Consider the following 241,009-nt stretch of genomic DNA (forward strand, 5'->3'; position numbering starts at 1 on the left):
CATTCTCAGAATTGAATTCTAGGCCATAGCCTGAACTACATCACTACCCCTTTTTGTAAGTTAAATAAAATTTTTTAAATTTTGAGGCAGGCTTTTGCTAAGTCACTAACTTGTCCAGACTGGGATTGGTCATGACCCTCCTGTGTCAGCCTCCCGGAGTATTTTGCTTGCTGTGTCACAATACCAACTTCTTGATGGTATAAACAACTTCTTGATCTCAATTGCGAGGCCTTAAAATCCCTTTGGGGAAGGTGCAGAAGAAGATTTTGTGAGTGGTGGAGCTGGATCTGCTGCCTCCTGAGCCTTTTCTTTAAATTTCTAATTTCTAATGATCTCAAGGCTGGCTAAGAAATGGCAAGAAGGGGCTTCTGAGACTGACTTATTTTCGTTTGCCTTAGTGCTTCACTTCCGCTATGATGGAAGATCTTCGGGCCGAGTGTTTTGTGTTCCGTGCTTTTTTCATCCTTCCGGTCTCTCTATCTGTACTTCAGCACTGCCTGGGAACTCCGGTTTCCATGCCTGTCACTTATGGAGCCTTTATTGCACTCCGCAAGACTGAGAAGAGGAATCTTCGCACTGACCCTTTCACGGTCTTCACGACTGGCTCACTGCCCTTCTCCGCTGTAGTAGGCACTGCGCTCATTCGCCTTTTGGGAGCACCTAGAAGCCACTGCCAACCCGCTGAAAGCACCCTCCAAAGACGCTGCCAAGGAAGCGTGAAACAGCCACCACCAAGACTGACACCACCATGCACTGGATCGTGCTGGCTTCCAGTCCTCGCAGGCCTCGCTGGCTGCTCTGAACATGGTCGTGCCACTCTGTCCTTGGCCTGAAGAGTTCTTTCTACTATGCACCTAAGATTGCCTGTGGATCCCCTTGCCACCCCTATTTACTGCCCTCTTGGCAGCCCCTGTAGGTTTTGTGAATCTACAGGATAGAATCACAGGTAGGGTCCAACATGCACAAGTGACAAGCACTCAAGAAGGTAATGTGGACATTTCAGGGAGGGGGATGTTCCTGATCTTCTCCATACAGTTCCTGTCCAACAGAGAGGGAAACATCTGGGATGCAGAGACATAAAGTGAGGCAACAAGACTATCTCTCTCTCTCTCTCCATACTGGTAATCGAACTGAGGATTTTGAGATTGTCAGGCAGGTGCTATGCCACTGAGCTAAATTCCTAGCCATTTCCATCTCTTGGCATAAATGACCCAACCAGGGGATTAGCAGTAGACTAAATTTTGAGCTCCTCCATCTATGCTCCTATTTGATGCAGGAAGCCCTTCTGCTAGGCCCTGGCCTGGCCACAATTTTTTGGAATCATTTCAGAGGCAAGGAGAGCTCCATTGCAATGCTCCAGTGATGTCCTCCCATACTTTATTTTCTACATTTGCTGCATTGCTAGTATTGCCATTGAGAGGAGTTTCAGAATGGGGATTGCTGAGTCATAGGTATGAACACGATACATACAGGGGACAGATTTCAACAACAAGGGATAGATGATGTGATGTGCACATGTTACAGTGATTTGTACGAAACTCAGGGCGTAGCACTCCTGGAAAGAAATATGACAGTTCAAAGAAAGAATTGAGATTAGGGTATGGCAAACTGGCTGGAGAAGTGGGAATGGCCTGTTAATTACAAAATCCCAGGACAAATGTGCAGAATTTGTGCAGGGTTTCCGAAACCCTGCAGGTAGAGCCAATCAGAGAATGCTAACTTAAATCTTCTTGCAAACTTGAGCAAGTTTTCAATAGAATGGTCTAGGCATGAGGAAAGTGAAAGATACAAAAAGATAATAGCCAAAAAAAAGACAATGCCCATGGAGTTCTGTGTTTCACAGTAGCCCATTCTCTCTCCTTTCTCTCTCTCTCTCTCTCTCTCTCTCTCTCTCTCTCTCTCTGTTTCTTAGACATGGTCTTGTTCTGCAGTTCAGGCTGGCCTTGAACTTACTTTATTTTTTTGGTACTGGGGATCGAACTCACAATCTCACATTTGCCAGGCAGGCACTTATGCCACTGAGCTAAATCCCTGGCCCTTTGGACTCACTTTTTAGCCCAGACTGTTCTTGATCCCACAGCAACCCTCCTGCCTCAGCCTCCTGAGTGCTGGGATACAGGCATTCACCACCATGCCATAACAGTAGCCCATTCTCATCCTGTAGAGTGTATTTTTTTTCTAATTGGCCCAAATTTGCTCTGCAAAGCACGTTTGTTTTCCTACCTTTAATAAATGTAAAACTTTGCTACCTTTTGCACTTGTATTGATCAATTCTTTCTTCAGGATAGAAAGAACCTAGAAACTAACTCTAGAAGGAGACTCCAGCACTCTAAAATCCAATAACAGAATGACTTTCTAATAGCTAAGAATATTGCAAAATTGCCAGGGATTTAGCCCAGCTGCTTAAAAGCCTGCCTGGCAAGCATTAGGTTCAATCCTCAGTACCAAAAAAAACCCCCAGAATATCCTGAAAAGGGTCAATTGCCTTTGATATGGAGAGTTCATGAAGAGATAGCACTACCATGTTACTGAACAGAAGATTATAGTATCAGATATGAAAATTTAGAGGCACTAAAAACGAAGTAAGTGTATATGGTGGCACACACCTATAATCCCAGCATTTAGAAGGCTGAGGCAGGCGGGTCACAAGTTCAAATTTAGCAATTTAGTAATTTAGAGAGAGCTTGTCTTAAAATAAAAAATATAAAAAAGGGCTGGGGATGTGGCTTAACGCATAGGCCCTGGACTCAATCCCCAGTACAGCAAGTAATAAATCGAGAAGTTTCTGCCCTGATGTAAATTACTGAATATTCAGAGATGGTCTAACCTGGCAGAAGGCCAAAAAACAAAACCAACAGCTTATTTCCCCGATGACCTCTTCCTCCTACTCCCTTCGGCCTTGAACACAACTTCCTCTTTCCATTCCTGTGCACGTGAAGAAAACTTCATTCAGTTCCTCATGCATCATCAACACACACCCCCAAACTCCACCTCTGGCCAGAGTTCATGTACCCTTCAGCTCCCTTTGTCTCTGGCCCGAGGAGCCCAGCCTCACAAGTGGTACACTCCTCTCCACGTCCTCAATAAAGGCCTTTTTTTTTTTTTTTTTTTTTGCCTCTCTGTTGCACTGGAAAACCTAACATTTTGGTGCTATGACTTGGATTGGCAGTGCATGTGGCTCCCAGGGGGTCACCCCCAGGGCTGAGCAACCCTTCTCTCCTCCCATACCTGCCTATTTGCCATTGCAAGCCTGCATCCAACACCAATCCAGCTCATTCCTAACAAGTGAGCCACCTCTCAGTACGGCATTTCCTGTCTCATTTTCCCAGTTTCTCAGTCTCAGAAATCCATGAGTTCACATCAGGAAACCTCCTACACATCTCCTAGACAGGGGTAACAACTCTCACGTTCCTTGGGCATGGCCACTGCCTTTAAGCCCAAAGGAAGAGCTGTTACTCTCTTGTCCTTTGGGACCACTCCCTGCCATCTCAGTGATGGCCAACAGGTGTTGGGGGCTTTCTTTCCGTCACATTGTCAAAATGTGTGACTTCTTTTAAAAGTGTGACACGGCTATTTTAGGTATAGCTCCTGGCTCACCTTTAATTTGATCACTATGGGAAGTACTTTTTCCTGTCCTTCCAAAGACACACCACTGGGGGACCTGATTTATATTATTGGCCCCCTTGGTCTCAGGGAGACCATAAAACCCAAAACAGTGATCTTTCACTACCAGATGGCTTGGCCAGCTTACTTGGTGGCAGCCAATGGCCTGACAGGAGAACCTTTGACTCCTCTATCCTTTAAGATTTAAATAACTTTTGTCATCACTATGGGTAGTCAGAAAACAGGTATAACAAGTTTTTAGAACAGGTCCAAGAGGCTAATGAAAACTCTGTGATGTTCCTCATGTCTTAGGGACACCCTAATTAGGTTTACTAATGTAAATTCAGACTCTCATGAAGGGATAATCCTTATTAATTCCTATTTTATTTCCCAGTCTACCCGTGACATTTGGGCAAGACTACAAAGGGTTGAGCTTGACCCTCAAATCCTACAGGGAGACCTCCTTAATATGGCCTTTTGTGTTTTCAACAATAGATATAAGACACAAAAGGAGGAACAAGAGGCACAAGAAAAGAAACTTGCTGAATATAAAACTGATCTCTTAGCAGTGGTACTTGGAGCTCATAAGACAGGTAAACCAAAACAAGGCAGAGCTGCCCAACCCCTCTGCAGAGCATGCTTCAACTACAGCGAAGGAGGACCCTAGGCAAGAGAATGCTCCAATCTATGACCTCCACTGAGGCCTTGCCCCCACTGCAACTTCAAGAGCCATTGGAAAAGCAACTGTCCAGTGGCCAGAGAGCAGGTAAACCATCCTTCAATTCTTTGCCTTCATAGATCTCAGCACCAGTGGATTCATCACTGGCTGATCTACTCGGACTTGCCACTGAAGAAGACTGATGGGGCTCAGGGTCCACAGTCTCCATTAAGGTATCCTTCTTGGAGCCCCAAGTCCCATTGGAGATCTCAAGTAAGACACTCTCTTTACTTGTAGATGCAGGGACCAGGCATAGTGTTCTTTCTGAGTTTTCAGGCCACTGTATTAAATCCAGTTTCTGTAGCAGGTATTGATGGCCAACTTACACAGCCTCTTCAAACAGGACCCATTCCTTGCAGGTTCCAAACTCCCTTCTTCACCCATAGCTTTCTAGGAACATCAACATGCCCCACACCCCTTTTGGGTAGGAATCTTCTCCAGGGCCTAACATCTCCTTTACCTTCTCCCTCCCCATGGCTCTTGTCCTCCAAATGCCATCATAATGGACTGCCAATCCATCCCCTCCTCTCCCTCCTTCCTTTGTTGACCCCATAGTCTAGGACACCTCCAACTTGACCTGTGCTACTCATACTATACCTGTATTAATCTGTCTCAGAGATTCTTCATTCTTTCCTTGCATCCCTCAATATCCTATAGCTCCTAAACATTAACAGGGGCTCAAACTTATAATCTAGCACCTTCTGGACAATGGTTTTCTCAAATCTACCCATTCACCCTACAATACTCCTGTTCTCCTGGTACTCAAGTCTAATGGTTCCTATCACCTGATACAAGACCTTAGGGTAATGAACAATGCTGTTACCCCAATCTACCCAGTGATTTCAAATCCCTACACTGTTCTGTCTCATATTCCTCCCTCCACTACTTACTTCACAGTTCTAGACCTTAAAGGTTCCTTTTTCACCATCCCCTGATGGTCAGGATTTCTTTGTGTTTATGCAGAAAACCCAGACACTCTCAGATCTCAACAACTCACCTGGACAGTGCTCCATCAGAGATTCACAGACAGTACAAATTTCTGTAGCCAAGCCCTTGCTGCTGATCTTACAGTCTTGACCTCAAATCCAGCACTTTTCTTCAATGCATTGATGACCTTCTCCTGTGTCCTCCATCCTACACTGTAGCCATACAACATATGGCTACTCTCCTCAACTTTCTCTCCAACTGTAGGTACAGAGTCTCTATTGCTAAAATCCAAATACTTTCAGCAAAGGTCAAATATCTGGGGTTCACTTTCATTTTTACCACTTGTACCATCATCACAGATTGCAAGACCATCCTTTGGGATCTCCAGGTGCCCACAAACAAACAAGAGGTCCTATCCTTTTTTGGGTTTAGCTAACTTCTTTTGCCTCTGGACTCCTAACTTTGCAGATGTAGTCCATCCCATATACAAAGCTTCTAAGGGCTCCTTAAAAGAGTCCCTAGACCCCACTACAGCTATACACGCCTCCTTTCATAAGCTAGAAGAGGCTCTCCTAAAGGCCCTGGCTCTCTCTGTCCCTGATTCCATATAACTCTTCATTCTGTACAGACCTCTGAAGGTCACAATGCTGTAGTATACCGGGACAAAAAAAGGGACCTTCCTTTCAAGCAGTAGCCTATTTGTCAAAACAGAAAACACAGTTTGAGAATGAGCACTCTGTATCTGAGCCCTTGCAGCCACAGCTGTACTGATAGGAGAAGCCAAAAAGTTCACATTGGGACAATCTATCAAGGTACACTCACTTCATTGTCTAAATGAACTTATCTCAAATAAGGTAAGACACTCCCTGCTCTGATAACCCCTTCTTGCCTTCAACAGGTACATCTAGTCCTTGCTCAGGATCCTTCCAACTCTACTGCAACCAGTAACCCTCTCAACCCAGCAACTTTGCTCCCCATCTCAGAAGAACACCCTTACCATGACTGCATTGAGGTCCTACAGATGATTCCCACCGCTTTTTCTCACATTAGTAACACACCTCTCTCTTTAGGCTTCGACAGATGATTCATAAATGGCAGCTCAATGAACACAGATAATCAAGAGAGCAGGATATGCAATAGTTAACCAGTCAAGAATCATAGAGACTAACCCACGGCCACTTGGGACATTTTCACAAAGGGCAGAACTTATTGCTCTTACATGAACTCTTACACTGGCAAAAGACAAGATCATAAATACATTAACTGATTCAAAGTACATATTCAGCATTTTGTACTCCTATGCTGCCATCAGGCAAGAAAGAGGGTTTAGGGCTGGGGATTTAGCTCAATGGTCTAAGTGCCTGCCTGGCAAGTGCATGGGCGTGAGTTCAATCCCCAGTACCACCCTCCCCCCCAAAAAGATGTTTTATCAATAAGCAGGGGATCCCCCATCTTTAATGCACCTCTCATCCTTAAGCTCCTGGAAGCTGCACAACTCCCAAAACAAGCAGTTATTTACAGCAAGGGATACTAGAATTCTACAGACTCCATTGCTCCGGGCAATGCCTTTTCAGATACACAAGCCAACTAGCTGCACGAAGGTCAAATCCTTCTCATCTTCCCATTGGTCCCAAACACCCTACCTCATCCTAATTATTCAGCAAAACAACAATTGCTTCACAAACCATGTTATACACAAAACACTTAGGGATGGATTTTCCAAGGATCAAACTTTGTTCTCCCAGATCAGCAAGCCCTAGACATCACCACTGACTTACTCAAGTGTTTTCACATGGGATCATATGCACTATACAGACTCTTAGCCCAGTGGTTACACATCCTTTTTTGAGGGCTATCATCCTCCAGATGACTCACACCTGTCAGTTCTGTGCTAAAACCTCTCCTCATGAACACATACCACCCCTCTCCTTTCCTCTTCACCAATTTCATGGATACGCTCCCAATCAAGTTTGGCAGATAGATGTCACACAACACACATGCTCCCCCACAAAAGTCTTAAATGAAAGGATTTCACCCTAAAGGGGACGCTGCAGGGGTGGGAGGCTGGGAGGTGGAAGGTCACCTTCCCTGCCCTTAAGCAATTTACCTATGGTGGGAAATAAATTCCAATGAGCTACTTGTGCATCAGTAATGCCCCTTAGGCTCCACCCCAAATCTAAGCTATATGTATGCCCCCACACCACATGTCCGGCAGAGAGAAAGTCAGACCTCAGTGGTCCCGGGTTCTCTCTCCACATTCTTAAAATAAAGGTCATTTTATTTCATTTCTATCTTTTTAGCCATGCCAAAAATTCTATCATTAAATATCTTCATATCTTTGTCTATACCTTTGCAGGATGAATAGAAGCTTTTCCCATGCCACAGAAACTGCTGATGTAGTTAATAAAGCCCTATTACAAGAAATCATTCCTAGGTTTGGTCTACCTCAGATCATCCAATCATTAATGATCAGCCTTTATTTCTCAAATCATTAGACAGGTATCCTCAAGCTTACACATCACCTGGCGCCTACACATTTTATACTATCCACAATCCTCATGAAAAGTAAAAAAGGTAAATGGCCTCTTAGAAATACACCTCACAAAACCCATTTTAGAGCTCCACCAACCTCGGCCTCAATTTCTTCCCTTGGCCCTAGCCAAGCTCAGGGCACTTCTTCCGGCTCCTACCTTTCTAAGCCCTTTTGAACTCATGTATGGCCAACTATTCCTACTCCACAATCTTCCTACCTTCCAAAATCTTCCTCCTCTTGTTGACTACATCCCAATCCTCTCCTTCCTCCAACACTTGTAATGACAACATGCCGATCTCTGCCCGCCTCAACCTTCGGATGGGACCAAGGCAGATCCTCCCATAGCCCCAAGAGATCTAATTTATCTCGAATCTTCTAAGTTCACAGGACTACAACCAAAGTAGTCCCAGCTGGTCTTCCTTACAACTCCAATGGCATCAAGGTCACTGGACTGCCATCCTGGTTCCATGTCACTCAGGCTAAGCGATGCCTTCCTAAGCCTAGCTCCCTTGACTCTAAACATCCTGAGTGGTCATCACATCTCCTGTCTCCCACCCATATTCACCTCACCAGGGCCCAAAGCCACAACCTTCAGGCTAATTCATGTTTTGTTATTCTATCTGGTTCCTGGTCCCTTATATCTTACTAGTTATTCTTTTTACCATACGATTCTGGGAAGTCTTTCCTGAGGTCTTCCACATTATACATAAAATTGCTTCCATACTGTTCTGCATAACAACTATCTTGGTTCTCGCCACCCTCAATTGCCTAGTTAAACATGAGATCCCTCTTGATCTCGGCTCTTGTCTTACTTACAATGACACGGTCACAGCCCTCCACATCCCCAACCTATAATTTCACAAACATGATTCAACTGTCAGGCCTTATATTCCTCATGCTTTCCACTCTCTCCAGCCAGATCCCCAGGCCAAAGACAAATACTACTTACATTCTTCATTCTTGTTTTTTTTGGTCTTTTTCATTTTTATCGGTACCAGGGATCGAACTCACAACCGCACACTTGCAAGGAAAGTGCTTATGCCGCTGAGCTAAATCCCCAGCCCCACTACCTACATTCTTACTTTTCTCTTTCAGACAGGGGAATGATCGCCTCCTGTAACTTCAACCCCACTCAACTCCATGCTCATTTTTCAGATTCTCTACTGTCATCTCAGACCTTATGACCAAATCTGGGATAAAGGAAAACCTAACCAAAATGGAGTAATTTGCTGATCTGACACCATCTGCTTTCTTTTTTTGCTCTTCAAATTCCTTGAGAATTTTTTTTTTAGCCCAGATATTTAATGTGACATCTGCTTTCATGAATAGGTTCTGGTTATTACTCGCCAGCACCCCAGAATGTGCCAATGACTGTGTGTCAAGCCCTACTGGGCTTGACAAGCGGGGATGTGAAACCATCTGCGTACACCAAAGAGGAAACATTTGGAAACAGTCAGATTCATTCATCTTGTCCACAACAAGTTACATGGGGGATGGTGTAAAATGGGTTAGATTCACAAAGTTGCATCACCCCCTCCAATATCCCATGGGTAAATTTTGCAACCATCATGGGTACAACCTATCTAATCCAACCCCACAAGGCAACTTCCTCACTCTACAGGTAAAACCCATAACTCCACACTCCATCATCAATATCCCAATAATACCTTTCTGACTGCCACAAATATTCCTACATCAAACTCAAGCCATTCCCAAACTTCTGTCACAAGCATCTACTACCCTATCGTACTTCACAAATCTTAGAGAATGCTGGCTTTGCATTCTATACAAAAAAAATGTTTATATTGCTGCCCCCACATACTGGAATGCCTCTGACCTATCTCAGCTACATAATCCAGCCATAGTGGGACTTCTCTATTATCCTCCTGACTGGCCAACTAACCTCACCTGCCTTGTATCTTTGTTTCAAAATTCTTCTCTCCAAATGGGCGACCTTCCCCACTCCACTCACATTACCTCTAACCAGAACATAGCCCTTGTGCGCAACCCAGGTCTGGTTTACAGGTTACCAAACAGGGGCCTATACTTGTCGTCCTCCCCAATGGAGAGGGTCTTGTACCCTAATCCTTTTAGTTCCAGCCCTACCAGTAAAATCTCCAGGAGGCCATGGATACCTCTTTCCTATCCCAACTCCACAATATACACTTCACCCCAGGAAACAAGCACCATCCACATTCCAGTTCTTGTTGGTGCAGGTATTTTCTCTGTACTGGGCGCTGGCCTTGGGGCTGGGGTAATAGGCGTGGCAGCCCATTTTTATCATCAACTCTCCCTGGAGCTTCAGCAACAGATAGAAGACATAACCATCTCCATCCACTCACTCCAGAACCAAATCAATAGCCTTGCAGCAGTTACTCTCCAGAACCAATAAACTCTAGATGCTCCTGCAGTAAAAGAGAGAGGTACCTAACATACATACGTACATAAATGTCTTGCTAGGTAGTTCAGGCAAGACTTGAACTCAGTGTGAAGCCCAAGCTTGCTTCAAATTCGTGAGAAGCCTCTTGCCTCAGCCCCTAAGTGCTGGTAACGTAGAGGAAAGAAACTCCCAGCCTGTTAGATGTCCTAAATACCAAGTTTCTCTTCTCTAAAATCGAGGAATGAATTCTAGGAACAATAGAGATTTAAAGTAGAATTTATTGAGAGAAAGAAAGTTTCTGTCTAAGTGGAACAATAAGGAGCCCGGAAAGTGGGTTGCCCACTGACCTGCTTCTCAAGGATGTTTACTGAGCAAAGCCACAGATGATGCAAGTTCAAGGTGGGACAGACCTATACACAATCAATAAGATTATAAATATAGTTGCTTAGGTAATATTGATCCAATGGAAAAAAATCACAGGATGGGAGTGAGATGGTATAAGACTACCAATAAGATTATCACAAGTATAGCCACTTGGGTAATACTGATTAAATGGGAATAAGAAGAGACTTTTCATGGAGGGATGGGTTAAAGAGATTTGGTCCTCTACCCAAGGTGAGAGATGTCTATTTGGAACATCAATCATGCTGTTCCTCCCTAGGGAAAGCATAGGGGTGAGTCGTTTCTCTTTTTCTTGAAGCCTGGCCTTCAGTGAATATACCTCCAGGCACAGTTGTCTTCTGTATTGACCTCTTGAGGGCCTAGCCCTGTCTGACTGCCCAAGATATTTCTAAATAACAAGGCTGTCTATAAAACTGTGATTACAGATGTTTAGCACCACTTGTAGGTAAGTAAATAAAATTTTAAAAAGACATTTTAGTGGCTAATATCTAAGAAATGTCTCAAATAGAGCCTTGTGGTATTGTCTAGAAAGCATCAGGACCCTCTCCATTGTGATGAAGCCCTCAATGCAGGCCCTTTTAAGTCTTGAACTCTAACATGGACTGCATTTGCTTAGGACCTCAGTCCTCACCACCAGCAGCCAAGAGAAGTAAGTTATAAAGTCTTTGTAGGCTTCCATCTTCCTTTAAAATCTTGGCCTTGGCCAGGGGTACAAGCGACATAGCACCCGCCTGGGAAGAGCAAAGTCCTGAGTTTGATTCCTGATATCAATCAATCAATAACATAAAATGAAATCCTGGTCATGTCTGACACCATCTGTGGAAACTGTGACTGGTTGCCAATGGCTAGACATCAAGTGGGACATGATGGCACTGGTGAATGTGATGTCCAGGGTCATCTTTTGGAATAGTCACCGTTTCTCCTTTGTACTGATCTGGATGAAGCTCCTCTAAAACATCCAGTGTATGTGGTGTGAACTTTGGTATATTCCCTTAGAGTCATTACTGCTAGGATTATTTCCAAAAGACGAAAAATATTTCCAAAAGATGAGAAATATAAAATAAAAAGCGGCTTTTATTCTGAGAACACGGAGAGAGATGACTGGCACACCCACCGCTGGCGACCGGTGATCTCTCCGGTGGACACGTGGCATGGGGGCATGTAAATAGCCTCCGTTTGGGGTGGAACCTAAGGCGGGCATTAGGGATGCACAGGTAGCCCATTGGTCGTAGGTTTGGCGCCATATGTAAATTTCCAGATGGCTTCACAGGTAACTTCCTAGGGGCAGGGGAGATAGGGGCTTCCTGCTTCCGGTTGTGGATTTCCTGGCTACAGTGTCCTATCTGGCCCAAAACCCTTTCAATTACATATGCCCACTGCCCGGCAGGGTACTTCGGGTTGAGTAGGACAGTAACATGAATTCATTACTCATGGTTATGCTTCACCAAATTCCGCCTCTAAATTCTAACCCCTTGAAGACATCTACAATAGTTTTGTAGGTAACATAACAAACATAGCAGCTTATTATGTTATCTCACAATCACATAGGTCAGGAGTCTGGGCATGGGTCAGATGGCCTCCAGCCCAGGGTCTCCTGTGGCTGTAATCAAGGTATACGGCAGGGCTAGGTTTCCTCTGGGGTTTGGGAGCCCACTTGAAAGCTCACATGGCTTAAAAAAGGGTTCATTTATTTGAAGCCTTATGACTCATGGTGAATTCCTTCTTCAAGGCACACTTTCTGTAGGACAGGGGTTCTTTGGATAGGAAAAAAGATGATGGCCTGAGGACATTTGTTAAAAGTTAATGGAGAGACTAAGGACAGCAGTCTATGCCAGGAGCAAAAAGAAAGCCAAAAGAGAAGAAACCAAGATCAGAGAGGTCCTAAATAGCGTAACTGACATAAGCTCCTCTACTTAGTACTTAGGTCTAAACCAGTTGTCCAATTTACCCCTTTCCCCATAATCCTAACCTCCACCAAACAACTGCAAAAGACCAAAAGAGATCCAAGCAGAGGACAAAAGACATCCATGGAGCCAATCTGATTCCAGGAGCCTGACACAGGAAGAAGCAGCTGCAGCCCAGAGCTCATGAGTATCTCGCTTTTGAACACTCCCCACTTGTTGAGCAGGTATCTATCATGCATGTCTCTCTTCCCTTTTCTCCATCTTCAAATAAACTAACTCCTCAGTTTAAACTCAGCTTCTTTAATTCTTTGCTGACACTGGGTTTATGATCAGCAGGAGCCGCATTTTCCAGCACAGCAGCGGCTTATAGTAAATGTTTTCCAACCTGACCTGGAACTAGAAGTGATCTCCCTGCCTCGGCCTTCCTAGCATGAGATTTACAGAGATCAAATCCCCACTATATTCCTTGGACATGTTTGTCAAAATTTAATTTTGCTTTTTCCTCCCATTTTTAGGTGTTTTTATTTTGGAGACAGGGTCTCACTATGTAGCTCAGGTTGGCCTTGAACTCCCAATGATGCTCCTGCCTCAGCCTCCTGAGTGCTGGTATGCGCCACTGTGACCAGCTGGACCCATTTTTAAAAAGTTTTTATTAATATGCTTACGATACATAATTATTCGAAAAATCGACAGGTACATGGATAAAGATGGGAATGAAAGAAGAGTGAGTATAGCTAAATAGAGTGGAAGGAAAGCCCAGGCTGCAAGGAAATAAGAGAAGTACTGCCCCAAACAGCCACATTTCACCACCAAGACTGCGCCTCCCCGCAGAGAGTAGATTATGAGAAACTGTTGATGGACTCTCGCGAGAGGAAAGACAGGCTGTGCGCAAGCGCGATCTGTCGGAGCCCCGCCTCTCCGAGTCCCACTCACTGGTCTTCCTCACTCCAACCTTGAGCCAGCCGGTGGCTCGCGTGACGTCACGACGGCGTGCGTGGACCCGGCGGCGGCGCAGGGGGCGGGCCCGCGGCGCGGCGCCGGAGGAGGAAGTGTTGTGGTTGTTGCTCTCTCAGAGCTTACCGCTTGGCTCACTGGGCGCGGGGTGGGGTTGTGGTCTCCGCCACAGCGACGCGCTGTCCTCGTCCTCCCCTCCATGTGCCCCGGCGCCGTCGCTTCTCTTCCTCAGGCCGCCGACTACTCCGGGGTCTATGGAAGTAATGGAAGGACCCCTCAACCAGGTGAGTGGCCCGTAGAGCTTTGTGTCTTCCCTGGGTGACTTCTCCTCAGAAGTTAGGTTGCGTTCCTGCTGCTCATGGACCCTTGAGAACGGGAGGCGGCTTTGACTGGACTGGGCGCATAGGCTGAGGGACGCAGGCAGGCCTTGACCCGACAGCGCCTCTGGGCACTGGGCCCCAGACTTTGCCCTCCTTGGGGATGCCCGGGAAGTTCATGCCGCCGCCTCTCTGGAAGGCCTCCGAGCGCCACGTAGCCACGTCCCTCGAGGCGGGGAGGCTCTGAGCCCGCCACGGAGAAACGGTGTGTAATACTGGTTATAAGTACAGGGGTCAGAGGCTAACCCTCCCAACCTGGGAGAGATGGAGTGATAGCCTCCTCGGCCCCATTTTTCTCTTTACCCGCTTACCGCTTACATTCAGATGCGTAAACAGGCATAAACCTGACGCATCTTGATGTTTGTTCTCAGAAAAAGTACTAATAGTTTAATACCTTAATATTTCTAGGCAATAAGAATTACTTGCAGACTGGCCACTGTAACTTCTCGTTTCCTGGAGAGTACAAAATTTGCATACGAAATTTGGATTACTTAAAAGTCGCAGGCATGAACTTTTAAATCACTGTTTTTAGTAGTTGAGGCTGAACCTTGAACTTCTGTAGCCCAGGCCAGGACGGACTTGTAGCGATCCTCCTGCCTCAGCCTCCCAAGTGCTGGGATTCTAGGCATATGTTTTCATCACAGGTTTTGCAGTTCGTTTATGTCGGTGGGATTAAAAAACTGATTAGTTCTGAAAAAGCATTGTATGGGTTCACATTGCAGAGAAGCAATAAAGCTTGGTGGTTTTAAGACTATAGATTTTGAAGCTTGATTGTTTGGATTTCAATTCTGACTAAGCCATTTAATAGCTGTGTGACCTTGGGTAAGTTACTTGACCACACTCAGTTTTGTTGTTAGGATTAAATGGGCATGAAGCTTGTAATTACCTTCACACCTTTAAACCCAGCTTTTGAGGCAAAATTGTGAATTTGAGACCAGCCTGGACTACTTAGGGGGAGATTCTGTGGCAAGATAACCAAAATAAAAGCTGGGCTTGGTGGGGCACACCTGTAATCTCAGCACTCGGGAGGCTGAGGCAAGAGGATCCTTGCGAGTTTGAGACCAGCCTAGGCTACAAATCAAAGGTCAAGGCCAGCCTTTACCGCATAGCGGGCCCTGTCTCAGACCAAAACAAAACGCAACAAAAAACCCCACTGTTCCTGATGCATCTTACAGTGTAAGAGTTAACTAGTACTGTAATTAGACCGTAAGCCTTTAATTTAAAATCTCATATATGGAGTAAGTATTTGGATCTGTTGAGCTTTTGAGAGAAGCAGCTTTAAAGTCTCATTCACCTTCAGCTGTGGTTCCAAATCAGTGGTACCAGTTTAGCTGCTCTAATGGAGCCACTCCTCACTCTGTTAAATTTGGTCCTGACCCATTTGTAAGACTACATTTGTAAGATTACCGCTTACATTCAGATGCGTAAACAGGCATAAACCTGACGCATCTTGATGTTTGTTCTCAGAAAAAGTACTAATAGTTTAATACCTTAATATATTTAGGCAATAAGAATTACTTGCAGATTTTGTGTGTGTGTGTGTGTGTGTGTTTTTCATTTTTATCAGTACCAGGGATTGAACTCAGGACCGCCTACTTGCAAGGCAGGTGCTTATGCCGCTGAGCCATTTGTAAGGTAGCCCACACTTATGGTTGGGCTACCTTAGTGAGTTTTTTTTTTCCTCCTTACTTTTAAGGTGTCAGTTTGCAGTTAAACGTGGATAGGTCAAATCTGAAACTTCATGGAAATATTAGAAATAACCAGCTATTTACAAAGTGCTTCTTGCAAAGTGACCATTGGTTCCATTCCAGTTAGCTTCACTTTTTTGGCTGCAGGCTGTAGCATAATTCTAGCCAAGTGCTTTACAAGTCTGTAGTGTCTTATGAGAAGTCTGAAAGAGCCACTGTGGTAGATGAAGCACAAAATCAGCAGTTTTTATTTGATTTGTAGCCTAGTTTATTAGAAAATAGCAATGGAACAGAGATTGATATTTATTTTCATACTGGGATTGAGCCCAGGGAGCACTATGCTATATCCTCACCCCTGTCTTGTTTGAGACAGGATCTTGCTAAATTGCCTGGGCTGGCTTTAAACTTTGTAATCTTTGTGCCTCAACCTCCCGTAATCCCTCCCATGGGATTATGGCCCTTTACCAACATGCCTAGCTAGAAGGTTGGCTCACTCTTTGATTGACTCATCATAAGAAATAGTTTACAGTACAATATAGTGCCTTTGAAAATCCCACTAGTATATACAAGTTGTATTTTCTAAAAATATAATGGAGCCCAAATTCATTGTATAAGAATTTATTACAGTCCCTAAATTTATAATCAAGTATCCTGAGAATATCCTTACAATTTAGAACTTTTTCCTACTTTTATAGGTAGATAACCCTGGACTGAGAAATTGATTACTTGGGCCATATATTTACATTATGGATCACAGCTCATTTTGAAATGACCTCTTTTTTTTTTTTTTTTTTTTTTTTTTTTGTCTTTTTTCATTTTTATCAGTACCAGGGATAGAACTCAGGACCGCCTGCTTGCAAGGCAGGCGCTTATGCCGCTGAGCTAAATCCTCAGCCCCCGAAATGACCTCTTTCTATCAGTGTTTCTGTATAAATGCTCATTCTCATTCCAATGTGTCTTTATCTATATTGAAGTATAGATTCTGTGTTAGCATTTTGTAGCTCTGCTACAGTATTTTGTTGGATTTCTAAGGACCTGTGGACTTCTCACAAGGAATTTTTAAGATATGGAAGAAACTAATTCAATACTAATTTTAATACGTGGTTAGTATGGATAATGACTTAGTCTCTAATTTTCAAGAATGGTCAAAGAAAATAAGGAATTTTACTTTCATTGAAGGAAAAGATATTTTGACTGTATAAGTTTGTTTGAGCAAGATTTTTTCTTTTTTGTCAGACCTCTCCTCCTCCAGTTTGGGATTGAACCCAGGGTCTTCACACTGAGCTACAGTCCCAGCTCCTTTTTTTTTTTTAAGTTTTAAGACAAGATCTTGCCAAGTCACTAAGTTATCTAAGCCGGACTTGAATTTGTCTCCCTCCTTACCTCAACTCCCAGAGTGCTGGGATTATAGTCTTCAACCACCATGCCTTGGCTCTTATAACTTAATATAGAAAAATTGAAATTTAGAAAATTGCTTAGTATATATTTAGGCATTTTTCCCCATGTATTTAATGGTGAGTTGGTAGGAAATGACAAGGTGAGTTGGTAGGAAATGTCAAAATTTAAGATAATTTCTAACTCTTTGGTTTGTTGGTTGACAATTTGGGAAGCAATGTCAAGTCTGAATTTATACTTGACAATTGTTTCTGCTTTGCTTATCTGTGCTGCAAAGGCCAAAGTGTGGCCTCATACCTGCCGTTTCCTCAGGAGTGCTGTGTGGCCCCAGCTTAAATAAGCCTCCCTCTGGAGAGGTCAGTTTTCCCTTCACTTGAGGTAGCTGATGAATCCTTGCTTTCAAACTACTCATCTAGTGTCATGGTCCTAGGAGTGGCCCTGTGCATACTGAAATTTTTGTTACTATATTAATTATATTGGTAGTAAAAATCTTTGAGGTAAAAGCTGGCTATTTTGTATTATTTTCTCATTTTTAAAAATCTTTCCCTGTCCTTTCCCTTCCCTCATCCCTTGTTCCCCTTCCCCTTCTCATTTCTTAATTATTGAAACATTTCAAATATCCATGATGATCACATTCATCATAGAGAATTTGTACCTGTACATGTTTTTTTGTCACTCTCCTACCAGCTCTTCAACCCCGCCTTCTCTACCCATTAGCAAAAGCTTTATTTCTGTGTTTTCCTTCTTTTTTCTTTTTTTATATTTCCCTTTTTTTCTCCCACCCCTCCCTGGTGTTCCCCTCCCCATTTGAATATTTTCTTCCCATTTCACAATACCTGTTACACATTTTTTTTTTTTTTTTTTTGTCTTTTTCATTTTTATCGGTACTGGGGATCGAACTCATGACCGCCTGCTTGCAAGGCAGGTGCTTATGCCGCTGAGCTAAACCCCCAGCCCCTACCTGTTACACATTTTTAAAATACAAGCTTCAATATTGTTTTTTTCTTTGTAAGATCCGTTTTATTTCTTTTTTTTTTTTTTTTTTTTTGTCTTTTTCATTTTTATCGGTACCAGGGATCGACCACCTGCTTGCAAGGCAGGTGCTTATGCTGCTGAGCTAAATCCCCAGCCCCTCCGTTTTATTTCAAAGAGAAAAAAACTTTAAAAATAAAACAATTTCAGAACACACCAGTCAGAGCCTATTATACATTTTGGTTCTTATTTATACTTTCAGTTTCCAACCCCAGAGAAACAATGCAGTATTTATACATATGTCTAGTTTATTTCTCTAGAGTATGGCTTCAAGGCACATCCATTTACCAAGGAATGTCTTGAGCTTCTCCTTCTTTATGGAAGAGTAGTACTCTGTTGTATAAAAAACCCTCATCTTTCTTTATTCACAGTTGATGGGCACTTGGGTTGTTTCCAAGATTTGAATGCCAGCTATTTTAAACTTAATTAGTTCGAGACGGGTCTTGCTATGCAGTTCTGGCTGGCATTGGGCTCACTTTGTAACCCAGGTTGGTCTGGAACTTGCAATGATCCTCCTGTCTCAGCCTTCCTAGTGCTGGGATGACAAGTATGCCCCACCACACTTGATTTAGTATCAGATTTTTATGCTGGTCTGATGGCTCATGCTTGTAGTCCTAGCACTCTGGGAAGCTGAGGCAAGAGAATTGCAAGTCCAAGTTCGGCCTGGGCAACTTTGCAAGACTGCATCAAAATACTGTAAAAAATAAAAAGGAACAATTGGGATTTCACCCTGTTGAAAAGGTTTTGCACAGTAAGAGAAACCACAAACATAGTGAAGAGACAACCCACAACATGGGAGAAAATGTTTGCTACCTCAGACAAAAGATTACTATCAAGAACATATAAAGAACTCAAAAAAAATCAGTCCTCCAGATTTAAAGACCCATTTCAGATGAAGAAATAAAGCAAGTAAATATATGAAAAATACTCAACATCACTGGTCATTCGAGAGGTAAAAATTAAAAGAATGCTGAGATTCTACCCCACCCCAGAAAGAATGGCTGTTATCAACAAGGCAGCCTATAACATGTTGGAGGACCTGTGGGAAAAAGGAACCCTTCTCCACTGTTGGTGGGAATGCAGACTGGTGCAACCACTGTGGAAATCAGTGTGGAGATCCCTCAAAAAACTAGGATTAGAGGTCCCATTCAACCCGCTGTTCCCCTGCTGGGTATCTTCCCAAAAGAATTAAAAACATTCCACAGTGATATATGTGCACCTGTGATTATAACTGCACAATTTGTAATAGCCAGATCTTGGAAACAGCCTAAATGTCATCAATTGAGTAGTGGAGTTTTTTAAAAAGTGTGTTTATATGATGGAGTACTACTCAGCCATAAAAAAGGATAAACTGGAGTCTTTTGGGTAAATGGATGCAACTTGAGACCATGGTCATTAGTGAAATCAGTGTGAGAACCTGAAACAACATGTATATGTATATAAAAATAGTTAAGATATACAGCTGATTTCTCTGAGTTCACTGAAGAGGAAGATTTGTGCTGGTATTTGGACAACTGAATGTAGATGTCTTGTGCTCTGGGTGAATGATTTGGGAATGACAATGCATACTGTATGTACCATTGTTGCCCCCAATTGACATATTTTGAAATTTTGTTTTAATTTTTCTTGTTTTTACTTTTTCTCCTTGTAATAAAATGGATTTGGAAAAAAATAAAAAGGGCAAAGGCTGTGGGTTCAGTCCCCAGCACCATACACATAAATCTGTTACATTTTTTAAAAATACTAGTTATGATCCACTCAGTTGATTTAACAACTCATTAGTGAGTTGCTCCTTGTAATGTGAAAGGTAGCGCACTGTCTTTTTAGGGATGAAAGAAAAAAACAAGGTAAACTGGAAGCTGTAGACAAGAAAATTGCCAGTAGAGCTACATGCAGAGGCTGACGTTCAGATTTAAAATTAAAAAGGGGGCTTCCTAGGATTTTCTGCCATTTGAGTGTTCTCTTAAGTATAATTTCACTACATTAATTAGATGCTGGATTCTGTGCTTACGGTTTGGAGGTACAGCTTGTTACTTGCCTGTGGGAGAGTTGTGAAGTGGCTGGGAAGGAATCAGTTTTCCACCCCACCGAAGGACCTTACTATGAAGTCAGGAGTGGAGTACATTTTCTGCTGCTTTCTTTTTGGTGTTGTGTTTATAAGGGTCATTCTGTCTTTAAATACAACTCTCCCCAAGGTCACAGAAATTAACAAATTGAAAGCTGTAAAATATGGTTTATATCAAATCTGTATTTATGTTTTTTTTGTTTTTGATACTGGGGATCGAACTCATGACTTCACGCTTGCCAGGTAGGTGCTTGTGCCACTGAGCTAAACCCCCGGCCCTCAATCTGTATTTTTAAAAGCAGTTAGCTTATAGAAGCAGAAGGGTATCCATCACTTAGTAGTAGCCACTTAGTAGTAGCCTGGTTGGTGTTGGCAGGGTTTCTGTTGGCTTCAGATGATGGAGCTCACTTAGATGCACTTCAGTGCAAGCCGGGAGTGAGGTGGTGCCGAGTGTGCACTGGATGGAGACCAGCTGCCCCTGCACTCAGACATGGCTTCTCTGCCTCTTTAGGCTTTGGCTGCTTCGCTTTACTCTGTAGTCCTGTTTTTCTCTTGGTAAGTCTTTGAGTATCACAACATTGAAACTTTACTCTTTCCTCCCGAGTTTGAACATTTGGAGGATGGATTCTTTAGGTGTCCAGAGAACACCAAGGCAATATAGGAAAATGGGCAGGTTCCCACAGAAATCATACAAAGAAGCACCATGCACAAAGTGGTGGGACCTTTATTGCAAATCTCATAGTATTTGTTTAGGTTGTTTTAGCCTTCTGAGGCAGGATCTCACTGCATTGCACGGTGTAGGCTTGTCTTGAACTCACTGTGTAGCCCAGGCTGATCTTGAACTTGCAGCGATCCTCCTGCCTCAGCCTACCAGGTGCTGGGATTAAAGGCGAGAGCCACCACGCTCAGCTCTATGTAGACTTAAAAAAACAAAAAAAGCATATGTGCCAAGAGGTCACCAAAGGGGGTTTATGATAGAGCGGAGCAAAGTTGCCAATAACTTTCAGATTCTGTATTTCTAGGCCTTTCTCGTTAAATAGCCCTGTTTACAGATATAGCTGCAACAATGATTTGTGTAGCAAAATCCAGTATGTCGTTTATAATGTGAAAAATTTACTTTGAAGGGGTTACCCTGAGCAGGCTGACCATCATTGAGCTGTTTTATGCCCCCACGCCCTAGCCTCCATTTCACTTTTAAAAGGTCGTATATTTTATAATTTAGAGAAACTTAGGATGTTTGTCTTTTAGGCTCATCAACAGAGCAGACGAGCAGACCGATTATTAGCTGCAGGAAAATACGAAGAGGCTATTTCTTGTCACAAAAAGGCTGCAGGTGAGTTTTTTTTTTTTTTTTTTTTGGTAATGAAATATCGATTGTGAAACTGAAGAGTAACTTCTTTTCCTCAGTATCTCTCACACTTCGAGTAAGTCTCAACAAGCCATGCATAGTGGCACACACTTGGCAGTCCCAGGACTCTGGAAGGCTGAGGTGGCAGCATGGCAAGTTCAAGTCTAGTGTGGCCAGTTTAGTGATTCATTGAGACCCTATCTCTTTTTTTTTTTTTTTTTTTTTATTTTGAAGGTAGTAAAACAGAATAAGACAGAACAAAGCCAATTAAGACAGTGTAGTGAAATTGGTACAGAACTTTACAGCAGGTTACTGGGATAACAGTAATAGGTATCACAGTGTATCCTGGTATCTTCACAATAGTTGTTCTTTCAATCATGTATAGCAAAATAAAATGAAATACAGAACATTATAGAACTTAACAGAACAGGATATTGAATAGTTGAATAGAGCAGTACCATTAATCAGAATAAATCAGAAAAGTAGTAAAAATATTTGCCTTCAAAGAGATGGTAGAAGAAAATCCCTCTGATTTGCTATATTGCATCTGTTCAACCTCCCAAGAGATGCTCAGATCTCTGGTTCCCATTTGCTAATGGGGGGCAGGGGAAGTGGGATGTTTGACCTTCAGCTCGTGCACAGGTAGGCTTACTATGGCTTAAGAGGGAGGCGAGCTGGTTGCTTGGTTTCCCAGCACCCTAAGTTCCAACATGGCTGCTTGGTTTTTCCAGCATCCTAAGTTCCAACGTGGCGTGGATCTCAGGAGACACTGGTGGTTCTTCCCTTGGAGGGGCCGCAGCCTGCCACACCACAGCCACTTACCAGGGAGGTGAGCTGGTTGCTTGGTTTCCTAGCATCCTAAGTTCCAACATGACGTGGACTCAGGAGACGCTGGTGGTTCTCCCCCTGGAGGGGGAGACCCTATCTCAAAAAGGTAGTAGTAGGGGCTAGGAATGTAGCTCTGTGGTGTAAGACCCTGGATTTAATACTTAGCACCTAAATAAGTAAATTAAGAAAAAGATACCGAGGGTATAGCTCAGTGGCATAGTGCTTGCCTGGCAAGTGCAAGGTTGTCAGTTCCATTCCCAGTACCAAAAGGGAAAAAAAAGGAAGAAAGAAAAATTGTTTATTGACGACCCAATTTCTCATTTTATTTTAGTCAAGCAGCTTTGCATATTTAAACTCAGAAACATGTATTGGGGCCTGTTTTGCACTGACCAATTTCTGTTACTGAGTCACAATCCTAAAAGCTTTGCGGGGTGGGAGTTTCCTCGAAGGCCCCCAGAGTGAGTGTAGTCACCATCCTTAGAGCACACCCTGTGTCTCTTGCCAGGAGGTCCTTCCTTTCCCTCTGTGGAAGTCACCTTTTTTCCCTTCTGTGTCTGCCCCTCCCTTATTATTTTACTTTGAGACTTAGATTACACAATGGCCCTCATTAGGATAAATCTTCATGATTTTTGTTTATAATCAGTAATTTGGACCAGGGATATAGCTCAGCAGCACAGCACCTGCCTGGCAAGTGTGAGGTTTTGAGTTTGATTTGTGGTACAAAAAAAGTTTGATTTCTGGTACAAAAAAAAGTAATTTTCAAGATAATACTGTTTTTAAGAGATTAGTTTTGAATTGTAACTCTTCTATTGATAGGTAGTCCATAAATCTTTATGTATTTTTATGGTGAATTTGATAAGGACCTTGCCTAACATCTTTGCCAACTCATGCTCTTTGGTACTGGGGATTGAACTCATGACCTTGCCCTTGGCAAGCAGGTACTTGTGTCACTGAGCTAAATCCCCAGCCCAGGTGAACATTTGATAGTTTTTTTGATACCGGGGATCGAACTCATGACCTCGCTCTTACCAGGCAGGTGCTTATGCCATGGAGCTAAATCCCTGGCATAACTCATGCTCTTTAAATATTTCCTAAATGGTATTATGTTTTCACACTGTTGAATCTATAGTCACTATAGAGACAGTCCTTTGTGTGTGAATGTAAGAATTCTATGTTCTAGATGCATGCCACAGTTGTAGAGTACAGAATGGTCTTGATTTTACACATATAACATATGTTAAAATGGAGCAAATCAACATGTATTGTATAATGAGGTGCAGGAAGTTCTGAATAGTAAAAGGGAGGAAAGTTTTATTCTTAATCTGATCTTTATCATTAAAGATTTTTTTTTTTTTTTGATAGGGTCTCTATGCAGTTCTGGCTGACCTAGAGCTCACTTTGTAGCCCAGGCTGGCCTTGAACTCACAACAATCATCCCTCATCCTGAGTGCTGGGATTACAGGCATGAGCCACGCCCTGCTTAAAGATTTTTTTTTTTTTACTTTTGAATTTAAAATACCACTCACCCCCACAACTCACAGGTCCACATTCTGCCTGTTAGATTACATTAGCTTTAATTATGGAAATAGAACTTAATGTGATTAAGTAAACACTACTGAGCTGATTTGGAGTTTAAGACTTAAAAATAGCTTTGTGTTGTATTCAGGAGTGGAGTTGCAAATTGAGTGGTGGAATGAATTCACTGTTTGCTAAGTTTACTTGCCTCAAGGGTTTGTAATAGGTGTAGATGTATGGTGTATGGAAGGAAGCCACACGGAAAATCCCTTTAGGGATGTTGCAGGGAAAAGTTAACATCTGAGGACTCACAGGAAGGAAAGTCTAAAATGAGAGAATTTAAGGAAACAAAGCGAGCCTCTGTGTCCACCTGTTAAAGAGCAGTGAAAATGAAACCTCAGGAGCTGGCCTTTACTCTGCATTGCAATCAATGTCTTGTATTTTGAGTTCACGCCAGAATTGCCTGTTAAGCTCTGCCTGCCATGTTTTAAGTTCTCTGTACCCTACTTTTTCAAACTTGGCTAGGTTGTGCCTGCAAACCAACTCCAAAGACTTCTGATGTACATTGTCAGGTATAGCTACACATGGTAGCAACTCCACAGTACCTTTTTTTGGTGTTGTTTTTTTGTTTCCATGATAGCATAGGTGATACTAGCTTAAAAAGGAAGAAAAAATTATTTTGATTCACGATTTTTAAAGTTCAGTCCATGGTCACTTGGTCCTGTCACTGTGGGGCTATGCCAAGGTGGAAACCCCTGATGGGAGAGCAGAGCTACTTCCCTCCTGTCAGTGCACCAGGGCCAGCATCCCCTTCAAGGGGCTGACCCCAGGAACCCGGATTTCTTTCATTGGCCTCACCTAAAGTTGCTACTGTCTCCCTGTATGCTGTTAGCCAGAGGCCAAGCCTTCAGCACATGGGCCTTTGTGGGGCAATTCAGAATCCAGATCGAACAGCTCTCCTAGCAGTCAGCCTGAAGAGAAAAAGAAATACTTTTTACATTGACAGTTTTTATTGAGACAAACCAAGTTATCAGAATTGAACGTTTTTATATATAAAATACTGTCCTTAGTAACTTCCTTATAGTAAATATATCTGCATATTCTGAGGACTTTTAGTTACTCTATTTTTGTTTTTTGAGACAGGGTCTCAGTAGTTTAGACTGGCTTTGTAGTTCTCAATAGTTCAGACTGGATGTTAGGTTTGTGAGACAAGGTCTCAGTAGTTCATACTGGCTTTGAATTCACTATGTAGCCCAGGCTGGCCTCAAACTCATGGTGATCCTCCTGCCTCAGCCTCCTGAGTGCTGGAATTACAGACGTGTATCACTGTGCTTGGATAGTTACTATATTTGTAGTAAGCTGGTGGTATATCCCAGAAACAATTTGATAAATTTAGTTTTTAATGGAGGCCAGAAGGATACAGTTCAGATGTTTGAGTGTATAGAAAGTCACTTATAATATCATGTTTTCTGAGCATAGCGAAATAAGATTTCCATAATTTTTATTTAATTCTAACTTCGCCTGAACCTGTTTTTCCAATTAGATCATCTTCATTTAGTTCCTAGGAATTTGTTGGGGTTTCTTTCTTTGAGACAGGATCTCGCTGTGCAGCTCAGGCTGTCTTTGAGCTTACTTTGTAGCCCATGCTGGTCTTGAACTGCTAGAACTGCCAGTGCTCCTCATGCCTCAACCTCCCAAGTGCAGGCATTACAGGCTTGTTGGGTTTTCTTTTAAGGGTTTGGGATGATCTCGGTTCGCTCGTGTTAAGCACCTGCTGCTCTCTGCCATTGGGCAGCAACCCTAGGCTTCCTGGAAGGGTTTCAGAGCAACGTCACGGTTCAAGACGGGCTAGGGAATACATAATTTGACTACCACTGATATCTTGGAGAACCTTACTTTTTTAAAACAAGTTCCAGTTACAGTGTAATTGCTGATAATGCCAATTCTCTGTGTGTAGTATTAGCACTCTTCCTTTACTCTTATGGTTACACAATGCTGACACTCATGTGCTCATGTGCCTCTTTCCTTACCAGCATGTCTTTGTGAAGCCATGAAGCTGACACAGTCTGAGCAGGTGAGATATACTCTTCATATTTGTAGCAAAAGCTCTTAGATCCTTGAATTATATTGTAAAACAAAAACATTATATTCCTCTTAAAAACAGCTTTATGAAAAATACATAAAGTCAGGCCAGGTGTGGTCGTGCACACTTGTAATCCCAGCACGCGGGAGGTTGAGGCAGGAGGAGCCTGGGCTGTAAAGTGAGCTCAAGGCCATCTTGAACTGCATAGTGAGACCCTGTCTCAACAAGACTCCCCACCTCCCATTTTGTTTTGTATATTTGTTTATCAGTGATGCCCACCTGCAATCCAACTACTTGCACTGAGGAAAGGAAATTGTGAATTTGAGACCAGCCTGGGCACCATGGTAAGGCCTGTCTTAAAATCAGCAAAAACAAGAGTGAAGAATAGAAAGTTGGCTAGAGCAGAGTGCTTTAGCAAGGAAATGAAAAGTGGTGTTCATGTCCCAGGTGTGGCGTGCAGAAGCTGCTGTCCTGTTGCACTTGTTCTTCCCAGAGCGCAGATCCCAGGTGCTGTCTGTACCTTAAAGACCCCACTTACCACCTTCCTATTATCAGCTCATACCTGACCCATGTTTAGCTCATGTAAATACGCTGTCCTGGGGAATCCATTTGGATTGTCCCTTGTTTATCAAGGTAATGTAAATGTAAACAGTGTCCCACTTGTCTCTTGAATTCCTATCCTTAATTTGTTTCACCAGGTGTGGTGGCACACACCTATAATCCCAAGACTCCAGGAGGCTGAGGGCAGGAAGGTTGCAAGTTCAAGTGCAGTCTTGGCAATTTAGCAAGATCCTGTCTTAAAATAAAAGGGACTGGTGATATAGGTCAGTGCAGGCCCCTGGTTTCAATTCTCAACACTGACCCCCCCCCACCCCCAATTTTTTTTTTAAACTATGGACTTGAAGTAAATGTCTTCTGTGTTTGCAGAGAGCTTGGCTCACCTCAGCCTTCCAGGAGTGCTGGGATTACAGGACATTCTTTTTGTTGTTTTCAGTGGTGAGACTTGAATCCATGGCTTTGTGATACATGGTAAACAAATACTACCACTGAATTACATTCCCAAACCTAAAGATGATTTCTTAATTGCAAAATGCTGGTTCTGTTTCTCCAACTGAACTGAGATAATTTCTTCAAGGGACGTCAGTGACAAGCCAAAAAACTACATAGTCTTCATAGTGAACTCTGGATCTTTAAATTGTGTCTTCTTTAGTATGGAACAGTGAGGGTGAGCCTGTGGCACGAGTGCTGTAGCGGGCTGTTTGTCATTATTGAAAACTCAAGCTGTTCACCAGCACTGGTATAGAACTTGCTTATAAGACAACTACGTTGTACCCGTGTGCATTGAGCCTCCTAAACATCCCGCTGGGTGTTCTGACCTGTTGAGTAATACGTGTGAAGGGAAGATTTCTAGTGTTTAGCAGAGGTTAGAGGCACATTCAGGAAAAGTCTGATCTAGTTTGTTTTGGGGAGTAGGACTTCTGACTTTTTGAATGAATATTACCTTGTCCTTTCTCTAGTTTATCTAGAAATACCTCATTATTTTGAAATGTTGTTTCTGTTGAGTTGCAAATATACTGTAAATATTTGAAGTGTTGATTATTCAGGAGGGAGGCTCTTGGAGTAGCACTGAACATTGCTGAAGAGACTTGTGTGTTAATTCTGAGAACTGCCCTTTCTTTCTGTTAATAGGCGCGCTTGTCCCTGGAATTGCAGAGGGACAGCCACATGAAACAGCTTCTCCTCATCCAGGAGCGGTGGAAGAGGGCAAAGCGTGAGGAGCGGCTGAAGGCCCCGCAGAACACAGACAGGGATGCCCACCTCCAGGCCTCTCCCAGGCCCTTTGCAGAGGATGCCGAACACCAGAGCCCCATTCTCGCGCAGAAGCACAGCCCTTGCACAGAGAAGCGCCTCCCTGAAGTCCAGGGGATTTTCGACAGGGATCCCGACACACTGCTATATTTACTTCAGCAAAAGAGTGAGCCGGCAGAGCCATGTATTGGAAGCAAAGCCCCAAAAGATGACAAAACAATTATAGAGGAGCAGGCAACCAAAATTGCAGATTTGAAGAGACATGTGGAGTTTCTTGTTGCTGAGAATGAAAGATTAAGGAAAGAAAATAAACAGCTAAGGGCTGAAAAGGCCAGACTTATAAAAGGTTCCCTAGAAAAGGAGCTGGATGTGGATGCTGATTTTGTAGAAAAGTCAGAGCTGTGGAGCTTGTCACCACATTCAGAAAATGCTGCAGCCTCTTCCACCTGGCAGAAATTCGCAGCGAATACTGGAAAAGCCAAGGACATTCCGATACCCAACCTTCCTCCCTTAGATTTTCCGTCTCCAGAACTTCCGCTGATGGAGCTCTCTGAGGACATTCTGAAAGGATTTATGAGTAATTAAAATGGAAGGTTAGCAGAGAGGTCACGGAGGAAATAATTCAGTAACAGTTGATCAGAAGAGAAAAAAAAAGGGAAAACCACCAGCAAGGGCAGCCTTGGAATTGTCTTTGCAATGCCTGGCTCTGCGGGAGTGGCCTGGCCCGACTTGGAACAGTCCCTGTGAAGCGGGTGGGGATCCTGATTCCCAGCACAGTAAAGATTCCGACCTGGTGGAGGCCACTAGGAGGTTGGCTTTCTCTTGATGCAAACCAAATGGCTACCTGGAATATTTTCAAGCAACAATTCATTTTTTGAATTTTCAGGGTTTAAATGTATAGAAGTATGTTATATGTAATCTATAACGCCATAAATGATAATGCAAAGCCTAAATAATCTGGTGGCCTGAGCAGCTGCCTCATATTTGAAACGTGCTCTTTATCATGCATTGACTGTATGCATCTTGTTATGCACATTTTGTTTAAAGGAGGTATGCAAGCTGCACACCCTTCTAGATGAAACTCCATGTGCCACACTTGCACTACTCATAACATAATGATAACCTCAAGACTATCAGGAGAAATATTTAAATTTCCATTTTATGAGAAAAGGAACCAAATTAGTAGTTATGCTTTTTTAAAGAATTACCAGTTTACATAATTAATCAGGGTGCATTTTAAGTTCTGTTCGTTACACAGTGCATCATTTGAAAATGCCGAGGGAGCATCTTTTGTTTTTAATGATGCGTGAGTAGAAGTAATGCTAGTTAGCAGTATTTGATTGTAAGAAATCAATAAAGTCATTGTGTTTTATGCCTTTGTTGAATGTGTTTGATAGTTAAAAGCAAGTTAATGACTTAGTGCTGTAAACTTGGAATAGGCATTGAAAAGATGCCACTGAATGATTGTGTTACAGATTTGGTCTTTCATTGTTTTGCAGTCTTTTCCCCCTTTTAAGGAAGGTGAAAGAGTATAGAAGTTCTGAGGTTATTGGTCCCAGGTTTTTGGCTAAGAGCCAGTCTAAAAGTTCCCGAGGAAAGTTCCCGAGGTTTAAACCATTTGGGAGGCCTCCACCATGGGAAAATGGTCAGGCTGGTGCTGTTCCTGGACCACCGCTAGGGGCCGGAGTCTCCGTACTCTTCTCTAAGCGGAGCCCTGGCGAGCTCCCAGGGCAGCCCCGGTCACTTCTAGAGCCTCTAGGAGAGGGCCCGGCCCCTGTGTATGGCAGCGGGCCTGGTGGAGCTAGGAAAAGTTGATGAGACCACACGTAAGTCATACTCCTGTCTCATCTTTCTGCAGATGAAACAGACTGGCCTCTTCAGAGGATTCTAGATTGCTTTAAGTTATATTGTTTAATTTGTTGCTCTCAGTTTATCAGGACATTCCACTTGACAAATGTTCATAAAACTTAAGATTTAAAAGTCTGTCCAAAACAGGCAATCTTGTTGGCCTGTTTCTCTTTTAAAATCAGCTGTGCCAGGGCTGGGGGTTTAGCTCAGCGGCATAAGCGCCTGACTTGCAAGCAGGCAGTCGTGAGTTCGATCCCTGGTACCGATAAAAAGGAAAAAGACCGAAAAAAAAAAAAAATCAGCTGTGCCACCTGGTCCGGGAAGTGTGAGGTCATGAATTCCATCCCTGGCACCACAAACATGAATAAAATCAGCTGTGTAGGCTGGGCACATGGTAATGGTTGCCTAACATACCAAGATCTTGGTTCTCTTCCCAGCACTCAAAACCTCCAAACTATTGTTTGAATATCATCCTGCCACTACTTCCTCCTTTTCTACCCTTTTCTCATGTTAGTTAGCAATTAGATGTGCAGTTTTTAGACCTTTTCTGTGTGTTCTCATTCTGTTGTCTAAAGCTCTTGTATATAACAAATCGGGTTTTAAAGTTGTATGTGCAAGATTGCATGGTGTGGAGAGACGTGGTGCTGCTATATAGCTGAGGTTGCCCTCACCTGTGGCAGTCTTTCTGCTTCAGCTTTGCAGGTGCTGAGATTACAGGTCTTATGCCACTACACCTGGCCCTAGACAATAGGTGTTTTGACCAGGACTGCAAAGTATTTTGCTAGGATGCTAGAGCAAATGTTTAACCTACCTGTTTTTATTCATTCTAAGGGTCTCCCTTGTAGGTACATTGCCTTTCCTCTGGCAGGCATTTCAAGGTGTTTGTTCTTCTGCCTCTGATTGCTTCTTTTCCTTTCTCCTCCTTCCTTCTCCTGCTCCTCCTCCTTTCTAGCCTGAGGCATTGAAATGGATATAAGAATACTTTGGGCTGGGCATGGTGAGGTGCACCTGTAATCCCAAGTACCCAGGAAGTTGATGCAAGAGGATTGCTTTTGAGTTTGAGGCCCAGGCTGTGAGTCTGAGGCCAGCCTGTGTTAAACCTTCCTCCTTACCCCTTCCCTCACCCCACAACGCTCACTTTTGCAGATGTGTCTCCCTTAGATCTTGTGTTGGCTTCTTGCTTTTAAGTCCAGAGAACCAGTTGGGAGTTAAATCTATGGCCATACCACCCTGAGCGTGCTGATCTCAACTAAGCAGGGTGGGGCTTGGTTAGTACTTGTCAGGGAGACCACCTGTGATACCTAGCGCTGTGCACTCTGGTCTCCCTCCCCTCCTCTCCATGGTGGGCATGGTGGCACATGCCTGCAATCCCAGCACTAGAGGCTGAGGCGGGAGGATCCACTTGAGTTCAAGGTCAGCCTGAATATATAGCAAAACCATGTCTCAAAGAATCAAACAAGAACAAAAGAGCCTACAGAGTTTTGGCTTGGAATAACTCCCGAACAAGCATTTCTTTCAAAAAGTAGGCAATATGTAGTAACTGTTACATGTATTGCCATGGTAATCACATATAATCCATGCTATCTGGAAGTCTTTAAAAGGAAATTTTTCAAAATAATTAGCTCCTTCAAAATGTGTCTCCCTAGTGTTTCATCAAGTTCGTTGAAATAAATATTTTGTTTCCAAAGTCAACTTGACATTAAAAACATTGTCTGCTTTTGAACGTTTTGTCCTATTTTATTTATTTTGGTACCAGGGATTGAACTCATGACCTTGTATTTGCTAGTCCAGCACTTAAATGCTGCTGAGCTAAATCTCCAGCCCCCTGTTCCTTTTTTTTTTTTTTTTTTAAATGTCATTAATTTTTAGTCCTTCAAGCTCCGTGATGTTACATATGAACATGCTGGGGCCCAGGAAGTTCCCAAGTTCTGTGAAGTGTACTGAGTTAACAGCAGTCATGAGAACAAAGAAAAACTCAGATCCTTTGGTTCCTAAATGTGAGCTAGGTGTTGAGCACACAGGACTGTGGCACGCCTCCCTTAGTTCTTGTTAAGATGTTGGTTTGTCTGATGTGAAAAAACAAACGGGCTGACCAGCTAGACTGGCTATATTGGCTGGGACATAGTAATAGAATTAAACTGTAAGACACTCAGTTTCAACCAAAAAATTGATGTGGGAAAGCTCAGTGTTAAGAGTTTTCCTTTATTCAGAGATCAGCTGGTGAAAGTTTGTTCTTAAGACTTCATAGTAAGAAGCCTTATGTTCCGGTTTTTTATGGTGATGCTTCTCACTTTGGGCGTTGTGACTAAATTTTTTTTTTTAATTAAGAGGAATACTAGCTTGAAGTTTGCCATGGGGTTGCTTAGAACCTGACTGCCGAGTCAAGATGTGAATTGCAGTAATAGCAACTGTTGAATCATAGTAGGTTGGAGATCAAGTGATCGTTAGTATTATATTTTGTCATAATCTCCGTGTAACTTAGTTCTGTGAGTGGCTTGGGTTTCTTTCCCTTTCTTACATGTGTCCTCAGATGTACTTCCAGCTGCAAGCTTTTGCTTTTAGTTACTGCCTGCCAACAGTGACACCTAGTGGACAGTGAGGAACAGCTCTGGTTCTTGGGTCATTTGCCCAGCTAGGCTGAATGTTCCATGTGAAATCTTGGTCTGAGTTCTTAGTTGGCTTGTCTAGTCTAGAACAAATATGGAAATGCAATTTAAAGTGTTGGATGGGCATGATGGCTTACACCTGTAATCCCAGCGCTCGGGAAGTTGAGGCAGGAGGATCGTTTGAGACCAGCCTGGCCTACAAAGTGAGCTCAAGGTCTGCCCGAAATGCATAGAGACCCCGTCTCAAAAAGACAACAACAAAAGAAAGTGTGTTAAAGATCTGGGTCAAGTTTATGCAGGCTGGGACTACATATTTTTCACTTCCTGTCTGACCTTTCTAGTTTTGCTTTGTGGCTTTAATCTCAAGACTGACCTGTGAGCTGACAGCCTTCCACCTTGCTGGACTTCAGGTTGAAAGCTATCAAGAGTTGGTCTAACTAATGAGAGGGATTTGCTCATATTCTGGACAACCTGGCAGTCAAAGCAGGCCTAAGCAATATCCCAATTTCTTTTTTGTTGTTTTTTTTGTGGTACCAGGGATTGAACTCATGACCTTGTGCTTGCCAGGCAGGCTCTTATGCCACTAATCTAAATCCCTGGTCCAATATCCTAATTTCTTAACAATCAACTTGATGTTTGTTTGGATTTTCTGGGAAGGGAGTTTGGTGGACTGCAGAACGGTAACAAAAAATCCTTATTTCACTCATACATACATAGAGTCATATATAGGCAAAGTAACCCCCCAATTTAAGCCCGTATAACCCAAATACAGGCACCAAATATTTAATGAACACCTATTAGTGATCATTATTTTGCCTTCTACTGGAATTATAAGGGTAATTGTAGGCTTTGTAGAAAAGTAGTAGGGATTAGAGGATGGGAAAATGGCTGTCTAGGTGGAGACAAGCCTGGACAAGAGAATGGAATGAGGAATGAAGCAGGCTGGGGATGAGTTACAGTGGTAAGAGTGCTCGGCTAGCATACATGAGGCTCTGGGTTCAGTCCCCAGCACTGCCAAAACAAGCCAAGGAAGCTAAGCAAAATAGACTGATTGGGACACAAGGTAAGAGAAAAAGGAGACAAAATTATCCTATCACCCCAGTTCTGGGGATCTACCCCAGGCCTAATCTACCAAGTACTCCACCTCTGAACTACATCCCCGCCCTTAATCTACCCAAAGTTTCATTCATCTGCAGTTCTAGCTTTTGGCTCAAAGAAAGGAAACGTGTTAAAAACTAGGACAAGCCTGTTAGCACCCCAGGAAGCTGAGGCAGGAGGATCCTAAGTTTGTGTGGAAAACTGCAATTCAGCACAACTGTCTCAAATAGGCTGGGGATATAGCTCAGGGTAAGTTCCTGAACTCATAATACTGAAAACTAGGAACACAGCACTTCATTCTGTTGATTTGACTGAATTGACAGTTTTTCAACTGACTTGAAAAATTCACTGTCAACCACTGGAAAGGTGTGAGTGGAACCAACCTCTAAATAAACTTAAGCGCTAACACAGGTTATATGCATGAAAGCAGACCGGTGGACCAACATATCCCTGTGTTGTTTCTCAAAACGTTCAGTGACTAGCAGCGAACAGTCTTCCACGATTATGTAATTTTGGGAATGCAACTGACACAGAACATGTGTCACTGTAGGCAGGTGCTCTAACACTGAGCTATATCCCTAGCAACTCACTGGACTTTTATTTTTTTGTCTTTTTGAGACAAGGTCTCTATGCAGTTCAGGCTGGCCTTGAACTCACTGTATAGCCCAGGCTGGTCTCCAACTAGCAAAGATCCTCCTGCCTCAGCCTCCCAAGTGCTGGGATTACAGGCCACCACGCCTGGCATTCACTGGACTTTTAAATGGACTTTTAAACTGAACTACTCTATTTCCCACTAGTTGGAATGTGGGAAATGACTGAATTCAACAGATGTGCCAAATTCTTAATGTCCCTCCAACTGGTATTTTTGAAGCCTTGTGGTTTCATTGGTTTTAGAAAGCTTTGACTCAAAGACTCTAGTCAGTTCAGTTGTAACCATTTTGAATATGCAATTTGTTACAATATGATCAATGCATAAAGACTGGAGCATAATGGTGAATTTTGTTTACTTGGAATTACATGAATATAGAAACTATTTCCTGATCCAAGTGAGAGACATATACCATATACATTACATAGGGACTTTATTACACAGACACTGTCAGCAAAGTCCCCTGTTCATGTCAGATAGTACCTTTCCCTTTAATCCCAGATATGACATGAGTAGCTGGAAGCAGAGATCTACATTATCATTTTCTTTTGTTTCATTTGGAGACAGGGTCTCCCTATGCGGTTCAGGCTGGCCTTGAACTCACAGCGATCCTTCCTGCCTCAGTACAGGGATTATAGGTACAGGCTACCACACCTGGCTTCCCATGTCCTCTAGTTTTGGAATTTCCATTTACTAAACCTGTTTGTCCTACCTCTTCTCTATCATCTCCCAGCAAAAGAGAACCGGTGGGGGAATTATCCACTGTGCTGACAGAACTACACTGGTACTTTGGAGGGGAAGGAATCAGTCTAATTTTGGACTTCATGTGTATTTTGTTCACTGACCTGACTACCCACACCTTTCATTATCAAAGTCAGGGTCAAAGTACTAGCTGAACCTCTCATTTCTGATAAAAAAAGTACCTTCTCTCTTGCTAGGCATAGTGTCACATACCTATAATCTGAGCACTTGGGAGGCTGAGGCAGGAAGATAACACTGTCAATTCAAGGCTAGCCTGAATTATGTAGCCAAACCTTGCCTCAAACCAATCAACCAGTCTAAACCAAAACAAAAAACATTAACCTTTTCATGGGATTCCAGTTCTAACCCCAACATACAACCTGTCCTAGCCCCAGAGCAGAGGTCTTTGCAGAAACAAATCTGTATGGCTCACTTACAAGCTTTCCCCCCTAGTGTTGGGGCTTTGGGCTTCGTGCATTCTACCACTGAGCTGTAACTGCAGCCCCGAGTACTGACTCAACAGCTGAAGTCAGCTAAGAAAGCTCCTCAGCCAAGAGGAAGTCAGTTTTCTATGCAACTGGTGACCTGGAGCCTGCCAACATAATTTCACTAAGTCACTTAATTTTTATCCAAAGAATGAGATTAGTATGGGAGCTAACATACTTGATAATTCGCATGTGGTTTCAAGGTGTAACCAGGGATATCAAAACTTTTGCAATTAGGTAAGGTCTGAGTCCCTATCTTGGTGACAGAGCTAGCAGTACAAAACATGCAGCAGCAAAGAAATGAATTTGAACTTATGTAAATTCATCATTCAATGAAAGGAATCCATTTTTAGGTCCAAATGACATCATAGGTGAATACGAGAAGGATGTAGAGATCTGGCACGTTTTCCCTTATGAAAATCTTTTTTGTTTGTTTTTTTGACATGGTTTCTCTATGCAGTTCAGGCTGGCCTTGAGCTCACTTTGTAGCCCAGGCTGGTCTCAAACTTGCTATGATTCTCCTGATTTAGCCTTAAGTGCTGGGATTACAGGTGTGAGCCACCATGCCCAGCTACTTTATGAAAATCTTGACTTTAACATTTCTCAAACTACTGTACACATTTAAGACTTATACTTTCTGGAAGAAAACGACCCATTAAGACATATTTGAAGAATATCAGAGTTAACCAAAAGAAGAGTACAGGATACATAGAGGAACTGCTCTAATAATAAGGCAAGTAGTAATTCCTAGCTTTATAAAGTCTGCAAGTGCATCAGCACCGCATTCAGACCGCAGACAAGACTTTTTTCAGATTACAAAGTGCTCTCATCAGGTGGGTTCGCTCTGAAAGAAGCCACACTGCCTGGCTCCAAATTCCTCAGCTTCAGCGGTACTCAACAGGTTGGATAGTACGGCCAAAGGAAGCAATAGTGAGCGAGAAACAACCTTTTGAGTGAAAACCATATGCTTTTAAGTTCTTGGTGCACTTTCAGGACTAGCAGGTAGCAATTGCTAGAACTAAGATTTTGGCATTAAACTAATTTTATACCAAAACTGTATCAAATACAACATACAAAAATATTAGGCAAAAGAAATCACAGTTGAGGCATGTTTAGAAAAACAGAAAAATCAAAAGGTCAAAATCATTTCAGATTTTCTTCAACCCCAATTCCGCCCCATCACCAGTCCATCTGATTAATACCTGTGACAGCTGTAAGAGTTAATGTGCAACGTAGTTGCTCACATTCCTGGCTGAACCTTGCTTGAGGCAGAAAATGGCAGAAGAGCCTACAAGATGATGGACAGCAAAATCAGGAGATGGACAAAGCAACTTGCTAAGTGTCATGGTGGGGACTACTACTTTCTCCTCAATGTCCTGTAGGTGCCAATGGAGAACTACGTTATTTTCTGGTAATTCAAAGGGACTACATGTAGCTCAAACAACCAGCTTCAACAGCTTACTGTTATTAAAGATTCCAAATAAAGCACCTTGTCAGCTTCACATAGAAAACAGCAGAACTCATGTTCAAACCCATTCTGACTATGAGCTCCAACTATAGTAGGTATGCTTGTCAAAAAGAGAACTCTGAACAACCCAATTTCTGATAAAGTCTTTTTAATGGAAAATGTAAAACCCCTCTTAACTTTAATGTACAAAGCCATATGTAACACTTGCACTTTAACAAAAGCAGGCTGATGTTTAAAAAAATACATCATTAAATGTATATATGTATATATTTACATAGCATATTTAGTTTAATATTTAGCTTTAAAACTTCACATAAATTTTACCAAAATGAGACAATTTTAAATAAATTACACCTTTTGAAAATGTTTAATTGTACAGTCAACAGCTTCAACAAAATATTGAAGCGTCTGTATTTAGTATCTACTTAATATATTTTGTATTTTACAAATTTTACAATTATTTGGCAGTAATTTTCTGATTATGACATGACTGCTGTGCGATTCAGCAATTTCCCAAATGCAGGCAATAGCTGGTGTTTGTGTCCTATTCTCACAGTAACTGTCTCAATGTAGTGAAAAATATCAGTTATTTTATTAAACTGTACAAGGGCACATTTACACTCAATCAACAATATAGCATAGAATTTTGTTTTCTTTTTTACCAAAAATAAATACATCATTTTAAATCTGACATTTTCACAAACATCATATACACTATAATACAGAAACAGCTATGTAGTGCTGCTTTTAAATTTAGCTTGTTTTATAACTAACAATCACATGAGCTGTGACATATGCTATACTGCTGTGGTGTCAGTAACAAGTAATTACTACAAAGAGAATTTCTTGGCACTGATGGTTTTCTGAAGCTTAAGTCAGTGTGTATACATATCATCATTATGGGAAGGTACTCCAAGTTTTATGGCCTACAAACATTGAAGTAGATCACATTTAATTTTCTTCTGTATCCTCTATTTCATCTTCATGTATCTTCAAAGCTCTCACCATTTCTTTGACTGCATGATACAAGATATTTTTAACCTGAAAGATATAATTGACGTTTATAATCACTTGCTCTAGAATGAAATAAGCAATGACAATTTCTAGATTAAAAAAAACAAAACAAAACAAAACAAAAAAAAACCTTAAATGGAGCCCAAGGAAAGTCAAATTTAAAGAAATGAAAAATGTCAAAAATTAATCCTAGCACTCGGGAGGCTGAGGCAGAAGGATCATTCCAAGTTCAAGACCAGCCTGGTCTTCAAAGTGAACTCAACACAGCCTGAACTGCACAGTGAAACTGTCTCAACAAGACAAAGTCAAAATTTGAAAATGTTAAAGGTGGAAGTTAAAACACAGGTCACTGAAATCCATACAACTAAATACATGTGTGGTTTTTAATCTTAACCTCACAATCTGATCCACAACTGCCCGAGATACTAGGTGTGTATTCTGAGCACCCATTTCTTACCTGTAGTTTATCATCATAATTGATTTCTTCCTTCAAAAGTCTCAGTTCCTGTGTTAAGTGAAATGACTGCACAAGATGTTCTGGAGACACAAAGTCTTCCGTTACCTGAATACAGCTATGAAAATTCTGTACCTATTCCCAAAAGAAAAACCAGTGGAACATAAATCTTAGGCAGTGACAGCAGAGAAAAGCTAAGTTATTTAAAACCGGCAACACAAAGACAATTCTGCCAAATTATTTTTTCTAAAACATCAGATGGATTTCAAAGCAGACCACACTTTATGAGAGTTATGCCATTGAAAAACTTCATGTAAAGTGACTTTGTAAATGAAATATTTTTAAATGATAAAAAAGAAAGTACTTTTCCAGGAATCCTTTGGAGAGGCTGATAATCAGATCCTAATTTTGTCAAGGCGGACTTTTAAAAATGTGTCACATTAAAAAACTGCTAACTGGAAACATCTATGAGGCACTCACTCTGAGTGTGTATGCTGCCTGCTCCTTTAGCTCTCAGCAATTTGGTCTCAGTGTTAACATCAGAGAATAAAGAAAAGGAAATGTCATTCAGTTTGTTAGGAACTGGGGTGAAAACTGTAGTTCCAAAGTATCTATCCATACTGACTACAAAGTTTCAGACTGTCCTAAGATTTTGGTATTGTATCCTCTTTTCAAATTAGCCAATTAAAGAGACTCCAATCTCCTGTGACTTTAGTACAGCAGTTTTTTCCAAGTTTCTCTTTCCTGACTAAGTGGTTCTCACAAGCCAGTCAATAGTATTTATCCATTAGGCACTTACAGATTCTGTACTTCACTAGTTCTTAGAACTGTTTTCTATTAAACGCTCAATGTAACAACAGAGGAAGGCCCAAGCTGATTCAGTCTGGAATTTGTGTTTTTTCCTAGGCTGTCTTCCAGCGATATTTTAAAATGTCATAAAAATTCCTGGGAAAGGAAAAATAACTGAAAAACTAAGCATTTAAATTTATTCTAAGTGTGCAAAACAAATTTAATTGGGAGGAGTGAGATGAAGAAGATAGTAAGTGGGAAATGGAGACTGTGGGAAAAAAAATCTAATTGATGACAGGGTAATGGAATTACAGAGGGGCCAGAATTCCTCCTCTGGACACATGACCACCTGAGCAGCTGCTGAAGACTGCAGAGTTCCTTAACTCAAGCACTGTGCCTCTAGTGATAACTTGGTAGCATATAAAGTAAACATTCTCTTTCTGAAATCATTAGGCTGCTGGCTCCTCTGGAGGATGAATAGTGGATGCCTCACATTTTCAGCATTTCTGTACAGTCTCACTGGCTCTTCATTATTTGTCTGTAGAACAGATGTTCTATTTCACAGAACAGTAGACTATGGATGAGATGTTCAGCGCCTGTCCCAAGACAAATCAGCCAATAAATGGCAAGTCAACAGGAGCCCAACTCCTGTGATGATGTCTTGTCTAACAGACATTAACTCTCTCATACCATCATACAGTCTCCAAAAGCCCTGTCTCTACTTATTAGAACATGCTGTGGGTAGAATGAAGTGTAAATCTTTCAAAAGTTTTAGTATGTACCTGTCGCTTAGCCCTAGCATGTCCTAAAATCACTGGTAAATCCATTTCTAGCTGTCTCCTTTTAACAATTTCTTTCCAAATGACACTCTCATTTTGTTCTTCCATCATTTTACTGGTTTCCTTTAGGTCTCTAGGCATGGAATTCCCATCAGTTCTCTGAGTGTATTTATGACAGCTATCTAGTAAATTCAGTGTCTGGGACTCAAGAGAACATTTCTGTCACCAATGTATATTCTTCCACTTAATAGGTCCTTTTAACTCTGTTGGAAAATGGGTACCTGAGCAGTATGTGTTTATTCTGGTCATTAGATTCTCCTTCTGCCTCAGGGTTTTCTGTTACTGTTTTCTGGGGCTGCAGTCACTGTTTTGTGACTTTTCCAAATTTTTTATATAGGTTGTATTTCTTGTTGTATGTGATCACTTTGTTACATTATTTCAGGACTCAACAAGTATCCAAGCAGATTCCTTAAATATTAAAAAATCAGCTGCCCTTTTCTTCATAAGTGTTCTCTTGGTTGCTCTAAGGCTTGTAGTACATTCCATTAGCTTTGAAAAAGCTGATTCTATTGACTTTTACCAGCTTATAGTTGTTTTAGGGTTTTGTTGTTTCTTTTTTGGTCTTTGTGAGACGGGGTTTCACTGTGTTGTACAGACTGACTTTGAACTTACTTTGCAGTCCAGGTTAGCTTCAAACTCAGTGATTCTCCTGTGTCAGGCCCTAAGAGCTGGGCTTACAGACATGTGCCACCATGCCCACTCAGCCTATGACCGTTTTGTTTGTTTGTTTTTGGTACCAGGGATCGAACTCACAACTGCGTGCTTGCAAGACAGGTGCTTATGCTGCTGAGCTAAATCCCAAGCCCCGCCTATGACTATTTTAAAATGACTTTTAAAATAGGTACTTTTACTAAAGCTTAGAGAGGCTATGATGTTTCTAAGCAACCCTCACCTGATATACTTTGCTTAAGGCTTGAGGATTAGTTTGAAGAGGCAAGGGTTCAATTTTAAACAGGACATGACTGAACCTCCCATGCTACTTACCCTCTTTGTTGCCATTTTTGAATCATTTCCTAGACAGACACTGTCTTATACTTGCCTAAAAGGGTAAGTTTTAACCATAAGTAATGATAAGAAAATATAATTCATTCATATTCCTAAATAGGAAGTTATACTGTGATTCTATATAGTATATTCAGCTATTTGTAAGGATTTAGTGAAAAGATTTGATTTAAACAAATGCAGAGATAATTTGAACATTAAAATATTACAAACTATTAATGATTACATAATTTAGTAATCAAGGCTCAATAAAGTTTATTTTTATATTTTTGTGGTAGACATTAAAACCTTAAATATGCTAGGCAAAGCTATCCCAGCCTGTGTGTGTGTGTGTGTGTGTGTGTGTGTGTGTGTGTGTGTGTGTGTTATATAACTGTAGTCTGTTGGGTTTAAGGCCAGGCTGGGCTACAGGTGAGCTCAAGGTCAGCCCAAACTGCATAGTGAGACCCCATCTCAAAAAGACAAACAAGAAAACAAAAAAATTATAATAATTGCAGTTTAAATAAAGAGCCAGGCTTGATAGTACATTCCTAAAATCCTAGTACTTGGGGCTAAGACAGGAGGACTGCCATAAATTCAAAGCCAGCCTGAAATACATGGTTAGACTTTGTCTCAACATACCAAACTAACCAATCTAAGCTATATTCCCTGCTCTGCCATCAGTTTTTATGCCTTCCTTATTTTTTGAGGGGGGGGGTGGTTTAACCAGGGATCAAACTCATGATCACGCACTACCAACAGTTTTTATGCCTGCGATTTTAGACTAGTTAGCAGTCGATGAAGAGGGCTGTGTCTGACTGTCTTCCTTTCAGTGGGCTAACAGTTCTCTGTTCTCCTAGGATGACTTGTGGAAGTACACTGCTGACTGAAGAACAAAGCACAGAAAATGGTGCTTCTTCCCTAGTAATTCTAGCCCTGTTATTTAGTGTATCACTTGGTCAAAACAAGATTTTTGATTAGTGCCTTTAGTTTGCAAAGGCCTGCATTCCCTGGATATTAACATTAGTGTTGCTTGGAACATATTAAGAAATGTAGTAGTTTGCTTTCCTTCCTTAACCAAAAGAATGAGAAACTCTGGGGGTAGGGGAGACAGGATTGTGTATTTGCTCAAATCCTCTAGGAAATTATTATTATTATTTTGGTCTTTTAGAGAGAAAGTTTTGCTTTTTTTAGTACAGGATGGCCTTGAACTCACTATGCAGTCCAGGCTGGCCTCAAACTTGTAGTAATCCTCCTGCCTCAGTCTCAGAAGTGCTGGGATTACAGGCATGTGCAACCATGTCCAGCTACTCCAGGAAATTCGAATGTATGACAAGGAATTATAAACACTAATTTAGAGTTATAAACAGATTTTAGAGTCTGAAATTAATATTGTAAAGAGTTATCATTTCCTTCAAAGTCTCTCTCGAAACACCATGACTAGTATTTATGAGTCAGAGACAGCACCATCTCAACAGAGTACAGAGAACTGTGCTGGCATCATGGCACACCGGACAAGAAACAGGGACTTATTTTTGTAATTGGCAATTTCTGTGTCAAAATACGCAGCACAAAAGTTAAGGTTTTGTCTTACATCACTCAGTAATTTGGTGGCCAAAGAGAATTTGCCAGTTTAAGTCATACATGCTGCCCTCAGTCTATTTAGTTGTAACATCTCTTTTCACATATTAAATTTACTTTCTAAAATCTCTAAAGTGTTTGACTACCATGCACAAGGCTCTGAGTTCAACTGCCTATACCACACACACACAAAAAAACCTGTATAAATTTCTCAAAACAATGTATCTCTTCTGAAAAAGAGATTAGATTTAAAACAGATTTTAAACTAAGTAAACTTTGTGCATTAAAGAGACACATAGGAAGAAGTCGCCAAAATTTACACATTTGTACAAATAATACAGTATTTAAATTATAAAAGCTATTATTGTTTTCATCTATTTGTGCAAAAATGTGTTGTAAATGAGAACATATTTGCAGATACTCAGAAAACAGACTAACAAGTGTTTGCCTTAACTGCACTATTCTAGGCACAGCACAGAAGCAAAGAGAATTACAAATCTCAGGCAGGAGTATGCCTCAGCAGTAGAGCATATACTTGGTGCATTTGAGGCCTTAGTTCTATCTTCTGCACTACAAAAAGCCAAAATAAAACTGCACACATCTGACTTCATGAAGTTTACATTCATTCTTTTTTTTTTTGTCTTTTTCCTTTTTATTGGTACCGGGGATTGAACCCACGACTGCCTGCTTGCAAGGCAGGCACTTATGCCGCTGAGCTAAATCCCTAGCCCCAAGTTAACATTCATTCTAGTGGGGAACTAAAGACAATGAAAGAAAGTATATTATAAATCCTGTTAGAAGATGGTCGTTGCAATGGAAAAACAGAGAAGATGAAAATTCCATGACACAAACTGCAGCTCTGAACTAGGGTGTTATGGAACACCTGGAGATAAAATCTGAGTGAAGCCTTTAAAAATGTGAAGAGCTGGGGATACAGCTTAGTGGCACAGCATCTATCTAGCAAGGGAGAGATCCTGAGTTTAATTTCCAGAACCAAAAAAACAAAACAAAAACCAAGAGGTCTCAGAGACATCTCAGAGACAAAAGAATTCTAGGCAAAAGCATTAGCAGGTACAAAGGGCTCAGGGTATGCTCAGGTGTTACATAGCAAAGCAAGAGCAAATTTTGAAGAAAGCAGCAGCAGAGAAAGACAATGAGAGTGAGTCTGTGAGCACTTGTATACATGTATACATGTGTGCATGCGTGTGTCTGTGTGGGGAGGTGGGCCTTAGGTTTGACACAATACGGTACACTGCAATTTTGTGAAGCTTTTGTGAGGCTTGAGCAGAATGGAGTGTGAACTTTTTAGCAGGATTGCTTTGGGCCCACTATTTGAATAAAAGATGGGTCTTCTTGATGCCTCTCCATAAATCGAAGGAGCAAGGAGATTTAAGTCTGCACTCTGTGCTATCAATGACTGCCTCTGGAGAAAAGAAATGGAGTCAAAGGGAAGAGAATGAAAAATTTTAGATTGCCTGAATTTGTGTAATTCTGGATGTGAGGGCGATCTGGCTGGCTAGGTGGTCCTCATCCTCCCTCACCGCTACACACGCATCACTCCCCAAACAGCCAGCTACATGTAAGGACAACCACCCTTAATAAGGGAGGACCATTCCTTAGTCAAGGATATAGAAGCTGCACTATATGAAAATTGTTAGACTGCTTGAATTTGTTTAATTGTATGAATGTGTTACATCTTCAAAAGAATATTTTAAAGCAAACTTTTTTACAAATAGCACTGAAAACAAGCAAATGTTTCTTTGTAAAAAACTGAACCTTGACTGGGGATTTAGCTTAGCAGCCTAAGTGCCTGCCTGGCAAGTGCAAGGTCATAAGTTCGATCCCTGGAACAAAAAAAAAAAAAAAAAAAAAAAAATCAAACGGAACCTCTAACTATACAGTGCACTGCATACGAAAATTTAATTAAAAAATGGGTCCCATATTTGGTATATTTGGGGGAGGGTATGGAGACAAGGTCTCACTATGCAGTTTGGGATGGCTTTGAACTCATGCCTATCTCCAACATCAGCTTCCCTGGTACAGGTGTGCACCACTATGCCCAGTTCACATATCCAATTTTTGAACCAAAACTGTAGATCTTCTAGAAAGAAAATGTAGGTTAAAAAAAAATCCATGTAATACTTGGCCAGGTAAAAATACTAATAGATATTAAAATGGAAGTGTAATTCAGAGAACAAAAAGATGAACTAAACTTCACAAAAATGGAGAATCTTGCTTTTTGAAAGAGATTATTAAGAGGACAGAAAGAAAAGCACATACTGGGAGAAAGTATCCATAAAACACATTATCAAGTAAAGGACTTCTATTTGGAATAAAAATACTCAATACTATTTTTAAAAACACAAACTATTCGAACTCTCATTTAACCAAAGTAAACAGAAGGCAAATACATACATGAAAACATGCCTGACACAGTCATAAAGTAAAAAGTAAACAACAATGCTATTGTCACTGCACACTTATGAGAATGGCTTAAAAACAAAACTTAAAGAGTAATAAGCACCAGACAGGAAGCAGTGGAAATAAAATGCATATAACATTGCTTTGAGAATATAAAATGGTACAACCATTTAGAGAACAGCCTAGCAGTTTCTTAAAGTTCATCACATTATCATATAAGAAATCTACCTACTCAGTATTTATCTAATAGAAAAAAAATCTACATTCACACAAAAGCCTGGATGTGAATGCTCACAGTAACTTTATTTACCAGTGCTCCTCATGGCAAACAATTCAAATGTGTTTCAGTTGGTGAATAAACAAATAGACTGAAAAAAAGAAATTATAAATACCATACTCATACAATGAAACCACCACCCAATAATAAAAAGGAACTAACTGATACATGCACACCACAAATGAACTGCAAATGAATTCAGAAAAGCCAGATTGGAAGGATATAGATCATATAGTTTTAATTAAGTGACAATCTCATAAAGATAAACTATAAAAGACAAAAACCAGTCATGTGGCTGTAGAAACCTTGGGGTAGGAAAGGGTAAGTAGACTATAAAAGTGCAAAAGGTTTTTTGTTTGTTTGTTTTGGTCCTTTTGAGACAGGGTCTTACTCTGCAGTTCAGGCTGGCCTTGAGCTCACTTTGTAGCCCAGGCTGGTCTTGAACTCACAACAATCCTCCTGGCTCAGTCTTCTGAATGGTAGGATTACATGCAGGCACCACAATCAGTTTTCAAGAAGTTTTTTTGAGTGATGGAACTATCCTGTAGTTAGACTGTATTATGATTAACCTGTAATATCCTGTAGTTAGACTGTATTACCTAACTATGCATGTGTCAAAACTTAACAATGGCACATCAAAAGAATAAAATTTATCAATGGAAATTATAGCTCAATTTAAAAAGTGACTTCAATATAGGCCTTAAGAAAACTAACCGTGAATAAATCAAATATAGAACTAAGGATTTTCAGGGAAATCTATTTTGAATTATCAAGAAATATTTTTATTTTCTGTAACCCTTAATGTAAACTGTTCTTAAGGGCCAGAGATTTAGCTCAGTGGCATAAGCACCTGTCTGGCAAGCACAAGGTTATGAATTTGATCCTCAGTACCAGGAAAAAAACAAAAGCTGTTATTTTGGGGACATTTAAATTTGAATACAAATTATGTACCTTCTGATAAAAGTACAGAAGGCAAAGAAATGATATGCATGGTGAATCCCAATTTTCTGAAGTGGTAAGTTCATAGGAAAACACTTAACATAAATAAATTTTTCCAGAAAGTTATAGTAGAGAAAAAGTTATGTTTATGGTTTACTATCAGATGCATCTCAATTATTGAATAATGGGTGGAACCAACTCTGAAGCAAACTAGCTTTGTGGGAGGTGGCGTCTTGGATTTCTCTTACATTTCCAAAAAGGGCCAAAATGGTTTACTAGTCCAATTCAACGTAGTGGAAACCACTGTGAGTTTTAAATGCTAACCTCTATAATCTACCTAACCTAGTCTATGCCATTCTTTCAGGTGCCACCATGTCAAGGTTCAGAAACAAACCGAAGTATTTTAGCTTTTGTGTGTTATGGGTTGATAGCAATATAAATTATATACCATCTTTCTTTAGAACGTATACTCAAGAGGCAAGAAGTACACTTCAAGCATGATACAAAGTCTTAATGCACGCATAGCTTTTCAAGTCCCACTAATGAGAACCAATATATGATAGCTCTCTATTTGCACTAAAAGAGGTCTTTAAAATTAACTTTCAATTCATTAAACCAGAGAAAATATAAAAATGGAAATTCCATTCATGTAAAATGGATTTAAGCTCTCCAAGTATTTAATTATTTCACATTTCTTCTAGTACTCCAATGCCATTTTAGGGAAATAATAGACTGGTACAAGTTATTTAAATGACTTTTTTCATTGCTATCTATTGTTAAAGTAATTTTTTCACAATTAGTTTTTTATGTTGACAGGTGTGATAGCAACCAGTTTGTATGTACCTGATGAAGTGCTCCTGCTGGCAAAATGATGGCATCACCCAGGAACTGAATAAGAGTACAAGTCCTGACTCCATATTCCTCGAGGAGCCTCTGGCGGAGCTTTCTGTTCACATACCAGCTTTGGTCTCGTATCGGATCGTGCTCTGGCAGAACTTCAAGGCCTTGTTCTTTTGAAATCTGAAATGAGGATTAAAAGAAAAAAAGTATACCTCAAGGTAAGTAAGAGAAATAAAAATCCTATTTGGTTGAATTTCTTTTATTTACAGTAACAAGTTCTTTTTTCTCAGAATCACTAGGTTTATGATAAAAGAACATACTTTAATAACTTGAAAAACTATAGGATTTTTAACAAAGTATAGCAAACTGAAATAATATTAATAGAGTTAATCATGCTCCTATTTCTCATCACCTCCAGTATAAAGTTTTCATCCATCTGGTTTCCTTTTTTACCAACTGTTTCAAGAATACAACAAAGATGAGGAACTCTTTTTTTTCGTCTTTTTCCTTTTTATCGGTAACGGGGATCGAACTCACGACTGCCTCCTTGCAAGGCCGGCACTTATGCTGCTGAGCTAAATTCCCATCCCCAAAGATGAGGAACTCTTGACCAAAATGTTTCAAGAGCTCAATGGTGATGGTTAAGAGCTAAAAATACAAGAAAAAGTTTAAGCAAATGCCTCTTTCCTAAAAACCAAGTCCTTTGTGTATATGGATTTTATGAACATTTCTTGATGCCTCTAATGGTATGAACAAAGAAAATATCTTTTTAGGGTTCACCTTCTACCTCAAAAACTGTTTTAAGTGACACTTTTACTAAACAATAAAATACTGTGCTTTCAAAGGCACACATTATGGTATTTTGGACTACAATACTAGTATATATTCTAGGAGAAGACAGTGGTTACAAAATTAGAATTTTAAAATTCACATTCATCACAGAAATATTTTCAAGAATATTAACAGTAACAGAGTAAGTAACAATGATGATCACCCCTCCATCTACAAAATCTGGGGAATATTTTCACAAAAGGTTTGAATTATTTCAGGGCAATCAATTTTTCAGTGTCTAAAAAGGAAAGGTGTGATTATTCAACATTTCAGTCTAGTCAAATATTACAGAACTATCAAATGTGGTAAAACAGAATTATTGCCTAGGTTAAGAGTCAAAAATATCAATTAAGATTCAAAGAAATTAAATATCTTTAGATGTTTCTATAAAACATTAATTTTTTTAATTGGTAGTGGGGATTGAACTTATGACCGCACGCTTGCAAGGCAGGCGCTCATGCCGCTAAGCTAAATCTCCAGCCCCTAAAACATTAATTTTTACATTTTGCATTTCCAGTGTGTCTGCTTTCCACTAGCCAACAAACATCTATCAGGCTCATCAACTCATCAGTCACTAGGTCCATTACAATAAGGGAATAGCAACTAAGAACAAACTGCCACTCAAACTCTCAAAATGAAACAAGGTAAAAAAAGGAGCAACACAAAGGAGCTTTTGACTCAAAACCTGTATCTTCCTTGACCAAAATATTTAAATGTTGTATTGCTGACTACCAAATGAAGCTGTATTAACAAATAAGATAACTCATAGCTTTTGGAGATATGTCATCGGCAAAATTATACCTTCTGAAGAAATTCTCTTATTTTATCTACATCTTTTCCAGCATAAATATGCCACAGAGCACCAGGTATTTCACTTGAGTCTTTCAATCTCTTCCTTAAAATGTCATCCAAATCTTCTTCCTCAAATTTTTTAAGTATTCCTAAAACACAGAGATTTTCAAATTGGTTAGACTACCTAAAAGCCAAATCTTCTGAAACTGATTTATTAGAGCAGCAGAGTACTTGACTGAATTAGTAATCTTAAAGAAGAATCAAACTTCATTATAAAATCCAACTATTAGAAGAGCAATATGATTCGTTTTTCTTGTAAACCAAGGACTCTGCCTCCAAAACCTCCAAAGTATCTACTTAACTCCAACCAATTTTCTCCCTGTTCCAAGCCTAACAATGGCTTAAATTCACAGCAATTCATAAGGTACAAAGGATTTTTTATGACCATTATTATTAGTTGGCCCTGAAATTACTGAGTAGGGTGAACATGGATTGTAACTTCTATTTTAGGTTTAAATAAAAAAAGTTGCAATGAGGCAAAATTATTCATAACTCCAACTAATGAAAACTATTATAACTAACTCATGAGATATAACTTTATTATGGTTAATCTGCAACTAAATGCAAATTCTTTACAACAACAAAGCTGTGTTTTTGAGAAGCAGACTACACTTCTAAAATGTTGAAAAATTTAAAAATTGTATATATATTTGTATATACAAACAACAATGGAAGTATACAAATGAAAATAGCAACTATGGCTGCTATCTCTAAGTGTGGAACTGTAGAAATGTCTTTTTCAATTCTTTTCTTTGAGACTAGGTCTTGTTATGTGGTCCAGGAGTCTTAGAAATAACTATATAGGGTGAGGCTATATGTAGTCTCAAATTTGTGATCCTGCTGCATCATATTTCTAGTGCTGAGATTATGCATGTAACAGCATATGCAACTTCCTGTCAAATTCTAGACTTTATACAGTAACTAATTTAAATAAATGCGCTTTTAAAAGAGGGAGAAAGCTACTGCCTATCAAAAAGGATATATTAAGCTGGATGTGGTGGCACATGTCTGTAATTCTAGCCTTCAGGAGATTGAAGCAAGAGGACTGCTGAGAGTTTAAGGCCAGTTAGGTCTACAGAGCACATTAGTTCAGTCCAGTGTAGTCGTGCACACTCATAATCCCAGCACTTGGGAGGCTGAGGCAGGAGGATCATTGCAAGTTCAAGGTCATCTGTCAAAGTGAGTTCAAGGCCAGCCTGAAGAAAATACTGAAACTCTGCCTCAAACAAACAAACAAACAAACAAACAACACAAACCAACAACAAAAAACCCTATCTCAATGACAGTACCCCCAACAAGGATACAGTAGATATTTTCTGACATCTGTGAAAATAGAATCTTTTTAATTATAATTTTTATTTTGTTTTTTTGGTACCTGGGATTGAACTCATGACCTCGCACTTGCCAGGTAGGCAATTACACCACTGAGACAAATCCCCAGCCCCAAGAATTTTTTTATTATTCAAACTTGGCCACAAGAATTTCTTTCTTTTGGTTTCTGAGACGGTCTTGCTTTGTAGTTTAAAACTCACTATGTAGCCCAACCTCGTGGCCTCAAACCCATGGTGTTCATCCTGCCTCAGTCTCCTGAGTGCTAGGATTATGGGAATGAGTCACTATACCTGGCTATGCTGCAAGGATTTAATTCAAAAATTAATTAAAAGCTAGGGATTTAGCTCAGCAGCATAAGTGCCTGCCTGGCAAGCACGGGGTTATGATTTCCATCCCCAATACCAAATAAATAAATAAAATGAAAACATAAGGCTTTCCTATATGGAGGAAAATAGTAATTGAGTTAATGAAAGATCCAATCAAGACTTCATGGAGTTGTCTTAATAAACCCATACAAATAAACACACAACATGTGTAAGTACAATCATACAAACACAAAGGACACTGTACTCAAAAGACTTGTCTTGAAATGGTGTCCCTGACAAAGTTCCCCCCCCAGCCACAAGCTAAGAAAATCAAGGACAATATTAAATATATACCAGAAAAGACCATCCTTTAATTATACCATTTAGGGATAGAGTTCAAAGGTTTTCTTAAAAAAATGACAGCCAGAATTTTAAAAGTACATGTGCTTAACAATTATAAGTTAGAGCTGGGTGTAGTGTCATATACCTGTAATCCCAGCACTCCTGGGGCTGAGGCAGGAGGATCCTTGTAAATTAAGAGACCAGTATGGGCTACAAAGTGAGCTCAAGGCCAGCCTGAACTGCATAGCGAGACCCTGTTTCAAAAGGCCAAAACAAAACAAAACCAACAAAAACCAAGTGTAATTTAGAAGCCATAGACTGAAATATCTTTCCTTTTAAGTTTGACTGCTCTATTAATTTAAAAAAGAGCAGGATTCATCATAAAAAAAAGAGGACGACGGACAAGAGTAAGTTTTCTTCTTGATGAAGACCTCCCAGGTGAGACAGGAGTTACAGTTCAAAGGATAAATATAGGAATCTTCAGAAGAAAATGAAGTAGGGAGCCACTGTAATGGAGGAAGAAGCTTTTAAGGTAGTCAATACTTCATGTGTTTTATTAAGCTAAAACATTTATTTTCTCTGTGACCAAAACCAAAATTTAAGATAAACACTAAGCAGGTTTGTTCCACCATACCTTTCCACCATGATGCTTCTGCCCTGAAGCCAGCTTATCATGGACTGAGTCCTCTAGGACAATGATCTAAAATAAACCTCTCTGTATTGAAATTTTTTCTCTTTCTTTGAAATAAAATGGATTTGGAAACAAAACAAAACACAAAAAACATATTTTCATAAGCACAATGACAGGAATGCAACAGAGAAGAATATTTACTATTTTTTTTTGTGTACCAGCACTCGAACTCACAACCTCACGCTTGCCAGGTAGATGCTGTGCCACTGAGCTATACTTCAACATAGAAGACTTACTTTTAAAATTACATTTCTTTTATGTGAAAAAACAGCAAAGTCTGCCGTTGACTAATACAGATCAGAATATTGCTATATCCATTGTAACTGGTTTTGGAATCTTTGCTGTTAACTCAGAAGCTGACTTTCTGTATGCAATCAGTGAACATGGTTATTCAACCTTAAGAGCACCATTCTTCTAGTTTCTTTACCTGCTTTTGAGAGAATTCCATTTCCTTTTGCTATGCCAACATAGACTAGAATATTTACAACATCAGAAACTTCAATATGGAGATTTGTTGTTCCTATATCATGATCTTTAGCAGCAGCTACACCTGTGTATAAAATAAGATTTTACTTGAACTATATTACCTAATAATGCATTAGACAGTCCCCCAAAATCAGAATAATCTAATTACAATTGAATTTTTAGAGTTACAAAACCCTGTTCCTAAAAGCTAATCTGTAAAAATGTACTATAAAAAGTAAATTAACAAAAAAGGCACATAAAATTTTGCAAGGAATCACCATATACTTAAATACATTGTTTATTCGTTTGTAACACAGTATTTTATGTGAAAAAGGATTTTAATAGCTTTACCAAAATAACTATTTAGAAAAACTAAGTATTACTAGACAATTTATCTTTGGACACAAATTTATTAAAGTCCCATCTCACTACATCTTGAGAGATATGAGTATATACTTACCATAGGCACTACACAACCTGGGTCCTAGATCAGGACGTACAAAAAATCCCGGCAGGTGAGAGGCCAAATTGAATTTTCCTTCTGGATTACAGTACTCTGGCAATGGCAGATTTTTTAAAAGATCCTCATATCTGAAGAGTAACAACATTGTCTTATTTTAAATAAAGATTGGAATTTTTAAAGTGCATCTAAATAATCTTCAAGTTGTTTAAAATACTAAACAACCTTTTTTTTCTTTTTTTTTGTCTTTTTCCTTTTTATCGGTACCAGGGAACGAACTCATAACGGCCTGCTTGCAAGGCAGGTGCTTATGCCGCTGAGCTAAATCCCCAATCCCAACCTTTCTTTTCTTTTCTTATTTTTTTTGGTACTAGGAATCAAACTCATGACCTAGCACTTGCCAGGAAGGTGCTTATGCCATTGAGCTATATATCCCTGGCAACCTCTGTTTCAGTGGGTTAAAAATCATTTGACTTCAAAGTTACTAAGAGTAAATATACTAGACACTGGCAAGAACACCACAGAAATAATACAAAAAATTTTACTGTATTTCCCTAAACACTATTTAAGAACACTACTTTAAAACCAACCCAAACCAAGCCTAAAGTTTACATTTGTAGTTACTTAGCCAAGGGATAGTCTCAGTTCAATTTCAAAAGCTACATTAAAATAAAGTTTCAAAAGATGTACCTTGCTGGCATCATGGTCTTAAAGTCTTCTCCTGAAGGACAGTCTTTCAATTTTAAAACAACTGTTTCTCCACTTTTGTTTTTTTGCCGTTCTATAAAGAATATATATAATTTTAATAAAAAGGTAATGTAACTACTGTTATTTTCATTTTTAAAGGAAATTTAATTTTTATAAAATGCAACTTTTAAAGAAAAAAGGTAATTTTTTTCTTTTAATTTTCATTAATATTCAGAGAAAAAAGTACAAATAAATGATTCAATTATTGTACAATCAGTATTTAATCATATTACTGAATTTTATTCCTTAGGTACTTATGAAATATTAAGAGTTGTTCATTTGGTATACAGACAGAATATATTGCCCACTTATAATTACTGTCCAAAAATCTATATTGAAAATAAAAATCTCTTTATGATTATTAATATATTTTTTAATTTTACAAGTGTTATATGACTCAATTTCTAAAACTTTTGGGAGTTGCAAAACATTCCTCATTATTAGGGAACAGTCTAAATGATTTCTTTATAGTCAAAGGAAACTGGTACTAGAATTAGGATTAGGATCCACTATTTTGCTCAAGTTACATTTTTTTTATTATCAGATAACAGGGTAAAATGAGTTTTAAAGACTAAAAATCTGATTTTGTACTTGCAAACTGGGGATATGATTAAGCAAACAATAGACAACAAAAAACAACATACTTGAAACCTCTTCAAAACCATCCCAGAATTCCTTAACATTGGCATTTGAAATAATGCTGTCCTTGCAATTCAGGAGATCAGCTTGGTGGTCTCCAAAATCAAGGCTAATTGATTCCGCCTTCCACAAGCTAATGTTCATTTTCTTATGCACACCAGAAACAACTGCAGGCTTATGAATAAACAGATAAATAAATGGTAGTTAAAAGTTACATGGAAACTTCAAAATTTGATTTAAATATACACAACAAATGGATAACATGTAAGACTCAGGCCTAATAAATTTCTGAGTATAAAATAAGCTATTAATAGAAGTTTTAAACTGGTACAGTGATGCAACATCTTAATGCCATCACCTGGGAGACTGGGACAGGAAGATCTCTATAAATTCAGGCCAGTCTGGCTACACAGTGAGATTCTGTCTCAAAACTGTATGAAACAAATCAAACCAAACAAAGCCAAACCAAACCAATCCAACCCAACCCAACAGTCCCAACCTGGCTCATGCCTGTCATTTCATGCCTGTACCTCTAGCTACTCTGGTGCTAAGGTAAAAGGATCCCAAGTACAAGCGCAGCCTCAGTTACACAGAAAAGTTCTATTTAAAAAAAAAAAAAAAAAAAAAAGTCCTAGCTCAATGTGAAGTCTCTGGGCTGGAAACAGCACAGGGAAAAAAAACCCTTTCTGACCTGGAAAAATGCTTATGAAATACTGTCAAAGAAAAGAGACAATATTATGTAGAGGGCAGTGCTATTTCTGAAACACAAATTTAAGTTCACACTAACTTCTAATGTTCAAGAAAGATTGAAACGGTATAAGAAAAATTTTTCTTGGCAGAAGAAACACATTTAGAGGGAGTTATCAGCTAATTTTTAGAGACAGAACATGAACTACTTTCTTTTAAGTATATAATAAACTTTTAGAATAATTTATATAGTCACTGAAATTAAATCATAACATATATTTTGAGTACTTTAAACATATTTATTTAATTAGTCCTGCAAGAATCAAGGTAAGTAAAAATAATATCCAGGCCTAGCATCATTAGCCATAATGACTGATTCTATAAAAGCAAACCTCTCCTTCAAAATCACATTAATTCAAATTCTCTTAAGGCTTGAGAAACCAACAAATGAGATCCTAACTTCTCAGAACAAAAATTAAAAAGGGGCTAGGTTAATTCCATGCATTAAAATATTTTAAAAAACAACTCTTGGCTGGGCGTGGTGAGGCACACCTGTACTGCCAGCACTTGGGAAGCTGAGGCAGAAGGATCCTTGTGAGCTCCAGACCAGCCTTGGCTGCAAGAGAGTTCAAAACCAGCCTGCATTACATAGGAATAACCTGTCTCAAAAAACACACAAAACCCCTCTTAATCTCTAAAATTTGTTACCATGACATTAAGGGGCCTAACCACTTCTTTTCCTTCATGAACCCTTATATGTTCCAAATAAACAAATCTCAGAGTTACCTCAAATATTTTATACTGTTGTATAAGCCCATCCTTGTCTAACAAAATTGCATGTCAAAGCCAGAAGAATCTTTCAGACTAGCCTTTCTGATCTAGTATTCTAGCTTAGCCATTCCCTCTTTCTCTTCTGATTTTCCATATCCCCTTTAATAAAGTTTTTTACTTGTGTATTGATTGACGGAAACCAGCAATCAAACTTAGGACCTTGTTCTTGGCCAGGCAGGCACTTGTGCTGCTGAGGTATATTCCTCAGTTCTATTGATTTATTTTTGTTTTCTTGAGACTAGGTCTCACTATGTAACCCTGGCTGGCCTCAAACTTGCAGCCATCCTCCTGTTACGTGAAAGGCGAGATTACAGATGTGCACTACCATGCCCAGGCAATAAAGTCTAGTAAACATTTTAATGTTTACCAAAATTTAAGTGAGTTTTGTACCTATATGGCCCACACAAAAGTAAACGCTAAATTTCAGCCCAGCTGTAGCATCAGGGATTTAAAAGAACTCAAAAACCTTACATATTTGGCTAAATCTCTGCCCATGCAACATATTGTACATTGGGGGTGGGGGGCAAAGGTGATGACGCGGAGGGCAAAAGAAAACCAAGCAGTGTTCATCAGATTTTTAAAAGGGTTAGTGATGTAAAAACTATCCCAGGAACATAGCTCCTTCAACATTTTTTACCTACTTATTCATCTACAATGTGTATCAAACACTGTATCAGAACTACGGTCAAACAAAAAAAGTTTTTTTATTTGTGAAAAATAAAATAATAGAGCTTCTTATTCAGGATATGATGAATTGGGCTGGAGTTGCTGATCATGTGAAAGACCCTGGGTTGAATACATAGCGCAGAAAGAAAGGGAGGCAGGAAGGAAAAAAGATCTATTGAACTACTTTATAAACACATGTTCTACAAATAAACATTAAAGGGAAAAACATCCTCAACTTTTTTCATCGGTTTAAGGACAATGCTTCTTCTTCTTCTTCTTTTTTTTTTTTTTGTCTTTTTGAGACAGGGTCTCTCTATGCAGTTTAGGCTGGCATTGAGCTCACTTTTGTAGCCCAGGCTGGTCTCGAACTCACAAGGGTCCTCCTGCCTGAGCTTCCCAAGTGCTGGGATTACAGGCATGAGCCACCACACTTGGCTCTTAAGGACACTGCTTCTAAAGTTGGGTATGGTGATAAAATTTTGTAATCCAGCATTTGTCTGAGTCAGGAGAGAGCCATGAATTCAAGATCAGTATGAACTACACACGGTGAGACCTGGTCTCAAAAAACCACCACCACCACCACCACCAAACAAACAAAAACCCCAAAATAACCACTACCACCATCACCACAAAACCTGCAATCTCTCACCAAAAATGCTAATACTAATTGACATTTTAATAGTAGATATTGTTACAGGCAGCTGAGCTAGTTAGAAACACTACAGGCAGTTAGACAGGGCTAGGCTCTCAAGGAAGCAAGCACAAAGGACAAGATATCTGGTGACCTTGGAGGGGACAGACACCTCATGCTGTGAGCCGTATTTCAAAACAGAAGACAAAACAAGTGTAACCACACCCTTAAGTATAATCCATAGGGATTAGGTATGGAACACTTTGAGAAGCTAGGAGTCATTATCCCAACTCCCAATAGGAAGAATAACTGACCCAAAAAGAATGTTTGCTTGCTACATTATTCACCTCTCCATTTGTCCCTAATTTGGTCAATTTTACCTGAACAATTAAACTTATTTGTTGACCATAGCTTTGACCCCCCTCATGCCTGTCTGCCTTGCCAGTCCCCAGTTTTCCCCACTTTAGATGAGCCTCACCTCATGATCTCTGGAAAATACAGAATCTTGGACAACCCATTCAGGATCCCTTGTTTCTCTTTCACTCTGAGATAGAAGCTTTCTTTCTCTGAATAAGTTTTCTGTTTTTAACCTCTGATGTTCCTAAAATCCATTCTTGAATTTTAGAGAACACGAATTTGTACCAGACATATACTAAGTCAGTTTCATTCCCTGGTATAAACATGAATGTGCTGCTTAAACTAAAATAGAAATTAAAGAGGAGGGAAGGACTGAATTTGGTAAATACAATGTTTTACTATGTATTTGTTCACTGAGAGATCAAAAACACTTGTCAAATTAGTGCTTTTGCATTAATTTATATTAAGCTGGCCACTAAAAAAACAGGAACTCAGCAATAATCATTCAGATGATCCTTTCGATATTTTCATGTTCCTCAACTGTGTTCAGAACTGTTTCTCTCCGTTATTTCTATATCCCAAAAGGAACCACTTTTTAAATTTAATTATCAGCTACAAGAAACAAATACCATATTTAATTAACTTACAAATACTCACCAGTCCCTGTTTCCAACACTCTTTGAAAAGTTTCCAATTATTACTATTTTTATAATCCTTAAGCCATAAAATATGTTTCTCACAGATCCAAGAATGTGGTATATCACTGTACAAATTATTACTGTCATTCATAGATTTTCTGTTCTCATTAGGATCTTCTTTAAACTCTGATTTTATACTCATCTTGGAGGTTTTATTTGGTGGAATTTTGTTTTCAACAACTGAAGCAATTATGTCATCAAGAATGTTAGGCATCGTTCGTCCACTTTTGCCACTCTGTTATAATAGAGGAAAAATATAAACTTCTAGGAAAAAATTTACATTTTGGAGAAAAATATCTTTAACTAGAAAACAAAAACAAAACAGAAACCAAGACAAAATTCCTGCATATTCAAGAACATATAGTTATATATGATTCCCTAGTTCCTCAATTTTTCCTGATGGGGTAAGAAGCTTGGTAGCATAAAAAACTACCAAGTCTGCAAAGTTAAAACATGATTTTCACAGTTTTAGGCCTGAGGCAGAGGGTATAGGTGGGTGGAATTTTTGAATATATACCTAAATATATCTTGGGGAGACATATCCCAAGGGACAGTGAGAGGGTTTGGACACAGGATCTCATTATGTAGTTTTGGCAGGCCTTGAACTCATGCAATCCTCTTGACCAGCTCCCAAGTGTTGGGATTAGAGGTATGCACCACCAGCCCCAACTTCCTCCAGTTATTTTTAAGTTTTTATTTAATCAGGCAATTATCTTATCATTTATACACAATTAGTAACTTTGATCTAAGTTTTTTTTCCCCTCCCCCTGAGACAGGATCTTACATTCCATGTATATAGTTCAGGCTGATCCTATGCAGCCCCTGGTTGGTCTTGAATTTGTAACAATCCTCCTGCCTCTATCTCCAGTGCTGGAATTATAGGTATAAAGCACTATATCGAACTAATCTTAATATCTTAAGTAAAATTTGCCTCTACATGGTTTTGTTTCCTCATCAAAACATAAAATTTGCAGACTGTGAAGAAGTATTTACAGACTTTCTTTCTCTCAAAGAACCCATTCCTCCACTCTTAACTGGAGAAAAAATTGGAAAATTCCAGTTTTAAAGACAAATGCAAATAAGAACATGGTTAGCCATATGGAACATTTGATTTAATCTGAACCTGTTTTATCAACTAGTTAACAGCCAACCACAGAGTCCTTAAATCACCTAAATTTAAGGGTCAAATTAAAAACGAAGTGATTTAAAGTAATGCTCAATGGTAAGGCACTTGTCTAGCATGCATGACTCCCTGGGTTCAATCCTAGCACTGCAGAAAACCACATAGAAAACATAAATCTGCCATCTTGCTCACCGGGGCTCCCATTGAATATACTGGTGCAAAGGCGATGCCAGCATCTGTAGAGCCCACTCGTAGCTTGCCAGCTGTTGTAGTCAGTAAATCCCGTAAAGTTGAACCTTGTTCATTATTCTGAGACACAGGAGATGTTCTGTCATTTGGAAAATCAGAGTCATCTTGCTCTCTCTCTTCAAGTTGTTTTTCAAAGGCAAACTCTTTATTTTCTGAAATACAATATTTCACAATATCTTAATGGCACCATGCATTTTAGCATTTTACAGTGAAGAAAAAACCTAGATTTATTCACCTGAAGACAAACTGGAGGATGAGTTGGAGTCAGTTTAAAAATGAAAACACTTTCTGAATATCTTAAGCATATAGACAGTTTGTACCTTTGATAAAACAAGATTCTATAGCTAAGGTAAACAGAAAATATTTGATGTTAGAAATCTAGTTCTTTGGTATTTTTATTGATAATCAAGCTCATCAACAAATCATTCTGTAATTAATTTTTACATAATCTTAGGAAACCTTTTTTTATTGAACCTATGCCTTACTTTAAGGAAGAGGTCAAAATAAATTATTTAGTAGTGATGTGCAAATACAGTATCAGTTTATACTAATACACACTTAGTTAACTGGTTACATTTACCTTTTTTTTCCTCTCTTGCCTTCTGCTCTGCAAGATCTGCTAACCAGTGCAGTGGTGACTGGGATTCTGGAGGAGTTAACTTGTTATCTGTGCTTACATCACTCCCTGGACTGCTGTTACCATTACTTTCAGACTTCTGAGGGGTATTTTGCTGCTGAGACTCAGGCATGCACAGAGAAATTTTATTACTGTGATTAAGAACATTCTGTAAAACCTAAAGGGCAAAACAAGTGAATTTTTAAGCACTATTTCTTTAATTATTGGGAGTTAAAAAGTAGTTATAGGAAATTTCGACAGACAAAAAGTACAACTTACACACAAAAAACAAGCTCTACAATGCATTTCAAATATCAAATGAAATTTAACGTAACTATGCATTTTATTTGAATAGGGATCTTTACTCACTTGAGATACACCATTCATTGCAGAAAAATTTCCAACTTGTAAGTTCTGTTTGTTAGTACAATGACAATGGGATTCAATACCGTATTTTTCCCTAAGAATGTGCATGGCATCCAGAAGATCTGTCAACACTACAAAATAAAATGGTAGCTAATGAAAAGTCTATACAACATTTGTTTTTTACAATTCTTATAGTTTAGTCACATTGGAGTTTTTGTAGCCTTATTTTCTTCTCTTTTTTCTTTATACTAACTCTTCTAAATGCTAGAAGTGACTACCCAACTAATTTAATGATTTACTTCTTTTCTTATCTCTGTTGTTTAGGTTTCTAAAAGCATTCACTGTAAATCCAAAGGCATTTTCATTTCACTATCTCTTCTAAAATGGTTTTTCTATGGTCCTTGATCACTGAGGCTGGACCCATCTTCTTAGCTGTATCACATAAATGACTTTCAATAACTTAGAGCAAGATAGTTCAATATTAAACTTTACTTCTCCATTTCATTATACACCTAGTTACTTCTTCAGGCGCTTTAAATTTGAAACAATCAAGAGCTACTGTATTAATTAAATTATGTATATTTGTACCCACCAGAACCAGGTATAATTTGAGTTGGCATTAAATGTTTGTGATCATGAGGTTGTCCTTTCACACACTTCATCCAAGCATACAATTCTTTATCTGTAAGATAATGTATTTTGTCTTATGTTACTCATGGTTTTCCAACTATAGAATTTACAGTTGTACATAAGGAGCTTAGCAATTACGTAAAATGACAATGAAAGGCTTCGAATGTTTGGTTCTTCAAAAGTAACAGACAAATCAATTCCTAAGTAACAGACAACTCAATTCCTTATGCATACATTTATGTGATATAAAATGGACATAATGATGGCCCTTTTCTAAAATAATTACTCCTTATCACTAATAGTGATCTAAATTTACTGATTTTCTTAATTCTCTCCAATTTCTTTGTAGTGATGTTTTAACCTTCCAGTTAGTTTATATGTCAATCACGGTTTGTGGCTGATGTTAGAACATTTATAATGACATGAGTTTCAGGATAGTGCTACCTCACTTTCCCTTTTGTTTGAAAGAACTGTCACGAACATGTGAAAAAAAAATGGTGCCATAAAATTAGTATTCTAATTGCTACTGTTGTTTTTAAGCAACAGTACCAGGTTGTAAACAGTTAAGGTACAGAATGGGGCACTCAACACAGGGCAAAAATATTCAGTATCGTGATCTTCAGAATCTTCTTTATAGATTTAATGACACAGCTACTTCATATGTTACTATAAAATTTTTCAAACACTATCACAAAGCTCAATAAATGCAGTACAAAAAACAAGATTGATTGCTTTTATGAAAGGCTTTAAAAATTTAAAACTAGTTTAAAACTGGTTATCTTCAGAATCTTTGAGTTTTCTCATTCATAAATGTTTCCTGTTCATATTTTAGACACTTATGTTAATCACTACTACATAAAGCTGTAATAGACTAATCAATGTGAATTTTACTTCATTATGTAACACTAAAACAAGGAATCTAGATAACAGAGAAAATAACTCAAGGCACAGTTTGTACTTAAAAGATTCAAAGAGTTACTAACAAAGACCAAATTTTCCACACTCACAGTACTTTGAAAATCAATAGCAACACACTCCAAGTTTATTATGAATACTTCACTTTATGAAAAAAAAATGGCTCATAGCAGTTTTCATATATGCATATAACACAGCAAAGTAGAGTACATGAACCGGGGGTGGTGGTGCATGCCTGTAATCCCAGCACTCAGGACACTAAAGGAGGTCTAAACTACAAAGCAAGACCTTGTCTTTTTTTTTTTTTAAATCGGTACCAGGGATCGAACTCACGACCCCACACTTGCAAAGCAGGTGCTTACAAGCCACTGAGCTAAATCCCCAGCCCCAAGACCTTTTTTAAAAAACAAATCAAAAAAACAGAGAGAAAAAAATCGGGGTGGGAGGGCCAGGAAAACTAGATATAAAATGCATGTCATATGTAAGGAAATTTTATGAGAATGCAGGTAATGGGCAGGGAACATACCTCAGTGGCACAGTACCTGCATGGCAAGCATGAAGTTGTGAGTTCTATCCCTGGTATGTGTATGTGTGTGGGTGGGTGTGTGTGCGCGTCCGTGCACATGCACACACACCCATACACACAAAGGCAGTTATTTCTATTAACCCGATGTATCCCAACAAATACACTTTTTAATAAAGATGTTTAATGGGGCCAAGATATGTTTCTTATGCTTCTATTTTACTCATACATACATGTATATCCCAGAAAAACTTAGCGTAGATACTCAGACATGCTTCCAAATGCTAAGTTCATGATTTATAAAAGAATGAAAGAGGGTAAAGCTTTAGTAATTCTATCTGTGGAAAAGACATAGCAAAATAATTCATATCTTGCTATGTAACTCTGTAACAAAACTATCTGTAATTATCAACATTTACCATTTTAAGACAATAAACAGTCTACTGGTTAGTACTTACTTCTAATTCTTTTAACAATCCTAATCCTTATCAGAACCTTATCAGATCAAAACTTGAAACCAGTGTTAGGCAGCCACTTTATGTTTTAAAAAATTTTGTGGAAGTACTGGGGACTGAACTCAGGGCCTAGTGCATTCTAGGCAAGTACTTGATCACTGAACTACCTTCCTGGCTAAGCAGCCACTTCTAACACCTCATACTTTTGCTATATACCTAGCTTACCCTTAACACCTGGAACACCCATTTTTTGGTAAGGTTCCACTATATTATTCATTTCAGGCTGCTCTTGAAGTCACTATGCATTCTGAAATGGCCTCAAACCTGCAATTCTTCTTCAGTCCCTCATGTACTGTGATTACAGGTATATGCTGCCACACTAAGCTGCCCTTTTCATTTTTTGAGACAGAGTTTCAGAGTCTTAAAAAGTAGGCCAGGCTGACCTTGAGCTTGTGGTCCTCATCCCTTAGCTTTCTGACTAGCTATGATTACAGGTATGTAAATATCACATCTGCTGACTAAATCTTTTGTATAAGTTTTGATGCTTTAAGTTCTTTCATTTATGTATATATCTATGTATGGTTTTTGGACACAAGGTCTCACACACAGTTCAGGCTGATCTTAAACTCATGGTATCCCTCCTAACTCAGGCTCTTGAGAACTAGAATTATAGGTGGATAGCACCATGCCTGGCACTAACGTGTGTAGCATTCCCAGATGTTTTAATAAGCAAAACACTATTTTTGACAATTTCATTTGCCTAGAAATGGCAAACTGTTGCAAACTTTGTTTTCAAACACAAAGAGTTCTTTATTCCCTAACATCTAGAGAATAAATAGTATTAGTGGCAGCATATTTATTTTTATTTAAACTTTATCTACCAGTATTTAAAAAAAAAAAAAATTCACACAAAGCATTCAACTGTGACTTACATTAATAACTGCAACAAATTCTAAAAGGACTTCACATGCCTATGAATTGGAATCTGAAAGTAACAATCTCTAACCTGACTGAGTTTGTTCTACATTAAGGAACTACTTGCCTGATAATGAGAGAAGGTGCATATACTCATTAATTAAGTTATAGATGCAGTTTAATTCTGTAAAACTGAGCTTTATTGCAGGGGGCAGAGAAGGGGTGCTGCTATATATTTCAGGCTGGCCTTGAGCTCACTCTGGAGGTCAGGCTGTCTCAAACTTAAACATCGTCCTCAGACTCCCTGAGTGCTGGGATTACAGGCACCACCTCGTTGGGCGTCTGCCTCAGCTTCTTATGTGTACTGGGACTTCAGGTATGAGTTGGTACACCCAGTTTATTCTTTTTAAAAATAAACTTTACAAAGCCTCCTTAATGAAATATTAATTATAATTGAGCTAGAAGAAAAACATTTTATAAATCAATGATTCTAAAGAAAAGAAATAGGCTATTCACAGACTGCAGAGGGAGAGAACCAAGCCCCATGGATGGAGATTCCAGTGCCATGTGTGGGCTGCTGCCAGCTTGCAGAGGGGCAGACCCAAGCCCCCAAGTCAGTGCAATTTGCTGACTGCAGAGGGAGAGAACCATGAGTTACATGGAGGAGGACTCTTCTCACCCAGAAACAATATCATTCCCATTGTTTTATCTTTTGGGTGGGGGTTTACTCTTTTGTTTTGTTTATGTTAAATCTGATGACATGAGCAATTCTTTGAAAGATAGCAAGACATATTATGGAAGCCATTATCTATTTACTACTGGCTTGTTTTAAGGTTCTTTATTGCAGTCACTGTTTTGATTTTGTTTCTATTCTATCTTGTTCTGTTTGATTTTTATTATGTCCGAAGGTGGTATCTGGAGCTATTTTGAAGATAACAAAGGCACTGTGGTAACTATTGTTGATTTCAAAAGGTTTGGATCTCCTGTGTCACTTGTACTGGTTTATTTTGGTTGATTTTATTTTTTTATTTTTCTTGTTTTTTTCCTCTTTAAAATTTAAAAAAAATATAGAAAATTGCAATTTCTGTTATCCTATGTAATAAACTAACCTCTTGAACTCTTCCTCTCCTTTGCCTTGTAACAATCCAAACAGACCACAAATCCACATTTTTGGCATACCCAATGAATGTTAAATAATGTTGCTTCACAGGCATCACACATCTCCCGAACTCCTCTCACAGCTCTTTTCCATGCAATTTTGGCTGAAACATAGAGTAGGTAAAAGTTAAAAGGCAAGTTGGCTCCTATATACTTTTGGCTGGAATACAGTCATAAAAAAATATAAAAGTAAAAGTGTTTTATTTTTTTAAATATAGAGACCGAACCCAGACTGTTACACACCCTGCTTAAGTGCTCTACCACTTAGGTACATCCCGAGATTTACTTGTGTAAGTGGGGGGTGGGGTGCTGTAGTACTGAGAATTATCAAGTAGGATCAAATTTTTAATCCTTCTGCCTCAGCCTTCCAAATAGCTGAGATTCTAGGTGTGCACTATACGCTTGACATGCACGCTAATAATTTAAAGTTCCTATCAACTAAAGATAAATAGCAGATTTCTTGATATGATCAATATTCATTTTTACAAGACACAGAAATAATTCTAAAAGAAAACTAAAAGTGGCTTCTATCTGAGACAGGGTTTCTCAACCTTAGCACTTCTGATTTTCAGAATGAACAATTTTCTTTTGTGAGGATTTGACTTTTGCACTGTGGGATGTTAACTGATATCCAGGAACTTCCTTAGCCAGATGCTAGTAAAATAGCAGCTCTCTCTTCAGTTATGCAAGCAAAATTACTTTTAGGTATTGCCTTATGTCTCAGGAAGACTACCGAATTCAGAGAACAAAAAGTAAAAAACATTTATAGCATCTATTGTTAGGTATGTAGGTTAAGTGCATTACATGTATGCAAATATGTAAGTGCTTTACATCTAAGTAAACAAATCTGTTAAATAGCTAAATTTTTCAATTCACAGACTTGATATTCAGAGAGGTTACCTGTCAAAAGTGACACACAAAACAAGGACTAAAGTTGAGATTCAATTAAACAGGATGTATTATATACTTAATATGACAAATGATAAAACTTCACAATTTTGCATCCAAAATAATTTTATTATGGCAGAAATAGGAAAATGTCATTATAATTTTATAAATGGTTTATCTATTCAATTTCAAAAGGAATGAGCATGTAACCAAGGAAAATACAAAGGACTATGATAGTCCTTTGAAAGACTGTGAGGAAAATACAAAGCACTATGATAGTAATTAAAAAACCCAATGAATATAGATAAGATTTGGGATAGCTACAGATTAGATAGAAATGATTTAAACAGAAATTCTTAAAATGATCTGCATAGTGTATTATATTTAACTTCCTTACCATCCTTTTTCACCCAGGACAAGGCTGTTTTTTCAGATGTTACTAACTGACAGAACTTATCACCTATTATTTCCAAGATATATTTAGAAGTGTCTATGTCTAATTCATCCTCTTCGTAACTCTCATGTGTCCACAAACTCATAGCTTCATCATCATACTGGTCAGGAGAAGAGAAACCATCTATTCGGACCACTCCATTTTTACTAAATGACAACCTGAAACATTAAAACATAAAAGCATTAGGCACTATGTAAGATTAAATTTGTAACATAAACACATACATAGAATTTAAAAGGAAAATACAATAAACCTTCACCAATGCCTTGTTAATCAGTTTAAATAAATCTCATGCATATCAACAGCACATTTAACGCCTATTCTTAATACTTGTATTATCTTACCCTTTTTAAACCAAATATTCCATTTTATCCGATCACCTTATTTCAGTCTTTTGTTTTTTGAGACAGGTTCTCACGATGTAGCCCAAGCTAGACTTGAACTCACTATATACGCCAAGCTGGCCTTACACTTGTAGCAATCCCCTGCCTCTGCCTTCCAAGTGCTGGGATTACAAGTATGCACCACCACACCTGGCCTTTGTTATTATGTTTTCCTGAACATTTAACTTTTCCTTGATTTTCTCATCCTTTCAAATCTACTTTTTCTCTTACTCTCATGTATACTACTTCACATAACTATTTCCTAAAGTCATCTGCTTTTTGGGATCTGTTGGCTGTAAGAACTAGAAGACAAAGAAAAATTTGAACATTCTTTTTTCTACCAGTACAGTGTATAGTATATGTTTCAGTCTCTCTAATGGGTCACCAATACAGTATGCTTATTACTACTGTCACCTAACACCGTAGGAATAAACAGAAGTTACGAAAATAAAGATAACAACACAGCATTTCATAAGAGAATTGTACCATACTAAGAGCCTTGTGTACCATTTTATCTCAGTAAATAGATATGTCTATAAGTCACAGGCTTACTTGTACTACTCAAAGTCACACAGGAACTCAGGGACAGAGATACTGTTCAGAAAACCAGGAATGATTAATTCCAGAAGGTAAGATATTTAACTTGTCTCTATTAGTTACATTACCTTCTCTTTAGTAGAACTCTTACAAGGCTATTCATAAATTTTTGAAGTATTTAGTAATATTAACATTGAATTAGTATAAAGGTCAACAACTGTAAATTGTTTCATATTTTATCACAATGTATTTTACTGTGAAAGCTGTACTCACAAATCTTCCTTGTCATCTTGTAATTCTTATCTTTCAGCTAGAAATATTTAGTTTATGTTTATGAGTAACAATGTCAGTATGTACATAAGTTCAACAGTTATTGTTAAAATTTAGAACAAAAAATTTAGTGTTATTTTGTAATATATCACAAACATGGAAACTCAAAATTCATTGGCATAGCAAAAAGTTAAGTGGGTATAATTTCCAGTACTCCGTGTTTTCCCCCTCAACTTCATTATTTTCACTTACCGTCTAAAGTAGTAAAATCTACAAAACACTGGTGAGTGAGTTGGTTCTTCTCCTTTTTTACTGCGAATCAGTCTACATTCTCTGCACTTCTGTAAGTTAGGCCCTATCTCACAGCAGGAGTCATCCTGTAAGAAGGATTCCCCAGTTTGCTTCAGCTTCTTGACTTTTCGCCAGTCTTTTAATACTGATCGAGGGATGCCAGCTGCAAAATCAGTAGGGAATTTTTAGCAAGATTATGGTTTTATAAAAGTACACTCCCTTGAGATGAAATTCAAATTCAACTGTGACAATACAGGAAGACTATTGAAAAGAAGCAAATATGTCAGCATTCCACTTATGATTTGTAACTAAAAAGTCTGTAACAGCCATGGGTCTTAGTTGTTAATCAGTTTTACTTACCAGATGAATCAGATGACTTTTCTGTTAGTATACTGGAAATGCATTAACTGAATATATTTTCCAGCTGACTGAACTCTTTATGCATCAAATATTCTTATATGTAATAGTCTCATGTATGCAAACATGAGGATCATTCATGTATCTGTAACTAAAAGTAAAACCCTACACAAAAATTATCTTTCTCATATTACAGTAGCCTCTATTTGATATCAACAAATTCATGGCAGTAGTATCTATCAGAAAAGAATAGGGGTTTGAAGAAAGTAAAACAAAATTAGGCTACCTTTATTGATGAAAGTGTTTTCAAAATCACTGAGCTGCAGTCAGTGGCATATGCCTGTAGTTACTCTAGCTACTTTCAGGCAGCTGAAGCAAGAGAGTCTGGGCATAGGAGTTTAGGGCAAGCCTAGGTAAAGCAACAAGACCCTATTCATAACAGCATTGGTGTGGGAAGGTATCAAAGGAGTACAAAGAGGGGACAAACAAACAACAACAACAAAACCTTCAAATACACTATAAAGTCTAATATTTTGTAGGGGCAAAAACTAATTTACAATACTGTATATCATATGGCTCCCTGATTTTCAGAAACTTGAACTTTATAAGAATAAGAATAAGAATAATGGTTCAAGTAATTAATCGTTTATAGAGCAGGAGGAATTCTTAAGACTGGGGAAATACATGTAAGTTAAATTCTGTCCATAAAAGTTTAAAAACATATTCATTTAAGAGAAGGCTATGTTGGGACCAGCATTATTTGTTGACTCAAATTCTATCCTGCCCAAGTTATACAATAGACATCAGGTTTACACAGACTGTTCTTCTTGTTATGTTGAAAGAATCAACTATGTCCTAACTCCACTCTGAGCCTAGCAAGTACTATTCTCTTGAGATCAGATACTTTCCAGGAAAAACTTGTAGAATTCATATCCATAGCTTCCACTATTGACAGTACTAAGAATTATAGGAAATATAATTATAGAAAAGTCACCCATAATGGATAGGAAGAACTGTTTTTAAATTATAGAATGAGATTAGAGGGTTGCTCAATTAAAACTGGGTCCAATTATTAAGCTAAGATGCTGATTGATTCTTTGCTATTTTTTCATTTTTCTGTCTGTTCTAGGGCAAGAAGTGATTTATTTGGTTCAATCCATCACAGACACACTCATGTATGTATTCATTCTGTCGCTGGATAAGAAGATTTCCAAAAGGTGGAGTAAAATGTTTATTTCTTACACTGTGTATAAGACAGATTTTGTTTCCTATGGACCGCACACAAAAAATGTCAGCTTTTAGAAAATCAGATCTTACAGTGCTGATACATTTTTAGTTGGTATGCTTTCTTCCAAGCCTTTATTTTATTACACTACAGTAAGTTAAATATGTAATGTGCTTCTATTTTTGACAAGGAAATAACTTTAACCAATAATTTTTTAATGTCAGAGAACAACGGTTCTGAGAATGGAGTTGCATACCACTGTGAACAATTTAAATAGTACTATATTAAGAAAAATAGATTTTTCAAAGCAAATTTTAATTATGTGACACACATAGGCACTTCTGAATTTTTAAAATTTTTTTTTATTGATACCAGGGATTGAACTCAGGACTCATGCTTGCCCCACAGGCAGTGTGCTGCTGAGCCATACCCTAGGTCCTTTGAAATTTTTTTTAAAACAACAAATGAATTACAAAGACATTCAAATGAAGAGTTTTTGAGATTAGAATGTTTGCCTCTAGATTAGGACACAGATGACTTCTTTTATGAATTTCAGTACCAGTATTTCCTTTATACAGTAAGAATCTTTTCAAATATAGCTCTCTATTAGCAAATCCACAAATAGATGTTATAGCAACAGGAAACTAGGTGGGAGGAAAGTAAGACAAATATATGTAAGAAACCTGTGATCTCTGATATCTCTTGTCTTCTTAAAAAGTATTTCCAGAGATGTGGGAATCAACTATATTTAACTCCCTAGTTTTGTGTATCACAAGCCTTATAAATTTCAATTTGATGGGCAGTATCAGGACATAAAATAAATTAACGAAAGATTAGTTATAAAAATTTAACTTTCAAATTAAAAACAAGACAGCAGATATCAAAACATTCCAAAACACTAAAGTAAAATCTGCCTCATCTTGCTATAAAATGCACTAAGTAACACAGCATATGTTTATGAGCGCATAAAACTATATCCATGTATAATCGTGTATGGAATTTTATTACATCCTCTCAGTGTACGTCTAACTTCTCTTAAACTAACCATGTTTGATGACAATGGCAAGGTCTTATTTTTACATACTCAGCTTTAGAAATCTTATGAAAACTCTGTTGAACTTTTCTAAATAGCCCGAAATAAAAATAAGTCAACTTTGCCGAAAATCAATATATGGCATTTAGTAATTACTTAGTGTTAATTTATACTTCAACAAACAGGGAAAAACGTTAAAACAAAAAGGCTTTCTGAAACTAAACGATAGTTACTAAGTAGGGGAGATGTGACTAAGCATCATAACTTGGGGTAGAGAAGGAAAGAAGGTCTTCATATAGTCATTGTTTTAGAGGACTCATAAAACTATAAACATTTGATCTTAAAATGCAAAGAGCATATTTATTTCATCTGGAGTTAGTTTTCTAAATGTTAAAAGTTGGCAGGATCCTATATTAAAAGTTTAACATAAAAGTACTTAAATACCTTATCACCAAAGGGAAATGTTACCTGAGATACAAGAGAAACACATTGACCATACTAAGCCTAATGAATTCATTGGGAATTGTTAAGAAAACAGGCAAGAAAAAGCAATGCTGCACATAGCCCAGTATTCAAGTAAGTGGAGGCACCCTTCGTTGTCAGTCTCCCTCTCTGTCCTCTGACTATGTTTGCATTTCAGTTTGTCAGTAGAAGGGGTTTTCCTTTGTTCTTTCACTTTCTGACTGCCTTTTCTATGACTCCATCCTCCTGTTTTTCTTTCCTTCACTTTGTCTCTGGTTTCCAAACAGGCATGTGATGTGGGAAAACCTCATTCTGTGAAAAGGCACACACAAATAAGAGCCTTCAAGTATCCAAGGGCTTGTAAAAGTATTTCTTGAACATCCACCTTAACATAGATATATATTCTATGTGGATGGATGTATGAATATAATGAAACTGTTAGGTGCTTTCTGCACTGTGCATCATACCTACAAAGAAATAAGCAGAGAAAAACTACTTCTAGAGTAAAGACAGAATAGTTTATAGTAAATATTAATGACAAGTATCACTTACTGTATCCAGTTGTGGTCACAAGGAAATGTAATTTTAATAGTTTTAAAGATTTTACTTATAATGGCAGTTCCTAAATCCAGAAATAAACATAAAACCCACAAAACTCACTTTTAGAAAAACTTCTACCCATTGTTAATCTTGTTCTAGTTAAATTATCTTAGTGAGTCTAAGGAATCCATTTTTGAGACACGTCTTTTTAAAAATTTTTATCGGTACTGGGGTTCGAACCACAACTGCCTGCTTGCAAGGCAGGTCCTTATGCCGCTGAGCTAAATCCCCAGCCCAAGGAATCCATTTTTGATGTAATATCCATAACTGCATTTTAACAATTTTTGAAGTGGTCTAAATTATGAATAACTCCTAAATAGCATACTCAGTTAAAAACAGTACTGGTGACTCCTAGGTAAAATATACGTATTTCTACAAGTTTCTTAAAAACCAAGGTTAAGCATTTTGGCTTCCTCTTAGAAGTCACTTGTGAAATGCATGAACAAGGCCAATGAGTATATTTGTAAAACTATGCATGCAAATAAAGACAACAGATCTTTCAACTAACATTTCTTTTCAGAACCACTCTATTACTTCTATAATATTAGCCCATCTTACCCGAGATAAAAATTATTAACTTACCACTACTGCTGCTGCTCTGTAACTTTAGTTTACTTTTTTCTTTGGCACTCCTGCTGAGAATTCCATTGGGTTTCACATCTTCCTCTGCTTCACCTTTTCTTTTCTGTAAGTCATTTTGCTTCTTTTTGTAAGTTGGCTTAGGCTGTCTTTTAGTCCTTTGCTCTGACTTACTTTCACTTTCATCCGAGTCTCCACTGTCAGAGCCTGATTCATAAGTTCTTTTGGCTTTTCTCCTATTGATTTTATCGTCCTTTACATATTTATCAACAATTTTACTATCTACACTGCTTTGTATATCATTGGATGTAGAGGCTATCAAGTTGACAGAACATGGCTTAATAATTTCTGATACAGAATTCCCTGAATTTTCAATTTTATTAGTATTTTTATCTTCTTCTGAGTGTCTAGTAAGCCAGGCCTTTTTCAGTTTAGTATGGTAGTTTGGTTGACTTATCTGGGACACTTGTCCATTTCCAACAGAGCTTGTTTTGTTAACTGTACTACAGACTACAGTGCTATCCAGGGGAAGAGAGGCTGGTGCTGTATGATTTTTCCCAGCACTAAATTCAGTCTCACTGACATTACTACTTTTATACTGAGCTGCAGCCAATGCTGCTTTGTGCTTTTTTAAATGGATAAAATCAGATGTGCCTGAGAAGCCTGAGCTGGACTGAACAATAGCACTTCCTGTCTTACTACTGGCAACAGTAACTGGAACCATGGTGCTGACCTTGGATTCTTGTGTTTGAGCCACTGACTGACTAGCATTTTTTGAAGAGATACATTCTAAGGATGTAGAGGCCAAAATGGTATTTGATAAAGAATAAATTATTTCTGAACCACTCCAGCTAGGAACACTATTGGTAGTAACAGCAGATGTGTATACATCTGTTTTGGTATTACATACTGTATTTACAACAGACATGACTGAAGTTGGAACGCTGCCCAGACCAACAGTCTCAAAGTTTTTTTCAGATTTTATGTGAGCACTGTCTGAATTCACATTTGGTAAAATGATTCTTACAGGCTCTCCAGCTTCTACAGGTTTGTGGCAGTCTGTTTTATGTGTCCCAGCTGAAGATCTTTCACTAACTCGATCTTTGGAAGCTAACTGCATTGCTGTCATGCTATCAATTTTTGTACTAGTAGGTGGACGTACAATGACAGATGCCACACCTGCCTGTGACTTTCCACTGCTTTTCTCCACATGCCATTCAGCTTTTTCTTTGCTGAGGTTATTAGCAGACCTCCACATCTCTGTCAAACTCTGTTCAGAAGAACTCTTAAAATTTGCCTGAGAGTCTTTAGGTTCAGGAATTAGAGTTGGAGGTTTCTGTGATTCTTGAACCTTCCCACCAGCATTTACTGGCATTACTGGAGTTAAAGTTGGAGGGGAAAGACTACTATAGCTGCTTTCCTTTCTTTCCAAACTGTGATGGATTGGTGGGTGAAAAACTGGTGCTCTATGTAAAGCAGGCATACTGCGGAGTGTATTTGTAGAAGAAACTGTTAAATGGGTAGGACTCCTACAGTCATTTCTGAAAGTTGTTACTGAGTGAGATGCAATCTGATGTGGAAGATGGTCTGGTGTTTTGTTGACTAAACTTTCATTTTCCGGTTGATGTTTTATCAAAGGTGGAGGTTTTGACAGAGACGACATATATGAAGTCAGCGTTTGAGGATTAGTTACAAGAGAGTTACTCTGCTTTTCAGTATAAACATTTGAAACCTCTTTGGATGGATATGATCTTGGTGGTTCATTGACTACACTATTGGACAATGTAGTGAAATAATTACTCTGTGGCAAACTTGGAGGCACTGCATGCTTCATTTTATAAAGCTCTGACACTGAGCGTTCCACATCTTTATCTTGTTTGATAATATGGCTTTTAGGGCTGGAAGATGATGATGCCACTCTGGAGTAATTCTCTCTCTCACTCTCATGCCCCTTGATTTTAGTTGTAAAGGGAGCAACATCAATACTTTCTTGAAGAATTCGACGGTGTTCTTCCTTGTATTTGTTCAGTCTCTCTCCAGTTTCTTGGGATGGTCTCTGCAATTGATTTAAGCCTGGATCCACAAAATGCCTATGCAAGTGACAGTCTTTTCCAGTCTGTGACCTATTTAGATTCAGGTCATGTTTTGCTGCTGTGGATGCAATAGATCGTAATGGTTCCATAAAAACTTTCTTTTCCAATTCTCTGTAAAGAGACAGGTTTCTGTAATTACCCTTTCTCATAAAATACAAAGATACTTTATATGCTGTATCTTTCTTTTTATTAAAATACATCTTTGCATGTACTCTAATAAAGTAAATTAAAATACATCAATACAAAAAAAGTACCACAAAGTGGTTTTACACAACTGCTAAATTAACAGAAACTGTCAAAAACAAGGTGTTTTAAGTTTAAAGGCATGAATAAACTTACTCTTTATGGTGATCTACTAAAGTTTTCGTTAATGGAGGACTGGAATGTGCTGTAATTTTAAGAGGTCGATGTGGTTCTGCACTGGAAGGTCTGACAGGAATGTGACTAAGTAATCCAATACCATCTGTTGAGGTCACAGGGGTGGGTTGATGTAACCAAGGATTGGGAGAATTCTGTTAAAACAAACAAATTAGACTTTAGTAAAATGAAAAAGACCACACTTTTTTCACAGAACTTAAATAGTGTATTTATTAAATATACTAATATTAAGTATCACAGAACTTTAATAGTATATTAATTAAATCTTTATTTTTTCTAAATAAATCTGATGAGAAATATTCAAATACTTGTAACAAAATTACATGGATTTTTTCTATTATATGCAGAAAACTAATCAGTAAGGTACAGTAATTTCTAGAAATTTTCTGTTATTTTTACAAAAAGCTGGTCTTAAAAATCAGTACTTCTAACTTACTATATATGATGTGCACAGAATCCAATTTATATGATATCCTATGACTCTTATACCAACTGTACATTGCTACCAGTGTATTCTTAACTACATTTCACCAGTTCATTTGCTTTATTTTTGTCAGAAAAATAATTTTTTCAATGTAATACTTTATTTACAGTTGATTCAGGTTTTAGTCCCTGCTCCCCCAAACAGGGTCTCCCTATGTCATTCAGGCTGACCTCAAACCCATGGTAATCTACCTGCCTAAGCCTCCGGAGTGCTGAGATTGCCAGTGTGCATGTACTACACCACCTGACTACAGACAAGGTTATATTTTCAAAAACCCCATATACTCTATACTCCATCACTATACGATAAACTATGAACATCATTGGGTCAGAAACTTGGGGGTATAAAAATAAAACAAAGTCAATTTTTTTCTGTTAATGTGCTACCTTTCTCACAACTGTGTGTGTAGTAACAGTAACCTCTACGTTGAGACGTGTGTACACGCTTAGGATCTGTTTCTATATTATGACTTACTGACATTCTTCTGAGTATACGCTCTGTGAACAGGATATTCAAGGATGGAACATAAAAGGGAGTAAACTGTAGAATTCAAATTGATAATGCAAAATCAATGTGACACCATATCAAACATATGCTGCATCTTATGATTTATGTCTAAAATGGCCCCCACGTCTTATGAGAAGGGGGAGGCAGGGGGAGATTAAAAGGTCATTGATTATTGGAGTGCTACACTCAGCAGAACAGTTCAGTCCATAGGTCAAAGTGCTGTGGGCTGGGTAAAAACGAGGATGGTCATGGGGGTATGACTGGGAAAGCTAATATTATTACCCCTGGTGCCTCCCTTCTGTTACTGCTTTCTCACTGGGTAAATACTTTTTTTCTACCATGCCCGTCTATTATACCATTTCTACCTTAGAGTTAGCTGACTATGGACTATACTCTCTGGAAACTGAACCAAAGAAACTTCTCAGTTAAGCTGTGGCTGTCCGGTATTGTGTCCCAGTGACAAGAAGGCTGACTAGTACGCTGCTATAGAATTACTTCAATTATAAGTATACACTGTGGCCCTAAATCTCACATATAAGGGTCATTCATTTATCACAAAAAGGCGTAGATGTTACAAGGCTCAGAAATCTGGTACAATCAAGAATTGGCAATATTTCTTCTCTGTAAAATATTACTCAAAATTATTTCCTGACCTAGTTCCTTATACTTATAGTTTTTCACCTTTGACACACATTAAAGGCAAGAGAACTTCATATCTGATCAAAGTGTTAAATTTATTTCACAAAATAACTTTACATAATAGATCATTTTATATTCTGAACAACACTGAGGCTGGACAGTCACAAAATTTACTAAGCAATTTCCTCAGTAATCCTTTCAAGCCATTTATATTAGTTACTTAGATCTGTTTTGCAAGGTTTAGATCTTACCGGAGAAGACTCAAAGCTATTTGTCAGCTTTTGGCTTTTATTTCTCTACCCTATCCTTTTATGGGTTCAATTACAATTGTGACATATGAGAGTTAAGATTCAGAGGTAAAATTTGAGTGCATTGTACTGTTGAGTCATGAGGTCCACATATAATTCTGGCCAAGATAATAATGTAATGATTAGTGGCTCTTTCTTGATTTACACCATATAATGCACACATACTAGTATGATTTTTCCAATCATAAAGGCAATTGCACTATCAAGAATGGAAATGGAAACTTGTAATTAGTGGAATTACAATTACAGTACCAAGTTCTTGCCAGAATTGTGCCAAGAATAAATGATAAAGCCACAGATCATATGAAGATTAAGCTAAAGAGTTCCATTTGCAAAGAGAATAAATCAAAAGAAACATCTCAAAAAAAAAAATTTTTAAGCCATTTTTAGCCAGGGTCTCACTATGTAGTTCAGGTTGGCCTTGAACTCATTTTATAGCCCAAGCTGGTCCCAAACTCCCACCATCCTCTTGCCTCAGCCTCCTGAGTGCTGGGATTATAGGAATATGCCACCAGGTCCAGCTCCTCAAGACTATTAAAACTTTTGTCTTGTGTTACCAACCAGTAGGAGCATCACCTTATTATCAAAATTACAGCTACAAACTGCTAGTCATGACCATGGCTTATGTCATTATGGCTGTTCGTAAAAACTGCTGGCATGACCAGCATCCTTGCACCTGCTGGCATCACTCATGCTGTATGCTTGCCAATCTTAACTATGCAGTATAGATCTTGCCCAACCTCAAAAGGGTGTCAAAAAAGCCACACAACATTAAAAAGGAGCTAAAGAAATTTTCACTGCAACAATATTCAGAAATCAAGAGGTAGAGCAACTAAAACATTCACTGACAAAATAAATACAAAAATTGTGGTGGGTTGGAAAAGAAACAGTGGTATAATGTTTGCCTGACATGCATGAGAAAGTTAAGTTCAATTTTCCAGTACTGTCAAAAAAGTAAGGAAGGTAGGGAACACGGTATGCAGGTGCTCATGAGTGTGTGCATGCACGCACACACACACAAGGTACTATGTAACCATACCCTGGTGCGGTGGGACACACCGGGCTATAATCTCAGCACTCAGGAGGCTGAGGCAGGTGGTGAATGAGAATTAAAGAACACTGAGCTACACAGTGAATTCAGGTTAGCTTAAATTACAAAGCAAAAACCTGTGAAAAAAACAAACACAAAATATAACTGCAAAGAAAAAGGGTAGTTACATGGGACAACATAGATGAAGCTTGAAGAAATTATGCTAAACAAAATAAGCCAGTAACAAAAAGACAAGTACTGCACAATTTTACACATATGAAAGACCTAAACAAGTCAAATATCATACAGTTGAAAACCGTTGAGGAAGGTAGTTTTTAAGTATTAGTGGGAGGGGAATGAAATGCCTAATGAGTATAGTTTCAATTCTATGAGATGGAAAAATTCTATAGTTCTGTTGCACAACACTTGACAATGGTTAAGATCTGTTGGGGACCACTATCTTATAAATTGAGGCTAGGGCCTGTGATGCGACACTCAAGGGCAAGATTACATCAGTCTACAATCACTCCCACTCTGATCCTCATCAACTTAAGATCATCATCAGTTTAAGATTACCACTGTGTTTCAAGTCATCTGATATGCTTTCCAATTATACACCCAATAAAAAGTGGCTAGCCTGGATTATCAAGGTCTCTGTCCATCCCAAGGCACTGACCGCCTAGCATCCCTAAAACGCATTACTAAATGGGTCTGTTTCTTAATTCTTTGGCTTTTTTCTTATTTCTTAGTCTGTACCTTTCTGTACAGTCAGTGGGAGATCTTGGCTAGATGCCCGATAAGGATGGCAAATTTAATACATTTTTAACCACTAAAACCAAAAATGTGTTTCAAAGATTTGAGAATGATATCTGAAGAGAATTAGTGTAATGTATTATTAAAATAATACATTCGGATGGAGTATATAGCATCTTTTAATGAATAATTTGATCAAGGACCTTACAATTCTATGTTAACTTTGACCAACAAATTTCACTTCTAGGAATTTAAATGTAAAAAATAATTATCAATATAGACCAGTGATGGTGAACCAAGAATAGGCATGTCACAGTGGGCTATCTGTATCACTGAAAGCTCTACAGGGCTCACCACCACTGACACAGACCATGAATCTAAATCTATAAAAAAAAAAAAAAAAAAAAAAAATATATATATATATATATATATATATATATATATATGGTTTTACTTCTTTAAAACATCTACCTTTTGTAAACAAGATTTTCTAAGGTTATTAAGCACCTGGAAAAATAGCCATCTAAAAATCCTGATATATTTTGTAATAGGAAATGATCTTTAAAAAAATGGGATACTGCAAAACCATCTGGACATGTTAATAAATATACATTGCATGTGGCAAACCAGTGTCACTTACTCTCCTTAATGAAGCTTCAGCATTAACTGCATTTTCTGGATGAACCCACTTAGAAGAAGGCAGACCAAGTCCTGAGTATGTGTGTGTGCCATTTGGATACTGCCAAATAATTGGATAAAGTCCAAGCTGATTATATGAAGCAGAAGGATGGGCTTGTCCAAGAAGATGAGGTGACTGATGCTGTAACAACTGTTGTTGCTGCTGGTGTGCTAGGGCTAAGTGGCTCAAGCTACTGGCATGAGCACTCTCTAGGCGTGGGTGGCCACCAAGTAAGGAGGCAGTAGGCACTCCTGGTAACACAGTGGGAAGTAAATGAGGGTGATGAACAGAATGGTGGGGACCACTAGTCAGAGGATGAGTGTTAATGGTAGGTAATGGAGTTTGACTGGATGATCCAGCTAGTAAGTGGGGTGCAGGAGTTAAGGCAGGGTGATGAGTACCTGGATTCAAACAGGTTCTATGGGATGACGAATGAAGAGGGAAAGGATGATGGCTTAAGAAAGGTGAAATGTGATTAGCTCCTGTTTCTGATCCAACAAGAGCAGGATCTCTATAAACTGTGAAATGCTCATTTTTATCAATGATAAGAGGGCTCTTTGTTGTTTCCAATGTACTGCCTCTAGTAGAAACTGGATGAAAACTGCATCTTGATAAATCATGTTCTATCTTATTTGTCAGTCTTCTTTCACCAGCAACTTGGCTGTTTGCATAAGTTGCCTTCGACTTCACAGATTCAGGAGAATGGGTAATCTTCGGCTTAACAACTTCAGGTGAGGAACTGGATTTAGTCTTGTGAGTGTCTACTGAAGTGTTTAGTTTAGATTTTGTAGTTTCTGGGGGTGGACTCCGCTTATGAAGGTTATCTTCTGTGACAGGAACTGCATTTAAAGAAGACATGTATGAGACATAATGATTTTTTTCTTTCTCCAGGTGCAGGTGATCACTTCCTGAAGCAGCATTTATAATGGCGGATTGGGTTAAATCTACTTTAACTACATCACTGACCCAGCTGGGGTCAGAATCTTGTTTGGCTGTTTCCAAGCATTTTGTACTTGTAACTGAATGTTTGGGATCACTAACATTAGGATCCATTTTCTCAACTGTCTGGAGGCTGACAGTACTTGAGTTTTCCTGAGCCACCTTTTCTGAATTAGTGTCATTTGTAATATCGATAACACATTTTGGTGATGGTGGCCTCAATGTGAACTTCTCCTTTGGTAGTAATTCCACAGTATGTGTATTTTCCATATTTCGTTCTTGAAGAAGAACATCATTAGCATTACGATCAAGTGTAGGCTGTTCTGATGAATGGATAATCATTTTTTCTTGAAGCTGAGTATCAACAGACTTTCTTTTCTCTGCTTCCTCAAGTTTATCTTCCTGTATTTGAGCCCATGGAGGCTGGATATCCAATAGTGTCTCTTCTGCTTTCTCACTATCCTGAGATTTTCCTTCTTCGCCATTGATCCTTGAAGTGTTTTTATTTTTCAAATCATGTTCTGGCTTTTGCTCTGAGGAATTATCCATTATTCTTTTATTTGAATTTTCTGAGTCACTGTTCTCAGAAAAGTCTGAAACATTGTCAGTCCGTAGTCTTTTCATACTCAGTTTCTTTTCATCTTCCTCAGGTTTCCTTCTTTTATTCATCAAGTGTTTGTTTTTACCTTTCGGATTTTCTGCAAGATTAAAAACAGAAGTTTTATTTTTCATATAGCACTAAATAAATACATTTTTGTTCTCATTAGTTTTTTAAAAAGCCGATATTACCTCCTCGTGATATATAATCATATTTTTCCTCTTTCATCTTTTCTTCATCTGGGATACTGCTATCTGAGCCCTTTCTCTTATTTGGACGAATATTTCTTTGTTGCTGTTGCTGGTGTGTATTCTGTTTTGGTACAGCAGCTTGAGAATTCATTGCTGGTCTGGGACTATTTACTTGGGCACGTGTGTAATGACCCTAAAAATAACCAACAATGATTTTTACATCAGATTCTAAATAGCCTATTAAGAGCAAATAATTTATTAAAACTTATTACCAGTAACATACATACGTGAACAGCGTTGATACTTTGACTGGCACGAGACCTTCGTCGTGATGTAATGCCAATATTTTCACCTTTTAACAAAGAGTGAACAACATCATCTAGAAAGGTCATTTGAACCATAGAAGGATCGACATTCTGTGGTTCGAGTACCTAATTCATGACAAAAAACAAAAACAAATTAAATCCAGTGAGCTAACCAGGATGTGGCACAATTTCTTTCCTTACTACAAAGAGTTACACGTCAACCTGTGATTTCTAATTTATAAGATACTATCATATTTACATAATGAATTTTAATCATCAAAAGTAAAAATTACTTTTAACATTTTCAAACTTGGTTTCAACTGTTAGCCAAGAATTAAGAATCAAATACCACTTATTGCAAGTATACCTTGAAAAACAGGAATAGAATTAATCAAGAATATAAACCCAAATACAGAGCAACAATACCACAGAAGAATATATATGTCAAGTTTACAAAATACATTTTAAAAATACTAATATATAAAATGAGAGTTTAGGGAAGAGAAATGTCAAACATTGTGTAACTTAATTTAAAAATTCAAGGCAATTTTGTACTTCCATTGAGAGGTAAAAGTTTGTCATCTTTTAAGGAAAAAAAAGGAGTTATACAATATAATTTATTAGACTTAACCAAAACCTTAACCAAAGTAATTAAATAAAGTATAAAAGAGCTCTATCAGATGGTCTCCAAAATCCACTTGGTAGGAAGACATAAATATCTACTTTTTGTACATAAATAACGAATTTAGAAGTGAGCATTTTTATCAAAAAGCTAGATCTTGAAATACTTCTCATATATAAAAATTAAATTGAGCATACTAACAATGAAATATGAGAACTATACGTGTCTTATTACCAAAGGAAAATACAGAGGGCTGCTGATGTGGCTTAATGGAGGGCACTCGTCTAGCATTCACTATGCTCTGAGTTCCTCAACACCACAGAGAGACAGAGACAGAAACAGAGAGACAGAGACCAACAGACAGCACTCAGATGAAAGAGAAGGAAGGGAAACATTTGGGACCATTTGGGAAGTATTTTTATTATTGGAAATACAAGCTGAAACTTTAAGAAAAAAGAGACAGGAGTGGTGGTGCATGTCTGTAAGACTAGCGCTCTGGAGGCTGAGGCAGGAAGGTCACGGTCAACTTGAGGCCAGCCTAGGATAGTGAGTTTAAGGACAGCCTGCATTACATAGCATGACTCTGTCTCAAAAAAAGAAAAAAATAAATAATAATAATAATAAAAAACACTTAAAAGACGCCTCCCCAAATAAATACAGACTGAGCAACTATGATGATGCTAATTCAGGAACTGATTTTATCAGTGCTGAAATGAATGACATCAGCATCACCCTCTGACCTGAAATGAGATCCATGTAATGAGGTATATTTAAATTTTAAGGATTACATGGCTAAAAACTCTAGAGATGAAAATTATTTACTAACTGATGATATATTTTTTAGCATAGAATTATTTGTACTGTAAAAAGCCTTTCTTGAAGAATATTGGCGGGGGGGCTAAGAACGTAAAGCTCAGTGGCAGAGCATGTATGTGCTGCTTTGCATGTGCAAGGGCCTGGGTTCGATCCCTAGCACCAAAAATAGTTTAAACTATTTACCTGATCATTCATAACGATCATGGTGCGGGTGAAGAGATCATGATGAGTAATTATGCCAGTAAACCACTGGGTGGCAGAGTCTTGTCTATATACCCTCACTCTGTATCCATTTAAGGAATAAGGACCTTCAAAAAAACACAGGAAGGAGGAATATATATATATACACACATATATATATACATGATAAATGGAAACATTTCCACCTATGAATTACCTTATCAGAGAAACATAAAATCTGTGTGACAGATGCATAAGAGATCCAAAGATCAGTAGTAGAAAGTATTTTAGAGACAAATATTCTTTGGCACAGATCATTTAGAAGTTTTCATTATACACACTATTAAATATACATACTTTCTGATCCAATGAAAATATTTTAAGACTGAAAAAATGTTTCTGGGATTAGGCATTAGTAGGAAGACAGAACAAAATATAAGGTTATAGTAGTCTGTTATTGTGGTAAGGTTACAAAGATGTTTAATTAGGTTCAAGTAAACGATTGGCTCCTAGAGTAAAATGAAATGGTAATTTAGAACTTGATGCCTAAGTCTCCCAATTGTTAGAACTTTATCATAAGCAATTTATTTCCTTCCTTCCTTTCATTGATTTATGTGTTACTACAGAATAAACTTTCATAATGAGCTATAATCCCAGTTCTTTGTAAATTTGAGACAGGATCTTCATAAACTGTTAAATTGCCCATAGTGGGTTTCTGATTACTAGGCTGACACTCTTCTAGATTTAACAGACTCAAAAGGCCAATTAATAGTTTTAATAGTTTTTGACAGTTAAGTTTTTTTGGTCAGTATCGGCCTAAAATATAAAATGTCTATGTAAAAAATATTCCATACACTGGGACACGCCTGTATTCTCAGTACTCGAGACGGCAGCAAGATCACCATGAATTTAAGACCAGCCTGGGCTGCAGAGTGAGTTCAAGGACAGCCTGAACTACAAGGTAAGATCCTTTCTCAAAATACAAAACAAAACAAAACAAAACTAAACTAAACAAAACATTCCATGAATCCTGGGGATGCAGCTCAGTGACACAGCCTTTGCACAGCATGTTCAAGGTCCCTGGTTTGACTCTCAGTACTGCTACCATAATCTATAAATTAAATACACTCACCTAGAAAAAACTGAAGATACTGATTTATACTTCAAGATAGATGGTATATATACTATTTTTGCACACAATTAATTACAAAGTCTTTTTGTAAACTAAGAAAAACGGTAAGTACATTACTTTTTCTTACTGATTTACGAAAAACTTACAAATTACATAAAATATGACCAGTTTTTCATTATTATGGAAGCATCTACATTGACTCGTTAAAATTTTAATACAAAACGGGAGCCTGCTTTACACATCAGGCCAAGAAGAATAAGGACTATTAATGCCTTGATCTTTTCTCCTCCCAGGATGAGGAAACAAGATTATGTTTTTAAAAACTAGTTTGGTATCTCTGACAAACTGTAAGGAGAAGAGAGAAAAGGCGGGAGAGGGTAACATATCAATCATCGTATTGTGTGGACATTTCCTGTATCCTTTATTTTTTAAAAAATAAAAGTGGCTGGGGCTGGGGATTTAGCTCAGCGGCATAAGTGCCTGCCTTGCAAGCAGGCAGTCGTGAGTTCAATCCCTGGTACCGGTAAAAAGGAAAAAGACAAAAAAGAAAAAAAAAAAAAGTGGCTGTGGTGGCTAGTAACTAATATCAGCACTCTGTGAGGCTGAGGCAGGAGAATTTGTTTAAAACATGTATAGAGTAAGTGATGTCTGAAATTTGATGGAAGCAAATGGGTGTGTAGGCAGGGCAGGACCAGCCACAGTTTACCTGTTGGAGCTGGGAGAGAATGACGCAAATTCACTGAAAGTTTATTTCTGTTTACGTTTTAAATTCCCTATACTAACTTCTAAAAAATACTTACATGCAAAAATCACAATACATAGATACTCTGCTGGCACATAGAACCATATAGAGCAAAACAGTCACATCCTTTTTTTTTGGTACTGGGGAATCGAACTCATGACCTTGCACTTGCCAGCCAGGCAGTCAAGCCACTGAGCTAAATCCCCAACCCCAACAGTCACAACTTTGAAACTATTTCTACTAATGCTTAATATCATGAATATTGAAGACTAAGGTAAATATGGAGATTCAACAATAAAATAGTGCTGGGCATGGTGACATACTCCTGTTTAATTACAGCACTTGTGAGGGTGAGGCAGGAAGATTGCAACAAATTTGAGGACAGCCTGGGCTACATAATGACATCAAAGTCAGGCTGAACTATTAGGAAGACCCTGCCCAACCCAACAATGCATGACATAATGTCTCACAAACTCTCTATCAATCACGTATGATTTGGGGCCAGAGATTTAGCTCAGTGATGCAGCACCTGCCTGGTAAGCGTGAGGTCCTGAGGTCAATTCCCAGGATCAAAATAAATAATTTTTAAAAAATATAAAATATGATTTTGCTGATATACCGACAATATTCTTGAAAGAAAATCAATTGTTTCTTCGGGTAATCTCTCCTCCAAACAATACCTTTTTCTCCAGGAAGGACATACCTATAGCATTCCATATTAAAGAATTTTGCCTGTCAATAAAATACTCATAGTTATAATTTCATGACAAGCATTTAGTTAAAATTAATTTAAACACTAGCAGAATTATAAACTTTCTATCAAAATTATGATTCAGCAATTATTTCCTCCCTGGATGGTATACAATTTAAATCATCAGACTGGGTCTTCTATTTGTATTGCATGTAATTGAATAACCAAAGGCAAATATGGGAAGTTGCCTAGTTCCAGATGATGATAATGATGAAAATGCGTAAGTTCAAAATATTTACCTTGCATAAAAATCTCCTGAACCTTTTGTTCCTTTACCCAGACTTTCACTTCCTCATGAAGTTGCGGGTTGTCCCTGAGAACTGGGTTTAGGCTGTCTATGTCGTCCTAGAATTACAATTGAAAGAAAAGAGCCACATTACGTTTCTTAACATTATTGCTACTAACTTCTTTCATCCTATATGTTCTAAATACTTAAGAAAGTTTTCTGACCTAAATGTATATAAAAACCACAAATTCATAAATTTTGGCTCATTAGTAATTACACGATAAAGTATAACAAATCTGTGGCAAGATCTGATCTTCATAAGAATAATACTATAGTTGAAATTTGAAATTTAGTAATGTGTTTTCTAACTTTTAAAGTATTGTATCATCTTAATCCAATTCAGCTTTTAAAAAATTTTAGAGTTTTAAGTAATATACAAACTAAAGATCACCAAGCCATTCAGGTTGGTGACACAAGAACTGAGCATCTGGAGTGACAAGGCATTACATAAAACTGCTTGTCTGTAATTCTAAAATTATAGGATTTGGAATTACTAGATTTTTTTATTTACTGTCTGGATTGAAATATCAAATTCAGTTTTACCAACCTCTTTGACCAGTAACTTAAATGTTAGGATTTTATTTTTTCAAGCCACTGTTAAAACATCCAGGGAATTAAAATTAATTATTAATGCTATTATCCTCTTAAAGTAGATCTAGGCAGAGAAACAATTATAGTTACATATCTTCCCACAATCAGTATCTCAAAGCTCTTTTGTTACTAGCTGCAAACCACCTAGAGTTAACTGGGAAATACAACAAAGCAGCACTACAAATTTACAAGTATTTTAAGAGTGGACTAGCAAATCATAGAAACCAGCGAATAAAAAGGAACTAAATCATGGGAATTATAGCAAGTGAATAAAAGTACTCTAACAATTTTTAAATACCAAAATGTGGCCAACTCCAAAGACCATGAAGTAAGCAGATCATAGTTCATTACTTGTTACAAAGCCAATCTAAGATTTTCTTTCTTATGTATTTAAGACACTAGTTTTCTTGGGGGGTAGGGATAATACTGTGACAAACATTCTATCTGCTGTCTTTTAATCCTATAAGGGCTTGTTCCAAGGATTGGTTTTTGTAATACACACAGCAATGCTATTAAAGGGCACACATGGTAGTACATGCCTGTATGGGTTCAAGGCTAGCTTGAGCTTGAACTACACAGGCAAGGACCTGTCTCAAAAATCAAAACAAAAACAAACAAAAATGCTATTAAAGGAGAAGGAAATATTGCAGAGGAAAAGTATCATTAAAAAGTAGGCAAAATCTATCATTTTGAAAAAAATGCCCGTATCTTTTTGTAAAGAAACTGTCTAGCAATTCCATTTTCCCACGTTCTGCCTTATGCTACAGGGGATAGAACTACAAGCTCCTCTGTTCAATTCTAAAATAATAACAACAAAATGATATATTTAATCTCATTTTAAGGAGAAAATATGAAAAGTTCTATCAGGTTGTTATAAACCAGCTGACAGTCTAGTATGACAAATACAATAGCAAACCATTCCTCCCCACATAGACTTTTATCAATATTTGATTACATAAAATATATCTTTTGCAAACAAACGGAGCATAAGGCCAAAAACAAGAAAAGAAAAAAAAAAAAAAAAAAAAAAAAAGCAAGAAAAGTCTCCTCTTACTGATTATCAGTGTCGGGTTAGCTCCCTTGCTTAAGAGAGTGTGTCTTTTTGTCCCTGGGCATCAGCATAGGTCTCCATTCCTAACTGGGTATGAATAGGAAAACCAGCCCTGATGTGTTTAAATCTACAGATTCCACTGGCTCATGAACTCCAGGAGCACAGGACTCTTTTGAAGTGCCATTCACATAGGCTCAAGCAGATCTGTGGAGAGGAGTTTCCTCCTCTGTCCAGGAAATGGCTTACTATCACTGATAGTACTAAAGGAGTCATGGTCCTGCTCGCAACAAACAGCCAGGTTGGATGTTAACAGCAAGGCTGGTATGACTGGAATGTAACTGTGCAGGGATAAAGAGCCCCCTGTGATGCCAAGCAGTTCTAGTGTAGAAAACAACATACAGGAAACCATGACAGTTGCTGAGAGGGTATAATCCAGCTGCTGCTTAGGATCTCATTACCAACTAAAAAGACAGCCTTGACAGATTGAAGATACATGTCCAGAAAAAGTGTTGGTTGTTAACACATACTCCAGTCACAGTGGGGAGCAACACCTAGCCCTTCATGAAGTTCACTAAGAACTGATGTGTAACTTCCAGGCTGGTTCTACTGCTGAATAGAACTCTGGCCACTGTGGCAGCCCTCAGATCTGCAAAGGCCATGGATGTGAAAGGCACTCCAAGAGGAGTATTTCAAGAGATAGAGGTGGGTCAGTCAAGTTGATTTGTAAAGGAAACTACCTAAAGATGACAAACCCAGATGCTACAACAGTGTACATAACTACCCAACTTAACTATGCTTCTTATCACTATAGTCCTTAAACTCTTGAGTTCAACTTTATGTTACTTTTCTTACCTACTTCTGTCCCCAACTACTGGAATTTGACATTAAGGATAGACTTTTCTTCTGTTTTGTCAGTGGGATTAAGTATGAAAATTGAAATTTTCTTTATCTTTTGCCCCAGAGCCTCCTAAATCAATGTAGTAATAATAAGCCAAAAGTGGAGTGAAGGAAAAGAGTCTTCCCACATCTGTTCCAATTTGGTTTTAGCCTTTCTCTCTTGGCCATGTATCTTGCTATATAATACTGTGCGATTTAGCTAGCTGGCTTGGAATATTACATAACTTTTGATTAAAAACCCCTAGACTGACCACAAACCACCTGTAAAAATTGGACAGCAAATGGTGTTAAGGAACCCAGCTGCTGTGGCACATGGTATCATTTTGAGCTTTGGGAGACCATTTCCTGAAAGATAATGATATAAGGGCCTTTCAGACAGTCTCCGGGTTTTGCATGTACTATGTTTTCATACCCACAGATGCTATAGCAGAGGAAAGCATCTTTAGTGAACCTGGTGTCAGGTCCTTATAGAAAGGAGAAAACAGCTAGCACCTATTCTGTCTTCTCTCTCAACTAAAACAAAGGCTTCCGAGTGCCTGCCCTCAGCACTTCAGATTCCCTATCTTGCTTCCTCAGACACAGGCTATATGGTGTGGTTCTTTTTAATCAGTCCACACCTGATGAGATATGAGTAAGTAGCCAGCAGATTCACTACCAAAACCAAGCATATCACAGAGCTGTGGAGGGTTAGGCGAGGGGCAGGTTGGGCAGAATTCTTTCTGATACTATCAGCAGGAGTTGACTTTTTTCCTCACAAATGGTTTGGCAATTTCCTAAGTTTGCTCTGTCTCCAATTCACTCTGGCATCTTGTATTTGGAAAAAAGGATCTAGTATGCGTTCCACACCACTTGGATGAAGATCTAATACTGCCTTTTGGGAAGCAATTTGAGGGATCTCCAGTATAAGGAGGGCAGATTCATGATGATGCCTGTTACATTACAGCAACAGCACCAACTTCCCAGTGATTGTCCCATCAAAAGGCTTCACAGCCTGTAGTCTGAAGTGCTGCCATAATACCTTTCATATTAATAGTTAACATTTCCCAGCATGTTTTCCTTGTGTGATATCACCATGGTGTCTGGAGACAACCTCTGGACAATTTCCTGCAATTATTTCTTGCCTGAAGCTATTGAGGGTGTGGAGGCCACAATGTTCCCTACTTTGTTTCTCATAGTATATCTGTGGGATGCTTCCTCTGGCAGCTCCAAGAATTCAGATTTGGCCTTGTCTCATATGAGTAAAGGCAACTCATGCTCTTTGCTTTAGGTGCTAAAGCCATGAAAATACTCCACTGTTCTCTCCTGAGAAAGATGTGAGATTCTCAGTCTTTAAAGAATTCCTGAAGTCCACCTTGTTCTTCAGTGTTCACGATGTATGCTTTGTCACTGGGAGAAAAGGTTGGAATCAAAAGGAAAACAAAAACCCAATTCTTCTCAACACAAAAATAACATTTAGATTAGTTTATATCACTACTTTCTGTCAAAGTACAGGATTTAAAAGACAGTAATATAGAATATAAGACCTTGTTGCTCTTTTCCTATTCTCCAGAAGAACACTATTTCCCTGCTGTGTTTATCTCTGCAAACTGTCAAACAAGCTTCAAAGCAGGTGGACTAATTCTGAACTGGTCACATTTACTCTTATCTTTCAAATTATCATGCCACTAAATCAACATACAAGGCCTAGCTTGTGGATAAAATTCAATTTCAGCAGCTAAATGGCAGGCTGTGCTGGAAACTCTGGGCAGCGCCTCATCCCTCTGGCAGAGTGGCAAGGTAGAGAAGCTTTCACCAACACCCCTAGCACTGATTCATCAAGACAACTCTCCTGAGCAGGCAGCCACTGGGACCAGGTAGGCAGGGTCACCTGAGCATGACTTAAGTGACCAGAAAACTCTTTTCTAGGGAGAACTATGACCATTTTTAGACAGTCCCGATAGTTATAAATTCTTTTTAAGTCATCCTCATTTTAATTTCCACACATACCTACACAAACAGGCATTATTTATAAACTGTTTTTTTTTTTTGATAAGGGCATTGAATTCACTTTGTGTTTGCCACGCAAGTGCCTGTGTCTCCGAGCTATATTGTTGCCTATAGCATGCCTGCAATCCTAGCACTCAGTAGTCTGAGGCAGGAGAACTGCTTCAAGTTTGAGGTTAGCCTGGGCTACAAAGTAAGTTCACGGCCAGGCTGAACCAGCCAGAGTAAAACTTTATCTCAAAACAAACAAACACACACCACCAAGAAGTATCAAATTCTTAAATTATCTTTGGTACTAAATGACAATGCATAATTAAAACCCACTAAAAATTTTCTAACACACTACCTGAATTAAGACAAGCAAGCCACTGTTGAACTTTTCCACACTATATATAGTATTTTGAAAGTTTAATGCGGTTCAGTTAAATCATCACACCTGTTTTAAACAGACTCAAATGGTTAAATCAGTGAATCCTCAAACAGTCAACTGATGTTTCTTTTTTCCCCCCCAGTGTCTTGTCCTGAACAATCCTGTAAAGATATTAAAAATTTACAAGGCCATGAAGGTGACTTACAGAGAGGACAAAATTAGGGATCTGTAATTAAAAACTAGCTATGAATGAATATTTACTATCTTTACAGAAAGCCAAAAGTTTCAGTTGTGTCTTGAGCTTCTGAGAGATTAAAAACGTTTTCTCTAAGGCAAGTCTCCCAGATAATGAAGAAACAGCATTCTCATGAACCTCCTCTTCTCTATATACTGCTTTCTATTTGAACTGCTAGTTATAACCTCCAGCAAATGGGAAAGATGGGTTCATTGAGATATACCATCTTAGAAACTTACATAGAAAACATGAAGAAGTTTGGCATCTTAAATGAGCTATTTCACTATATTTGTTGTTCCTTGTACAGACACATTACCAAGCTCTAAGTGAATATTAGTTGGGTACATAGTGAAAACAGTAACACAAAAACAGCTCACATGACTGTGCCTTTAACTACTGCAAAGCTATGCTGGGTATTTTCCACACTTACTTACCCACTTATTTACTTAGTTATTTTTGAGACAAGGTCTCACTATGTAATTCAGACCCACTATGTAGCCCTGACTAGCCTCAATTTCAAAGGAATCCATTTGTCTCAGCCTCCCAAGTGCTGAGATTACATGCACTGGCCATCTCTGGCCATACATTATCAATTTTAGCAATAAGTTTGTGGGTTGAAACTATATGCTTTTTATGTACTGTAGTCCAGGTGCAGAATCAGGAAATGACCGAGAAAAGCAAACAACTGAACGGTATTAGGTGAAAGCTCTCTTTCTCTAACCTAATAGTAGTTATATGAAAATCCATGCAAAACAATACTAAATACTTGTTGGAAAGGAGACTTAAGGTGGTAAACTCATACAATTTTATAATCAAAACGCATAAAAAAAGAAACTATGTTCAATGATATGCCTTAGTCATGATGTAAAAAGCTGCAAATGCTGTGTTTCTAGTTTGTCAAATTTAAAAACCCAATTAAATAGTATAAAATCAGAGTACTAAAATATTCAGATATGTACAACTGGGTTTAATAACAGCAATATTAAGTGTTCAAACACACATATTTCCTAAGATAGTAAGGTGCAACATTACTGTGTTCCTTACCAATTCAAGAAATATATTTGTAACTAGTGACAGATGAGCCAGCAAAGACATACATTAAGAATATACCAATGGGGCTGGGGATTTAGCTCAGCAGCATAAGCGCCTTGCAAGTAGGCAGTCATGAGTTCGATCCCTGGTACCGATAAAAACGAAAAAGACAAAAAAAAAAAAAAAAAAAAAAAAAAAAAAGAATATACCAATGGGGCTGGGGATTTAGCTCAATGGCATAAGTGCCTGCCCAGCAGGCACGAGGTCATGAGTTCGATCCCCGGTACTGTACCGCAAAAAAAAAAAAAAAAAGAATATACCAATGGTTAGTTTGTATCTCAGCAACTAAACTTACTGTTTTACAATTTTAAGAGATTTGCCCTAACGCCCAAATTGATTGTAGAATAATGCTTCCATTTTTGAAATGGGGGTAAAAATCCACAGAAGTGGAGGCATTTCTTCTCCAGTTATTTCTGTATAATTTCTGACAATGGTTTGCTACTTACTTTCAAAGTGACACTCATATATCCTAAACAATGGAATGACTATTCTCTCTCCAATTAAAACACTCTTGACCATTATGTGGCATCTTGTGAACTTTTTAAATTCTTAAAATATATCACATAAATTCCCCCTGCACAAACATCTTTCATTGTATTTTATGCAAGTTATCATAAAAGCAATTATTTCTATTTTTAACATCGGATTAAATGATGGAACATGTTTTGTCACACCAGTCTTGTCACAGTCATAAACTTAAATTCATGGTTACCAAAACTACAGCTGTCCTATTGAGTATTACATACAGGTCAAAGGGCTGGGGTTTTAGCACTATCCTTACCTACATGGCCCTGGGTTCAACTCCCAGAACAAAACACAAAGCAAAAAAATTGTATCACTTATTGACACACCCCATTTTGTATAACTAATACATATTTGCTCAGATTGAAAACCCACAAAGTCTGAAAGATAGAATAGATGTCCTCAAAAAGTACAGCTGTCTATAACATTTGCAGTTTAGGGCTGGGGTTTACCTCAGGAGCATAAGCGCCTGCCTTGCAAGCGCACAGTCTTGAGTTCCATACCTGGTACCGATTAAAAAAAAAAACAAACAAAAAAAAATTTGTAGTTTAATTAAACGCAGGTACAACTGAAGGTTTCCATATATTTTCATGATTCAATATGAAGTTAGCAAACTTTTTTTGTAAGGGTCCAGAGTGTAAACATGTTTGGGACCAAGAGTATATATGTTAATATACATGATTTGAGCTATGAATTGCATTCATAATGGTTGTTTATAGGACAATAAACATTTAACATAACACATAAAATCTCCAGTTAGGTGTCAAGGTTGAAAAGAGTTTCCTCTCCCCTACCTCATGGAAAGGTAACTCTTTGGGATGAATAAAATCAATTACATCACTTACAGTGTATCCTAAGGAACGAATGTTCATTTAAAAAAACAAAAGGGGAAAGAAAAAGTCGGAATAGGGAGAAATAATCCTGACTTTATGCTCTAGGAAAAATGATTCATGCTTTCTGCTACAGAGGGTTAATGCTGTTACTCCTAAAATACACTCTTCTTTGGGGTTAGAAAATGAATTGCTTCATTCCCAGCCCTTAAATATTCTTTTTTAAAAAGGTTTACATTACCTTTTCATTCTTGAGGATCACTGACAAAATACATATTTAAGGCACACAACATCATGTTTTGATATATATGTTGTATGACTAACCACAATCAAGTTCATTAACATTTTACTCATCACTTCACCTACTCATTCTGGTGCCTAAAATATGTACAATATAACTCAATCTGTATTGTCAATTTTATTGATTTAATTTTTTTTACAATAGATAGTAGGATAAAACCTAAAAATTTCCAGATTTATTGTTGTCAAACATTTTTAATTTTCAAGCAGAATTTTAAGTTTTATAAACTACTTGATTTCCTGTATGTAAACCAAATAGCAGTAAAGAGAAAACATGTTACATACTTCAGTTCCGTACCCAAAACAAAAATACTTAAAACTCAGGATCTTAATTTTTGTGACTAATCTTAAGTTTTTATTCGCAAAAAAGGAGAAAGAGTCTATGCAGAACATAAAGCCAATTCCAAGAGCAATCAAAACTTGCTTTTTACAAATCATGCTCTAGAAAGCAATTATCTATTACAAATACTCTGGGTGGTCTTAAGAAGTTCTTGCCAAATACAATCAAAGCCACTTACTAGTTGTAGAAATCAAGGAGCAAGCCTGTGTTCTGCAGTGAATGTAGAATTGGTGAGGTGAACACTATGGACGGAAGCATATAAAACACGGACTGGCCTGGAGTTGTGACACACACCTGTAATCCCAGCACTTGGGAGGCTGAGTAGGAGGATCACTAGGAAGGCCAGCCTATGCCTCAATACTTAATTTAAAAACTCACCAAGTACTTTACTTAAGGACTTGTGATGGTTTTATCAAAATGAAAACATCTACTTTTCAGAACATATGCATTCTTTCTAAAATCATCCTTTTAAAAGTTAACAACCAATGTTTCTAAATTGTCATATCTTATGGCATCTAGCTTCAGAACTTCTGTAGGTACGCACATATGTGTATGTCTAGCATTGTGACTTGTACCTTTTGCACTAAGCTACAGCCTGAGGATTCACTCCTATTTTTCATTTTAAAACAATGCCGCAAATTGCCCAGGTTGGGCTCAAACTTTCTATCCTTCTGCCTTAGATTCCTAGAGTATTGGGATTATAGGTGTGAGTCACCACACGTATCCAGAAAAACTGTAAGCACATTAATATTAATATCTTTAAACTGTATTTAGGCCCTTAAAATAACAGTTACCTTTATGAATAGGAAGAAAATAAGGAAAATGGTACCACTAATTCTAAAAATGTTAACTGATTTACAGAAAATTTCTTAATCCTCAAAATGTCTACTTTGAAGCTTATCCACTAAGAATCTAGAATTATACATTCAGACATTTTAGGAGCTGCTCCTTGGAACTTTCATTTGATACTATTATGCAGTACTATATTATTATTAAAAGAAAAAATGGTGAAATTTGTAAGTATATATAGTCCTATCAGAATTTATGAAAGTTGTGGAAATGTTCTTTTATTAGAGTATCAAGACTATCAAGATTACAGTTCTGTGTTTCTTTGGAGCCATAATTACCCAAAATTGTACAAATTAAAACATAATCTGAGACAAACATTCCCTTATCATTTTCATTACTTTAGATACATGAATACAAGTGCAGATGCATGCACATGAACAAATATATTAAAATGAAAGTTCATTCTGTACTTTTAAATTTTTTTCCTGTGTTTAAGTATTTGGCAAAATATAAGTCTTGAAACTCTAGTACTGTACTAGTACTATAAATTTCATTTAAAGTTTAAAAAAATACTGATCAACCTATAGTAAATATTGTAAATTATTTTCTCCAGTAGCTAATTTTGAAATTCTGGTTTGGAAAACGGACTTGACCCACCAAAAATTATCAATACAAACAAAAACAGTAACAGGTTGGTTGTTTTAAAATAAATAAATAAAAAAGAAACCAGACTAAATGGAACAGAAATTTAAGTTTCATGTCCAGTGGAACAGGACAAATCACATAATAAAATAAAAACATCAGGTAAATAAAATTAAGGATTAAATATATTTAAAAATAATTCTGAATGATTTGCAGCTGAAACTTACATAATGTTAGTCAGCCCCCAAACCTTAGGCAACTGGAAATAGCTTTAGGAAGCACTATACAATGGTTCAAAAGATCACAAAAGCATTGATTTCTTTGTTATTTTTCAAAGCAGAAAGATTAACCCATTTTAAGAGGAAACACTTTACTAAATATTACTCAAGAATCAAAGCCTTGTCTTCAGTGTTTATGAGAATAGATAATATATACTCTGTAACCTTTAAGTTTCCTTTTGTGTATTCCTGTTTGTCTGGTCTGTGACTTTCCCATCTATCAATGAATGTACATCCATTCTATATCACACAGATATATTTTAGTCTTCATACACAATTAAAAACCACATAAGATACATGGACAATCATAGTTTTTAAAAACTGAATTATGAGGGGCTGGGGATTTAGCTCAGTGGCATAAGTACCTGCCTTGCAAGCATGCAGTTGTGAGTTCAAGCCCCACTATCGATAAAAAAAAATTAAATTATGGATAATCCTTTATATTGTTGTACTTTCATGAGCTTTTTGAAATTTTATTTTTCAATGCCCACGTGCTACTTTTAAGAGTCTGAGTTATGCAAAATTAAGAGTTTTAAAGTGCAAAACACTGACATCAACAATTTGTTCACATTACTTATTCCCTTTGTAATAGAATCCAACCAAAAGAAACTTCAATATGTTCTAATAAATATAGCCAAACATGGTGACACAATCCTATAATTTCAGCACTCTGAAGGCTGAGGGAACAGGATCACAACAAATCTGAGGCCTGTCTGGGCTACACAGTGAGTTCAAGCCCAGCCCAAATTACAAAGTGAGACTTCGTTTCCAAAAAACCCCCACAACCTGATATATACAAGGAATGTATCAACATTCAATGGAAAACAGTTTAGAAATTTTCTTGATTCCAATACACCTGAAAACATCATTTGCATTACCTTAACACCTGCACTGTGACACAAATATCAAAAACGAAGTGCTTGTCTAGCATGTGCAAGGCCCTGGATTTGACTGTCAGCAATACCCCAATCCATCTTAAACTCGCCAAAACCCCCAAAGAAAACTGAATGAAGTTCAAGACCCATAAAAAGCAAAAGTCAAATGTGTGTGGTGGCGCACACGTGTAAAACCAGCACTCAGAGGAGGCTGAGGCAGGAGAATCATCATGAGTTTGAGGCCAGTCTAGGCTACATAGTGAATTCATGGCCAGTTTGAACTACATTGAGATCCTGTCTTTTTTTAAAAAAAGGGCAATAGGGGGCTGGGGATTTAGCTTAGCAGCATAAGCACCTGCCTTGCAAGTAGGCAGTTGTGAGTTCGATCCCTGGTACCAATAAAAAAGGAAAAAGACAAAAAATAAATAAATAAGTAAAAGGGGGCAGTTTTATTAATTTGACCTCAACATCAACTGGGCCAAGTTTTATTCAAATTAATTTCTTATAATACATTTTTTAGTCGTAAGTTTTTTGATTTTGCAGTAATTTTTTTTTTATCGGTACCAGGGATCAAACTCATGACTGCCAGCTCGCAAGGCAGGCACTTATGCCACTGAGCTAAATCCCCAGCCCCTATTTTGCAATAATTTCTTATAGTCACAAATTTCAAAATTAACTGAGGCAGAAAAGACACTTTCATAATGTTTGCTATCCCCTGAGAAAAAGACCTCTCACACTTGGTCAGTGATTTGAAATGTAACCTAAAGCAAATACAATGGAAGTCTTTATCTGCCACCCTGTAACATATGGCAAATCTAAAAGTTAAAGTTCTCTTCAATCAGCCTAGTGCTGTAATACCAGCAAACAGGAGGCTGAGGTATAATCGCTTAGTTTGAGGACAACCTGGCCTACAAAGTGAATTCAGGGTCAGCCTGAGGGTAGAAGTAAATTCAAGGCCAGCCAGAATTGCACAGTGAAACTCTGTCTCAAAAAGATAACAACAATACCCTCTCAAAATCCAAATAAACAAGGAAAGACATACACAGATACATAGACATTTATAATAGAAAACAGCTAGGGAGATAGTTGAAGCAGGAGAGGCCCCAAGTTCCATGCCCTTGGCTGGAAAAACAAACATCAAAGAGAATCCCCTGAACTATGAGTGATTTATGGGACTAATCTATTTCCAGTCTTTAAAAATAGCTATTTAACAATAAGCATATTTACCTGTCAGTATAAATTTATAAGATTTTAAATTGACATCAAGAAGCACTTTTATAAGTTTATGGCCATATCACCTTGAATGCACCCAATCTTATCTGATCTTGAGAGCTACGCAGGGTTGAGCCAGGTTAGTACTTGGATGGCAGAAGCACTTTCACAAAGGTTTGACATTTTTTGTTTTATTTTGTGCTGAAGATTGAATCCAAGGCCTTAACCATGCTAAGCATACATTCTACCGCTGAGTAACACCCTGAGATCTAGTAAATCTCACTTAATCCTAGTAACACCTCTCTGCTGGTTTAGTATTACTCTTTCTACTTTACAGATGAGGAAACATACTCAAAGGTTAGGCAACGTCTCCAAAATCAGCAAGTATCTCGCTAATGTCAAGGCCCTATCCGCTTACCCTTGAACCACTGGGAAGTCTCTGCTATGTTTTCAGTGACTTAGTAACATGGTCATATAAACTAGAATAACAATTTACTAAATTGTCTTATTTAAAAAAACAAAAACATAAAATTATGTCTGCTAAATTAAAATCAGCTAATAGGTATATGTATTCTCATATATAAAAGAGATCATAAAGATGTTATAATTTATCACTCCTGACTGATATGTTCTGAAATTTTTTTTTCTCTTTGGAATATAATAATGAAAACTAATTTATCACATAGAATTTATCAAAACCCTTAAGAATTCTGGGAAGTACTACATTAATGTCCTGTTGCATCAAATCACAACAAAACAACTATGTTATCTTGCTTTACCCTGTTAAATGTTAAATTAAGATTATCGGCAAACTTCTTTTAACTGTATTAACTAAAAATAACTACCACTAGGTTCTTTAGCTAATTTTTCTTTTCTTTTTTCTGGTACTGGGGATCGAACTCACGACCGCCTGCTTGCAAGGCAGGTGCTTATGCCGCTGAGCTAAATCCCCAGCCCCTCTTTAGCTAATTTTCAAGCTGAAAATAAGTTATATATTCTCTTGAATAAGCCTTCTCCAAATACATAGAATTTCTGCATTTTTAATCACAATTTTCTCAGTGTCAGTGTAAATTCTGTTTCTCTCAGCATTACTACAAACCAAACATTAGAACAATTAAGTAAATTCTGTACAGCTATTTGAAGGGAAAAAGCTGTTTTTTTGTGATAGCTTCAGTAATAGTTTGTAACAACTCAAAAGAGATTTTCAAGTTATATATCAACATGGCTTTTACACAGTTGCATCCTAATGAATGTAATCTATTGAGTCACCTGCTTAAAGTATCTGCCAACCACGATTTACAAACTACACAAAAACTCAGGAGGGCCTAGAAACTATTTAATGTATTTCAAAGTAGTCTCTCAGAACATTCCTTCAGAGTAACTCAAGCTTAACAAAAGTGAAGAATTCCTGGGATGGGGAAGAGGTTTCACCTAAGAAAGAAATATTATATACTTGCTAGTATAGTATTGAGGGAAAGTATCCTACTAAATATTCATCCATAGAAAATAATACTAGCTAGTGTATAACCACAACTGTGTCAATAATCTTCTGATTCACATACAATAAATACAAATCAAAGTAGTCATATACCATTAACTGAATGAATATTCAGTTTTAAAATTTTGGAAATGTAAAAAAATGTAAAATAGAACAGCTATAATTTCTAAATTAATCCATACCACAGACTTAATTGGCAAGATTTTCACTTTTTCTCATGTATTGGTACAAAAATGATAAACCTAAAAAGTATATTTAAGGGCTGCAGGTTTAGCTCAACGGCATAAGCACTTGCCTTGCAAGTGTGAGGTCATGAGTTCAATCTCCACTACAAAAAAATTAAATTAAATTAAAAAGTTCATTTAAACTACTGGACCATATTTCTCTTATCTCAAAAAAGAACACAATGCAGTCAGTACAAGCCAGAAATGATCAGCAAGTCCTATTAGTCATTTATTCTTTTATGACACCTATTAAAAAGTCTGTTTGTCTGTTGTCAATGCAGAATAAATGCAAATATGTGAGAAAAGTGTTAAGCTCCACAAAAGAGGAGCTAAAAATACAATTATAATGTAAAAAAATAAAACACATTATTACATGATAATAAGGACTACAGAATGTATACTTCTACAATTAGTTTTTTTCTTTTTGCTGTTCTTAAAAATACAAGTTTCATATATATGAAAAACGTGATTACAAAAGTTTTCTATACTTAGGGACACAGCAGGTGCATAACATGTGGGAGGTACTGGGTTTAATTCCTGCCACCAAAGCAAAGAAAAAAGAAAGATTTGTTTGTTTGATGTCTTTTTGAGACGGGACCTTGCTATGCAGTTCAGGCTGGTCTTGGGCTCACTTTGTAGCAGGCTGGTTGTAAACTTGCAAGAAGTTCTCCTGACTTAGCCTCCCAAATACTGAGATTACAGGAGTGCGCCACCATGCTCAGCTAATGGGAAGAAAAATTTTTAAAAGACAATTTTTATTTTTAGAAACTATGGAAATTCTAATAATACTGAATAAAAATACTTTGAGGTAAGGCATGGTGCCGCACACCTGTAATCTCAGCACTCAGGAGCTGAGACAGGAGGACTGAGTTCAAGGCCAGCTTAGGGTACACATAGGGAGGCTCTTACAAACAAAGTCCAGAAGGGCAGTGTTAAATGTAAAGGATGGGGACTTGAATATTTAACATGGTAAAACATTATGAGCCATTTTAACAATATCTGTTGTGTAGAAGAGGCAGAAGGAAGGCTTCAAGAAATGAAGATGTTATACGTTATTTTTAAGAATTTATACAATGAAGCAAAGAAATAAAATGTGGCCATAATGGGTGTGATCTGAGAATGTTTATTATTTATATTAGAAAACAGAGACTTGAATTTATTTATATAGTGAAAGAAAAAGGAAGCAATGAACAGAAATAGACTTAAGATAAATGGAGCGAGGCATTTGTAAGGACAGGTTCTAGAACTGGCCCCAGCCCCTGGCATGGATTGGACCCAAAGCCTTGGCATGGAGCTACATTCCCAGCCCTTTTTATTCTTTGAGGGCCCTGCTGAATGCCCAAGCTGTGTAAAACTTGTGGTCTTCCTGCGTTAGCCTTCCAGAGTGCTGAAATAATTTCCTAAGAGTGCACCACCAAGAATTAGCCTTTTAAAAGTTTCCCACAAGAAAGGCACAGTTCTAAAAACTACCAAATACAACAAAATGGCTAAACATATTGCCAGTGAGAAGTATATCCTAAGGATAAGACAACAAAAAATTCAGGCTGCTTTCAGAAGTTAATCTTTAGTTAATGCTAGTATTATTCTAAATCTTTTGGTTACATAATGTAGGATAAGATGAGTAAACATGGTATTTTATTTATCATTTCTGAGGTCACTGTTAAGTGGCAATGTCACAGGCTATAATAACACTCAGATTTCTCTTCTGATTGAATAGATCTTTTGCCTTCATAGAGTGTCACATACTGAGTCAACTAAAGGTGAATGGTTGATCTATGGAAATTCATTTTGGTCTGTATATGTTTGAAACTATGTGTGTGTGTGGGGGGGGGTTACCACATCATTCTAAAAATCCCACGAAAGCTTTTATTACACATTTATTCAGAATGAAAAACAGTCCTCAGAATAGCTTACAAAACCCTATTTGAATACCCCTGCATCCTCTGACATTATTTGCTATCCCTCCCCATACAATGTTGCTGTTTTTTTTACTGCTCTGACTTAAGGGCTACTCATTTTTTCTTTTACTTGATGTATCTGTCCTACCCCACTCCCCATCATGCCGTTCCTTTCCAGCATCATTTTTCACTTTAACATTTATAGTCTTCTAACATACTAAGTCAGAAGTATGTTTTCTCACCCCCAGATAAGACATGCAAAGCCAGGGTGCTTTGTTCTGTTTTGTTCATGGTTGAATCCTCAAATGGACACAGCAGAAACATAAAAGTTACCTTTAAAACACAAGGAGGAGGAGCTGGGGATTTAGCTCAGTGGCATAAGCACCTGCCTGGCAAATGTCAGGTCATGAGTTTGATTCCCGGTACCAAATAAAATAAAATGTATCAATTAAAAATTAAAAAAAACACACACAAAGAGTAGAGCAGGGGCAATAGCTCAGGGGCAGAAGCACCTGCCTGGTTAAGTATAAAGTCCTGAGTTCAATTTCTAGTACCCAAACAAACAAAAACCACCACATATACACAAGGAACAGGAAGCAGGAAGGCAAGGCAAGAGAGCAGGCGGGGAAGATGCCAAGGTAGAGAAGGAAGGAAGACCACAAAGTAGTAACAGTAGAGTAGCAGTAGTAAAAAGGGACACATGTCTAAAACAAGACAAACAGAGGCAGGCACAGGTATAAAAATAGGTATAAGAACAGGAAGTTAAGGGGGTTCCTACTTATAACCTCAGTTTCCTCTGTGTAGCAGGAGAAAGGTCATCTACTATGAGAAAAGAAGGAAGTTTAGTTTAGTAGTGATAATTTGGAGTAGGAAATAGGAGTTCAAAAGGGACATACAACAGCATGCCAAATGATACTCTGGGAGAGTAGCTGGGACTGGAGCCAATATAATATCAAAACACATAGCTATTAATTTTCTCCGGCAGCATTCAGCATTTAGGGCAGTGGTGGTGAACCTATAGTATGTGTGCACTCTCTGTCTGTACATAAGCCAAGTTGCCCCAGCACCCAAGCATTGGAAATAAGTTAATTTTCTAAACTAAAACCTCAGTACTGTATTTATATTTAATTGCAGTGTTGGCACCCACAGCAATTAAGTGAATTTTGGGTTTCAGTTTGGTCACTTGCTTTCTAAAAGGTTCACCATCACTGACTTAGGGCATGGCTATCCAATAGAATCTTCTGTAATGCCAATAGTATGTATCTGTACTGTTCCACACATGAATATTTGGAAATTTGAAATGTGGCTAGTATAACTGAGGTATTGATTTTTAGTTTGGTTTTACCTCATTTAAATTTAGACAGTCAAATGTACTGAAATGCTACTAATTAATGGAAAATGAAGATTGAATGGAGATTAAGTAGCATAAACAAACAGTAGATCTAGTCTAAGACTGGAAATTAAAAGGTAAATGTGAAAGACAAAAGCATAAGGAAATTAAGGTGCTGGTAAGAACTGAAGTGATATACCATGGAAGTATCTTAGCTGAAAAGCACAAAATTGGAAGAATTTAGGAAGTTTACCAATTATGTGATCTACTGGTAAAGTGACAGACTGTGAGTATGTCCTTTTTTGTCACTTGGGGGTTTAAAAACAATTATTTTGGGAGGCTGAGGCAGAACAATCTCAAGTTTAAGCCCAGCCTGGAAAACTTATTAGCAAGATCATTTCTCAAAAAAAAAAAAAAAATCAGTAAATAAACAGGAGTGGGGAAGACACAGCACAGTATGAAAGCTCTGGGTTTAATTCTCAGTAGACAGAAAAAAATTAGCTCGGCATGTTGGTGCATGTCTGTAACCTTAGCACACTTTAGGGAGCCTGAGGCAGGAGGATCGCAAGTATAAACCCAATCTGGGCAATGTATCTAAAAATTTTAACAGGGCTGTAACTCGGTGTGAATCTCTCGAGCTTCAATTCTTGAGAGAGAAAGACAGACAGACAGACAGACAGACAGACACACACACACACACACACACACACACAGAGACAGAGAGGTAACCAAAACAAAACAATTACTTTGGGGATAGGAGTATAGTGCATTAAGTACAGAGCTTGCCTAGTATATGGGTGAGGCCCTGAGTTTACTGTCAGCACTTTAGGTAAGCAAACAAAAAGCTTCCAATGAGCTTCTTGAAAGCCTCTTTTCCCTTGGTCTTTCCCTCCCTCTAACCCAGTGTGAGCAGGTTTGGCAAGGGTTCTACCACTCATTTACACAGCCATTTATCTTTTATTTCTTTTCTTTTGGCAGTACTACAGATGGAACGGAACTCAGGACCTCACACATACTTCACCTCATATATACTAGGTGCTCAGCACTGTTACCGCCTGTAAGTATATAGTATACTATATATAGTCTCTATCACAAAAAAGCTTATAGAGCACAAAGAACTTTTATATATATCTCAGATCAGTGTGAGACAGTATGATGTACCTATTCTGGAGATGAAAACCTAAAAATTTATCTGGTTAAGAGATTATATACTTTTCCTAGAATTTGAAATCACAGAGATCTGATTTGAACTACTACTAATTCTACCACCTACTTCTGATACTTTCATAAATACCCTCAAAAAAGCCAAAATGAGGACAAGATAAATTTTATATCCATGTTTATGTAGTTAACAAGATATGTATCTTTAAATAAAATCTAGTGACTTACTCTACAATCATACAATGATAGTGTGGCTCATTTTTGTTCTCCCTAAATTTTAAATTTTTGATTATTTTATAAACTACTATCAAATTTTAATATTAGCATTAAACTAAACATCCTAGCACCTTGGAGTTCTGGGGGAGGGGGCAATAAAGCTACCCAAGTTGTGCCACTATTCAAATTTAAAAAAAAAAAAAAGTACAGCTCTATATTTATCCCTACTTACAGAATAAAACAAAGTAAGAAACAATTTAAAAAGTGATCAAGACCAGTAAAACCAAATCAGTGGTTTAACAATGCAATGCTGGCGGGAGACCACACTAACCAATCATATGTTCTTTGCTTAGCCAAGGTAGAACTTCCCAGTGCTTACAATGTGTGCTTGGCAGGTGCTACCAAATGATGTGATTTTCCTTAACACATACACAACAAGTAAACATTTTAAAAAATTTCCAAAAACAAGCTTTAAGTATTGAAAGGAACTGTTACAACACATTCAAGATTGGGGGTGCTAGAACAAAAAGTCTATGCAAGTATTTTTAAAATCTGAAAAACTCTATAATCTTAAACATCTTTCATCCCAAGCAGTTTGGATAAAGGACACATGTGAACATATGTGATGGAACTTAGTGCCTTTAAAAAAACTGTATTAAAGAAACAAGACAAATAGCTGCCTCTTTGGAGTTTTAGAGACTCTTTTTGCATACTACGTAATATCTTACAGATTTTTAATTCTGAAACTTTTATTTATATACATTAGATTTTTAAATTCATCACCATTTTACAGAATTCTGTATTTCCAAAAATGGCTACTCCATACATGTTAAAGGAAAAAGCAGCTTGTTAATCCAAAAGTAGATCTGAGCGTACTACTGGATTTCTAGGCAAGGAGCACCTGAAAGATCATGGTATATTTTTTTAATCTCTTATAAATCCAGGTGGTGGTATAAGTTTATAATTCTAGCATTCAAGTCTGAGGCAGGAGAAATATAAGTTCAAGGCCAGCTCAGGCAATTTAACAACTTAGTAAGACCTTGTCTCAAAATTGGAGTGAGAATATTTATTGCTCAGCGCAAAGGCCCTGGTTTCAACATATTCCATTAATGGGGGTGTATTTCATTGGGATACATACAGAGCTATCCCTACCTTAAGATCAAATGTGACAGAAATGCATTATTCACTTGTAATTAATAATCTTACTACCAAATAATTACATTTAGAGATTACAGAGAATGTTGAGAGTCTGGTAAGAATTGATATGGAACCAGACTGGGTATAGATAACCAGGAGAAAACATTGCAGTAACAAAACTTGAGGAAGCAGAGCTGCTATTCTTATTTGGAAAGCAAAAAAAACCTCAAGTACAGGGACACATGCCTGCAATCTAGCATTCTGGGAAGCTGAAGCAGGAAGACCACAAGTTTGAGCTAAACCCAGGCAACTTACTGATTTAGTGAGAACTTGCCTCAAAATGAAAATGGGCTGGGGGTGTGAAAAACAATGTTGAATGCAGCTACTGAGTGCCATCCAACAGAAAGGCAGGGATTTTCAAAGGGAAAAGCAGTAATTGAACTTTAGCAATAGTGTGACTAGTTTCAACTTGTTTGGGACAGTCAGTTGAGAGAAAGAATGTTTTAAAGTATGTCATAAATCAATAGGATTTGATTCTGTGTGAACCTGGACAGACTAGGGTGCTGCTCAGTTACTCAAACAAATGCCAGTTTACATGTTGCTCTAAAAGTATTTTTGAGAAGTGGTCACATTAGACAGTAAGGCAGTATCATCCTCCAAATATAGGTAGATTTCATGCAATCAATTAAAGGTCTGAGGGGAAAAAAAAAGACAAGCCTTATGTGCTCCCTTTAGCAGCACATACTTTAAAAAAAAGAAGAGAGACAAGTCCTAGAAGGAATTTTACCTCCAGATAGCTGTTGTAATCAAGGCTGGCGCCACTGTGAATTTTGTACTGGTCAGCCCCATAATTACATGAGTCAATTCACTAAAACTGCTCTCTTCTTTCTCTTCTGAGCTCTGGACACACCTACCCTCTACTGACTATTTTTCACAGAAAATTCTAATAAGAAACATTAGTTTTCTCTTTATCTTTTTTCATCATCTAGCTCTCAAAAAAAAAAAAAAAAACAACCAAACAAACAAAACAACCAGGCATTCATGCTTCAACTGACTGCACATTGCAAAAGACTGCATACAAACTTCTTCTTCTTCTTTTTTTTTAATCGGTACTGGGGATCAAACTCACGACCGCCTGCTTGCAAGGCAGGTGCTTATGCTGCTGAGCTAAATCCCCAGCCCACATACTTCTTTTTTTGAAACTCACATATTATTATAATATTTGTCTTTCCCCTTGCCTGAAAAAGAATCAAATATTTTGCTTTTAAATTCATAGGAATCAAGTAAATGACATGTAACAATAAACGAGTAACTGTTTTACAGCTCAGCAATCACAAGCTCTTCCTTTTTCCTTAAATCTTAAAAGCATGTTGTTGGGGGCTAGAGGAATATGTTTTAATGATACAACACATGCCTAGCAAGGGCAACACTCTGGATTCAATCCCGTTCCCCAATATTTTCTCCAAAGAGTCACCTGGCACTTCAGAAAGTTCCCACAAAACAGAATAGGATGTTAATACAATTTATCTTAAAATAATTTATCTAATAATCGTTTGAACAAATTATGTAGCTGTAGAAAAATTTAAAAAGAAAAGTAAGTACAGACATACAGTGCAAGGGAATTGAACAGTAAGCATAAAATTAAATTACAGTCTAAATGATCAAGTGACTTTCAACAGGGAGTCTAGGGCTTTCAGTGTTGGGGCAAGAACCTTGAATAAGTAGTGTGGACAAACAGAATAATCACATACAAAATAATGAAGTTGGATCTTATTACTACTATATATATTTGGGGAGGGGGCACACAGAATTTTGCTATGTAGTTCAGGCTGGCCTTGAACTCACTATGTAATCCAGGCTAGCCTCAAACTCCCAGTTATCCTCCTTAGACTCTTGAGTGTTAGGATTACAGGCATGCCCTGCTTGGCTATTATATCTGATTTTAAAAAATTAACTCCAGACATTATAAAGATTGAAATGTAAGAAAAAAAACTACTTAAACATTAAAAAATCCTCAACACTGAATCTGGCATAATTTCTTGGATATAACATCAAAAGCACAAATAAAAAGGAAAAATAAATTAGATGTCATCAGAATCAGAAATGTGTATATTGAAGAATACTATTAAGAGAAAGAACTTACAGAATGGGAAAAAATACTTAAAAAACATATGATAAAGGTCCGATGTCCAGTACATATAAAATACTATAATAAATTTAAAGATGGGCAAAGCCACGCATGGTGGCACATGTCTGTAACCCCAGCACTCAAAAGGCTGAGGCAGGAGGATCATTGCAAGTTCAAGACCAGCATGGGCTACAACGTGACCTCAAGGCCAGCCTGAACTGCATAGTGAGATCCTGTCTCAAAAAACACAAAGACAAAAATGAAAACAAGGCAAAAGCCTGAATGAGTATTTCTTATTCAGATGGCATAAAAATTATCAGTAATAAGCACAGAAAAAGAAGCTAGCTATCATCAATCATTAGGGAAATGCACATCAAAACCACGAGATAGTGTTTCATATCCATCAGCAAGGGCAAGTAACCAGTGAAGAGGTGCAACACAAATAGTATAGATACTGTAAAACTGCTCACCAGAAAGTTAAATCATAAACTTTCAACATGCTACAATAAACCTAAGTACATACACTCAAAACAACTGAAAGCACTATCCGTAACTGCCAAAAAGGTGGAAATTCAATAAATACTCATCAAAAGATGAAACAATTAACAAAATGTGGCATTATTAATAAATTGAATAGTGTTTCAGTCACAAAAAGAAATATAATTTTAACAAATGCTATAATACAAGTGAAACTTGCAGGCAATATTTCAGAATGACAAATATTAATTTCTCTACCTCTTTTTCTTGCACAACTGGAGGCTGAACCTAGGGCCTTGGCCCTGACTTAATATTCCCAGCTCTTTTTTCTTTTGAGCTGGTATTGCTATGTAGTTCAGGCTGGCCTCAAACTTACCGCATTCTCTTGCTTCAGCCTCACTAGTGCTGATATTTCAGCACTAGAATTCTTTAATGAAGTTTGGAATGGATAACAACTTTCTGGAAATGCATAATCATAATTGTTGTACAATATTGTGAATATATTTTAATGCCACTAAACGGTCAAAAAGTTTTAATGTCTCTGTTTAACAAATGCTCATTATTCTTCTAATCAATGATGACAATGAGGTTAAGACCAGCCAGGAGGCTAAACCAACTAAAAACAGTGTAAAAACCTCATTATGAAAGTATCTTCAGAAGAAGATGGTTAAGTTAGGATTTATAGAAATGGATCATCTAGGGGCTGGAGGTTTAGCTCAGCAGCATAAGCACCTGCAAGCAGGTAGTTATGAGTTCGATCCCTGGTACCGATAAAAACGAAAAAGACCAAAAAAAAAAAAAAAAAAAAAAAGGAAAAGAAATGGATCATCTAATATACATTCCACTTCTTTACTTGACTTCATATACTTAACCAATCTTTCTGTTTTAGTGATTTATCTCCTTTTAATTCATCCTGAGACAACCTTAACCCAAGAAAAAGAACCCTTCCTTTGTATCCCTCTGACAAACAGTGGATCCCTAATAATTCCCTGATGTCTGTTACTCATTGTATTTTGCCTGTATTCACATTTATGTTTCTATGCGTGTTTCACCCATTAGATTAAGGCACTATAAAGATAAACTCTTTCTATTCCTGAATTAAAATACTAGGTCCTCAAATACACAAGCCCAACCTATATTATTTATTGACTAAGAATCAGTATTCTGAAACCTTGGGAGACACGGGTTTTAGAGGCAACTTCTCTTGTTAAGAAGCTGACATGGGGGGCGCTGGGGATTTAGCTCAGCAGCATAAGCGCCTGCCTTGCAAGCAGGCAGTCGTGAGTTCAATCCCGACTACCAATAAAAAGGAAAAAGACACACAAAAAAAAAAAAGAAGAAGAAGCTGACATGGTTTCATTTCAACTTCACACAAATCTAAGTCTTGAGTACCACCTAAATGCACAACAAAGAAAATTAAGACTGCTGAAAAAACAGGGCAACTGTAAAATATCTTAATCTCTTTGAATTGCCTAGTCAGGGATAAAATGAATCTGAAAATAAAGCACAAATTGTAAGTGCAGCTTAATGCCACTATGTGGAAAGTCTATGGAAATTGTATGAGGAATGAAATTAAGAAAAATGTAGTTTTATATTTAGAAAAGCCAATTGTAAGAAAAATAAAGTGCCAAATCAAAGTGACTGAATGATGTACAAACAGTAGACTCTTCCCATTTGATAGATCACAAAAGCAGCATAATACAAAAGAAGTATCATCTTGAAATCTTAAGTTCTATTTTTGCAACAACCAGCTCTATGCAACGAAGCATCAAGTTACAACTTCCCTAAACTTCATTTTCTTTGCCTATAACAGCTACCATAAATTGTCTGCCTTCCTCTTATTTGTTCCTTCCTGCTCTTCATTCTCCTATCCTATCTCTGGTTTAACAATCATAAATATCAGATCTAACAGGTTTTGTAAGGGGTAGGACAGAGTTAAATGGACACTGACCCACTGAAGTTACATAGAAACCAGTATTATGAGAAGCAAAACCTATGAGTAAGCAAAAGAAACCTGTCTAAAGAAAAGAGATGGGGGAAGGGCAAAAAAGGAGTACATGATTTAGTTCCTGACTTTCTAGTTCCTAATTCCAGACTGAATAAAGTCCGGCTAAGCTTTCATGCTATGAGTGCACATTGACACTGCCAGCTGTAGCACTGCAGTATCTATCTGTTTTTAAATTTTATTGGCTTTACATAAGTTTTGCTTTTTCTGCATATACATTTGTTCATACTCTAAGAAAACAGTGTGAATAAATTATATAACTGAAAAATTATGCAAAATTAAGTTCTATTTCACATAAGACTAACATAATAATTAACTAATACAATTCCCACAAAAATATCACAGGAAGCTGGGCGTGGTGGCTCACACCTAAAATCCCAGCACGCAGGAGGCTGAGGTAGGAGGATCCTTGGGAATTCGAGACTAGCCTAGGCTAAAAAGTGAGCTGAAAGCCAGCCTGAACTGCACAGTGATCCTGTGTCAAAAAGATTATTTAAAAAAAAAAAAAATTGTAGGAGGGGCCCGGGGTTTAGCTCAGTGGTACAAGCACCTGTATGGCGTGAGGTCATGAGTTTGCTTCGTGGTACCAAAACAAAAACAAAAACAAAAACCCCACACTATAAACTATCAAATTTTAAAAAATATGAAATATTAACATCATATATTAATTTCAAGACTTTAAATATGGTTATGCTTTAGTAAGACTCTAACTGGAAAGAGGAATAAATAAATACAATTACCCTGTTTTGAGTGGCCAAAAAAACCTAGACAATCTTTCTCAATAGTATTTAGTGATGGCTTAGAATCTTTGGAATCTGATGTGTGCAAAATTTCACATACTTTAAATTCTTAACAGTAGCCACAAAAAAAAAATTAAAGAGACTGGCAGATTTTTCAGCATATGATCATAGCAGATTTGGGACCAGTGTTTTTAATCTGAGTATTGCAGAAGAGCTCAGACTTGGGCCAATTTTCAGTCAAAATAACATGTTCCTGGACTCCATGGATACATTTGCAACAACACACCAAGTTTTGCAATCAATTTTTAGAAATGAGGAACTCCTTTTTTAATGGTAGTAGATAATGCGCTGCAGTAAATCAAGTGGCTGAATTATCTATTGTTTCTGAAATTAAGGCTTAGGGGCTGGGGATTTAGCTCAGCAGCGTAAGCGCCTGCCTTGCAAGCAGGCAGTCTTGAGTTTGATCCCTGGTACCGAGAAAAACGAAAAAGACCAAAAAATAAAATAAAAGAAAAGAAAGAAAGAAAGAAATTAAGGCTTTATTACCTTAGGCAGATGGGTGACAATATATTTAAATATAGAGCAAAATTACAGAATATTAAAATTCAATATATCAACTTAAAAAAAACTTTTACAGAAGTACAATGATTCTACTTTAGCTGCTGGTTCTCTTTTTCTTGTCCATTTTACAATCGAGGATTCAGCTTGGCTCGACTATTACAAACTGTCATTTTTGATTAGAAATGGGAGGATATATAGCCAACTACTACACAACAGCTGCTTCCTGCTCAGGCCCCATCTAGACCTAAACCTGACTATTGCCTGCTCAAGGATGCTACTAATGAGCCAGTAATCCACGAGTAGTTAGTTCACAGCTATGGCTATGATCCTATATTTTGCCTTTTTGGCCCAGCATATTTTCTCATCAGTCTTTTACTCCAGTTTCACTCAGATTCTAATATGAAGGCAAAGTAAAATGGAAAAGTGAAATGCATATGAAAATTCAGGGAGTAATCAGAAATGTGCTCAACACTCAAGATGTAATTCAGAAACAGATTTGGAAAAACAGAATAGAAAGCTCTAACTACTGTCAATCCAAACAATGCTTTTTTTTTCTAATTTTCTAGAACTTTGGATTTGCATCTGGCTTTCCCCAACTCAAAAGTTCTCCCGTCTCAGATAAACATATTTTAGGCTGAAAATACCACATTAGACACTAAAATAATCAGGCCTTGAATGTACTAACGGTGGTCAAAAATGGCTATTTTTCTAACATTTAGCAAGTTCCTGAAATTAAGGCAGACAACTGGGAAGGAATTTTAAAGGTAATTTAACCCAACCTTTTCTTTCAAAGTTTAGAAGACTTCTAGCTTTTAATGTTACCTTATAAGCCTGTCCCTAGAACCGAAGAAAAATTGTATCTTACCATTTAAAGAGTTTTTTGAGATAAAAATAACTATTAGCAGTAAGTGAAATATGAATTTCCCTGAGGAAAACAAGCAAAGGTTCTGTTTTCATCTTTTGTAGTATTATTCTGACAGTTTAAGCCACCCTAAAATCTTACCTACCTACATGTATTTAAAAGTATGAGGGAGAGGGAGGGGGAATCTACTACAAACGAATATGTATGTTCTATATACTGACAATGGATTGTATTTACAGCTGAAAAAGTTAGCATGAACTATAGAAAGAACAGCTAAGGGTTTTATTTTCTTTTAATTTTTTTTTTTTTTTTTTAAAAAGACAAGGTCTCACTAGGTAATTCAGACTTGTCTTGAACTCACTAGGTAGGGCCCAGGGTGCACTTCAGCTATCAACAATACTCCTGCTTCATTCAGACTCCCCAGTGCTGGAATTACAGGAATGAACCACCACCATTCCCTGCAGTGGTACACAAATAAGATGGATAAAACTATTGAAGGGCAGACAAGGACCTAAATATGGCCAATGAATGTGTGACTGGAGAAACCCAAGAATTACAGCCACCAAAAAAATTTAACACACTACAAAAAAGGAAATAGCCACTTTACATAAAACAGTTTTTAGGTTATAAGAAAGCTCTTTAATAAATTACACTTAACCTTCCTAAATACACTGAAGTAGACTGCACTTACTTTAAAGATGAGGAAAATAACATTTCTTTTAAAGCTGGACTTTGCCAATATCATATAGCTAGCAAATGGCAAAGGTAGAACTTGAAACCAAATGTGCCACAATGGGCATAAAAATAAATGATCTTAGGCATTATCTAGACTCTTATAGACAAAAGACTCTTTAGATCCAATTAATTGTTTTTGACATTTATAACCAGCCTGCCATTAAAATGTAGATGATTTTGTTATCTTCTTGCTAACTGTACTTTAGCAATCCTTTTTCTCTTTTTATTTGATCCTGTCATGTGTATCTGGTATGATTACAATTGAAAAACAGTCTTTTTTCTAGTTAGGGCAATGATAGGCTACTGTTTCTTAAATATTTCACTCCTACTTACTGACTATGCTGTCCTTCCTGTCTAATGTTTTCAGTAACCCCCAATCTTTAGGAAATCATCCACACTTTATGTCCTTCACAGCACTTCTTTAGCCTTTTCAGTTTCTACTGACTTCTACTAGATTTGTATTCTGAAAGGTTTTTTTTTTTTGAGGCAGGGTCTCCCTATGTAGTGCAGATCAGCCTTGAACTCACTGCAATCCTACTGCTTCATCCTCCCACATACTGATATTAGCAGCGTGTGCAACAATACCCAGTTTCTGAAGTCCTTACTATTTTTTTCCTCTTTAAATCAAATCTACTTTGAAGAAACTTTATATATATATATATATATATATATATATATATATTTCTATTTTTTTCCCTGGTACCAGGAATCAAACTCAGGACCTTGCACTTGCCAGGCAGGCTACTGTGCCACTGAGCTATCTGCCAGGCCCCTTATTTTCTTGCCGTATCACAACTCCAAAAAATGAAGATGCTTGGCCTTTCAAAGTAATCCATGCCTATAATCCCAGGGACTTAGAAAGCTGAGGCAAGAGCACTGCTCAAAGCCATTTAAAGATTTCTTTCTGGCAAGAGATGGGTCAACAGTCAGTGAGACACTTAAAAAGAATACAGAACTTCTAGTGGCCCTTTCCTTTTTCCCTCAACTGCCTTGTTTAGGGAAGAAGCAGCAAGAGGATAAATTTCTGTATCCTGACAAACAAACCTCCAGAGATTCTCACAAATTTCTGTTAAAACACATCATTCACTGTCAAGTTTAGGCATCACTACTTATCTTAAAAAACAAAAACTGCAGTGTTGAGCACTTTCTGAAAAAATATACATTATTCATAAAATTAATGATGGAGCAGTAACATGATTCTAGGAAAAAAACAAATCAGGTAGGAACTGTGGATATACTAATAAATATGGTACCAGGTCAAATTCCAACATAGGAATGTCTAAAGTGACATATCTATCTATACTGTAAATTAAGAGTGAAGTCAAAGAAGTTTAAAAAACAAGTCATTTCCCCAACTCTTTCTAACCTCTATTGTGGCACCACAGAGGGCATGGGGACAACAGTTGACTATTATCACTGAAAACTGCATCAACATTCTATACCAATGGTCACATTTTATTTACTTCCTTCTGTAAACTAATAGCACTACTATTCTTAGTTCCCTAAAGAAATAGATCTGCTTGTAACCTGCTAGTGAACAACTTCTTTCAAATGTTTAATTCAAAAAGTATAACATTTAGTCATTTATAACTAATCAATAACCAATTAATTTTTCACCTTTGCTAACATTAGGGGCAGCTCAGTGCCATCCTCACTTGAATTATCTCACCCTTGTTTTAAAGTAATTCCAAGCTCCTCAGAATAGTGATAGAGTGGGCTGGGGATTTAGCTCAGCGGCATAAGTGCCTGCCTTGCAAGCAGGCAGTCATGGTTCCGATAAAAAAAGAAAAAGAAAAAGACAAAAAAAAAAAAAAGAAAAAGAACAGTGATAGAAATTTAGGAGGAAAAAAAAAAGAGGAAAAAAATTAAAAAACAAACAAAAAAACCCATAAAACATGACTCTTCATTTCATGCTACTTAAACTTACCCTCAGCAATTGTTTGGGCTATTTTTAATAAACTAGATGTGTTGATCAACAATTACCTTAAGGATATTCTGCCTCCATAAATTTCTATGATCAATCATGGAAAAACTATAAATAAATATGAATCCAAACCAAGCTAGAGTAATAGCTCAAAGGTAGTACACTTGTCTAGCCTGTACCATGCAGTGAAAACACCTTTCTAACACTTAGAGACTACAGAAATTATAGCTAACCAGAGCATTCTGACACATTAATTTACTAGACAATATAAGACTATGCTTTGGTTTAACCTTACACCATCTTCAGTCTAGATGCTAAGGAAATACTTTGCTCTGTCATTCCCTCTCCTTCAACTTGCAATCTGTACTACACATCAGTATACTATCAGTAAAGTAGTTCAATGTGTATGTCATACAAACTGGAGCACAAATTCTTTTTTCTTTAAATTTATCATCTCTCTGGGCATGGTGGTACATATCTATGGTCCCAGCAGTGGGAAAGCTGAAACAAGAGGATTACTGTGAGTTTGAGTCTAACCTGAATTACAGAGCAAGACTGTCTCCAAAATTTACCTTATTATGACCCTAGTCTTTAAACTGATGGATTACGTCTTCATTTTTAGCACAATTCTATTTTAATCTAGGAAAACTTTTTCATTGCTACAATAAATTTTAATATACAATAAAATAAAAACAGGGTGTGATTTTGAATAAGCACATAATTAACCAGTGTCCCTTGTATTTTTTATTACACTAAAAAATATTGAGTGCAATCCCTAGGAAATACTGAACTAATAAACTTGACCAAACAAGATTAACTGATAGTTATATGCAACTTTTAGGTAAGAAATCATCTCTATGAGGCAACCAGAAAACACAAGCACGGGCATGGCTAGTAGCCAAACACAGGTCAAGCTGATTTCAAAACTGCACCAAAAGCTGAGTGTTCTAATTTATCAATTGATTTTATTTAAAATCTTATCAAAAGTACAACCAAGACCAGGTGCAGTGGCACATGCCTATGGTCCCAAGATACTCAGAAGGCTGACTGAAGAACAAATACTTAAGCTTGGAATGCTGGAGCCCAAGAGTTGATACAGGCAACAAAGTGAGACCCTCCTCTTAAGGAAACTAACAAAACAAAACCAGTAATCAAATTTAATGAAGTCTCTAAACTTTTATAATCATATTCCAAAGCAAAGCAGTAATAACATTATAGTAAAAACAAACTATAAAAAGGATCTTTAAGTAGCAATAATGTGTTTTTCCCCTCCTTCCCAGTCACCTGAAAGAGTAGATCTACAGAGTTCCCTCCTACTTCCTCTCCCCATTCCTTCACCTCCCTGTTTCAGAGAAAGTTAACTAGGCATCATCAACAAAAAGGAGGAAACAGAAACAAAAACAAGCTAGATGTTTCAGTGACCTAATTAATATGTATTCATTATATGCCTGTCAGATGATAGTTCAGTTTCTCTTACCTTTTTTTCCATAATTCTGAACACTATAACCTACAGTGATTGCACCCTGAAAACCCAAGTAGGTGTCAAATCTGATCAAATAATTTAATACATGTCAAGTAATGTTCTGTGCACTAAAATCACTCAGATAGAAAGGAGTAGGATTCAAATGGATTACCTCAAAGAACTTGTAGTATTAATCCTTATTCATCTGTTTCTGTTTAAATTGGGTCTATACAGCTATAAAACAAAAACAAAAGGCAACATATTCTATAGAATAAAATGCTGACACCTCAAGGGAAAAGGTGGTAGGTTGGAATTCTCATAAACCAGGACCTCCTTCCTGAATGCTAGGCAAGTACTCTTCCTGCCAAGCTACATGCTCACTTTTTTTTTCTTCTCTTTTACTTTTCTGAAAAAAAGGTCTCACTGCCCATTCTAACCTGACCTTGAAACCAGAGAGAGAGAGAGAGAGAGAGAGAGAGACAGACAGACAGACAGACAGACAGACAGACAGAGTATTCCTGGGAACGCTTACTAAATTATACTCCAGTCTTTTTTGTTTTGAAAAATTGTCCAGGCTGGTCATTCCTAAAGAAATTCTACCTCTTATATCTAAGAAGTTTATAATGAATAAATAACACCTTGCCTGATTCAAAAGAAATTACCTAATGAAATTTTTAAAATGAGAAAAAAGGGAACAACAATTTTAAAAGCTTGTTTAAGTGTCCTCAAGAACCCCTTTGACTTACACGGTGTTGCCTTCTAATGCTGAGATAGGTCAAGGGAATATTTATAAAATCTATGCCAGTAAAAGCTGCTATGTTTAACATGCCAAGAAATTTAATGTAGTAAGTAGCTTAGACAACTGGTCAGAGAAGTTGTATCTGTTTAACTGTATAAGCCCTAATTTTTTTCTTAGAATGTATCTGTATTTTAGAAATTAAGTAAATCTGGAAATCTAGACTGGGCCATCATAAGCCTCTATAGTAAATTTCTATTCAAATTCAGATAGGCAGTTTTTTTTTCTTATATACGAGAAAAAATGTTTTGGTATTTCTGAATTTTTTAAAAAAAACTAAATATAAAAATGAAAATGCATATAGGAAAACTCTCTTATAAACTATTAGTTACTTTTACGATTTACAAGAAAATGTAAAAATCGTGTTCTTTGATTAATTTCTTGTAAGTTCATTTTAGGGAGCATGAATGAGTACAATGTCAAGTGAGAAGTTGGTAACAGAGTTTAGTGGTGGAGCGCTTAGAGCATGTCAAGGGCCCTTGGATTCTAAGCGCTAAACAGATGGACAGACAGATAGACAAACAAGTTAAGCAAGTCACTTTGCTACTGGAAAAGTAGTAGTACAAATTCTAGGCCAGAAGTCGATTTGTATACATCTATTAGGAAAGCAGTCTCAATAACTTATGAACAAAGAAAAATTATACAATTCATTAATCCACAGAAGACTTTAGCTCTTGTGCCTTTATTTTTTAATAAAAAGGAAAAAAAGACCAGAATCTAAAACCATTTTATAAAATGTTGGGGGAGGGAGCAGTATTCATATATTCTTTCAATTATTATAATTTTAATGAACACATTGTACAGTTGTAGGCCACCTAGCAAGAGTTAATGTCATACAAATTTCTTCTAAATAATTTTTAGATGATGCACATTATAATGTTTATTGTAAATATAATGATATTCATAAAAATAAAATCCAAGGGAAAATGCTCCAAAAATCTCCATTATTTAGTTTTGGTGTGAGCTTTTACCTATAAACATAAAAAGCAAAGGACAAAAGCTAACAATATTTTTTTTAAAAAGGCCAACGTAAGAAAAATAACATGAAAAGACAAAAGCAAATCTGTAGGCTTCAAATTAAGAAATAACATTTTTACACCAAATGAACTATCCTTTGGGCAAAGCTCTCAGAACTACTCTAATCCCCTAAATACTACACATCTAGAACAAATCAGTGCTCACTAATTCAGGCTCTTGTTTTTTTATATGGAAACAACTGTAAAGAGTAATGAGCTTGCAATGAACTAAGTATTAACTTTCTACTCTTTGGGGAGGAAAAAAAAAGTTGGTTCACTCATCCTTGAATGCAAGGTGTATTACTTTAAACATGTAAGTAAAAAGATATGTGTAAATATATTTATTTCAATCTAATGTCCAAACATACAAAGAAAATAAACTTGTATTTTTTACCTATAGATGAAAAATTAACAAGAACTTGACCAAGTCCAGTGTACCGGCCTGTAATTTGTGCTTCTGTGGAGGATGAAGCAAGAGGATCACAAGTTGGAAGGCCAGGCTGGGAGAGTTGGTAGAACTTTGTCTCAAAATAAAATAAAAAGGGCTGGAGTTAAGAGTCCAGTGGTCGAACATTTGCCTAGGATACAAGAGCCCCTGGGTTAAACCCAGGACCAGTAACTAAATCTAACAGTGTACCGAAAAATATTTTGCAATTAAATGTATTCACATTTAAATTATTCAATTAATGATAATCTAAAGGCAAATTTCCCATTAAAAACAAAATGAGTTCGGCATGGTGGCACACATGTAATCTCAATATTCTGAGAGGCAGAATTCAGCATTCGCAGCCTCACTGGAGCTATGTAACTAGTTCTAGCAAAGCCTGAGTAACAGTGAGATTCTGCATCAAAGAAGTTTAAAAAAAATGACCTGCTATTATGTTAAATTTTATATATATCAACAGTCTTGATTACATTAATTAATGTAATTTTTAAATTTTAGAGCTGGAGACAAATATAATTTATACTACTATCTAGCTAGTCTTTTCTAACAGTACTACCTCAGAGTGCTAGGATTATAGGCATGTATCACCTGATTTTGTTCAGATCTATATTCCGAGCTATAGACAGATATAGTTCAGTATATTTTCAATATGTTTATTTGTTTTTTGAGACAGGGTCTCACTATGTAGTTCAGGCTGGCCTTGAACTTCTGGAGATCCTCCTGTCTGTCTCGAGTGCTTGGAATACAGGCGTGTGTCACCACACTTAGCTCAGTATATATTTGTTGACTAAATAAATACTTTGTGCATCAAAATTTATCGAATAAATTGGATTTCTTGTACAACTAAGATTTTTAGGTAAAACAGTATTTAAAAAGGACATTTGAAAGTTTAACAAACTTAAGTTTCCAGAGTAATGTAAAATTTCTTACCTGGTAGGGCTGAAAGGCACTATCTTCAGTTAAAAAATCCAGTTGTTTATCTATAAGGAATTCTACTGCAGTGATTGAACTGGGTACACTTTTTTCAACCAGAGGTTTGAAAGTCTGTCAAAAGAAACACAAAATGTCTAATGATTATTTTCTGGGTTGTATCTTCAAAATATGGCTTGAGGGGTACATAGTATATCAATACAATGTATCAGGGTCATCATTACACTGGTACAATTAAAGTAATGCTTTTATCCATACAACATTTTGTTTCCTAAAAAAAGAATAACTATAATATGGAATATGAAAACACTGCAGTATGTAAAGTCTGTTTTTTATTTTTAAAAGTAGATTAAACATGCATGCATATAAAATTCATGGCTTAACGTTAAAAAAATAAAAAACCTCCTACACTAAGCCTTCCTCCCTTCCTGTTCCTTGTTTCTTTCATCCATTCATTCTGAGGTGCTAAGGGTTGAGCCTAGGGCCTCTGCACACTCTATCCCCAGTGTGTAGTTTTTATTTTTACATTTTTTTGGATAGGTTTTCACTAAATTGATACACTTTACAGGCTGGCCTGAAACTTGCAATACTCCAGCTTCAGCTTTCCAGAGTGCTGTATCACAGGTAAGAATCACCAGACGCACCTACTCTCTCTCACCAACCTAGTATTTGTTCATAGGAGGGAGACACATTATGACTTTAATTTTTTTCCAGGTCATTTGAATTAAGTGAGATTTTAAATGATCAGGAGGCATGTGATCTTTTAACTTCACCCCCTTTTAATCTCCACCCTTGGCCCTGTTCCTGCTCTGAGCACAAATAAAAATCCAGCCACTTCAATGAGATCAGCAAGGAGGGAGAACAGAGTGAAAAACATCACACAAAACTTATATAAGCAGTAAAAGTTTCTCTCCAGTATGATCTTTAACATGAAGGATGTTATTTATATGTTGGGATGAGTGTAACACAGGCAGGAAACAAAGAGGAAAGAAGGAAGCTAGAATACCATGTATTTTTAACTAAGTAGTAACACTTTCACAACAGGTGAAGCTAGAATAAAAACCAAGTATGCTTGTACCCATGGCACTGTTTTAAAACTCTGAAAATGCAAACAAAATTCTTCCATCTTTAAAAAAAAAAAGGTAGCTTTACTATAAAAGAATAAAAGTTTGGAAAGCAATTAACCAATCCAGCTTCTAGATTATCTATATCACCAAAGAAACCATCCTTACCATAACGTAATGAAGTAACTACTAGGATACAACATAAAGTTTATAACAGCAAAAATCCCCAGGGGATCCGAAGCCATTGTGTCTGCCCTTATATTATTTCTTAAAGAAATATAGCATCTTGCTAATTACAAGGAATAAAACATTGCCTAAGGAACAATTTCAAGATCTTCAAAGGTTCTTAAGAAGTTAGTTTCTGTATTCAGGAAATTTCTAAAAGGGTTTCAAGTTGATTCACTACAGTTCGTAACTGATCAGTAAAAACACATGAGAATAAACAGATATTTTAAACACGCCTGCTTTCTACATAGTGAACGCATGAATACATAAATGTGATGTTCCTTAATTGAATAACATGAAAAAAATTGTGGGGTTAGGGTACAGCCTAGTAATAGAGCATGTATTTAGCAAGAGCAAGTCTCTGGATTTGATCCCTTGAACCCACACTCTGAAAAAAAATCTTTTTACATTTACTTTCAATATTTATGTTTAGAAAATCTACAGTAATATCCTTCCCATGCCCCAGGGTAACCTGCACTATGTATTTATCAAGTATTTTATTCGGGGGAGAAATTACTTTTTCAAAATAGAAAATCGCCGTATTATTTATCTATCTTCTGATACTGGTGTCTTCTAATATTTTCCACTTGCTAGGATTAAAAATCTATTATTAAGAAGTAACAAACTTTGTAAGAAATTCAAGAACATTTTATTCAGACTTAAAAAGACCTATCACTATGTGAACAAATGACATGAAATAAATAATGAGATTAATTTAGCTGATCTTTACTGTGAAACAATGGCTTTTTTATTTTACCTGTCAGTTGTACTCTTTAGTAAACTAGAAAATACTGGCACATTCTCAAAAGGACTTTAAATCTTTGAACATTATCAGATGTTCTAATTCTTTTCAAACATGCCAGATCAATCCAAGAAGGTTAACAAAAATGGTTCACAAAAGGTATTACCTAAGTGGCTAAAGATACAATTCAATTAAGTAGGATTTGACAAAGAAGCAAACTTCTTAAGTCTTAAGTGCCCCTTTCTTAGGCAAATAGTACTGGTGGTTTGCATTTCCTATGAAGCACTCGTTTTATAATATGAAAAACATTCTTCTGAAGAGAAGCTTTTAAGGACTTTCTTTTCAAGGTAGGTTAGTTTTAGGGGTAAACTTTAAGCCAATTTAGAATCTATACTGTCAGCTAATCAGGAAAAAGATCTATTGTCGAGGTTAAAAAATCTGAAAGTTTCAAGGTATTTAATTGAAAGCCACTGGTTAAATTGGACTACCAAAAACATAAAAAAAAATTAGCTTACAAATGATCGAATTTAAATATTTTTAAGAACAATGTTCTATTTGTGATACATGAATACTTATAATCTATACAGGTCCAAAGCATATTATGCTTCTTAAATAGGAAATAAAAAGCCACAAGTTGCAAGTGTTAAAATACTTATTTCAACCACAATGCTATCAAGTACTAATACTTTTTTATGATACTCATTAAAGAAGTATTTCAATGTTCATGAAGTGAAAAACTGAGTGAGTCTACGTTATGTAAAGATTAAAAACAAACTACAAACAAAATACTGTGGGTAAAATATACTCTTTCTCAAGGTGGTAAATAATGTAACATTTGTAAATTTTTGTACACAAGTTTAATGTATCTCTGTGCTACATTATTTGCTTAAAAATAAAATGTATGTAACTTAAGTGAAATCAAAGGAACCTCATAGCTTTTATACTAAAACCTGTAGTAAATATTTCAAAGGTCTAGGTGCACTGGAATGTAAAGAAACTAGAACTCACGCATAACTAATTAAAGACTCTAAAGATATCCTTCTAAGAGGAACTTCCACAGCCTAAGGGGAAGCAATGAGCTACCATCTGATGAAAGTTAGAACAGAATATGGCCCTAATCACAAAAGGCTTATTCAAATACTGAAAATCTTTGAAAATCCAAACTAAAATTACTAACTTAAAACTGAACATTTAGTTGAAGCAAACTTTTCAATTTTATTAATGGATTAAGAGGCTTTTTTAAAAGGTCATTTGTCAATGCTAAACACACTTGAGAAACATTCTAAAGCCAAAATAAATATAGCTCAGAGCCTACATTTCTAGTGAGGCCTACCACGCTATAGGAAGAATGCTTAGAACAACTGTATCCTGTTTGGGGCTCCATGCTGCTCCACATTCCATTCACATGAGGAAGAGGCGAACAGAGGAGCCTTCCCCAAAAAACATTTTTTAAAATAAATCAGCTACAGTTCTCGAATACAACTCAGCTGCTCAAACAAACCATGTTAAAGCTCACCACTAAACATTTAACAGGAAATTCACGAAGTTTATGTCTGCAATCCAAGTTTCTAACAATCTCGAGTTAACATTTAATAACTTCTTTTAAATTAAAAAATTGGGCTCATTAACTTCACAAATATTGATATAAATATGAGTATTGGTAAATACTGAAGCAGAAAACAACCTAGGCAACATTTCGTAAGTGAAGGTTTAGCCTACAAGAAAAAAAAAAAAAAAAAAAACAACAACAACAACAGTGAGTTGAAAGAACAAAGTCCAAATTCCCACCCAAGCAGGTCTATTAAAAAACACGATACTGTTAGAAAACAAGCTGGGGGTGGGGAATAGAACAACACACACACACACACACACACACACACACCTCACAAAACAAATACCCTTGCTTCCCTTGAAACAGTCTAATTTGAAACACTCCTGCCATAAACTCTAGTTTTTAAGTTAATCTTTGTACAATGTTCTTAAATTACTACAAACACAGTAAAGCTCTTTAAAATAGTTTTTAAAATCTTAAAACTAAGAACGCTGAGGCTAGAACTATAAAGGCAGTGACCTTAATTCCTAAGCCTGAGAAGCAAAATCAAATGTAAATTAAGACAAAAGAAAAAGGAAGCAGGAAAATACAAACCGTACTTTGTTCTTGAGAATTTTAAAGTGCCTTTAAATATCCGAAATCCAAGCCATGGGTTTAATTAGTATAGCTGATATTTCATTCTTGAGCAGTATTTTTCTTTTAATCTAGCATATTTCTTTAGTCTTCAAAAATCACAGGCAAATGGCTCTCAAACTAAGCATTTCTAAGCTCACTTGCAGCAGCGTCATTGTATATAGGAATAAAAGCCAAGACCACAGAGCGAAGCAGAAGCTGTAACCTAACAAGTCTCCGACGAGCAAATGACGATTTTCTGCCTGTTCCGGGCTCTTCCCTGGCAGTGATGAGGATTACAACTTGCTCTTTGTCATCAGCGCCGTGGTGTTAACGACTAAGAAATCCTGCAGCTGAAGCACTACTGCATCCTCCGATCTAGGTCAGGCTAATTTCTCCCGAGGTCACTTACATAACCAGTAAGATACTCCAAATAAAGAGAACAGCCATCCATTAGCTAAAGAAAGCCTTTCCCACTGTACTCTGCGTGGAAAACACACTGCAGTAGCTTCCAACAGTGCAGACACCCAAATGAGAACGAGTTACTTGGCTTAGGGCACACAGAGAAGGGAAGAGGCGGTGCTCTGTAAACTGTAACTAATCCTCCGTCACAGGTGCTGATGGAGTCACTTCCAGCACGAGTCACATTACTGGTGATTACTCATTTGGCTGCGGCCATAGAGACTGGCTCATAATTTTAACAACAGACAAAGACAGACTAGTGGCGAGACTGAGAGCTCAAATTTACTGTCTCCTTCAAAAAGCAAATGCAAATATGCACAAGTTTCTGCCTTCCAGATTTACCAAGGTGAGAAAGTGCACAGAACATGTAAATATCTCTCAAGCTGACAAACTAAAAGCATGACTTTAAGCCATAAAAAACACTTTCAGTGTTTTCAAATAAAGATTTTTATCTTTTTAGTTTAATTCTTTTGCAATATTTTAAAAACTCAGGAAAAAATCAATTTAAAGTTTTCGGTGTAACATTGACATCAAATCACATAAGCCTCAGAGGCACTTAAAAGAAAAATAAATTAGTAATATTTAATTTGTCAGATTTAAGAATTATTGATGAGACACTTTCTTTTTTTTTTTTTTAAAGCCAGTCAAATTTAGCAGTGGGGGGGTGGTATACCAACTTCAGTGACACTAATGTTAATAAGTTCTGATAACCCACTGCCATCGGACCAGCCTGATGAGACACTTTCACTACTTGTACAATTTAATCTATAGGGTTCACAGATAAAGAACTCTAAAAAGCATAGTATTTTCTGATGTATTTAATCAACTTTTCAAATTTTTATTAGCACATATTTACAGTATATAATTCTTCTATCTCAACTACAGTTATGCCATCTAATATGATACCAAATAACCAAATATGGAGGCAGCTACTAAGCATGTGAAAAGGGGTTAATCTCATTTGATATGACTGTATGTACAAAATACACAATAAATATGAAAAAATTAAGTAATTTTGTACTTCTTACATATTAAAATTTTGTGGATATATTAGGTTAAATTATTATTATTATTATTATTTTGCTTCTCTCATGCTTTACTTTTCACTTAACCCAACCCCCTCCCACTCCACACTGAGGATAATCAGAGGCATTCACATCTGAGCTATAAGCTTGGCCCTTTTTATTTTTTATTTAAGACAGGGTCTCAACCGAGTTACTAAATTGCCCAGGCTGTGGTCTAACTTGCTATATTCCTTCCTGTCTCAGCATCCCAGAGTGCTAAAGTCACAGGCACATGCTCCTCACCATTTGCTTCTTTTTTATACTGGGGAGTGGGGATTAGGCCTTATACTGAGCTACAGCCTCAGTCCTTATTTATTTTTTGTTTGAGACAACATCTTGCCAAATCATTAAGTTTGGTGCAGGCTTCACTCTAATTAGCACTTCACCTGCCTAAGTCTCCCAGAGTGCTGGGATTACAGGTCTGCCTGTGCCATCATGCCAGGCATCAATTTTTAATACTAAAAAGCTTAAAATTACACACACTGCTCATTTTCTTTCAGGAAAGATGCTGTAATAGTAATTTCCCTTTTATAGTAGAAGCTTATACAGTGATATCAGGCTAACTTCAGCTACTCAACAAATCAAGGAATAGAGATGGAAAACAAACTTGTGGCTGTATGCTAAAAAGGTCATACCTACTAATTTGCCAGTATAATTAAATTTTAAAGCATTATGAGCATTCAATGAAATTTATTAAGTTTCTGAAGCAAGAGAAGAAAAGTTGGTCAGTCAACTATACTGCAGAATTAAGATTTAATTGAAGCAGGGCATAACCACATACAGCTTGTTTCTCAGCACCCTGAAAGGCTGAGGCAGAAAAATCTTAACTTCAAGTTCTGTCTGGACAACTCTTTCCCATGCTCCTCCCTTCCTTTCAACCTCTCTTCCCATATATATATATATATATATATATATATATATATATATATATTTTTTTTTTTTTTTTTGTCTTTTCCTTTTTTATCGGTACCGGGGATCGAACTCACAACCGCCTGCTTGCAAGGCAAGTGCTTATGCCGCTGAGCTAAATCCCCAGCCCCTTTCCCTTCTATATTTATAAAAGCTTTGCTTCTATTTTGCTCTAGTCTCTTCTTTCCTCAAAATTTTAAAAACTACCAAAAAAAAAAGAGATGGGGTTAGGGATGTAGTTGAGTGCAAAATCCTTGGAATTCAACCTTCAGTAGCTTCCCTTTTCCCCAAACTAACTAGGTATGAATAGAAACACATGTGTATTCACTTAAATTTAAAATACAGCCTTAAATCTAAGTACTTCGCGTAGTTTTAAGTGATACATATAAACAGTCTTTATTTGTCCAAGTTAATATCGCAATTTAAATAATTTGAAAATTTACCCTTCTTATGCCACATACATAAATCTCTTTATACCTATTCTACATGTATTAATTTCATTTTATAGAACACAGCAGGTTAGCTCTTGAAAAAATGGTATTTTCAATTTAGTACATGAGGGCTTTGTACAGATCTCCCTTGTTAGCCAGGTACAATAGCAGACATCTATAACCCCAGCACTCTGGGAGACTGAGGCAACAGGAGCCAGAGTTTGAGAGCAGCTTGAGCTATACACCAAGATCCTACCTCTAAAAACCTTAATCAGTAAATCGATTGATCTTGCTTTAAGGATAGAAAGAGCTGGGCTTGATGGCAAAAATCTGTATTTGCACTTATTTTAGAGGATGAAATAAGACAGCAGATTTAAGATAGCCTGGGAAATTTAGCAAGACTTTAAGATCACACAGAGAGCGGAAAAAAAAGTTGGGGGTGCACCTCTATGGTAGTAGAGCACTTCTCCACCATTCGGAAGACTAAAAATAGGTGGACAATGATTATTCAAATACCATGAGTAAATATGGCTTTATTTTCTAGAACATGAGTGATACTAACAAACAAAACAAAATTAGTTATACCAGGAATCAAACTCACAAACATCGTACTTCCCAGGCAGGCACTGTGCCATGGAGTTAAATCCCCAGCCCAGAACGAAGTATTTTAGATAATGCTGTCAAGTGAATTATTACAACACATATCCTAATAACTCATTTATAATCATTTAGACATAAAATTAAAAGCCAATGGACAAACACAGCAGTTTTTTCTGAGCCCCAAACAACAAAGAGACATCAGCTGCTCAATATAACTTGATACTATATTAACTTTTAAATAAGATTTTTAAAATTTATATTTTTATGATTTTTGTACAAAAGAGAATAAGCTTAATATTTTACAAAATTCTATAACCTTGCATAAACTCATTAATTATATAAGCATAAGGCTGGGGATGTGGCTCAGTGGTAGAGCTCTTCCCTTGCAAGCACAAGGCCCTGGGTTTAATCCCCAGCACTAACAAAAAAAGATAATTATATAAGCATAAAAATAGCTCTTTGCTCAAGTATTATTATACCTCAAGACAATCAAAGCGCGTATGTAACTATGCTTAACTGACAATCCAATTGCCACAGTAATCACACATTTCTAGTAAAGTAGAAGCACTATTTTTTAAAACAAAACCAAAGTAATTTAGCACCAATACTGAAAAACCAAAGATACATTTTCAAAAAGCATTCCATATATCATGCTTGATTTAAATCAAAAGTTCTTTTCACTACTGTAAATACTATACAGTCTTTTGGGCATGAGGGAGCTTGAACTCAGGGTCTTCACACAAGGCTATAGGCCTGACCTTCTTGGTTTTGAGAAAGGATAGCTTAAGTCGCTAAATGGCCCAGGCTTGGCTGAAAGATGCTTCTCTGGCCTCAGCCTATGGCTTCAGTCCAGGGCTCCGCTATAGGATTGACCCTGAGTTGTGGTTAATTCTTGATGTGAATAAAGAATGCAAAAAAATACAATTAGTTGATAAAATAAATGCCTTTTAAATATTTAAAGATATTTAAGAACTGGACATGGAGGTGTACAACTGTAATCTCAGCAGTTGGGTGGCTGAGGCAAGAAGATTGGCTTGAGTTTCAGGCCAGCCTGGGTTATAAAGTGAGGTCAAACCTAGTCTCAGTCTGAACTGCTTAGTAAGATGTCTTCTCATGGTAGGGGCGGGGCTACCATTTTTATAATTATATTAAGCTTGGTCTGGTACTCTGGTAAATTTCTAGCACAAACAAAAATAGTGAAATAATGATATAAATAAGTTTGTTTAAGCTTCAACTGCTAAATTTTGATGAAGTATCCTTAATTCTCTTGTTCTTACATTTCATTAGGGACCACAGATTCAGACTTTTAGAGAGTGAAAAAGCACCAATCAAAAGAGAGCAGCATTTTATTTCTTTAATTAGTCTTATGAATTTATACCTTGGCTTAATACTGGATTAAGGAAAAGTGCATTGTTACTGTTAATTTTTTTGGTTGGAAGGTGGGGGTGGATAAAAGCCTTTTTTCTGGCTGCTAAACCAGGCCAAGGGAAGAGGAAACTACTCCAGTTACGGCCCAGAAATACACATCTCTCACTTCCTTCCTTTTTAACTGGTTTCTAGGTTACAACTGAATAAATCAACAGAGGTGAGAAAGTAAACAGAGATTAAAAGAAAAGCAATACTGGCTATCTAAAGAAAATCTGTTACTTCCAATAATGTGAGACCCTTACATGTATAATTAAGAATTAAATAAGCACTTTGGTTCCACTTAACTTGGCCAATGAGAAAAATCTCTCATCTTTATATACATGAAAATTTAAACCAACCAGTGGATTTCTCAAATTATACAGACCTCCTCCTCAAAAACAGAAGGAAGGAGGAAAGGACAAACAACAGAATCCACCCCCCCCCCCCAGTATTAGGGACTGAAACTAGGGCCACATGCACAAAAACCTCTTTTATGTTGAATAATTTAACATTATACCTTTTTTTCTAGATATATGGTTAGGAAAAGAAGGTGAACAACATTAACTAAATAGAAGATTTAAAGTTAGTATTTCATAACCAAGCTTGGAGGCATATGTTTGTAATCCCAGCAGTCAGCAGGCTGAGGCAGCAGGATTGCTGAGCTCAAAGCCAGGCTGAACTACACAGCAAGACCATGTCTTTAAAAAGACAGATAAGACAGACAGAAGATAAAAGAAGAGGAAAACAACAGAAAACAATACCACAGTGATAGACGGCTAGTTGTAATAGGTCCACAATATATTTCAATTACAATGACTCCAATAGTGTGTCACCAGAATATAAAGACACATCTTATCAATGGACAATTGCGATGACTCCAATAGTGTGTCACCAGACTATAAAGACACATCTTACCAATAGACAGCTTACAAAGCCCACAAACTGACTCAAATAATAATGGGAAGTCAGTATAAGAAACAAGTAGATTTTCAACTCAGAGGGGAAACATTAAAGAATGTGAAAACTGAATAAAGAAAAACAGAGCATTAAAAATAGAAATGGGGGATAGAATACTTACCTAGGAATGTGTGAGTCCCTGGGTTCAATCCCCAGTGCAAAAAGAGAATGGGGTGGGATAAAATTTCTTTTTTACATGTAAAAAATGGATACTTCAAGAGCTTAAGAGCCTTTTCGTGCCAAAAAACCAGAACTTGAATCTAACTCATAGTGGAGTGGTTCTTACTCTATAAAACAGGGAAAGAACTGCATTTCATGCTTGTTGGAATAGAGTGCCATCTGCTATATAAAACTTTAAACTTTTAAGTGGAGGAAAATGAAATCCTTCTAGAAGAAATTTTCAAGTTATAAAATATCAAGGAAAAGAATTATGACATAACAAATTTATGTATTTTTTAATTTGTCTTACTAATTCTCTGTCACCCTTGAGAACAGAAATAAGCATGGTTAGGAAAGGAAAAGAAAAGAATTCAACATAAAGGATTTCTAAAATTTTTGTTTAAGCTCTTTCCAGCCAGAGTTAATGATGGGCATTTCTTGACAACTAGCAGAAGACCTCCAAGATGGCAGGGCAAAAGAAACCTCTACTATAAGAAGTTGACATGTAAGTTGGAACACACTGCTGACAGCACTAAGATTAGCCTCTTGCCATACACACACAGTCCACAGTTTGAGGAGGCAATAAGAAGTACCTTGTCCTGAGGCTGGATGGAGAAACTTCTGTTGGGGTTTTGAGTGATGTACTTACTCTATTGGATGAGGACAGAATCACACTTACCCATAAGGTCAGCACTGAATCGAACTACTGAATTTGATTTACTTCTCATCCAACTTGGTTTGCAACCATAATGGTCCAAAGAATCAAGTTTGGGAACTGAGGTACTACTTTACATACATTAAGATGGGCAGCTGTTACCATAATACATTTTAGGACATTTCCTGATATTACCTCCCCGAAACATAAAGTATCACTTGGTAGCCACTCACTTCCCACTCTTGCTGCCACAGCTCTGTGCAATAGCAAACATTAATCCACTTTCTGTCTTATAGGCTTGCCTACCTGGGCACCTCCTACAAATGTAATAAGAGAATACTTTTGTTACTGGCTTCTTAATAATTTTAAGACTTCTCCATGATCTAAACATGCAGCACTGTTGCATTCCTTTTTTATAGCTAAGTAATATTCCAGTGTATGGACATACCAGATTGCTTATAAATTAATCAGCAGATGGAAATTAGTTTTTGAGGAATATCCATACTGATTTCTATCTTTGGGTTATTAGGAATAGTGGTGCTAGAAATGTTTGTACACAGGCAAGTTTTTGTGTCACTTTTTTTCAGGGGTGTACACTAAGGAGTAAAACTGCTAGATTGTGTGATTAATTTTGAAAAATTGCCAGATTGTTTTCTAAAACACTTGAACCATTTTATGTTCCTATTAGCAATGTATGAGGGATCTTACTTGAATATATCCTTGATGACATTTAGAAATTTTTACTGTAACCATCCTAGTAGATATAAAGTTGTGTATCATTATGGTTTTGATTTACATTTCCTTAATGGCTAATGATGTTTGACATGTTTTTATACACATTTCTTTTTTTAAAGGAAATGTCTATATTTTTTTCCTATTTTTAATTTATGTTTTTGTTATTAAGTGGTATTGACACAGACTGTGGATATGTGTCTCTTATTACATATATGAATTAAAACACTTCCTTTCCTAATAGTTATAATAACATTGGGAAAGATAAACCCCACACTGGAAGAAAGATAGCCTCTTTAATAAGTAATGCTGGGAAAAGTGGCTTTCCACACACCAAAGACTAAAACTAGACCCATGTCTACCATCATGCACTAATCTAAAATCAAAATAGATCAACGGATCTAAATATTAACACAGAAACTCTAAATTTGATGGAAGAGAGAACAGGGAGAACTCCTGAGGACAAAGGTTCAGGCCAAGACTTCAGGAACAAAAGTCCCTGATTATATGAGAAATACTAGGAAGAAACAACAATGGGGATTCTCACTTTGTTAAAAATTTTTGCATAGCAAAAGAAACCACCAAGGAAGTGAAAAGACAATCCACAGAATGGGATAAAAATGTTAGCCAGTTGATCTTCAAAAGACTAATATCTAGAACATAAAATTGGAAAAAAAAAATCAGTTCCTCTAAATTTAAAGACCCAATCCAAAAATGGTTATCTGAGATGAATATACACTTCTCAGATAAAGAAGTACTGTTATTTCAAGAAAAAAATTTTACATGGAGCTGAGGATTTAGCTCAGGGGCATAAGTGTCTACCTAGCAAGCATGAGGTTGTTGGATCTCCAGTATACCTCTAAAAGTAAATAAAATTTTACATGAAAAGCATAAACGAGAGATTAATGAGTAGTGATGTAGATCAGTGTAAAGCCCTACTAGGTCCTGAGTTTGATCCCCAGCCCCTCAAAAACAACCTATTTATTTTTTTAGAAACCTAAATAATAAATAAGAGGATATGTTTGACTTTAAGAACTATAACTAGTTTTCTTTTTAAGTAACATAAGTATATTTCCTATAATTTCTATTATTAAAAATATGAATGTTTTTATTATTTTATAAATGATCAAAATTCAAGCCAAGTATAGATAGGTTCAAATAAATTATATGTTAGAAAACTAAACTGTTAGGGGCTGAGTGTGTAGTTCAGTAGCACAGTGCACACCTAGCACTACGGATACAACACAACACACACAATAGGTTCAATTCCAAACCCTCCCCCTATAAAACTGAAAAGAAAACACTCAATTTGTTGCTCAGTCATGATTCATAATTTGTAAAATCATAAGCTCAGTCATGATTCATAATTTATAAAATCACACCATTCCTAAGATATTAAACATTGGTACCTGTTAAATATTTATAAAGGAGAAAAGACATGATTTTATAAACTGTACACTAATCTGATCACTAAAAATCCAAGACTGATAATTAGTATGATGAAAAGACTTGAAAATTACACAGTGATCACAGAATATTGACAGTAATTTGTCTTTAAATAACAACAAAATTATCTACTTGGTAAGAACTGAAATCAAAACGTTAGGGACTTGACTTTAACAAAACAAATACAAAAACAAAAACTTTTTAAAAGGAGGAAACAAAAAATTTTATAAGGAAAAATCTACGGCCAGATATGTTGTAACATGCCAGTAATCCCACCACTTTCACAGGCTGAGGAAGACGATCACAAGTCTAAGTCCCAGCTTGGTAATGAAACATGACCTTATCTCATAATAAAAAATGAAAAAGGCAATGAGGACATAACTAAGTGGCAGAGTGTCCACTGGTTTGATCCACAGACAGAAGGACAGACAGACAGAAAGACAGAAAGACAGACAGATGGTCTCGGTCTCTCTGTCTCTCTCTCTGCAAAGGGTAAATCAATGACATATAGCCTGGAATACAGTTCTACATTTACCTGGAGTTAAAGAGTACTGATTCAGGTATGTATACAGTAATCCCACCCCATACTCTTGACGTTAGGGCAGAAGAATGATGAATTTGAGAGACCAGGCTTGACATCAGAGCAAGACCCTGTCTCAAAAAAAGACTAGTAATTAATCCACTGGTATTACTAATCTGTGACATGCTATTATTTCATCACTGATCCTACTGTTTTATCACCTGAAAGCCATTTTCATTAAGTTAACAAATGATAAAAATGATTTTAAATGTATCTTATGAATAAATATAACCAAAATCTAGATTTTAAAATGATCAAGAAAAACTAGAATGAGAATTCACCCCCAAACATAATAATGAGAAAGTTGTATCATACACATCTAGGTATAAGAAGTCCAACTAATAAGTAAATTTAAAGAAGCCATAGTTTTCTCAATATTCTTCTGGAAGAACCCAGGAGGGTTTGAAGACATGAAATGTTTTTTGTTTTTGTTTGGTGAGGAATCAAAGAAACTTATCAATAAACAGACAAAGTACCAAAAAGGGAGGTAATACTTCCTTTAGAAATAGATTTCCCACTGGAAGGCTGATTGTGTACCTCAGTTGTAAAGTGCTTACCTAGCACGCACAAAACCCTGGCTTTGATCCCCAGTATCACAAACAGATTTCACTTTGTTTATACAATCTATGAGTATCTTACTCAGTTCAAGGCATCATATTATAAAAGCAACAGTTATGAAATAAGATGTGTCAAACACATTTTTTTTTAAGACATTTAAAAGTGTGGAACATTCAATATCATTTGGAGAATGTTTTGCCAGGAGAAGAGACACAAGAGACAAAGGTAACACTGTAAAATTACTTAAAGGGTTGGGATAACGATGGAAAATAACCTCTTACACAAAATAAAACTTTTAGGAAGACCAACTCTTAACTCAGCACAAACATATAAAAAACTCCAGTAATTAAACCCCACCAATCCAAAGCACATTATTCATAAAGTAATAAGCATCTAATAACTAGAGTCAGTGAAGAATATGGATGACAACTTGTCAGGTCTGTCATTTAAGAATCCCATTTTTGGCTTTGGCAAGGAACAATTTATGAAAGATTATATTTTTTTAATTCTCAGATTTTAATATTTTCTCCTTCAAACTATTTAGTTTAAGAGCAAAGAATAAAAACAATTATACCCAACTTTTCATGAACACCACTACTACTTTTGCATACATAAATGAAACATAATACTACTAAACATTCACGTGTATGTTCATGTTATTATTCATACAAGGTGGCAGAAATTAAAAGCAAAAAGTAATACAATCAATGAACCAAGCAGGTGTTTCACTTGACAGAAATAAAGCTACATGAAAAGTGCATGGAAGACTTTTTCACCTGTTGATGAAAAAGCAAGTGTAACTTTGTAGAGATATGAAAATTATTGTACAATTAAAATAACATAACCATAAATGCAAAGTATATGTTAAAATGCAAAGAATCATAAAATCACAAAAGAAACTGAAGTTAAGCCAAAACAGTCTTGAGTAGTGCCAAGCATTCCGTCCTCAGACAGTAGGACATATGTTATTATGTTTACATATGACAGATTTCCTGGCCTTTTCAGTCTAAAACTAATTATTCAAATACATTTTTAGTCATGCATGATGGTACACAACTATAATCCCAGCACTTGGGAGGCTAAGGCAGAAGGACACACACTGACTTTGAGGCCAGTAAGTTTAAAGCAATTCTAGACTACATAGCAAGACCCTGTCTCAAAAAAATCAATCAATCAATCTACATACATACACACATACATTCCAAATCACTACTTTGTCTGTACTTTTAGAAACTTGAATAAGATCTATTTATTTACTCATTTTGTTCATTTCCATCTGGCAAACATCTGGTTTTTTTGTGCCGTAAAAATCAGCAAGAATCTGCAATTATTTTCCCATTGCTCCGTTTGTCAAAAATTCTAATGATATCAGCAACAATGTGGAAGCTTAAAATTTTCCATAAAGGAGATTCACAAGTATGTGAATAAAAGCATTTATTTCTGTTGATTTCAAATTTTAATACATTTAGTGATACTATCACTTAAGTCCTGTGATTTTGATTCAAAGTATGGTAAAGCAATAACGAAGTTATAAAAATTTTAATCATATTTCCTTAAGCATTGATAATCTTCACCAGTATTTTAACAGTCAAGAAATGTCAAAGTACCAAGTACCAATAAAAAGACAATGGAATAAAGAACTTGTTTACATAACTAAAGACTCTGGTACTATCACTATCACTAAAGCAGTGATAGAGCATGAGCCCTGTAGAGCCTTTCAAGATAAAGAACAGCCACAGTTTTGACCACTGTACTAAAATGTTTTTCTTTCAATTACAAGCAAATTATGATGTATTTTAAATGACTTTTTCAGCTAGGAACAAGCCTGTATGTAGTCTTAGCACTCTGAGAAGCTGCAGCAAGGGATGATAAATTTTATCCCAACTTGGGAAACTTAGCAAGTTTGTCTCAACATTAAAGGGCTGGGGCAATGTCCTTAGGTTCAAGCCCCAAAAATGCATTAAACAAACACACAGACAGACAGACAGACAGACAGACAGACAGACAGACTTTTTTCCCCCTCCTTTTAACGAACTGTAGGACAACTGAAGTTGTATTACAAAAAAGCTGTTAAGCTTCTTCATAGAACTGGTTTTCCCCATTGCAGAAATTCACAGGATAATCTGTCCCATCTCTTTTACATTTAGGTCAATGTTTCTGTTTTAACTTTCTGTTGTATTTTCTTTGGCCATGAAGAACATGAGCACACTTAAAAGTCACAAATCTTAAACTCAACATAGTGGCAAATAACTGTAAACACAGATATTGGAACGGCTGAGGCCCAAAGATCCCAAGTCCATGGCCATTTAGGAAATTCAGGGAAACTTTGCCTCAAAATAAAAAATCCCTGAGATGTAACTCAGAACTAAGGCCCAGAGGTTCAACTCTGTGTGTGTGTGTGTGTGTGTGTGTGTGTGTGTGTGTGTGTGTTGCCACTTGTGGACTTCTTTGCCACTTCCTCTATCAGAAGGGAAGTTTTCTTTGCCTTCTCTTATAATGTTTATCACTGCTATTAACTGATGAAGAATCCTGACAGGCACGTTTTGCTTCTAGAACTTGATGTTAAAGGTATGAACTACTGGGAGGGCCCACACAGTAGCTCTTAATGAATAGTATGCACTGTGTACTTGAGCATCAGCAACACCAAGGAATAAGTTAATGCAAACTATTCAGCCCAAAACAGATTTATAGAATCAGAAAATCTAGGCTTGGGGTTCAGAAATCTGTGTTTTAACAAGTTTTTGGGTAATTCTGTTGATAACAAGTTTGAGAACCAACAGCTAACAATGACCATTCTTAAAACTTTTTGATGCCAAGAACCCCTTTGAGAATCTGATAAAAGCTATGGCTCTCCCAGAAACATAAAACACTTGATATTATGCACAACATCATTAGGATTTCCAACATCACCTGGAGAAACTCCTATAATTACATTTCCATGCCTTATCCTACTTCACACTGAATGTGTGACATGAATACTTAGTTTTTAAAAACTATCTTGGTTAAGCTAGATTTAGAAACCACTGCTTCAGATGCCCACGAATACTAGTTAAGAAGGCTGGCTCTATTTTAAGGCAGAGCACCCAAGACCCATACTTAGTCTCTTGATGGACCAGTTTTTTTCATGACTTTGGTCATGCAAAAATTTGCTTTCTTAGTAATCACAGAAATCTTAAAACTACCAATCACTGTAAAGCCATTTGGCTTACGCAGATCCCCTGGAAACTACTCAGTTTCATAAAAAGGTTTTTAAATGTGAATAACGCATGGCTTGCAGAGAGTAAACGCTGATATTCCACAAGGGATATCTATTCAAGATCTTGCTTCTTAAAAGTATCAAGCAACTAACAGGTTGAGAAAGTGGCAATGTTGTTTCTCCCAGTTACATGAAGCTAGTAAAAGCCTAATACAAAATAGTAAACATGATAACCGAAAAGTAGTTTCCTCTTGATATTTTAAAAAAGAAAGGGGCTGGGGATTTAGCTCAGCGGCATAAGCGCCTGCCTTGCAAGCCTGTGGTTGTGAGTTCGATCCCTGATACCAGTAAAAATACAAAAATTTAAAAAAAAAAAAAAAAAAAAAAGGAGGGCTGGTGGCTCAATAATAGAGCTCTTGCCTTGTATGTATAAGGGTGTGATTCCCAGCATCACGCCAAAAAAAAAAAAAAAAAAAAAAAAAAAGGTTTTGAGGTATTTTGTAATGCACGCTGGCCTTGAAATTCACTATGTAACCCAGGATTGCCTTGAACTGCTGATCGTCCTGCTTCAGCCTCCCAAGTGCTGGGATTACAAACAACACGCACCACCACACCCAGCAATATGAGAATTTTTAATCACTGCTGATCACTATTTTTTATGCATAGTAAGAGGAAGTTCTTAAAGAAGACCTGACCAGCCAGAGTACAGTTAATCATTCAACAAAAGATTTCAAGGCTGACTTAAATTGCCTGTGAAGCAGCAAAATATTTTTCTAAGTCACATGAACTATGAACCCAGAATGAGTTGGCTCCCGATTGTGACTTAAATAGATGAAGACTTAAAATCACACTTTAGACTTTTTTCCATTACATATTATCAACAGTTGTCAATATTTTAATTTTTTAATTTTATTTTTCTAATTTTATCACACAACTATAATTGGCACAACTATATAAATTTAAGGCGTATAACACAATGAATTCATAGAAATCTATATACAATGAAAAGATGACCACAATTAACTTAGTTAACACATCTACCACCTTACCTACTTCCCTTTTGTTTTATTGGTGGGGGAAGAACATGTAAGATCTACTTTCTTAACAAATTTCAAATATACTATATATAATATTGCTAATTATGGTCACCATGCCATATTCAACTAAAAAACAATACCCTGTGATGAACACCTTTCCATTTTACTCACTTTCTGGCGATCACCATTCTACACTGTTTCCTTTGCCTCAAATTTTTTAGTTCTTAAATAGCATAAACAATGTCTTTCTCCGTTAGGGTAATTTCACTTAGCATACTGCCTTCAATATTTTTTTATGTATGTACATATATGTGTGTATATATACACACACATACACACACACACACACACACACACACACACACACACACACACACGTATGTGAGACAAAGTCTCACGATGTTACCTACGCAGATCTTGTACTCCTAGGCTCAAGTACTCCTGCCTGAGCCTCCAGAGACATAGGGCCATTGTGCATTGTTCATTTATTTTCTGTGATGCTAGAAATCAAATCCAGGGCCTCTTGCATATTAAGTATGTACTATACCACAGAGCTATATTGTTAATTCCCCAACTCTCTAGGGGATGAGACTGAGGTTAAACAGCCTATTGTTTTCTTATTTATTTTTGTTATATAAGTAGATATTACTAAATAAAAGCACTCCTCTGTAAAATTTTTTTCATAAAATAGAAAATAACAAGTTAATATACCACGTTACTCATAGTAAGTGACATCGACACATAAAACTCCTACGAAGTAAAAGAAACAGTAACCCCAAATTTTCTTTTCAGAACACCAGTTGCACAAGAAGTAACATCAAGAGTCAACAAATGGGATTATACCAAATTAAAGACCTTCTGCAAGCAAAGGAAACAACGGGGTTGGAAACAACCTGCAGAGTGGGGAAAAACTTTTGATAGTTATCTACTGGACAGAGGACTAACATCCAGAATATATGAAGAACTTTAAATACATGAAAACACGTTCAACAGAGGTGGCCATGAGACAATACAAATTAAACCCATACTAAGATACCATCTTGTCCCACAAACAGCTATCATCAAAAAATCTAGTAATAACAAAAGCTGTAATGTGGGGAAAGAGGAATTCTACACTGATGGTGGGAATGTAAACTAGTATAACCACCATGGAAACCAGTATTGAGATTACTCAAAAAACTAAAAATAGAAATTCCATTTGATTCAACTATTTCCCTTCTAGGTATCTTCCCAAAAGAGTTAAAGTCATATTAAAGGGATTCATACATATTCGTGTTTATAGCAGAACATTCAAATAAGCCAGACCTGGCAAACCTGTCTATCAACAGAAGAATGCATAAAGAAAAAGTGGTATTTCTACACAATGTAGTACTGCTCTGCCATAAAGAAAGATAAACTTGAGGCATTCATAGGCAATTAGATACAACCTGAGAACATAATGTTACGTGAACTAAGACACACAGTTTTAAATATCACATGGTCTGTTTTCTATGAGCAACCCAAAATGCCGTGTTTTTGATACTTAGAAAATATGCACAAAGTATGCATAATTTAAGGTGCTCATCTTTGAATGAATATATATTCAACCCACTAATTTTGAAATATAGAGCATAAAACTCTTGGTGGCCAAGAGTTTTGGTGAACTAATCTTTCAAAATATGTTAGTACAGTAAGTTCAGGGCCAATAATTATTCATTTAGTAAACATCTATAAAGCTCAAAGCATTTTCTTCTTTCTTTCTCTCTTTCATGTGTGTGTATCAGAAATCAAACCCTCAAACCCTCATACTTGCCAGGCAGGTGTTGTACCCCTGAGCTACATCTCTGGCCCCTCTCTATGCTTGATGATACATGCCTAAATGTAAAATGTGTCAATGTTTGGTTTATAATGAAATCTACCCAGATAACAAAATGAATATTGCTTTCTAATGTATAATCAACATATCACAAATTGAACATATCCTAAGTCAAAATGCATTTAATGAGAACATGCCTATACCAGCACTCTGGGAGGTTGAAGCAGGAGGTTCACATGTTCCAACCCAGCCTGTGCAACTCAGCAATTTGGTAAAATGCTCTCTCAAGATTTAAAAGAAAAAGAAAAAAAAAAAAGCTTGGGGATATATAGCTCACTGTGAACCATGTGAACATCATGGTTTAGTTTAGCCTTTCTTACATGTGCTCAAAACATATATTAGTCTCCTGTTGGATAAAATCATCTAGTACAAAGCCTTTATAATAAAGTATTAGTATTTCATATAATTTACTGAATACCTGTATCCAAAAAACTTCACTAACAGTATACTAGAATACTGTAAGTTGCTCACCCTCTTGATGTTCTAGATGATGAGAAGCTGTAGTTTGCTGTTACTGCACAATGTCTCAAGAAAGTATCTTACCACATATCACTAGCACAGGAAAAAAATCAAAATTTAAAAATCAAACTACAATTTCTATTGAACGCATACTGTTTTCATACTGTGGTAAAGTCAAGAAAACATTAAGTCAAATCATTTTAAGTCAGGACTATCTGTAACTGCTTTTGTACAATGAAATTTCATAGAATAATCCTCAAATCTCTTGTTTAGGTACCCAAAAGTTACTACAACAGTATGGTGCAATACAAACTCCCACCCCACCCCCACAGGCACCATTATTATAGTATGTGGTGAAACCTGTTTTGCAGCTTTTGATGCAGGAAGGTATTAGGAAGTTTTATTCACTCAACAAATATTAACCTAAACATTGACAGTGTGTTAAGTATTGTCACAAAAATTCTGGATGATGATAGAATGAAGCTAACCAAAAAGTCAAGAAACAATGATGTTCTTAGTAGAAGGTTGAAACTGCTGTTATATGGTATTAATATGAAGTAACAGTCTCAATATATTATTTTGATTTCGGGGGTGGTGCTGGAGATCAAACTCATGACCTCACGCTTGCCAGGCAGGCCACTGAACTAAATCCCTGCCCTTGTATTGAGATTGTTTCAAATAAAAACTAAAGACATTCCATGAGAAAAACAGATATTTGAACATAAACAAAAGTCAAGTGATCCGGATAGCTAAGGCCCACCTAAAATTAGGTGACTGGCTAGAAACAAATAGGAATTACTTTAGCCTTGGAGTTTCATAATTAATAGTAAAAATTTTTAATATGTATTATTCTAGAGAAGAGGATCTAATATACACAAACATAAGCCTTAAAGGACTCTAGGGACGTACTGTAATTGCAGAAATTTATAAATATGTGGATTTTTTTTCTTTAAAAACAGATTCTGTGAGATTCTCAGTGAAATTTCTCACTTGAGAGATTCAGGCAACAGTTTTTGAAAAATAAACTAAGGCTAATGTATATAAACTATGGATAGAAAAATTTTAGGTCAAATTTCGAAAATAAAATACTCTTAAATTAACAAAGAAGAATCTTAAAATGCAGTGATACAATGTATGGGCAAAATGTTAAAAAAAATTAGGAATTCTTTTCTTGTACAAGGAATTAACTGGATAACTCAGGTATCACTAATGGGAATGCAAAATGGTACAGCCACTGAGTAAAAATGTTGGCTATTTTCTTTAAAAAAAAAATCAAGCATAATACTGAATTTCAAAAAAATTAGGAAATTAACATTAGTTAATATATTGCATATTGTTGTCTTGTAGTTTTTTTGTTTGGTTCTTAAAATAAAAAATTTGTAAAAAGGTAACAGGAAGTAGAAATATAGAGTTTTTCAAATGGAAAGAGGATCAAGAAATGGAAGAAAAGAGGAGGAAAAAGAGGTGATAAATGGAACTAAGATGTGTTAGACCACGTACCAACTCCATACAAGGAATGTAAACATTCTGCAAGGCAAACATGTATTAATAAAAATTAAGGAAAAAGAAAAAATAGTGAAAAACAAAGTAGCAATTTTTCAGAAGACTGAACTCACACAGAGATGTTACATAAAACATGGTATGAGACTACATTTTAAAAAGTTAGGGCTTTGATTAAAAAATTCATTTTAAAATTTTAATCATATTTGAAAGCAGTTTTTCAATAACAGTATCAGTGGTTAATATTGTTAATCAAAAAGAAGTCTTTTCTTTTTGGCTGTGAGACATTATATAGTAAAGAGCTGTAATTCTGGAGGGTAGTTAATACCTAGTTCTAGAGACAGGTGAAACAAATGATGACACTCAAGGTATGGTTAGCACAGACTGCAAGCAACTTGTGCTACACACTCATCAGTGAAAGAATAAAGACTACAAAGAAAGAAAAAATGGAAACACTAAGTGATCCTTTGTAAAGCTAAGTTCACTCAATTTACCTAAAGACAGATAACTGTGGCACCCTAAAAACATCAACTTGTTAAGAGACATTATGTGACCTCATGTGTTCTCTGACTAAGAAATAAATATGTAAGGCATAGTTGCTTAGCAAGTATTTTATGAGTTATACTGTGGTTAAGTTTAACTCCTTTAAAAGCAAGCAAGTACTGATTCTAGGACTCTTTTCCCCTGCTGAGTCCTCAGGCTCATCTCTAACTCTGATGGCAGGGTAAGAAAGTTGCACGCTATGTTGCATACTATTATAATGCAGGGAAAGTCACAAAAATAGTAATTGTACCTAGTTACGTCTTCTCTCTCTCCCAAGCCAACAGCTCTTCCCCTGCCAGGGACATAACCTCGGGTCTCACACATACTAAACAACCCTCTTTATAACAACTCTTTTCTTTTTGTGAAACCAATTGGTCTTGAATTTATTATGCAGCCTGGGTCACTTGTGAACTACAGCAATCCTGCCCTGCCCTCAGTCTCCCAAATGCTGGGATTACATGTGTGTGTACTGTGTCTGACTTTAAACAACTCTTAAAACAGATTTTAGGTTCACAGGAAAACTGAACACAAAGCCTAGTTTCTATATATCTCCTGCTTTCCCTACATGTTTCATTCTGGGAGGACCTTAAAACATCCCTCAGTGGAGTGAGACCTCTGGTATAATCACGGACTCATCAAGAATGAACAAGAGCTCTTATTCCAAGATTTGGGGTGGCCTGAAGCTCTAGAAGGTGTAGAGTGGTACCTCACTTTTCAATTTTTAACTCCTTAATGACACAATTTGTGCAGCATCTTTTTGTACGCTTATTTATAATCTATGTATCTTCTTTGGTGAGGTGTCTAAATCTTTTATGCATTTTTAATCAGGCTGTTTGTATTCTTACTGTGGAATTTTAAGAATTTTTGTTTGTTTGTTTTTGTGAGACATGCTCTCACTACATAGTTCAGGCTAGGCTGGAACACACCATGTAGCCTAGGCTGGCCTCAAATTTGTGATGATCCTCCTGAAATGCACCACACCAAGCTAGCCCAAGAATTCTTTGTATATTCTAAGTAACAGTTTTTATCATACATGTCTTCGGTCAATAATTTCTTACATTGTAATCTGTCTTCTCATTTTCTTTATGTCTTAATTTCTTGTTAAAAATTTTAAATTCAATCAATAACTCTAGAATCATAGTATTTTAATACAGGCAATGGAACTTTTTGTTATAATTGCCTTTGCCAGTTGTTAACACAGAAGGTACCATTCCATTCAGATAATTTCTCATACAACTTACAAAACAGTAATTCAGCAATAAAAATTCAGAATTAAGTGAAGTTTAAATCATTATGTTTCTCAGCCAATTTCTTTTATAACTATGTAGAAACATTCATTTGGTTTATTCATGCAAGAATTTTATGAGAAAACAAAATTTTTATAGTAAATTACTTTCTATTCATTTTACTAAACACGCAATAAAAATATGTGATTTAAAATGAAGGAAACAAAAAACAGCTATAAATTCACAGTTGGAAATAGTAACTAAAACAGCAAAAATGACTGATGGTAAGAACCTTTGGGGGTATTGTTTTTTAAATGATAATGGCAATAGTGATTTGGCTGTTCACAGTAAGTGATTAGTACCTTAGTATGTAAGTGTTCTGTATATTTATAATTTAAACCTATACTAAGTCAAACCGTGTTGCAATAAAGCTCCAAGAAATTGTACAAATTACTTAACTCTAATTTAATAGCCACTAGTAGTTCAACCATTAATGTAATTTTAAGGTCAGCTTTCAAATTACTAAAACAAATCATGAATGGTTTAAAGATGGCACAAATATTTTTAAATGGCATTTTAGAGCCAGGAATGCTGACTCACACCTGTAATCCCAGTACTCTGGGAGGCTGAGGCAAGAGGAACTGAGCAATTTAGCAATTTAGTGACACACTGTCTCAAAATAAAAAGTAAAAATACCCCCCTCAGCAAAAAAGGCTGGAGATGCACCTCTCTGCTCAGAGTTCAATCCTCAGTACCATAATGAAATAGAACAAAAAATGAAAATAGCATTTCAGGAATATTATTCATTATGAAAAATCTGATTACATGATAAAATTTCAAATTATCTCTGTTGCTTAGAAAGTTAAACATGTATAAACTTGTATGAAAATCACAGAAGTAAATAAAAAGGTAAAAACAAAAGTAGTGCACAAACAATACCATAAAAATTGAGTGCCAAATTGTACTGGGTCAGGAAACAAAGAACCTAACAAGTTCTAGTGTGGGCACTGAATATCAAAGAAAGTACAAGTAGTAGTCAAAATACACTGAGTACCAAATTAATGGAATTTTAAAGCAGTAAAGTATCAAGATATTGTGGCAGGCAGCTGGGTTAGTTACAAATATTATAGGCAGTGAGAGAGAGCTAGATCCTCAAAGGAGCCAGTGCGTAAGCCCAGAGACCCAGCAACTGCTGGGGAGGCAGAGACCTCTTGCTGTGGGCCAGGCCTTAAGACAAAAGACCAAACAAATGTATTCATATCCTGAGGATTAATATTCTAAATAGTTCCCTGTTACCCTGAGAAAGCCAAGAGTCCTATTCCAATCCCCCAGGGAAGAGTCACTGCTCCTTAAGAATGCCCCCTTTCTATGTGATTCACTTCCCCATTTGTCCCCAATTTAACCAATTTTACCTGAACTATTAATCTTATTGGCTAACTATAGTTATGTCCCGCCTTATACTCATCTGTTTTGTGAGTTCCCAGTCTTCCGTGAGCCCACCTTGAACCCATCTCGACCCATGATTTTGGTTTATAAAAGTCCCTAGAAAAGACAATCCTTGACAACCTTGCTAGGGATCCTTTCTGTCTTTCTTCAGCCAGAAGCTTTCTTTCTCTCAATAAGTATATTCTACTCTTAACCTCTGTTGTTCCTAAAATTCATTCTTCGATTTTAGAGAACACGAACTTGTGGACATAGTAGGTCAGGAGTTTCATTCTCCTATATCAATATGACTGGTATAACCTATATAGAGATGATAAGACAATTATCTGAAATATATAAATTACATATGAATGTTCTTAGAGGAAAAGAAACTTGACACCAACACTGAGAAACCCTTAAAGAAAGGAATAGGAGGCACATAACCTACTTCTAGAAACTCTGAAACTTCTGAAAATAATTAAAAGTTGGTAAACTTTTACCAATTGAGGTGATAAACAGGTAAAGACTATCATGGCAATACAAAAACAGTATTTTTATAGCCCTAATGTCTATGATTGTACTGAGGTATATATTTCGGGAACAGATCAACATACACAGTATAAGCAAAATGTTTACAATTTTTCTGTTAATATCAAATAGTTTCTTTCTTCCTCTTCCTTTCCTTTTTTTTTTTTGGTACCAGGAATTGAACTCATGGCCTCAGCCTTGCAGGTAGGCGCTGTGCCACTGAGCTATAACCCCAGCTAAAATATTTTCAAGATTGGAACTGATTTTTACTAAAAAATAAAAGATAAAAATGAATAATCTAGTACTGGCTATAAAAATTTATGTTACTAATCTTATGGAAAGAGAATTTACAACACAGAAAACAAATAACATTTTTTGGTCACAACTAATATGTGAAAGTATTAAATGTATCAGTTGCTTTAAAGTGTTTCCAAATACTAGCTGACATTGAGAAAAATACAACTGAAATGGCAACTCTTGTGATGTTGTAGTTCCTTTCTTGTCTCTGGAGGATACATTCCAAAGTCTCCACTCCATGCCAAAACCCCACAGATAGTACCAACTTCAGTATATACATTTCTTTATCTTTCCTTATTAAGAAATCTTTAGAGCCGGGCATGGTAGCTCACGCCTGCAATCCTAGCACTGGGGAGGCTGAGGTGGGAGGATCCTTGGGAGCTGGAGACCAGCCTGGCCTACAAAGTGAGCTCAAGGCAAGCCTGAACTGCATAGCGAGAGCCTGTCTCAAAAAAGACAAAAAAAAAAAAAAAAAAAGAAAAGAAAAGAAAAGAAAAGAAACATATATTCATTTAATAAAATGCTTTATGGCTTCTCTTTAACACATTTAAATTGTCACTAGATTGTGCTTTGTAGTCATTACTAAATAAAAAAAGGGTTACTTTAAAAACCAAGACCACTAACAAACCAATACCACTAACTTATAAATAAAATAATGTCAGTGAATAACCGTCAGGTATTGCATATAATATGAATACAAAGGACAGAGGGGTAACTCATGCTCAGAGATGAACAGACTAGGAAGGAACAAGATTTCATCATTCTTCAGAAACAGAATTCAATTTAAAATTTAGAAATTTAATCTTGGAAATTTTCCATTTAATAATTTTGGACTATGGCTAATTTTAGGAAACTAAAACCTGACTCAGGTGAAATCATGAACAAAGTAGGATGATTTCACTTTTGCTACCCTGTTTGTGACACAGCGTATCTGATTTACCATTAATCTTTTAACATTTCTTTCTTTTGTGAGTGCACATGTGTTGGGTTGGGCAGTGAGTGGGATCAAAAACAACCTGTGTATAGAAATACCGAATTTATATTTCCATTTTCTAATTCTAATTCCATTGGCCTGTTATAAAGAAACGTACTGGGGCTGGGGATTTAGCTCAGCGGCATAAGTGCCTGCCTTGCAAGCAGGCAGTCTTGAGTTCGATCCCCGGTACCGATAAAAAGGAAAAAGACAAAAAAAAAAAAAAAAAAAAAAAAAAAAAGAAACGTACTAAATAACCAGTATGATGAATTGAAGTCTGTAAAAATAATTAAGATAGCATAAACATTATACATATTAATGTTTACAAATATCCTAAACCAAATTCACTTCATCTATAGATTCTTTTTCTTAACATGATAATACAAAGTAACAAATAGGATTATTAGTCTTTCCTTAAAACCAGCGTCCTCTAATTTAGTTGAATTATTTTCTCCACATCAGACATACCAAGAATAATCATTTCCATGACTGTTTAGTATTTAATCTCAACAAATAATTTTCTTGACTACTTAAGATTGCTCTCAATGCTATCAAACTTAACTAAAATAAAGTATGGCTATTTACTTACCTAGTTAGTTAAGTCAACTGACAGATACTTGAGAATAAGCAATGTGTGTAGTGAAACCCTTTCTCAAAAAAATAAAAAGCAAAACAGCTTTCTCAGTTGAATCAAGCAAGACCATAATACTTAACATTTATTGTACAAAAATACTTCACATTAATCAATGCATTCATCATCATTAAAACAGAATCTCAAAATAAAATATTTGAGTCAGGTTTTTTTTTTTAATAATTCTCTGCTTTTTCTTAAAATTCACCTTTCAAAGTAATGGCTCACTTACTGCTAAATTCTATTCTCTTACTAGTTCTAGATTCTCTGGAATCACTCAGAAGTATTTTCACACTAGTGACATCCCACTGGGATAAAGGGCAGGATTCTGGGGAATCACACCCCGGGGCTCAAGTGTGCTAGGCAACTACTCTAAATGATGAGCTACGCTCTCAGCCCTGACAACCATGTTTCTTTTTTTTTATTTTAAATTTTTTTTTTAATTTTATTTAAGGAGAAAAAAGAAAAAAAAAAACAGAAAAAGGGTACAAGTTATACAGAAATTCAAAAAAAAAAAATAAACAGTAGGAAATCATTAGTTAATTACATATTGTCATCTTAGAAATAGTTGTTCAAGTCACAAAATTAAAGCATATAGAGGGGACTTTCAAACAGTGAGACTGCAAACAGTTTTGTTAAATGATCCAACAAAACTCAGTAATATGGGACAACCATGTTTCTTGAAATATACATTTGACGTTTGTTTGTTTGTTTAAAGACAGGGTCTCACCACGAGGCTGGATTTGAACTTACTATGGAGCAGAGATTGGTCTTACTTTACAGCAATCCTCTGCCTCCGCCTCCTGAGTGCTGGGATTATAGGCATGCATTAACAAGCCTAGCTTCCTTCGACTCTGACAATTACATGTTCAGATAGTTTTCCTATTTTCTCATCATTTCAATCTTCCCAGTTGACTCTACTTCTCGATCCTTAAATGTGGATATGGCTCAAAATTATTATCACTTTGTTTTGTTTTGGATTTTTGAGACAAGGTCTTCATGTAGTTGAGGTTGTCCTTGAACTCAATATGCAGCCCAGACTGGCCTCAAATTTGGGACTGTTGTCCTACCTCTGCCTCCTGAGTGCTGGGATTACAGAGGTGTACCATCACACCCAACTAAAAATTAATTCTGGCAGTAAATATTCTCAACATGCAGAAAACTGTGTCCTTAACTGTGAACTTTTCTATCATTTAAACCTACCATTCCAACAGTTGCCCAATGCAAACCTGACTAAATTACTCCCTTGCTTTAAGTAGGGACGTATTACATTTAGAAAGGTATCCAAATCACTTTTACCTTACAAATGAACTCAGTAAATCTACCCTTTCATTGCTCTTCAGCTTTGTATTCCATTACCTTATTTTCCTAATTATATACTTCTTACATCCATATCTTCTGTTTTTTCCACTTTATTCTCTTCTTATGTAGCTCAAGATGTTGGCCTACATGTAAAAATTAAGTCAGAACTCTCCAAGGTCTGCCTGAAACAGATTTTTTTTCCTATAAATTTGCAGATCTCATCACTTAAACATAGTTTTTTGTCTTATATAACCATTGTTGCAACACAACAAGTTTATTCATGAATGTATCTCCAAAATAGCTTTATTTATGATTTGTATCTTACAAAACTGTGAGCTTTGGGACAAAGATCTACTCTTATTCATTTCTGTATTTTCTACATCATGTAACAATGAATTTGTACAATAAAGGACTGTTTTAAATATTTGAGAAGATGTTCTAAAACAGAGGATTCTTAGAAAATCTTTTACCTTACTAGTTCCTAGAAGGCACAACTGAAAATGTGAACTAAAAGAAGTTTAAAAGCCAGACTATAAGGGCTAGGGATATACCACAGCAGCACAGCACCTGCCTAGCAAGTGGAAGATCCTGAGTTCAAGTCCTGGAACCTAAGAAAAACAAAGCAGACTATATGAGAAACTGAAATAATTTAATAAACTCAGGAAAGAAAATAATTTTTAAGTGAGCAATAAATAGGCTTAAATAAGACATTTCTCAAAATAAGATAGATCAAACATGTTCATCATCATTAATCTTCAGAGAAATTTCCATCAAAACCAGGAGATTATTATCTCATTCTAGTTAGAATGCATACACATATAGTCTGCCTAAAAAATGGATACAGACTTCAGGAAAAGAAACATCATGTTTTTTTCAATAGACCTTATAGGATGTGGCATATTACAGAAAACCCACCATACTGCCAACACTTAAGAGAAGAAACTGAAATCTCAATGACCAACCATGCTCCTAAGAAAGTAAATCAGTACAGCCATATTGGAAAACAGGATGTGAACTCCTCAAAAAATTAAGAATAGAACTATCATATGATCCAGAAAACTTGCTACTTGGCATATTTCTAAAAGAAATAAAGTCAATAGTCTAAGAAGCATTTGCATGCCCAAATTTACTGCAATAATATTCATAAAAGCCAAAAAGGAGTTTTGATCAACTGATGAAGAGAGAAAGAAAATGTGATATGTTTACATAGTGGAATACTGTTAAGTCACAAAAAGAATGAAAACCTGTCACTGTCAAAAACAAGGATGAACTAGAGATCATTATGTTCAGGGAAATACAGCAGACACAGAAAACTGCCACATGAATTCATTCATATGTGCAATCTAAAATAGCTGATCTCTTGGAAGTTGTGGGGGAAATAGTTATAAGAGGTTGGGGATAGTAAAGAAGAGGGAGGGAGATATTTTTTTGATTAGCGAACAATGTACCAGAAATCTTTCAGTATTCTAAATAAAATGCTGCTAATCCCGCAAAGTACACAATTTTAATTAATGGAGGGCAGAAAAAAAGTAAAGAAGTCAAAAGCAATAAAACTGTCACTAACTGGTTAATCTCAATTAAAGAAGCCAGAGCATATCAGTATTTCTAACAAAAGAAAAATAATAAGCTTTAAAACTAAATTAAAAGAAACCAACTAAAATTAATTTTCAAAATAAAATATCAAAGGACTCTTTAGAAAATGAAGATAGAAAAGAGAAAAATGAGGTCTAAATGTATACATATATTTTAGAAGCTGTATACAATTAAAATAATTATACACAATCATATCAAATATAAAGATAGCAAGTATCAACCATTCAACTTTTTACTTTAGTAAGTTACATCTTATTTTAATGAACTGTAAATCTTGTAAACTTCTTTGGCCCTTCATTTTTCTGTCTGAAGTTAATAAGAAAAATTGATTGGTTGGTTGGAGGTAGTATTTTACCGTTTCAGTTACAAACATTACACTGTTACCATCTCAAAAAAAGCTAAAGCTACACTAATAATTCAAAAGAAACTGCATTAGTGAGAGCAAAGAATACTATACTTTCACATACCATAATAAATGTCAGCATTTACATGTCTCATTTTCACAGAAACTTCTTTTTCTTCTTCTTTCCCAGTATCAGCTTGGCCCACAAGGCAACTGAACTACTCAGTGACATTCTAATCCTATACTTTCACTTTTAAAACTCCAGTGGAATGATTATGTCAACATGAAAGCTTGGCTAATCATGTCAAGAGAATAAGAACACTCTATAAGGAAGAGATAACACAAAGTCCAAAGTTTATCTTACCAGTTAAATGAAAAGGCTAGACAAATCTGTTCATGGACTGTAAAATTATGGGGGTTTACATTTCACCAAAGGACAGTTATGGGCCATAAAGACAATCTCTGCTCCTATCACTGATGAATAATTCAGGATTTCATTATGTCTTTTATTACAAACTACAGTGAAGAATAAGATGTTCAGTTTATGGGCTAACATAACTACAGACTCAGCAAGGAGAATGTGAAAATATGGTTAAAATGTGTACAGGCACATAGGGAAACAAAAGGTTGAAAAGGAAAAATTCAATTAGTCTCTGATGCAGTTTATAACAATGTGAAGTTTTTTTGGTGGGGGGCAGTAATAGGGATTGAATTTAACATTTTCATGTTGTGCTAAGACCTTTTCAATTTGGGGGCAGGGTCTTGATAAGTTACTAAGTTGCTGGGAACTGGTTCAAACTTGCAATCTTCCTACAATATCCTCCCAGAATACTGGGATTACAAGTGTGTTACAACATGGCCAATGAAGACACGAAATTGTCTGACAACATCACATCGTGTTATCTCTACCCATTTGTTCCCCCATCATTGAATCTAAGGACTGGCACACACAAAGCATGAAATCTACTACTACTGAGCTACACTTCCAACTTCATCTTAACTTGATCTAGAAAGACTATTTCTAACTAAGGCAACATTCATAAGAAGCAAAGCAGCAGGGTTTGGGGCTTCAACGTTATCTTTCTGGAGAACAACCCATAATATGGTCAGGATAGCAAGTTCATGCCCAACATTAGTTAGAATTAGTTAGAACATTAATTAGAATTCCCTGGATTCAATCCCCTACAGTTTTTTTTTTTTTTTTTAAGAAATTCCTGACACAAGAGAGTTCACCAAGCGCACAAACAAGAGTATTACTGATTTAAAAAGCCAGATGTGATGGCACACTCCAGTAATCCTTGTACTCAGGAGGCTGAGGTAGGAGGATCATTGCCAATTTGAGACAGGCTTGGGATACAAATTGAGCTCAAGGGCAGCCAGAACTGCATAGGGAGACCGTGTCTCAAAAAGACAAACAAACAAATAAATAAATAAACAAACAAACAAACACTACTGATTTAGTAAAACTGAGTTCATATGCCATACAAATAACTACCCACCCACAGATACCCATAGTTTTTATTTAAAATATAAGTAACTTATAATCTCTTCAGCAAACATATAAGAGTAATTTCTAAGTAATCAAACTGTATCAATTCATGAATTCCAAAAGTTCTTCAGGAGTATCCTTATGCTTCTGTTTAAAATTCAAGATTGTCTATAAAGCCATCTCTGCAAGAAATAGTCTCTCAAGGAACGCAGAACTCTTTAATTTTCAGCTTTCTGTTGACAATTAAGTCTAACTTATGTCCTTTATACAATGATTAAGACTAGGACAAAAATAAAGGCAAAATAGTAGAACAGAGGAAAGTAGACATTTGGGGGATAGGAAAAAGGGAAGCAAAATGGGTAGGGGGCATGAAAGAGGTTTAAACATGCAAATGAGACACACAAACTCAGCAAAGTGATGCCTGCCTGTAATCCCAACATTTGGAAGCCAAGGTAAGACTGCTTTGAGTTTGAGGCCAGGCTAAACTACGTACCTGTCTCAAAAAAGCCAAAATAGGTATATATGTATAAATCTTCCCCAGAATAAATTTAGTTTTTATAAATGGCAAATATATACCAATTTTTTTAAAAAAGAGAAAATGGCAGAGGGAAAAAAAAAAAGAGAAAATGACTGCAGCATACATTCCTAGAAGTACAGTCATAGTCAAAGGAGTTAAGAACAACAAGATAATGTGCAGCTTCTAGAAAAATGAAAAAATATAGGATAGCAAATAAACAAATGTATTACTTAAATGCCAATTCCACTGGGCAATTATCATACTATGGTGAAGACAACATCCAACCAAATATTTAAGGTTATATACTAATGCAATTTGATCAAGAAGCTTACTTAAGTGATGAGGCCAAGGTCAGGGATTCTATCTCATATAAAACTTTGTAATACTATTCAGTAATAGTCAGCATAGTGATCAGAAGCACAATAAAACTACTGCTGAAATATATGGACAAACTTCCAGGAAGGTGGCATAGTAGTGAACAGCAGAAAAACAACTTCTCTGAGGTGTGGTGTCCAGTCACTGGAATATAGCAACACGAGAAAGAGGAGGAGGAGGAGGGAAATGGGTTTCTGGGACCCACCAAGGAGTTGAAGCAAGAACTAAAGCACAAGGGGAGAACAAAGAAGACCTCAACGTGGAAGAATGACGTGGCAAGTAGTATTGTCTCCCTGACCCCTGGCTGGTGTGCAGTAGGGTGGTGGGGGAATGGGTTGGGGTTTAAACCTACAGACACACTGACTGCTGACAACCGCAGAGGTCTCCAATGAGAGAGGTACAGTGGAGCAGAGCAATAGATGTGGTGAACTATGGTGGCTAACAACTTATTTGGGTTTGGACGACCCCTCAGAGAGGATGACTGGCCAGTAGCCATCTTGCAGAGAGGTCAACTGAGCTTGGAACTCACAGATATTGCCAGCTGGCTCTAGCTACAGCTCCCAGTGTCAGAGTGAGGTGCTTCAAATCGGTAACATATCAAGGAGCTGATTTTAAGCCAGCCGACAGCCAACTTCAAGCCAGCAGGAGGCACACACAGTGTTGCAGGCTAAACAAATTAGATTCCAGATTTATAGCCAAAAACCATACCTAACTGCAGTGGAACAAAAGGCACAGGCTCTGGAATTATCCACTACCCTGCTGTAAATCTACAGCTGTAAATCTACCACTGGCTTGCTGGAATTAATCACAACACAGAACTGGGCTCTATTTGTCTACCAGTGACAGCAGAAACACGTTTTGAAGGGGATTTTTTTTTTTTCTTTTCTTGTACTTTTTTTCCTCCTAGATTGTTCCTACTTTTTTTTTTTTTTTACAAGAGTGTGAGCATTGTTTCTAGTTTTATGTTATTGTTGTTGTTCTGTTCATACTTCTTCCTTGTCTCTTTCCCCCCTATCTTCCTTCAACAGTTTTCTTTTTTCTTTTTTTGGTACCAGGAATTGAACTCAGGATCTCCCGCTTGCCAGGCAGGTGCTGTGCTACTGAGCTATATCCCTGGCTCCTCACCAGTTTTCCAAAGTTCACATAATCTTCCTTTGTCATTCAGCCTTGCTTCTAATCACTTATTCTTCTTTTATTTCTCTATTGTCCTCCTAGCCCTTTTGAAATTTTCTCTAAGGGTAAAAATTGCCATATTAGAGGGTTTTTTTTTACTGTATACAATTTTCTGATTTATTTTAGATTTTGTTACAAAACCACAAATATAGTGCATATAGTCAAAGATGGCAAATCAATAGTTATGACAGTTTGTCCTTTTCTAGGCTGTTTCATGCTACTATTATTGCTGATTGTACTACTTCAACAAACATCGTGTGGCTAAATATATTCTAATCAGCTGTTCTTCCTGGTATCTAAGACTGAGATTACCTAAGAGTCATAAACAGTACTATAGGCCAGTGCCAAAGAATCAGAGGCTGGTACAAGTAAGCCACAGCAATAAAGCTACCTACCATAATGAATTTATAAGCATCAACCCAGGAACCAAATAAAAGGTCGGGAGGGGAAGGGAGGGGAGGATGAGAAGACATTTAAGCAAGATGCAACCTCAAACTTTCAGCTCACTAAAGACAAAGCTAGGGTTGAATAAGGCGGAGCAATTCAAAACCACCAATTTGGACTCTCTGAAGTGCTAACAGTAGAAACGATAAAAGAGATAATGAGGCTCTAGAAAATAGTCAAATTAGAAATTACCACTCAGCTACAGAGATGGTGGCCATAATGGAAGACACGACTTGTGATTTTAGATCAGATAAAGATTTAAAAAAAAAAATAGAGCTTAGAAAAATGATGGAAACCATGAATACTCAACACAGGAAAGAAACAGAATCAATGAAATGGATTCAAATAGAAATCCAGGAGATAAAACATACTATTGGATGTATATGCAGCAGGATGAGACAATGTAAGAGTAAAAATGATCATGAAAAGTAAGTATTTTGAATTAACTGAAGCTAATGAGGAAGTATGGACAGTGCAACTAGAGATACTCAGAGGACTTCCAGAACTGCTTTAGAAAGTGACAAGAATGATGCAGTAAATGTGTTCTAAATGAGTGTGGAAGAGTATTTTAAGGGTGATTAATGTCAATGTGTTTTTACTGTAAATTTTTATTTAAACATGTATATATGTGGACATATATACATGTATGTACTGAATATGTATTCATTGGTAGAGGGCCCTTGGGTTCTAATCCCTAGTAAAGCAAAAAGAAAAGTTTTTCGGGCTCGCTTCAAATGCTTGGGCTCAAGCAATCCTCCCAACTTTACAAGCAGCTAAAACCACAAATGTGCACCACTACATTCAGTGCTATTTAAAATATTTATGGTCGGTCATAGGGGCACAGGCCTATAATCCTAGTACTGAGGCTAAGGCTTGAGGATTATCATGAATTTGAGGCCAGTCTAACCTACACAGTGAGTTTAAGGCCAGCCTGAATTACAGAGCAAGACTATTTTTCAGATTGATTAATTAATTAATTTAAAAATAAATGTATATGAATTTATGATTGTGGCAGACTACTGGTCCTGGACACAAATAATTGCTGAAAACTCTAGCACTACCTGAATTTACTACTAATGAGGCCTGTTCTCAGGCTTAATTGGAGTTGAGCTAAAGTATGTCCTCTTAAAAAAAGAGGTAAGTCACATTGACATAATGATGACACCTTAGAAACCAACGATCTTCCCTAGAGTTTACAACCAATACATCTTCCTTAAAACTAAAAAGAAAAAAATTGATGTCAACATTCACTATGCAGGCTTTAACATAATTTTTGGGATCCCTGATTGAATAGCTCTTGGACTAACAATTTTAAAAGCTTCAGGTTTAGGATCCCTTATCTAGGAACCTAACTTCAAAATGTTTATAAATGTTATCAGTCATTCAGGGGAGTAAAGTGTTTTCTTAACCTACTGAATAAGCAACTTGACTTTGTGTTTTTAATCAATTCCAATGCTAAATGACAGCCTCTCACATATCAATTGTGTATTTTGTTTATATCATGTTATTTGTAGTATTGCTAAATTGCTCTGTAAACAGAGTCATTTTATGCATGTAGGACTAATATTATAAAATATGTGGAAGTAGGTTTTTTTAAAAGTACATGTTCTTCATGCATTGTTTTATTAGGAAAAAAAGTGCTTTGCCCAAAAAAAGCAGTGACTAAGAGATTTATTTGTTTAGCAAAAACTTACCAAGATTCTATTTATTGGATTTCAGGTATTCGTAATTTCTCTATGATTCTTTCTAATAACAAAAGGATAATTTAAAAAGGTACAGCAAGAGCATCCTTGACAAGCCACTGTCTCATATACTGTGATGTTTGAAATATTTAGAGTGTCATCTTGAATTACAATAATTAATATACTTGAGCAAGGACTTTAAATTACTGACTGCTGTATTACTGGAAGAATTCTTTTAGCATATCACCCTCACACAGTTGGTAGTAAATATAAATTCTTAATTGTTATGACTCCAAAACAGGCAAAAAGACCAAATCACACAAATTTCAAACTTTTGATAACATTTTAAATACTAAAAATAGCTATGGCTTTTGCAATTATCAGAAATTTAATCAAAATAACTCGTACTAGATATCAGACGACTTTGGTAACAGAAGTTTGGGCATAAGGCTGTCTCTGCTTTTCAGACACAGATATGCCCAGATTGCTGCCTACATCTGAAGAAGAATATCTAGGATTCACAGCCAGGAATTTAAGAAGATAAAATGTATTAAAAATCAGATGCCTGTTAAACTTCAAAACAGGAAAGTTCTCAAGAAGAAATAATAGTAGTATGCTTTAAACATTCACACTAGTAAATGTGTATATTTTAGGTCAGCAGAAATAATTTGAAATGTGAGATTCTTTTGTTTACAATACAAAATCAACTTTTAATGTCAGTACCATCTGTCCCAACAAGACCAAAACCTATGGTAACAGTGAATAGTAATGACACACAACAAGGGCAAGGTGAAAACTCAACAAAGCCAAAGAAGAGATGACAGATAACAATTCTTTTATCCATTTTTAAATCTCTGTGAGTTTAAATTTGTAAGTATACTATACTGACAACTGTTAATGTCTATCTATATTTCTTTGGTAAAGTTCCTATAACAGCGATTATTAAACCACTTCTAAAATGACCCATTTAATAGGAAGTTTCTCTTAGGGAAACTAAGTATTATTGTTCATAAAACTAGTATTTAAGTACTTCTTGTTGTTGTTTTTTAAGAAAAGGCCTTACATGTAGTTTATACTGGCCTTAAACTCACTATACAGTCCACGTGGGCCAGGAACCTGTGATGAAACTTCTGTCTCAGCCAAGGACTGGGACTACAGGTGTGTACACCCTCGACCCACCTCCAAGTATATTTTAATAAACTATTTTATTTCTCAGGAAGATACATACTATATTTTAAATTGTTTTTATGGTTCTGGGACTGTGAAGTTTTGAACTAGCAGAGATTATGTGATGAAGAGCATCCTCTCAAACCACTCCTTCACCCCTCTCCCCACAGGCAAGTCCTAATTTTCAGTATCTGTGAATGTGACCAAGACAAGGCTTTGACACAAGTATTAAAAATAAGTCATATGCTTCAATGCTAAATCCAACATGAATTCTAAAAAAGAATGGAGGAAAGAGAACGTGAAGATCCAGAGAAGATTATCATCTACAAGCCAAGTAGAAAGGTCTAGATTGGATTCTTCCCTCATGATCCACAGAAAAAACTAACCCTGCCAGTATTATGATCATGACTTCTGGACTCCAAAACTGGAAAAAAAATAATTTTCTATTGTTCAGCTCACCCAGACTACCCAGATGGTAGTTTGTTAAAACAGCTATTATTATACTAATGTAGTAAGTGCTTCATTATTTAATGAACTTCATGAAATAAAAATCCTATGAAACTGCAGGGAACCCACACAGAGAAAATAGTGAGCACTGTATATGCTATCATCACAAGACCGTCTTCTGACAAGATCTCAGAATGCGTCACCTTGAATAAAACTCACCCTGAATGATTCTAGTCTCTATGGCAGCTGAGCTTTTGGGTAGGATATTACATTAAAGACAGAAGAAGAGTCTTGGCCACACAATTTGCATTCCATCCTCCAGTAACAGGAATCAAATTCAGGCATGTGATAACAAAGCTACAGCTGCAGCCTCAATTTTAGTTTGAGACAAGGTATCACTAAGTGTACTTTTAAGTTACAGTTTACTATACACTGTCTCTACACTGTCATTATTAAGATCTGATGACATATCAATGGTACTGCACATATGAATCTAAAATTTTTAAATCTCACTATTTTAAATTTCAAATCATAATCATGAATTTTAGAAGTTATCAATCACTCAAAAAAGATTTCTTGTATCACCTGTACAAAAAATTGAAGTAAATGTCAAGTTTTACACATTGCTTATGGAGGCTGGAATAACAAAGAATGCTGGAAATGTAATTATTACCTAAAATGTTTGCCCTAAAGCTTGTTACATTGAAGGCTTGTAGCTGGTGGGCTTTAGTAAGCGACTGAATCATCAGGATGCTGATTTCATAACTTGCCAGTATTACTAGGAGGTGATGGTAACACGTGAGAGGGCCTAACAGGCCTAATGAAAGGAAGTGGATCATGACAGTGTGATCTTAAAGAGATTGTACCTGTTTCTCTGTCCCTTTTTCTGATTTTCACCTGACATGAGGTGAGCAGCTTTGATCCACAACATCCTTATACCACGATGTTCTTCCTCATCTTAGGTCCAAAGCAAGGGAATCAGCTGACCACAGACTGAATCCTCTGAAACTATGAACCAAAATAAAACTTTTCTCCTTTAGGTTATCTCAGATATTGCCACAATATAAACTTGTAATTATTTCCTTATCAATTAACACAGAAAAAAACCTCAAAGTAAAAAAGAATAATCTAACAAAACAAAACAAAACAGAAAAGAATATTCTAAACCTTGGAATTTGGGACATAAATCTTGGGTAAATGGGTATCCTACAAAATAAGGAGATAAAGAGTCAAGTCAAAATCATGTATAATGTGCTGCAAAACTGTGATTTTTGAAACTGGATACCTGGATATCAATCTTTACTATACCCATTAGTTTCCCATTAGCTTCCATATCTCAATCATCATAACCATTTCCTGTGAGATTCAAAAAAAAAAAAAAAAAAACCAAACAAACAACAACAACAACAACAACAAAAACCAAGGCACAAATAAAGATGAAAATCTAATGTGAATAATGTTTAGGTTACAACAGAAAACATATAAAAATTTTCAGCAGTCATCTTTTTCCATGTTGTAATCAAGTTTTATTATAGCTCTTTGGCTTCACACAAATCCTATATTGGATGCCTGAAGAAGCTTACACAAACTTTTCCCTTTCCCTTATAGAACAATTCAAATACACAGTTTTGACTAGGAAAAAACTTTTTCTAGTTACTGCCCGCTTTACAGATGACAGGTGTGTTCCTTTACAAGATTTTCAGAGTAAGACAACTTGTAAAATCATAGAAAATCCACCCTACTTCTACCCAATAATCAAACAACAATGGCAGTTCCCTGAGGAGTTGTCACATGGATTCCTCCAATTTTTCTAGACACATGAGAACAACAAGCTAATGGACCATAAGCGTGTGATGATGTGATCTTCAAGCCCTTTTCTATGAGAGCAACATACATTTAAGTGGCACTCTGCAAGTCTTACTAGGATACTACAGTAAGAAAATATATTTACAAAGCATTTGACCTACAAAATAAAAAAACTGAGAACCACTCCATATCCATTACCTTAACTGTAATAACTTCAAGATGATGATAAAGAAAGCAAAACTATAAGTTTAAACGACAAAAAATTTATAATGTATCAATAAGAAGTAGGGGTAAGAAAGGAGGATCACAAGTTCAAGTCCAGTATGAGTAAATTACCAAGACCCTATCTCAAAAATAAAGAAAGGAATACAAGGGTCAGGGGTGCAGGTCAGTATAAAAACCCTGGGCTTAGCGCCTGCCTGGCAAGTACAAGTTCAATCCATGGTACTGAGGGGAAAAAAAAAACCCTGGGTGCAATCCCAGCACTAGAGGGCAAGGTGGAACACTAAGACCAAAATCTAAATTGGCAATTTACTCAAGTATTCATTCTACTGAGGTAAAATTTTAATACCAACAAAATAATTAGGAATACTACTTCTAAAATGTTTAATTTAAGGAAAGAAATAAAATAGTGGTATATAATAAAACAGACAAAGATGAACAACACTATGCTAAATGAAATAAATCAGGCATATAAAACTATAATATGCATTAAATGATTCTACTGGTCTAAATTGCAGAAAAAAGAAAAACAGTATCAGAATACTTGCTAAGGATTGGGTTTGGGTAAGGGGATTGACTTCAAACATTAAAAGGGCATTTTTTAGGGTAATGGAAATATTGTATGAGATGGTACAATTAAAGGAAGACTGTATTTACCTTCATTTTATAATAATATGACTTTTTGCTTACTTGATTCAAATATAAGGTATGATTAAAAATAATATGTGACTAAAATAAATTACAGTAAAAGACATATTGGCATTAATCTCTCTCAAAGATACTCTTCACTTCAAATACATACTATTTTCTTACTACTTTCTGAAGTAGTAAATCTTTTCAGTCATAGCTCCCTTGATATCTTCAATTTGGTCAAAATGTCATTTTGACTCTGGAGAAGAGCCAAAAGTCACGAAGAGTCAGAATAGGTGGACAACATGGAAGATACGTCATAATGTTTATAGATGCCCATTTTTCCATTTCATGGCAGCAGCAGTCATTGAATTTTTGATCACCATAAAGATACTCATGAATGGGGTTGGGGATTTAGCTCAGCGGTATAAGCACCTGCCTTCCAAGCAGGCGGTCATGAGTTTGATCCCGGTACCAGTAAAAAAAAAAAAAGATACTCATGAATAGGGACTTGCAGAATGACAGAACTGCTTGTTTCAGAATGTGTCCAAGAAGTTGGGTTATATACTCTTAACTCTAGCAGCTGGAAGGCTGGAGAAGGAGAATCACAGCAAAGTTGGGTACACAATGAATGAGTTCAAGGCCAATCTGAAGTACACAAAGACCCTGTCTCAAAGGAGGGAGAGAATGATGGGATAAATGTGTTAAAAGCAAGGGGGAGTTGTACTGAGGGGGATTATTGGCAATCTGCCTCTTACAATAATACATTTTAAAAATTTTAAACATTCAAAGGCATATTGAATTTCAGAACTATAGTTTCCTCTGGCTAGGCACTTTAGAAATAGGAAGAACTTAAGTAGCATAAATCCTTTTAACTTGCAAACCATGTTAGAATATAAACAAATGGGGGCTAGGGGTTTAGCTCTGAGGCATAAGCACCTGCCTTGCAAGCGTGTGGTCGTGAGTTCAAGATCCCCAGTACAAAAAAAAAAAAAGTGTGTGTATGTATGTATGTGTACATATATATATATATATATAACAAATTATTTCTTTGATTAAAAAGTAACAGAAAAATAGCTTGAGATAATAGTAGAACTGATAATAAAGTTACATAGCTATCTCAGAGACCACAAAACAAGAAAAGAATGGCTACCTCAGAACCACAGAATAAGAAAAGAATGTAGGGTTTCACAAGGTATACCTACATCCAGAAAGTGAAGAATCATATCCATTCTTTATCTCTTTCTCATTGTCCCTTCTCCTTATTTGTCCAAGATTTCACTCTGTCTCTAAAGCTAATTAAAACTCAATAACTTCAATATGAATACTTACTCAAAGAGAGTTGCTTATGATAACGCACACTAAAGATACACCACTTGCCTAGCACGCTTTACTGTGCCAATGTAAGCACTTCTGCAAGCCTCTGGATTCCATACTTTATCACCACCCCAGAGTGCTGGAATTAGAGGCTTATAACCACTATGCATGGCTAACTATTAGCTTCCTTACATACCCTAAGGATTAAGTATTAAGTGCCTTAATGTGTATGTAACACAAATATATATATTATATATACACTATTTTTATACTTATTTTGCTAAAAGTAAATTATGCATAAGCCAGCATCCTGTTTTCACTTAATGAGACAATATTACATTGTATTTATTTATTGTATTATGTAACCTTAAATTATCAAGAACAAAGGTTTAATAAACACTGTAAGGAAATATACAAATGCATACTCTCACTGTGTTTTTGTTTATTTTTCTGGTACCAGGGATCAAACCCATGACCTTGCATTTACCAGACAGGTGCATGTGCCACTGAGCTAAACACTTGGCCCTTTCAGGCCTACTCTCACATAGATTCAAATTTCAAAACCAAAAGCACTGCAGATGTGAAAACTATAGCAAGAAAATGCTAATGATTAATAAATTGTAACTGAAAAACATTTACTTGAAGTTAACTACAGCAGCCCAACTATCTCTAGTAAAACATTAACCTCAGTGAGGCCCTAGAAGGCTTCTTTATGCTACAACAACTCCACTGCTGTAAGTCATGATTTATATGCAAATCAACAAAGTACCTAATTTAAATCAAGGACTTTAATTTTCTGTATAGCAGCTATTCAGGCAGACAAGCTAAAAAAAAAAAAAAAAGTACAACTCAACGTAAAACATGTCTCAAAAGTACACGGGACCTTATCAATTTGTAGCTCGAAGCAGCAAAATAAAGTACTGTACTAAGAACTTTTAAAAGGCAGCAACTGTGCAGTGCATGTTTTCTTCTGCTTACACATTCAGTCTGAGGATGGAAACAGCGATACTCTATCTTCTGAGCTACTGAAGTGCTGGATTCTGGTCACCATCATATATACAGTAGACTTATGTGATACATGACTATATAATCCATTTTTAAGGAAAGCAACCCAAACATTGAGTAATAATAAAAAAATTTAAATGTTATAAAGAAACCCCAAAGTCCTTAGGTTAGCCATGAACAATGATAAATGCCATCTCCTGAAACCATGAGATTCTGAAGACATACTAGTTTATTTCAATTTAAAAATGGCCTTGAGTTTACACCATGACTGATATGACTAACAAGAAGCTTTACACAATCTATTGGTATGATTCACTTCAAAAAACACTTTGAATTAAAAAAAAAAGGAAAAAGACCTTGAGTCATTAGAACTCAACCTCAGGTACGCACTTATAAGCTACAGATTCACAGACAACTTGCTTATCTCCACAGGCAAAGTTATCTTATCTGCAAAATGCAGATAGTAGGGATGTTGTGAAAATCCAATTAAAACCACACATATAAAAGTGCTTTATACAGTACTTGATGAGGAACAAAAATCTGTAATGTTTAGTTACAGTAAGGATTCAGTTATAACTAACTGATTCCTAGAAGATACTGTTGATTCTCCAGATTTGCAAAGATTTAACAAGGAGAAATCAGCAAAAGTGAAGAAAAAGCATGAACAAACCTAAGGGAGATATAGAACTACATAGTACTTTTTGAAAGTATTAAACAGATATAGGAAGAACATAACATTTGTGGGAACAATCTTTGACCTGCCTCACCTTGTGGTTTTACTCTATAAAAGTCTCTAGAAAATATAGTCTTTAGTAACTTACTCAGGACCCTTTCTGTCTCTCTCTCTGTGACAGAATCTTTCTCTCAATAAATATATTCTATTTAAAAAATTTAATGTGAAATAAATCAGACTTACATGTATAAGTACCATGTTATTTCCCTAGTGTAAGAAACTGAAAGAGTAAGATCCAAAATCTACCACAGATATTGTGAAAGTGTAAGAAACTGCTCCATAGGGGAAAAAGAAATGGTATAGGGGAAAGGGAGGGAAAAGGAAAAGGACATATTTGTTTACATCCACATAAAATAGCTAAGATGATTATACTACTAATTTATTAGTTCTTGGAAAAGAACAGTTAATACTCATACAATTAGATCAATTTTGCATGTCTATATTTGGTAACCTAAGCAATTCTTTTGAAGATAGCAATATGCAACATTACAACCATTGTTAAATTCCTATCATCTTGTTTTGAAAGCGTATATTGTCACTGTTTTGGGTTTTTTGTTCTTGTAGTTATTTGTATGTCTCTTTTTTTGTTTTTCTTTTCTGTTTCTCTTGGGTTTTTTTTTTTTTTTTTGGTCTTTTCCCTTTTTATCGGTACCAGGGACTGAACTCACAACTGTCTGCTTGCAAGGCAGGCGCTTATGCCGCTGAGCTAAATCCCCAGCTCCCTCTGCTTCTCTTTAAAATAAAAAACTAATATGAAAAAAATTTGTGGGGAAAGAAATACAATAATAAGTTTAGTAATTCCATCAAATTACTAAAATAATAATTCACATACCTCCAAAATTAACAACTGATGGGTGATAAGGTCTCTATTGTTCAAAGCTTAGAGTTTTAAAAATTTACATTCTGTTTTCTAACCAAAGAAATTTAGCTTGAAGCTAAAAATAAAAACACTGATTTTTTTCTGTGCATTAAGACTCCTACAATGTTATCTATAAAATGATTAAAAATAATCTTGATATTGGAAAAGATTTCTCCATTTCTGTATTAATGGAATTGACTTAGATGGTAGTGACAGCCTGAGGTGTACAGACATTGGGAGCAGTCAAAAGACCTCAAAAAAGGATAGGCTGTAAAAGTAGGTAGAGGAAGCAACCACGTGCGTGTACAGAGAGATAAGGAAATTGGAAATGATAGGAATGAATACAGCCAACGGGTGGAAAATATGAAATGATCACATTCGTTGGGAAAGATGAGGGAGAAATCACGATTCACTAACAAAAATATGAAGGTTAAAACCAAAATAGATCTTAGTAGCAGCTCGTACCCCTCCCCCATATCTAGTGGATTTCAGTATCAGACCCAGGAAAGAGACCAAAATCAGGAAACTGATAATGTTAATACAAATCACCAGTTTTATATTCACTTGTATGTATGCATATGCACAAAGCAGATGTGTAGTTTCCTGCAATTTTATCATACATACTAACTCATGCTCTATCATCGCCACACAACAGAAATGTTCCACCTCTGCAAAATAACTTAGTACCTTCACCATTTACAAAAATCTTGGGGCTAGCTAGGGAGGCAGACACAGTGTTGCATTGTCTACAATCCCAGCACTCTAAAAGGCTGGAACAGGAGAATTAAGAATTCAAGCCTAGTCCAGGCAATTTAGCAAGCCTCTGTTTCAAAATAAAAAATAAAAGGACTGGGGACGTAGGCTGAAGCCCCCAATTCAATCCCAATACCAAATTTTAAACAAAACAAAAAAATCTCTTGGGGATAGGAATGTAGCTCAATAGCAGAGCTTCCTTTCAATGCAAAAGCCCTGATTTGACTCTCTAGCATTATCAAAAAGCCAAAAAAGAAAAACCCATCTTTTTTTTTATTATTATTACTAATGTATGTTAAGAAAGAGAGCTATTTTTAGAAGACAAAGATATGGAGAAGAAAAGAGGTCAGGTCAAAAGTCAAGTACCAAGAAAAGCGTATTTTTTTTTAAAGGAACAGTTGTAAAAGGTTTCACATGCAAGGAAAAAGTTGTGGAAATTTTATTTTGTGTTCTATGACGTTGTCTCTATTCAAAAGATATAATGTATGTTATGTGCACTGTCTTTAGATAATAGACAATAGCACGATGGATAATAAATTTGTAAGTGAACTGGTCCAACTAAATTTGTACCACACAATAAGGAAGTTTACATATAGTTAAAGTATATATTTATTTATACATATATATATATATTTATTATATATATTTATACATATATATATATTTATTTACATATTTATTTACATATATTTAAAGTACACAGGAAAAAAATAAAAGCTCAAAGAAACCAAAATCTGCCTGAACCAACAATGTATATGTATTAATATTTTTCTAAAATAAAGCTCATCACTATGAAGTTCATGTTGGCCTCGAACTCACTATGTAGTTCAGGGCCTCGAACTTGCGACAATTCTCTTTCTGAGTGCTAGTACTACAGATGTGTCCCAATAAGAAGAAAGAAAAGTAAGCTTAAATTCTTTTTTTTTAAATGGAAAAAAAAGTAAAACAAAATTGCATAACGCACTAGGAGAATACACTGCATATTGTTATCCTTCAAGTAGTTACACAGAGTATAAGACATGGAGATAAAAATTCTGCAAACGATATAAGCATAAACCTTTCTTTTCAATGAACTACGAGAAACTTAGCAATACAGCTATCCTGGGTTTCGCCCCCCTCCCCTTTTCCCTTCCTTCCTTTCCCTTTCTCCACCCTAGTTGCTTTTTCTCCCCTGACCCCATTCACAATATTGTGCATTTTGGACCTTCTTTTCTATTTCAGTTTCTCACACCAGGGAGACAATACAATGTGAGCCTGACTTATTTCACTTAAGAGTATGCTTGTAAGTTGTATTCATTTACCTACAAAAGTCACAAGTTTATCCTTCTTTATGGCTAAGTAGTACTCCACTGTGTAAAAAGACCACACCTTTTTACCCTTTCCTCAGGTGATGCACATTTGGGTTGTTAGTTTATAGACAAAACCCAGTTTGAAATAATTCAAAGAATCAACAATTAGGATCTCATGACACTAAAAAGCTTTTGCACAACAAAAGAGGTCACCAATAGAAAAGTCAACTCACAAGAGTGGGGGAAAAAATTCAGCCAGCTGTCCCACAAAGGACATATAGCCAGAACATATAAAAAACTGAAAATCAGATCCTCTCCACCAAATTCAAAGACCCAATACAAAAATGGGCATTTGAGATGAATACACACTTTTCAGATGAAGAAATACAAACAGCAAATAAATATATGAAAAAATGTTCAAAGTTACTGGTCATTCGAGAGACACAAATTAAAACACTGAGATTCCATTTCACTCCAGAAAGAATGGCTATCATCAAGAAATCAAGTAACAAATGATGGTGGGTTGTAAAGAAAAAGGAACTTTTCTCCACTGTTGGTGGGAGTGTAGACTGATGCAACCCACTGTGGAAATGAGTGTGGAGATTCCTCAAAAAATGATGCACAGAGACCCATTTGATCTAGCTATTCCCCTTCTAGGTATCTTCCTGGAAGAATTAAAAACATCATATCACAGTGATACATGTGCACTCATGCTTATAGCAGCACAATTTATACTAACAAAAACTACTTATTTTACATGAAAAATTATTTTTACTGTATTGGAATTTACACAAATCCATATAGGAATATATGGTAATGCTACACTGTTGTCATATAGATTGCAAAATATTGAATGCAGACTCATAAATACCTCATTATATAGATGCTATTGATCATTACATTTCGTAGGTTACAAAACACAAAACAAGTTTCATTTGCAAATACATCTGTCCAAATACTAGATATAGTTTAGCACTATTCACTAAAACATGGAAACAGAAACATGTGAAATGACTATAAAATTCCTCAATGAATTTTTTCACCAGAAAAGGCCAGACCTACTTTCTTTACTCTGAAAGTAAATTACTTGAATAACCTGTTTATAGTTTACCATCAAACACTCAAAGGAGAACAGAAAACTCATTCCTCAAAATTTCTAGGAAGCCTCAGTGTTAGCACATTTATCTTTTGGACTTAGGTTAGAATATACTACAATATTTAAGACAAGTTTTTCTTTTCTTTTCTTTTTTAGTTGTTAATATATTTACATTACAACTTTTTAAACCTAAAGATATCAACACTCATACTTCTTGGTTATAGAATTTTTACAACGACAATATTCTCTTATCGAACAGCAAGGATTATACTACCAGAGTAAAGCTTAGCATACGGTAAAAAAAAAAAGTTCAAAAACATTTATTGAATAAATAGAAGAAATTATCTTGTAACACATATGGTACCCTGGGGCATTTGTAGCTATAAGAGACACTACTTAGCATAGTATACATTTTTAGACCTATTTATAACAATACCAAATCAGACTTTTTCACCCAAAATCCTAATACTCTCAAGTTAGAACTCATACAGAGATGAAAACTGATTTTCTAAATAAGAATAAAATGGAATCAATACCCTTCATCCTGATTATACAAAGCTAACAAAAAAGTAAAAATTCCTAGTAATTCCTTATAAAATGAAAAACATGGAATAAGTATGAGAAATGTTTGTTTTATTTCGGAAGTCAAATAATCAAGTGATTCTAAAATATCTACTTTATATTATGAAATTATTAGAGAATAACTGTAGCTTAATGAAAAACTAAAAACAATAACCTCTACCAGCTCATAAAAACCTTGAGAAAATTATTATTAAATAAATTCTAGTCGTCATGATTAATTTATGTCTACAACTAATGAAACATACATTAAAAAATTTTAGTTGCTTTTGAAGAGATTAACTATTAAAACAAATTTTTAATAAATTTGGTGACTTTAATGACTTTTTGGTGACTTTAAACAGCCTTTAATGACTTTAATGACTTTAATGACTTTAGGTATTTTTGAATAAATCAATTTTCTGACTTTAATATTAAATGATTTAATATGTTAAAAAGTAAACTGGTGCTTGCATAGCTAGAATCTGGCATATAGCCATTAAATAAAAAAGACAAATAAAAGTAAAATGTAACTGGGGCTTCATAAAAAAGTACTTCACTGGATTTATTCCCACTTTTATTAACGACATGTCCTAAATTTATAACTCAGTAAGCATATTTACCTCCTTGACAAATACAACAAACAGGTCAAAATCTAAAATCACAAAACAGAAAAAAGAATCTGTATCACATCAATCATGTTCTTGATTAGTTGTAATGCTGAGGTCTCATCCATGCTAGACAAGTACCCTACCACTGAGCTATACTACTTACTTCTTAACATATATAATTAGAAAATTATTCACAGGACATTTACAGTACTGATCTGTTAGGAGCTGGAAATTGATGTAGGGCATGACCTAGATGTGATCCTACCAGAAAACAAAGAGTGCCCAGTCAGACATGTGAAGAAGTTGTCAAGCTCCTAGACAATCTAAGCAATGGGTTGTTAGGCAGAGGGGCTGAAACTGGTATCATGTTTCTCAGTATATAAATAAACACGCTGCATTGGTTGAGCAGTTCCTTTGCTCCCCCATCAGGAGGATAAGGATTCCACCTGACCCCAGCTTTGTCTCTTTTCTATTTTTCTCATCCTCTCATGGTCCTTAACCCCAAGAACCTCAGGAGCCACATGGGCTTCAGCACTGATTTACTTTTTTATTCACAAGACTTAGAAATATTGGCACTTAGAAATTACCAGGAAGGAGTTATATATTGAAAATCAGAAATTTCTTTCAGTTCATAATTATACTCAAATGCACTTCTATTTCTTTAATCAGTAAATATGTAATCAACAGCTAACAGTTTCAGATACTGTGCCTATACTAAATATATTTCAAATCCATTACTCTTATCTTTACCCATGTAAAAAGTTAATTGCAAATCTTAATAATCATATAAAATTTATGTAAAACTACTAAACTACAATCAGGCCTCAGATGACTAAAGATTCTTGACTAAGTATTCACACTTAAATGTAAGGCACTAAAAAAGGTATACAGAATGATTTTTGAGTGAGATGGATTTGGTAACTACCACTGAAGACTGAATGCATAGAGGTATGATCATTTTGCTGGAGGACCCTTAAATGCCAATATTTATTATTCTTTATCCTGAGAAGACAATCCTCTAATCATCTCCCTGGGGATATACACTTGGCTAACACTACTCTGTAAGGTCAGAACAAAAGAAATGATGGTCAAGAAAAAATCTAAAAGGATTTCCATATTACCTTCTTGTGTTCAACCAGAAATTATAACATGTCAGACAATCTTGACACCAGATCCTCTAGTGCTTGAGATCCTAAGTGCTTGAGAATAGAAAGGATGAGATTTGCTCCATCTCTGTGAAAAACCTTAAACAGCCTTTAAGAAATGGTATAAATTGGACATTAATGAGATAAAAACAAAGATCACACTGTTATACTCTCAGAAGTTGGATAGGCCAATGAAAAGCCCTACTGGTCCCCCTTTATTAAAGAATCTTAAGCAACTTTAGTCTGGGGAAACTTGAATCTCAACCTCAGTTTACCTGAGCAAGCTGTTCCTAATGGCCTTCAAGATGACTAGGTCTTGGAGGCCCCTACTGAGTACCACAGTCAAATGCATGCAAAGTGTGTAAAATGAGTAGTGATGTTTCTGGGACTTCTTGCCACAGAATCTCCACGCACTGAGATTATAAATATACTGGTTCAGTCCTAACAGGAAACAAGTAATTCTGATAAAAGCAAACCTCAGTCTTCATTATATTTTATTTTGTCATGACTTGAATTGTCATTTTTATCGTAAAAATGTACTTCTCTGTACTCTGTACTAAATACAATGTTTTAACAAAACACAAAAAGCATTTCTATCAAAACATTACCGGAGGCCAGGTATGGTGGTGTATTCCTGCAATTCCAGCATTTGGAAGGCTGAGGCAAGAAGATCATCATGAGTTTGAGGCCAGCCTCAAATACAGAGACCCTGTCTCAAAAACAGTAACAACAACAACAGCAACAAACCCATATTGCCAGAAACCTAAACATACTTACTGAAGTAATTTACTCAAAGAAAACTACTTCTATTGAATAACATTATTATATAATAAAGTTCTTAATTTGTTACAATGGAGGGGCGCTGGATGGGATTGAACACAGGGCCTCTTGCCTGTTAGGGCACAACCTATAACCACTAAACCTAATAGTATTTTGGTTTGGTTTTTTGAAAAGATAAATTGCCAGGCAATATTTCACTACCCTTTAAAAAATGGTTTTCAATACTTCATAAGACTTTCTAGATGTTTTAACACTGATATTTTTATTTGTTGATATTTCTCTAAAGTATACCTTGTAGTTCTAGGAACTGAACCCTGGACTTTGTGCATGATAAGCTGTTACCATGGCTGATGGAAGAACGATGCATTTAGGTTCTTGTACCTGGTATAGAAAGCATTAGATACTGTACCTAAGGGTTAGAAGCAAGCTGCAAAATTACTGCAAAAGTACAGCAGTACTTTGTGTGAGTGGGCTCATGCCAGCAAGAAAAAAGAAATGGCACAAGCACCAAAGATATTGGGCTCAAGATTTAAAAAGTTGCTCCAGGTCTAGGGCATCTCAGGGGTTCCAAAGTAGGACTGTCAGAATGCTAAATCATGCCAGATGTATCTTTTCCTACAATTCACTGTGTTATAATTGGATACAGGAGAGTCAGTCCATATGCATTAATAGTTAATGAGCTCCAAGGGAAGAAAACCGTATCATGCCAGCAAATCTGGTATGTATGCATGAGTCTTGGTTTGGGATTTTGGAATTTTCCTAGGGTGGGTCTAGAAAACGTATTTTTCTTAGATCAGCCTCCGAGTAGGTCTTAGTACAAAGACTGGGGTGGGGCCATAGCCCTAATTGTACTAACTATATCACTACCATTAAGCCATACTCCTACACTCAAAATCAGAATTTCTGAAGTTGCATAATATCCTCCCAATTTAACAATATTCAGAAATCAGTGGTTATCCAAATGTTTCTCTCTTCTTTAATAAAAGTACAATAAACATTTTCTTGGGGCTGGGGATTTAGCTCAGCGGCATAAGCACCTGCCTTGCAAGCAGGCAGTCATGAGTTCGATCCCTGGTACCGGTAAAAATACCAAAAAAAAAAAAAAACATTTTCTTACCTGCCTTATACCAGGCATTTGACAAACACTAGTACTAAATACGTATCTACCCTACTTAAAAAAATGATTTTGAGGAGTGCTTTCCCAAGAGCAGAATAAATAAGTGAAGAACATGAGTTGTATTATATTTTAGAACTGTACAAACCTTACAACATACTTTTGGCTTAAAAAGGCCATTTTGTAATTCAAAACAAATGCATGTATATATCTACTATAATACTTTGCAGAATATTTTATCATTTAGAAAGATTAATCTGTTTATACATAATTCAACCTTTTAAAATGCTTTACCTTGCAGAGAAATAATTCTTGAAGGTATCACAAATTGTCATTGTTTCATTATTTGCAAAAGCATAAAAAACTACTTCTGGAAACTCAATTATTGGTATTTACAATATTTTAAATGAACTTATTTCAAAGTTTTATTTCCAATTTTGAATGTAACATGTCTTCACATTGTAGTACAATTTGCTTGAGACTATTAATCTAAAATGTAGCAATGTAAGAGTCAGAATTAGGGTAGTTTTGTACCAAAGAACAATGAGCTGCTTTGAAACTTTCACAGTAGGAATTAAAAATAATAGGCAAGTAATCTAAAAGAAGAAAATTAATGAAGTTACACGCTTCCTGGTCTGGCCATAATTCTTGCATGAACCAAAAATATCCATATGTAAGAAGAAAAATTTGTACTGGGAAGAAGTAATCTGAGTCCCCCAAAACTCACTACAGAAATTTAGGCAAATTAACAAAGATTAGTGTATTTAGTTGACTGTGAAGAGATCAATTCCTTTCCTTAGCCAATTTCATCTTTTAAAAACCTATTTCAGGAAATGTTATGTTTTCCCAGTCTGACAATTTAAGGAATCAAATTTGCACTTTATTAGGATGAAGTTATTCTAACCGTCTGAATGTTTGTTTTTATCTATATTGCCATGTTTTAAATTGGTCACTCAGTTTCACTAGTACTTGTTGACTTTGCTTCCCTGTTCTTTGATTCTAGCATAAATTAATAGCCAAAGAACCTACTGTAACTCTCAATAGTTCTTTTTCATTAGCTGTGTTGTAGTTCATTTATCACTTTATTTTTTTATTTTATTTTTTTTCCTTTTTATAGGTACCAGGGATCAAACTCACGACTACCTGCTTGCAAGGCAGGCGCTTATGCCGCTGAACTAAATCCCCAGACCCCATTTATCACTTTAATCATTAACTAAAATAGTAGGGTACTGTGCCCAGACTCCTAGGAACCAAGCAAAATGACATGACATTATTCCTGTCCTCAAGGAACTTACAATCTAGCAGAAGAAGACAGACAGGAAAACAAGTATAATACAAAGCACAGCATGCCAGTTGTTAAAGCAGAAGTACAAGAAAGCTCTATAGGAGTACAACACGGTGAGATTAGTTCTGGAAGGAAGGCTGGGCCAGAAGAAAAGCAGCAGAAAGCTCTGCCCTTTAGAAAATGCAGCAGTATTACAGCCCAGCTGGGTTAGGGTCAAAGCCCCACTCCCCACAGAAGGTTTTCCTAAAGGAGATGGAGCCAGGGCCCTAACCCAGTTAGGTGGGTGCTTCGTTGATTTCAATTATGATTGCCAACACTTTCTTTCCCTGGTGCAGAGAAATTCGCTTTCACAAGAATTTCAGTTTATTTAAAATAAAAGGTAAATGAGATTTAACAATGTATTCTGTAACTTACACAAAAACGTAAGTTATGTCAGCCTACATCATTAAAAATGGCCTTCGATGGCATTGATTATACAAGATCAAACAATAACAAAAAATAGATACCACTTTGGATGTTATATGTTGTGTCCTACAAGTTCTGCAAATGGTACACTGGAAAGATGAAAATACAGCTTCAGACAATCTAAGTATCATTCTATTCACATTTTACTAAGGATGTAATCACTTTTAAAATTTAAAACTAAACTTCACAATGCACTGAGACACAGGTTTCTTATTTATGCTCCTGTTATGACTTAAAAATCCAGGAGGTATCCTACCAGTTTCCACTGTTTTCCAGGAGTAAAAAGGTCAACAAGATAAAATATCCAACATGTAATATTTTATATCCAACATGTAACATTTTATATGTACTAAAAGAGTGAAAAGAGTAAAAGGAGAAAGAGAATTACAATTGCAAATGTTTAAGTATAAAACAATGTAAAACAATTATCATGTGCACAGAATCAGAAACATTAAATTTGTAGAAAAATTAATGACAAAGTATTAATTTCCACTGTGTTTTATTCTGATGTCTCTTCACATATGGACCCCACAAATTTCTCCAATTTGTAGACATGGCATTCAATTTTGCCCCAGAAATTTGAAAGCCTAAATTTAAGTAAGCTGTTGGTTATAGACATCCAAAGCTCCTCCCTAACCCTGTTTTTTGAAACAAGTGCCTCTGCACTGAGCTACACCACCAGCTCTTTAAAAAGATTTTTGTTTAACTCTTGAAACATTCTGCTTTCATTCTCCCACCTCAGGCACCCAAAATGCTGAGATTCCAGCACCACTGCACCTGGCAGGAGCCTCATTTTAATGAATAGAAAATAGAATTTCAGTGATTGTATGAATCAAATAAAAGATGTACAATGTTTAAGAAAATAATTTTCTTAAGTATTACATGCATTCCTATTTCCTTTTCCTATTAATTTTTACAAGATAAAAACGAAGAGGCCAGGGATATAGCTCAGCAGTACAGCACCTGCCTCGTCCTGAGTTCAATTCTCAGTAAGAGGGAAAAAAAATTAAAAAATCAAGACAGCTGAAAAATGAAGCATAGCAAAAAAGGGTTACAATATTGGTAGTAATGCACAGAAAGCTCCTAACAAATTTAAAACACAGAACCCTAAGAAGGTACCAAAAAATAATTTACCAAAAAAGTTGCTAAAAGATATGGAAAAAAAATCCTACTAAAGAAATGCAAGTTAAAACAAATAAATAGTATTTTAAAATATTCACTTAAGCAGAGAAAGAAACGACACTGCTACATTCTCTTTAAGATATAAAATTCCTTTTGTTTTTGTATTTGTTAGAACTTAAAAAAACAAGATGTCCTAAAAGTAGCAATTAATACTTGTGAAGGAAGAGTATGACAAAAACACTCATACAGACTTGAAGATAATGCCAATGAGAGTAACTTCAACAATCTGCCGAAATTAGATTTCAACAATTGGTGGAATGGAGATGTTAGATTTTGGTGGTTTTTCAAAGTTCATACCCTTAACTAATGATTTTACTACTATGAATCTAAATTTCTAAAATGATTAGAGATACAAATAAAACATATACACAACGGTACTTATCATAGTGCAATATAAGGTTCCCCAGATTAGAAACAACTATAAATCCAAACACTATAGAGAAATGGATCATGTTAAGATTAAATGTATTATGCAGCCATTAAAACTTATCTTATTTACTCATTAAGAGAAATCAATAGACTAAAACATTTAAAAGTAAATTTTCTTATTTTTAAGTAGAACTACATTTTAAAGAAAGATAAAAAATCCTGTTACTCTGGCAAATTCATTTATTTGGTCTACTAAGAATACTTGTGAAATCTTTTAAGGTTTTCTACATAAAAACTCATAAAGCCTGTTGATAAATAATTTTACTTCTTCTTTCCCAATTTAAATACCTTCTGTATCTTTTTCCCGTCCATTTTTCCAACCAGGACTTCCATCATGAAAACATATACATAGGCCAGGGGAATAGAACACAAAGACAAACTTTTGAACAAATGATTTGTGTGTAAAGTCTTTTCAACAAAAGGCACAGGCAAAGTGGATATCCACATGTAAAAATGGAGTTTTGACCGTTGTTATTATCACATATGAAAACTAACTCAAAACTTTATACCAACTTAGCATTTTCCAATTTTTTTATGCATATGCTTTTTGCATAATAAAGGAAAAAGCTGAATAAAAAGTCTGTCAATTATTAAGTTTCTTTCTTTAATTTTCTTTGTGGTACTGGCAAATCAATCTACGGTCCTTAAGTATGCTAGGCAATGCTCTTATCACTGAGCTATATCCACAGTCTACATTTTTTTTAGTGGCCTTAATTTCAACATTAAGGGATTTTTTTTCCCAACGAAATAAGGTTGTAAAATTATAACAAACTATTTCACAGTGTTTCCCAAGAAATATTTTATTTTTTAAAAAAATCAGTAACTTACTGATATAAATTACCTATAAGGGTGAAAAAAATCCTAGTTTTATTTATTTAACTATTATTATACTGAAGTACACATTCTGATATTACTCATACTACAAATTCTTACTTTAAGACTATTCATGCAAAAACTTAAGATAGATCAAAATCACTCATAAGTTTAATCAATTTTCAAGTTAAGATCTGGAAAATCAAAAACTGCGCTAATTATGGCTTAAGTATTTTAAATTCTATATTAAGAATGGGAAATATTCATTCCACAATTTTTACTTTTAAAACTACTATGGATAAATTACCTTCTTTTGCTTTTCAAAGTTTTCTATCAATATAATGCTTTTTAAATACTATTTTTAACTCTTCAAAGTATTTCCTTTAAATATGCTAATTAAATTTCTTTCTCTTCCTTCTTGTGTTACTTTTACTTAAATCAATTTTATTAGGGGGAGGTTGTTCTGGGAATCAAACTGAAGGATTCCTAGCATACTAGGTTGGTATGCAACACTGACATACCTATAGATAGTCTTTTTATTATCTTTTAAATTACATCTCTTTTGATTTTTATTTTTAAAGAGAATTGTCAAAAGACTGGCATGTATCTCAATACAGAAAAGAGTTAAAGAATTAAATAACTAAAACAAAAAATGTATACATTATAATTAGCAACATTTAAAAAACGTTTTTTAAAACACCGGCTGGGATGTAACTCAGTGATAGAGAACTTACCTCGCATTCACAAGGCCTAAATTCAACCTTGGGCATCATACAAAAAACCAACAAAAACAAAATGACATCCTATTAATTTTACCTAACACTTCAAATAATGCTTCAAAGAATTTTAAAGTATTCTTTCATATCAACATAAGATTATAGTCATCAAACTTATTTCCTTCTCATTACCTGCTAGACAATCTGCCAGAAAAGATAATACATAATTAAATTTAATAATCTGTTATGTTTTTTTCATAAAACTCCTGAGAATATTCAAGAACTTATTGAAATCTTCTATACTTGCTCTGTCTCTGTCTTTGTCTCTTTCCTTTAAGAGAAGATAATCTTAACATGTATTTCAGAGTGGCCTTGACCTTCCTGTGTAGTCCAGGCTAGCCTCAAAGTCACAGAATTCCTCCTACTTCAGCCTCCTGAGTATTGGGATTACAGGCATACACCATCATACTCAGCTATATTCTCTTAAATATATAATTTTCTGATATGAAGTAATTTTACTCATTATATAAACATAAATACATTTAGTATCACACAACAAATCACTAACTAACCAGTCAAGAAAAATCATGTGATATTCAATGCTTTAGAAAATGTTTCCATCTTTCACTTAAAAAGTTTCACTGAAGTTTTTCCACACTATACAAAAATTCAACTTCTTCTGAGCAGCCTTAAGTCCAATTCATGTTTCATTTAACTGAATAAACTGCTTTTTGATTGTGCTCAAAGTACATTAACAAAGAGGTACATCAAGATGTTTAACCAAGCAGATGCAATGTTTTGCAATTTATTCCAAACATGCAGAGACTCTTCAGGAATATTAATCTATTACCAGTTGGATAGCTCTTAATTTATATTCAATTCTTACTTTAAAACCAGTAATTGAAAATGTTTAATGAAGCAGGAATAGATCTTACCAGTGCAGGCCACTGAATCTGTCTGCTCTTTGATCCCTGAGTCTGGCTAGGGTCATTCCTTTTGGCCCAAATTAAGTGGTATTCCACCAGAAAAGTTGAAAAATCTTCATAAACTTTAACCCACTCTCGTTTATCCCATTCAAGATCATCAAATTCCACATATACCTATGGAAAAGAAAACAAAAGAATTTGTAAGTAATATAAAGCAATGATAATTCAAAACAAGCCATGAAGTTAAATCAGAAAGACATAACAAATTCATCATTTGAAGCAACATTTCTCACTCCAGGAGAGAGAAATAACCTGAAGCCATGCCCCACCCCCACATGTGAGAATCAATCTGAGGTAATGGACTACCCATGAAAGTCAGAGTCAGAACAGAGCCTGGCCCCCCCTGGCCCACTCGAGGCAGTGCCCCATCCATGTGTGAGCTGATCCATGAGTGCATCCCCACCAGCGCACTCTCATGTGAGAGCTGACCAATAGTTATGCCCCATGCCCATGTGACAGCCTGCTGGCTCCTGAGGAGGTGTTCTGCCCCCAAATGCAAGAGCCAACCTTTGCCAGAAGACTCTGGGGAATGTAGCATGAGGTAGCAAAGGCAAAGACCAACAACCACTTGAACTAATCCTGGAAGTTCACAAAACCTGAGCAGAGAAGAGCAAACAGATCCTCTGACTATCTATGTTAAGTCCAGCAGTCCATATATTAAAACAGAAACAATCTGATGCGAATTTGCTGCCAGCTGGGCTACACAATGAGTTCAAGACCAGCCTGAACTACATGGAAAGGCCCTGTCTCAAAAAGAAAAACTGCGTGCCCCCCCACAAAGGGGCGCAACAAATACATAATACAAAATGCAAATTAAAACTATACTGAAATAACCCCAAAAAAATGGCCATCATAAAAAAAAAAAAATTTGAATGTTGCCAAACATTTGAGGAAAAACAAACTTTTCTCTACTGTTGGTAGGAATGTAGAGTAGTGAACCACCATGGAAATCAATGTAGAGATTCCTCAAAGAATTAAAACTACAAATTCCATTTGACCCAGCTATTGCCTTTCTATCTCTCCAAGAGTTAAAGTTATCATATTATTACATGGATAAAAACATAACCCATATGTATAGCAGCACAATGCATAATAACCAAATATTGGAAATAGCATATCTGTCCATCAACAGATGACTGGATAAAGAACATGTGATATTTACACAAAATGGAGTACTACTCTACTATGAAGAATGATAAACTTGAGCCATCTGTTAGAAAATGGATATATCTTGAGACTATAATATCAAGTGAGATAAATTAGACACACTAGCTTAAATAGCACATGCTTTTTCTTAGGAGAAACCCCAAGTAAAAATAAAAGCAAGGGAATCAAGACATGAGTGAACAGAGAAGACAGGGAAAGGAAAGATTTGTTATGTGGATGTACCAAGTTCTCACAAGAAATGTAAGTATTATGTACTACATATATACTAATAGTATTTTAAAATAATTATCATTTCTCTTAAAATTATTTAACCTTCTTATTTCTGTTTAAAAGATAAACCATAAGTCACTGTTTATTAACAAAAGCAATTTAGAGTGCTGATCAGCAAATATTAGTCCAAATCTCCTAAATACACATGGAAGAACTATAGACTAATAATTTTAGAAGCAGAAATTGTAAAACATTTTAAAAAGTAAATAGGGAAGTAAGGCATGGTAGCACACTCCTATATTCTCAGCTCTGCAGGAGACTGAGGCAGGAGGATTACAAATTTAAGGCCAGCCTGGGCAACTTAACAAGATCCTTTCATCTCAATCTAAAAGAGAAAATAAGATTGCAGCTCAAAATTCCTTGGTTCCATAAAATTAAAAAATAAATAAATAAATAAATAGGGGGTCCCTGGACTATCAGTGTAGAGTGTACATTTAGCCTTGGATTAAATCCCCACGCACTAAAAGAGGTGAGAAAACGTAAATAGCCAATAATCAGGTTTTGTAAACATAAACTGAACTTGGTTTCATCTTCATAAAACATTACTTATAAAAGGCAATTGGTAGAACAAGGATGGTTCACCATATATAAATCTATTGACATAATACACCACGTTAACCAAATAAAGGAAAAAAATAATTTTCTTTAATGATGTAAGAAAATCACCTGGCAAAATTCAGCACCACTTCATGACCAAAACACCCACCCAAAATAGGACTAAAAGAAAACTTATTTCAGTTAAAAAGAAAAATAAATAAATAAATGTCACATAATGAAGACCCAAATAACACCATAGTAAACAAAACTTTTCCTCTAAGATTTGAAAACAAAAGTCAAGGGTAGTGTGATCTAGAAAACTGAAACTATTTTTTAAACATTCAAGTCAATTATCATTCAATCATTATTCCCTCCTACTCTTGCTTCTATTCTTTTTCAGTCTCTAAATGTATCTGTTCATATAGTTGTCTTCCATATTTGATTATAAATTATAGTGGAGGCAGTCTTACTACTCATCCATATTTTTCTACCTATTATCTTTTACTATGTAAATAAAGAATTTGTCTCAACTTAGAAAAAAAGCAGCTGACAAAGAGTATCTAATGTTTGTGCTGACTTCTCTTGACTCTCAGGTCCCATAAAAAGGACGCAAAGGATGGACATCTGAGCATATTGTGGGTTACACTGCAGAACAACACTGACACATGGAATAGTGCATCTTTTAGTGCAATGAAGCTTGCTCGCTGGAATGAAAGGTTATTACAGAATGTCTCACAGCTGGCTGTTCACTACACATAAAACTCTGAGAAAATATGGTCTAGATAAAAAGTAGCTAGCATCTTCCATTCTTGGTATATCAAGTAGGAACATGTAGGAGACGTTCAGACCCCATGGTGAATTGACTATACCATCACAATAAGATTTCATATAGGGCCTAACTACATGTCACTGACCTAGTATTGCTGTTTGTGGGTATGAGATGGAGCACAGATTGGAAGAGTGGTTTCTTTGTATCAGTCTGCAAATTTATATGTAAGTCTAACAGATTAAACTTAATTATAGACTTCCGTTATAGTCAGGGGTTGCAAGGAGAACAATTACATACAGGACACACTTATAGTATTATTTTATGATGGTGACCCAAGGAGTTAAATACAAAGAAAGTGCAAGAAATCCATTCACACACTGAAGACCCACGGAAATTCAGCCTGGATCCTATGGCAATGTCCTGCATGAGGACCAGCTGAGGACCTAGAGCCCAAAACAATGACTCACTCAAGTTTGCTTCACAGATCTCCACAAGGAAAGTTCAAAGGTCAACAGTGGAAGCTAGAAAGTCTATGCCAGTGGGATTAAGGATCTGTACTAGTAGGTTTAGGGCTCTGCACTAAGAGCCAAGAAGTGTTGCTTAAAATAAGGACCAGGGATCCCCCAAAGTATGCAGCCACCCTCTGCAACAATGAGGTCCCAAGCTCCCCCAGCAATGAGAACATCCAAATACATATCAGGAAGCCAGCGAGGCAAGCTTCTCCTGGAGATTAAACAGTACACATCTTCCTCTCCAGAGCCAAAAAGTGATGCTCAAAGTAAGGACCAAAGCTCCCTTCAAGTAAACCGCAGCCATTCTCAGCAACAAGGTTCTGAGCTCCTTCGATAACAGCCAAGTTCACATCAGAGGAGCCAATATGACAAGCTCCTCTAGAACCAATGGCTCCAAACAATACCACCACCACTTAACAGGAACCCACAATGCCTCTCTCTTTCTCTCCAGGTCTCCTTTTTATGCTGGCAACAGTCCTCAGTTAAGCCATCCATGCTCAGTACCACGGTGATGCAAATTCAGCTGGATTTAAGCTGACCACCAGTTACCAATCCATTGCAACTTCCATATACTAATCCCTTGCCATTCGCATGTGTTGACTGGTCTTTATGCTTGTTTCCTTTCCTGTCTTTCTCAACTACAAGCCATTGACAACAAGGATTAGTAAATCTTTACACTTTTTGTAAGCCTAAGGGTTCACAAATAAAAGTGTTAGGCAAGATTTTGTTTTTGTTTGCAAACTCTGCACTGGGTGACAAACACAACTGCAGCCACCTTTCTCCCACAAAAATGGCCATCTTTTCCAAAATCATAAAACAAATTACGATCGTGAACCAAGGTATCGCTGACATGACGGCCATAAAGTAAAAATCATGTAAGAAAAAGGTCTGGCAAAATAATCATTAAAAATAATTTCTTTCACAGTCAACATACTGTACTTTTAACCCAAGAAAGTCAAAGTAATAAATTTTTAGAAATGGTCTCTAGTTAATTAAAAGATTGTCACATTCCTTTCTCTTTTAATACATGTCTTCAACAACAAATGTCAAAATATGCAGCCATTATAAAAAACAGGTTACTCAAAAACAAAAAACAGTATTACTATATAATCCAGCTGGGCCACTACTCAGTATATGCATAAGAAATGAAATCTATACATCTATACAAAAAATATTTGCATGTCCATGTTTACTGCAGCACTACACACAAAAATCAAGATACGGAATCAACCAAAGTGTTCATCACCTAAGAATGGATAAAGAAAATGCAGTATTATATAATGGCATATAATCAGTCACCAAAAAATGAAATCTTGTCACTTGTACTACACAACTATAACTGGAGAGTATTATGTTAAATGATTTTAGCCAGTCAGAGAAAGACAGATACATCATGTTCTCACTTATATACAGACTCTTTAAGAGAACTGAATTCATGAGTGGTGTTACCAGAGATAGGAAAACAAGCTGGGAAGGATGATGCCACAGTACAATTGCAAAGAGGACTATATTGTATTCTATAGTTCATAGCAATTTACTGTATATTTTATAAAAGAGAAAAAATATTTCAAGTTTCCAATAATTTTTTAAAAATATAAGACAGCAATATCAGTAACTCTTATTTGATCATTATTCATTGGGTTCATATATCAAATTATCACACTGTAATTCCCCATATATACGACTATTATGAGTTCAAAACAGTACAATCAAAGAAAACTGAGAAAACTGCAAAATTACAAAATTACTGTGTAATCCAAGGGCTGAGAGAATAAAATTATATGTTCTAGTGAATACTAGGCATGAATATTTCAAGAGTTGAGTGTAGCTTCCTTTTTATTTAACAATAGCATTTAAATGATACCGGTCTTGACACACTGGTGGAGAATAAAAAGATATGGGTGGGGCAAGCTACAAGATGTAGAAGCTATAAATAGGTATACATCCCACAGCAATCTGATTTTAGGAATTTACATACAATATTGTCTTCATTTATCCAGAACCCACTTAGAATTCTTAACTATAATATGCATAGCCAAGCCTTCAGAAGCCAACAACCATGTCTTTATAAAGGTCTACATAATTACTATCAGATTTAAACACTAAGGTGGAAGATCCTTAACCTCAACAAAATATGTTCACATCACTTTCCAATAGTTTAGAAAATCAAACCAACAACAACAAATTCAGACAATGAAAAGAGGTAATTGAAAGATAGACATCTTCGGAGCTTAAAAAATATTAACTCTGACCCAACAGGTAAATGATTAGAAAAAAGGAGGTAAGTGACTCCAAAAAGTCAGAATTTTGGTCTATTTCCCCTTTGCACTTTTCCATTAAGTACAAAAAGATCCTCTCTGGAGATCACTGAACAACAAGAATTGTGTATATTCAAATAAGAAACCAGAACTAATTCTTCTGTTTGACAAGAATAGTTAAGTGACAAAAGGAAAGGTCTCGCATTAACAAGGAATTTTGTCATTCATATCATTAATCAGAATATGAATCTAGGTGACAAATTAAAATTCAAAGTTTAAAATTGTTTTCATGTGATAAAATATGTAACAGAGAATTTGCCTTTTTGACTATTTTAGGTGTACAGTTTAGTGGCACTGATTTAATTAGTTATGTTGTCCAATCATCACAATTACTGAAATCTTTTCACCATTCTTTAGAGAAATTCTATAGTAAACAAGCAGTAACTTAGTATCCCCTTCCCCATTCCTGGATAATTAATCTACAAGCCTCTATAAATTTGCCTAGTCTAGATTTTTATATAAGTAGAATCACACAATGTTGCTTTGTATATCACTCATCTATGCTGTAGCATGTATCAAAACATTTATTTTCGTAGCTAGTTAATACTCTACTGCATGTATAAATAAAATCTACCCACTGATCTGTTGGTTTTCATTTGGGGTTTTTTTTCCCCTTACCTTTGAGCTAGTATGAGTAACAAAGCAATGAGAATTATTTCTTTGACTTTTTGTTTTCAATTCTTTTTATTCCAATTCAAGTATATATTTATATGTTGAGGTGCTGAGGTGCTGGATTGTACAGTAATTTTATGTTTATACTTTTTGAAGGACAGTGGCTTCAGCATTTTGCATTCCCACAATGTACCAGGTTCCAATTTCTTCACATCCTTGTCAATATTTGTGACCTTTCCCCTCTTTAATATAGCCATCGTAATAGGTATAACACAATTGAACCCTTTAATAAGTAGTTCTGCCTAGCTTAATATGCCCAAGTAAAACTTTAAAGTACAATTCTATAAGGGAGTTCCACACATAGTCAGGCAAGGACCACATACTGCCATAATGGCGATTACAACTGCATATAAATTTAGATTTTAAAAATGCTAAGCATTCTAAGGATCATACAGATAATCATTCATCTCCCATGAGGAATTACAAAGTACATCAGAGAATACTACTATACTCTGATAATGGCTATAAAAGTAGTAACAAAAAGTAAGAAGTATAGCTAACACTTTAGGAGTACACATTTTGCGCCAGACACATATATTAAGCCATTTAATCACAACCACTCTGTAAGACTAACAGTATTAATAGTACAGTACTTGAATAATGCCTATTATATACTATATAAAACCACCCTCGCACTCATGACTTCATCCACCCTGTAATTTAAGTACTACTGTCAACTTTTTCAAAAGTCAACACTGAGGTTCACAGAAACTACTTACCCAAAGTCAAACAGCTAATGAACAATGGAGTAATGAAACCATTACAATGGACCCTCAAGAGGCCTAAAAACCATAGAGAGCAGCATCAGTCCTACAAGTTGATACCATGGCATGTGAATGACTAGTACAGATTTATGAGTGGATACATCATTCTTCTGTGACCTACTGATGGAAAAATCATACACCTATTTTAGATTTTTATATAAGTAGAATCATATAGTATTTCTGTGTCTGGCTCATCTATGCTGTAGCATGCAGCCCTTAACCGAAGATAGCCTTAACATGAAGTTTTTAAGTTAAATTTGGCAGGGGGCTATTAAAATAACAAGGGTTGAAAGAAAATTATAAAAAACAAAAGAAAAGAAAGGTCAGATCTGTCCCCACCCCCAAGTACTGAGAATTAAACCCAAGGTCTTCCCACTGAGTTACATTCCCAGCCTTTTTTTTTCTTTTTTGGTGCCCCCTTTTTCAAGACAGGGTCTCTTTAAATTGTCCAGGTTGGGCTGACATGTGCAATCATCATGACTCAGTCTTCCAGAGCAGTGAGGTTATAGGTGTGTGCCACAATGCCTGGCTCCAAGTTTGCTTTCAATACCAATGTTGCTTACAGTTCCTTTTTATGCAGTATTTACTCAACCAATCTTTCTACAAGACGACACGGTGAACAAGATGTATCATGCCATTCAAATTTCAATGACCTTCTTTTCATATAAAAAAAAATATTTCTGCAATGTTGCCTAAGTTCATTATTATATACAAAATAATATATATACTACTATGATTTTTAAATAAATTATGTGTCATGTTTCATGTATTACCATTGAAGGTGATGACTGTCTCAGTTTGTCCAGGTTTTACTCTAGACTGATTATTTTCATACAGTTTTAGAGCCTGAAAATTCAAGACCAGAGTCCCAACATGGTAGATTTCTAGTGTAGAACAACAAGGAGGTGGTGATTCTATTTCTTCTATGTGCACTAATTTTATCATGAGAGTCTCACCCTAATCCTCATGAGTTCATTTGACTCTATCTCCCAAACGTTGTAACTCCAAATACACAGTACCACACTGGGTATTAAAGCTGCAGCATATAAATTTAGGGGCAGATATAAACGTATAGTCTTTTACAGCAATAATAATAACAACAGCAGTTCAATTTAATTGCTCAGTTGACTAATGAGTAATAATTAGTGTCACAGTTTAAGCATCATCAAAAACAAAAACAAAAAAATTGGGTGTTATGGTATGGTGGGAAATGTTCTACAGAAGAAAAACTAAGGCAATGTTGTTGGTACAAAAGGACAAACTCAAAATTTTTGAAACAAGAGGAAAGCCATCAGCTCAGTTTTGTTTTTGCAGTGTAAGAGATGGTACTTAAGACCTTTCAAATGTTAGGCAAACACTCAACTGCTAAGCTCCATTGGCAGCCCTTTTTTAAATTTTAGAGTAAGGAGACACTATAGACATCACAGTAACTTATAAATACTTTAAAAGACAAGGAAGTGAGACAATGCCAGGCCAAACAATGAGAAAGACACATTCCAAAGAAACATAAGAGGATGAATCAAAAGTAAAATGTTAATCCCAACATAATCTAGTCTGTCACAAACTCCTAAAAGATTAAGGAGTTCATAGATTTGAAGGAATGGCAAGTAAAATTCTAAGAACAACAACTGAAATTATATGCAAAGTCTTAAAAGTCAGAAATACTTATTCACAAATCTGTAATACAATTTACTTAAAAAGAGTTTCAAATTCTGGTTTTGGTCTTTTGAAGCATTATTCCAGATTGGTTTTTGAGGTTACAAATACCTTAAAACACAGTATGAATACCATCTACTAAGTACATATTTTTTCTTTGTAGGTGATTGGCAGCCTCTTAACAACAGTTCTTCAGTTCCTTGACTTTGAAAATTTATACTAGCAGTCATCTACAGTGGTACCTCAGTTCAAAACCTTCATTCTTTCCACTATTCTGGTCACAAACCAAATTAGACAAAGAACCAAATAAAATTTCCATATAAGGTCAACACTAACTAGGTTCTTGTCCAATTCAGTTTGTGACCAGAATCTTGGAAAGAATTTAAATTCATGAACCCGAAGCACCACTCTTACTTCCAATCATCCAACTGGTGAGACATCTATAAGATTTCTTCTGCCATGGTTAGATGCCAACTCCAGGTCCAATGTATTTTTTCAGAGTTTGGTTTTTCTTTCTTGTAAAACCACCAAAGAGGATAATGACAGTAAAAAAAATATTTCTGGTATTGTTTACTTAAAGTAAGAATGCATAATATTGACAAAACAATGTTACAATACAGAAAAAAACAGCAAAACATTAAAACTATATACATGAGTTTTAGTGTTAAGGTCTACTTATTCTATGGAATCAATGCATTTTAGGTGGTCTGATAAAAGAATACATGCAGTATCTGTTTCACTTTGGGGGTGGTGTCTTTCTACATTGTCCAGGGTATCGTTGAACTAGAGATCCTACTGCCTCAGCTTTCCCAGTAACTAGATTTACAGGTGAACATAAACATAAGCAGCTAATATATGCAGTATCTAAAATATTACTTCTATAGATAAAACTGTATATTTGGTAAAGGTTCAAAGCTACCTTATGTCTATGCACACACAGCTATTTAAAAATAAATACACATATTATGTTACATACTCTCAGTTACTCCATTTATGGAATTTGAAAATACATTTATGTCATAGATTCTTAAGAAAAAAATTTTCTTAAATTCTTCTAATATATAAGATGTGTCTTGATCTTGAGGTGATTCAGCTAGATCTTGATTTTAGTATCTAGTATTACACATGCATACACAACTGATCAAATGACAGCCACTATGTGTTTTATTAAATGTAGTAAACATACACATTCTCTTAAAATTTCTTTTTAACATTATTTTAGTTGTTCACAGATTACCTTAAGCAATAAATAACTTACTGTTTAAGAACGTAAAGGTCATTCCAAATCATTTTTGGATCAGTATCTGTGCTACTACTTCACTGACTCATCAGCTTACTACAGAGTGTTAGTAAAGTGACTTAGCTACTTTTTTTTCTTTCCTTTGTGTTAGATAGGTTTTGCATTAAATTCTCCAGCTAGAACAGCCAAGTAGTTCAATGACTATTTCTGCTGAATGAAGCTCTTCTGCCAAGCTACTTATTAATATACTACTGATAAGCTTGATGGATTACCTATGTTTGTATTAAGCATGCATGCAGTACAGCAAAAGGTAGCAAGATCAAATATAATTATACTCAATGCTGAAAATCTAGTTTCACATGGAAATTAGAAAACTCTGGGAATAATAGATTCTGAACCTCAAATGAACTCCTGGTGACTGGCAAATGATTACAAAACTGATTTGCACAGCAATTCCCTGGGGTAATCATCTTATTTAGAACTCCTGTCAAGGAAAACTGACTAACCAAAAGTGACAGACAGAAATTCATCTGAGTTGGACACAGCTAGGTGTTTGGAAACCACAATTCAGGTTAGTCTAAGAATTTAATTATAATTTTAATAGCTGAATTTGACAATAACTGACTTCAAGGCTTACAGTAGTTATTTAAACATAACACCAAAATGATGATCCATGAAAAAAAAAAAAACTGAGTTGCACTTCATTTACAACTCCTAGAGATTCTCCCTGGAAACTTCTTGACATTATAATGCATCAAGGGTCTTCTTCACTAAAAATTATTTTGCAATCAATAATAGGAATCAAAAGGGATTAAATGTAGACAATGAAATACTGTTTCTCCTTTTGTCATTCATGGTTTTTTGTGTGCTGTGCTAGAGAGTAAACCAAGCACAACCTCAAGCACCAATGCAACTGTTTATCACTGAGCCTGAGCCACAGCACCACCACCATCACCACCACCATTCCCAAGTTATTCATGGTTTTGATGTAATACGCGAGTATCCAAGTTTTATATGTTAGTTCAAGATGCTAACAAAGTAATAAACTAGCTGGCATGCAAGCAAAACTTATTTTTCAGTTTTGGAGGCTGAAATTCTGAGATCAGAGAAACAACATGATTAAATGCTAGTGAGGATCCACTTTCTGGTTCATAGACACAATCTTTTCGGATTTCAAAGCTCTGCAAGGTCATTTACATACAAGCATAATCTCATTCACAAGGGTGCTAGCCTAATGCCTACCAAAATTTTAACACAATGAATGGGGGGGGGGGAGACCATAAAATTCAGTCTATAGCACTTTCTTTTTTCAAGAGACAAAGGTCTTACTATGTTGCCCAGGCAGCAGTACAGTGGCTATTTCCTTCCATTATTGATACACAAGTGCACACACCTGATGAGCACAGTCCCAAACCCAAGAGATCCTCCTGCTTCAGCAGAGAGAGAGTTGAGATTACAGGTACCTTACTATAACTTCGTAACCACAGCAATTTATCTTTTTCAGTCTTTCTAAACCTTGTGTTCTTCCAGAAATGGTACATTTTTTAAAAATCTCTTAGGAATCTATTCTAATGTCACATCTGCTTTTTTAAATTTAAATTGAGCATCCATTTTCTGAATCTATCAACTATTCATACTTTCAGCAATACTGATTTGAGAACACTGCTCTATAACTGGTGCCACACTTCTTTCTTTTTTTTCAACTTAACCACAATATTATACAAGTCTCTCAACTTTCTCAATTTTTAAAACATTGTGGTTTCCAGACACCTAGCTATATGCAACTCAGATGAATTCCTATCTGTCACTTTTGGTTGGTCAGTTCTGGCTTCAAGATTCAGTTCAAGAGTCTGCACAAAATATCTTGTATCTTCTCATCCACCTCTTGCACTGAGCTAAGTCTTGACATTCCCACCCCCCCTTTTCTTTTTCTTTCTTTTTTTCTTTTTTTTTTTCTCCTCATGGTGGCGAACTGATACAGGGCCCTGGACATGTCAGGTAAGAGCTCTAACACTAAGCCATTTCCCCACATCAATTGATCTATCAGTCTATCAATCAATACTGAGGATTCAACCCTAAGCCTTTAAACTGAGCTATATCCCTGCCCTTCAACTTCAGTTTGAAAACAGGGTCTCACAAAGTTCCCTGGTGGTCCTCAAACTTATGAACCTTCCGCCTGATACGGAAACCATTTTTGTTGTTTGGAAACAAGACCTTCCTAAAATTTGCAATCCTCCTGCCTCTGCCTAATCTCATGAATAGTCAGAATTAAAAGCACACACCACGACAACTGGATATTGGTTGTATTTTTAACAGACAAAGGCTAAAAACAAACCAAACGGACCAAATGACAAACTGTAGTAAATCCATATGATGTACTACTTCTCAGCAATAAAATACAAACAATTATTGATACATGCAACAAAACAAGTAAACTTCAAATACTATAGGATAAGTTAAAGAATCCTGAATCAACAGGTTAAGTATAGTACAATTCTATTCGTATGACATTAAGGAAAAGAAAAACTCTGAAAGACTGAGAATGGGTTTTTTTTCTTTGCCCAGAGTTGGGAAAGGGGCCAGGATTGAAGATTTGACTAGAGGAATATCGAAAGAAAAACTCTATAAGTGCCTAAGCTTTTCTACATCCATGAGTAGACCATGAGTACACCCATGTAGTAATGGCTCAACTATACACATTTGTCCTAAATCCTAGAATTATTCATTAAAATAAGGAAAATATAAACAAAATGTTAATAGAAAATTTAACTGACAAGATAAAGAAGGAAGAATGAACATGATGATAAACCAAGCCAAATTCTTCTTTCCAAAGGTAATGTTAACACGTGCACATGTGTGTGAATACACAAATTATGCAGGTCTCTGTTACATTCTGTATATCTGTTTGGATAAAGTAATAAGAATGAGACAGCAATCACAAATACAGGCTATATCTTGACTTGACAGTAGACCAAAAATTATTCAAATTAAACAATTAGCAGCACAAATTGATCCCAAGTCCCATTTCCCTTGTATAAAGAAAAGAGCCCTGTTACTGAGTTCTCTTAACATTCTCTCCATTTTTCTGCTTTAAAAAAAGAAAATTTAGGAGTAGAGGTAGAGGTAGGGAACAAACTACAAAGTAACTGACAACCTGAAAATAAGAAACTTGAGCACACAAAACTCACATGATACACAACTGCTAATATTACAAATTCAATAAAAGACAAAGCATTGATAAAACAACATAACTTAAAACGAAATGATGGATAAATACTGCATCCCAGAAAGTTGAGGGTATAAAATCTTATTTGTAAGCTGAAAATGTTTGGTCTCTGGGTGTATCTTAGGAAACAGCCCAATTTTCTAGAAGAACTAATGAACCTTTTCATAATAGGCACAAGGGGGCACTAGAGCACAGAGTACTATATTAAGTTATGTTGTATGACTTACCTAAGAACTTTGGTAGGGAGAACAAGAAGAGAGGAGGAGCAGGAAAAAGAAGAGAAGGGGAAAGGAGAACAAAAAGAAAAGAATTGGTTGGCATACATACCATATGTAACTTTACAAACATTTAGGTTTTTAACTGAGGGATTATACAGGACCTTATTTAAATGTATGGATTTTCAGTAACATTGAATTTTAACAATCAAATTCAAGAAATTAGATTTTCCTAAATTGCTCAGGTTATCCCAAATTTGCAATCCTCCTGCCTCTGCAGTTGGAATTCAGGCTTAAAAATAGAGAAAAGTATCACTCATAGTGATATGATACATTGCATCTTTTTGTGCAAATTTTGTTAATAAGAATTATTCTGATCTCCTTCCCTTATTTCATCAAGGATATATTCCCACATCCCCCACCCTCTAGTGGTAGGATTCAACTAGGGACCTGTGTGAACTAGGTAAGTGCTGAGCCAGTAAGCAACATCCACAACCCAAATAATGCTTGAATTTAATAAATAGTCAGCTGAGGATTTAGGTCAGTGGCCTATGCGCTGCCTGGCAAGTGCTAGGTTGTGAGTTCGATCCCCAGTACCAACAACAACAACAACAACAACAAAAAGAATGTTTAATAAATATACAGTCCTCTGATGAAAAATCCCTACTAGTGGTTTATCTCATCTTTTAATCTATTATTCATCACCAGAATAGTGAAAGATGTAAATACATAATTTCACAAGTAAGTCTGCAGTTAGTAAAAGATACCCTTAAAAAATGTAACTTTTAAAGAAACTTATTATACAGAATAACAGTGGAATAACAGATTCCCATGTATTCATCATCACCTGACTACGATTTTAAACCCATAGCCAGTCTTGTGCCAACTTTGAAAGTTTTATTCAAAACTGTCTATTAGTAGTCAGGAGTAAATTTCCCAGGCCAAATATTTGTTTTCAAGTTTGTTCAAATTAGAGTCTAAACAAGGTTCACATATTGCATTAGTTGACGTGCTTCTTACATCTATTTTTATAGTTTATCTTTACTTTTTCTCCTGTAATTTCATTGTTAAAAAATTAAGTAATTTGTCTCATATAGCCTTCAATTGTCTGTATTTGCTATTTCTCTGTATCATTTTAAAACGTGTTTCTCTGCCCTTGCATTTCCCTTAATGAATCTTAAAAGTCATCAAATTCATGCTTAAAAATAGAGAAAACTGTCATAGTGCTGTGATATTTTGCATCTTTTTGTGCTAATGATAGTTAATGATGATTATTGCCTATCGAGTATTTCATTCAGAGCTTCAAAATCATGATATTCTCAATTTTATCATTTTTATCACTCACTTCCCAGAATATTTCTATTAATAGAAACTTCCCCTCATGAAATCTTTGATTTCTCTGAGGTTACATGTTTAGGAAACGTGTAAATGTTTGATTTTTATGAGAGTTGGTATCATAACTTCCTAGAATGGTAGACAAGGAATGTTTGTTTTATGAGTGAAGAATCATTATACAATTGAGTTTAAACAAGTGTGATTTATTTCAAATTGCTGCAGTGTTACTGTTTTTCGTTTTTTAGCGCTGAGAAATGAATCCAGGGTCTCATGCATACTAAGTACATATGCTACAACAATCTACAAACCACCACTACAACCATCACTCCCACTATTAGATGTTCAAATGTGTTAGCTTCTGAGTCCTTCAGACAGGGCTTTAGTAATCTCATAATAGCTTGCTTGCTTTTGGTATAACAATATGTCACAGGGTCACCGTGTCCATTTCTGGAGCTGTATCACTACATATTCAAGGAACTTTAGGATTCTCTTTAGTAGGAAACAGCATTCAAAAACAATACAGATAAAAAAGTGTTAATTACTCCTGGGTTGATCATTATTTTACAGGGTTTTTATACCAAGTCAGAGACACTATGAATGTTATGGTTTATGTTTGTGTCCCCCAGGCCTCATGAGTTTGCATTGTTCATTCATGATGGTTCATTGTATAGTGCTTGGATTGATGGTGTCAGTGCTCCACCCACATAGGGGTGGAGCCAGGAGGTGATGTAATGGTAGGAAGAAGGTGTGTCTCTCTCTTTGCTGGTTCGAGTTTGCTGTGGGCGGGCGCCATGAACTGCGGTCCAGCCATGCCCGCCTGTCTTGGAGCCAACTGAGTGTGGACTGAAACCTCCAAAAACTGTAAGAAATAAACCTTTCCTTTCCCAACTTTGGGCTTCAGGTATTTTGTCTCAGCAACGAGTAAAAAGTAACTAAGACAATAATTTTATACAATTTTTAGCCTCATTGATCTTTTATCACTTCTCTCACACTAAAAACTCTGTTATACAATATCAACATCTCATTTGCTTTGTCACAATACAAATACAATGGTCTACAATTATTATTATGATTAATGAAAATCATTTAAGGTTTTTATCTCACTCCTTGTCTAACCTTAGGTATAATCTACTAACTATGCGTAATTAAACCACTATGCTTTCAAATCACTAAAGCAGTTCACTGCAATAAATATGGAGCTTAGGTTTGTTCTATTTTCCTTTTACAGGATTTTACTTTAAAACTTTAGAATATGTAAAACATGGTTCAAATACATACAGAAAACAAGGTACAAGAGAAGATTGGCTTTCTGTGCCCTATTAGTGTTAAATATAATTCTTAATTTAAAAAATAAGTAGAAGCAGTGCATAAAACATGGACCCTCAAATGTGTCTGGACAAATAGCACACTTCATTCACTTTGCAGTATCTTATTTCATTTGAAAAGACATGTATTTCTAATGGCTTAGGAAACAAATCCTCCAAAAAAAGGGCTGGGGGTTTAGCTCAGCAGTGTAAGTGCCTGCTTGGGAAATGCAAGGTCATGAGTCTGATCCCTGGCCCCCCCGAAAAATAAAGAAAGAAAACAAACTCTTTTTAACTATATGATAGCTCATGTGATACATGAGCCATATTTTTTATTCAATCAGAACACTCCTGATTTTATTTATATATATAAATAGTTATTTATATATAACAGTGTGGGTATGTATGTATGTGTATATGTGTGTGTGTGTGTGTGTGTGTGTGTGTGTGTGTGTGTGTATATATACACTGTTTTAGTCTTCTGCTATTGGAAATAGCAATGAAATGAACAACATTAAACATGTATCATTTTGCATTTTACCTGTTTTGGGAACATACTACTCTGTAAGAGTGAATTTTCCACATCAGTGAGTAAACGATAGTAAACTATTTTAGCCATATATTGCCAAGCTTACTCTAGAGAAGCTGTACCACTGTGCACTTTAACGATTTAGTAAATCTGTGAGAGTGCCTTTTCTTCCACAAGCTCACCAACTGGATGCTCTGATCTTGGGAGAAGCTGGAGATACCTGATAGGTGAAAAGGGATCTCAGTGTAATTAGCCCCCTCCCACTTTACTGTAATTCACTGATTTCTGCTCTCATATTTATTCTCTATCTTGTTCTTAATTTGGGTTTAATTTCTTTTTCTCTCTTAAGGTAGAGCCTTAGGTCAATGACTTTTTTTTAAAAAATCTTTCTTTTCTAATATAAGTTTTTAATGCTTTTTTTCTTTGAACCTTGTTGAAGAGACACCCATATTCTGATTAGTGTATTTTCATTATAATTCTACTCATAACAACTTCTAACTTCTTTTATGAGATTTTTTCCTTTGGCTAACAGATTGTCTAAAAATAAGCTGCTTAAAATCCTAATTATTTGTTTTTCTTGGGCTGGGGATTTAGCTCAGCGGCGTAAGCGCCTGCCTTGCAAGCAGGCAGTCGTGAGTTCGATCTCCGGTACCAATAAAAAAGGAAAAAGACAAAAAAAAAAAAAATCCTAATTATTTGTTTTTCTCTAGACGTTTCTGTCATGGATTTCTAATTCAACCGTGATTCCAGAACTCTCATTTCTATTCTTTAACATTTCATTAGACTTGTTTTGTGCCCCAGCATATAGTGTCCTTTTGCAACCATATCCTAAGTACTTAAGAAACAATGTGCACGATGAAGCTATGTGTGTAGTTTGTAGAGTATTTGCTACAGTCTGACTGTACCTTCTTAAAATTCATGTTGAGAGCCGGGCATGGAGGCACATTCCTGTAATCCTAGCACTCTGGAGGCTGAGGCAGGCAAATCACGGCAAGTTCAAGACCAACCTGCGCTACAAAGTGAGCCCAAGGACAGCCTAAACCACATAGTGAGACCCTGTGTCAAAATGATGCCCCCGCCAAAAAATGCTGAAATCTGATCTCCATTGTCAAAGTATTAGGAGGGAGGACTTTTAAGAGGTTATTAAGATTAGTACCTTTACTTCCAAAAAAAAAAAAAAGGCCTTCAGTCATGCAACAACATTCTAAGAAGATGCTATCTACAAATTAGAAAACAGGTCTTCACTAGATACTACATCAGTCAACCTACTGATCTTGGGAGTTCCCATCTTCCACAGAAATAGATTATTCTTGGTTGTAAGCACTCACTTTTATAGGATTTTGATAGCAGCTATAATAAACTAAGACAGAATGAAATCAAAGTGATTCAGTTTTTCAGTATTCAGTGTTTTTACTGTTCTTAATCGTTTGTTTTATTAACTGGTGAGAAACGGGTATTTAAAAAATCATAAAAAATTGCTTTATGTATTCTGAAGTTATGCTATTAGATACATTCATATGTTACTGCTATGTCAATCTTGAATTATCCTATTTTTGTCTGATAATACTGTCCCAAGAAAACTTTGATCACATCTCCCCTCATATGCATAGTGTCTCTTAGCGTTTATTCCTTATCTTGTGAAGTTCTCATTAAGTTTATAAGTTGGTTATAATTTCATTTTTAACCAATTCTGACAATGTTTCTCAGACTGGAATATTAAGGGTTGGGGGGGGGGTTGGAGATTTTTGGTACCAGAAATCGAACTCAGAACCTTGTGCTTGCCAGGCAGCAGGTACTTGAATCACTGAGCTGGCCCCAGAATGAAATATGCTAGAGGCTTAACTAAACTGTTTAAGTGTATCAAAATTTAGTAAAATTTTTAATATTTTTGAATGTATTATTTTGTTTTTTTGTCTTTTTCCTTTTTATTGGTACCGGTGATCGAACTCACGACTGCCTGCTTGCAAGGCAGGAGCTTATGCCACTGAGCTAAATCTCCAGCCCCTTTGAATGTATTATTTTACCATTACCTTCTTACTGTGATTTTTTTTCTCTCGAGTTATTTTCCTGCAGTTTTTAGAAATTTGCTCACAGTTAAATGCTACCTTGTCATGCACTGGTTTGTTTCATGTATTTATAAATATTTTTAAGTGGTTTTGGAAGATACGGCTTACATGGAATCAGTTTCAACCTTTTAGGTCTTGTTTTTAACATTTTATTTTTTAAAAATGTGTGAACATAATAGATTTTAGCATAGGGTTTTTTTCCCCCATAATACAAATCCTTCTAAGCACTGTCTTGATCTCTTGTAAATTATGAGGTTAATTATACTAAGTGGGGAAAAAAAACCTATCCCAAACTTGGGTGCCTTTTGGAAATATCTCTCTCTCTCTCATCTATGCAGCTATTTCTTTCCCTCATCTTTGTGCAATTTCGTAAAGCACATCGGCTAGTCAGCTCCTAGCTCAAAACTTAAAGGAACTTCCATCCCCAGAGCTTTTTCTTTCTTGGTAGCTTATTCCTGGTCTGATATCATGTCTTCTGAAATCTAAGAGGCTTGGCCACTACAGATTCCCAACTTTGACTCCTGAATTTACAAAGACTGCTGGGCTACATGCAGTTTCCTTCTACAACAAAGCGTTACTTCTTACTAAATACCAGTGGCAAAGGAGATGGATTACTCTGATAACAGTTCTTACTCTCAAGGATAATTACAATCATACTTTAAAAGGGCAACAAAAATAAGTAACTGTATACCAATCCATATAAAAATACCACGATACAACTTTTAAAATATAAGTATAAACATTCATTTATATTCACTTATTTCATTTTTTTGCATCTCAATATAATCGCATAGACATTTAAGTATATTTTATAGGTAAGAACTCGAAAGTCTAGGAAGACTAAATGATTTATCCAACATTTGGCAGAACCAGAACTCAAACTTGAGTCTACTTTTATAATACTACATATGGTCCCAAGAGAAGCACTACTAGAACATTATGGATAGGAGACTAAAAGGTAAGAAGTCTTTAATTGGGTGTGGTGGCACATGTATAATCAACACTCTGGAGGCTGAGGAAGAAAGATTGCCAAGAGATCAAGGCCAGGCTGCACTACCACAGTGAGTTCAAAGCCAGGCTGAACTATATTACAAGAACCTGTCTTAAAAAAAAAAAAAAAAAAAAGACGTTTTAGTTAAACAGATGTAATTCTAATAAGAAATGGGAGGAGATATTCCCTTTGAAAGTATGTCCTATAGTAAAAGCAGTATCTTATGAATATTTGATTTCTCAGGGTATGAGCTATTGATGCAGATATCATATTTTAAAGGACATATATTAAAAATAGGAGACATAAACAACATTTACAAATTAATATAAATCTTCTAAGAATACTGTCACAATAAACTAAACTTTATACATAATACAAAAGAAAACCAAGTAAGTCCACTGACTGAATCAATGTAAGAGGATGAATAAGAAGAAACAAGAATACTACATGGGAAAGATGATGTACTGTTAACAGATGCAGAGAGAATAAAGAACTACTCGCACTTCCAGTTCTGCATCCATCTTCTCCACCAAGGAGAATTGAGTAGAAAACTGGAAAAGGTAGAAGAGATATAGTTAAAAAGTAAATGAATTTGAAATGAGAAAAGATGACAGTAAGAGAATACCTAGCTACTTTTTAAGTTATTTTTTGTCTACACCGCTTGGATAATCACAAACCTGAATTAAAAATCCACTTCTAATATGCTTAAAACAAACATAGGAAATGAAAACTTATAAAATAAACTGTTTTGGGGAAAGAAACAATATAGTCTAAAAATGTAACATCAAAAGAACACAGAAACTTCAAATATTAAATGCAATGAACAATCTATTAATATTGGCCCATTTCAAATGTTCAAAACTATTATTTGCAAGATGGCATAAAAGCATTAGAAGTGAAAAAGGCAATAAATAATCAAGTTAATTTTATCTCATAAATCAGATGCACAAGTGTAAATATATTGTTTCTCATGTGTAAGAAATCTGTAAGCAGCAAAATGGAAGCTAGGCATTGGGAAGTTTGAAGAGCATATCCAAATGGGAACACTGAGTGGGGGGGAAAAAAGGCAAAAGAGATTTTTAAAAATGAAAGAAAAAAATGAAAACAAAGCTTCTGTAAATGTACAGAGGGAAATAAGGGATAAAGGGAGGGAAGGAGAATGAAAAAAAGAATTGATATATTTTGAACAAATACAAATTCCTTACAAAGACTGTACAGCAAATATGTACTAACAGAACAATTAAGAAGTTAATTCAGAAAACCATCTTTTAAAGTCAATTTTGTTTCACTATAATTAATGCTAAATTTTCATGATTAATAATTTTTTGTGTAGGCAGAAAAGTATATCTAATACACTAGAGTTTTAAAAACAAAATTGTAGGCAAGTAAGTCTAAAAATACTTTTAGGAGTTGAATGATAAAATGTAAGTCATCAATAGTATACCACTACTAGGTACTTTATAGCTAGATAAGCAGATATAATATTAACCCAAAACTAAAATAAAATAAGAAGTCTTTACATACATTCCACAAGGTTCTATCCTTACCATTTAGTCAAGATGCTCAGATGGTAAAAAGTCAGATTACTAAATAAATGTAGGGCTCGCTGATTAAAAATAACATCTGACATGAAAGAAGGACTCCAAGCTTCAGGAAACTGGAAAAATGGGCTGGATCAAATAATATTAAAATAAGAACAATAGCAGTGGTAGCTGACAGCAAAATAAAGGAAACAATCTAAAGCCAGTTTTTAAAAGCTGGTAAATACTCAAATTTACACCGAAAAACTCCAATGGTTCAAAAATTAGTAGTGGGTAAAGTAGGGTCAATAGGAAAACTGACTGTAGTCTACTAAAGCAGCTAGACTCATTAATGTTTTCTTAACTAGTCTAGTGAACACCTACTTTCTAATTTTATTAAAGTTTATTCTCTAAAGAAAAGACTGTTGGCAGATCTCCGGATTTTAAAGCATATTAAATCACATAAAGGGTGAAGACTACTACTAAAACAGTAGGAGAAACTGAAAGTTTATATACTGAAATTTCTAGAGTAGCTCCTCCCTTCACATCTTCTGTCAATGGGGTCGTAATTTGAAAAGCCAAACAAAAAAATCTGGTAATTTCTTTAGGAAACCAGGTTAAGATAAAAGACCTACATATGCAGACATTAAGTATTCTCTCAGAAAATGGACTGATCTCCAAACAGGTTCAGATATATATTATAGCCTGCAAACCCCACTCACATGCTCAGAGTTCTCAATATGCTATTTTAGTGTCAATTGTATTTAAATGAGTAGTCAGAATGATGAGATATTTTATGAGAAGTAATCATCAATGAGAGGAGGGTCAGCACTGGAGATTAAACCAGGAACTTCATGATGATCTACATCTCTACCCTTTTTGCTTGGGACAGCATTTTGCTAAGACATTAAATTGCCCAAGTTGAATCTCAACTTATTCTTTTGTTTCAGCCTCTCAGAGTGCTAGAATTAGAGTTATCCACCAAGATACTTGGCTAAAACAAACAATTTAAACATCCTCAGTCATGCCGAAAAAAAAAAAAAAAGGAAAACGTCCGTCACATCAAAACCTGACCATTTGCTTGTGCACAGCACGTCTTTAATCCCAGCCACACGGGTTTTGCAAAATTAAACTAATAGAACCAACGATAAATACAAAACAAGTGTTTGAAAATGCAATCAAACATTTCTCCTAATTTCTAGAACAAAAATATAGAAAAAAAGAATCTTACAAGGGAACTACTAAAGTTCATTATCCCAATCCAAAGTACGTGCACGTGTGCTCTACCCAGAAAAGAGAAATCTTTAAAAAGTCAAGAAACATTTCCAGAACTAAAACTCATCAAACTGGAAAATAACTCCCTACAGCTAAGCACAATGAATAAAAATCACTCTATGTCTAGAAATATCACTGTGAAATTTCTAACGACAAACACAAGAGAAGATCCCAAATCTTTCACATTTAAAAAAATTTTTAAAAGCAGAATGGCACTTAACTTATCTAGTCAAATCCGAGTCAAGCTTGAGGCTATAATAAAGATATTAGCAGATGAGCAAGCTATCAAAAACTGTCATCAAGAGCAGCTCATTCTTAAGAAACCATGAAGACATAACCAATTAATACGAGAGAATAGATCACATAGAATCCAGGAAAAAAATTCAACAAAATAGAAAAGCAAGGAAATCACCAAAATGATAACAGAAGAAGATTACTAGCTTCAGTTGTTTATTCTCAGTGAGGATGCAATAGCTCTGTATTATCTCAAACAATGTACAAAAAATTTTACCTTTCCTTCATGTGTTCTCTTTTCTACATTCCACTAATTATTTTAAAGAATATTTTCAGTAATCCTGGTGCAATCTTTGGGAATTATCTTCTGCTAATCATATCCCATTCCCTTGTAATTCAGTTCACATTTAAGCCATGTCACTCATTTTTCCATATTGTTCCAGCCTATCATCACCTCTGATACCCTAGTTTAAAATATGATTACCTTACAACATCCCTAAAACAACACTCTTACATCCAAATGCTGCTCCATCATGTGTGATCTCCCACAAATTATCTAACTTCTCTGTGCTTTATTTTCCTCTTCAGCAAAACATAACAGCACTCCCCCTATAGGGCATTCATGAAAGTTTCAGGGCAATGCTTCACAAATACTACTCTACCTATGCTAAATTTTTTATAACTATTTTCTCTACCTTCACCTTACCAAATTAATTTTCCCTAGAGTAACTCCTCCCCTCACCTCACACATTAATGTAAAGCACATTCCAACAACCTGTTAGATCAAGGGCAAATTCCCAATATTAACACATAACTCTTCATTGCAAAACCCAGTGGCCAGCAAATGATGACTCATCAGCCAACCTCCAACCTTTGTACACAAGTATTACTGAAATATAACAGTAAGTCATCATTATCCATAAATACTTTTTCACTTCAACATAAAAACTAATAAAATAAGGAATAAAACATTTACCATTTATTCCTATACAGAAAATGTGTGCTCTTCCTGACCTAAACTAATTTTCTTTTTTTGGTATGTGTACAATTTTTTAGAATGGATTTTCCTGAGCAAAAAGAGATGCATTACACCGCATGAAAGAAAAGTTTGTGCTTCACAAGAGAACTACTGAGAAGGAAAAACTTTAATTTTAGTAGAACAGTTCACAAACATCCTTTGTGGTAAGGAAAAAAGCCCTTATTTTGCTGAATAAAAAACTTTACTTCTGTATCTGGCATCTGTTTTGCAAGATGGACCACTTTCCCACACACAACTTTTTATTTCCAAAAAAGCTATCATATAAACAAAGATAAAGGCTAAAGGCAGAAGTTATTTTTGAAGAGGGGATAAGAAACACTAACACATCTAAATAAAATAATTCCTTTAATATTAAGAAACTTTCTCTATGAATTTTTCTCAATTTAAATTTCAAACTGAAGATGTAAATACCTGTGGTGAAAATTATAGGATTTCCAAGTTATTAATACTGTCAAATCCTAGATGAACCAAGAAAAATAACTGATTCTATCAAAACATGAAAAGAGAATCAGAAGTAAAGTGATTCATAAATATCCACTTTTATATTTTATATCTAACAAAATCTTAGGTGACTTTTTAAAGAAAGTACTAATTGTGAGCATTACAATTCATGTCCAGATATAAAGTTCTGTGGCACAGTGCCTCCTGGCAAGTGGGAAGTCCTGAGTTCACTTCCCAGGACTAAATTTTATTTATAAGTTTATACATATAATTAATATATTATGACTAGCAAAACAATGATCAATTTCATTTTCTTAAAAGGTTTTATATATAAACATGAAACTTAGTATGTATGAACAACAGTTTGATTCTTGTAGATGTAACAACTATCATAGGTGTATGATTTTTTAAATTTTAGTCTGGCATATTCTTCAAACTTGTGTTACTGTATATAACATTTTAAAAATATTTTTACATTTACAAATACGGTGATATGTACACCAACATCTTACAAATCAGTCTTTTAGAAGAACCAGTTCTACATAAAACCTGAGAAACGCAGAATGATTACAAAAGTATAAGACAAAATTACATAAAATTGTATCCCTTAAACTTTTCTTAAAATACAATCTTTCCATATCTAACACAATGAAAAGAAATGGCAATACTAGCACCTGCAGGAAAGGATCTAGTGATCCAGTCTGGCAAATGCTAGCACTGTCAATTCATTTAATTCTCAGACACTTAAGGCACTCTTTACTTCCCCATCCTGTACATTCAATCAATGAAGAAAACAAAGCTTACAGTGTTCTTCTGGAACTCCCACAACCACACAGCTGAATCTATTACATCGTCTAAAAAATATCATCCTTCAAAGAAACTTTAACGCAGATTCAAATTCCAGAAAAGGTAATGGTCCTGTGATACATAAAGCCTATATTTTTAGAAAAATAAAATTAGATAAATACTTAGTACTAAACAAGAAGGCAAAGAGAAATTTGAAATAACATTAAATTGTACAAGATAAAATGACCAAGGGGAAAGACACATTCACCAAGCCGTAAATTACAATTAATTTCACAGACAAAATATTTTACATCTCAAAATAAAATATTATTCACTCAATAATAAAGATTTTCTGGGATTTTTATGGTGAACATTTAATAATTAACTGAATTTAATCCATGGTTTGGGAAACAGAAATCATGTATCACTTTATTAGTATTTGCCAACATGTTCTTAATATTTTATAAAGCCTTTGCTATGAAAAAAATTTAAACGTTTCTTTGGCATGTTACTAAACCATGAAAAGCTTGTCAAATAACAAGGGGGAAACTGTCTAGTTGGCTGATCATGCTGTGCTGGCAATTACTCAAAACATCTGCTAAAGGTCAGATTTCCATTGCATGGAACCAATCAATGGAACTACACAATTCTCCTAAGCACTATAAGAAGCTAAACAAAGAACACTATTTTACATAAGTATTGAAACATAACTTAGCTTTGTAATAAATTATGGCAAAATCTACTACCTTTCTTATCATAGAGTTCACAGTTTTAAAGAATTCTTATAAAAGTCAATTTACATTTTAACCTAAAATTGTTTACTATGTTCACCAACTATGCATATAAAATCCCACCTTCTATCTGGTAACTGATTTTTAAATATCACCCTGCAAAAGTGTTGTATGTCCAAATGAAATTTAAGTATTGTTTATAGGTATAACTTTTCTTACAAGTCTGAAAATGTGTTAAAAATAGATTACTTCATTTAATAAGATTAATTTTGCATGTAATTCACAATCACACTGAGTTTACAAGAAGCTGCACTGTCAAAAGTAAACCTGTCATAAAAAACATTTCAGTTTTTCTGTGAACTTCATGGACTTTGGAGTGGGACCAATAGCAGAATCCTTTGGTTTTTCTGTAATCCAAATAACTGATGTCACCTGTATTTCAAAACCCTTTAACCCAAATCATGTTGAAAACATTCCATCCTCTACAATTCAGAAAACTTGAATGATTATTTAAACAAGTAACTGTGCAACTAGCAAAGAGCTAAAAAATTATTTTAAGAAGCAGCTCAATGAAAATTGAGTCTTTTTGAAAAAAAAATTTAATGCTAAATTTAAAAGTTTAAGTATTTTTCCCTTCAAAATATCACACTGTAATGATTAAATACTCAAACTTTGCCAAAGTTTTGATAAACATAGTCACAAAATAGTGATAAAGATTTAAAATATGCTTTTCTTTTAAATATAAGACTGCTCAATCTGAAATGGACAAAATTTGCCAGAGTGAAGTATAGAGTTCAGTGGTAAAATAGATGCTTATCTTGCAAGGACCCTGGATCAGTCCTGGGATGGAGGAAGGGGAGAGGAAGAGAAGCAAGAAGAGAGGGAGGACTTGTCAAATGCCTATCAGGAAATCACTAAGCTAAATGCCAAATATGAATGATCAAGTGACTCTTTGAAGCTTTTTTGTTGTTGTTATTTAATGTTAACATTTTTATGTTACACAGGAATCTTCTACTTCATTTAAAATGTTAAAAAGAAAGCAGATGAACAATAAAACTGTTTCTCGGATTCTAATATTATAGGACTTCTTTAGATTGTATGTATGAATAAACTATCTCCTTCCAAACAATGAAAAAAAAAAAAGAATTTAGTTTTAAAAAGATTTATACCAGGAAATTTTTGGCCCTAACCAATCTACTCTCTTTCAGCAATTCTATAAAACAAACGGAACAGGCCAGTAATAACTGAAATAAACCAGAATAAACCAATAAGTTGCATCATTTTTCTTATTTCTCAATGAGACACAAAGGATATAATTTTTCTCTAATAAGCTTAACTGCTTTCTGAGGCTTCTAATTCAATTCTAAAGAAAAGATAAGATGGGGACTATATTAAATACTTACCAAAAATGTTATTAGAGAAAAATTAGCTTTAAGATCTGTATCAAAATCATCCTCTTCTACCATAGTAGTTCGAAAATTTAGACATACATCAAAATCCCATTTAGAGTTTTAAAACACACATTAGTAGGCCACATAAATAGTTTATGATTCAAAAGATCTAAGGCAAGACTAGAGAATATGGATTTCTTTCTTTTTTTTTTTTTTTTGAGAATATGGATTTCTAACAATTTCTCAGGTAGCTGAGGACCACACTGAAAATTGCAATATATTGGACACCTGTGTCTTGTATTTTGACAAAATAGCTAAGGTATTCTTCATACAGTTTTCAAATTAATCTCCCGCTAGTAGCATTAAAGAAACATTAAGTAGTTCAGAAATTACTCATGATTTTCCACAGCCAATAGCATAGCATTCAAGTTCATTATGTCTACTACTGAAAGTATTACATGAATTGAAACTTCCATTTTCATTTTACCTTGTCAGTGCAAAAATAAATGAATGAGTGAAAGGACTGTCTATCTTTATGATACAGGAGGCAAATTTAGTTTTTTAAAGACATGCCCAACCCATCAGTATTTTCTCTATACATATTACACACCTGACACTATCATGAGCTGAATTACAAACAATAAAAGACCACTAAATATAAACAAATGACTGCAACACCATGTAAGTTTTCATTTTTGTGTATATTTCAGATCACTACTACACCCTGACAATATATTTTTAAGTTTGAGGGTATTTTTTTTTAAAGTCAAACAGTAACAAGACATGCAGCAGTCATTGAGCAAATAATTTGAAATGGTAACAAGCTGAGAGATAAATAAACAAAGTATCAGTTATTCTTGCCCCAAGATTTGTAAAAGACAAGCAATTCACTTAGTCATTAGCCCAGATCACAAATTTCAAACCAAGAGTCCGCAAAAGAAAGACAATGATAAATTCCCTAATTGACTTAGAATTTTAAATGACTATATCCCAGGAGCAACAATTATCCAGAATTAAAACAGTCTGAGTATGGTCTGCAGTTTGGTTCTGAATAATAAATGTGAGTTAGAAAAATTTCAAATTACACTAAGAATTGGATAATCAGAGGTAAGCAAACTATTCTGGTCATCAAGTACTTGAATGAAGCAAATATAAGTCTTTACAAAAGATAAGATGACCACACTGTTCCTACAACTATGTTTTCAAATAAAAGGCCCAGAAAAAGTCATAAATAATCAGTCACGTAAGATGGTAACATTAAAATATCCAGCAGCATCAATAAGCAATAAAATTTACAGATATCCCTGTAAAACCAAAAGTCAACAGAAGTATTACATACTAAAATTTTGCAGAAGACAGCTAAAGAATAAAGAGAGAAATTTAAAGACTTACATGCACACGGAAAATAATAAGCTAAGAACAGACATCAAAGAATTAGAACTGAAAAACAGACCAATGGTGAAGGGTGAATAATGATCAGAGCAGAAAAATAAAAGTACAAATCAAACATCTCATAAGGAAGACTGACAAAATGAGCAATGAAAACATTAGTGAAACTAGCAAACCTTTACTGAGACCAAAAACACCCACAAACGAACCAAAAAAAAGCAAGAAATAAAACAAATCAGGAGGACATAAGCGATCAATAATGAGAAATGTTGAAGTAGACAACAGACATTGTTTACAAACTTAGATCAAGCTGAGGCAAAACTATACATACAACAAAGCAAGAAAATTATTGCCATAACAAGTCAGCAATTATCTTCAGCTTTAGAAGAAAAAAGTTGTTATGATTAGGAAACAGAACACATAGTTTTTCCAGGTTGCTGGCAATGTTCTATTCTTTGGTCTGAGGACAGGTATAAAAGTGTTTACTTAATCCTAAATGAGCTGTACACTTTAGTTAGTGTACTTTTCTGCTACTATTATTGACTATTGTACTCTCTTCAAATTCATAGCTATTCTACATTAGCTTCCTGTAGCTATGACAGGAAAGAAAGATTTTATCTTAGGAAAGAAAGATTTTTTCTGCCTTGCTATTCCAGTTGATGATCATACGGTCCTCTCTGCTTAAACACAAGGCAGAGCAGAGCAGCTGAAGGCTGGCAAACACAAAACAGAAGCAGCAGCCAGGGTCCCAACATTACCTTCAAGGACATGTCCTCAAGGACCTAATTTTCTTCCCTTAGGACATCTGTCCTAAAAGTGCCACCACTTCCCAACAGTTCTGCAGGAAGGAAAACAAGCCTTTATAACATGAACCTTTGTGGGACGTTTAAGATCCAAACTCAAACCATGCCCTAACTCCAATGTGACTGCATTTGAAGATAGAGCCCTTATAGAGAAAATTAAGGATAAAATGGTCAAATTTTTATATTCTTCTTCTTCTTCTTCTTTTTTTTTTTGTCTTTCGTTTTTATCGGTACCAGGGATCGAACTCACCACTGCGTGCTTGCAAAGCAGGCGCTTATGCCGCTGAGCTAAATCCCCAGCCCCTCATTATTCTTATTTGTAAGCATTATAGTTTTTATAATAAATATTCTATATTTATTTTATCTATTTTTACTATTTTTAAGTTAACCCTGTCTATAATATTTTGTTACGGCAATCCTAGCAGATTAATAGTTATGTTTAAAATTTTAAAATCTTAAAAAGACAGGAGGTGGTATTTATACTTAATTTAAATTTTAAAAACAGTATTGAGACCAGACATGATAAAAGGCATTTATTATAAAAATTTTAATAGCAATAAAGAAGTATTAAAAAGAAAAACAAATGTTTGTTTTGTTGTTTACCCAAGTCAACATACCAATTGGGGGATCTATTTCACTCTTTAACATTTCACTTCCATTCCCTTTACTTAGAATACTTCCATTTTCCATTCAACCTAAGAATCATGATAATTCCAGATTTAGCAACTACTTTCTGTACCTTTTTATGTATCCAGGAGTAACAAAGAAAGTTTCAATTTCTTCATGTATTTGCCATACCTGCTATTTTTCTGGGGTCTCATTTCTTAGTTGTTTTTCTTTTTAATTATAGCCATCCAAGTAAATGGTAGCTTATGCTAGTTTTCTTAGATATCCTCATACTAACTAAAGATACTGAGGGGGTTTTCTCATGGGTTTTATTGGCCTGTTTTTATTATTTTGTTTTGGAGACATCTATATTCATGTCCTAGGTCCATTTTAAAACTGAATTGTTCTTTATGTATTTGGGCATTATACTAGTATCAGGTGTATGATCCATGTGGTAAAACGATAAAAACATTTCTTCATATAAAACAGTTGTTTAAAACAAAAAGATCAGTGCCATTTTAACCACTTAACAGTTTACCCTAGATGTCACTCAGGCAGCAGCTTAGTTTATAGACAGACTATTATCAGCATTTCTTACGCAGGTATCATTTCAACCAGTCAATTCTTGTATGGAATAAATTTGATAAAATTGTCATTTTTATATTTCCTTTTCTACCATTTTATAAAAATTAACAAAAAACATGCAATTTTCAGTCATCCTATATTTAAATAATCAGTCTGGTAAGTGGTTAGGTATCAGCTTTAATGTTATATCTAAATAATGCAAAAACTATTACTTGAAATAACTCAGATCACTTCCAACCTGCAAACTATGATAACAGATACACCCAGATTTCTTAACAAAAATGTATGAAGTGCTCAACTCCCAAAAGAAAACCTTGTGATTTTTTTTGCTAAGAGAAATAAAAATGATAGATTTTTGGAGTCAATATAAAGCCAAATTTAAATGTATAATGGAACATCAAGAAACATTTTTCTGAACTGAATGCAGTCAATAAATGAGTTACAAATTCTCAGGTCACTATTCCCCTTGCTGAAACATTCAACCTCTCAGCTTTTGGCTGTGGTAGCTTAGGGGCTGTCCTAGAGAGTTTTCTGTTCCTATAACAAAATACCAGACCAGAAATTTACAAAGAATATTACTTTATTTGGTTCATGCTTCTGGAGAATGAAGTCCAAGACCACAGTGACAGCATCTTCTCAGGGCCTTCTTGATGCTTCATAGTATAGTAAACGGTATTACATGGCAAGACAGACAATACTGGCTCAGTTTCTCCTCTTAAAAAGCCAATGCCATCATGAAGGTGCCATCCTAATGACCTTAGCTAATCTTCATTACTTGTCCAAAGTCCCACATCTCCAAATACCATGGTTTTGTACACACAGATACAAAAAACATAAAAATCAACCTGCAGGTGTGAGAGAAAGCCCTAAAAGTACAGTTGTGTCCAGGCCATGAACTTCAGGTAGTAAATACAAGATCCATCTACTGCTGCTTTCTTAACAAAAGAATAACAATTTCACTTGGGTCAATAGTGCCCTATCTCAAGTTTCCCAGTTGGTGGCAGACAGATATGGCAATGTCACATGACTCTCCAAAGAAAATCTCTTTAAGATAACATGAACATTTTTGTCCTTCTCCCTTCTGCTTCCCTACAGGAGCTAAACTAAACAAAGCAGAATATCATCTACTATAACTGACAATAAAAAAGACCAAGAGAATTGTCTTAACCTCAACAAAAGGATTCTTAAGTGACTATTAATCAACTCTTAGATGTCTACTTTTGGACTTATTTATGACAAGACGAACTTTATTTTAACAATGGTTACCTGGAATTTCGTTGAAATGCAGCCAAACTCAATGTCTAGCTGAAATAACTCTTAAATCTTTCAAGAAAAAGAAACATCAATATAACTCCAACATCTTGCATAACGATCAATGTGAAAATACGTAAGATACAAAAATTTAAGATCACATGCAAGTTTTAGTAACACAATTGGACATGCCATGTTTAAATTAGCTGTCAGAAGTATAAAACTTCGGGGCTGGGGATTTAGCTCAGCGGCATAAGTACCTGCCTTGCAAGCGGTCATGAGTTTGATCCCCGGTACTGATAAAAATGAAAAAGAAGTATAAAACTTCACTGGCGCTTATTGTATAGTTTTAAATAAACAGAAATAAACATCAACTAATAAAATAGCTCAGAAATCCCATGAACATTCATTCATTATGCAACTTTAACAACAATCATAAATTATGACAAAGATGGTGGATAGGTAAGTAGCAGCATAGAGGCTCCCTGAGACAATTCAGATGCTGGAATAAAACATCTTGAAGAGGTCTGGATAGAGAGAGATACATCCTCTCGACCCAAGAAGAAACTAAAAGGAAAAGAGCTGGTCAAACACACAGTCTGGAGGCTACCATTAGAGCAGCTAAGACTAGCGGCAACGGCCCTCTTGCTGGAGCTGTCTGAACTTGCACCACTGTGAGCCACCAAATGCTGTGGCCCACCGAATCCACAGTCACACTGAAATCGCAGGTCAGCGAGCCCAAAGGAGAACAGAGCCAGTGAGGAGAAATGATATTCAGATGTATGAGGCACACAGAACTCCAGCCACCTACAACCAAAACAGACCCAGACATATAATAATCAAGATCCCAGAAATTCAATATAAGAACAGAATACTAAAAGCCATCAGAGAAAAGAAACAGATCACCTATAAAGGAAAACTCATCAAAATCACAACAGACTTCCCGACAGGCCATCAAATCAAGAAGAGCTTGGAGCAAAGTACTCCAAGCCCGGAAAGAAGATAACCTGTAGTCCAGAATGATGTACCCTGAAAAACTGTCTCTAGAAACTAATGGAGAAACAAGATGCTTCCATGACAAAGAGGAACTGGTGAAATTCTCAATCACCAATCCAACCCTACAGAGAATACTGAAGAACATTCTAGAGAGAAAAGAAAAAAATACTAGAATATCAGGAACAGTGGCAGAGAGGCCTCAATGAATGGAGCAGATAGTGCAATGAAGAAGAAAAGTAGACAATCAATGGCATAGCAGACAAAAGTAGACAATCAACAGCATAGCAGAAATGAGGCAGAGAAGGTTGGCTGTAATCTCTAACATAGATGGCCTTCATATCCTTAAAAACAGAAGAGAAACACAGGCAGAGGAGATCAGGAGGTAGGGTCCACCAAGATGTTCTGTATAGGAAATATAATTAACCTGAAAAAGGGTTTATGGACTGAAAATCAAATATGAGAAAAACAATGCATTATGTGACAGGGAACCAGAGAGAAATAGGGGCAACTCGACCAGCACCTGCAGATAGGCTGGAAAGACAGGATACTTATGTGCAATAGAGAACTACTTAGCTGTAACGAAGGAAAACTTTGAGGCTCTTGTAGGTAAAGGAATACAACTTGAGATCAAGTCCAGGAGTGAGAAGGTTCGGAACCACTTAGGTAAATAGCAGGTTGCCCCCACCCAATCTAAAAACTGAGGGAGTTGGTGGGACCCAAACTGTACAGTGCATCCTGTGGGAGTGAAAAGGGAGGAGCAGTCTAAAAAAAGAAGGCAGAGGATATTGTTAATAGTGTACCAGGACTTAAAACCCACATTACTCACACTGCTCTGTTTAGATGGATTATATACTGCCCCAGTTTGTCTACTTGTACTACATTTGAGGGCACAGACAGCTATCCCAAAAATAGCAGGATATAGTACGGTAATCATCCTTAATTTCCTATTAACTTAATCTGAAGCTCTGTATAACTTACACTGTTTTATCATGATTGATCTTAGTTGCATCTGGTTTGTTGAATTGCTGTTTTGTATTAACAGATTTTATTCAAATCTGTTGATTGATAGTATCAAGTCTGAGAGTATAGGCAACTACACTGAAGATGACAAGATTTACTAGGATACCCCCTCTGGTTTGATTATTTCCGGCTTTTGAAGTTTTACACTGTCTACAATATTTTGTTTTTATTAATATTGTTATGTACTGCTATATTCAATTATACTATGCCTGATGATATAGACAATTCTATTGAAGATAACAAGAGACAATACAGTAACCATCATAGATTACCTTGTACTGTGGTTTTATATGACTTCATTTCATGTGTTTATAGGAATTTGTTTTCATTTGTCTTGCTTTGTTTTGTTTTTTTCCCCAATAAGAAAGGATAGAAATACATGTAGAGACTAACGCATGCGTAGAACCTATAAACAATTTATGAGAATTGATCACATAACGCATGATGAAATGAGCAAATACTTTAAAGAGACTACAGTACACAGTGCTGACTCCATAGCATCATGATGTGAAATCCAGCAATACTATTATTCTTTGTTCAGGATTATTTTAGCCCATTTGGTTTTATTTAATTTCAATATACATGAAGATACCGACAGCTATTTTGAAGAGAATGAGAGACACAGCCATTGTTGACTTCTCTATTGTCTGATCTTGAAGACCTAAAATGCCTTCCTCATCTTGTTCAGATCAGTTCTACACTATGATGTTTACTGTGAATTCTTTGTGTGTGAAGATATGGATAACTACTTGGAAGAAAACAAGAGTCAATGTGATAATGAAGATCTCTGATTGTCTTGCTTTGAAATTTATGTCTCTTAACATTGCTTTCTTTTGTTCTGTTTTGTTGTGTTTAATTTTACCCTCTTTAAAAAAGTCACAAATTATATAATCATGTAACTGAAAACTTTTTGCACTTAGAAATTTCACTTTTTAAAAAGGTGATGTGATTTTATTAACTGACCTGAGCTCATTACACTATTAATCATTATCAATCTCCCAAAGGTTACACAAATAATAAATTTCCTTTTCTACATACATGAATCTCAACCAAGGCTCATTTGCTTGTTTGCTTGGGGTTTTTTTTTTTTCCTTCTTTCCATCTATCCATCCCCTCTCCCCCTTTCTTTCTAACTTGTTTTGGTTTTTTGTTTTTTTTTTTAAAACACAGAGTCTTATTATATACCCCAGGCTGGGCTTGAACCCATGGTGATCCTCCTGCCTCAACCTCCCAAGTGCTGGGATCACAGGCATGTGCCACCACATCCAGCTCTCAATTTCGTGACACAGAATTTGAAAACCAATAGTGATGGTTTCACTGAAACACAAAGTATAACTAATAATTCAATTATATTATTCATAACGAACTGTGAGCTTAAATAAACTTTTCTTCCTTTAGCTTGTGGGCAATTAGGTATCTTTTCTCAGCAAGAGGAAAAGCAAAAAGAGTTGCAGACAAGAAGGCAAAGTGTAGAAAGTACCATGTGCTGAAGAAATAAAAACTCACTCAATATCCATAGACTCAAGATGACTCCGACTTCCTTGTCTCCAAAGCCCTAACTAGTTTGTGTACACGGTTTAGTCCAGTACTGGTGAGCCCTTCAAGTTTTCAATGTTAACAGTCACCTGCAGCATGTATGCCATGGGCTCACCACCATTGGTTTACACTAAACCCTAAATTTTGACAGTAACCTCAACATGTAACTCTTAGAAGTTTTCTTGGACTGTATTACTGTACTGTGAGGCAGTATAACGCAAAACAAAGTGGACTCTGGAAGGCTGGCACAGTGGCACACAGCTGTAGTTCCAATTACTCAAGAGGCTGTGGCAGAATGATTGCTAGAACCCAAGAGTTAAAGAGCTGCCTGGTAATATACCAAGATTTCATATCAAAATAAGGTAATAAGAAAGAAAAATGAAGAGAGGAGAGGAGAGGAGAGGGGAAAAGAGGAGAGAGGAGAAAAGGATGAAAATTAAGTCAAAAAGATCTGTACTTTTAAATAAAGAAATTTGTGTTACAACTTTACTGAATATGAGTTGTTACACAACCTCTGTAAAATAAATTTTCTACTTCTACTGGATAGGATTTAAAATTGAAAGACATTTAAAAAAGGAAATGAAATCTTCAACAATCTCTTGAAAATGCAGTCAAATGAGTAAAACTTTAGAACTAGTTATTTGTTTTCTTTACACATTTCAAACATACTTCCTCTACTGAAACTTCATCACCCCTATTAAGAAAAAGAATTACTAAGCTATTACTTGAGTTAGAAATACAGGTAGTAGAAAAAAATATGTTATTATTTAAACCCAAAAACTGGGTTTAAAGAAACAAATGAGAGAAATGTATTACTAATTCACAGTATGTATCCGATACACTCAAACTCAAAACATATATAGTGTCTAAAAATAAACCTACCAAATACACAAGATCTTAAAGAAAAAACTTCAGAAGTCAAAGGAATATTTCATGTTATTTGACAGGTTCAACAGTAGAAAGATGTTCCCAAATGAGTCTGTAAAATTATATACAGTTCCACGCCAGGGATTTAGCTCGGTGGCACAAGCACCTACCTGGCAAGAGTGAGGTTTTGAGTTCAATCCCTGGTACCAAAAGAGAATTATATACACATTTCCAAACAAACTTACAACAGATTTGTGGGAAAGAAACGATGGAAGAAGTTACAAAATAATTTTTGCTAAATACAATTAAATATTAAGTACTACAATCAAATGAGAATTATTACTATAATGTAAGGACGGTTCAATATACAAAAAAAAAAAAAACAGAAAAGGAAAAAAATGATCCTCTCAGTTGATGCAGAAAAAGCATCTAACACAATTCAACACCCATTTATGACCAAACACTAAACAAATCAGAAACAGAAGAAAGGCACAACAAATACGAGGCCATGTATGAAAATCCTACAGCTAACATCATACTCAATGATAAAACACTAAAAGCTTCCCTCTTTAAGTAACAGCAACCCAGAGATGCTTCTTTTGCCACTTCGATTCCACACAGCACTACAAAGTCTTAGTTTTCAAGTTAAACAAGAAAGCAAGACACTCAAATTGTAAAAGTACAATTATTTCTACTCATGGATGACATGATTTTCTATGTACAAATTCCTAAAAATGTCCCATACTGTTGGAGACCACTACAAAGCAGTTCTGAGCAGGATTTAAAATTAACTAATTGGCTTTCTGTTTATCTGTGAGTCTGTCCTAGGCCTCAGCCCCTTGCCTGGCGACAGGAGCTGATTCATAGTAAGTGAACCTCTATGAATCACTTGTCCTGGCTGAGGCCTGTGAAGCCAGCTATCTCAAAAGGCAAGACAAGGCCACAGCTGCGGACACTTGGCTCAAACATCAATTAACTAGATAAGACTGCAGCTGTAGGAATTTCTCCTACAGTCTCACTCCTACCATGTCATCATGAAGATAAGATGGTTCTCCTAAATTGACTTGATTTATTATTGGGAGACATCCTTGAAGTGACTTGCAAGGTCCTGCTCATTGCCTGCACTTTCCTCAGCTTTTCTGCTCTTTGTTTTGGACCTAATAAAAATGGGCAGTCCAGAGAAGTCTTTGTCTTAGCCCTCAAGAGTCTCAAACTCAACTGAAGGGTTTTGACTGTCCTGGAGCCCTAAAATCATACCACTTGTCTCATTTTATTTAAGCCTTTGCTGTACACCTGTTTGGGAGATTGGGGATATAGGTCAGGACCTGTAGCATATACATAAACAGTTACAACCAATAAACTCCGCAAAACTGTAGGTCACAAAAATCAGTTTCTATAAACAGTAAGCAACAACAAAAATTCAGAGAGTTATTCCATTTGCAACAACATTGAAAAGAACAAAATACTAATAAACCCAAGAGACAAAAGACTTCTGAAAGTAAATAGGATACGAATAAATGGAAAGACATCTGTGTCACAGATTAGAAAACAATTTTTAAATTGGCACTGAAGAAATAGTAGTCTAAAACAGTATTTGGCATATAGGTTTCTTAAATCACTTTCTTCCACCCAAACTTAAGAGGAGAGGTTTATTCTGGCTCACATTTTCATCCACAGTCAATGGCTCCCAGGCAAGACAGCATGGCAGAGGGGCACAGTGGAATAAAGCTGCTCATGGCATCACGGATGCAAAGCAAGCAGAGTCAAGGAAGAAGTTGGGATGGGAGAAACATCCTTCCAGTTTATGCATCACTATCTGTCTCTTTTGATTATGCCCTATCTCCCTAACATAATGGTTAGCTATAAAGACTCCATAATCTGACCACCTTTCAAAGTCCTCATCTTTGAGCATTGAGGCTATCTGCTCAAATTTAAAATAAAAATCCGTTAATACTTATATTATTTGTTGAATATAATATTGATACAACCTTATGAGATAGTCAATGCAAATACTTATTCTAAATTTAATCATTACTGTTTTGTTTGTTTGGGAGTTTGAAACAAGGTCTCATTATGTAGTTTAGGATGGCCTTGAACTCACTATGTAGCCCAGGCAAGCCTCAAACTCAAGGAGATCCTCCTACCTCACACGCCCAAGTATGGGGATTATAAGCATGCACCATCACTCTGGATTTTAGTGTGTGTGTGTGTGTGTGTGTGTGTGTGTGTGTGTATCTTAACCGTCAGCTCTGTCAGATATTTATTCTCCCAATATGACTGTAATTTATTTTCTTTAACCATTTTATCAATTTCTACTTTATGTGTCTTAGACCATGCCACAGATACTTATAAAATTAAAGCTAATGTAGCTTTCTAGTGAGTAAATTTTTTTATTATTAAAAAGGTTCTCTATACTAAACAATGCTTCTTGCCTTAACCAGGTATCAACAAAGCAATAAGAAGTATAATTTGTTAGTATTTGCAGGGAAATTCTTAGGTTCGATTAAGGATCGAATTCATGACCTCAGGCTTGCCAGACAGGTGTTGATGCTGCTCAGCTAACTCCCTAGCCCTTTCCCATCTTCAGATTGCCACCTTTTAAGTGTTTGTGATGTACATGTATTTGTTATAAAAAGCAAGTAGATGAGTTTTGTGGGTTCCTTCCTCCAACTTTTAATTATCTGATAAAATCATTGAATCAATTCAGATTTAATTTCATTACTGTTTGAATTTAAATTATGCTGTAGCACTAACATATTACTTTCTGTTCTCCCATCTTTTCTATATTTGCTTCCCTTTTATTGCTTTTTACATTTTAATCACGCCAATTTATAAAATTACACAATTTTTCTATTTTAATGGTAGAGATTTTGAAAGTTAAAGCAACAGAAATACTTTAGGAAGCAGAGAAACGCTTTAAAATAAAGTCTATGATACTTCATCAGTGTGACATTTGAAAGATTCTTGCCTTAGTAGAAATTATGGTGGTGGTCTAAGGTGGAAAAAGCCAAAACAGGAACACCTACCACTTTCTGCTTCTTCCTCAGCCTTAATCACAACTCCCCTTCCTGTTTGCGCACAGAAAACTCCAATCAGCTCCTGTCACGTCATCAATGCCCACCCTAAGCACCACTCCGGTCAAAGGTTATATGTATATCCCATGCCCCACGTTCTGGCCAGAGAAAGCCAGGCTGCTCTCTGTGTCCTTGGAATAAAGACTATTGTTACTTTATATTCTCTCTTTCATCGCGCCGAAAACTCTTTCAACATTAAAGATGAAATACAACACAGGCCAAATAATTTTATGGTACTGGGAAGTTTATCAACTTAATTGTTTCACAAATACTTTATCTAGTGCTTTACTGTCTCAATTTAAAAATTCCATCTATGGAAATCTAGAGAGGAAATAAATCCTAAACCCAATATATGCAAAGTAAATGACAATGCATAACTGTATATGCATAGTAACATACCACATCCTTCTTTGATATTCTTCTGGGCTTATACAAGAGGTTTGCAAGTTCAACTCCAGCCTGGGTGAGATCCTCTCTCAGAATACATTAAACAGGAGAGTTACTAAAACTACAACTCAGTGCAAATGCCCTAAATTCAAACCCCAGTAAACCCACACCCACCACACAAAAAGAAAAAAATAGGTCAAGTTATGCTTAGAAATGAAACGTCACTGGGCTGCTATGGTTATCTGCATTTCAGAATTGCAGGTCAAGTAGACCTACAATTATTTATCTGTGACACACAGTATAAAAGCTCACTCATGACATCTAATCTAAAAATGCCATCATCTTTAGTTAATTTGCAAAATAGTAAAGATTACTGTTTCCCAAAATTTCTACTTACCTATGAAGAAATTATGACAATTTCTCATTTTCCTATGCCTGTTTATAGGATCAACAATAACAATTTCAGGAGGACAAAACAGTTTATGTACTCAATTTAGAAGTAAAAGTTCTACCAACCAGCTAAACCAATTTTCACTATACTTATCAGTCGTACTGATCAATAAAGTAAAAATCTTTCATTTAAAAATTAAATGTTTCAATACAAAAAGAGAATGATACAAATGGGGCTAGGGATTTAGCTCAGCGGCATAAGCGCCTGCTTGCAAGTGTGTGGTTGTGAGTTTGATCCCTGGTACCGATAAAAAAGAAAAAGACCAAAAAAGAGAGAGAGAGAGAGAGAGAGAGAGAGAGAGAGAGAGAGAGAGAGAGAGAGAATGATACAAATGTTATACTGACCTGATGAACTATCTAATACACAAGAAAAGCCAAAATTTATAGAATTAGAAACAGCAAGACTGCTGGGCATAGTGGCTCATGCCTGTAATCCCAGCACTCTGGAGGTTGAGGGTGAGGCAAGAGGATTGTTTCGAGTTCAAGACCAGCCTGAACTGCATAAAGGGCCTGTTTCAAAAAGACAACAACAACAACAAAAAAAAAAAACAGCAGGACTAAAAAGAATGGGAAAAACAGGATTTCTAGTCAGAAACCATTGAATTTTCAATATTAATATTTTACATTTAAAATTCAAAAATCTTTTAAAGTTACTTTTATCTGTAGCTATGCAGTTCAGAAAAGTTTTGTTTTTCTAGGTTTTTGTACTGGGAATTAAACTTACGAACTTGCACTTGCCAGGCAGGAGCTGTGCCACTGAGCTATATTCCTATAGTCCCAGAAAAGTTTAAATTCTACATTCCCAGGTTAGTGGCTCCTCTTCAACCTACTAACAGAAAATTCCCAAAATACAAGCGAATTTATGTTTGGTGTTCAAAACACAGCAATGATTTTTTTTTGTTACTTCTTTTGTGTTCAAAAAAACCATAATTTACTAAATACTCTGTAGAGAGCCAGCTTAAAAATGGATGCAACCACATTATCAAAGAATAACAGATGGATAGATGAATGTACAGGTAGATAAATTAATAAGTAAATACATGTAAGGGACTGCTATCAGAATATGAAAATGAATCGAGACTAAATCAAATTTGAATAATACCTTTATATGAATTATCTTTCTATAATACTATCAATCTTCTAGGAAAGTTCCTCAAAAAATAGGGCAAGAGCTGGGGATTTAGCTCAGTGGCACCAGCACCTGTCTGGCAAACCCAAGGTCATGAGTTCAATCCCTGGTTGCACCAAAAAGGGGGGGAGGGGGGGGGGCGCGGGAGGGGCAAGAGTAAAGTTCAATAAAGTATGCCAAAATAGTAACTTTTCTAAACAACAGAAATTTAAACAGCATACAGAATGCTCCTGATGTATACCATTATCTGTTTCAACTTCAAAACTTTATATTCCTGCATAAAAAAACGTTAAGATTACTTGTTGGTTGATAAAGTTCTAATATATACAACACAGAAGCTTATCAAGCCATTTTTCAAAAATATCACCATCAAAAATAAGTGAAATTGCCCAATCTACTAAAAATCTTACCAAGTAAACCCATTACTTGAGATTAGTGATATCATAAAATTCCTGAAGTAGAAAATTTAATCTTAATTTATTTGTATCAAACTATTTAAGTTCAAATTAGAAGGAAATACTGTAGTGATAATAAACAGTATTGGGGAAAATCTAAATATGTTCATATGGCACAAGAGTATGTTTAGTACTCTTATGTGATAAGAACAATGCTATGCCATGGATATTCACACCTTCATCCACAGAAACTATGAATGTTATATTATCCGTAAATGGTAAGATTATCCTGAATTATCAAAGTGTACCCAATTAATCTCAAGGGCACGTAAAAGTAAAAAGGGAAACTGAAGGAAACCAAAAAATGACTAGGGCATACTATCAGAGAGAAAACCTGGTTGGCTTTTAAGACAGAAGAAGGGGCCATGAGCCAAGAAATGTGGGTACCTTCTAAAAGCCAGAAAAGAAAAAGAAATCAATTTTCCCCAGACCCACATCTTCACTTTACTCTAGTGAGCCCTTTGTCAGAATTGTGATCTATAGAACTGTAAAAATAATACATGTGTGTAGTTCAAACTATCAATAAAGTTATGTTAAAGCAGGGATAGAAAATCAATACACACAGTAATTTCTCATATGATCAAATAGAAGAGTAACTGATTGTAAGATACCCTAAACCACTTTCCAATTTTGACAATTACCCTCTCAAATCACATATGTACCACTTAAGTAATTACAAATGTTTAACATATTTAACAGTTTTTAATGACATATATTTATAACCTTTAAAACATAAAAAGTCTACTTAACATTTTTCATATAATTAATCAAGCACTTTAAAACTCACTACGCAGTAACAAGTATAAAAGGGAGTATAAACAAAGGGAGTATAAACAAGTATAAACTGTTCCAAATCTCATTTACTTAAGAAATAAGAAAGTTAGGGCCGGGGATTTAGTTCAGTGGTGTAAGTGCCTGCCTGGCAAAGGCAAGGTCCTGGGTTAGACCCCTCGTACAAAAAAGAACATGTATCTTTGTATATCTACGTACAGATATAGATAGATATGTATTTGGAAATTTACATAAAATTATACGTTACAGAATAAGCTGAAATGACACTACAGTTAACAATCATTTCTCGAAGACTGTTGAAGACTGTTGAGGGGAAAATTATCAAAGGTTCATTTCATGAGGCCAAGGATATAACTCATCAGTACAAGCACCTGTTTTGGCAAGCACAAGATCCTCAGTTCGATTCCCAGCACACACACAAAAAAGTTTTCATATCATGGTTCACTGTACTTTTTTATTCTTTTTAGGCAAAATTTACATATATTGAAATGCAGAGATATTACATGTATAATTCAATGAGTTTTGACAAATATATATGCATACTTGTATAACTAATAATCTGAACACAAAACAATCACCTCACATAACTTTCCTATGCTTTCTAGTCAAGCTCCACCATTCGTAGACAATTTATTTTTAAAATACTCAACTTAATATCTTAGTATTTACAAAAACAATGTATCATTTATGATCTGAGGATGATGGTATGCATCTATGATCCCAGCGACTCCTAAGTCTCAGGCAGGATTTCAACTTTGCATCCATCTTGGGCAATTTAAAGAACTCTTGTCTCAAATATTTTTTAATGGATAGAGTTACAGCTCAGTATTAAAGCTCTTACTAGCATTCGTCAGCTCCTGAGGGTGAGGGGGTTGGATATAAACACCTTTAAATCGTTTAAATTTCCAAATAACTCTCTAATATTTAAGTTTTATAAGTTAACTTGAAACTATCAATTTTCACGTACCTTCTGAAACACAACACTGTAAAAAACAAAACATCACTCCATATTTGTCTTGACATAATTTTAAAATGCTATATCCTATTATCCAACTAGCTTCCAGATAAAAGCTAGAAGAATTTTCATATCAGACTGGAAAGAGAAAAGGATTCACTTCATGCACTTTTTAAAAAAAAGTACTTATGAGGTGCCACAATTTTTACAATCATTAAGATAAATGTTTTTAAAGATTCTTTTTCTCTTTTTAAATAATAATCGCACAAAATCTTCAAAAGCATCTCTGTCCTTATTCCTATTAGAAATACCCAACAACAAAACAAACATTCTGCAGTATCTACTCCAGGTTAACACACGCCACATGAAACCATATCATTGACTACAGTGCTAGAAATAGTTCATACAAATACACTCAGAAAGTCCAACAAAAATATTGAAACAGGCTAATCACGTATATGGATATTGCATTGAATTTGGAATTGGAAGCCTGCATACACACAATACGAGGATAAAAACTCAAATTTGAGATTTTCAGTGGAAAAGGCACTAGGGAGTAAATTTCACGGATTATGTATTCATAATACAGCCTTGGAAAGCCTAGTCACTACACAATATCCATTCTACCTCTTACCTTCAAACTGTCCCCTAATGAGAATAAGCCTGAATACAAAAGACCACATTCTACTTCAAAATATGTGTACGTAAATCTACACTACTGGAAAAAAATATGACAGTACTATAATAGGGGGAGGTAATTTAAGGTTTTACCTGACATTTAACATTTTAATTGACAACATTTCTTGCTTTCAAGTAATACTAAAAATGCAGGGCCATCTTGACCCTATTACATGATCGGTTTCTAACAAGGTACAAAAGAAGGAAAAATAGTAATTTCCACTACCCTCACATCATTCATTTTCATCATTTCCAGTTAGTAAGCCAAGCATCCAAAAACAGACTGAATTAGGGCACCACCGCCACTGCAGGATTTGCCTCAGAAAGACACGAATCCCGGCCGGGACTGACAGAAAATCCAGGTAGCGAGCCGTACTTCGCCGTTCTAAGTTTTGCACCGCTAGCCCCGGCCCTATAAAGACTTTACATGCAGACAGACCGGTCACTGAAGCAGGCCACCTCCCTCCAAGCGGGCCCGCCCCACCTGCCCGCGCTCAGGAGGCGCCGGCGCCGGCTCCCGGCTCCCGGCTCCCGGCTCCCTTCAGCTGACGTCTCCCACTCCACGACGACCCCTCCAGGTCCAGACCGTGCCCGGTGGGGCGGGACGGGACGGGACGGGCCAGGCCGAGTTGGGCTGGCGGCTGTGGGCAACACCAGAGTCCTGCTCCACACGCCTCGCCAGGGAAGCCACCCGAGAGGAGAGGGTGACCGAGCTGGGGACTTGGGCAAAGTCACCAGCATGGGGAGAGGGGCGTGACCACCACAGAGTTTAAGGTGCAGAGGTGGCCCGCGAGGCGCAGCTGCTGGAGCCTGGGGCCGCTCCTTACCGCCAGGTCCGGATGGCGGCTGTCCCGGTGTGACACCGCTCGGATGACCCCCGCTCGCCAGGTCCGCCGGCAGCGTCCGCTCTCCCCGCGCTCTGGACGCGCCTCGTCGCCGTCGCCGACCGCCACACACAGGAATCGCTTCCCCACCAACTCCGGTCGAGTCCCCACCGCCATAGCAGAAGCTGCCACAGTAGCTGTCGCCTTCTCGGCTGAGTGACTGGCGGTACCCCGTCCTACCGGTCGCCCATGCTGAGGAAAGGGGACCCCGTGGCGGTGGCTGTCCCGCGAGCGCGCAGCAGCAGACTTGGGGGCGCACCGGACGCTCGGAGGACACAGCAACCTCAGTCTCTCGATCTCCCCAACACGCCCCTAGACTCCCAGAATCGCTGCCTGGGCTATAGCTTCACAAAACAACTGTCAGAAATTCCTATCCCACCGTCCAGAGGGCCCCAGGCAGCCCCAGCCGCAGCCGCCACAGTGCCGCGACCAGGACTACTCCGCCTCCCTCAGGGACAGCTGCGCGCGCCCGCGTCTCCTTCCGCGGCGGCGGGCGGTGAAGCAACACGAGGGTCGGCGGAACTACCGCAGACGGAAAGTAGTGCCCGGCGCTGCGAAGGCGCCCTCCCGCACCAGAGCGAGAAAACGCAGGTAAGGAAGAAGGGCTTTCTACCGCAGCACTAGGAATAGCATTTATAGATGTGGTCACTTGCGTGGAGGTGAGACTGAGGTGTGCTGTTTGCACCATGGATCACAAAATAAACTCCAGATTAGACAACTCATCTCTAGGGTTCTGTTTTTCCGGAACACATGGCGCCTGTCGGCTAGATTATCCTGAATTAACAGTCCTGCAGTCCCATCAGTAAAGCTCGGCAGTGCTTCCTACGTAAAACTAAGTCGACAGAACTCAGACACAGATAACAGTCTGCAACTTTAAAGGAAACCAAAGGAAAAAACTGTTACTCATTCTACCCAATTGCAGCGAGCTAGTATTATGTTTCAGCTATTCGAAGATTTACACCTCTCCTGCTGCTTTGTTGAAAGAAGGCTGCAGGCTTTTTATCAAAGTACCTAAATTTCACAAACTGTCTCTGCACCAATCCGCGTATTTTTAGTACTAGTACATAGTTTAAGCACACAGGTCAGATAATAAAAACAAGGAGTGTTCCAGATTCCAATATTTGAAAATATAGAAAGGAAAGGGCTTCAGTCAATCACAGTTTAAGAAAATAAATCATGTTTACTTCCGGTCCGATCATAAAAGGACTCTGCAATCATACAAATCTACAACTTGAACTTCTCAGATTAAAGTGCAGTACTTGATAACAAATTTCCCTTCTACAAAGTCCGCTGAACAGTTCCAATTTCAGGCATACTAGTTTATGAGTGTTTTATTTTAAGGTCTAGGTTTTTAAATCCCAGTTATGGTTTTCCAGTGACATTAGTTATTACATTCAAATTCAAAAATTCACCTCATCCAATAAAAACTTATCCTGAATTTTAGACTTTCTTAGAAATTTTTCTAAACCTCTACTCAAAAAATAAATTTAAAAAAATTACCTTAAGATGTTTATCTGCTTTCTCTAGTACACCCAAACTAGACTGTTTTGAAATGGAAAAACAGCCAGGCTAATAAGTTAAAAAAAAAAAAAAAATTACAGGGAAGCTGGATTTTAATCAGCGCAGTAGAATTTTGATAATCTAAGAAGCAGAACTGTAATACATACACAAAGAAAAACTGTATCCAAAAATACATATTGGCAAGTTTGGAGAAAATTTTCATTTTATTTGGGCAATTTTACTTCCAAGTTTACTATATTGTGAAATACTTAATAAGCAGACTAAGATTTCTAAAATCACAATTTAGATTAACAAGCCAGAAAAAAATATCCTAGCATATGGACAGCTTGATGAGCAAAGAGACCTACCTACATTCAGGTACTAAGCATCAAAAATTTGCTTTGTAACCTTGGGCATGGCACAATTATGATGATGGAAATTGCCTAGTTCTCAATAATATCTCAGAAGCAACTGGAAAAAATACAAAGTCATCTGAGGTAAGACATGCAAATTACATAAATCCCATTCACTAAATTATAGAGTATGGGTTGTTAAGAGTGATTTATATAAAACTGCCAGTATTTTCCATTTTATAGGCAAATGTCTCTAAATTGGACCCCTAATGAGTCCCCAGTATATCCTGAATTCCATCTCCGTTATGACTGGAGAAGCATGTAAACTCAACAAACCAAAATACTTCAAGTGCACAAAGATTTTTCAGAAAGCCATAAATCCCCACTCAAAAGTGTTACATTCTTGGACTCAGTTTATAACACATGGTGGAGTGTTTACATAACATTCTCAAGAGCCTGGATTCAAGTCTCAGCACTACAAAACAAAAAGTATTTGCTTAGAAATAAACTCCAAATTCTATATTATGAATCCCTTGTCTACTGGTAAAACCTCGAGTTTATAGTATTAATTCATGGATATTTTGCTCTTGGAGAAACTTCAGTGCATTTTTTGGGCTATATTTGGTTTCAGGGATATTACATTATTTTCGTTAACAAATCATAATTTTGTAAATGGAATGAAAAGAAATTTTCAAGTCATATTTGAAACCTTAAACTATTTATCTTTTGAGCAGGGCGTGGTGGCTCATGCCTGTAAAATCAGCACTCTCGCTAAGGTGGGAGGATCCCAGCGATTGAGACCAGCCTGGGCTACAAAGTGAGATCAAGGCCAAGCCTGAACTGCATAGCAAGACCCCAAAAAGACAAAAAAAAACCTATTTGTCTTTAAATCAATGAATTTCCTTACATTCTTTACTTTCACAAGGATGCTCCGAAACAAGCTAGTGTTAATCAATGAGTGAAAAGAGTATTTTTAAATACTACTTTTATTCACAGCAGTTTAAAAATTAAAAACATGGTTTAGACCTTCTACTTTTTCCATCCCTACATAGAAATATGTCCATTAAATATATCCATATAATTATATCTAAAATGTACCAATAAAATTAATGTCTGTAAACATCAATTCAAAAAGTTATACATGAAATATCTTAATCTACATAAATATACATGAGATTATTTCATTTTCAAAGCCAAAATAATTTATTCATAGACTATTTGGGTTTCTTTTTTGGTTTGTTTTGTATTTTTTATCGGTACCGTGGATCGAACTGCTTGCAAGGCAGGTGCTTATGCCACTGCCTTGCTAAATCCTCAGCCCCTACTATTTGGTTTATTTTTAAAACTGACTTATAAAGAAAAATTACATTTATTGCAATGATAATTTATTAATGATTAGTAATTCACTAAGTTTAGTTTCATTAAGCTCAAAACCCACTAGTTAAAAGTTTTCCACTTTCTGACTTGATGTAATCATGGAAAAGTTCCATTATGTACCCTCACATGTGTTGGTAGTTTGTACTACCACAGGAATCTAAACTCACAATATAATACAGATAAAAATTAAAATATGTGATTTTTGTAATGATTAGCCACCACTTACGGAACATGTATTATATGTCAGGCACTTAACTATGTTAAGTACTTTAAGGATGAAAAAAATTAGATGTAGAGAAATTTAGTATCTTGCCTTAAAAAACTATGTATTAAGGAACGTATTTCCAAAAGCAGACCTTGTGATATCAAAGATGCTCAACAGAAACATGAAGGTTAGTCACCAAATTGCTTCCTAAAACTCAAGATTATTCACAATTAATTTGTTCAATATTTGTTTAGCACTTACATGTGTCTCACATCCTACAGAGTTCTGGAGATAAAGCTTTTGTCCTTGAGAAGCTGATAGTCTATCTGGAAAGATAGACAATAGATATGCTTTAGTTTGTTTACTTAAGGAAGTATCAACAGAATGGCATATAAGATAAATTTGTTTTATTTTGACAAATACTTTTCAAATCTGTTATAAATCAGGGGGCTTTTAATTTCAAAATAAAGACTAGATTGAATTTATAAGGTTCTAGACTATATATATTCATCTAGAAAGTCATTAAAATGAAGGAAACCGAGTTTCATTTAAGCTATACAAGTAGAAAACCAAGAATAAAATGAAATAAAATTTATCCTATAGTGTTCATTATTACATTTTAAACAATTTGTATTTAGGTATTTCCCTAAGCAATTATTTTAAATTAATTCTTCAATTGCATTTATAATGATAACTCAAATGTGGCTTCCTTAAGAAACCCATTCCTCATTCTAAGATTAGACCAAATTACCCAATTATAGATTTTTCAAAACATGCTGTACTTTTGTCTTAGTACTTAAAACTAACAGTATTTAGTACCTGTTATGTAATTAGTTATTTTATACTTGACAGAATATAAGCTCCATAAAGACAAAGACAACCTAATTCATCTCTCAGCTAAGAAAAGTGTTACTGAGTCAATTAATGAATGAAATGAAGCAAAACACACATTTTTCTTAATCCAACTCAACAAGGGCAAAACTAGAATCTGTACATTAAGATCAAGAATAATCTTATTACTGCTACAGGATTACTCACTGCCTTCTTAATAATGTCATATATTATCTCAGTTCATCATGAAGGTACAATGTTAAAGCCTTCAAAAGCTAATACTTCAGGAGAAAAGCAAAGTTGTTTCCAGGGAAATTTTTTAAGAACAGATATACAGAAAAAAGATACAATTCATAAAAAAAAATTCATCTTGTTATCAAACTATCAATGTAATACAAATCCAAAAATGATCTAAGTATGTATCTAAAATACTAGTCTATTTTTTAGGCTTCTAAAAGAGAACAGTCTCAGTGTCCATGATAGAGCAACATATAAACAACTTTCTGTCTTTTCCAGACCATATGGAAAGAGGAAGAAAAAAAAGGTACAAAGAAATGAAGAAAAGACAAAAAACACTTCTCATTGGGCCTTCTAATGCAGGCCAGTTTCCACTTAAATTCTGGCTGCACAGAAACCTACTTTTTCAATAGTATCTTTTCTATTAAGAGGAGGAAATGAATTTGACTGTTAATGATAAAACATTAAGATACTTAGAATGCACACAGTACTGGAAAAGTCTTAATCTGCTAAGTGACAAACTACAAGTGAAAAAAAGGAAAATTTGCTACTTTAGCACATTAGGTTCTTTCCAGTGTGCCCTATAGCAGTCTCTGTTCATCAGCCCCCTCCATAAATGCTTCAACTACTAACTACCATCAAAATATGTCAGATCCAAGTTTACATGTTGAAAACAGGTTAGATTCTGTGACAGTTAATCTTGGCTGTCAGTTGACTGAGTTGAGAAACACCTGGTAAGTAAGTAAATCATACTTCTAGTAATATTTGTGAGGGTGTTTCCAGGTGTCAACTGGCAGGTCTATGGGACAGCAAACTGACCACATGCACCACACCATCCTATGTAGGCTCTGGGCCTCAAAGGAATAAAAGCAGGAAGATGAAACCATGGGGCACATGCTCTTTTATTCTGCCCACATCTGCCCTGAATTGAGCTGCTCTATTTCACCACATGCTTCCTACCATGATGTCCTGCCTCATCATAGGCCCAGGAGGAACAGACAGGTGACTACAGACTGAAACCTCTGAAATTGGGAGCCAAAATAAACCTTTCCTCTTCTAAGTTGTTTTTCTTGGGGATTTGGTCACAGCTACCAAGAATTCCTCAAGAGATGTGTTTCTGTGTTAAACAAACTTTCCACATATCCATAGGTAATGGCAGCAGAGCTAAAACTCCAAGCAGTGGTTCTGCTCATAGCCATGAAAGTTCATTAACCAGAAGAAATAAATTTGTATAAAAGCAATAAATAAAAGGCCAAACTAAAATATATACTAAACAGCAATATTCAGAAATCTCATGTTAGCTTTACTATACACATGAAGCTGTATGTTGAATAATGAAAGCACAGTATTACAAGAACACACATAGCTCTGAGGCACATTCCTCAAATTAATGGCATCTGTTTTCAGAGAAACAAAACCAAAACAAAAGACCTAGAAATGAAATATAGGGAATCTTTAGTCATTCCTTCCTTCACTACATTCTAAAAAACCCACAAGATTTCATATAGTGAGATTTATAAACTACTAGAAAACAAATATGTAATAAAAATAAATTTTATAAAGGAAAAGCTCCATGTGTGCTTCACTACTACAGATTATTTATTTATTCAATTAAAGAGTATATAAAATAGTGTACCAATTCCAAAGCTTGTGTTCACAGAAGCTCAGTATTTGGAACCCTACATCTCATTTGAAAAATCACAATCAACACATAATGAAAAAAAATCAAAACTCAAAAATGATTTTAACTACAAATTTAGAATTCAGATTAACAACCCCAAAGTTGTGTATTCTACAGCCTATTTGGTATTATCTAAGATTAAATGGACCCATGAAATATGCACTCAGAAAGCTAACCAACATCATTTTTATCAAAATATACAACCACTTACATAAAGCTGTCAATTCGGATTCAAGAGTTTTAAGGACTGAGGTTATCTCTGTGGTAGAGCACTTGCTTAGCATACACAAAGCTGGGTTCAATTCCCAGTACAGTATTAAAAAAAAAAAATGTGTTTTAAAGTGTATACCCAAATATAGTGTAGCAAGTTAGAAATTCTGGAGATTTAGCTCAGCGGCATTAAGGCGCCTGCCTTGCAAACAGGCAGTCGTGAGTTTCGATCCCTGATACCGATAAAAACGAAAAAGACCAAAAAAAAAGAAATTATAAGTCACATAATGTGATTCCATAGCATAATTACCATGATTATTTCTGCCACTAATTACTGAGTACCCTGAATAAATCATTTTTTCTCTTTTAGGCAGCACTTATAAAATATATAAGCTAACATAACCGTTTAAAGTTTCTAAGTTTGCTGCTAAGGCTTCTATGTAATTCGGTAAATAACAAAGTACATTTTCCTGTCATGTGGCAAATTCAAGTCCTAAAAATGTTATAAACACTGACAAACGAAACCTGTTCACTCAGTAAAAACAATTATTTTTAGCCAGAAAGTTTAAAGATTCATTCTCTCTCAAGGTCTAATGGAAGATGTATATATCATTAATACAAAATAATACAGACCAAAGAACTCAGAAATAAACAATGATCTTTAAATACCATTGAAGATGTGCTACTTAGACCTCCAAGTTTGGTCATAAGACTATTAAATTTACAAATACTATCAGAACTAGCATGAAATAGAAGTACTTTTTTGATATTCTGAATTACTAATAAATCTTTACATTTGAAACCTTAACTTTATATGCCTTTATAGTCTTGTCTAAAGTATCTACAAATCCTTTACCTTTTCTAATCACAAAAAAATCTGAAAATCAGCCATTTCATTTTTTTCTATATCTAAATGCATCAATGCTTCTTTGCCTCACCTTCTATTTTTTTATTTCACAAACTTTAAAATCTCATATAGTTACACATCTTTATGTTTCAGCCTTATATCATGCCTAGAAAACACACTGTGTAGATATTATCTTTTAGTAGTTTTATAATTCCAATTTTTGTAATTAAAGACAAATATGGTATTTGCTTAATTACAAAAGGAACAGAAAACTGTAATAATTTCTATGAAATTAATAAAGATGAAAAAAGAATAACACCAAGTATTGGCCAAGGACAGAGTGAAGAGAATGCATGCATACTTTCTTGTAATAGTAGTGGTAACAGAAATTGATGCACACATTTCTGGGAGACAATCTGACCACTTTTAATGCTGGTAGTCTTAAATCATACTCTCTAAGTTAGTAGTTCCACTCCTTAGAAATAAAAGATACAGAAATGTTAAAAGAATAGTATGGATTTTGAGCAGTCGACTGCTGAGAGCTTTTTCTTAACAGCCAGGTGCAGCAGGAAAGCAAGTGTGCACAAAAAGTAAGCAATATAAAGACTGTTTTAAGATGAAACAAGACTTAATCGTATCTGAATCCTGAGGAAAATGTATCAAAGAGAGATGAAATAAAACTTGTTTTAAAGACAAGGTCTAACCATGTAGCCCATGTTACCTAGGAATTCTCTAGGTAGCTCAGGCTGACCTCAAACTCTTTCTAAAACCTTCCTAGTGCTAGGATTACAGACATGCCAACAGACATGCGCCAACACCCTGGTGAAACAATTTTTTTAATTAAGGAAAATATAATCAAAGAGACTTTTAAAGATAACAAATAATGTCAGTCCACTTAGGAAATAAAAGCAAATAAAAATGAGAAAAAAGGAAACGTGACGAATGATTAAATAAACAAACCACAGCAAATCTAATGGATGTTGACAGTAGTCAGACTAATAGTTAACACTCAGGGATGGGTAGAACAGACTGGAAAGTAGAATGAGTGTGCCAAAATGAGTGTGTCCTGTGTCTTGACACAGGTGATGGTTATACCAGCATAACATATATAAAAATAAATTTTGAAAATCTGTGAGGTGTTCATGATTCTAAATATCATTCTGCTTTCCTTTATTAACTATATAAAAATACACCATTATTATTTACAATATAGAACAGTCATTTCTTCCTCAAAGGTTCAGTTCTATAGGACGCCTGAATGCCTTATACAAACGCGAATACTTTCCGTTTTACAATTTTGTTTTACCAATTATTTTACTTGTTTCACTTAAAAATATGATTCCTAGAAAGTATCAAAATAGCCTACATTTTAGTGTTCATTTTCCCCCTGAAAACTGTATCACTGTATAATAAGAAATACCCAGGTTCATGAAAAGGGTTGGCTATTTGAAAAAGTTCATGTACTTATCAAAAATAAACCCCAGAAAGTACCTTGGTTTCAACATTAGACATGAAAACGTCTAAAGACATTCCCTGAAAATGAGAAAATAATAGCTTCCCCTGAGGGAAGTACAGGAAGAAGATATCCTGGTGGCAAAACAGAGGTCTCCTACTACTGCAGGACAAACAGGATTACAAATAGAGGAAAATAAAGCCTGTATAATATGAACACTGGTCTGAGAAAAAAGAGAAGGCCCCCTGGCCACCATCACAAATCTAACTAGTTTTCAATTAAAAAAAACAGCACTTTTTACTAGAGAAGTAACAAAAGAATAAAGAGACCCTTTCTGAAATAAGGTATACAAGTAAGACTCAAGGGTAACAGTGAACTAAAAACACTAATTCAAAATTTTCCAACAATCAGCTCTCACCTTAGGCATAAATAACAGGCCAAACAACAGCTAAAAGAGAATCACAAAACATTCTCAGCCCAAGGAAGTACTGGAAAAAGAGAAATAAAGAACAAGCAGAATAGAATTAGCAAATATTCAGACAGTATGATTATCTAAGCAGAAAATCATAAAGATCTTCAAAACAGATCTCAGAACTGTTTAGCAAGGTTCTAGGATACAAGATAAATATGCAAATACCAATTAAATAATACTATGTTGGGACTAAAAACTGAAAATCCAAATTTAAAAATACTACTACTTATGATGCCACACATACAAAAATATAACAAAATATGTGCAAGATCTCTATGCTTAAAACTACAAAAGTATTACTGAATAAAAGATTTAATAACATGCAATGTGTCAAAAGACTCAACAGTATAAAAACGCCAATGTGTTACAAATTGTCCACAAAGCAATCTCAATCAAAGCAATTCTGATCAAAATAAAGTGTAAAGTTTTTGTTGAGGTTGACAAACTGATGCTAAAATCAAATAAAATAAGGCAAAAGAATTGGAATAGCCAAACCAATTTAGAAAAGAAAAAAAAGGAAGACTCATACTTTTGTATTCAAATCTTACCATGACGTATTACAAAGCTACAGTATGATACTGACAATAGAATAGGTACATAGATAAGTAGAACAAAATAAAATCCAGAAATAGAATCATATTTATATGGTCAACTGACATTTTAGCAAAGGTGCAAATACAACTCATTGTAGGAAAGGATAGTTTCTTCAACAAATGATGCTGGGACAGTCATCCAGCACCCAAAGAACCTAGTCCGTACCATACTCTTTATACTGAAAACTCTAAATTAATCATAGATTTCAATCTAACATATAAAGCTAAAAAACTTTTAGAAGACATCAGATCAGGCAAAATTTTGTTAGCTACAAAACTAAAAGCACGATTCATAAAATTAGGAATTAAACATAATTGATTAAGAGCTTCTGATCTCCCAAGGTCAGAGTGTAAGGTAAAAAATTTTTGAAGTATGTATCTGATGAAGGATTGGTATCTACAATTTGTTTTTCCAAGTCAGTACTAGGATTTCAGTCCAGGACCTACTCACTTAACTACATCCCCGGCTATATTTATTTGTTTACTGGACAGATTCTCTCTAACTTATCCTAGCTGGGCTTGATCTTACGATCCTCCTGCCCTCAGTTTCCCAGAATGCTGGGATTACAGGCATGTGCCACAAACCTAGTTGGTATCTAGAATTTAAAGAACTTTCAAAACTCAGAAATAAAGAAGACAAGCCGCCACTTTCAGTTGGACATAACATTTGAACAAATAAGAGAACAAATGCCAAATAAGCATTTTAAAAGGTACTTAAAGTCATCAGTTATAAGAGAAATGCAATGTAAACCAATGAGATCACACACTTACTAGCTGGCAATAATGCTTAAAAAATGAGAGGGGAGAGAGGGAGCTAGCAAGCAAGAGAGTACATGACGGAGGGAGGAGAAAGAACACATTAACACTGCCAAGTGTTAATAAAATAAGAACCAAACAGAACTCATACAGAACTCGGAACTCTCATTCAGTACTGGCTGGTAGCAACAGCCATTTTATGAGAGTTTCATAGCTTCTAATACAGCTAAACATATACTTTACACATGACCCAGCAATTTCATTTTTGGATATTCACCCAAGCCCATATTCACACAAAAACCTGTACCTTAGGGCCAGGTGTAGTATGCTTGCCTGTAACCTCAGTACTCTGAGGCAGGAGGGTCTTGAGGTAGGAGAGTTTGGGATACACAGCAAGTCCAGGCCAGCCTGAGTACATAGCAGACCCTGTTTCCAAACAAACAAAACAAAACCTGACCCAAATGTACACAGCAGCTTTATTTGTAACTGCCAAAAGCTAACAACCATAAAATATGTCCCTCAGCTGGGAAACAGTCACATTATGGAATGATACACAATTTAAAAAGAAAAAAAAAAAAAAAAAACAGCACATGCAACAAAACAGATAAACCTCTGCAATTCAGAGACCCCAAAGGCCACCTGCACATTTAACTACTTATTCACAATAAGGGCTCATCAAACTCTGAAGAGATTTTAACTCATGGTCATAGTGTATTATAGCAAAATTATATAGTTTAAAATCAAAGAGAAGGATTATAGGGCAGGATCTATGGAACATCAGCTGCAAGCTTTCAGTTGTCCTTTCCTGGTGGAATCATGCAAACAGTGCTTATTTCTCCCAGTAACATGAAACAACATACAAGAGTATTGGTAACCAGGAAAGTTCCTTTGAGGTTTAGTATTCCGTGGTTTTACTGGGGAGGGAAGTCTAAACATACACAGGACTATCTGCATGCCTGGTCTTAGTTTTCTGTCTCCCCAGAAATCAAGAAATACTCAACAAAGCACTCATTATTAAGTAACTTTATCAATATAAACAACTTGTGTTAGCCCCAGACCCCAAATAGACACTTAGCAGGCAGGGATATTCCCAGGGCTTAAAGGTTACCTCACAGAAGCTGGATAAGAGCCAAGCCATTTGGACGACGACTCTGCACCTTTACTGCACCATCTCAAATGCATTATGTTAAGTGAAAGTAGCCAAATTCAAAAAGCTACAAAATCTGTGACTTCATTTACATGATATTCTAAAAGAAGCAAAACTATGATGACACACTAGATCAGTCATATCAGAGTCTGGGATATTGGAGGAGGAACTGTCTAGGAAGAGGCATAGTCTACACCTTGATTGTGGTGTAGACTGTGGTGTTACACAAATGAACAAGCTTGTCAAAAATTGTAGAACTGGGGCTGGGGGTTTAGCTCAGCGGCATAAGCGCCTGCCTTGCAAGCAGGCAGTCCTGAGTTCGATTCCTGGTACCGATAAAAACGAAAAAGACAAAAAAATAATTGTAGAACTATGTGCAAAAAGCAATTATTTTCACTGCTTGTCAATTATACCTCAGTTAAAATAAGACAATAATTAATGTAAGTACATTCATCTGAAGCAACTACAGCTCATAAAAATGGCTAATGTTGATAGCCATTATAGCACACACCTGTAATCCCAGCTCTCTGGGAAGCTGAGGCAGGATTACAAATTCAAGCCCAGCCTATGCAGCTTGGTGAGTTGGTAAAACCTTGTCTCAAAATTGATGATGGTGGTGGTGGTGGTGGTGGTGGCTGGAATGTAGCTCAGTGGGAATGCCACAGGTTCACTCCTCAGTACTATGGAAGGTACGGGGGGAGGGAGGATGTGAAGATTATGCAATATTAGTATGTATAATTCTAAAACTACCTCCCAGCGACCTGAGGTCTTCAATAATTCTCTCTTCTTCAATGTACACAGCACTTGTAACTTTTCTAATCATCAGTCTATGGCAAAGGTGAGGGGTTAGGGGCTGGAGATTTAGCTCAGTGGCATAAGCGCCTGCCTTGCAAGCAGGCAATCGTGAGTTCAATCCCTGGTACCGATAAAAAGGAAAAAGACCAAAAAAAAAAAGGTGAGGGGTTATTACTTTCATGGTTGGTATCTTATGTATGTACATGGTAAAGTTGAGAACATTTTACAAATATAATTTAGGTCCCAACAGGCTGACCTTAAACTAACCAAAAGGAAACCACATTCAGTGGGCTTAATTATTAGATAAGCATTTTAAAAGACAGTCTAGAGGATCAAGATTGTTTTAATGACCTTGAAAAAACCAAGGTTCCATAAGTTCCACCACTATCAGGAAATTAATTCAGTCAACAATCACTTTAACTCTGCAAAAGGACTGGGAGCTTCAAGTGAAACGCCAGCCTTGGCCAAATACTTTGATCTGCAGCATCAGCAGAATTCTCACCTGAACCAGGCTCCCATCCATGAAAACTGTAATAATACATCTAAATTGTTTTAAAGTGCTAAATTTGAAGCAATTTTTTGTACAGCAATATAAACTAATATGAAAAAAATTTTTAAACTTTTAGAATCTTGTCTCTATCCCTGAGTATTCCTGGAGCTCATATCAAATTAGAGGAAATATCTAGATCTTGTGAGTTGAATTTCAATTTTTACAAAAATTGCATTTCAATTTTTACAAAAGAATGTAAAACTTAATAATTAAGTTTCACTCCATAATGGTACAGATCTGATAACAGAATTGGTATTTTGGATAGCTGCTAAGATACATCTGAAATTTTCTGCTGCCTAATACCTACAAAATGCTCCTGACTACATGATTATGGAGAACTGTCAATACGAGTCATTAATTATAATTTTCCATCTAGTTACTGTGATCCCTTGGTTCTTGAACTCATTTCGTTCCAAATTCATGTACAAACACTGCTAAGTTCATGGGAACATATTTTTCCCATAAGAAATAATGGGAAAAAAAATATTTTGTTCTGAGACCCAAAAACTACACTTATTTATTCATTTTTCCTGGACTCTTAACAAGTTTCACAATGATTTCTTTAAATCTATGACAGCTCTCACGGTTTTCCTCTTGGCTTTCTTGCTGGTACCACCAACTTTCTTTGGAGCCATGGTTATGATATTTTACACAAAGTGTAAAAAAAAAAGCACAATGATGAATGTTTTAATGCACGAGCAATATATGCTGTCTGGGTAAGAAAGCTTTGCATCTGAAATGAGCCACAACATGTGACTCACTCTTGGTCCATATAGGTTTTTTCAAGTCAGATTTTGAGTTCAACTATCAACCAAAGTTATGAACGTTGAGCAGATTTTTTTGTTTTTGTTTTTGAACTTTGCTGTTTGAGAAGTAAGAAAGTTGGAGTTTAGAGCCATTCCGTAATTCAGGTACTCCCAAACTTAGATGCTTAGAGAACAGAAAGAGAGCAGTATCAGAATTTCTATGAGAAGAGATGATTATGGTATTTTAAATGCTTGATTCAATACAGTATTTTATACTATAAAAAAGACACTGTGGGGCTGGGGATTTAGCTCAGCGGCATAAGCACCTGCCTTGTAAGCAGGCAGTCATGAGTTCGATCCCCGGTACCGATAAAAAGGAAAAAGACAAAAAAAAAAAAAAAAAGGCACTGTGTTTAAGATATAAACTACAAACAAAATTCAACAAAATCTTGATCCACAGGAATAAGTACAAGAAAATTTCTCTTTTGTATTATACAGTACTACTTACTGGGAGAAAACGTGAAGGGAGAGGAGAGAATCTAAACCAAAACTGAATCAGAAGAACATCTCTAACAAACTCTACTGGAGAACTCTGCACAGCAGGGTGTAAAGTTCCTAGGATGTATGATATTGGCTCACTATCCAGCTACTCTTACTGGAATTAGGAATAATGTGATTCCATTGGTCATTTTGGGAAATACTACAAAAAACATTTATTGAAAGGATATGGTTTTAAATGCTTTTCACATTACAAGGCACAGAGTCCTCAAGAACACAATTAGGAAAAAAATCTTTTTGATCTTAATGTCTGCAAGAGTCATTGTTTTCTCCAGTAGATGTTTTATTTTCTGTATATAAACAATACGAATTACAGCGCTGACCCAATTTTCTTTCTATGCAAGCCACTAGAAAATCTTATGCTATATATTTTTTTATCCTTTTTCTTGTTTTAGTTTCAAAATTTTCAAACATTCACATAAGTAGAGTGGAATAAATGCCCATGCATACATTATGCAACTGAACAGTATCAGTATTTTGCCAATCTCACTTCTTCTCTCCTGTAATACCAATCCCAACCACCATGACACTCAAGGTATTTTAAAGTATACTGATGATAATTCTTTTTCCCATAAACAGTAAATAATGTATTGAAATCAAAGACTTTTGACACTCAGTGCTAATATCACATCTCACAAAATGAGCAAAAACTCCACAGTATCATCTAATTTGTAGTCCATGTTCAAATGTCCTCAATTATCCCAAAATAAAATTTTTACTTTTAGTTTGTCTAAGTCAGGAACAAAACCAAGAACTACACATTGGATCTGACAGATATCTCTTCAAATCTCAGTTAATCTACAAGTCATTGGTCCTATAGAATTGTTTTTAATTTTTATTTTATTTTATTTTATTTTTAATTTTTAGTTTGAAGGTAGTAAAATACAACAGAACAAGACAGAATAAAACCAACTGAGACAGTGTAGTGAAATTGGAACAGAACTTCACAGCAGGTTACCAGGATAACAGTAACAGGTATCGCAGTATATCTCATTATTTTCCTAATAGTTGTTCTTTCAATGACAAAATAAAATGAAATACAGAATATTATAGAACTTACCAAAACACAATATTGAATAGAGCAGTACCATTAATCAGAATAACGCAAAACAGTAATAAAAATATTTGCCTTCAAAGAGATGGGAGAAGGAAATCCCCCTTATTTGCTATGGTCAACCTCCCAAGAGATGCTCAGATCTCTGGTTCCCATTTGCTAACAGGGAGCAAGAGAAAAGGGGTAGGAGAAGGGGGACAATTGACTCTTAGCCCATGCAACAGTAGGCTCACTATTGCTTAGCAGGGAGGCAGGCTGGTTGCTTGGTTTCCCAGAGTCCTAAGTTCCAATATGGCACGATCTCAGGAGACATTGGTGGTTCTCCCCCTGGAGAGGCCATAGCTGGTCCTACAGAATTTTTCCCATACTAAACTTAGGTATTTCCTCAGACTGCTAACTTATTCCTCTATTCCATATATTTCCTATAAATGGTAACATCTAGAGACATAATTCAGTTTTGGTTTTTGGCAAGAGTACTCATCGGTGATATATATACTTTCCTAATCCATTACATAAAGACATACAAATCATGTCTGATTGTCTTACTTACACCAATTACTATCAAGTGTTACCAGTCTAATTCACCCAATGAGATCAATTTTCCATTATTTCCTCAGGGTTTCCCACAAATGATTCGCTAATTCTATTATTCTATCTGCATTCATTATCTGCATTCTATCTGCATTAATTTTTCTTTTTCAAAACAGCTTTCTGTAATTAACTATTTGGTTACCCTGAAATACAATTTGTACAGGGAAAATAGTAATTTTTTATTCCTTTCTTCATAAATACCCAACATAATGAGCTGATGAGTTGGCATCGTCCAGAACTATTTGTATTTCTTACTTAACCCCAATCTCTTTCTTACTACCTGTGAGTTGTTTTTTATATTACTGAATTCTATAGAAACAAATATAATGATAATGTATTCAATTCTCTGGACAGATTGCTGAATGTTAACTGAAGTGCTAAGAAGTTTTAAAACTAAAAAGATAAGTGATCTCAACAAAAATAAGACCTTTTTCAGACACAGATCATTCTAAACATAGAAGCCAAACAAGAAACCAAGAAAGCCAAAGCAGTTTCCTAGTCTTAGACTCTCTTCCTCACAACACAACAAAACCTCCTCTTCCCTCCCCTAAAAATATACCCAAAATCTCTTGACTTTCTTTGGAGCAGAGCATGGAAATACTCATAGCTGAGGGGAAGACAATCATTAAGACTGCTGCAGGTAAAAAAAAAAAATACTCAGGGATTTAGCTCAGCAGCATAAGCACCTGCCTTGCAAGTGCAAGGTCATGAGTTTGATCCCCAATACCAAAAAATTAATAATAATAATAATACTAAGGGCAAAATTAAACAGCAAAGGAAGACAAGATGAGAGACAAAATTTGCTTTCCCAGAATTACTGACAGTTAAAACCATTTATGATTCTAATCACAGGTATCTGTACCTCTCCCACTGACTAGAAGAGCAAGTATGTACATAAAGTATAATACTATATGACAAATGTTATAAAGCAATATAATTAGGTCACCAGAACACCAGAGTAATTTTATCTGAAGCAGTTTATGAATCCTCCCCAGGGAAGATAATATCTAAGACGTTTGACAAAAAAAAAAAAGGATACATTTTTGTGAAAAATTAAAAAAAAAAAAAACTTTGTCTGGAAAAATATATTTAGGAGATAATCAAGTTATTTAGTGTAAGTTTACAAATGAAATCCCTGTCTCATAAACATCTAGCATACTATATGTGCTGTAAGTGTTGCCCACAGTTTATATTTAAGGCTTCAGAAACCGAATGCTTTCAAGCAAACTGATATTATCAAGCCCAATTTTTAGAGAAATCTACTAATATGTAAAGAATAAAAGGAAAGACAATAGAAATAGAAAGACTAATTTAATGGATATATTTTTTACTATCTAAGACAGGGACCTACGAAAAGGAATGAGTCAGGAGCTGAGGTACTGGAGAAATTCAAGAACCAAAATAGAAAAAGAAGTACTAGAATTATAAGACCTAACTACCACATATCAACCTAAAATTTCTTTGTTGGGGTATGAAGGCAATGATGATTTCAGTTACCAAAAAACAGGAAAGAGATTTCCGTGAATGTGAATACTAAATAGTATTAGTGGCTTTCTTTGGATGGTAGAATTAACAGAAATGGGTCTGTTTAGTTTTAATTCATTCTTCTTTTCTGGATTTTCCAACTACTACAATGCAAAGGAATAAACATCTACTACTTTGAGAATTTTAAAAATGATCTCAAAATTGGTAAATTTAAAGTTATACCATGTAGTTTTATTCCAATAGTTGTACAATCAGACACTGTTTTGTGCCAATATGAAAAGTCCTGACCCAGAAGGGAAGGATTCCAATTTAATCAAGAAGCAAATGATAGGCACCAAGCGTGGGCCACTGGGAGAAGAATCAGACACCAGCCTTTTCCTGTGAGTCACCACCATTCACAGACTGCAGGGGAGGAGATGATGATAGCTATTGAGGTAAAATACAACTTAATGCTGGTAGTGGTCGGTGTTTCACTGACTTTGCAGGCCTGAAGCTGGTAGTCTCTGATCATCTATTCAGAGGATATCAATATGCAATGCAGCATCTATGGGGAAATCTCCTCCTAAAGGTGATAGCCATTATTAATTCCCTATTATCTTGTTTTGAAGTCCTGTATCATTTTCATTGTTTTGTTTGGTTGGGTTTTATTCTGTTTTGTCTTGTTTGATTTCTATTCTATCTAGTGGCATGAACATCTATTTCAAAGATAACAAGATATAGTATGGTAGCCATTTTGGATTTACTATTGTTTGGAAATTCTTTATTGCATTCATTATTTTGTTTTTATTGGTTCTAGTCTGTTCTGCTTTGTTTGATTTTTACTTTGTCTGAAGGTATAGGAAGCTATTTTGAAGACAGTAAGAATCATTATGGCAATCGTGGATTTCCTATTATCTTGTTTTGATGTCCTGTGTCACTTACCCTGTTTTGTTTTAATTGGTTTTATTGTTTATTTTGTTTGGTTTTAATCTCTTTAAAATAAAATTACAAAGACAGAAAAAAGAAGCAAATGACATAAAATGCTTATTTTTCACAGTAATTTCAGATGTTACTTGAGTCTCCAAGATACATTCAATGGTGATAATAGTGATTGCTTCATTAATAGCCTAGAATGTAGTTACACAAGCAGGACTGTTTTAAGGCCTGGAGCCTTTGACTAGGAGTACTAAGTTTGTGAACACAATGATTACCAGATAGATGAACCTAAAACTCTCCTCCTCTGTGAATGCTATTGACAATTTAATAATTGTCAATAATACATGTCAATAAAAATAATAATTATTGGGGGCTGAGGATTTAGCTCAACGGCATAAGTGCCTGCCTTGCAAGCAGGCAGTCGTGAGTTCAATCCCCAGTACTGATAAAAAGGAAAGAATAATAATAATAATTATTCATCACAGCATTTTGAATGCCTAGAGACAGAGGCACTATTTCAGATAAGAAACATTCCTGATAGCATCATTGAGTGAAAAATGAAGTAGAAAGCTCATGACCTTGGCTACTAGCATATAGGAACAACATTCCTTTTTGTGTTTCAATAACAGTCTTTTGCTTTCATTCTGTAATAAACAATATTAATGGGGGCATTTTCATCACTTAGCACATAATTCATATCAATAAATTAGAAAAATCATGTTTAATATAACCACTGTGGATTCATCAGAACTACAGTTCATATTTGTAAATTTTACAAATGCCACTGCTATGCTGAAATACACAATGATTTTTAAACATTATTATACACTGAATCCTCAAATGTTTTATTAAATTCAATTAATGTTAAAAAAGCAAACTTTTTCTTCAGAAATTATATAATATTTCTTACAGTTATATATAATACAAAGCCATCTTCAAGAATTACAGGTGATTGTATTTTGTTTTTGCATTATGTATTATGTCCATCCTTTTGATTTGACTGACTCTATACTGGTATGTCACCTTTGGCTTTACTTTCTCCAAAAAAAGTAATAAGAACTGTGGGAGTAATAAAACCCAAATTGTGTAATTGTCATTGTACAAAAGAAAGGAAAAGAAAGTTCTCTAAAAGATATAACTGCATATATATTTAAGTGTATAAGATAGATAACCATATTACTGTGTTTTGTTGGATCATTGAACAAAACTGTTTGCAGTCTCACTGTTTGAAAGTCCCCTCTATATGCTTTAATTTTGTAACTTCAACAACTATTTCTAAGATGACTATATGTAATTAACTAGTGATTTCCTACTGTTTATTTTTTCTGAAAGTCTGTATAACTTGTACCCTGTTTCTGTTTTTATTTTTCATTTTTTCCTTAAATAAAATTTAAAAAAAAAAAAAAAAAGAATTACAGGTGAATGGAATTGCTTTTAAACTTGTTTTAGATCATTTATATTTTAGGATATGAAAAAAAATTAAGATGCCTACAGATGGAGTTGAGATATTTTCACTTGAAA

The 241,009-nt window shown here is 36.0% G+C and overlaps 2 protein-coding genes and 1 pseudogene across 10 annotated transcripts; 1 reads left to right on the forward strand and 2 right to left on the reverse strand.

The window, feature by feature from the left end:
* The first annotated feature begins 13,458 nt into the window (after positions 1 to 13,458).
* Nrbf2 (nuclear receptor binding factor 2) lies at positions 13,459 to 28,933 on the forward strand. Of its 3 annotated transcripts, XM_063239545.1 has the most exons (5): positions 13,689 to 13,705; positions 21,227 to 21,311; positions 25,703 to 25,743; positions 26,022 to 26,096; positions 27,442 to 28,933. In XM_063239545.1, exons 4-5 carry the CDS (start codon positions 26,094 to 26,096, stop codon positions 28,144 to 28,146), a joined length of 708 nt encoding a protein of 235 aa, XP_063095615.1. In that variant the 5' UTR covers positions 13,689 to 13,705; positions 21,227 to 21,311; positions 25,703 to 25,743; positions 26,022 to 26,093; the 3' UTR covers positions 28,147 to 28,933. The 3 variants fall into 3 exon arrangements, with proteins under 3 accessions (XP_013012475.1, XP_003473645.1, XP_063095615.1); XM_003473597.5 differs by lacking the exon at positions 26,022 to 26,096 and having other exon boundaries at positions 13,465 to 13,705; XM_013157021.3 differs by lacking the exons at positions 21,227 to 21,311; positions 26,022 to 26,096 and having other exon boundaries at positions 13,459 to 13,705.
* Positions 28,934 to 36,587: 7,654 nt separating this feature from the next.
* Jmjd1c (jumonji domain containing 1C) lies at positions 36,588 to 221,486 on the reverse strand. Of its 7 annotated transcripts, XM_063239540.1 has the most exons (27): positions 221,076 to 221,486; positions 176,237 to 176,401; positions 118,140 to 118,253; positions 91,781 to 91,831; positions 84,541 to 84,646; positions 81,680 to 81,804; positions 80,041 to 80,184; positions 79,754 to 79,946; positions 77,987 to 79,662; positions 73,587 to 73,759; positions 71,158 to 73,358; positions 66,860 to 67,061; positions 65,361 to 65,575; positions 64,027 to 64,179; positions 60,072 to 60,161; positions 59,483 to 59,610; positions 59,078 to 59,291; positions 58,441 to 58,649; positions 57,085 to 57,360; positions 53,261 to 53,429; positions 52,560 to 52,650; positions 51,870 to 52,000; positions 51,372 to 51,494; positions 48,224 to 48,363; positions 46,595 to 46,771; positions 37,928 to 38,059; positions 36,588 to 37,497 (listed from the first exon to the last, which is right to left on the reverse strand). In XM_063239540.1, exons 1-27 carry the CDS (start codon positions 221,247 to 221,249, stop codon positions 37,408 to 37,410), a joined length of 7,662 nt encoding a protein of 2,553 aa, XP_063095610.1. In that variant the 5' UTR covers positions 221,250 to 221,486; the 3' UTR covers positions 36,588 to 37,407. The 7 variants fall into 7 exon arrangements, with proteins under 7 accessions (XP_063095610.1, XP_013012177.2, XP_063095612.1 ...); XM_013156723.2 differs by lacking the exon at positions 91,781 to 91,831; XM_063239542.1 differs by lacking the exons at positions 91,781 to 91,831; positions 176,237 to 176,401; positions 221,076 to 221,486 and adding an exon at positions 122,322 to 123,035.
* LOC111757943 (josephin-1-like) lies at positions 87,710 to 89,047 on the reverse strand (annotated as a pseudogene).
* Positions 221,487 to 241,009: the final 19,523 nt, after the last annotated feature.

Source organism: Cavia porcellus, unplaced genomic scaffold (assembly GCF_034190915.1).
Source record: "Cavia porcellus strain 051 isolate PalLab524CR breed Dunkin Hartley unplaced genomic scaffold, mCavPor4.1 scaffold_28, whole genome shotgun sequence".
NCBI classification, from domain to species: Eukaryota; Metazoa; Chordata; class Mammalia; order Rodentia; family Caviidae; genus Cavia; species Cavia porcellus.

Bases quoted from the DNA above. Each gene is read 5' to 3' on its own strand.
- Nrbf2 (XM_003473597.5), top strand. From the start codon at position 13,676: ATGGAAGTAATGGAAGGACCCCTCAACCAG. The intron at 13,706-21,226 runs GTGAGTGGCCCG...TTTGTCTTTTAG, and splicing joins TGGAAGGACCCCTCAACCAG to GCTCATCAACAGAGCAGACG. The intron at 25,744-27,441 runs GTGAGATATACT...TTCTGTTAATAG, and splicing joins AGCTGACACAGTCTGAGCAG to GCGCGCTTGTCCCTGGAATT.
- Jmjd1c (XM_063239540.1), bottom strand. From the start codon at position 221,249: ATGGCGGTGGGGACTCGACCGGAGTTGGTGGGGAAGCGATTCCTGTGT. The intron at 52,001-52,559 runs GTACATCTTTTG...GTTACTCTTCAG, and splicing joins AAGACCATGATGCCAGCAAG to ATATGAGGATCTTTTAAAAA. The intron at 37,498-37,927 runs GTAAGAAATGGG...TATATCTTTCAG, and splicing joins ATTATGATGATAAACTACAG to GTTAAAAATATCTTGTATCA.